Raw genomic sequence first — 288358 nt, 5'->3', positions numbered from 1 at the left:
CTTTATTGACACTGTTGCAAGAATTACCAATGATTTTACATGATTTTTTTATTTACCTTTCCAATTACTAGACACACTTGTATCCTTAGTTGTAAGGGGCACTGAGCAGAAAGTAGGCCTCCATTCCAATACTCTTGCACACTACCGCTTTACAGTACTGTTTTCATAGAAACCACAGTCCATGAAAAAACACTCCATGACACTCCATGAAAAAAAATAAATGAACAATCATTCACTATAGCGCTCTTTGGAAATGAGAATCCCTTTAATATACTCTATAAAAACATATTCAAATCCATTTAATCCAATTAGAAGAGAACAAGATATCAAACAAGAAGGAAAAAAAATATATAAATGTATATAAGTAGTGGAGATAAGCTAAATATTTGGTAAGGATCTACATAATACTTAATGAAGCTTATTTCAGCATGTATTATAATGTGTCTGTAGACCAAAATAGACTTACATGGAATTCCCTCATTGTATGATGTGGATGGATTATTTTAACCTGACAAAATGAAATTGTTTAAATGTTTTATGTCATTGACACTGGGGAGCAAAATGTTTAATTATTAAATTAAATTGAGCTACTGATTCCAGAACAGACATCTATGCTGAAACAATATGGTATCCGGGAATGCCTTAGGATTATTGGGTGTCTGGAGTAATAAATAAAACACACCAAGTGTTAAGCAGTCTTTGCATAGACAAAGATGCCAAATGCTAACCTAAGTTTTCACATTCAAATGCAGCACAAGTAATGCTTTTGATCACATTATAAGCTTGATGTGTGAAATTAAATTTTAATGTCTAATGATAGAAATACCTTTTCTACAGAACATACTGTATGATAATCATGCTTTCTAAAAGTATTAATATTTTGACATAGTATAAAATTTAGCATTTAATAACTGCCTAAATACTTATTTCTTAAAACCTAATGTCATTATCCGACTCTTATTCTACTGAGATTATTAGCCCAGGGTTTTCTGGAGCCATTTGCAGTTACTGCATGTTCTAAGGAGAGAAAACTCAACTATTGAAATGTTTGTGTGGGCATTGGCATCCGCAAAAAGTTTGCATTCATAATTTTCTGTGAACCATAAATAAAGAATGTTGATAAAGACCAACAGAACTGCTAAGAAATAGAGGTAAACAGTATATTTCGATGATGTTAAACAGCAATATTAGAAAATGACCCGATATGACATCTAACTTCTTGATTTTAAAAGGCATTTTTTAGAATAAGCATTTAAGTTAGTTATACTACATTCCTATAAACAGATAAAATCAAAAACTGAGGTTGAATAGAAAAGACTATAATACAGTATATATGGCTTTTGTTCTACCATCAGGGAGACTTAGATGCACACCCTGTGACCCTGCTTGCAGATGTGCAAAATACAGAATGTAAAATACAGAAAAAGTTCACCTTTTGACAGTACAGACGCCTACAGCAATCCTCTATCCAGCACACACCGCTGTCCCACTTTGATCCTCACGATGATAAACTTATCCAATCAGACATAACTAAAAACAAAACGTGTTTAATAAGAAAGTATGAGCCCTGGTTGGTTGTCATCAGTGTGACATGGGCAGAACAGATCACTTTTGTAAGATCATACACATGATAATATATATATATATACATATATATATATATATATATATATATATATATATATATATATATATATATATATATATATATATATATATATATATATATATATATATATATATATACAGGTGTAGTATATATAGTTGTAACTTTGTAAGTATATGTGATAGAAAGAATCTGTAAAAGGATTAGAAAGAAGAAACACTTACATGTTTTATTGTTCTTGTTAATTGTCAACATTTCCACCATCATTACTAGTACAAAGGGTAATACGATTCTGTAGTTCTCTGAAAACATTTTCAGGCTGATTTTCAGTAATACCAGCACTCACATCGGTTGTCCTAGCTTGTAAGTCTTCTAAAGATTGAGGTTTCGTTGAATAAATATTAGTTTTCACATGTCCCCATTAAAAGAAATCCATTGGAGTCAAATCTAGTGAATGTGAAGGCCAAAAAGGTCCACCTCTTCCAATCCATCTGTTAGGGAATTTCTCATGTAGAAACTGTCTAACATGCAAAGCAAAGTGACAAGGAGGACCATCTTGTTGAAACACTGTATTCTCTATCAGTCCTAAATGTTTAAGTTGAGGAATAAAGAAATTTTACAGTATTTCTAACTAGGTATCACCATTAACAGCATGCTCTTCAAAAAAGAATGGCCCTATGACTCGATTTTTCCCAAAGCACACCACACATTAACTTTGGGAAAATCTCTTACATGTTCAACATGATTCACGTGGATTTTCAGTGCCCCAAATACAGCAAAAATAAAACTTCTAAAGACAAAAACTAGATACCTCAAGCTTTCTAATCCTCTTTACAATTCTTTCTATCACATATACATACAAAATTACAACTATTTTAAACTGTACATAGATTTTATGGACACCCTATGTATGTATGTATATACTGTATATATATAAATATATATATATATACTGTACATATATATATATATATATATATATATATATATATATTGTGGCCCGGACGCCAGGAGGGGCGTGAGGAGGGCTTGTGCCTCCTCCAGACCGCGAGGCGTCCGTCCTGGTTCTGTTGGGGGCCACGGGTTGAGGGCATGGAAGCCCTTCCCTGTAGGGGCCCGTGGTCACCGCCAGGCGGCGCCCGATGCGGTTTATCCCGTCGCGGTTGCGGTTGGGGCTGGAGCCCGGCCGGGGCGCTTGGAGGACGGAGGAGGCAGTGCCTCCTCCAGACAGAGTGGGGCGTCCGTCCTGGTTAGGCAGGGGCCTCGGGTACAGGGCTTTGAAGCCCAGCCCTGTAGGGACCCGTGGCCACCGCCAGCGGCGCCCGGTGCTAATTATCCCGAGAGCCCGGCACTTCCGCCACACCAGGAAGTGCCGGGGGGAAGACTTTGTGTGGCGCCCGGAGAGCTGCCAGGAAGGCAGCCGACACTTCCGCCACGCTGGGGCGTGGCCAAGGAACAGATGGCGGAAGCACCTGGGGCTCATCCGGGAGCCTTATTTAAGGGGCCGCCTCCCTCCAGTGATGTGTGGAAGTCGGGTGGAAGTGGACTGAGCAAGAGGAAGGACTGGAGGCGGCCAGGAAGGCACAAGAGACTGTGGGCCTGGACTTTGGGGAATCAGTGCGAAGGCACTGGGGGTGCACGTGAGCACAATTGTAAATAATATAGTGTAAATAAAAGTGTGTTGGGTGAAACAATGTTGTCCGTCTGTCTGTGCGGGGCCAGCGTTCACAATATATATATATTTATATATATATATATATATATATATATTGTGAAGACTGGCCTCAACCACGAACAGACACCAAGACACTATGTCCGAAACACACTCTTTTATTGTGTTTTCCTTCAGCCAGTACAGCACAATGCCCAAAACACTCTCAGTCCTTATTACTTTCTTCTTCTACGCCTCCTGCTGGGAGGTATTGGCGCTTACCGGTCCTTCCATGTCTCAGGCATCCTGACTGTGCAGTCATCTATCACTATGTATATATATACTGAATATGTATGTATTTTTACATGCTCCCAACCTCCCTCTTATCCTAAATATTATGGTTTCTTTTCACATTCCACAGGCACTCAGGTTAGGTTATTCGTGAACTCCAGCCTGGGTTGATGTAAGTGAATGTGTATAAGCCTAAATTTGACTGGTTCACAGTAAAGGTTAACATCTAGCCTTTCATTTGATTGTGTCATGATAGCTTTAGCCCCATGACACTGAGGATTTATGCAGGTTTAAAACTTCATAGATAAATTAATCAAATAAATTTTAGGAGTTGTGTAGTGGTTAGCATTGTTTAGTGTCAACAAACAGCATTACAACGCTAGGCAGCTGGTTTGTATTCCGGCATATTCTGATAGTTGTAGCAGTAATTTTATTAACATGTGTATAGAGTACATTGAAACTCTTACCTGTATGTCCAGCAATGTGCAACACATATGGAGTTTCCATATTTCTGTGTAAACACTGGTATTTTCTGTGAACAAAGACATCAGGTCAGGTAAATTAGTAAATTTAAATTGGTCCAGTTGGAGTAACTGTGATGTGAACTTGAGAGCCTAGGGCTGGTTCTGACCTTGTTCTCTGAGCTACCGGAATAATCTGCAAACCAGGATAATTTATCAGCCCCCACAAATTGGAATAAACATGTTCAGAAAATTAATGGATGAATAGATTATATTTTAGAACATATGCAAAAAGAGTGTTATGTTACACACAGTAATATTTCAGTTCATTAGAATGACATACTGACAATCCCGGCTAAATATAGAAAAGTCTCTAGAGAATGACTTCCTAACACATATCATAACCCTGTTATAAGCAAATGAGTGCAAGTAGTCAGTTGTCCCAGATGGTTTAGAACTATATTTATTACAATATCCTGTGGAAATGATGGCAAAGGCACTTACTCATTTTCTTAATTTATCTCCACAATCCAATATTTAGACAACAGCATATGGGACACATTTATTAAATGCTACTAATTATCCTGATTTAAATAACTAATGTTCTCTGCTTGAGCAAAAATTCCGGCTATATGGTGCATTTTTTTAACACGTAGAATATAATTATGAATTCTGTAGCAATTGTCCATTACAAAATAAGCTGGTACTGCTAAATATGTGGGAATATGGATTCTAAGCATAATACTAATGAAATTTAAATGGTAAATGGCCTGTATTTGATATAGCGCCTAACTAGAGTTCAAGAACCCCTAGGCTTTACAACACAACAGTCATTCACCCATTCACACACACATTCATACGCTACGATAATTTAGCTTCATTATTGTAAAATGTTTCCAAAAGGAATACACATTGTTCTTCATAGCTAATACACCATCATTTTCCACTTCATCACCTAATCTTAATGGGGCAAAATTGCCAAAACAACTTCGACAAAGTCAGCCTGAGATGCAGCCACTACCATATGCTATGTGCTAATATTTTTGGGCCTTTGACTTATGGTAGATGTACCAAGGATCTAAATTTGGCTTCTTACAAAGCAAAGTGGAAATCCAGTAAAATGTATTTTAAAATGATTCGCAGCCAAATTACTTCTCTGCCTTTTGCTTCGCCAGTTTTAGCTTTTAGCTCAAGGGAGTTTTCATGCATTTTTAAGCACAGTACCTTTAACAAGACCTATTTTAACATTCATATTTTTGAACGGAAACTCAATTGAGTATTCCTTTAAAATGAGTCCATGAGGTAGACTTTGCAGTTAAAATAAGCCTTATATCAGCTCCTCACTTAGGCCATTACTGCAAAACTGATTGGTGTTATTAGAAAGGCATTAGGTAAGAGATTGGGCATACGTCACCATACATTACTTTGCCCAGATTACAAGTGCACCGTATTACCAAGCATTAATAATAGCAGAATTTACATTAAACCTTGCTGGGTACTATTTAAGTTATTATGCCCTTATACCTCGAACAATTTATTTAAATGATCTTTTGACGTTGTTTAAATACCATCCTAATAACCCATTGCTAAATTCATCTATCATTAAAATAGAAAGTTTAAGTGCAACTATTTTTATTAGGATGATAAACCGAAAACTTTTCAAGGTTTCATAAAACTAAAACTGCTTTTTTTATCTGCTTTTTCAAAAAAGTTAAACTGTTTCCATTCATTTTAATATATTCCACTGCTTTTTACAGATACAATCATTTAAGAATTGATGTAAAAGAACATAGAACTTAGCTTATGACCTGTCTTTCATCTTAGTTTGCAATTGCACATGTTAATCTTGAAACATTATTTAAAAAAAAAAGATATACAGTGCAGCATTTCAATCATTGGTAAGGTGCTACATTTACTTTTTACAGAACTGCACAGATATATTTTTAATGGTGACATATTGGTGCAATTATTAGATTTGCCTTGATAAGAAATGCTATTGATCAAAACCCAGACCCCAGCCCAGTGTGAAATTTGTACATTATCCTTTGTAAAAGACAACAAACAACCCATAAAAAGAGTTCCCGTCTGAGGTGTAAGGTTTTTATAAATAAAAAGACATTAAATCTCTCGGGTACAGTGATTAGAAAGTACAGTAGTTTTCCCTGTAGTTGCTGCTGGTCTACTAACAGTGATATCCTGTTATCACTTCTTCTTATTTTGGCTGTCAAAGAAGGGGAGGATCTTGTGATGTCCAGATCTGATGGCAGGTTTTCTCTCTGATGGGTACTGGACTGAAAATGTGTGATACACACACGTTATACGCACTGTTCAGATTTCTACTAACTCCAAAGACTTGCATGTTAAGTTGCTTAGACCATATGGGCCTTGTGTGAGTAAATGTGGTGTGAGAGTGTACCTTGTGGTTCAAGCATTGAACTCAAAACTGCCACATACTGTAAACTCTGACTCTCAACCGGCAGCATTTCTACATGAAGGGCCAGTTGAAGCACAGCTCAAACAGATGTTCTGTGAAATAAGCAATAAACCTTGCTAAGTGATTTACCCTATTATTAAAATGCTTATAAAAACCATCAACTTTGCCTTCTGTGGCATTTTCTTGCCCTTTCATAATTTCATATCTAGAAAAATACTGCATATTGCTGTATATAAAACTGCCTTTGTGCCAGGTGCTGTAAGCCAGATTCTGACTAATGAATCTAGCGCTATGCCTTTAGCCTTGGATATGTGTGCACATGTAAAACCAGAATTTTACAGTTTAATGATGTGGCTTGAAAGCTACAGTACCTAACTCTTAGCGTTAAAATGAGAACTGCGCATTTCCAGTTGAAGGTTTTTACCGTCAAGAGTTTTTCAATGGAATAGAGTGAAAACATTTGAAAATTCTGGGACTAGTGATGAGCAAAACCCGTGGTGTCTGCTTCATCATTAGTTCAGCACAATCACAGAAATGTTCAGGGACTTTGCACAATCACATCCCCACAAAAAGCATAGAATTTATTTAGGAAGGAGGAACTCAACTTATTTTGAGTGGATTATAATGCTACAATGGTCTTTTACATGTCCCTGAGGGCTAGGGAAACGCGTGCCAAATATGCTGGACCAATTATTGTGACAAAAATATGTTCTGAGCTATGAGGCAGTAGTGCTAATCATTGAACCACCACTGCCTCAAACAACAAAAGATGCAGACAGGACGGTAACCACAAACAAATTACAGCAAATGGCCACAAAACAGCAATGATCTACAATAATCTGTTAGTTATACATATAGCAGTAATCTGTTGGTTATGCACTGTGGAAGCCAGCCTCGGACACAGACAGGCAGACACCGATGGTTCAAACACCAACACACGTTTATTTCTATTTACAATATTAACATTGTCCACGCACAACGTGGTGCCCCTGCACCATACACCCTCAGTCCGGGCCTCTTTCTCTGTCCACTCTTCCTTTACCACCTCCACTCCTCTCCTCCGAGCTCTGACCTCTTCCACCCGACTCCAGCCCCTGAATGGAGGGAGGCGGCCCCTTTTAAGTCCACCCGGCCGTGCTCCAGGTGCCTCCTGGCGAGGTCCCTGCGACACTTCCTGGTGTGGCGGAAGTGCCACATGAGCACCCAGAAGAACTCCGGGTGTCCCTGGTAATCCTTCCGTCAGCACCTCTGGTTGTGGCGGAAGTGCTGACGTCCAGGGCTTCTCAGGTGTTCGGGTGCCCCCTGGCAGTGACCACAGGCATGTACAGGGTTGAGCTTTCATGCTCCGTTCCCGTTGTCCCCATACCAACCAGGGTGGCTGCCTTCTCGTGGTCAGCAGGAGACGTAGTCCCTCTCCCGTTTCTTCCAGGTGTCCCGGCTGGGTACCGCCCCCAGCCGCTCACCACAGCACATATTTGTATTTCAGTTTCAAGTGGTCTCTAAATACTCTTATTATAACCTATATTTTTTTAAATGCAGAAGCAAACTCCACCAATCAAACCCCAATTGTTTCCTATGTCTAAAATCCCAATTAAATATCCTGTTACTTGTTAAATACAAAAAGTTGCATTGTTTGTTATATATTTCTCAACAATATCATCACAAGGCTTAGCAAGTTCCCAGTCTGAAGAAATTCTCTGTCTTGTGCCAGACAAGATTCACAACAGGCTTCTAGACCTGAATAAAAGATGATCCATACCACTTCTCTTAGCTTTTAGAAAAATGTAGGGCTATAGAAAGACAAATCCATGTAAACAAACTAATAAAACTGAAGAAATATGCTGGTGGCTCTAAAGCTGAATATTGACAGAATTATTACTGCATGGTCATGGAGATAAGAGAAGAACAATGAGTTTTTATCGACTTTTAATCTATTATTAGATAATATAGGTAGGTGCTTAGAAGCGGAAAGCATTTTATTTGTTATACTAGCAAAATACCCACGCTTCGCAGCGGAGAAGTAGTGTGTTAAAGAAGCAATGAAAAAGAAAAGGAAACATTTTGAAAATAACGTAACATGATTGTCAATGTAATTGTTTTGTCACTGTTGTGAGTGATGAGTGTTGTTGTCATATATATATATATATTTACACACACATACATAAACATATATATATATATACATATCTATACATATACACACATATATATATACATATATATATCTACATATATACACATACATATACACACACATAAATACATACACACATACATACATACACACACAAATACATATATATATACATACATACACACACAAATACATAAACATATATATACATATACATACATATCTACATATATACACACACAGCTATTTCGTATCAGTGCAATACGCTGCTTGTTAAAACGGATAACTCCCGCTCTTACGTGCAAGTCTGCGTGGATATTATGAACATAATGCATGCATAAGGTTCGAGCCGCATGTAGACGGACTTTTTTTGTTCTTCGAAGTCACCAAAGCGCCGTGCAAACTCAGTGCGCTCAGTTTATCAGCAAAGTGCGATTTGGGAACACCGTAGTGACGACTTGGTTCAACATTACTTGGCAACAGGGAAAGTGAGGCAAGGTGCACTGGTGCATTTGTGTCTCCCATAAAAGCAGCTTCACTTGAAATCACTTTGTGATTGTGCACGGGTTAAAACGTCCGCTGAAGTGTCAGATTCTTATTTAATTATGCTGCTTTCTGTATCTTCTGCATTGCATTCAGGTTAACCTGATGTTTTGTCTCATAGTGCCGTCTTAGATTAAATTCTGTAATTACAGCCACATTAGCTCCACAAATGAGACACACGGGTTTAGTAAACATATACTCAGCCTCCCATCGGTTTTTAAAGGCTCTATTTTCAGAATCAACTTTTCTCTTCAGCATCGTGTGAGCTAGCTTCGCAATAACTTGATTAACTCGGTAAGTGTTCGGCAAGGCAGCTGAAGCGCTGCATTATGGGATCTGTAGTTTATTGTGTTACCAGCGCTTCATATACCCGGGCTTTAATAACAATAATACAGTATATAAAATGATCTCGCGGGCTGGATATAATTACGCCGGGCGGATGTGGCCCCTGCCCTTGAGTTTGACACATATGGACTAAATAGAACTTGAAAAGATATATTTTTTCAAATGTGATCGCGCAATTCAGATAGAGTTGACGCGCACTACAGCCTGCATGCCTCAATAAGTCATCCTTCCCTCGCTCTTACTTTTTTACCGTTCATCTAATGAATACACTGAGTATGGCTTTACCAAAACAATCATTGATGGCGAATAAAGTATCCATTATTCGAGTATGTAGATCGGGTTATATATATATACATATATATATACCGCGTATCGCAGGGAGAAGTAGTGTGTTAAAAAAGCTATGAAAAAGAAAAGGGAACATTTTAAAAATAACGTAACATGACTGTCAATATACAGTATTTGTTTTGTGAGTGTTACTGAGTGTTGCTGTCATCAAGGATTTGATTATCATTATTTCTTTCAATCAGGTTCGTATTTGTAGGATGTGTTGTGTTCAAGTTACATTCCGTGTTTGTCAATCGTTGTAAAGATGACAGGTTTCATTCATCGATTCGTTTCTTACTGCATCAATAAACAGCTCGTCTTCTTCTTTATCTGAGACCTGACACACTGCATGCACGGTTTTTTTTTACACTGTCTTCCTTTAGCGGGACATTGACTTTTTCCAACGTGTGCTTTGTTTTGGATTTATGAATATGCTTGTATGTATGAGGCGCTTCATATTTTTGCTGCCTTTTCAATTGTGTAATTCGGTTTTGTTCAGCGTTCTTTGGAACTGTTGCTTTTATCTGTGCACTGCGTAAGTTCACGTGATGCGCTCGGTGTACATGCATCGAAGGTTCCCAGCTGTGCTGGTGCCATCTCGTGCTATGTCCATGGCTGTATTTAATGTTACCTTAGTCCTGGCACTTAAAACTTTCTCTCGCAGTTTCGCTGAGTTTGTACCAAACACCACCCTGACCATCTCATCTTCCTCTGCATAAGCACAGTCCTTAACCCGTGAATATTTAGTGGAGTTTGCTATTGGATTGCCGCTGACGGACGGCCTTATATGGGCAGGCACTAAATTACAAACGCCAGCGGCAGCCTGTCTATGAACTTAATTTAAAGTGTAGGTTTACATCGTGCTTTGTTTCCGAAGTAGCAGAAGTCATGAATATGGTTGTATATGTCACTCGCCGCTTCTTATTGTTTCCTTCTCAATTATATAATGCATGTTTTCTTCAGCGCTTTTTTTAGGTCTTCCTGGTTTTCTATGGACTGCGTGATTACGTGGGAGGCGTGATGATGTCACACGAAACTCCGCCCCCACGGCGTTGAAGCTCATCTCCATTACAGTAAATGGAGAAAAACTGCTTCCAGTTATGACCATTACGCGTAGAATTTCGATATAAAACCTGCCCAACTTTTGTAAGGAAGCTGTAAGGAATGAACCTGCCAAATTTCAGCCTTCCACCCACACGGGAAGTTGGAGAATTAGTGATGAGTCAGTGAGTGAGTGAGTGAGTGAGTGAGGGCTTTGCCTTTTATTAGTATAGATTAAGTGCAGGGCAGTAATTAATCTGAAAACTTTGTGTTTAAAGTACAAAACCATTAACCGCTGAATCCCACTACCTGGTTCTAAAGGCCCCATTGTTCAACTGCTAGCTAATCACAGTCCTATTCACCCACCAGAAGCAAGTAATTTAAAAATTATTTGTGTGTTTAGTTTTGATAACTTTAAATAGGCAATTTCTTAGATTATGACTTTTTATGTTGATATTTGTACTGTATGGCCAAATTGACATATGAATATGGCCAGTAGGCAAAGTCATGAAGTAGTGGGTTTTAGAACATGCTAAATCCAATTGTGCACTTGATTTTTTTGTAAATGACATTTGAAGTTTACACACATGGCTACAACCTCATACAACCTCTTTTTAAGTTTGTGAATAAATAACAAAAAGTTTTGGTGTGTTAGTGTATAGATTATTAATGAAGTAAGGAAGAGGTCCCTTTCACTAAGGAAAGGAATATTTTGGTTTGGTAGCTAAGACCTTGTGTTTGATTATGATTTTTGGCTCATTTTAATATTTAATGATAATATACGCAAATTAGAAAAAAAAGCATGATGGGGAAATGTCAAGGTTTTTAAAGAGGTAATCAAAAGAATAGTCAAAAATCAGGCAACAGCCGTTGCATAAAGTGCAGGACTACTAAACACCTAAACCAAGAATGCAAACCAAAAATAAGAAGTTTTAATCCTTTCCTAGTCAAAACTAAAGAAAGCCCTAATTAATTCATTTGAAGCAAACAAAAGTGAGTTCTTCAGGAAGAGAGATAATTTTAATCCCTGATCCTGTAAAGCTTTGCCTTCAGGTGTGACTTTTCTATACAGGCATAGTAACAAAAATTAATCAGAAGAAAACCTGAAGGATCAGTCACAGTGTACCTTAGATAGTACAGTACTGCCATCTTATCAAGAGCACACTGTATAGTTTGGTACTAGAAGGGAACAGGCCACTGGCCTAAGTGTTGTTGATTGAGCAATAGAAGGACATCATGATTCATTAGTCAAGAGTCCTGTCTTAAGTTGAAAAAACGTTTAGTACTTGATTATGATGCCATTACTTGATTATGATGTATGCTGTCTTTTGTGGAACTATATATTTAACAATATTTTAGCAAAAAAGCACTGGTTTTTCACATTTTTCCCTTAAGACCACATAACTAACATATGAATAGTGAGACATTTTTCACATAATTTACTGCTACATAGCATTTGTCACAATTGCCTTCTATTATTTCTATTACTTCATAGATTATCTCTCCATTCTGTATTTAAACATGAGATTAATAAAGTTTCCATCACTACAAAGTACATGAGATAAGTAACATATTACAAAATATAATTCATAATTGTTGGAGTATTCCTTCAAGTCTTCACAAAATTATTGTTGTTCCAAGTTGGACTGCATGGTTATTGTAAAAATTATTTACTTTGGAGCTTAGTAAAAGGCCTTGAAATTCTTTTCTCAGCATCCCTCACTGTAAAACACCACCTGAGTAATACTAAATCAGGAATTTAATACTATATTAAGATGTCCACCAATAATGTTGAGTAGCATTAACCAGTAGATCCAGAATCAAAATTTTGTATTGTCACTTTATTGAACAATCCCATCTTCAACAAAGGGGGAATTAAAAGAAACAAATAGGAGTAATCAGAGAATTTGATAAGAATATGAATATTTAGTTACATGTTACTAGAATCAAATCTTTCCAGGTACATGCATAATACAGGAAAGCAAATAAAATAACCAGTTGCTAAGTCCCTGGTAATTGTAATGCTTGTCAGCTTTTATGTGCAAAGCTTATTCTAATCACATTAATAATTCAAGCTATATTTGAAGTAATAATTCGCCAACAGGTATTTAGCACCTTGACAGCTGTTCAATTGTATTAGTCAAGTATGCCTAATCGCAGCACATATAGTCCTCATTAAGGTTAATTTAATATCAGATCCAAAGGACACCCCCAAAGGTAAGAAGACAATACTTAGAAAGAATGCAACATGCAAGAAACTTGCTTTATCTTTCACCCACTTTACTAACAGTAGTGCCAATACAGAAGAATAAATGATGGTTCAATTTATAAGGAATTTTTTTTCTTTTTTATTATGAAGTAGGACAATCTAAATTGATCAGTACTAAATTGTATACTGCTCAAAAGAATTAAAGGAACACTTTTTAATCACAGTATAGCATAAAGTCAATTAAACTTATGGGATATTAATCTGGTCAGTTAAGTAGCAGAGGGGGTTGTTAATCAGTTTCAGCTGCTGTGGTGTTAATGAAATTAACAACAGATGCACTAGAGGGGCAACAATAAGATGACCCCCATAACAGGAATGGTTTAACAGGTGGAGGCCACTGACATTTTTCCCTCCTCATCTTTTCTGACTGTTTCTTCACTAGTTTTGCATTTGGCTACAGTCAGTGTCACTACTGGTAGCATGAGGCGATACCTGGACCCTACAGAGGTTGCACAGGTAGTCCAACTTCTCCAGGATGGCACATCAATACGTGTCATTGCCAGAAGGTTTGCTGTGTCTCCCTGCACAGTCTCAAGGGCATGGAGGAGATTCTAGGAGACAAGCAGTTACTCTAGGAGAGCTGGAGAGGGCCATAGAAGGTCCATAACCCATCAGCAGGACCAATATCTGCTCCTTTGGGCAAGGAGGAACAGGATGAGCACTGCCAGAGCCCTACAAAATGACCTCCAGCAGGCCACTGGTGTGAATGTCTCTGACCAAACAACCAGAAAGACTTCATGAGAGTGACCCAAGGGCCCCATGTCCTCTAATGGGCCCTGAGCTCACTGCCCAGCAGCATGCAGCTCGATTGGCATTCGCCATAGAATACCAGAATTGGCAGATGCACCACTGGTGCCCTGTGCTTTTTACAGATGAGAGCAGGTTCACCCTGAGCACGTGACAGAAGTGAAAGGGTCTGGAGAAGCCATGGAGAACATTATGCTGCCTGCCTGTAACATCATTCAGCCTGAGCAGTTTGGTGGTGGGTTAATGATTGTCTGGGGAGGCATATCCATGGAGGGTCACACAGACCGCTACAGGCTTGACAAAGGCACCTTGGCTGCCATTAGGTATCAGGATGAAATCCTTCGACCCATTGTCAGACCCTATACTGGTACAGTGGCTCCTGGTGCATGGCAATTCCTGGCCTCATGTGGTGAGAGTATGCAGGCCGTTCCTGGAGGATGAAGGAATTGATACCATTGACTGGCCACCACACTTTCCTGACCTAAATCCAATAGAACACCTCTGGGACATTATGTTTTGGTCCATCCAATGCCACCAGGTTGCACCTCAGACTGTCCAGGAGCTCAGTGATGCCCTGGTCCAGATCTGGGAGGAGATCCCCCACAACACCATCTGTCATCTCATTAGAAGCATGCACCGATGTTGTCAGGCATGTATACAAAAACACAGGGGCCATACAAAGTGCTGCGTACAATTTTGAGTTGCTGCAATTAAATTTTGGCAAAATGGACTAGCCTGACACATAATTTTTTCACTCTGATTTTTGGGGCGTCTTTGAATTCAGAGCTCTGTAGGTTGATCATTTTCATTTCCATCAAACGATGTGGCATCCTTTCGTTCCTAACACATTACCCAGTCTATATCAGTATAGATATCCAGGAGGATTTCTTTTTCCCATTGAGATCTGATGTGTTTTCAAAGTGTTCCTTTAATTTTTTTGAGCAGTTTATATTCAGTACATGTCAGTTTCTATGATACTGAGCTAAGTATGATAAATTCACTACAGTGCCATAATTCAGTCCAAAACAGCACATTACTCTGTACTGTTGATCCCAAGTACTTAAATTCATCCATCTTCACCAACTCTACTCCTTGCATCTTCACCATTCCACTGTCCTCCCTCTCATTTACATACATGTATTCTGTCTTGTTCCTACTGACCTTTATTCCTCTCCTCTCTAGAGCATATCTCCACCTCTCCAGGGTCTCCTCAACCTGCACCCTGCTATCGCTACAGATCACAATGTCATCAGCAAACATCATAGTCCACGGGGACTCCTGTCTAATCTTGTTTGTCAACCTGTCCATCACCATTGCAAATAAGAAAGAGCTCAGAGCCGATCCCTGATGTAAGCCCACCTCCAACTTGAATGCATCTGTCAGTCCTGCCGCAGACCTCACCACTGTCACACTTCCCTCGTACATATCCTGTACAACTCTCATGTACTTCTCTACCACTTCCGACTTCCTCATACAATACCACAGTTCCTCTCGTGGCACCCTGTCATATGCTTTGCCCAGGTCCACAAAGATGCAATGCAACACCTTTTGGCCTTCTCTAAACTTCTCCATCAACATCCTCAGAGCAAACATTGCATCTGTGGTGCTCTTTTCGGCATGAAACCATACTGCTGCTCACTAATTATCACCTCACTTCTTAACCTAGCTTCCACTTCTCTTTCCCATAACTTCATGCTGTGGCTCATCAATTTTATTCCCCTTATTCTTAAATATCGGCACCAGTACACTTCTTCTCCACTCCTCAGGCATCCACTCACTTTCCACGATTCCATTAAACAATCTGGTTAAAAACTCCACTGCCATCTCTCCTAAACACCTCCATGCTTCCATAGGTATGTCATCTGGATCAACGGCCTTTCCATTTTTCATCCTTTTCATAGCTGTCCTTACTTCCTCCTTGCTAATCCGTTGCACTTCCTGATTCATTATCTCCACATCATCCAACCTCTTCTCTCTCTCATTCTCTTCATTCATTAGCCTCTCAAAGTACTCTTTCCATTGGCTCAACACACTCTCCTCCCTTGTAAGTACATTTCCATCTTTATCATTTATCACCCTAACCTGCTGCACATCTTTCCCAGCTCGGCCCCTCTGTCTAGCCAATCGGTACAGGTCCTTTTCTCCCTCCTTAGTGTCCAACCTCTCATACAACTCATTATACACCTTTTCTTTAGCCTTCGCCACCTCTCTCTTCACCTTGCACCTTATCTCCTTGTACTCTTGTCTACTTTCTGCATCTCTCTGACTATCCCACTTCTTCTTTGCCATCCTCTTCCTCTGTATACTCTCCTCTATTTCCTCATTCAACCACCAGGTTTTCTTTCCCTCCTTCCTCTTTCCAGATGTCACACCAAGCACCCTTCTTGTTGACACCCTTACTATATCTGCTGTAGTTTCCCAGCTGTCTGGTAACTCTTCATAAATACATTTTTATTCATAATTTATACCTTTTTAATGTTTCTATTTTATATATTTACTATATGAATGCTTCTTTTTTATGTCCGTAACAGTCTGCATGATATGTTATTTGTTTTGTCACATTCACCACCATACTATGGTTGTTTAGGCCTTCTCATGAAGTAATTTATTTAGTATGTAACTTTGATTCTATTCATCGACTCCAAGATACCAGTTTTTTGTTGATTTGCTGCTAGTACACAGCTCAAGTGCACAGTGCAACAGCGCTAAACTCGACAGAGATTCTTGTCACCATAAATACATTCTAAGTCAAGATCATCTTGGGATGATCCTGTAATGAATGAGTCTGTGTCTCCAAAAAATCAAGATCAAAAACTTCAGCTGAAAAGTTTTCTGAATAGTAAGTGGTTTGCTTTTTGATGTGTCTCTGTTATAAAATAATACTATTATGTATCTTATTAATAATAAATTGGTTGGAGCCTTGAATGAAGTCAAAAATATGTCAAATGAAGACACGCAGAAAACAGTTCAAAACATAAACTACTGCTTTCAGTTAACACAGCTAATGTTTAATATTAAAAAAAATGAAAAAGGCTGAAACAAATAACGGAGTGATAAAATTATACTTACAAAGCAGATGCAGTATTCAGGTGAATTCTCACATTGAATTAAATGCAGTCATTGGTCAGTTCAAACTTTCACATCCTGTTTAGAGAAATGCCAATGATGGCAAAAAGCTGGGTTATTTTATAAAGCTCTGAATCATTTCATGAAGCAGTTCAGTGGCACAGAGTGTTCATAACAGCAAGAATAAAAGGCCTTTGCTAGCTTTAAACTGCAGCATCACACTTAAATGATAGGATAAATTCCAAGTAGAGTATGCATTAGGCAATGGAAAACAAGTGCATCTTTCTATCCTCTTGTAATGCAATACAAATAAAAATGCTGAAAAAGCCAATGTTTATTCAGTCTGGAGACCACTGATACTATAATGCTTTTTTGATCAGACACATTTAAATGTAGGAGTGAAGGCGTGTATGAGAGTGCATTTGAAAAAGGAAAATGCTGTAGGCAAAGGTTAATTCCACACTAAACCAACAAAGGAAGGCAAGAAACACAAACTCCTTCATCAGGTGTACACAGGTTAAACATCTGATTTGGGCAGCGCATGAGTTTCCTCATTATTACAGCAGCACAGCATACAGTGTGAATTTTCCTAAATATATATAAGATGCAATGGCAATATTTATATTATATATTTTAGTCTTCTTCAGATGTGAAAGGTAAAACTGAACAGAGACTATAAAGAAGCTTAATATAAAATTACTGTTGCAGCTGCTAATAACCACAGCACTGTAGAAAGTAGAGTATACTCTCTCACTGTGCAACAGCGAAGTATACAAGCTGCTTTGCTGCCAGGTGGAGAGATTTATATTGTGTAGTGAAGGCAGCCTAGTTGGTCATTGGAAGCGAACTAGTGAATCTGGACAAGGTCTACACTTGCCGACTACAAAAGAATGAGAAGACCCAACCCACCCTGGATACTGTATGTTTGAACTTTTACAGTCTGTCCAACCATAAAGGGCAATTGGTGCATGCACAATCAGATTACAGAACAGCTGTGGCCTTTCTCACCTCCACTATACATTACCACAAACTATTAAAAGCTTTAATAATGTCTAACGTGTTAGCATCATCACCATCCTACTTTCAAATGCAATTCCTAAATGAGCATTTCATAGTAACGATGATGGTGAAACAGACCATCGAGCATTATTAGTTTTTGTTATCTAAGGTTATTTGATTTTTACTGTTTTAGTACTTTATATTCATATTTCTGTTGTATTTTGTATTAACTATTTTATAATCTATTATTATTCTATACCAGTAACGGCACACTGCATAATAACGTGCAGAGAATACACTTGACTTGAGCGTTCATAGTTTTCATACTGTTTTTCTAAATGTTTTAGCATTCATTTGCTCAGACTTTGAAGGGCTTGCTGCTTCTTGAGCTTCTCTTCTTTTGTCCACCTTTGCGGCCCGCTTCTTCTCTTCTTTCGTCTGCATCTTTTCATGTTAAAACTGATTAAGTCAGTGTTTGTGTTGCAATTACTTAGTACGTTTTCCTTAATTTTTCACTTAGGCTTGCACTTAAGTCTTCAATCTGTCTCAAGAATGATTTAAGATATGAAGAGGGATGGGGAAGTGATGGCGAAAGTGGTAGGAATGAGAACGGTGCCTGTATACAAGCACTGCACAGCCGCCCTGCTGGCCGCAGCCAAAAGTTGATTCTACAATAAAATAAAATAAAAGTAAAAAGAGGAATAACCTTGGAGGTCAATAATCAGCCTAAAAGTGGATAATAAACGTCACATAGTATATGTGTACCAAATTTCAGGTCGATAGTTCAAACTGTTTGCAAGCTACAGGTGATTTAAAATCATGGACAGACAAACAGACAACCATGGTAGCATATTATTTAAGAAGAAAGTGTGTCTTGTACTTTGTATATTGTATGGTATGTTTTCCGTATTTCATTCTTTCTTTAATCAAACTAATTCCATGCAAATTTTTCGTGTATATACTGTCACAATAAATCATCTAATTCAAATTAGTCTAGGAAAAAATGTAATTTAAAGTTTTTTTGTAACTAAAAATATTAAACATTTAGACTTACATTGTTTGGCTTAAATTTGAACAATTAATGTTATTTTTTTATCCTTTATTCGTTCTTTGTTTAATTTAAGATGTTAAAAATCACAGAAGAAGGAGTAGAAACCTGACTTTCCATCATCGAATTTAACCAGTGTTGCTTTGCAATTAGAATTTTTCTGTTTTGACAACTAATGTACTTTTAAAGCTAAGGCCTTAGATTGAACTCAAAATTAACAGAGGTCTTCCAACAGTGTTAATGTGTGTATACAGAGATACTGATTAACACTGTTGTAGTTTATGGTTTATGGTATGGTTTTAACACACGCTAATGCATGTGGAACTTTTTTACCTATTACCCCAAAATTTGTTTATTTAAGTCACCGTTACCACCATGATTTGAAATGAAAAAAATCATTTTTAAATTCAAATTATTTATTGAATCTGTTTTCAAATATAATATAAAAATAAAAGGATACATAAAAAAAATAAAAGGACAACATTCACTTGTCGAAATGGTGTTGTTTCATTTTTGAAACAATGACATCAGAATTAGGGATCTTTATGAAAAAAATGCTTGCATGTTGACCATATGTATCACACTGCATCGTATTTCCAACTTTGGAGTTCGAAATACACTGAAACCTGTTTTTATGCGGTAATAGGAACTGCATAAAAAACACACACATTTTTTTTTCGAAACTTCATAAATAGTTATACAAAATATTGTTTGCGATAAATTAAGAAAAAACTTTTACTCCCGCCTAACAAATACAGTCTTATCAGTCGTTTTCAAAATTCAATGTAGATTGTTGCAAAAAAAAAAAATAGAATACGACGTAAATAAATTATTTTTCTAATAGTCTTAATTGAATTTCCAAAAAAAAAAGGAAATATGCATAAGGATCGAGGTGTGCTATGGAGCAAAAATGGTTGACGAAAACGTGTTAGTACGTCGTATCACCGGACACTAACGGTCGGCGCTGTCATGATACCACATACGTATCACCGGCCACCAAAGTGATAATACAGTACAACACTGTCTTACCTTGATCTTCGAAGTTTTTCAGCAAAGTATTGTAGCAAATCTATTTAAGGCCACAGTGGCAGGGTCTCAACGTGCAAAGCGGCGTGATGTATGCGCTCGAGTCGTCTCTCCCTGGTGTTGTCGACAGCGGTAGTGGAGTGATATAGGCGCTTTCAATTATTGTAGTCGCTGGCGGTTGTGGACTAGATGTGTCTTGTTCGGCTGCTCCGTGGCGAATCAATCTTCGGTATCTGGTAGAATTAATCTTTGGCCGTTCGCCGCCTCCTTTTAATGGACACGTTCCACCCACCCACACAGTGTTACCACGTTTGTGTTCGATGCACGGTGAAGTTATAAATATTGGTTGCAATCGGACCGGGAGCTCACTCTATGACATACGTTCGTTTAGATATGCCACTTTCTAGCGCGTTAACAGATCATGAAGAAAAATGTAAGACGCAACAAGAAACAAGCTTTTTATTTATTTATCTACCTTTACTGAGTCCTTATTACCCCCGAAAATATCACATTTACTCCTGTTCCCCGACCACTGCGCTAATGCGTCTACAGTAGGTTCATGCATTTTCATGTGCTGACTTATCATGTATTTGCGAGTCATTTTGTGCTTAAAAGAATATTACACTTTAAAATTATATTTTATTTTACTTGCCACATGTAGCTTTTGTGATGACTGAGAGAAATTTTTAATTATGTGAATGACTTTCCTGTTTATGCTGTACACTGATATTTGAAGTATGAATTAATAATAATTTAGCAAAAATGCATACATTTTGAGCATATGACTGGATAATAGACATGTGGATGAAGCGACACGAGTAACATAAGTTTTTTTTCTTTTTTCCATGGACATTGGTTTGTTTTTTTAGGTTACACATTCCTTCAACACTAGAATCCCTCAAGCCTATGAAAAAACTCATAATCCTGGCCGATCTTGAATTCCTTGAATACACCTCTGTATCAGTGTATTTTGTTTTGTACAGTGGAACCTCGGTTCACGACCATAATTCGTTCCAGAACTTTGGTCGTAAACCGAGTTGGTCGTGAACCGAAGTAGTTTCCCCCATAGGATTGTATGTAAATACAATTAATCCGTTCCAGACAGTACAAACTGTATGTAAATATGTAAATACATGTAAAGATTAAGCACAAATATAGTTAATTACACCATAGAATGCACAGTGTAATAGTAAACTAATGTAAAAACATTGAATAACACTGACACAAAACACCCAGGCTCCCTGCTCAGCTATAGGAGCTGGCTGCTCAGCCCTCCCTCCCTCAGCTACAGGAGCAGGCTGGCTGACGCTCTCTCTCTGTAGCGCGCGCACACACACACACACACACACACACACACACACCCACCCTATCCTCCTAAACCCCCCCCATCCCTTCCCTGTCAGCTGCCCCTTCTCTCTCTGCGCTTGCTCGCTCACGCTCTCTAATCTCTCTGTAGCACGTGCTCACAAGAGCATTTTTTTAAAATGAGTTTTAAGCACAGCAGAAAAAAACGAACATTAAAACAAATCCGAAGTGCAGTGCATGCAAACACCAACTCACAAGCAACCAAAAAAGAAAGATTGCAGGAGATCACGCTATTAAACTTAAAGCCTAATCGCTGTAAACACTGTTTTAAAATGAGTTTTAAGCACAGCAGAAAAATGAACATTTGAAAAAAGATAAAAGTAACATTGCAACAAATCGCGTTATGAACTGAAAAATTAACTTTTGAAAAATCCGTAATACAAAAACCACCAAGAAAACTAACCTTGCATGAGTCGAGTTCTGGCATGAAGTGTTTTCCTTCAGGTGTTTTCTCTCTTGTGATTTCTTGGGTTTCTGGTGCTTTTAGCTGGTAGGAGTGAAAGCCTCATGCAGCCATTCCAAAAACAAACTCCTTGTGACCCAATCCTTCGTGTTTGCGCCCTACATTACTGGCAGTCTGGCTTTGTTTACATTGTGCTGCTTGAAAGCACGAGGGTTCTCAGATTGGTAAATGAGTAAACTGGTAAACATTTTTTTCACCTTTTGTAATTTCTTTCTTTACTTCGATTTCAATTTTCTTCAAAACTTTCTTCTGACCACTCTCCACTTGCTTAGAAGCCATAGTTAACTGCAAAAGCACACGAAATACTGTAGAGCACAAAGAGAGTGCACGTCTTATTGAAAACAATGAACAAGGAGCGGCTTTGCTTAAATGAAAAAGCATGGCCGCTCTCTTTCTCTCTCAGGCTGCCTGTGGGGGGAGGGGGAGCTTGCACTACAGCCTACAGATAGGCAGGCAAACACGTGCAACAATCTCCTCCTCCCCCTTCCCAGCAGGCGTGCTCGCCGCTCTTGCTCTCTCTCTCTCTCAACTGAGGACGCAAGGTAAACTGGCTTGTTCAGCAAACACGCAGCAATCTCCTCCTCCCCCTTCCCAGCAGGCACGTGCTCGCTCGCTCTTTCTCTCTCTCTTTCTCTCTCTCTTTCAGCTCAGCTTGCAGGCAGGCAAGGGAACCTGGCTTGTTCGTATACCGAGTGTGTGGTTGTGAACCGAGGCAAAAGTTTGGCGATCTTTTTGGTCGTGAACCGAGTTGTACGTGAACCGGGACGTTCGTGAACCGAGGTTCCACTGTATATGTGTCAGTCAGCACAAGCAGCAAGCAGCCTGTTGTCCCATCACCCAAACCCCCAACCCACCTTGATGGAGCTCAACTCAGGCAAAAAGTTCTCCAAGATCCAGCCAAGGAATCTTATCTGCATGTGATGTGTCTAGAGTTGTATAAGGTAAATAATACAGTATATCATTATCTGGAATACATGCATTTCATGAGGGTTCTGTGTCTACAAAGATATGGGTAAGTGTAGGATGAAAGGAAATGCAAGAAATGCAAGAAATGCTGAACACATACCTAAAGCAAAAACTTTTTCCATGTTATACTAATAATGACGTGTAAAATAAAGAGGTGCATAATGTATGAAGACTTTAGTCTAAATATCAAATAAATACGTGTGGTTACTGGAATATAAAATAAACACTTTCGCAAAGGTATAATGAAACAAGTGTGCTTTCATTCAAGAATAAAACTGAATAATAAAAAATTCAAGTGACAACAAGATACCAAAAAGACATGATCCACCAGTGTTTGTGTGTCTGCTTAAATGCCTTCAATGATATCTTTTACAGGCAGCAATACTTTACACCAGCTGTTACAGACTAAAATCAAAGGCTTATTCTTTTTGGGCACATACATCGTCAGTCAGCATGACACTGACAGATCTAAACACTAGCATGGTACGTTACTCGCATACTAAAGTGATTTTAGCTGCAGGTGGAAGTCTCATTTTGCTTTATGGTGCCAAGCAGAGTTGTGCTGAAGTGCAGCAAGTCTATTAGCCAGTGAAAGTGCTGTGAAGAAGCTGTCTGATGTTATGGTCCTGCCTTTGTCCAGTCTGATAGCGGTCATAGGACATTGTATCTTTGCCAGTACAACAAATAGTTCTGAATAGAATCAATCACAGTACCAACTGTGGTCATCATTGCACTTGTGAAAAGAATGGAGATAAACACCATTAACTCAGAGAGGTAGAGGCACTGAATAATAAAAAAAAGCACTAACTTTTACAAGTAGCCAAAATTTACACTGGGTGTTACAGACTCAAATCAAATGTATGCTTTTATTATATTATAGTAATAATAATAGCAGCTCACTACTCAAAACGCAGAGCACCCAGTCTCCAACCAACAACCTTTCAAATATAAGGCAGCAGCTAATACCATTGCGCCATCCAGGAATATGTATTAGCTTTGATCTGTTGACTGACATTTGAGCTTGGGTTTGTAACTCATTGACAGCAACATGTAAATTGAATAAATTTTTTTTTTTAATTTGGTTATATTCTTGAATAAAAGTCTACATGTTTATTTGAAATTTGGACTAAAGTCTTCACATATTATATACTTCACATCATTATTAGTATAACAAGGAAAACGTTTCTGCTTTAGGTATGTGTTCAGCATTTCTTGCCTCATATTTCCTTTCATTCTATACTTACTCATATTTTTGTAGACCCAGAACACACTTGAAACGAATGTATTAAAAAAAATGATATACGGTATTATTTACCCTCAACAACTCCAGGCACCTCACACCAAGATAAACAAAACATGAGCGCATGGTTGGGGTGGAGGGTGAGACAGCAGGCTGGTTGTGCTGATAGACACATTAACAAAACAAAAGATGCTGATGGGGAGGTGCAAAGGAATTTAAGGAGGGCCGGGATCATGAGTTTGTTTGTAGGCTTTAGGGATTCTAGTGTTAAACTTTTATAATGAAAAAAATAATAATTTTCTGTCTTAAGCAAACATTTTTTTAAACCATGAGACTTATGCTGTGGTGTTCTGGTAGCATAATGTGGGTAGGTTTCCAGTTTTGTGAATTTTCCTGCAGAAAAAAATAAATGTATTAATATCCATTAAGCCAGGCATGTCAAACTCACTACTATTGGTGGGCCGCTTCAACTACCATACGTGCATCAGTGGGCCGCACTGTAACAAATACTATTATACTATTATACAAAGTTACTGTAGCTTTCTTTCCAATACTGAAAACTTTAAAACAATTAGAGTCTTAGTCTCTTAGCTAGGTCCTTATATTATTATGTTATATCCATTATATTATATATGAGTCTTACAGTGTGAGATCTATTTCTTTTGTCACGACACTTGGCATCTCTTGTTAGTGACTAGTTCGTCAATTTCAGTCTTAAAATCTTGTGCAGCTGCAACTTTTATGAGGGATGAAAGGTGCTCGACAGGAAGCTTTCATTAATGAAAACAATTTCTCACAAAGATAAGTGCTTCCGAACATATACAGTACTGTCGATGCCAACTTACGGATCTGCACATACGAGGGTGGCAGGTAATCATACAAGCCTGGCATACCAACTTTATTGTATTTTGCCTTCAGAATAGAATCTGACTGTAGTTCAGTCAATTCCATTTGGATATTCTCAGGCGCATTCTCAACGTTGTAAGAGAACAGCGCAAAGTCATGTTCGTGTGAACTGAAATCAAGAAAACGCTCACTGAATTCATTGTTCAGTAATTCAAGTTGGAAAATAAATCCTCCAAAAATCTAATTTACTTCAAAGTTTATATTGTAAAATAAGCTGATATGCAAAAAGCCACCTGACCTACACATATTTTAACAAACTCAAAATCACAAAAATATGTTAATAAACAACTCATCAACTTCTTGCGTCCACTTCAGATCTTCAGCTGTAGTCTGCACTGTTTGTTACAATACTAGCACAAAATGACGTAAAACTAGAGCAAAAAAAATGTGAAAATATGCGGGCTATTACTACTCGTGATGGTCAGTTCTGCCCAGTGGCCAGTCTCAGCAGCCCAGCCAGTAGTGTAGCCTAGCAGGGGTGGCCCTGGGCAGAGAAAGAATCAGTGGCCCCTTCACCCGCCAATGTCAATATGGTATCTTATGCACGGCGGATAGCCACGTCCGTTGCGAACAATGAATAGCCGCCTCATGCTCATGACACGCATCTATATGTGTGTGTCTGTAACTTGAAAACCAAGTGGCGGCCCGTGATATTCTCATTACGGCAGAACGTTATAATACTACATATAGCTTACTGCTCCGACTCGAGCGACATTAATAAATACAGTGTACTAATTAACAAGAAACACAATGTTTTTTGGCCACATTGCTGTCAGCTGTGTCTTTATTTTCTCTTTTGTATTCAATATATATTGACGTGGCGGCCCCTGGGAGTTGGCATCCCTGTGCAGGTGCACAGTTTGCACATACCTAAGGCCGCCCCTGCTGCTGCAGCCTAGCACTTCAGTTGTGATGTTGTGGCTCATTAACTTTGGTCAAGGCTCGTGGCTATACTAGCAGATGACATTTCCAGTACCGTAATGCCATGGGAATGCCCGGGGGCCGCACGTTTGACATGCCTGCATTAAGCTATTTATGCACCTTTACACAGAAAATATGCAGCATGTCACATTTTTAAGAACAGACTGCACCCTTCCATGGTGTTGGGAATTTGGCCATGGAGTACAGTTGATTTTTCTGATACAATGTGGATTATCTGAGTTATACAACCTCAAAAATAATGTGGCAAATGCAAAAGTGTGAATACCTAAGCAATGACATGGTTGTTATAAGTTTTAAAATTTTAAATTTTAAAAGCTTGAGGCTGAATGCAGTAACGCTACTTTTAACAAATCCTTTGAGGACATTGGTCTCTTGAAATGGCTAGCCTATCAGATCATGGATGCACAATGTACAAAATTGTTGTGCGATAAAGAATTTTGCAATACACTTGCCTCAAAGCCTGTAGATTTTATTAATATTAACTTGGGGTCTGTTGATGACCCAGGATATGTGTGGATGGCCATAAAAGGGTTCATTCCAGATTTCATGATTGGATATGCCAGTAATTTGGCGAAAGTGCACAGGCAAAAAAATAACTGATCTTGAGTCTCGCCTCTCATTGGTGGTGAGATGCTCTCATGTGATGAGTCAAGAGTAAGAGCTGTTTATTTAAAAGACATGCTCTAAACTAAACTCTTCACAAATTCAGAATGCTGAATTGGTGATTCTTGCCACTATGTGTCTGGAGCTAAACCTAGCAAGTAGCTGACATTGAGATTATTGAAATCTGAGGCAGGTGCAGCTATTTATTCTATTAGACATAAATCCTTAACCTATTAGACCTAAACAATCATTTTCTGGAGTTTTATTCTTAATTATTTACAGAAAGGGCTAAACCTCCTTCAGAAACCAGATCCTTTTTAGATAAACTATCAATTCCCATGCTTTCAGATGATGATGCTGTTGCACTGGATTCCCCAATAACATCACCACTAGTCTTTTTGAGTCTCAGGAAAATTGCTGTGGTTTGATGGGTTGCCTCTGGTGGTCATTTCTGCTTTTTGGAATCAGCTAGTACACTCATACTTGCAGATATTTCTTCTACCCATCTAAACCATTCAATTAATTTTGCATTGATTACCCTTATTTTAAAACTGGGTAAAGTACTCTTAACTATCACCCAAACTCCCTGATGAATTCCAATGCAAAGGTGTTAGCAAAGCTTCCTGCACAGTGTTTGCAGAGAATTATTCGTTAATTTTAACACCATTCTGCCTTATCAACTGGGAGAAAAGCTGATGGCTTTGAACAGGGCTATTCAATTGGCGGCCCGTGGGCCACATGCGGCCCAAAATCAACCTCCGAGTGGCCCAGCCCGTGGTTCCACCCATAGATAATAAATTAATATATATTATTCATAAATTGTTATAATATAATATATATTATAATTTAATATAATTTAGTATATATATTATATTAATATAAATATATAGTATATTAATATAAATATAAAGTATTTATTATGTCTATGGTCCGCTAAAAGCAGCGCATTCCTACGTAAATTACGTAGCCTGCAACGCGCAAACAATGCAGAGCGTACCGATAGTAGCTTAGATTACTATCAATATGTCTTTCTCAACACTGAAACGTAAAATTGCCAATGAAAACCGTAAGTTTAACCCTGCCTGGACTGACAAATACTTGTTTATTTTACCACCACATCCAAACGCCAAACCGATGTGTTTAATTTGTAATGATTGCGCTGGAGTATTTAAAGATTACAATGTGCGGAGGCATCATGTTGATAAACACCACACTTTTTGCACCAATTTTCCAGAGGGATCTCAAGAGAGGGCGCAAAAGTGCAGAGTTTGATTGCATCTTACAACCGGAGCAGTGCTACCATGGTGCGTTCATTCACAGCCCAAGAGAGCTACTGCAGCTAGGGTTGCCACCCGTCCTTTAAAATACGGAATCGTCCCGTATTTGAGAATGAAATTGCGCTTGGCCCCCAAGGGATGTGGCCCCCGCTGCAGTATGCGTCCCTTATTTTTGTATTAAAAGTGGTAACCCTAACTGCAGCATCCCTTCGTGTTTCCTGGATACTGGCAAAAATGAAAAGGCCATTCACAGACTCTGAAACCGTGAAGGACTGTATGCTGGCTGTTGTGGATGAGGTGATAAATGACGCTAAAATTAAAATGAGCGTGGTATCTGCTATAAAAAACGTACCCCTGTCAGATACTTCAAAACATTCGTAGGGTTGAAATTCTTGCTGCAGATGTGTATGAAACGCTGTTAGGAGACCTGATGAAAGCTGATACTATGTCTATAGCAGTAGATGAGTCCACAGACAAAACTGATACTGCTCAGTTGTGCATATATGTCCGTTTTTGATGGCAAATGCTTCCGAGAGGAGCTGCTCGGCCTACTGCCGTTAGAAGGACACACAACTGGCGATATAGTCTTTGGGAAAATTTCCGCCTTTTTTAAAGACAGTGGTCTGGATATGCAGCGTGTGTGCATGCTTGTGACAGATGGGGCTCCGTCCATGACAGGGAAAGTGAATGGTTTGGCAGCACGTTGGTCCGCTGTTGCACCTCAGTTGATCTCCTTACACTGCATTGTGCATCAGGCGGTGTTGTGCGCAAAACTAAGCGGGGCTCAAAACGACAATGGACAGCGTTATGGCTATAATTAATTTTATTCGCTCCACATCAAGCCTCCAACACCGCTTATTCCGCATGCTGCTGTCAGAAATGTCTGCTGAGCACCACGACCTTCTTTTGCATAATGACGTGAGATGGCTGTCCAAAGGCAAAGCACTGGAGCGTTTCTGCGGTCTCAGAGAAGAGATCATAATTTTCCTCGCGGCAGCAAGCAAAAAAAGGCAGAAACGCACTTGATTCGCAGCATACTGGACGACAACTTCATGGCCGATGCCTGCTTTCTGAGCGACATATTCAAACACCTGAACGATCTCAATTTGGGACTACAAGGCAGAGACAAAACTGTCATCGACCTTGTGGAACAGATGCGCATTCCAAGTTAAACTGGACCTTTTCGCAAATGATTTGAGCACAGGCCGAATGCTGCATTTTCCGACACTCCGCACAAATCTGCATCTCATCCCCCGCACAAATCACGGATGTGATGACAGATTTCATTGCGATGTTGAAAAATAACTTTGCTGGTCGATTGGATGGACTTGATCTGCCCACAGAGTTGGCCGTTTTTGTCAGAGACCCGTTCACTGTTGAAATAGAAGGGGACTTATCCGCCAGAGCTAAGAAACTGGTCCCTTCCATTGACGAGGGGAAATTCACACTCGAACTTGTTGACATGCAGTCATCTGTAACCATGGCACAGGAGCTTTCCACTAACGGGCCTGCAATGTTTTGGACTGATGTCAACGCACATCAGTTCCCTAACATTAAGAAAGTAGCGATCGTCATGCTCAGTATGTTTGGATCAACATATACATGTGAGTCAAGTTTTCACACATGAACTCCATAAAAGCAACTCGTTGCTCCCTGACTGACCATACTCTCCACCAATGCCTTCGAATTGCATTGACAACTTACGAGCCTAAAGTCACTGCTCTCCTTCAAAACAAAAAATGTCACTTCTCCCACTGTCAGCAGGGTAACTGTAGCCTACAATACATCAATATAATGTGGGATGCGTAACAGAGGCATGTCTAATCACACATGGTGATTTAAAATATGTTCACTCAGTGTTGTTATAGTTGTGAATACTGTGCACTTTTTATTTTATGCACTTTGAGATGTTCCTGGGTCAAATGTGTGCAAGTTGTTTATTTTGTTTCAAAAGGAAACAATGTTATTTCTAATAGCCTACTACTGTGCACTATTTTGTTTTATGCACTTTGTGATCAGATAGGTCAGATATGTAGCCTAGGTCAGTTTCTTTTGTAAGTGGAAAAAATAGGAGCTACCTCAGATTCTGTTAATTCAGCCCTTTTTGTATGCACCTTTTGCTCTGCAAACTGACCAAAGTTAAAAGAGAAACAACGAATAAACCTTATGTTTTTCAATAAATTTGTTTATGTTGGTTTTAAAATTTGTCATTACGAGCTGCTTTGCCACTAAAATGACTATTCCAGCTAACCTTCTTAGTTTGACAATCTGGCCCAACTGAATTTGTAATTGAATAGCCCTGGCTTTGAATCTTCACCCCCTCACAATCTTAATCTGGGCTACTTGACCAATAGACAGCAGTTTGTAAGGCTGAGGGACTATGTGTCAGAAATGGTACTGAGTAATATTGGAACACTTCAGGGAAATGTCCTGTCTCCCTTCCTTTTTACTGTCTACACAACAGACTTCATAACTTCATAGTATAATAACAGAGCTTGCTATCTACATACTTTTTCAGATGACTAGGCTGCATTAATAATGGAGAAGAGTCAGATCACAGGAAGGTTGTGGAGGACTTCACCTTGTGGTGCGGGGACAACCACCTGCAACTCAACATCAGTTAATGCAGAGTTGGTGGTGGCAGAATTCTGAGATGCCAAAAACCTACTCAGACCAGTCACCATTCATTGGGGGGGATGTGGAAGTGGTACAGAGCTACAAGTACCCAGGGGTTCTCATAAACAACAATCTGGATCGGTCTGACAATGCAGTTTTTTTCACTGTATAAGAAGGTCCAGAACAGATTGTACTTGCTAAGGAGACTTTTGATGTGTGTAACAAGGAAATGCTTTATCAGTCCATAGTAGCCAATGTGGTGTTCTATTCTGCAGTTTCCTGGGGAAGCAACCTGAGCACAAAAGAAGCACAATGTCTAAACAAATGCTCCATCATAAGATGAACCCTGGACACACTGGAAGATGTTTTGGAAAAGAGGATGATGGCAAAATTGGATCACACCATGTTGTGTTAGGAAGAGTCCCTGGGTCCCTGCTATCAGGAAATTCAATGCTTCCACCTGATGTGCTTGTTAAATTTATTTTTATTTATTTATTTATTTAATTACTTATCAATTGATTGATTGGCTATATTATCTGTCCCGTCAGTGTGTATTCTTGTTTTTAGGTTTCTGCTGCTGTATGCTCATGAATGTCTCAATGCAATTAATAAAGCTAATCTAACCAAATCTTATAATGAATTAATTCATTCCCATCAAACTGGTTTTATCCACACCCATCAGGTAGCAAATAACATGCATCACCTTCTATATATGCTTGCTCTTTATGCGGAGGTTGAACAATTTAGAAAGGTGCCAGACCTCTATTTTAACATTTCACTTGGGCCACTTTACTATTGCTGTTTACAATCCTGAGTTGACCACCCCCATTGCAGCTCATGGGTTACACCAAAAAATCTCTTTATATGTTGATAATATTTTGCTCCTTCTTGGTGATGCCCCTGCTGATCTCCTTCTCATGCCTGGTCTATTTAGCTCATTTGAAACCCTATCTGCCTATAAAATTAACTGGGCAAATTCTAATCTCCTTCCACTAAACTTCTTGTGGTGTAAATCAGTTTTACCAATCATATGTCACTTTGGCTATCTCGTTTCTTCCACTCTATTTTAGTACCAGATTGTCAATTATTCTAATTAATATAGTTCCCGTTTTAACTTTGTTAGCGCCATGTTTCCTCTGTCTTCCCCTCGTAAAATATTGCTCAAAACTTTGATCTGTATTGTCAGTCTTTCTATTGAATTGTAAGCACTACACTTTGATTCGTAATAAATCTGAGCGGGGGTGCCAGACCTAGAGTTATATTAGTGGATTCACCCTTTGAGCAATATGGAGCTGGTTAAAAACTCTCAAAAATCTACCATCCTGGTTCCCTATTGAATCCAAAATGGTGTCCCCTAGATCCATTTCTTTTCTACCCTGTAGCTAAAGTCACACCTCCATACTTAATATCCTTTAAACTTATATGCTCTGAGTTGATCTCGTCCATTATGGGAGAAAGATGTCTGAAGCAGAGCTCCGTTAGCAACGGTGTTTTTATTATCCCGAGGTATCCTGTATTTACCCAACCTGAAGAGGTTCTATTACAGTATACTGTATGTAAGCATATATAAACATGAGCGGCAAAAAAAGGGCTCAGAAAGAAACAAAATCTAAAGCTACATTCAAGCCTAGGCAGACATCAAGTCCAAGTTCAAGGTATGGCCTTTCAGAGACTGTCCTGGAAGAGACAGGAGAAAGCACAGACTCCTCAGGACCCCACTCCGCTGCATCGTCTCCAAGCGAGAGCAAAAATGGGAGCGAATGTGCAAGTGATGCAGGTCACGCTAGCTTGTCGATTCCAGAAGATCACTTGAATTTGGAAATGGCCTTGCAGTTCGTGCTTTCATCTACTCCTTGTGAGCCGGGAGCATCTGCTGTAATAGAGCTTGCTGCTTCACCTGCGGAGCACTATAGCTGAAACAATTTGTCCGAACTGATGGTAATGATCGCTACAATGGCCACAGCCCTAAATTAACTCAAGAAAGATATTAAGAAAGATATAAATAACAAAATAAATGGTATGCTCAAGACAAAAAAGAAGCTACGGCTGGAGCTTCAAGAGCTGTGTCAGGATAATAAAGACTTGGAAAAACATGTATATAATTGCTTTGAGGCAGCCTTTAAAGATATGCTGGGAAAAATTGAAGAACACATTCAGGAAAATGCGTCTAAGTTTGAGAATAAGCTGAGAGCACTTGTAAATCAGCTGGAAGACGTTAAGCAGACATTCAGGACTTGAACTGAAACAGCCGAACATCCGGCATCCACCGCTGATGGAAAAGCAACAGCCGTGAACTCCAAATGCAAAAAACTTAGAGAAAGACTTGCTGCTCTGGAAGATGGATGCAGAAGGAATAATATTATAATGAAGGTCTACCTGAGAATCATGAAAGTCCAAATCCATTGAAATTCACAGCTGAACTTTTCTCAAAAATAATTGGAGAGGACTTTAAATCAGACACTGAGATAGCATCAAGCTTACCGCATACAGGGATTAAATACCTCTAAACCTAGGACTACCTGAGACAGTAATGAAACAGAGGCACAGGGCTTATTGGTTTTTAAAGACTGATTCCTTCATTGTGCTTTAACCTCAGTTTTAAAGGATTGTTTTAAGGATCCCATGGGATACCCCTCGCAAACCGTTTCACACGCTGCATATGGTGATTCACCTCCGCGAGAAATATGCCTTTATGAACAGTCAACATAGCTCGGAGGTACATGACATTAACCTGACCTGCACTGCATGTGGCCTCTACGACAGACGAACATAAATGACGCCATTTTTTCTGTGTCGTCGCGTCCGAGTTGGTGGGTGTGGCCCTGCGAGTTGTCGTCGTATCCAATGGTCTTGGAGTTGGTGGGCGTGGCTTCTTCCTGTGTGCGCCATAGGTGTCTCACTTGTCGGCGGCTTAGTGAATCCACGCCCCTTCCGGCGTGCTTTTCATGGTTGTCTTCCTTTAGTGAATTATATATATAGATAATGATAAGTGCCAATGTAACAATTGACTTATATGCTCTGCAGATTTAGCAGAAAGTGGAGGAACATTTTGAAACAACTGCAATTTGACACAGACATGCCCCATCTTCCAGAATCTTGCTCTTTGTATTGGTGGTAGACCCACCCTTTTTGGGCCATGGGCTGATAGGGGCTTTGTGCATGTAGTGACATTTACAATGAATATGGACTTTGAATGTTCCAGGTGCTCAGGTCCACGTTTCCTGTTCCTCCTTCCTCTTTCTTTTTCTATCTTCAGATCAGATCAGTGCTTAAGGTAATTAGGTTCCCAATACACCCAGCACTGCCTTCCCAAACCCTTTTATGAATTTTTCTGCTCACTGTCTCCACACTTAAGCCAGTGTTATCTTTACATGCAAGTCTGAGTATGAAGTCTGCCAGGCGGATTCCTTTGCTTTCATTTTGGCAAAGTGCTCTCCTTTCTTTTGCTTCTGTCTCATGGAAGGATGTCCTAAACAAAATTTTGACATGCACCAAAAATAAGCATTCACATTTTAAATCTGTATATCGCTGGTACCTCATTCCTTAGAAACTTCATACTATGCATTCGGCTGCTGATCTCATCTGCCACTTTTGTCCTTTAACTGCCCCAGGCACTTTTTTCCATATGTTTTTAGACTGCCCTCCAGTTTATGCTTTTTGGACAAATGTTTCCAACTGTCTAATATTTTTTCTGTTAATATTCTCGTTTTGCCTGATATATTTCTTCTCCTAGTCATCTCTTCTCTTGCCTTGACTTTTATCCAGTGAAGTTTATTCTGTCTGGGTACCATCTCAGCAAAATTATTTAAAGAAGTTAAAGAGATCCTCTTTAATCCTACCCTACTTGAACTTTTGGCAACATGGATCAGTGGGCCATCTGGCTCCAGTATTGTAAAGTAGCGTGCTTCCATGCGCTTGGTTCGGAGCTCTCCAACAAGGGATCTGTATCATTCCACTAATTTTAATCCCTAATTTTCCCCTTTTCTTATTATTTTTCTCTGCTAGGGCTCACTGTGTCTGCATGGCCTCTCTCACAAGTCTGCTCTGGTGTCAGTAGTTTTTAAATTCAATATGGAACCCTTTTTACAAGGTAATTTTGGGAGAGGGAATTAGGTGAAGTGGGAGGGAGTGGGTTTTGATATTTTGTTCCTCTTTGAACAATTCCTAAATGTGTTTTTTTGATGATTACCAAACTTAAAATAAGTTAGATCATAAAAAATATATATATATTTCTATTTTCATACACAGGATGTAGCTTAAAACTAGAGTAAAATAAAATATGTAGTTTGTAAAAATGGTTTTTGGTTTAAATTAGCTACTTTTTAATCATTATTATAGATCTAGACTGGATGAAGACATTAAATCAACAGAAATGTTATAAACAAATGCCAGATGATTCAGTTTTTGGTTATATTTAAGCATCTTACTGTAAAAGATCTGATTCCTTGATATTCTGCCAGCAGATGGCGATAGGCTAATTCTGTGATGCAGTCAATACACAGGAGAAAGCAGATAGAAATATTTAGTGAAACACAGAAATAGAGTAAAAGATATCATATAGCTATGATCGAGTCACTAGCGTGTCCATTTAAGCAGCTATATATTATATATAAATATATATTTGCGTTCTTGCGTTGTTTTAAATCAATAGAAAACCATTAATAGTAAAAAAAAGAACCTTTTTTAATATGTCATATATTCTGCACTGGTCAACAGCTATGCAAATGTTTTGAAAGAGAAATTAATATATGTATATGTTCTAAATTATTTGGCAAGGTCATCCCCAGGATAATTTAGACCCCAATAAAATGCCAAATCTCAGAATGAAAGATGGACCCGCACTGACAGTGAAAGAGCAGTCCAGTGCAGGCAGACAGGTCTTATAGTGCTAGTGATAGTGGGTTGCCCTGTGGGAACACTTGCAATGTTTTCCCAGAATACTGAAATTTAGGAGACACAGCAGATTAAAGAGGACAAACAATGCCCTTGAAGGGCTAACTATCAAACCACATTTGCCAGCATACTGTCAGACCAAGCTGGGACCATGCTGCCAAGTTAAGGGAGAGGTTAGAGAGAACTGGCAGGAAGCCTGGAGAACCGAAATTGCATTGTCTTGGTATGGGAGCAGGCATATCAGGAGCCACTATAGTAACATAGTTCTTTTAGGTGTACAGAGCTCAGGTGATCAGGAAAACCCAAGGGCAGCTAGCTTAACCCTCCTTGTAGCCAAAGTAGATACTCTGATCCTGGACGTACTTCCAGAGCTTAGCCCAGAACTTGTAATGTTATGGAGTTAGAAAACACCTAAAGCAAATAACTGTGTCTGGGGTCAGAAGATTAATTTGCGGCAAGAATTGTTGGTTCAGAAATACTTTAGTAATTCATTTTTGACATTTAGAATAGATTTTATGAACATTTTTATTTTCTGATTAATGCAGTAATGTTATCACATTGCCATATTGTAGAACTGTTTTTCTAACTGTAGCCTAGGTGTGGCGGAACTGCTGCTGTCTTCCATTAATCCTTAAAGCTTTGCTATCAAAAGCCTAGATAATCTGTTGCAAATTGGATTGGGAAGGAGCCAAACAAAGACCAATTTAAACTTGTAACTAAACAAATTCCACCTGGAAAAGCCAAGTTTAGAGGTTGGTTTTGCCTGTTGAGTATCCACTCAGCTTCAAGAAGTCACTTGGGGCTGCCATGTAGGCTCAGTACCAAAAAGGTGAAGAGGGAGTGTCGACTGGAAGGTCAGGTTAAAAACTGGAACTGATACTGCCATGAACTCTGCATATTTAAGTACTTTTTTGGTATTCTTGTTGAATGAAGACAGTGAATATTAATAGAGTACTCAGTGGATTACTACAGATTAGGCATACCATTGAATAGCCTCATCTTGTCTACATTTCTGAGGTTTATGTGCAGTGGTGTGTATTCATACAACATCACACCTAAAAGTTAATTAAGTAATGTTTATCGTCTAGTAGCACTCCCAAGCATGTTTTATCCTTTATCCAAACTAGTCAATATTTTAGATTGGTGTCTCATTTCAAATTATTTTTAAATAAAGTGGACTGACTCATGAAGAAAGTAGACTGATTGCTTGATCCTAATCAGTAAGTGTTCAAGCGGGGTCATACCACTGAGACAGCTCTACTTAAAATTGTCTAAATCAACATATTACAGCTGGCTAGATCTACCAACATGTACCAAGAGCCTCAACCTGTGAGATCTCTCCTCTGTCTTCAGTATAGTATTCCAAAATGATTGGTTCTGGATCCACTTCTTCTATCTATACACCAATTCACAAAGCCCTGTAATCTTGTCCCATGGTTTCTTTTCTTAGTGCTATGCCACTTTACCTGTTGTTCACTCAAGAGGATCAGATGTATCAGCCAGAATTGCTGCATGTCCCACTGACATTGCAGCCTGGATGAAGAAGCACCATTTCCAGCTCGGCCAGGAAAATATGGACCTGGATCTCCTAGTTTTCCCAACTTGTTTGTCTATTCAACACCCCTTCTCTGCAATGAACACCCACCAAGTCACTAAACAAAGCTGGTGTGGTTATTGACTACCATCAGTCCTTCACTAACTATCTGACAGATTATGCTGCACAGATCCGTTGGTCTTGTGAGTTCTGGAATGCAAATATCCACTGACAGGTGTACCAGCATGTGTTACCAAGCCACTACAGAAGATTCAAAATGTAATAAAACATCTGGTGTTCAACTGAGGCAACACAAGGCAGCTGAGGCAGACACGTATCATTCCTGTTTTCAGATCACCACATTGGCTCACTGTAGAAGCACATATTAAGTTCAAATCCTTGAGGTTAGCCTACATGGTACTCAGCAGGTCACTGCATATATATATATGGAGGCACTCGTGAAGTCCTCTTCTTCTTCTCACCCACTCAGCTCTATTGATAAATGGCATCAAATCTCAATCCAGACTCATGGCATCAAATCTCAATCCAGACTCTTTTCATGAGTACTTCCTAGCTGGGTAAGAGAGCAGCCCACCTATATCCAAACTGCTGACTCCTTCAACATGTTTAAGAAGCATTTGAAGACTCTCTTGTTCTGTGAATTACTGCCTAATTGAAAATGGCTTTTATAGGTTCTTGTAACCAAAGAAGTGACACAAGCTTGTATTTTGTTCCGAGTTCTTCTCTTGGGATGGTCAATTTTGTAACTCTGTTCAGTAATGCTTGTCTCAAAACAGTCTGCAAACTGATACTTGATGATGTTGACATCTTTTGTAAGTCTCTTTGGATAAAATTCTGCTAAGTAAATAAATATAATGTTAAACATCATTAGGATAAAAAATTTATACAGGAAACAGTTCATAAATATACAGGCCATGGAATTAAAAATGAACAATCACTTTGTATATTGACAGAAATTTTTGTTTGATGAATCGATAACAGAACTATGACAAAATAAGCAAAAGTCGACTTTTTTTACAAAGGATAATCAATGTGTACCTCTTCATGTCCCATAATATTTCCTGACCCTGAATTCAATCATTTGGCTAGGTGGGCTGAGTCTAACTCAGGGTCACATCTGTTCCATCCCAGGTTGGGTGTTTTCTTACTACATTAAGATTCACCCTGAGTTAGTGTAGCAGTGCACTCACTGGGCTAAGCTGCTTGAAAAATGAAAGACAATTGGTTAACAGAAAACAGAAATTGAAGTATTTCTAACAAGGTGTAAAGAAATCCTGCAATTAATGCCTTCAGCATTAGGAGTTGCTTATTTCATCACTGTTCATTATTTACTCATCAAACAGGAATAATATAAATTTAGAGGCAAGACAGCTCAACACCTGACAGCACAAATAACACAGTATGCATCTTGCTCTTATAAAATTAATTTTTAAGCCACCTGATTCAGAATTTTGCTTACTAGCCTAGCTGCAAATGCACTGTCCATTCTGGACCACACTGCAGTTTTCCTCTGAAGAGTAAGCAATTGTGTTAGCTGAGTAAGCAATTATAAGCATTAAGAAGTAGGGGCAGTGGTTCTTGAACTCACAAAATGCTGAAGCACACATACTCCAAGTATGAATGTTATCTGCAGTCTGTGGGCCATGCAGGTCAGGGCAAGGGAGCTTTCAATTTAAATACCTGTCTGAAGCATTTGTCTTTTTTTCGTTTGGTAAGCAGCTCCAGCAATGGATGTGCAAGGTCTAGGTAAAGCTGTCAGCTCTTGTGGTAGCAGCGCTTCTGTTTTTAGACCAACTTTTGTGGAAGAAATGTATGAATACAGACACCCCACCCCCACTGGAATGCCCCATTTTAAGCAATAAAACACAGGCAGGAGAAAGCATCAATCGTTATTTTTTATCTAAATCTCCAAAGAGGTAACAAGTGTATTACATGTTAGCCACATGCTACAAAGAAGAAAGTGTCCTCTGCATTATATTTATACAGTTCATTGATTAGGTCACTTTTCTTTAAAAGGAATTCATTACATATTCAGAAAACTTTTAACATGATTGGTTACACCTAGTTGCTAAAAAGACATGGCAGATCCTAGGACATTCTGGGCCCCAGTCAGCTGACAGAGTTCAGGCCCATTTCGTGTTTCAAATATGTGCGTATATTTTAAAACGCCACTTATTTTCGAAAAAGGGCAGGCCCCAATCTAGCTCGCGCCCCTGACAAGTGTCATGGTTGTCCCTCCCCAGGTGCGGGCCTGCAGATGTTGATGCATTAGATGACCACAATTTCATTGATAGTCTTATTTGTTTAGGATGTGGTGACTTTTTGAATGTATATTTTTCATTTTTATTTTGAGGAGCTGTGTGAAGCACAAGAAGAAGAGAAAAGAACAATGGCCTATATATATATTGTAAAAGAGAAAATCAGACAACAGCATAAAGGTTTGGGGTTTCCGGCTCCATATACTGAAATATGATCCACAATCAAAATAATACAGGTCAATGTACATGAAAATAATATTCCGAGTGCTTGACGACCAAAGATGGCGTCGGCGGACATTTATGTAGGAGGGGCCGGAAGTGGAGGAATGCTGGGAAGGAGCCGTGGCGGAAGATGGGATTGAAGACGTCATGAGTAGTGGACAGAGGAAGGACGGAAGTAGCGTACTGCAGGAAGCTGTAGGAGGAGCATGGCGGCGGTGCGTCTTTTCTTCTGTAAGAAACAAAAGGAGAAAGGTTAGTCCCCTGCCACTTCCTGCTGGCGTATGTCTTCCCGAAAGTATTAAGGTCAGTCCACGGCCCCCTACTCGCGCATGCGTGACAATATATACTGCTCAAAAAAATTAAAGGAACACTTTTTAATCAGAGTATAGCATCAAGTCAATGAAACTTCTGGGATATTGATTTGGTCAGTTAAGTAGCGCAGGGGGTTGTTAATCAGTTTCGGCTGCTTTGCTGTTAATGAAATTAACAACAGGTGCACTAGAGGGGCAACAATGAGATGACCCCCAAAACAGGAATGGTTTAACAGGTGGAGGCCACTGACATTTTCCCTCCTCATCTTTTCTGACTGTTTTTTTCACTAGTTTTGCATTTCGCTATGGTCAGTGTAACTACTGGTAGCATGAGGCGAAACCTGGACCCTACAGAGGTTGCACAGGAAATCCAACTTCTCCAGGATGGCACATCAATGTGTGTCATTGCCAGAAGGTTTGCTGTGTCTCCCAGCACTGTCTCAAGGGCATGGAGGAGATTCCAGGAGACAGGCAGTTAGTCTAGGAGAGCTGGAGAGGACCATAGAAGCTCCTTAACTCATCAGCAGGACTGGTATCTGCTCTTCTGGACAAGGACAAACAGGATGAGCATTTCCAGAGCTCTGCAAAATGACCTCCAGCAGGCCACTGGTGTTAATGTCTCTGACCAAACAATCAGAAACAGACTTCTTGAGGGTGGTCTGAGGGCCCAACGTCCTCTAGTGGGCCCTGTGCTCACAACCCAGCGCAGTGGAGCTCGATCGGCATTTACCATAGAATACCAGAATTGTCAGGTCCACCAATGGCACCCTGTGTTTTTCACAGATGAGAGCAGGTTCACCCTGAGCACATGTGACAGACGTTGAAGGGTCTGCAGAAGCCATGGAGAATGTTATGCTGTCTGTAACATCATTCGGCATGACCAGTTTGGTGGTGGGTCAGTGATGGTCTGGGGAGGCATATCCATGGAGGGACGCACAGACTTCTACAAGCTAGACAAAGACACCTTGACTGCCATTAGGTATCAGGATGAAATCATTGGACCCATTGTCAGACCCTACGCTGGTGCAGTAGGTCCTAGTTTCCTCCTAATGCACGACAATGCCCGGCCTCATGTGGCAAGAGTATGCAGGCAGTACCTGGAGGATGAAGGAATTGAAACAATTGAATGGCCTTCACGATCCCCTGACTTAAACCCAATAGAACATCTGTGGGACATTATGTTTCGGTCCATTAGGCGCCGCCAGGTTGCTCCTCAGACTGTACAACAGCTCAGGGATGCCCTCATACAGATCAGGGAGGAAATGCCACAAGACACCATCCGTCGTCTCATTAGGAGCATGCCCGGCGTTGTCAAGCATGCATACAAGCTCGTGGGGCCACACAAGATACTGAAAAGCATTTTGAGTAGCAGAAATTAAGTTTTTGAAAAATGGACTAGCCTGCCACATCTTCATTTCACTCTGATTTTAGGGTGTCTACACAATTGAGCCCTCTGTAGGCAGAAAACTTTTATTTCCATTAAAAGACTTGGCATACTTTTGTTTCTAAGACATTGCCCTGTCGTTATTTGTATAGATATCCAACTTCATATTGAGATCTGATGTATCTAATGTGTTTCTTTAAAGAGTTCCTTTAATTTTTGTGAGCAGTGTATATATATACAGTATATATATATATATATATATATATATATATACTGTATTTACGTGTGTACCACGCGCACATTTACTTCTTCTGCTTGGGCTCGCTCGCTCTCTCTCTCTCTCTCTCGCTCACTTGCTCACGCACTCACTCTCTTTCTCTCGCTCGCGCACTTGCACTCTCTCTCTAAATGCTTCCTATACAATCACAACGCGTGTCGTACACGGGGCAAAACGATTTTCCCGATTTTCTTTGTAAAAATTAGGGTGTGCGTCTTACATGAAGGCGCGTGGTACACAAGTAAATTATGTTATGTATATTATGATCCAGCTTGGTACAAAACAGGAAATAGTATTGTAAAAGAAAGATTATGCCATAAATATAGCACTTCTCTTAAGGGGTTATATAAAGGACAAGAAATACATTTTATCATAGTGAAAAATAAAGTAGCAGCGTCAGCTTTTAAGCTTAAGCTCAGAAAGATGTGAGACTCAGACACATGCCAGGTGCACGCATAGAGCAGGGTTCAAATTTAACTCTTATACTTTAAACAGGTGAAAGTGTTTCCTTGATATTCAGTAGCAGCAAATTTGAATACAGAGAATGATTATTAGGCAGTTGTCAGAATCCTTAAACTATTACAAGCTTAAAATAAATTAAGATATTTTAGTAGCAGAATATCCTGTTGTTTTATTGGCAGTAAAACTCTTTTTCCTCATTTTTCTAGTTATGGTTTTTAAGGGAAAACTTTGATCTCCATACCAGTACCTGAAAACATAGATAACTGCGGGTTATGGAAGGACTTGTCAGCTACTGGAATGTTTCTCAGTCAGTGATTAATCATTACTCTGAATTTACTGTAAATAACAATACAGCAACATTTTCAATTATGCTTAATCTAACACAGGGATGCAGAGGGCCAGAGCCTGGCCTGTGTTGGAATGGAAATATATAGCTTTGGGAGAACTTAATTCGCTTCACATTATCATAGTAGGGATATAGGTTGGGTTTTGGTATTATAAGAATACATACACAAGAAATTTGACAAATGAGAGAAGTCTGTTCAGTTCAAACTAACAGCTATGCTGTCCCAATATTTCATTCAGATTCTTCATAAACATTGTCAAGGTTTCTGCTTCAACTATATAATCATTAGTTTGTTCCCAAGTCCCACAATTATTTGCATAAAGCAGTGCTTCCTGTCTTCAGTTTTAAATGTACTTCCAATGATTTCCTCAAGTACAATTCGCCCTTAAGCTGAAAGAATGTGGCTGGATCTACTTTATCAATACCTGTACCTCTGAAGATTTAGAAGACCTGTATTAGGTCCTCTGCTCAAGACTAAATAGGTTTAATTCTCTGAGTCTGTCAGGACATGTCCTTAAGTCCAGGGATGCACTTGGTAATGCCCTGCTCTGTGGTGTTGGTTATTGGGTGCTGTGAAAGTGTTACAATGGAAACATAGTTTTCCAGTTATCATATACTGTGTGTGCTCACATTATGCTTGTTACGACTGTTTCAGTTTTAAAGGTGTATGAACGTCTCAGGTTGGTGTGCCACTCCTTTGGACAAGGAACTGACAGAGTGGGTATGAAATAAACCAGAAAATGTTAGTGTAGGAAAAAAGCTATTCTAGGTATGTGATAATAACATAGAATGTAAATGCACAAAACAGTCTATATACCTCGCTTAATCTCATCATAATAACCATAAGACAGCTATTGAAGGTGAGTTTATCAGTTCATACACTTCCATATGTCCCAAACTACATAGATGATTATAGTTTAATAGTATTGTTTAGATGTTGTTGATTGATTTCTTACCTTTTTTTGTAGCACACTTTATTGTCTTGTTATGAAAGTACTTTTCTGTCTGTTGTCATCAATGTGTTTGAATCAGTGGCCATGCCAATTTCCACATACATTACACAGGGGTCTAAATATGAGCTACTTTGCAGAGGCTGGCTTAGAAGGGCCTGCTTTGTTATATGTAAACTGGAAATAAAGGATCGTGACAACCACTGATTATAGCTGTGGGGGTTGATAGTATTGATGTCATAACTAATAAGAACCAGAAACAAGCAATATTATGTGTATGTTTACTTAAAAAGGTATTTAAGTATAAAATGGTTATTTCTGTTAGTACTTTGAATAAATTATTGGAATTGGAAGACTATGTAAAAGATTCTAATATGAATCAAGGCTAATGGTATCTTTCAAAAGATGGGAGGAGTTAAAAACCTATATAAAAGAACTGTCCTCAGGAGAAATGGTTGGTTGTTGTTTAAGACACTAGCAGATATTGGAACCAAGAGAAGTTTGTGTTTTTCTTCATTTGTTATTTGTACTATTATTTGGTTATTTTTGTCTTGTTTTTTGGATACAGTTATTTATTTGCCTTATTTTTGCAAGTATATGAGCACTGTAAAAATAAAACAAAAGTTGCACATAAAACAAAAGTTACTGTGGTTGAGCTATTATTGTTTTACTTATTGAATCATTTTTAAGCCTCACCTGAAGGGACATTGTTTTGGGGCAGATAACCATAACTTGACAGACAACCGGGGAGGTTGTATCAGATGATGTGAGTGGGTATTACACCAGAGCAGTACAGCTAAAAAGTAGAAGAACAAGCTTGCCTATGTCCTCCCAAACAAGGTCTTGAGACAGGCAAAATCATAACACTTGGTGGCATCAGAGACAAGACAATAACCATCTGTGGACTAGGTGCCAGTTCGTCACAGGCTCACTCATGGACACACAGAACTGATTCACCTAAGATGAACATCTTTGAGGATGTGTAAATTAAAGTACAAGGTAGAATGTTGTATAAAATGGGTGCTGTTATTTAATAAAACATAAGGCTTTGAATAACCAAGGAGGAGCACAACATTTTAATGTACAAAGTTGCAGTTTAATGTCTTAATTTTTCATGAAAACAAGGCATAGGACAAACAAACAATGGCAAACATAAAAAATAAGTTAATGAATCATTAAGTGTACAAAAATGTGTTCAAATGTTTGATTCATCAAAGTAGCCACCTTTTGCTGATACAGTATAACAGCCAAACTGTGGCAACCTTTTTGATTTAGAATGCCAGTTACTCTGTGCAAGGCACCAACTCTGCATTTAGCAAAACAGCCCAGACCATCACACGTCCTCCTCCATGTTTGGCAGTTGGTGTGACACAACGAGGAACCACCCTTTCATCAACCCAATTACGTATAATCACCCTGCATGATGAATAAAAGATTTCAAGATTTGATTCATCGGTCCATAAAACTTTCTTCTAGTCTTCTTCTAGTCACTAGTCCACAGCCGGAATTTTAAGGCCTTATTTTGTCTTTTAAGGAATATCAAAGTTTCTTCCAATTTCCAATTGCCTTTGGATTGTATAGGACAACATACTCTGTGACACGTTGATTTGTTTTGTAGTTTCTCTAAATGAAGGGCCTACACTTCTAAGGGTAATCATGCTCTGTCTCATTTCATTTGTTAATTGCTGTCTGTTACAACACTGCTTTAAGACAGACTGAGGGTTTTTAGGTGATCAACAGAAATTGGGACACCTGTGCAAATTGGTTGCTTCAGCTTGCAAGGCTTAATTTAGTTTAATTGCTGCAGAACAACTATAGGTTGTAACCTATTAAGTAAGTAAGTAAGTAAGTGAACTTTATTGTCATTCATACCATACAACAGTACAACAACGGATGCATAGCTGAATGAAATTGCGTTTCTCCAGGCTAAATATGCAGACATAAAAGACAAGTGCATAAAAGACAAGTACACGCAAGACAACATACAGACATTACAGACATTTCACTTCTTACACAGAAAGTAGGTAAGACAGCACAAGGCAGCACAGTATACAATAAATACAAAAGATATACAGTAGAACCTCGGTTCACGACCATAATTCGTTCCAAACCTCTGGTCATAAACCGATTTGGTCGTGAACCGAAGCAATTTCCCCCCATAGGATTGTATGTAAATACAATTAATCTGTTCCTGACCGTACGAACTGTATGTAAATATATTTTTTTTAAAGATTTTTAAGCACAAATATAGTTAATTACACCATAGAATGCACAGTGTAATAGTAAACTAATGTAAAAACATTGAGTAACACTGACACAAACACCCAGGCTCCCTGTTGAGCTGCAAGCGCAGGCTCGCTCGCTCGCCCTCTCTCTCTCTCTCTGTAGCACGCACGCACACTCGCTCGCCCTCTCTCTCTCTCTCTCTCTCTCTCTAGCACGCAGACTAGCTTGCCCTTTCTCTCTCTCTCTCTCTCTAACAGTTTGCGCTATAGCCTTGCAAGCCGATCGCTGTATAAAACACTTTTTTTAAATGAGTTTTAAGCACAGAGGGGAAAAAAAGGAACATATGAACAAATCCGAACTTTATTTAAAAACCAATCACAAGCAACCAAGAAAGTAACATTACAGGAGTTCGCACTATAGCCTTGCAACCGATCGCTGTATAAACGTTTTTAATGAGCTTTAAGCACAGGGGAAAAAAATGAACATTTGAAAAAACTGTAATTTAATAAACCACCAAGAAAAGTAACATTGCAACAAATCTCGCTACTAACCACTCGCTGTAAACACTTTTTTAATGAGTTTTAAGCACAGGGAAAAAATGAACATTTGAAAAAAGTGAAAAGTAACACTGCAACAATTCACGCTACGAACCGAAAAATGAACATTTGAAAAATCCGTAATACAAAAACCATAAACCACTAAGAAAACTAACCTTGCATGAGTCGAGTTCTGGCATTAAGTGAGGAGAAACTGGGTGGAAAGGAGGAAGAGTTTGGCTCCGCAATGGAAGGATGTTTTCCTTCAGGTGTTTTCTCTCGTGTGATTTCTTGGGTTTCTGATGTTTTTAGCTGTTTAGCTGGTGGGAGCGAAAGCCTCATGCAGCCTTTCCAAAAATAAATTCCTTGTGACCAAACCCTTCGTGTTTGCCCTCCACATTACTGGCAGTCTGGCCTTGTTTACATTGTGCTGCTTGAAAGCAGGAGGGTTCTCAAATTGGTAAATGAGTAAACTGGTAAACAGTTTTTCCACCTCTTACAGCACTTGAAGCCTCTGCCTGGTTAATGCTGTAACTCCTTTTACAAAATTAACTGCTTTAATGGATTCTTTCTGCTTTAGAATAGTCGAAATCGTAGATTTTAACTTCTTGTACTCGGCGGCAAGATCAGTAACACGAACGCCACGCTCATACTTTTCAATAATTTCTTTCTTTACTTTGATTTCAATTTTCTGCAAAACTTTCTTCTCACCACTCTTCACTTGCTTAGAAGCCATGGTTAACTACAAAAGCACACGAAATACTGTAGAGCACAAAGAGATCACAGATAAAGCATGCACGTCTGACTGAGAACAATGAAGCGGCGCAACACATGCTTAAATACAGTAATCGGCGCTTACTAACCGTAAGGGAAATGAAATAGAGCACAAAGAGTTCACAGCAAAAACATGCACGCACGTACAAGCACGCAGGTCTGACCGAGAACAATGCAACATGTGCGGAAATCATCAGCGTGCACAAACGGAACGGGAAACTGGCTTGTTCGTATACCGAGTGTGTGGTTGTGAACCGAGGCAAAAGTTTGCCGAACTTTTTGGTCGTAAACCGAGTTGTACGTGTACCGAGACGTTCGTGAACCGAGGTTGCACTGTATATTTTGGTAAGCCAGTCAGTGTGTGAAATATAATATGAAAGAAAATATTGCACATTGTTTTACAGTGATTGTGTTATTGCACTATATGGATACAATATGTATACATAATATATACAATATACTGTATAAAATGTAATATTATAAAATATTACAATACAATATAATGTAAACTTAACACCTATTTGTGGTAATAAAGTGCACAGTAATTAAGAGAGCAAAAGGCCAAAGATTATTTAAGAGTTTAGTATTCTGATGGCCTGGGGGAAGAAGCTCCTGTTAAATCTGGTCATTCTGCAGTGCATATTGTGGTAACGTTTTCCGGAAGGGCAGAAGTTCAAACAGCCTGGTTTTTGGGATCTTTTATGATCTTAATGGATCTGCTCTGGTAACATGAGTAGAGTAATTCTTGAAGAGATGGGAGTGAGGACCCGATAATTTTCTCCGCTGTCCTCACCACTCTTCGAAGTATCTTTGAAGTATCGCAAAATTCGTCTTAATTCTACACTTACTCATGCTTGTTTTATTTCTTTTATTGTACGTATAGTTCGTGAATACAGCCGACTTGAATTGCATGGATTTGGCTTGATTTTATGGACTCTACTTTGATTGGGAACAGCTGAATCTGTGGATCACGAGATGAGACCTACAAACATTTCTTTTTACCTGGCGATCTAGGACCTCGGGATGATCTGTCTCCGTGATTATTCGCTATGCTGATCTGCTCCCTTTTCATCTTACAATACTCTACGACTGGGAACTGATCTGATGTTCATACTAACCTGGCTTATGGCTCCAGGGCGATCACGCCTGGAATTACCAAGCGTTACTGTTTGTGGCTGTGTATTGGAACCTCCAAATCCTGCTACCTCCTCCTGCTATGCTTTCTGCTGCTTTGCTATTGCCGCTCTTCTCATCTATGCTAACACACCCGCCTGTGCTACCGGTTCTGCTGTGCTGTGCTGTTTCTCCACTGCTTTTCAGATAAGTATTGCCCAGTATCATGCTAAAATACTCTCATGGCAAACTCCTTCTTATTAAAGAGTTTGTCCAGAGAAAATGGTCTGACTGGAATATCCTAAAAGACACCGGTATTGGGCAGCGCCTGATATATGTACATCACGGGTCATGTCGCCGCCACCGCCGGGCTGCGAATGAAAAGACAGCTGGCAGCATTTGCTCAGGAATAAGCCCCCTTCTCATGGCCCTGGAAATAGAAGTGTCAGTGTGCCAAATTTACATTATGTGGAAATAAACGCTGATCACGGCTCTGTGCAAAAAGAAGCCTCATTAACTAAGATTACACTGTGTAATTCGAGATCTCTTAATGGCAAAGTATTGGTGCTGTCAGAACTCATCACTGACACCAGACTTGATATACTGTGTCTAACGGAGACTTGGCAAAAACTGAACGAATTTACATCTCTCACGGAGGTGACTCCACCTGGTTTCACTTTCAATACAGAACCTTGCAGCTCTAGACAAGGAGGTGGACTAGAAGTAATTATCAGAGCAGACTTAAACATCAAACGAATGCCAATTGACTGTTCACTGTCTTTTGAATGCCTGGCTCTTAAACTAATAACGGAATCAGGTCCTGTCTCACTCATTGTTTTTTTACCGTCCCCCAAAATACAATGCATCCTTCTTATCTGATCTGATTGAACTTTTAACACACCTAAGCTCTTATTCTCAGAGAACTATCCTTCTCAGTGATTTCAACATCCATATTGACACTACTACATCTAAACTGAGAAATGAATTCCTATCCTTACTGGACTATAACTCAGCTCTTCATTCAGCATGTAGATAAAACAGCTCATTTAAAACATAAGGAGGTTTCTTTTAAGTGTTCAGTTCCTTGGTATAATTTAAAATTGCGATCTATGAAAGCAGCTGGCCGATGCCTTGAGAGAATGTCACGTAAGACTGGCCTCACCGTGCACATCCAGGCTTTCTCCGACCACCAAACAGCTTACAGAGAAGCACTAACTGCTGCTAAGAGCACCCACTATGGCAGAATAATAGAAAGTGGCCACGATAACCCAAGGGTTGTGTTTTCTGTAATTAATAAACTACTTGAACCCACATTTGGCCCAACTACCTCATCTACTAAAGTCTGTGAGGAATTCCTCCACTTTTTCCATAACAAAATTAAAGATCTGAATAATTCAACTAACATAAATACATCATCTGTTTATATCTCTCCTTGTTTTCCCACTCCATCCAGGTCCTTCTCTAAGTTCTCACCAGTCACATCTGCGTTTGTTAATAACCTGCTTTGTAAGATGAGGCCGACTACTTGTGTACTGGACCCCATCCCCAGCACACTACTTAAATCCTGCCTTCATGCCATAATCCTGACTGGTACAACAATAATAAACTCATCCCTTGACACTGGCTCTGTGCTGCTCACTTTTAAAATCGCTTCTGTAACCCCAATGTTAAAAAAGTCTGGTCTTGATGCTGACAATCTTAACAATTTCTGGCCTATTTCCCACTTACCTTTCCTGTCAAAAGCTCTTGAGCTTGTTGTAGCCTCCCAGCTAACCAATTACTTAACCACTAATAATTTGATGGAACCCTTTCAATCTGGTTTCAGGGCACGGCACAGCTGTAAAACTGCTCTGCTACAGGTAACCAATGATTTGCTTATGGCAGCAGACTCTAGACAAACCAGCATATTAATTCTGTTAGACCTCAGTGCAGCATTTGACACTGTCAGACATGACATTCTACTGTCCAGAATGGAGAACATGCTGGGTATCTCTGGCACTGCCCTCCAGTGGTTCAAGTCCTATCTGACTGATAGGCAAGAGTTTGTTAGTCTTGGCAACAACATATCCAGCTCGGCGCCAGTCACACAAAGAGTTCCTCAGGGCTCTGTCCTCGGCCTTCTTCTCTTCTGTATCTACAGTATATGCTTCCCCTTGGCCATATTATTCGTAGCTATGGACTGCGCTATTATTTTTATGCAGATGATACTCAACTACTTCAATGTTAAAAGTGGAACTTCATCAGAGCTTTCTCAGCTCACAGCCTGCCTTAGTGAAATTAAAACCTGGATGGAGCAGAACTCTTTAAAATTAAATTGCAACAAAACTGCTGCAAATTTGGAGTAAATTGCAACTTAATAAAATGAGCTCCTTCCCGGTCCATCTTAGAGGTGATTTCATCAGACCTGCCTCTAATACAAAGAATCTTGGTGTCGTTTTTGATTCCTCCCTCTCTTATTCTGCCCACATAAATCACATTAAAAACTTTTTTTCTTTCACATCCATAACATATCTCGTGTTCGCTCTTTCCTCTCCTTTTCTAATGCTGAGAAACTTGTCCATGTTTTTATCACATCCCTTATCGATTATTGTAACTCGTTGCTGGCAGGTGCCCCTTCTAATCTTATATCACAGCTCCAGCTTCTTCAAAACTCGGCTGCAAGAGTCCTTTACTCAAACCAGCAGCAGCAAGCACATCACACCCATCCTGCTCTGTCTTCACTGGCTCCCTGTGTCTTATTGAATCGAATATAAAATCCTACTAATAACCTACAAAGCCTTAAATAACCTCACGCCAAACTACATCAGTGACCTTCTCCATCACTATGTGCCTGCCCGCCCACTAAGGTCCTCTGATTCTGGCAATCTTGTTGTGCCCCACATTAATCTACACTCCATGGGTGATGGGGCCTTCAGCTGCATAGTGCCCAGACTCTGGAATAACCTACCAAAATTAATTAGATCAGCTGATTCCATGAATTCTTTTAAAAAACAACTAAAAACTCACCTGTTCAGGAAAGCTTTTAGCTCTACTTGACTTTATTACCCTTCTCTCAGTTTACCTCTCTGTCAAGATGCTCATGTAACCTGTATGTGTGTGTGCTAGACCATCAATTATGTTGTCTGTTAGGCTTTTCTCTGAATTTACTGTCTTAATCTTCTTTATTTATTTATTTGGTTTGTACAATGCTATATACTGTATACCCTGCCTTTCTTTCTTATATTCTGTAAGTGCCTTGAGCATGGGAAAGGCGCTATATAAATAAAATGTATTATTATTATTATTATTATTATTATTATTATTATTATCTTCTTTTCAGCGACAGTGCAGCTACCATACCAAATTGAGATGCTGCTGGTCAATATACTTTCTATAGTGCCTCTGTAGAAAGTTGTGAGGACAGGAGAGGGAAGGTTTCCTCTTTTCAGCCTTTGGAGAAAATTAAATCGCTGTTGTGCCCTCTTGATAAGAGAAGTGGTATTTGTGATCCATGTCAGGTCATCTGTAATGTGCACTCCCAGAAACTTGGTGCTTCTCACTGACTCCACATTATTATTAGTTGTTTCCTAATATTCTGAAATTTCAATTTTTTTACTTTTTGCTAACCTAAACTTTAAATTTAAACCACTGGCAATTTACTGCGTACCTTTTCACCATTTTATGTCAATCATCGCATTTCAACTGATCAAATTTGACGAAAAACTGGAAAATCTGGGTTGTTCAAAAACTATATTATACAGTATATGCACCCACATCACATTCACCTGATTTAGATAAGTAAGAGTTGGAATGAGGGTATTTGAACTGGTTGCTTTTTATCCTTGGAACCTTGAACTTATGACCTGATGGCAACAATTGGAATTGAGAATGTACTGTAGTAGATGAGTCCTGTCTGAGAAAATATACTCAATGTTCCATAATGTTGCTTGATAAATAGATCTGCGACTTTGGAATGTTGAGCCATGTTATTTTTTTGCTCCATTTTACAATTTTGTTGCTGACATTAAGATTTCCAAACCAGGCCAGCAGAACGTAAATACAAAGACTCAATACAAGAATTATAATGGTAGGACTCACATAAAAAAAAAACTCAGCTTTCTTACACAATAAAAGCACTGCTGTTCCTTTTTACGGATGGCTTCTGTGTTTTCCTTAAAAGTCAGTTCTGAGTCTATGATTCTTTCTAGATATAAATACTTGTCAAGACACTCCACTGCTTGGCCTTTGATGATTGTTTCTTATGAGTAAATGGTGTTTCTTCTAAAATCAATTATAAGTCCGTTCGTTTTTGTAATGTTTAGATGTAGAAAAGACTCCTCAAACCAGTTAACAAAATTATCCACCACTGGGTCATGACTGGTTTTGTTTCCAGGCTAACAATCGCTATAGTCATCAGCAAATTTTATGATTAACCTCTTTAAGTTTTACTGTGACAACCATTAGTGTAGAGGATGTACAAAAGAACTTGCCGTGAGATAACTTGAGGATAAGAACAGCATATCTGACAGTCAACTACTGACTTTCTCATTTGAGTCCTATTTGTTAAAAAGTCAATCAGCCTCCCTATCAAATTGAAGTCCAAATGCAGTTATTTATAAGTCTCTCTCCAAGAAAGTGGGGCTGGATGCTGTTAAAAGCTGAAGAGAAATCTACAAATGTGAGTCTCACGTGATGCCCTGCATGTGGTTATATAACTGTTGTGACAATAATAATTTAGAAAAAATATTTTACTAATTTATGAATGGACACCAAATTATAAAAATATGGAAATAATAGGTTGCTTTAGTAATGTGGGAATGCAATGAAATCTTCAAATTAGAATGAAAATCTGCAGCCACAGTAGACACCCAAGGCCAAACTTGAGAACCATTGGTTTATAAGAAATAATTGCTTGAGTGAGTCAGGCACACTGAATTGTGTAATGACGTATCACAGATTTCCCCATGTGTGAAAATTTTAGCAAGGGTTTTATTTCCCCCCATAGCAGTTTCTCCAAATGCTAATACAATTAGAAAGGGGCCTATTTTTACATATTGTGTTAAATGAACATCTCTGCTATTTGTGCATTATTTTGATTCTGAAATTTCAGCTTCTTGATTTAGCCAGGAAGACTTTGACATGAAATAATCCTGGATTTTAGATCATTTGTATCTAACCTTTTACATGTGCTTTTCCAATAATTACTTAACAAATAGGACAATTGTGCCTAAAAGCTTTAAAAATAAAGCATACCATGATATACTGCTCACTTATTACCACTTTAACAAGCAGCTTGTTTTTTTCAGTCAGACTTGATATTCCATATACTGATCTTATTGTTGTTTTTGTTATTAGTATTGCTAGTGGTGTTACCTGGGAAATTTCATAAGGCAATGGTTGGTTAATCAGGTGTATCAGAAGAACATTTGCAGTTTTTTGGGTTTGGTTTTACCAAGGGCTAATATTATTGGTGGGCAGTGTATTGCAGTGGTTAAGGCTTTGGTCCTTGGACTTTACACCCTGAAGTTGTGGGTTCAAATCCCAACCATGAGCAAATCACTTCACCTGCCTGTGCTCTAATTGCTAAAACAAAAGAAATGTAACCAATTATATCTGAAATGTTTTTAGTTGCCATGGTTAAATGCATCAAGTCAAATAATAAGTAATACAGCCATAATAATAGTATTAGGTCACTGAAGCCATTTACTCTTGAATATGCTATAAACTGTTGTCCATGAAGAAAACATTTCTGCATTAGGCATTTCTACCTTTTATCTGCCTTTTTTTATTGACAGCTTTTTTTTGATGGTCAATCCAAAACATAATTTTACAGGAAAGTGTATTCTTTTGAATTGAAATGTGTGAACAGTAAGAATAATGTAAAATTTAATTTTATTGTAATGAAGCGCCACAGTGAGGTAAAGGAAATCTATTGGAGTCTGAGCCAACAGCCTGTGTATTATAAATCACAATGCTGAAAAAACTGTAATGGGCTGAGAACTATTTATATCAAGTTGTTACCTTCTATTAGAGGGAAGAAGAAAGGTTACCACTTAAATGTTCTGATGTTTTAGTCTCAGAGCATGCCAGAGAGATGTCTTTGTAACCCATTCTTGTGTCTTGGCAATGGAGCACACCACAAATGTCTCAGCAATCTGCTCAGCGGTTCTAACCATGAAGCACAATAACATTGCTCTGTTAAGTCTGCTCCATTGTTCGGCCTCAGAGCAATCCTGCTTACCAGAGAAAGTTCTACCTGAGAATCCCATGCCATAACTATCCTCCTCTTATGGTCTGTAATCCACAGCTTCAGCTCTTTCTTCTTGGTGACAGCCTGCTCCAGACTGCTCACCCCTTTTTTGTGCAGTCTCTACTGGAAGTTTCCACCCCTTGAAGTTTCAGGATGCCAATATTTGCATATGTCATGTCTACCAGATCATCCCTCATAAGAACCCCCTACAAAACTGCATTACTGACTGGCATCTATTAATAGCATGTTATAATTCAACAGTTAAGGTTAACTTATTATCAATACCTGATAAAGGAGATGATACATAGAAGTATAGGAGTCAGGTGAAGAACTTTGTCGCTTGGTGCAATTTTCTACTCTGTGGTGTGCTGGATTGTAAAATTACTTGAAGAGAAGCCCACCAAATCAACAAACTAATTAAAAGGACAAGCTCAGTAATAGGAAGCATTCTGGAGCCTGTGAAGGTAGTAGTGAAAGAGAGAATTAAAACAAAACTGAATGCCATTATGAACAATGCAGTGCATTTTCTCTCTGACACACTAACACATTGTACTTTTAACCCATGAATCATGTAGCAGTCACTACTTGGCCTCCTTTATACCAACAGCAGTATAATGCTGTATAAAACCTTACTGTGTTTGTGATTGCTAAGTCAGAAGTTTTCTTTCTTTTTAAATTTTCTTCTATTTTAGTCATTCTGGTGTGTGTGTTCAGTATGTGTGCATCATTAGTTATCTACCAATTTATTATATTTATTAATTTAAATACCTTCTGTATAAAGCAATATTTCCCCCAGGGAACAAATACAGTTCTATCTATCTATCTATTAGATGTTTACTCCATTTATTCAAGTGCAGCCTTTCTTCCCAGAGCTTCACCGAACTTTCTTTTTCTATTCCATAACGTGATCGCATCTCTTTTTTCCTGTTCAGGACAACACCCCTTCTTCAATCACCCTTCGGCACTATTGGCTGGTCATGCTCCATCTTCATTTACATAAAGTCCACTCTCATCCCAGAATAGAGAATACGTATATGTAGCTAAACAGGAAATATTGTGTACCATTGATGAGTGAGTCAGTCAGTCAACTATGCATTATATATGCATCAATTATTAACATTAACATTTTATTATTGACCATTTTGCTAGTTTACTAACCGCTGTATGGTTTTTTGAGACTGTGGTGTAACTACTCGTCTAAGTTGATTAACATTATCAAAAATCCCACACATCTAGAGGTTTACTGCAGGAGGCTTCCATTGCAATATATTTTTAGTCAGAAGGCTGCAGTCTGAAATAGCCAGGCCATACTGTCATTTTAGTTTAGTTAAGTGTTCAAGAAGGTATAGTCATGGACTTTTCACGGCTCACAGTGATAAGCTTTTCCTAATTTTTTTTTAAATCAGCCATATTGATGAATCAGGTTTTTTTTTTGACAATTTTGGGTGCTGAGGATTTGCTCATATGAGTTTATGCAATGCATAAGCAAGCAAAAAATAAGTGTTTACTGCTGCTACAGTTGCAATGAAAAAGTGAAGAGCTGTTTCCAGAATTTACAGTCCATGTAATAAAATAATTATTTCGGTTTTATGCAGAAATCTAGCAACATAAAGATCTTTAATAATAGAACAAAGTCATTAGGTTTCATTAACATTTCTCGTCACAATAAATTACATCTGAAACATGTAAACATCACACAGGCTGACTTACTGAATCTGAAAAAGCTGACAAACAAAACAATTTGGTTTGACTAAAATGGTGGATGGATTTTTAAATAATTGTTAATCTGGAACTATCCAAATTCTGTACACAACTGTATACAATCCTTGAAGATTTATTTATAGCTATGCAGATGGGATAACATATGATATACTGAGGCAATGGACAAAACGTAGTTAACTAGTCCATCTAGATTTTGTACTTGTGAAATATCAAGCTTCTTTTTTAAATGCTTCTTGACAAAATGTATACTAACATGGCCAAATAGGGAGAAGATAAAAAAATGTGTGTGTCAGTGTGTGTATAGTGTGGTAAGCAATGTAATTATAATAATACATTTCTTCAGTATAGTTGCAGAGTTCCAGCATCTAAGTTGAATTTGCCATCTTCTGTACTTTTAATAATTTTATATACTGTATAATGATCAAAAGCATTTTTAACATTTGACTGTAAAAAGCATTTGACTATAAATCACAAAACAGCCCTTTTATCAACTAAAGTGAAATTAAAGCTCTTTATACAGTATATGAACTGCATTCTCTGTGATATGATTTGAAAGAACTTTTTAATTGTGATTTTAATTTGATTAGGAGTTTTCATTATTCTTGAGTGTGCTTGATCTTATAATTTTAACTTGCTTCTAATGCCTAAAAGCATAGATATACAAAGGCCCTTGCAACTACTGTAGAAGGGTAGTGGGGTAAAATAAGGTCCACAGCTGATTGGCATCTTTTACATAAATAATTGTTGGACTCACGTTTTTTTTGTGGTAGCATGGCAAGAGCGGTTCCTGTGTGCGATGTGGGAGTGGGTGGCCCTGCATTTTGTGCACAGATGCAGGATCGCCTGCAACCCTATTTGCTGTCAGGAGCTACTGATTGCCGCAGCTGTGTCGTGTCCCCATTTTAAAAGGGAAGTGCAAGTGGGAGAAGAGAAAGGGAGAAAAAAACGAGAAGAGAACGGAGGTTAAAGAGACAGTGAAAAGGTAGGAGGCGGAAAGAGCCTGTGCGAACGAGCTAAAGAGCGTGGGCTCAGGTAAGAAAAGGCAGGCAGCTGGTAAAAAAGACCCTGGAGAGAAGTGTGTGGCCGACACTAAGGGTGGTTGAAATGGGTCACTCCGGCTGAACATGTTTGAGGATCAGGAGTGACCAGGGGCCTCATGTATAAATGGTATAAATGGTTGCGTACGCCCATTTCCAGGCTCACATCGCGAAGTATAAAAACTAAACTTGCCGTAAAGCCATGCACATTTTCACGCCAGCTCAATCCCTTGCGTATGCAAGTTCTCCGCTTGGTTTTGCGAGAACCAAGGTCCATTGGCGACCCAAGCCTAGGTTCAGAGAGGGAGCCTTACCATAGCCATGGGATGGCAGGAACCTGGGGCGTCATGTATAACGCAGTGCATAGAATTCACACTAAAACATGAAGTACGGACAAAAGAGGAAATGTGCGTCTGCACAAAAAAATCCAGATGTACAAAACTAAGCGTGAAACTGTATACGCAAGGCAGGGGGCGACCGTGAAAATGTGCGTGGCTTTACGCCAAGTTTAGTTTTTATACATGTAAAAGTGAGAGAGGAAATGGGTGTACGCAACACGTTTCTATGTACGCACTGTTTATACATGAGGCCCATGGACCTGTGGAAGTTCAGCTGCATCTGTCAGCAGGGCGACTCCTCTGCTGCTAAAAAACAATGCACCTGGCTTTTAGAAAGAATAGTTTTCTGCCAGCTGGTTTTAACCTTATCATTTTCAATGGATTTATTTATTTGAATTTTAACCTCGACAAATCATCTTAATATTATGGATTATTTATTTAGAACGTTGTACTGCACTTTGGAACACTGTTTTGTTTATTTGGTTTTTAGTTAAAGCAATATTCACCTTTTCATCATCTCCTTGATTTTGTTGTATTTGTCCTCATCTACTCAGCTCATGACTATCGATGGCGTTGGGTTCAAGAGGGTCCCTGTGGCACCCAGTAGCGTGGAGCCGAACCACACTGTCAGAGGTAGGTAAACAGTATTATTTGCCCCTGTGATTATACAACATTTTCAAAGAGTTGTCACAACATAGCCCTGTGTCTAGGAACAAATAATGGTCCTATGGGGCCTCAGGGCACAAATGTCTTTAGAGCCCCCCCCCTAAGTCCCACTCTATTGTGTCACTGACAAACAACTGCTAGTGTTACAACAATATACCATCACTTGCATATGAAGGTGTAGACTATTGGTTTTATACGGACACTGAAGACTATGATTTAAGTCACAGTAAATAAGCCTTAATATTATTGAAACATTGTACAAAGAAAATGAGACATACAACATATAAAGAAATGAAACACAGACATAATTAAGTGAAATCAAAATACAGAAATATGAATATTAACAATTTACAGTAGTGTTATTATTTTTATGTGCAATTTAAATGACACTAAAAAGGTTAAAGTGAACAAAATCATATTAACTAGGATAATGTACAATTCTGAGTTTCTAAATTAACATATTATTACATTTGTGTTTTGTTGTTGAATTTGTATACAGTAGCAGTCAAAAGTTTGGACATGCCTTGAAAAACGTTGTTGTTTTTGAAGAAATTGATACCTTTTTAATCAAGATACCATTAAATCTATTTGAAAATACACCTTTCAGAGTAGAGTTACTAGAGGATATTGCTGCTTGAAAGGACTGATAGTTAATGTATTTGGAAATGACCACAAGCCCCATTTTTTGTAGTTATTTCTTTAGTGTCTTCATGGTAAACTCCCTTAACTTATCTTTAATTGGTTATTAGGAGAAACCTTCATAATTGTATTAAATCCTGTTATTTTTTTCTCTTGGGTTGCAGGGTGCTGGCATTCCTAAAAGTTTTTTTCTGAGTTCAAAAATAGCCAAAATGAAACAGCTTTCTAAAGAAGCATGTCAGTCTGTTGTTTTTTCGGAGAATGAAGGTTATTCTGTGTGACAGATTGATAAATAAACTGAAGATTTCATACAAAGGTGTCTTTCATTGTTTTAACAAAAAAGCGGAAATTGGATCTGACAAGGACAGAAAAAGAAGGTGAAGGCCCAGATGAGCAACTGCACAAGAAGAGAAGGACATCTGAATCAGTACTTTGAGAAACAAACACCATTTAGCTCCTCAGTTGGCTACTTCCTTAAATACACCCCAAATACTAGTGTCATCCAGGCAATACTAGAGAAACGCCGATTCCAGAATGCTGACCATCATACACTCTAGTCATCTGTCCAATGGCTACATTGTTTTGCCCATTTTAACCTTTGCTTTTTATTTTCCACTTTCAGATATGGCTTTTATTTTTGAAACACTGTCTCTAATACCAGCACATCTTTTTATGACACTTTTTTGGGTGTGGACAGATGTTTGACAGATAGTGTATATTGGAATGAAATGGAAAGAACTTCAATTATGAATTGTTTCAGTTTTATTTCAAGCTATATATCGTATCTCAAAAGCTGATATACAAACTGGGAGATAAGCAAAGTTAACTCTTAGACCACCATTACACACCATCAAAAGGCACTTCATAAGCAAACAAGATCACAAGCATATATTAGATTCACATATTCATCAGTACCTTAGTGTAAAAGCCCATTTAATTTTGTTATTGCTTAACAACATTGCTTTGTATCTCCTCAATTTTACTATGTCCTAGAGGTCTTATTTAGTCCTTTTTGAAACAAACTCCTTTCACTCAAAAAAAATTTTTTTAACATTAACGGTTCTTACAATTTTTACATTGTTATTTCATTTGAATTTTCTCAATATACTCCAGATGCAGATTTCAAACGCCTCTAAATCTCTATTTCAGTTCTTGTGTACTTTAATTGTATAAGGCTTTTATATACTTTAATTTCTTTTTTTGCAGGAATCTTGTCAACACATAGTAAATTGTATTTTTTGCCATTTTGTCACTCTGTTTATAAACTCATATGACTATCTTTTATATATTGGCTCACGGCCGAAGGTATTAACCTGCTGTCGGCTGTACGTGAGCTGGAGGATATGCTCTAGCCCGGTGGTCCCCAACCTTTTTGACACCAAGGACCGCTCTACTAGAAGCACATTTTTCCAGGGACCAGTGGGGGGGTGTTTTATTAGGGGCAGGTTCGTAGGGCAGTTTTATACACAATTTACATTACAATTCTATTATTTTTAAGTTATAATATCATAATAGAAATTATACAGCTTAACATAATGCAGAATCAGTGGGAGCCCTGAACTGGGGACGATGGAAGACAGTGAAACACGAAGTGTGTTGCTTATGTTCAATCTACTCCGCAATCTGGTTTTGGTTGCTGTTACTGCAGAAGATGCTGCCTCACAAAGATAGGATGTTGGAAATGGAAGCAGCTTCAATAGCTTCTTTCACGTTATTTTAATCTTCTCCTGTCTACAAGTTATGCTGACGAGAATTTTTCTCAGCATTTTCTTGTGATAATACACTTTCAGGGTGCGAATGATGCCCAAACCCAATGGCTGAAGCACTGCCATGCAATTGGGAGGGAGGAATTCAACGCAAATATTATCTGAATGTGGAAGTATGTTGTGGGCAGCACAGTTATCAATCAAAAGCCGAATAATCCTCTTCTTCTTCATATTGTGAGGTTTCTGAACTATTTTGGGATCCCCCCACCCAATGGGAATGTTACACTGAAGTGCATCCCGAAACGCGATTCCAGCATCTGTGTAAGATTGTTTGTCCATTGCCGGTGCAGGGAAACAGCAGGGTCACAGCGCGTTGTCCCATCGACAGAGGTCCCAAGAGAGTTTAAAAATCACACAATTTATTGAATGAGTGCCGCATTAATAGGAATGTTTCTTGAAGGAGCATCACTGAACCACATAAAAATGGCTTTTTCTCCGTCTTCAAATGCAGCAGTTCGCATACGTTTGCAACCCAAGATTTTTCTTCTTTTTTGCATATAACAAAGACATATGCATTGCATTTGTCATTCCAACATATTACACATCACAAGCATTATTGTTTTTTCATGTCTGCCGTTTCTATAGAAGGATGACAATGAGTTAAATTCTGATGGATGTTTTTCAAAGGTTGACGAGCAATAAGCAAAAGGTATCACTGAAAACCACAAAAAACAAAAACAGCAAAAAAACAGTATAAGGAAAGTTCGAAGAAAGAACATTTTTTTTACAATGTTTCTGTTTGGGGATCGTTGTGCAACCCCAGACTCCTAATAGTCAAGCAGCAGTGGTACCAAACATTTACCCAATACATTTGTTTATTTATTTGTTGCACTACAGTAATCCCTCGCTATATCGTGCTTCAACTTTCGCGGCTTCACTCTATCGCGGATTTTATATGTAAGCATATTTAAATATACAGTATAACACGGATTTTCGCTGCTTTGCGGGTTTCTGCGGGCAATTTATATCTAGTACATGTTTCCTCAGTTGGTTTGCCCAGTTGATTTTATACAAGGGACGCTATTGGCGGATGGCTGAGAAGCTACCCAATCAGAGCATGCAGTTAAGTTCCTGTGTGCTGATTGGCTCAGCGACGGAGCACCAAATTCAATTCCGCTGCGTTAACCAGGAAGTCTTGACGTGATTCGGTATGTGAAGAGTTAACTGTTGTGTTTATCTTTGTGTATAGTCAAGCCCTTCATTATGGCTCCAAAATGATCTGCTCCTGCTACTACTTCAGGAGCCGTGGCCAGGCACCAACAGAAGATGCCAACGATTGCCGAAAAGGTAAAAGTTTTGGATATGTTGAAGAAAGGGAACAGCTACACCACTGCAGGACGCCATTACGGCATCAATGAGTCCATAATTCTTTTTATTTAAAAAGGAGGAAAAGAATATAAGATCTATGGCCGCAGCGTCTCTTTAATCAGTGTGCAAAACGAGTTGTGAGTGGATGTAATAAGGCGGTAGTCCGGATGGAATCTGCTTTAGGGATTTGGATTCAAGACTGCGGGAAGAAGAATGACGACGGTGCTACACAATTGCCTGAAGAGGCTCCTTTAGAAAAGCTGTAACACTCTCCTTTGTTGTGCAGTAAAATTAAACTCATCATTATCGGACAAGTCGTTGTGTGATTGTTGGTGAGAACCTATAACTAATTTTCTACGTACTTAGTACATGTACGTACGTTTATTGTAACTGTACACACATTTTATACAATTTTTCTTGCATTGTAGGTGTTTATTGCCAGTGGCCTGTCTATCTTAATGACTGTCACATATGTGATATCGGAGACGCCCTACAGTATCATTAAAATAATATTTTGGTTTTATGTACAGCATTAACCTCTGCAATGGTAAGTTGTACCTGCTTTATGTAGCTTTCCTTGTGGCTTGATCACAAGCAACAAAGAACAAGTGTATCAGCACCTCAGTCCAAGTAATGCTTTAAGTCAAAACAGGTAGGTTAAATGATCTTCCTAATTGTAAAAGTATAAAATGCAGTAAAAAAAAACAAAAGGTTATCTAGCTATGATTTACTTTGTGACATTGTGGTAAAGAGTAAATTTTTACTCATTAACTTTAAAATAGATCAACCTCACGGTGCTATCTGTAGATTATGATGATACTCTGTTTCAAAGTCGCTATAATTTAGAAGGATGACAAGACTTTTTGGCAACAGGGAAAGTTATGATATTAAGCTATACATCCTGATAAAATGCTCAAGATTATCAAAATGTTCTGGTTTTAACATTCTGACCATCTAGTAAATCATTGCTCCATAAAGAAAAACATCCTCCCAATATATTTAGAACAGTATGTATGGGTGGGCATAAGAGGTAAGCCTATACCCCGTTCCTCCGCCCCTCCACCATCTCTTCAAGTAGTATGCGTATAATAGCACGGTCAGTATTGCAAGAACACTGCGCCATTGACACTTTTGTTGATTTTACTTTTGTTTTGACTGGTTTTTAATAAAAGCACTTGAGCACTTTTTTCACCATCCTCTGGCCTCATCAGTGAATTATCCTCATATGTCAGCTCATCTCGGTCATAACTATCAATAGTGTGGGTTAAGCAGACTCCCAGGTGGGAAGAGGGAGTCTGTAGGGGACCGGCATAGTCACTCACTTGCCATCCAAATAGCACAGCTGATAGAAAATAACATTAGAACAAGGCAGTCGATGCACGTACAAGAAGTCTCACTTTACCATGACTGTCTGTGCATATTAGTTAAAACGTGCTTGTTCTTCACTCAGTGAAGTGATGATTAAGCTTCTCAAGGTTCTTGCAGTGAAGCTGTGACCGTTTAGCAGTGAACGGGAGTCCTGCATAATTAAAAAGTCTCTCACAGGCTGCAGATGCAGGAAGTTTGTGTGTGGTCATGTGGCTGCAAGGCTACCTCTGATTGGTGAACCAGAGTCATATGATTAGTGTTGCTACGTCTGATTGGTGAAACAGTCATGCAGTAGATCCACTGGCGACTTCTCTTTGGCAAAAATATAGAGTAATGTATAAATGGAAAAAAGTAACGAGTCGAGTGTTGCCCAATGTAGTGGAGTAAGTACCGTTTCTTCTTCACAAATGTACTCAGGTAAAAGTAAAAAGTATGGTGCAGTAAAACTACTCTTAGAAGTAAATTTTTTTTAGAAGTTACTCAAGTAAATGTAACAGAGTAAATGTAACTCATTACTACCCACCTCTGACAAGAAGTACTATGAAACGGGCAAAACCCAGTGAATACGGTACTGTCATTTATTTGTTTCCACATTAACCACTGTGAATTTGTGAAAATGTCTTTTTTTTTTTTTTTTTATGCCCTGATACTTCTCCAATGATGATGAGTAAAAGCAGAAATTAAGCAAACGAGGATGGACTTCTTGAGTTTCTTGGCAATCTGTCAAACAGAATCACCTTCATTTCACAAAACAACAGAAGGCGGACATGTTTCTTGAGTAGGCCACTTTCATTTTGGCCACTTTTTAACACAAAATTGAACTTTCAGAATGCCAGTACCATGTACTCCAAGGGAAAACAATTAACTTCCTCTGTTGAAAAGAATAACAAATTTCAGCTGTACTGGTGCAACTACAAAGGTTTCTTTAATAACAAATTAGCAAGCAGAAATGATTAATTAAGGATGAGCTATGAGAATTTACAATTAGGACGCTAGAGTAATAGTTGCTGAAAATTAGGGTTTGCTGTCATTTATGAATAATACATTCCAAAAATGTCATTTTTAGCAGCCATTTACAACATTAATAATGCATTGGCTAAAATTTTTAATCAATTTAATGGTACCTTGATCAATAACATGAACATTTCTGCCTTATCCCCAACTTTCAAACCCTAGTGTATATACATATAAACTTTACCATCAGTAGTATTCAAAGATATTGCCTAGCAGTGTGTAGCAAAACTGCTTAAATTCTCAAAACATTCATAGTTTGGTTTGACTTGGCTCTGAAAGCTTTATATGTCTAAACAGTAAAGTGTAGTCACAAACATCAAATGGCAATGGAAAAGTTATCATTAAAACCGCTGTTTTTATCTGCAGTCAGTCAAACGATTTTAAAAACCACCTTCCTCCCACTCTACTGGCAATCCAATTAATTAAAGACCAGATTATAATTATTTTTAGTGTTTGTATTATAGCAATTATTCTACATTGTTGTTGTTAAAGTGTCAGCTAATATACATTTTTGGAACGCTGCACACATATGATTTGGAAGTTTTGAACAATTTATTCGGGATTTTCAATCTGTAATATTATTGCATCCTTAATAAGCAATAATACATTTATAAAGTATACAATATAGATCACAAAAACATATAGCATATAAAAAGCCGTGCTTTACTGCAGAATATGTGATAAGTACACCACAATTGGGACTGGAACAGGTCAAACAGAATCTTAAATAATAAACAGAATTTAGTCATTAGCAAGATACACTCTTGATCAATCCATGTAAATTATTTTTCAATTCAGTTAAAAATTGTTAAAAAATTTAAAAAAATCCATGATTCAAAACAACAGATATGGGAAAACCATGTAAGTGGAAGATTTCAAAAATATAAATCAGGTAATTGTTTTAATGGGATAAAATTAGATGTTTTTAAGAAACAATTTACCATATCACAAATAGAAATATAACTAGTAAATGAAGGTAGATCAGTAGTAAACTCAATAAAAAAGACCATGTTTTTTGCCACTGGCAATAGATAAAGAAACCAAACAGATTTAACTTGTTTACATATGAAAAAGCTTTTTTCAACTCCAGCCGAAGTCTGCACCAAAAACAACACCTAACTAGATATTTAGTTTTATGAAGAGATTAACATTCTGCCAATTCTGAGTTTTACCTAAGTAAAAAAAAAATGAAATTAACTGGTAAAAACAGAGGATCATTACACACTATATTTTAAAATGTATTCAGTTTGTTATGTTATTTCACAAAGATCTAAAGTTTTCTCAATGTTTGTGGTACAAAGAAAGCTCTGAGCAGGAAGAATTAGTTAAAAGTCACCTTCTAAATTGCAATCTTCAAATTGATATAACAACATGCTAGCTTTAATCTTCATTTTACCGGAGCACTTTTATCGGAAACTATAAATTTAAATTAAATGACTAATAAATACATTATTCCAAGCCTATTGTGAATTTAGTCTTTTAACTATTTTACAATACATAAACTTCGTGGTCAGTGTAAATTTTAAAAGGAATTTGAACAACCCAGCAGGTGTCTCCATTCATCTAGGACTAATTTTGCAATAAGTAGTTCTCCGTCACCTTTGTTCTGCTGTCAACAGATAACGGGTGAAAAATTAACAAGGATTTGTCTTTCCAGAATCAGTGATCCACAGTGACAACATGGCCCCACCGACACATCAACCTATAGTTAATACTGCACAGGCAGAATGTTACAGAAGACAAACCTGTATGGCTGTTCGCCCCAGGTTCAGTCATTTGCCCACTTTGAACATAACATTAAAATACCTTTGCTCACCTCCTGACTCTCTTTTACTTGACCTTGGCCCATCCTTCTACTAGTTAAGCTTTTGCTCTTAATCTACTCTAAATCTGTTTTTGAAGTTACTTTTGGTGACATCACAGAACTACTTTCAAGATTGGAGTGGCTCTAGATTTGCTACAGGGGCAGCTATTTGGAATTCTCTCAAGTGTCATCTGGGGCCTCATGTATAATGCTATGCGTAGAATTCTCACTATAACATGGCGTAAGCACAAAAGCCGAAATGTGCTTATGCACAGAAAAATCCAGATACAGTAATCTGTGTGTACTCCAACTTCCACGTTCTTCCGCTACATAAATCCCGGTCAGCGTGAAACACCTTCTGTCCCACCCCAACTCCTCCCAGAATTACACCTCTTTGAATATGCAAATCAATATAAATCGCCCTTAAGCTGAGCCTTCTGTGAAAAGACAATGGGAAAAGCACAGGGGAAAATATAAGAATTTCAGCGAATACCAAGTGGAGGCAAAGGAAAAACATACTATTTGTTGATTTAAACAATGGTATAATCAACAAAAGGAAGTTGATCGAGTGACATAGCGTGTTGGAGAAACTTGAAAGCTCAAGTTCACAAAGTTGCACAATGCCAAAATAAAAAAGAAGTCACATATTAAAGTTGCCGTGAAAAGGTGTGTCGTAGCCCACCAACTGAGTGTCATATGAAAGCTTATTAGGGTACAGACAAAAAATATAGGCACACAGTGGGGAAAAAAGCACGAAATGTCAACTTCAATCTCGAAATTTCCACTTTAATCATGTAGTTTATTTTGTCATTAAAGTAGAACATCATAAATGTCATCTTAAAATCGTTTAATTAACCAGTTTCTCAAATCACATCGTAGTTAAAGTAGCACGTTAAATGCTTTGTTTTGTATGTGATCTTCTATGTGCTCTATGTGTGTGAAGCACTACTTGCTTCTTAAACCGGCTCTCTTCCTCCGAATGGACACAGAATCCATTACATTCATGATATTACAGCTCTCTGAATAACTAAAATACTGAGATGTATGCGTGATATCATTTTCATGATGATAGGAGTTAAAGCACGTTATTAAACATGGGTTTCATGGCGCAGTGATTGTGTGCAACCTTCGATGAAATTATTTATTGGGCCACTACTCATGGGCGGCTCTAGGCAGAGAAAGAATCAGTGGCCTCTTCACCCGCCAATGTCAATATGGTATCTTATGCACGGTGGATGCCTACGTCCATTGCGGACACTGCATAGCCACCTCGTGCTCATGACACAAGTGTTTAACTTTTGTCAAAATTTGCTGCTACGTTTTTAAGCTGTGTTGTTATTTTCTCTTTCTGTTTTATATTTAATATATATTGGCGTGGCCGCCCCTGCAGTCCTTGCTTTTCTTTCTCCAAGTAACCGATCGCTACACAATCAGCTCTGTAATAGTTGTTAAGCCATCTGTAAGCTTTGAATACCGATTCTTCAAAACATTTAAAGAACATTGAACTATCTTCGTAGTACATGTTTAATTATTCTATCCTTCATGCCAGTCCCAGTGAAGAATATAGATTTATTTAAATGAAGTTAAAGTTTTGCCCGTATAATAAACATATTTTGCTGCATTTCATCTTAAAAATGATATCGTCATCATATGTAATACGCGCTTTATAAAGTGACGCAGGTTGTGCAATATTATAACTGTAGTGCAAGTTTACAGTGAGGTAATTGTACTTATAAATACAAACAGTTCTACAAGGAGCAATTAATTGAGTGCGTTTTTAGTTCTTGGGATGAAACTGTTTCTTAACCGTGAGGTACGTACAGGAAAGGCTTTGAAACGTTTTGCCGTGGCTAAGGTAGTGTGTGCTTGATTCTGTATGTTGATAATTCTCTTTCCGATCAGCTGCTGCTGTGATTCACACTCAGATACAGTTATATAAATACTCCGAGTGGTGCAGTGAGAGTAATATGGAAAAAGATGATCCGCTGTGGCAAACGGGAGCAGCTGAAAGAAGAAGAAGGTGCAGTTAGAGTAACAACGCTAAAGCAGTTATGGTATTTGGAATACTATGGCTATTCCCTGGATCATTATATTGTTACAAGTTAATTACAATGAGATGCATTACACTAATAAAAAATATGCGGTTAGTTTCAGTGTATTTATAAAGCCACGTCAGGAAAATAAGGAGTAACCACACAGGAACAGTAGCACTGCTTTGACGCTGGGTGCCGCCAGTCTGCAAAACCGACTGGAGAACTTGCATTCGGAAAGGTATGAGGTACCCTGGAAAAGTGCGTGGCTTTACGCCAAGTGTAGGTTTTATACATCGCGATTTGAATATGGAAAAGTTCTTACGCAACATTTCTGTGCGAATGCACCGTTTATACATGAGGCCTCTGGTGTTCCTGCACTCTTGACCTGTAGTTGTAGGTCTCCTATTCAGTCTTTCACCTGCCTATACCCTAGAATGAGCAACATTCTTTCTCTTCTCCAAATAAGGAACCACATATTGCTCTTCTAGCAATTACACTGGAAAACATGCTTACATATCTATGATATAATAGGGGCACACCATATTAAGTAACTTGCAAAGGGCCACACAGTAAAATAGAATTGGGAATTCATCTGGCAAGTGTGAAGTTTTTTTTTATTTTATTGTAATCATTCCATACAAATAGATAAATTTTTAGAAAAAAATAGTATTGAAAACAAATCAACCCCCACCCCTGAGAAAGAGAGCATGGCCAACAGAGTAAAACTTAAAGCTAGTAAAAACAAGTAAATTGATGAGTTTAATAAGCGGATAAAGATAAATGGAGAAGAAAAAGAAATGGGAAGAGAATCTGCTTCCTCAGTGCTTTAAGTGCTTTATCTAAAATGTTATTAATTAGATCATGCCAGGTTTTGAAAAAGTTCTGCAGAGATCCTCTAAGTGAGCATTTGATTTTTTCCAATTTCAAATAGTATTGAGCCCATCTGGAAGTACACCAATCACAGCTGTTAATAGGTTAGAAGGTATAGTGACACCAAGGCTGTTTGAAAGACAATTAAACATTTTTTGTCCAGAATGATGTTAATTTGGTGCAGACCCAAAGCGAGTGAATTTTCTGCATTGCTACCTTCCACTCCTTTTCTGATATTTTGAGTGAGAAATCCTTTTCCCACTGTACTCTGGGATTTTTGAAAGGGAGGGACTGTAAAATGGTTTTATATGTTATGGAAATGCTGTCTGAGTCCTCGAAACTGAGCAATATTTTTTCCAGCATAGAGGAGAGTGGTAGATGAGGGAAATAGGGCAGGTTCTGTTTAACAAAGTTTCTAATTTGAAGATAGTGAAAGAAATGCATTGCTGGAAAGTTACATTTGGAATGTAATTGTTCATAGGATGCAGACGTTGTCTATGTAAAGATCTCCATGTGATTTAATCCCAAATTTTTTCCAGATATTAAAAACTTCATATGTTTGCCAGGGTTGAAAAAGGTGGTTCTCATGCAGAGGTGCCACAGATAAAATACTCTCTGTCTTAAAATGCTTCCTACACTGGTTCCATATTCTGAGTGAGTGTATAAAGAAGTACTGCAGGACTTTATTTTATTTGTGTCCATGTCCAGGTTTTTATAGCTTGTTTGATTGCTGCCAAGTTATAAAACTGAAAGTTAGGTAGAGCCATGGTTTTCCCACATCTGTTGTTTTGATGTGTGAAGTTTAAAGACATCACCCCAACCTCCTCTATCAACAATGTGAAAGTATTTTGTACCTGAAGTTATATGGTGTGTGCATTACATGACTGAGTTGATGCTTTAAGCATAATTTTAACATGATACTGTATTTCTCATGAGTTGTTTAAGGAGCATTATTTTTCTTGACCAAAGAAAATGTGCTGATATTTACTGCAGTTATGTATCTTCAGAAAAGACAGATGGGTGTAATTCTCATCTTCATGATTTAGTTGCCATTAGTTAAATCTGTGGTATACACAAGACATCAAGAAATGTTTTGATGAGAACACGAAATTCAGTGCAACATAACTCAGCAATTCAACAAACCCATTCAAGATACTGTCACATTTATAATTTTACCTACCTTAAGTATTATTACCTACTATAATGCTTGGTAGCATATTCAAAGTATCTGTGTAGAAAAGCTTTCTAACATTTGTGTGAAATTTACTCTTAACCATGTTTCCCCTATGTCCTCATGTTGTTATTGAAGAAATCATTTAAAGTAACAGCTGGCAGCCTTGCCAATCCCCCTCATAATTTAATCAGCTGTAACTTGTCATCTCTTAGTCTACTGACGTATATATGCCTTACGTATACATACAGTATGCTATGGAAATCATTGTTCACTGGGGAAATTCCTAAGGAATAAGACTTTTGAGCTAGGCTCGTCACCTGAGGTTCTATCCATTCAAGTTTGTATTTCTGGAAAGGATACAAGCTTGCTGTAATTTCAGAAAGGTACAAGCCTGAAAGACTAAATTCAGTAGCTGGCAGAAAGCACTTCTTGAGGCTAAATGGACATGAGATGAAATCCTGGATAAGAGGACTAGCAGGTGTACAGCAAAGGGAAAAAAACATTGTACAATCAATACCAAAAATTATGAAAATGCTTAAGTAATTACCTTTTTATGGAAGAAACAAAACACAATTTTAAGAACACAACCAAGCAGCCCTCCAGGGGGGTATTTTTCGTACGTGGATTACTCGTTTAGCCGGAAGTAATTGTTGACAATTTGGCATGATCCTGGATAGCAGCAGATCCAAATCCTCAAACCTGCTCGGAGCAGGTTTGTTCTGTGTAAACAAGGATTAGGTCACATACTTAATCAGTTTCCATTCATGGAATTCATTCAGTCATGGCTTTGCCGTTAATGAATGAGCGACCAATGGATATAGGGCAGGTGGACAAGCAGAAGCCCACAAATTGTGATGAACTCCAAGCACTAAAAAGGCAAGAATGGATCACCATCAGTCAGGATTTGGACGAGAAGCTGATATCCAGTATACCAGAGTGAATTTTTAGAAGGTATGAAGAAGAAGGGTCAACACTGTAAATATTGATTCTTTACATAAAATTGATGTATTTACCAATAAAAGCCTTTGAAACTACTGAAATGTTTATAATTGCTCTTCAGTATACCATAGAAACATGTCAAAAAAAATAATCTGAAAATGGTTCAGCAGCAAAGTTTGCAAAACGTGTGTTACTGCCAAAACGTTTGGCCACAACTGTACAGTATGTTCCCCATCTTGTTATATTATAACACATTTTATTTGACTTTTTTTATTACCTGCTTTCTGTTTCTAAGGTTTCATTTTAGTTTTTGTTCACTTTGACAAATTTTTATTTTTATCTCCACTTGTTTTTCATTGTTTATGTAATGCATTTTGGATGCATCATGTGATTGTGAATGTCACAGAAATTATATAATAAATATGGTGGTGGTTTCAGTAAACACTAGACCTTAGTGGATAACCAATACCTCAAATTCATGATGAAGTTAATGTTATTCCTAATAAGGCTGTAGCTCTAGATTTGGTTTCTGCATTCTTTTTGTCTTTGACACATTTTGGCTTCTTGTTTTGGCTTTTTTGTTTCTGGATGCTTGGCATTTCCAGTTTCTCTGTTTGAGCTCTGTCTCTTGATTCTGTTTCACAGTAACCCTTGGTCATTCTTGTGTACCTTGACAATAAACAACAGAAATAAATTAGCTGTAACAGGGTGCTGCTGCTAAATATTCCCTGCTGTATTTATAATAGCAGAGCGTTTCTCTGTTAATCAATGAAAATTAATTTTTGATCAGCAGCTTCACATGTTTACTAGCAATTGAGCAAAGGTTGCCTTTATAGTTTTCCTCCTCACTGATAAGTCTCTTGAATGGGCCACTGCATTATATTGTAATAAACATCCAAGCACTTTTTGATAGTGTCTTCAAAGATTTCTGACATCCCAGATAAACCTCATACTGCTTACAATGCAGAGCAAGAAGCCTGTGGAGAAATTTATTATTTCCTTCAAAACACTTTGTGAAGATTCAGGATGTGATCAAATTAGAGCACATTAAGCACATGTATCATCATGCACCTGTGGTGTTATGGGTCCACATGTCTATCAGCAAAGGCCATTTTTTTTTTTAAATAAATAATCACCGTGCTCGCAGCTTAGCGAGGGGGTGTGGCGGCTGTAGCGGATCTCAGGGCGATCTGCGGTGTGGGCGTTTCTCACCTAGTGCACAGGTGAGGAACTGCCCACATCGATGATTGTTCCTGCGGTTGCTAATGTGCTGCAGCTGCTATGGCCCCTCTCAAAATATAGAAGTGCGATTCGGCTAGGGAGGGAGAGAACAAACAAGAAAAGAGAAGGAAACAGAGGTTGCTGGAGAAAGCGCGAGAGAGAGCCGGTGCGGGTGAGCGAGCGCTCGCAGGTCGCTGTGTGGAAGGCCTGGGTGTTTGGCTGACACCCGGGTGGGAGTCGTAGTAGTGCTCACTCCCGCTGAGTGAACAAGTAGCTGGGGTGACCAATGAAGGGCGACTCGCTGCATAAGACCGGGAAAGGTAGCGGGAGTCAGGAGATTTGGTGGTGGATTCCCCAGTGTGTGCGTCCTGGCTGTTGGGTGAGAGCCAAATCTCAGGCCTGGGATGAGTGTGCGACCAAAGCCAGGAATTGGGAGGCCTCCAGACCTGTGTGTGTGTGTGTCTGTGAGAAAAAGGACAGCTGCAGAGAGAGCATCTCGCCTGCTGCAAAGCCCAACTGGGAGAAGCAGGTAAGACACTAGTTTAAAAGAAGCACCGGACTTGCCATTATTTTTAAGGAAACTGCTTCCATCAATGGTTTAACCTCGGCTTTTAAAGGATTGTTTTTGTTTCTATTTTGATTTTAAACCTCCACGATACACTTCTGCTTTTATTTGAGTATTTATTTAACTTTGAACACTGTTTTATTTTACTGTTTTAAATAAAAGCACATTGCACTTTGTACATCATCCCCTTTGCTCCAACAGTGTTGGGTTCAAGGGCTTCCGAACAGCAGATGGGAGCATGGAGCTGAACCCGCATCATCACAGCACCACACCCTTAAAATCCAGAAATTACTGTTTTACCATATTTAGTGCTCAAACTAATCTTGTAGCTGCCATCTTTTGAGTAACAAAAGTAATACAATCACTTCCTTTTTTGTGGGGTTTAGACTAGTTTCTACCACAAAGGTACTAAAGAAAAAAAGAACTTTATAGATTTAGCATTTTTACAATGAATTATCATCTACAGTATAATACTTTGAACACTTTATAGCATATGCATTAAAATGCTTTATAATTGAATAATGTGTATTACTAATGCTAAATAATAATAATATATTTTATTTATATAGCACCTTTCCCATGCTCAAGGCACTTCACAGAGTTATAAAGAAACAGCAGGTATATGTAACACTGGTTACAAATGCTTCCTGAATAGAACACAAAAAAGAATTAGTAAATGACAATAAAGCAGAGCAAAATACCAAATTCAATACTAAAGAAAAGCCTAGCAAATAACATCATTTGTGATATAACACAAATATAAATTATACTAAGCATCTGGACAGAGAGGAAGACTAAAAGAGGATGCAAAATGATAGGCTAAGTAAAAAGCCCTCCTAAGCAGATGTGTTTTAAGTTTTTTTTTAAAGAAAGAATGGAGTCAACTGAGCTAATTATTTTATTGAGATCATTCCAAAGTCTGGGTGTTATACAACTAAAGGCTCTGTCACCCATAGAGTGCAGGTTAGTGTGGGTGCACAACAAGATTGGCAGAATCAGAGGACCTTAGTGGGTGAACAGGAGCATAGTGATGCAGAAGGTCACTGATGTAGTCCAGTACAAGGCCATTTCATGTTTTGTAGGTTAATAAAAAAAAAATTTATATGCAATCCTGTAAGACACAGGAAGCCAGTGGAAGAAAAGTTGGATGGGTGTTATATGCTCGTTGTTGCTGGTTCGTGTTAGGACTCTTGCAGGAGAGTTTTGAAACAACTGGAGCTGGGATATAAGATTAGAAGCAGCATCTGTCAGTAGGGAGTTACAATAATCGAAGAGAGGATGTGATAAAAGCATTGACAAGTTTCTCAGTATTAGAAAAGTAATGGAATTAGCAAACATGGGATATGTTATGGAGGTGAAAGTAAGAAAGTTTCTTAATGTGGTTTATGTGGGCGGAATATGAAAGGGAGGAATTCAAAATGACACAAAGATTCCTTGCATCAGAAGAAGGTCTGATGAGATCACCATCAAGAGTGACTGAGAAGGAGCTCATTTTCTTAAGAGTTCTGTTTTGTTGCAATTTAATTATAAAGAGTTCAGCCCCCTCCAGGTTTTAATTTCACTGAGGCAAGTTGTAAGCTGAGACATCTCTGATGAAGTTTCATTTTTAACATTGAAACAGAGTTGAGTATCATCTGCATAAAAATGATAACCCAGTCCTTAGCTATGAATATGGCCAAGAGGAAGCATATAGATAGAGAAGAGCAGAAGGCCAAGGACAGAGCCCTAAGAAATCCCTTGTGTGACTGGTGTTGAACTGGACCTGCTGATGCCAAGAATAACAAACTCTTCCCTGTCTATCATATAGGACTTAACTACTGGAAGGCAGTGCCAAAGATTACCCAGCATGTTCTCCATTTTGGACAGTAGAATGTTATGTCTACTTCTTCTTCTTTTTCTTTTGGCTGCTCCCATTATGGGTTGCCACAGTGGATCATCTTTTTCCATAGCTTCCTGTCCTCTACATCTTGCGCTGTCACACCCATCAGCTTCATGTCCTCTCTCACCACATCTATAATCCTTCTCTTAGGCCTTCCTCCTATCCTCTATCTTTAACATCCTTTTCCCAATATACCCATCATCTCTCCTCTGCACATGTCCAAATCAACACAATCTCACCTCTCTGACTTTGTCTCCCAACCATCCAACCTGAATGGATCCTTTAACGTACTCATTTCTAATCCTTAACATCCTCTTCACACTCAATGCAGATCTTATCATCTTTAACTCTGCCACCTCCAGCTCTGTTTCCTGCTTTCTGATCAGTGCTACCGTCTCCAACTCATATAACAAAGATGGTCTCACTACCACCCTGTAGATCTTCCCTTTCACTCTTGCTGATAACTGTCTGTCACAAATTACTCCTGACACTCCTCTCCACCCAATACACCCTGCCTGCACTCTCTTTTTCACTTCTCTTCCACAATCCCCTTTACTCTGCACTGTTGATCCCAAGTATTTAAACTCATCCACTTTCGCCAACTTTACTTCCTGCATCCTCACTATTCCTCTGACATTACTCTCATTTACACACATGTATTCTGTCTTGTCCCTACTGACCTTCATTCCTCTCCTCTCTAGAGCATATCTCCACCTCTCCAGGGTCTCCTCAGCCTGCTCTCTATTCTACAGATCACAATGTCATCAGCAAACATCATAGTCCACGGGGACTCATGTCTAATCTCATCTGTCACCCAGTCTATCACCATTGCAATTAAGAAAGGGCTCAGATTCAGTCCAGGGATGTAATGTAATCCCACTTTAACATTGAATGCATTCATCACTCCTACCGCAGACCTTACCACTGTCACACTCCCCTCATACATACCCTGTACAACTGTTACATACAGTACTTCTCTGCCACTCCTCACTTTCTCATATAATACCACAACTCCTCCCGAGGCACCCTGTCATATATTTTCACCAGGTCCACAAAGATGCAATGCAGCTCATGCTGGCCTTCTCTATACTTCTCCATCAACACCCTCAAAGAAAAATCATCATCTCCCTTCTTCTTCTTTTTTGTTTTGTAGAATATCACATCTGAGTGTCAAATGCTGCACTAAGGTGTAACAGAATTAATACGCTGGATTGTCCAGAGTCTGCTGCCATAAGGAAATCATTGGTTACCCAAAGCAAAACAGTTTCATAGCTGTGCTGTTCCCTTAAACCAGACTGAAAGGGTTCCATTAAACTATTGGAACTTAAGCAATTGGTCAGATGGGAGGCTACAACACACTCAAGAACTTTTGAAAGAAATGGTAACTGAGAAATAGGCCAAATTGTTAAGATTGCCAACATCAAGATCAGACTTTTTTAATATTGGGGTTATAGAAGTGATTTTAAAGTGGCTGTCACAAAGGCGGTGTCAAGGTATGTATTTATTATTGTCATAACATTTTGGATAGTGGCATAAAGGCAGGATTTAAGAAGCGTGGTGCAGATGGTGGTCTAGTACATATGTAGTGGGCTTCATCTTACAAAGCAGGTCATTAACAAATGCAGATATGACTGTAGAAAATTTAGGAAAAAGAGCTGTATGGAGTGAGAATACAGGGAAAGATATAAATGGATGATGGATTTATGTGAGTTGAATTATTTAGATCTTTAATTTTATTGCGGAAAAAGCGCAGACTTCAGTACAGGAAGTAATTAAGCCAGATGCAGGTTGAAGAAGTTTATTAACTACAGAGAACATAACCCTTGGGTTATCATGGCCACTTTCCATTATCTGCCATTATGTGTGTTCTTGGCTGCAGTTAGTGCATCCCTGTAAGCCCTTTGAAACCAGAGCGATTCTGGATTAGTGAATGTACACAGTGAGGCCAGTTTTATGTGACCACAACTCTGAATTGTACCATGGACCTGAGTGCTTAAAAGACACCTCTGTATTCTTTAAATGAGCTGCTTTATCTAGTGTTGAAAGAAGAGCTGTGTTATAGCGGACAACAAGATTATCTAGTGTTGATGGAATAGGTGAACACAGAAAAAGATCAGAAATGGATCCAGTAAGGATGGAAAGACAGATATTTTTTAGGTTTCTGAAAGAAATTTGATGTTTACAGGTAAGAGGAGGGAAAAGTAATAAGACAGTGAAAAGTACTGCTTTATGATCAGATAGTCCCAAATCACTACAGTAAGTGTTGCTGACAGATAAGACAGATGTGCGGATCAGGTCCAGTATATCAGGACCAGAGTGAGTAGGAAAATCAACATATTGCACCAAGTCAAAACAGTCCAGTAAGGACAGGAATTCATTCATATAGAAGTATCAATATGGATGTTGAAATCGTCAAGAAGAATTGACTCTCTGCAAAAGGGAACTTACGTAGATGTCTATATTCCTCATCATTTTGAATCTTCATGATCACATTTCTTCAGACAACCTCCTGGGATGCCTAAAAGAAAGTTCATGAATCAAAAATTAAAACTACTACCTCAAGCTCTCTTCCCAAGTAAGGATCACAGTTTGCATTACACTGGAGTTCACCAATGTGAAATTCTATTCAGGGGATATCACTCCTCAGGTAATTATTCCTCATAATTTCTCAGAGCTTTATAGCTACCCCACTTCTCTTGCTGCTTTTCTGAACCGGTACCTTTAAAGAGCCTTGAGTATGGAAAAGGTGCTATATAAATAAAATAAAAAAATAATAATAATTATTATTATCATTATTAATATTATTATTATGGTGGCGCAGTGGGTAGTGCTGTTGCCTTGCAGTTAGGAGACCCGGGTTTGCTCCGGTTTCCTCCCACAGTCCAAAGCATTGCAGATTAGGTGCATTGGTGGTCCTAAATTGTCCTTGGTGTGTGTGTGCCCTGCGGTGGGCTGGCACGCTGCCCAAGATTTGTTCCTGCCTTGCGCCCTGTGTTAGCTGGGATTGGCTCCAGCAGACCCCCGTGACCCTGTATTAGGATATAGCTGGATGGATGATTATTATTATCCATGGTAATTATGAAAGGCACAGAGCTGGTAAAAACAGACTTACTAAACAGTGAATAGAAATTTTGTTTGTTTAAACAAAACATTAAAACAATGTTTCATCATTGCCTCATACTTAAGCCAACTTCCTCCCAATCTTTTTCCCAAAGCAGATTTAACATCCTCAGCTTTCAGATAGCAGCCACTCCAACCTTTCATCGGCTACTAACAAAGAGATGAGGTATGCCAAGCAGGGGCTGCAATCTCAAAAAAACATCTGAGGTACTACAGCCCTCACTGAAAAGCTTTCTTCAAAAAGTAGATCAATGAACCATTTGCCTCATACCACAAAAACCATTAAGGTGGGCATTCAAAGTATCACAGTAGGCCACTTGGCTTCCTTTCACATCCTAAACTGACACTAGTATTAGATTAAGTGGAGCTTCATAACAGGTCCAGTGTCAGTGAGTATGTATGCTTAGATGTACTGTATGCTGGTTTGCTTTTGGGTAAATGGTTGGATAGAAATAGTCTTAAAATATTCATAGCAGCTAAATGTAAGAATAAAACACATTTTCAACATTTATTTTTACCTGTAATCTACATCAGTAATTAAATAAGGAAGATAAAAGGTAACTGTTATTTTTTATGCTGAGGTAGTGGATAGTGTTTTTCACTGCCTTATTGCTTTTCAATAATATCGACTCGGTCTAAGGTCACCCCAAAGTACTCAGGTAAAAAAACATTAATCTCCTGCAATCTGGGTGTACAAATATTTACCCTAGGATCTGTAAAACATGCAAATCCCTATTGTGTCTGAAAACACAGGGCCTATAAGATTAATTTTTGCAAACTGGGCGAGTCAAATGTAAACTTCTTTAATTATTGAAATCAACTCACAAGATCAGTACACATCACGACTGTTTACAGTGTTTTTCCCACAGATGGAGAAAAGGCTGCTTAGGTGAACTGCACAGGGACTCTCAGGCTGAGAACTGAAACAGCAATATTAGCATTTGAAGTCCAGTGCCTTAGTCACTACATCACACTGACTCTGAAATAAATAGGCTATTTATTATGTAACTGTAGAGGGCGTGTTCATTGAAATTTGTTAATGAGAAACCTACTATTTGTGAAATTATAACAAAAAACTACAGCAACAATTGTATAAAGTGGAGAAACTCAATTTTTTACTGTCTGAGATATTTTAAAGGAAAGTGACCATATCCCCGCCAAATAGTTTTCCCCAGTAGTACTGTTATAACATGCAAATCAATATAACTCAGGGCAGTGTTTACAGAGCATTAATTATTCATCATGCTAAGGCCTGGATTTGACCTTTGGCCACTCCTTTCATGTTCTGTCTATCATGTTATTGGGTCTGAGCTCCTTCCATGATGTCACCCTGCATGTGCACAGGGTGTGGTTCTACCCATCTTCATCTATTGCTAAGCTCCTTTAACCTCCTTGCTATTAACCCTGCTCATTCCTCAGGCTCAGAATTCTATGTAAAAATGGTTAAGCCAGAGGGTCCCTTGAGTTAAGCAGTTATGAATCAATGTAAAGTGTTAAACCTGATTAACACTCAGGAAAATTTTAAGTTGTCTTCTAGTGGATTAAATAATATGCGGCAAAAAATCATGAATATTTCTATACTTTTTACCACTGTATGGTAACTCATCAATATTCATGAGTGGGACGGAGCCTTCAACTAAAACACACAATGGAACGTAAACGGAAAGCTATGAAGCCAGCTTTGAACCATCAGTGGAATCAAGTGATAGTGAGGACAATATAAATTAGGCTGCAGACATTCACGTGGATAACGAAACTGGTGCATATGGTACTCTATGACCAAACTGCTGTGATACACTTGGTGACTTTATTCGCGTAACATTACAGAGGGGTGCAGTTTTTCCAAGGTAAAAAAGTAAAAATTATTTTGAGTAAGTGTAAGGACAAGAATCATTTTAGTCCCCTAAGCACTGTTCATATTTCTGCAGCTGTCAAAGTTTGTGTCAGGGGAAATGTGGAAGTCACAAATCCTTGCACTGGGGTATTCTATAATAATACAATGGGTACATCGATTGTCTCAATCACACCCTGACATTCTACCTTTTGATGCACAAGCAGTAACAAAAAAAAAAAATTGCGACATTGGCCTGTTTGTGGTTCAAAACATATCATATGAAATTTTGGTACCAAATTTGCATCAATGCAGCAGTGGACATTAGACATATCTTTCCTACTGTATTTATGTTGACATTTTGGTATTTACATGGTTCTGTTACACATAATAACAAGTTTTCTTGTTGAAACAATTCAATGTTTTTAGCTTGTTTTTCCAGGGTTAAACCTATGCTAAGGAGGGTAATCAGTCATCAGACACCAGATGTCTGGGAAAAGCTAAATTTAAAGGGATACCCATGAAAATGTTTCTCACCCTAATGTAATGAATGATGTAGCTCTACTGCTAAGTTCCAGCCAGGTTGCTGTCTTTGTGTAGAGTTGTGTTTTCCTCTTTGTTTCTTTTTTTTTTTCCAAATCCCAAGGACGTACTAAAGGTGAGCTGTTGATGGAAAACTGACCCAGTATGATTGAGTACAGAAGTATGCCTGGTGATTGACTGGTGCACGTCCAGGGTTTGTTCCTGTCTTATGCCTGTGCTTGCATAATAGGCACTATCTTCCTGCTACTCGGTTTTGAAAATGGATGGATGGATAGATGAGTGGATTACGTATACTATTTTTTTTTTTTAGGAGCACGCATTGATACAGTGCATTGCCACACCCACCACACGACAAACCAACTCAGGATCCAGATTAGGACCTGAGTGCAGCCATGCAACGGGTGATACCTCAGCACCGCACTAGTTCAGATGGAATGGAACAGTGTGAGGTTTTTTTATGGTGGCTGGAGTGCCAATTCTGCCACCAACCCCCAAGTTTTTCTCTGCAGGTTGGAGGGCCTACATTCAGGGATGGATGCAGATTAACGTCATAGCCAGGGCAAAGTCATTTATTTGTTAATAAATCAGATTGTTGTGAATACACATGCATACTCTGTCTACAGTTCTACATTTGCTACTGGCAGGCTCCAGTGGTAGGATACCTTTCATTCAGAGTGAGGAAAAATACAAAGAAATGATCTTTACTTTATTAAGCAAAGTAAAGTATTTTTACAGAACTGTAACCGTTTACTAGTACATTTTTGCAAAGGTAGGTTAAGCAAGTTCAGGCTTAGATAATGGTGGGACTGACTTGACAACCTTATGGTTTACAGTCCAGTGCCTTAGTCACTAAGCTGCACAATAGAATAAAAATGGATCAGATACACTTGATTCCTCAGGATGTGCTGTAGGGATAAAAACTGTATAAATGAATCCAACCACAAGGGAAAAGGCCTTAGAACAAGCACACTTACAAAAACTGCAAAAGTTTGGAGTCTTTAATTGCTGTGCAAACAGCTATCTTGTTTCAGTTTTAAAGTCACTACAAAGCCATGAGTAACAGTTGAAATATATATTTTCTAGAAATTATTAATCAATTGCATTTTAAAGGAGATAATTTTATAAATAAGTAATTGTTATGTAGCAAACTCTACTACACCCTTTTCTGAAGGTTTTTTGATGTTTTTTTTTTTTTTTAATGTAATCTGGAGGCTTTGGGTTATTCACTTCCCAGGTGAGTATATTTCCCCAAAGTACAGGTTATTTTTTCCTGATTTTTTAATGAAACAGGAAATCTTCAAAGAGATATTCTTCTTTTATATTTTTAATATAATTATTCAAGTTACTTTATTGCAATCCTCTAGTAACATTTCCATTGCATTTGCAAAAATCACATCAAGGAAGTCCATTCTGCAAATACTTCAAACAGATATAAAAGACAATGAGAAGAATGAAAAACACTAAACTCAGTATGCTCACTTACTCCACTTTTTAAGCAATAAAGGACTACATGAATATAAAACACAAAATGAATAAATAAAAAAGATATAAATAAAACTGAGATCTTCATAAAATGCAACTTTGAACAGAAGGTTTTATTGAAAGAAATGACAGTGAAAGGTGCTGCCACCTCATTGTGACTGAATCCTTTTGTGATTCTTGGCCAGCATTTTGTTTTTAAACAGTTTTTATTAATTTACTGTGGGAATCTTTGATCCCTCACACAATATATTAGCATCCATCCTCTGACTGGCAACTGTGGACTGTTGTGGAACAACATAAACTCACTTTACTTTATATGATGCCTTTTAGCAGTAGACACTATCCTGGGGCATCTGTAACAAAAAAAAATCTAACTGTATGTATGTGATTTTACTCCAGATCTTAATTTGTAAATTAACTTACTAGGATCACAAAGTGTCAGAAGTGGGGGGTTAAAGCTGCAACTTCAGCTACTCGGCCATGAGAGTGCCATGTGGTGGACTGGTGTTTTCCATTTTGGGCTTCCCCAAACCTTACATTTATTCTGTAGCACTCAAAACCATGATGAGGGGTCTGAGATAATTATTTGAATTTGCAATTTCCTTTAATAGAATCTTGAGTGAATTTAATTACATTTTCTTCCTGGCTGTAACAATATTAAAAGAATCATAGTTGACTTTATTGTGTTGATCACTTTTCTGCACAGTTTTGCAGTTAAATAATGAATGTTGCTATTTTAGTAAATGAAACAGCTAAACACAGTGTAATGTAAACGGCTGTAAATATTTTTATTTCACCTTCTACTTGGAATTATTTACTCAGGGTAGCATTCGTTTTCATTTGACCCTCACAATAAGAATCTTGTAAAGAAAATAAATGAGTGTTTTAAATCGCACCTGTACAATGTGAAAACCAACAGGGCTTCACAATGCTAGAGGAACAGCAGTACATCTAGCAAGAGCAGCATATATTTGAGAATAAAAAAGTGATTCATTTCTTTTTCAGATTCACTGTCAACATCTCAGAGATGGAGTGTTTTTTTGTTTTGTTTTTTTTTAATAAACATGTCAAATAATGTGTAAGTTCTTTATTTTGATAACGTTTAACCACATACTGTAGCTATTAATAAAATAACAGCAATTTAGTAATTTGTTTCAATTAGAGGTAATGACATACTGGAAGTCCTTAAATATGGGTAAATATTACATTCAATTTTTAGTTCTCTTTAACTCTTTAATACATTGAACTTCAGATAAAATAAATACGTACTAAGAATTATTTTTTATCATTTTTAAACTTTATATCATATGTTATAAAAACAGATTTTCCTAAAACATATGAAACACCCCTTCCATCCTAAGTGAAATTAAGCAAAGAGACGTGGGTTTCTGTTTCCTTATCTGCCAATTTACTTTATATCCAAACTAAATCAGCACCTCCTGTTTCTCATTTTTTTTTAATAAGTAAATATCTAGTATATTTTCCATCTAGCTAAGTTTTTTTCCCCATCTGAAACAGAAAATTCACTTGATCAAAGGTTGCTGCTAATAAAACAGAAAATATAAATGTAGTTAAATAAAAATGATTGGAAACCTGAGTTTTGTTCTCTTTCCGCTCAGCCAGTACTCTGATGGTGTGTTATTTCTGTCCATTCACTCATCAAGTAAGACAGCAGATGTTTTGTGTCTGTCTTGCTGACCAGTCCCCAGGAGGTTGTTTGCTCCTGCTCAGCTTTTTACTTTAAAAATGTGTCAGCTGTATTACAGTATGCCTGTCTATACAGCCAGCCACAATATGGCTGCTGTAATGTCTCTATTATTTATACAATTGCAGTCCACAGTTGCATAATTTTAGTTTTATATTTATACTAGCCAGTCAGTCCACAATCTAGTTGGTACCTCCTTGTGCCTGACCAGCTTGCGAATTAGACACTAGCCGCATAGTCTTCCTCATGCATGAACTCTGCTTCCTTAGACAACCACACCCTCCAGCCCTGGGGGGTATTTTCCGTACGTTGCTTAAATCATCCAAAATCAGATGCCTCATCTTGGATGAGTTAATGCAGGTGAAACTCATCCAGGATAAGTCGGTTTTTCAAATGCAGCCATGTAGTAGATTAGTCTAGCTGGGTCTAATCATCCGAGATGAATGTGCGCGCCCGCGCTGATTGAAAAGCCCATATATATTGAATCTGGAAAACATGATCAGCAAGTCTTTGATAGGCTGTAACAAAATGATGAAAGAACCGGCGCATTTTTTTTTCACACAAGCGGAGCAGGACCTTTTATTTGAAGGATATGAAGAATTTCAAGATTTAATATGCACAATATGCAAAAGCAGCCCAAACCAGAAAAGACGGCTGCCAAATAGTGTCCGACAAATTAAACGCTAAGTATTATGCAATATACTTACTGAATGCAGCTTTTCATTTCCTAAGTGTCAGATTAATTATTATTTAATGTGTCATAATTCCAGATCAAACGTGATTTCATGGGAACAGGTTAAAGTGAAGTACAAGAATATACTTCAAACTGGTAAATACCTGTATATAACTATTTAAAGAATAGTTGACATAAAGATTCATATATAATATAAAAAACATAAATTTTACAGACAAGCAAAAAACAGGTGGAGGTCCACGCGGTCCAGACCTAACCCCTGCAGAATACAATACAATAAAATACAATACAGTTTATTTTTGTATAGCCCAAAATCACACAGGAAGTGCCACAATGGGCTTTAACAGGCCCTGCCTCTTGACAACCCCCAGCCTTGACTCTCTGAGAAGACAAGGAAAAACTCCCAAAAAAAACCTTGTAGGGAAAAATGGAAGAAACCTTGGGAAAGGCAGTTCAAAGAGACCCCTTTCCAGGTAGGTTGGGCGTGCAGTGGGTGTCAAAAGAAGGGGGTCAATACAATACACAGAACATAGCAAATCCTTAATACAGCATAAAAATAAAAATTTTACAAGTACGGAGCAGAATTTAACAGTAGATGATATCACATAATAAGATTTGGATATTTTTAGAGTCCTGGAGACCTCATCCATCAAGCTGCCTCCCCCATTTGGCCATTCCACGGCTGAAACAGTGCTGGGCCAGCCAATCCAATAAAAGGACCCCTTTTTCCCATGATTTCTGTGATCCTCCATCAAGGATGGCTTTACCATAGGCAGGCAAACAACTTGGCAGGTGGGCCGTGGCACCAATTGCCACATTTGAGTACCGAGAACAGAAACAGAATAGGTGAGGGTTAGTATTCAATTCTAACTATCATGTTACTTATGTTTTAGTGCTAATGACTAACAACAGAAATGCAGTATGTACAGTACAGTTAATCAGCAGCTCTAGTCAGGATATGCTAAACTGAAGTAGTGAGTCTTCAGCCGGGATTTAAAGGCTGAGACCGAAGGGGCATCTCTTATAGAAGCAGGAAGACCATTCCACAGTTTAGGGGCCCTGTAACTAAAAGCTCGACCTCCCACTGTTATTTTATTAATCCTTGGAATCCTAAGCAGACCAGCATCTTGAGATCTTAATGTGCGCTTAGGTTTGTAAGTCATGATAAGTTCAGACAAGTGAGCCAGCCCTTGGCCATTTAATGCTTTATATGTTAAAAGGAGGATTTTGAAATCTGCCCTAAACATAACCGGGAGCCAGTGTAAGGATTTAAGAACTGGAGTTATGTGTTCATACTTTCTAGTTCTTGTAATAATTCTTGCAGCCGCATTGCAGTAGTCAATCCTACTAGAGATAAATGCATGAATTAATTTCTCAGAATCCTGTTTATTTAGAAAGCGCCTTAATTTCCTAACATTTTTAAGATGGAAGAAACATGTTTTGGACAACTTTGTAATATGTGCTTTAAATGACATGCTAGAGTCAAAGATAACTCCTAGATTGCGGGCTGATTCAGTAAAATTAATTGGGATTCCAACTGAGTTAAATGATGACAAAATATTGCTGTGATCAGCGTCATTCCCTCCAACAATTAACATCTCTGTTTTATCTGTATTTAAAGACAAGTAGTTCTCATTCATCCATTCCTTTAATTCACTAACACAACTAATTAAAGTCAACATCAGAGAAACTTCATTTGATTTAAATGAAAGGTATAACTGGGTGTCATCTGCATATGAGTGAAAATTAACATTATGTTTCCTAATGAGAGATCCCAGTGGAAGCATGTAAAGTGAAAACAGTAAAGGTCCAGTACTGAGCCCTGCGGGACACCATATTGAACTTCTGTGTATAATGATGGAGTACTGTCAGCACATTTCTGTACATATTGGAATCGATTTGATAAATAAGAACTAAACCAAGCGAGCACGGGCCTGTAAGCCCAACATCATTTTCTAGCCTGTGCAGTAAAATAGAATGGTCAATGGTGTCAAATGCTGCACTTAAGTCCAACAACATAATTACAGTGGAGTTTCCTTCATCAGAGGATATCAGAATGTCATTTACAACCCGTGTTAGTGCCGTTTCTGTACTATGACCAGTGCGAAAACCAGACTGGAATTTCTCAAATAAATTGTAATGCGTAAGGTGTGACTGAAGCTGACTGGCGACTACTTTTTCTAGTATTTTAGAGAGAAATGGTAAATTTGAAATAGGCCTATAATTATTTAGTATGTGTGGGTCTAGGTCTGACTTTTTAAGTAAAGGTTTAATGACTGACACTTTTAGTGCATCAGGTACTGTGCCATGCAGTAATGAACTATTGATAATGGTTAGAATAGGCTGCAAGAACATCCATTGCACTTTTACTAGTTTTGTTGGCACTGGATCTAGGGAACAAGTAGTGGGCTTCATTTTAGTAATTAAAGTTAAGACTTCCTGCTCAGTTACAGGATTAAAATTATTAAAGTGCTGAATGCAATGTGAGACAGGGTCTGCTAAGCTAGTATTTGGTTTGTACTGTGATGCTGAGATCTGGGATCTTATATTTTTAATTTTCTCATTGAAGAAGTTCATAAAGTCTGTACTGCTAATATCTGTTGGTATTTTGCACTGTTGATCTGAATTCCCATTTGTTAATTTAGCCACTGTTCTAAACAGTACCGAGGATTTTTATTATTGCTATCTATTAATGTAGAATAGTATTCTGAGCGAGCTTTAAAGAGGGCTTTTTTATATTTATTAACACTCTCTGTCCATGCAATTTGAAAGACATGTAGCTTTGTTGTTCTCCATCTGTGCTCCAGTTTTCGACACTCTAATTTAAGAGCTGAGTGTTTTCATTAAACCAGGGAGAGTTTCTATGTGCTTTGATCACTTTTGTTTTAAGGGGAGCCACTGTGTCCAGAGCATCTCTCAAGGTCACATTATAATGTGATGTTAGCTGATCTAAATTGTTTTCCACGTTTACATTTGATGTTAACTGATCTAAATGGTTTTCCACAATTACACTCGACTTACTCAAGGTATCTATAAATTTTGAAGCAGAATTACAATCTAGATGTCGCACTGTCTTTGTTTTAATCTGTGAGTGCTTGGCATGGGCAGAACTAAATCAAATGTAATTAAGAGTGATCGGAAATAACTTACATTTAATGGAGTAATATTTAAATTTTGAATTTCAACTTTGTAAGTTATAATTAAATCTAATGTGTGGTTATGATTATGAGTTGGACCTTTGACAATCTGACAAAATCCTACTGAATTTAACAAATAAGTAAAACATTTGCTAAAAGTGTCAGTTTCCACATCAATGTGTACATTAAAATCCCCCATCAGAACTACGTGATCATAATTTATAGCCAAATCAGATAGAAGGTTGCTAAATTCAGTCATGAACAATGAATATGGCCCTGGTGGTCTGTAGACTAGCACTATAATTGTGTTGGAATCTGTTTTAATATTTAAAATGAATGCCTCAAAGGATGTAAAGTTGCCTAAATTTTTAGAAGTGATTTGCATTTTGTTACAATGAATTATTCCAAGGCCTCCTCCTCGACCAGAATCTCTAGACTTATGAAGGAACAAGTATCCATCTGGTGTTGCCTCAGCTAGGGAACAGTAACACATTTACAAAGCCAGGTTTCAGTGAGAAGATACAGATCAGATTTTATACTTAATATAATATCATTTACCAAAACAGCTTTAGTGCCAAGAGAGCGAATGTTCAATAAACAGCATTTAAAACTGCATGGTTCTTTCTGAACTAGTGATATATTTTTTGTTTTAATTTGAAGTAAAGAAGAGCCAGAAGAGATGGTTCTCCAGTAAACTGCACATCGCCCTGTTTCTGAGGGCATTCCAGGAGGAAGCTCCTCCTCAGAACAAGTGGCAGGATTCAGGGATCACTTCATTTCAAGGATGGGCATTGCATATATTTGTCCTCAATGTGTGCCATAGGTATGTTCCATATAGCCCTCTTTTTTGTTGGGTCAGTTGCAGGGAATGTCAGATCCCTAGAACCTGTGTCTGACCAACGAGATATTGACGAAGGTCAAATATTTGATGAAGACACTGTGTCTGATTATTCATCAGGAGGTGAGATACATTTTCCAAATAATGTTTGATCAAACTCCACTCTGATCAGTCCCATGTGCCCCAATCACATTTGGAAATCCTGGGTAATGAGAATGTTAGGCTGATTGTGAGATTCTTTATGGAACTGTGGGTGTTTTTGCCTGTGTATTACCTACCTGCAATGGCATGAAACGCCTCTTTTGTTGTCTGCACACGCAGGAGTCCAGAAAACACTTTGAAAACGCGAAGGAAATATTTCAGAGCCAACCAGATTTTACGAATTGCCTGACAAACTGCAGTTTTAGATAGATATTTCTGCATTGCCTATAGTATATAAAAGTGCAGCTTGCAAAAAACCTCAAAGCAATGCATACTGTCTGTGTGGTTGTGAGAACCCGACTTCGCCTAGTTTGACTTTGAATATAAGCTGCTAATAAATCTTTGAGGTACAATATCCCCCGGCTAAAGCAGTATCTTTCGAAAAGAATTTCTTCTGGGAGCAATACAGGATCTTGCCGATCGCGCAAAACACTCTCTATATGAAATTCTTTTCTTAGAATTTGTGCACCGATATCAATTGGTCGCTCATTCATGAATGGCAAAGCTATGACTGAATGAATTTCATGCACTGACACTGATTAAGTGTGTGAGCTAATCCTTGTTTACATACAACAAACCTGCTCCGAGCAGGTTTGAGGATTTGGATGTGCTGCTATGGCAACACATCCAGAAAGAGTTTCGAAAAACTGACAGATCCAGGATCATCCCAAATCATCAACAACTACATCCGGCTAAACGAGTAACCCACGTACGAAAAATACCCTCCTGGTGTTAGACTGACATTTTTGTGTCCAGTATTCTGTCCACATTGAGATATGGTGACTATCTTATCTGCCCTGCTAGCTTTGCAGATAGAGCGGAAGTCATGTTCGAAATTACCTTAACACTAGAATTTCCAGAGTCTATGAAAAAACTCGTAGATCCATCCCACCTTAAATCGCTTCTTAAAACCGTTCTCACCACTCCGCCAGCCTCCTTTGTCCTGTAAATGTGCCGATGAAAACAAACTGCAAGTAGCCGGCTATTCCATCCTCCCACCAACTTAGAACGTGCACACACTTCTCCCAGCTCATGCCTTGATTATCTGAGAGTGAAGTGGAGTTTTAGAGTGGAAATAATAGATTGTTATTTGGAACACTCGCATTTCATGTGTGTTCTGTTTCTACAGTAATCTGTGTAAACACAATGTTAAAACAGAAAATTTTTCATATTTTAGTAATAAATGTTACAAAATGTAAGCATAAACTATAAAATGTGTGAAGCTTGAAGGCCAAAGATCAAATAAACACTTTCATAATTTCAATTTTTTTTTTTTTAAATGGACAATTCAATTAATGGATAGCATAGAACCCTGATAACTGGAGAATGCGCCTTACTGAATGGCGTAATCAGTGTGGTCCCTCAAGATCTGTGCTAGTAGTATTAATTACGTAATTTATATTGATAAAATGAATTCATGTACAGCCAGTAAACCAGCACAATAAACAAAAACAAAACAATGAAAAGATGGTTCAAATACATTCAAAACTAAAATTAGTGTAAACAAATGCAGAGTATTCCTTGAATGTAAAAATTGGCATTAATTGTAAACAGTAGCTGGGCAATACTAACTTTCAAGATGAAAACTCTGAACAGTGTTGGAGCATGCCTGATGCTCAGATGGAAAGATGACCCAATTGTAGTTTGTTAAAGTGAGGATGGACAAAGAGGCGAGAGAGAGACATAAAAGATCTTTTCATAAAAGGTGCAAAAAAAGGTTCAGTGTTTATTATGTAAAATGGCAAAGGATTAAACAGGTCCAATAAAATGTTCAAATCTGTTCATAGAATAAAATAGGTAAAATCAAAAGAAAGCATTAAAGATACTGACTATTAAAAGGTTCTCCTTTAAAATGAGTCTTTAAAGCAAACTAAACATGTCCACTCCAGTGGCCTCATGCATAATGGCATGCATAGAATTCACACTAAAACATGGTGTACGGACAAAAGCGGAAATGTTCGTATGCACAAAAAAACTTCAGATGCATAAATCAGTGTGAACACAAACGTCCACATTCTTTCACTCCATAAATCACGGTCAGCGTGAAAAGTAAATCCTCCCAGAATTACGCCTCTTTGAATGTGCAAATCAATATAAATAGCCCTTAAGCTCAGCATTCTATGAAAAGGCAATGGCAAAAGCACAGGGGAAAATAGACGAATTTCAGCAAATGCCAAGTGGAGGCAAGGAAAATCGTACTATCTGGTAGTTTAAACAGTGGTAAAAACAACAAAAGGAAGTTGATCGAGTGACATAGAGTATTGGAGAAACGCGAAAGTTCAAGTTCACAAAGTCGCACAATGCCTGAAATAAAAAAGAAGTTCTCAGATAAGTCGCCGTGAAAAGGCGAGTCGTAGCCACTGTCCGAGTGTCATATGGAAGCTTATTAGGGTACACAGAAAAGAATAAAAAAATAGACACACAGTGGGAAAAAATAATTTGAATAAAAAAAAATAATTTAAAAATTTCCACTTCAATCACGTAGTTTATTTTGTCATTAAAATAGAACATCATAAACTTTATCTTAAAATCGTTTAATTTACTAGTTTCTCTAATACCATCGTAACTAAAGTAGCACGTTAAATGCTTTGTGTCACTACGTGATTCTTAAATGGGCTTTCTCTTCCTCCAACAGGACACAGAGTCCATTACATTTGAGATATTAGAGCTCTCTGAGTATAATTTAAATACAGAGCTGTATACTTGATATAATTTTCATGATGATAGGAATTAAAGCATGTTATTAAACATGGGAACACGGTGGTGCAGTGATAGTGATGAGCTGGCGCCTTGTCCAGAGATTGTTCCTGCCTCACGCAAGATGCTTGCTGCACTGTGCGTGACCTTCGATGAAGTAATTTATTCTAGCAGTACTGTCTCTTTCAAATATACTAACATCCAATTTCTGTCTTTCCTTTTCTTTCTCCAAGTAACCTATCGCCACATGATCAGCTCTGCAATAGATGTTAAGCCATCTGTAGGCTTTGAACGCCAATTCTTCAAACCATTTAAGGTACATTGAAGGTGCATTTGTAGTACATATTAAATTATTCTATCCTTCTATCCTTCCAGTGTCACGCCAGCCCCAGCAAGAATACAGCAGGAACAATCCCTGAACGGAGCGCCAGCTTGTAACTAGTCCTGTCCACCGTGTGCTCACATGTTTAATTATTAACAATATAGATTATTTAAATTATGTTAACATTTTATCTGTATAATTAAATAAACATATTTTGCTGCATTTCATCTTAAAAATGATATTGTCATCATATGTAAATACACGCTTTATAAAGTGGCTCAGGTTGTGTGATATTATAACTGTATCACAAGTTTATAGTGAGGTAATTGTAGTTATAAGTACAAACAGTTCTACAAGGAGCACTTGATGGACAAATTGATGTGAATGTTCCTAAAGGAAAGGCTCTGTAGCATTTGTTGTATGGGTGAAGTTCAAATAGTGCATGGCTGAGGAAGCGTGTGCTTGATGCTGTATCCTGATAATTCTCTTTCCAATCACCTGCTGTTGAGCTGTGATTCCACACTCAGATACAGTGATATAAATACTCCGAGTGGTGCAGTAAGAGTAATATGGAAAAAGATGATCCGCTGTGGCAACCCCTAACAGGAGCAACTGAAAGAAGAAGAAGATACAGTGAGAGTAACAATGCTAAAGCAGTTATGGTATTTGGAATAGTTTGGCTATTCCGTGGACCATTACATTTTTACAGGATATTTAGAATCACATGCCTTAAACAAATAAATAATATGTGGTTAATTTCAGTGTATATGATAAAGCCGCGTCAGGGATGTGGATCTAAAAAAGAAAGGGCAATTCTTAAAATTCTTAAAGTTATTAATAATGTATTTCATTTCAGGGAAATTGTGATTTGTCCAGAGGAAAGCACTGGAAAGTAAAGAGAACTACATTCAAATATAGAAGCCAGCTAGTATTATTTCACACAAAGCACCATTAGAATCCTAAACCAGCTACTGGCTCATTTAACAGAAACACAGATCATGATAGCTTAAAAATGAGTAAAATAATCACACAACCTTGATAGCCTGAATGATCTTCTTTACTTTGTAACATATCTTAACTTCTTATTATGGTTTGTAAAGAAGTAAAGCATTCAGTTATTACTGTATATAATATCTGAGGAAAATGAATGAATTTGAAACCGGTGCCTTGCATTTCATATTAAATACCTTTCTAATGTTGGAGTAGAACAATCTAAAAAGACACAAGACCTTGAGTTCACTTCAGTTCAAAATTATTGTCATGTTTACATTGTATAATAACATTTTGCCTAGCACAACCTTTGGATTAGTGACAATAAGAAAATGTCAACAGCAGACAAAGAAAATTGAATACAATATCATGCATTGCATTCTCTATATTATGATAGCAAGATGGCAGAAAGTATTTGTTGAATGTTGATCAGATATGAAGGTAATAGTTTTACCATACTCTGTGCATGTGACATTCCTACAACTATTACTACTATTTGTGACAGAGTGATATAAGTTTTAAGGTAAGAGGTTTCAAAGTTTTCAAACGTTTCCTACCTATGTATTCCTGTGACTTTTAATTGAATATAATATGACTGGGGCATCACGGTGGCACAAAGGTAGCGCAGTTAGGTTCACTTCCTGGGTCTTCTCTGCGTGGAGTTTGCATGTTCTCCCCATGCCTGCGTGGTTTCCTCCTGAAGACATGCAGGTTAGGTGCATTGGTGATCCCAAATTGTACCTAGTGTGTGCTTGGTGTGTGGGTGTGTGTGCCCTGCGGTGGGCTGGCGCCCTGCCCAGCGTTTGTTTCCTGCCTTGCACCCTGTGTTGGCTGGGATTGGTTCCAGCAAACCCTCGTGACCCTGTAGTTAGGATATAGTGGGTTGGATAATGGATGAATGGATAATAAGACTGAAGAGTGGCTGATGTCTTTAAATAATACTATTTGCTTTAGGTGCCAAGTTCACCACCCTTCTAGTGGTGCCTTGTGGTCTTGCGCTGAGCAGGTTCCACAGTTTGATGCCTTTTCAGCACATCTGGTTGGATTCCATTCTGCATGCATTTTTCTTAATACAGAGGTCCATAGATACAGTACATCAGTTATCAGGCAGTGTGTAGATAATAGTACTTTGGGGGTCTTCACAAATTGACAATGTTATTTCAGAGAAATTAGTTGATTGGTGAGCGTTGGTGGTCTGTTGTCATCAAAATTATTCCATTGTTCTAACCATTAAGAGAATGAATTGAGATTAAATGTGCAGAACAAACTGGAGCTTCTAAGGGGATCTGATTATGTTATATATGAATGTCTACGCGTGGAAGTGTGTGTGTCTGTTGTGATAAAACCACAGACCAGACATCATAAAAAAGTTTGGGGCAGCCACCCGTATAATATCCATGGCTGCAAAAGGTTTTGAGATTGACAGAGATGTTAACAATACAATACAGAACTGATTCCTTCGTGGTAAGATTTAAAGGCCCTTATAGGAAGTGATGTCATTGAATGCCTGGAACCCAGAAGTAATGTCATCGAGGGCCAGGAAGTGTCATCATCGAAGGCCCAGGACCCGGAAGTGGCATCATCTGGACCGGAAGTGACATCATCGAAGGGCCTGCACTCAGAAGTGACGTCTTCTGAGGTACCGGAACCTAGGATTTCTTGGGAAAGGTCTGCAGAGAACTGAGAAAGACAGTTAGTGCACCCCGCCACCCCCTGATTGGATGTGGTGTTACCATTACTTAAGCCTTTCAGCTGCCTCCTACTTGCAGGTGTGTGACATTGTCCAGCCAGGAAGTGAGGGGTGGAGTTTGGGTAAGGGCTCCATGTCCAAGAAAACAGAAAACTCGCTTAGTCACTAATACAAGCGAGGCCAGCACATCAGCAAAACGAAACCTCGGAAGAAAGACAGTCGCTTAACCACTAACATATGCAAAATGGTATCCCTTTTACTTTTCCTCCCAGTTGCTAATGCACAAGCAATGTGAACATGTCAGCAAAACAAATCCTTCTAGGAGAGAGATGCCCAGAGTAATTCCTTTCAATTATGTGACATCTCTACATTTAAAATATTTTTCCTGATGATTTCAATAGTTTCTAGGACCCGGGGATTTTTACAGCACGGGTTTACACAGCTAGTTATCTAATACATAAAAAACGGCTGGTCCAGAGAGACGAGGTTTAACCACATGATACGAATTACTTGTTACACTGCACGGTGAATTTATTTATTATATCCTTTATGTCAAAACAAGCCCAGCAAACCAGAGCGCAGAAATCTCCCCACAGAATAAATACTTGTTTTGAAACATTGTCCATCCATCCATCCATTTTCTAACCCGCTGAATCCGAATACAGGGTCACGGGGGTCTGCCGGAGCCAATCCCAGCCAACACAGGGCACAAGGCAGGAACCAATCCTGGGCAGGGTGCCAACCCACCGCAGGACACACACAAACACACCCACACACCAAGCACACACTAGGGCCAATTTAGAACCACCAATCCACCTAACCTGCATGTCTTTGGATTGTGGGAGGAAACCGGAGCGCCCGGAGGAAACCCCACGACACGGGAGAACATGCAAACTCCACGCAGGGAGGACCTGGGAAGCGAACCCGGGTCTCCTAACTGCGAGGCAGCAGCGCTACCACTGCGCCACCGTGCCGCCTTGAAACATTGTTTTACCATGAAATTTTTATTGTGTTTTTAATACTGTATATTGAAAACTACAGACAACTATCATACTGAAGAGGAAAATTGTCATTGTAGAAGATTAAAGTATACTGTATATGATTATAAATACATGAAAAAAATGTTTGAAAAATTACATTAATAAATAGCCATTGATGTAAAACTATACAGTGACTTTAGCAGAGGTAGGAAGTAACGAGTTACATTTACTTCGTTAGATTTACTTGAGTAACTTTTTAAAAAAATTGTACTTCTAAGAGTAGTTTTACTGCACTATACTTTTTACTTTTACTTGAGTACATTTGTGAAAAAGAAACACTACTCTTACTCCGCTACATTGGGCAACACTTGACTTGTTACTTTTTTATATTTACACATTACACTATATTTTTGCAAGAGAGAAGTCACCAGTGGATCTACTGCATGATTGTTTCGCCAATCAGACGTAGCAACAATAATCACACGACTACGTTTCACCAATCAGACTAAGCAACAATAATCACATGACTACATTTCACCAATCAGATGTAGCCATTCAGTCACATGACCACACACAAACTTCCTGCGTCTGCAGCCTGTAAGAGACTTTTTAATCATGCATGGCTCCTGTTTACTGCTAAATGGCCACAGCTTCACTGCAAGCTTAACCATCACTTCACTGAGTAAAGAACAAGCATGTTTTAACCAAACATGCAGAGACAGTCATGGTAAAGTGAGACTTCTTGTATGTGCACAAGTTGCCTTGTTCTAATGTTATTTTCTATTAGCTGTGCTATTTGGAGGGTAAGTGTGTGATGATGCCGGTCCCCAACAGACTCCCTCTTCCCATATGGCAGTCTGCTGAACCCATGGTTTGGTGGAGCGTACTTTTAAGGACTAACATCATCGGCTGACTTAAACCCTTCGACAGCTCCAAAACCATATGTAATTTAGAACGTATCGCCATTTGCTTGGTACGTCAAAATCTATCTTTGGGCAGTTCGGTTTTGGCATCCATCCTTCTGACATCTCTTGGCAAACTGAGCAATGACGGCTGGGTCATTGTTTAAATTTTAGCCGATCTCAGATCTAAAATGACTACGCCAACATAATTATTACTCCGATTCTAATTAGAGTCATAAAATACGGTTTGTTCTGAAAATTTGTTTGCTAGAAAAAATCAAATGAGGTGTGCCGAAGAGCTGAGTTCACGTCGTGCAGCCCCGTTTAAACAGGAAGCTCATCATCACATTGGCCGAAAAGGTCTATTTTAAGCCCAAATTAGTGCCATGATAACAAAATCATTTCAAGGACTTAAAAACAAATAATTATTTACAGAGAAAGTATGAATTTCACAAACGTAGAATTTGTAGCCTGATTTGATCGGGCTTCCAGTCGCAAGAATGAGGATAATTCACTGATGAGGCCAGAGGATGTTGGAAAAAGTGCTCAAGTGCTTTTATTAAAAACAAGTCAAAACAAAAGTAAAATCAACAAAAGTGTCAATGGTGCAATGTTTTACATATATACATCCATAAAAATCATTGTGAAAAGTAAGGATAAAAAAATCAAATAAATCCTTAAAAAATCCGAGGTTAATATGCAGACTAACTCCTCCTGATCTCAGCCCACCACCTTCTAATTCTCCTTGCTCACCCATTGCTCGCATAGCTGGCGGAGAGTCAGCAGCCACATGCTCCTTTCGGTTGACTTCAGTCTTGGCTGCCTTTAAGCATCACGGCCAGACCGTCTGAGGTCAGCTCTCCTCCCTTCTTCCTTCGGGCTCACGTGGTCGCACCTTGGAAGCTTCGGGAGGGTACCTGCCTTGCTCGCCACACTCCACCCGAATGTTCAGTGGGGTGAACTAGCTCCTAGAGCGCCACAGCTAACACTCTTTCATGGGGCCCTAGCTCGCACTGATTTCTCCCTCCAGGTGGCCAGATCGTCATTCCCAAGTCTGCCTTTCATGTTTTTTAACCTCTTTTGTTTTCTCCTTTTCTTTGATTCCCCCTTCTTTTTTTTTGCGCTGACCCATACATATACACTCCCGTCTCCGTGCGACTCAGTCCAACTACCTCATTAACTCCCTGCGATTGTGCAATTGCGCCCACGAAGAGTGACACGGCTTTATAGATTTGAAACTGGCCTTTTTTTTTGAAGCCGTGGACCTGCTACACCACAAAGTGAATACACAGTATTATACTGTCAATGTACAGTATATCTTGTCACTATAAGTAGTTTGCACTGTTCAAACATACATGTTACCTACTGAAGCTATTGGCTTCAAAAGCTTTGTTGTAAAAAACTGAGATTTGGAACTTTGTGCTATTTGTGCATCTTTATTTTGTAAAGATGTTATTTATTTTTATTCATTTTTTTATTTTATTATTTGGAAATAGCAGAATTTGCACATTATTTTATATTTTGTCTTATTATGTCTTATTACAACATTTCTAAAAAATAAATCATTCATTATGTTCAAAAAGTTACTCAATACTTGAGTAGTCTTTTCACCCAATACTTTTGTACTCTTACTTGAGTAATTTTTTGGATGACTACTTTTTACTTCTACTTCTAGGCTCTGAGAGACTGCTTTGGAACTACAGACTTGGATATACTGCTGGGGTCACATAGTGAGAACATTGAAGAGGATGTTGACTGCACAACTGATTACATCAACTTCTGTATGGACATTGTAGTTCCAGTAAGAACAGTACACTGCTATGCTAACAACAAGCAAGGACAAGTGACATCAAGGGCCTTTTGAACCAGAAGAAAAGGGCTTTTAAAGGCGGTGATAATCATGAGCTCAAGCATATGCAGAAGGAACTCCGAGTCCAGCTCAGGGAGGCGAAGGAGCAGTACAGGAGAAAGCTGGAGCAGAAGTTGCCGAATAACAGCATGAAGGAAGTGTGGGATGGGATGAAGATCATCACTGGCTGTAGCTCGAAGCGGGGTGCCACCATCGAGAGAGACGTGGAGAGAGCAAACCAAATGAACAACTTCTTTAACGAGTTTGACCACCCTAACCCACTCTCACCTCGGAGTACTGCATCCTCCAACCATCCTTCTGCTGATACCAGCATAGGTGAGACATCCCCACCCACAATTACAGCAGCACAGGTGAGCAGAGAGCTGAGGAGACTTCGTGCCAGCAAAGCAGAGGGCCCAGATGGAGTATCGCCACGACTGCTGATGGCCTGTGCGTTGGAACTGGGGAGTCCTGTACAGCGCATCTTCAACCTGAGTCTGAACAAGGGAGAGTCCCAAGGCTTTGGAAAACATCTTGTATCACCCCAGTCCCAAAGGTATATGTAATGAAGACCATGGAGCGGCTGCTGCTTCACCACCTGAGGCCACAGGTCCGCTACGCCCTCGACCCTCTGCAGTTCGCATACCAGGAGAAGGTGGGAGCGGAGGATGCCATCATCTATATGCTACATCGATCTCTCTCCCACCTGGACAGAGGCAGTGGTGCTGTAAGAATTATGTTTTTGGACTTCTCTAGTGCCTTCAACACCATCCAACCTCTGCTCCTTAGGGACAAGCTGACTGAGATGGGAGTAGACTCACACCTGGTGGCATAGATCGTGTACTGTCTTACAGATAGACCTCAGTATATGCATCTTGGGAACTGCAGGTCTGACATTGTGGTCAGCAACACAGGAGCGCCGCAGGGGACTGTACTTTCTCCGGTCCTGTTCAGATTATATACATCAGACTTCCAATACGATTCGGAGTCCTGCCACATGCAAAAGTTCGCTGATGACACTGCTATTGTTGGCTGCATCAGGAGTGGGCAGGAGGAGGAGTAAAGGAAGCTAATCAAAGACTGTTAAATGGTGTGACTCAAACGATTTACACCTGAACACCAGCAAGACCAAGGAACTGGTGGTGGATTTTAGGAGGCCCAGGCCCCTCATGGACACCGTGATCATCAGAGGAGACTGTGTGCAGAGGGTACAGACCTATAAATACCTGGGAGTGCAGCTGGATGATAAATTGGACTGGACTGCCAATACTGATGCTCTGTGTAAGAAAGGTCAGAGCCGACTAGAAGGTTGGCATCCTTCAACATCTGCAATAAGATGCTGCAGATGTTCTACCAGACGGCTGTGGCGAGTGCCCTCTTCTATGAGGTGGTGTGCTTGGGAGGCAGCATAAAGAAGAAGGACTTCTCACGCCTGGACAAACTTGTTAAGAAGGTAGGCTCTATTGTAGGAATGAAGCTGGACAGTTTAACATCTGTAGCAGAGCGACGGGCACTAAGCAAACTCCTGTCAATCATGAAGAATCCACTGCATCCGCTGAACAGTGTCATCTCCAGCCAGAGGAGTAGCTTCAGTGAAAGACTTTTGTTTCTGTCTTGCTCCACTGACAGACCGAGGAGATCGTTCCTCCCCCACACTATGCGACTCTTCAATTCCACCCTGTGGAGTAAATGCTATTATTTAAAGTTATTGTCTGTTTTTACATGCATTTTTATTACTCTTTAATTTAATATTTTTTCTTATCAGTATACTGCTGCTGGATATGTGAATTCCCCCTTAGGATTAATAAAGTATCTATCTATCTATCCATCTATCTATCTATCTATCAACTTGAGTAATATTATTTTGAAGTAACACTACTCTTACTTGAGTACAATTTTTGGCTACTCTACCCACCTCTGGACTTTAGTACAAGGAGACCAAACCATTTACAGGAGGTAAAAATTAATATTACAAAGTCCAGTTGTCTGCATAACATCTTCCTTAGCGCAGATTAGGAAAAGTGACCATGACAAGGGTGCAGTATACAAAATGGTCTGACACTGGGCTCAGTAACAAAAAGATACGTGAGATGAAACTGGAATTCAGGGACTGGAAATTGTGTAACTCTAATAACTGTGTTTGTTTGTAAACATTTTTTCTTTTTTGTATGCATTCAGTTGGCTTCAAAATTCTTCTACACATGTACAAAGCTGTAAATTCCTATTGTCAAAGGTCCACCTGCTTCATTATTTGACAATATTGACATGCCAGATACCAGTGATGCTATAATGCTGGGCTTCTTGATACTCTGAGGCCTTGTTATTTGCTTTCAGCAAACACTTACTTAGCTTTTGTCTCCTCTAATCTGAAACTCCATGCCAAAATCTAACTTCGAAGGTCCATTAAATCACACCAGTAAGCCCAATTGTCTGCTATTGTATTTTAGGTGTGTTGCAGCTCCTTTTATTCTGTACTGATGGTAGTTGAACTGATATCTAGGACCTGTTAAGAGTTTGTCTCCACTGTTTCTTTTCTAAGATTATAATGTACTTGAATTACAGTACCTTCCACTCACTTTATTATCTTTTTGTTTTTTATTCTTTATGTTTTACATTTTCATTTAATCACTTAGCAAGATCCTTTACCTCTTACAAAAGAGATCAACATATTCTGGCTTGCTTTTAAACATCACTATGTAAAAATGAACATGAAATAAAAGTTGACTTATGCATGTAAAATAAATTCTCTATTTAAGTTATCACTGGGACACTGTTTAAGAGCTGTTTTTTCTTGTTAAACTACTATGGGGCTGTTAATTACTTTCAAGATGTGATCAGTTCTGCCCCTTGTCTTTGGCTAATGCCCCTCTATTCATCCTTTAGTTTTCCTTATCTTATACCTTGTGTCTGTATCTGAAGTAACCACCCTTGGTTTTTACTATTGGGTTCTCTGTTTAACCAATAAATCATCTTGCAGGATCTAACTGTACTGATGTAAGGCTATGTCAAATTAGACAGATTTTTCAATCATGTCCTTAATTCACATAATCTTAGCAAATCGGAGGCATGAAGACCAATCGCATACTCTGACATACCCAGTGACTCACTCCAATTAGTCCATGACCAACCAACAAAATCCAAATGCTCATCCAGAAGTACAATGCATACAATATAGTGACAAGGAATAAGAAACATGGATCTTCTGGACCTCACAAACAGAAGCAGAGCTCATCAGTCTGATGCCTTGTGTTTTACACAAAATGGAAAAAAAGAAAGGGTAGAGATTGTGGCTCTCAATCCTTTGTACGGGACCAGTGCCATCAGTCAGCACACTATTGGCTGCCAAAAAAAAGGATGTGCTGTGCTGTGTACTCAATAAATTTGACAGTTGTGTAAATTGACATTGTCTGATGATGAGATCAACAACTCTAGTCAACAAGTTTGACATAGCCAATGACTAGAAGTCACGGAATGTAACATAACCTTTACCCTTCTCATTAGAAGTGCAATCTGTAAAGAATGTACAGTTGATTAATTTTTTGTGTTTTTTTATGTTTAATTTCCATTTGTTATTGACCTTTGCCTTTATTTAACACTAGAATTACCAAAGCCTACAAAAAAACTCATAAATCTAGGCCACCTTAAATCCCTTCGCACCTCTCCGTCAGCGACTTTTGTCATGTAAATGTGCCGATTAAGTCAAGCAGTAAACAGCCTACTATTCCATCCGCCAACTGCCACAGAACAGGCGCAAAGTTCTCCCAGTTACAGCCTTCATTATCTGGGGGTGAAGTGCTGGAGTTTTAGAGTGGAAAAAATAGATTGTTAATTGGAACACATGCATTTAATGTGTGTTCAGTTTCTACAATAATCTGTGTAAACACATAATTAAAACAGAAACGTTTTCATATTTTAGTAATAAATGACAAAATGTAGACATAAACTGTATAATGTGTGAAGCCTGAAGTCCAAAGATCAAATAAACACTTTCACAAAAGGTTCAAGGATGATACAACAGTTTCTGTGGTGCAGCAGTAAGAATTTCTGAATCAAGAGTCCCCTAGTTCGATCCTGACTGCCTTGTATACTTATCATTTTGAGTAGTGAGCTGCTCTTATTGTTAATATTATACAATAAACACACATACTTCTGTAACAGCCACTGTAAATTTATAGTACTTGTAAAAGTTAGCTTTTTTTTCAGTTTTATTCTCTCAGTCACGATCACGATACAGACTACCCCCCTGGGATCTGACGCTGTTAGTTTTTATTTGAAACCGGGAATAACTGTAGATGTGAGTGGTGTTTTGAGACAATGAAACTGGAAATTTTCTGATCTGGATGGATAAAAGCTGACATTGTCACTTGATTTTTTTTATTCAGTTTTATTTAGTGTTCCTGCTTACGCTGAATTAGTATGCACCTTATGGTCCATGATGTCAAATCGCCATATACGTATTTGGAATTATTCATTTTATGATCTGTATACTACATTTTGGAAAACACTGAGGCACTGATGCAACATTATTCATATTCATCTTGCAGTTGTTATCAGTCACTGCATGGTTTTTTTTTTCCCATCCTTTCTACTTTTACAACATGTACCTGTTGCAATGTACACACTTCTCTCCATGCTGTGGAACCTATTACATTGAAGGGGCGTCTGATGTTCACTCAGTTTGCTTTCCTGTAGGAACGGCTGTCTTGGAAAAGCAGCTTACAATGTTACTCCTTATTTTTTTCCAACGACACCTGAGTGCTCCTGCTTGCACTGAATAAGCTCATGCCTTCTGGTGGTTGATGTCAACGCAGCACGGAGGAAAAAAGAAAGAGACAAATGGAGTCCTGGAATACAAAAGAAACAGCACCATGCACCAAAATGTTGAGACTGGGCAAGATCGTAAAAAAAACCCAAAACATGCGGTCACTGATTACAACTGCAAGATGTTATGCAAATGAATATGATTAATCCCACAATGATTTCTGAAATATAGTATACAGGTCATAAAATGAATAATTTCAAATACCATATATACCGATGTCTCTGGTTTTTATCAGTGCGGCTTTGACATCATGGACCATAAGGTGCATACTAATTCAGCGTAAGCAGGAACACTACGATACGAGATACGAATGAGGTAGATTCACCAGTGTTTGTGTGTCAGCTTTTATCCATCCAGATCAGAGAATTTCCAGTTCTATTGTCTCAAAACACCTCTCACATCTACAGTTTTTCCCAGTTTCAAATAAAAGCTAACAGCGTCAGATCCCTGGGGGGGTGGTAATATGTGTCGTGATCGTGACTGAGAAAATAAAAGTGAAAAGAAAAACGCTAACTTTTAGTAGTACTGTAAATATACAGTGGCTGTTAAAGACGCAAGTCAAATGTATGTGTTTATTGTATAATATTAACAATAAGGGCACCTCACTACTCAAAACGGCAACTATACGAGGCAGTTAGGATCGAACCAAGGGACTCTTGATTACAAGTCAGCAATTCTTACCACTGCGCCACAGAAACTGTTGTATCATCCTTGAACCTTTTGTGAAAGTGTTTATTTGATCTTTGGACATCAGGCTTCACACATTAAATAGTTTATGTCTACATTTTGTCATTTATTACTAAGATATGAAAAACGTTTCTGTTTTAACGATGTGTTTACCCAGATTATTGTAGAAACAGAAGACACATGAAATGCATGTGTACTAATTAATGATCTATTATTTCCATTCTAATACTCCAGCACTTCACTCCCAGATAATGAGGGCTAGAACTGGGAGAACTATGTGCCCGTTCTGTGGCAGTGGGGGGATGGACTAGTAGGCTGTAGACAAAAGATGCTGACGGTGAGGTGTGAAGGGATTTAAGGTGTGCCGGATTTACAAGTTTTTTGTAGGCTTTGGTAATTCTGGTATTAAGCAGCATAAATGTTTTGAACATAATAGTGTTTAATTTCTGACATTTTAATTTTGTTTTCATTTATTGCTTACTTATTTCTAGTTGTTTTTTTTACAATTCTTATTTTCAATGGGTACTGCATGGACATATCGTATTGTATGTGTACAGTGGTGCCTGCATGATGCACAGTAAAGATGAACTTTCATTAATCTAAGGAAATACTTTGTTAGAGACTAGTGTTCAAACAGCAGAGCTATTTGGAAACGTAAAAAGCTTCTTTATGGGGCTGTGATTCTGATTTGGTTCTTGTAACATGAAAAATGATTTACATTACAATGAAAGTCATTTACCGACTCTTCAATTGTCACAGACTATTCTCCTTGCATCTCCTAAGTAAAAGACCTTTACAGCCTTTGCCAGCTCGCAAAATACATTTGCTCCCACCCAGTTCCACCAAACACTTTACTCACAACTTGAAAAAAGGACAAAGAAACTTGTAGGTTTGTTTGGCTTCTGCTGAATTCAAACATGAAAGCCTTCTTCATATAATAAAAAAGTAAGTTCATTGTTTTTCTTTAATTTTGATGCCAAGTCTAGTAATAACCCTTTTATATTAAATAAATGCACAGTTGTATGTTAACTAAATCACTGTGTAAAACTATCTGACCAAGTTTGTAACTCCAGCATAAAGTGGAATGAAGCAGTGAAAAACACACAGGACCAGTAATGTTTAATGTGTAAGCACTTTTAAGGCAAGCTAAGTTGATCCTATTTATCTTTTTATTAATATTTTGTTGCCAGCACAACCAGAGTACAAGGAACTTATCCACCTAATTCACTTCTTCTGTTTAAAATGAATTTCTGAAAAATCTCTGGCTGTGTAGCCTAATGACTAAAGTAGACTGGGCTGTAAATGAATTTAGTGGTACAATGACATTGAGCTAATGCTTTAAATTCCCTGTAATTTAAATTCAGGGATTTTTTTATTATTATTTGTAAGTCACTTTGGATAAGCATCTGTTAAATATGAAATATTAACATACAAGATTTTTAAATGCGTCTAAAAATGAATTCAGTGTGGATTAATATTCAGAGTGGAGACAAGTGGTGCACTTGAAGTTTTCATTTATTTTAAATGACATGTTATATTTCAGTTTTTTGAAGTTATTATGCAAGCTCCTGATACTTATAAATATTCACTATATGGCACATTTAAACAATGCGCAAAATGACATTAAATAGTATTTCTATAACATGTACATTCACTTTGCTTTTAAAGGTGACATGAATATATTACATTACTTATCACAGTGAGCTTTGAATCTAAGTTTAAATAGACAATGATGGTTTGCATCTATGAAAACTTAAGATCACAAAAAGAAACAATGCATTTTAGAAATGACAAAAAAGGGAAATTTTTTTGTCTATTATTTTACTTTATATATATATATATATATATATATATATATATATATATATACATACAAAGGTTTACTGTTATTTTATTTATTTGTGTTAGTTGTCTTTTTCTTTTCATTATTATTAGAGTGTGCTTGAGTGTAGTAATTATAACCTGCATGTCTTTTTCCATACAAACAATGGCAAACCTACTTTTGCCCAGCCCTGTGCATATATGTGTGTGTGTGTTTGTGTGTGTATTTAATGCATGGTTGTTGTGTTTTACCTGTGTAATATTTGTAAAATTCTAGATTTTTTTTTAATAGGAAGTATGCTGTTTAAGTAATAATTGAATATAATTATTTTTGTTAAATGAAAAAATATTAAAAGCAAGGCTAAATGATAACTGTAATTCTCTTTGGATGAGATAAGACAAATTTCACAGCTTGAAAATAATTGCTTATATCAAAATCCTGTATCCATTGTATAGTTCTGTGACAAAAACAGATTTCTCAACTCTGTATGTCAGCTATTCTCATAATTAAAAATCAGAATAATCAAGACCTGTGTGCATTTCATTCACATGCAGTATTTTGCAAAGACGTAAGGCACTGATAAATTGAAGATTCACAGTATGTGTTTTGTTTGCTGGTGGAGAGATTTGCTTTAAATGTTCAGAAAAGGATCTTTATAAATGAATAAACTATGCCTTTTGTGCTTTTATATTATAAAGACATGTAAAAGTTTATAAGTGACAAGATTATTTCCTTTTATTCCACCTTTATGGATACTGAATTAAATGTGACAGTTCCTTTTTTGAGATTTTTTTTTTGTTTTGTTTTTTGTTCTGTTTATTTATTGAATTTTACTGTTATGCCTAGAAATGTAGTCTTGAATATTGTGAATGTTATGATTCTCTGTATTGTTTAGTTCATTTTCTCTTTTGGGAGCAGTCTTTTTATACTATGACAGGTGCAAAGTTTAAATGTTGATTGATAGCCCAATGGGCCTTTCTTTGTGCTTTTATTTTTGCCTAATTCAGTTGACATTTATTCATTATTCCTACATTTTGCAGCTTTTCTCTTTATTTCCATATATAGCAATCATTCTTAAGTGTTAATCTTTCTCTGTCTTCCACCACATCTTTCAATAGTTTTTTTTCAGCTTATAACAAACCCTAATCTGCTGTTATTTCTCATTGTGGTCTCTTCAATTAGGATTTTCCACTCTGACATTTTCAAATGTCTCCTCATTTATCTTTCTGTCTTTCAAGCTCATTTTTTCCATTTCTTCCATATCCCAGAAAAGCTTCCAGTTTGCCAGTTTCTTTATATATTAGGACATACACTTTCAAACTGTAGAGATGTACACACAAAACGATATTTTTTCAGTATTCATTATGACCTTGATTGTTCCTGGAAGGCAAATTATTTTTTATCAGTTCTTGTTATGATCCTTCTTCATTACACATTATGTGACCCTTTAATATTTTTATCTATATAAATATAATCACTTTCAATATACAACATCATTACTTATTGCAGAATCTGGACCTGCAGCTAAAGAGGTACAAATTCCTCTAAACACATCCTTGGCCACGGCCTATTTAAGCATCCAAAGTGGATGATAATTGTTTCAAAGTCAGATTGACAATGAGACTTTAACAAATTTTAGCCTTCTGAGTCTACATATTTCAGATGAGGAAAGTCTAGTGCAACTCTAGATACTGCAACTGCTTCTCTCCAAGTTTTTGTATTCCAGCTTTGAAAAGAACTTTTAGCTAAAAGTCCATTCGATTCAGATCAACTAGTTCTCCTGACACTCACTTCACTGGATTTCAACTGCACTTCAATAGATCAATATAAAAAGGATAAGAATTGTGATCTTCAACAAGCACCTCATTATTCTGAACAAAAAGTACCACTTCACTTTGGATGCAGTACCACTGAATACAAAGTTACCTTAACTTTTTAAGTATTACTAATAAGCTCCTCATTGAAGCTCATTCCTTAGGGACTACTGTGTCATAGGGTGTGGTCACTTCTTGGACCCCTTTATATAACGGTGTTTTAATCCATTAAACAGTCCCTTTTAGGGTATCTAACAGGCAGCTAGAGTGTGGATATGTTGCTTTGTATGGAATTTGACAAATGAGATAATGGATTAACATAAGTCTTCTATGATCAGCTTGGTAAAATTACCCTGCTACTAAATAGAAGCCCTCAATGCTGCAGTTGGCAGAAAACAAATGTGATGCTACCATGGTAGTCGTTTCATGTTGCCTGGTGTCACACCACATACCCTATTTTGAAAATATGATGGCTGAAAGACCTGGGGACTCATCCATCATGCCTTGTATAGAATTCACACTAAAACATGGCGTATAGACAAAACTAGTACTGTATGTACACACAAAAAGAAATTCAGATGCATGAAACTGCGTAAGCAAAGGTCTATGCACTTTCCCTTTAGAAATCCCAATCAACGTGAATTCTAATGCATGTGCAAAAACCTACAGGCCCACCCTGACTACTCCCAGAATTTCATCAATTTGAATATGCATATCAATATAAACAGCCTCTTCCTTTCAGTGTTTTGTTGAAAGCCAATGGTAAAAGCATGTGTAAAAAAGAATTTCAGTGAATATGAAATGAAGGTCCTGCTCAGTGAAGTGGAGACAAGATAAAACATAGTATTTGGTGACCTAAGCAGTGGTATATGCAACAAAAGGAAATTGATTAAGTGGCACAGCGTGGTGAAGGCACTCAAAAATTCAAGTTCAAAAAGTCGCACAGTGCCCGATATAAAAAATAAGTGGTCAGATGTCAAAGTCGATTTGAAAAGGTGAGTTGCAGCCCACCATCTGAGTGTCAACACCATTGGAAAGAGGTAATAGAATTCCGGAACTTACACTGTTTTAGCAGTGAGCTGCTGCAATTATTGGCGACACACTTATAACCACATTTTACCACCACTGGAGTAACCTTGCTCTTGTTTGGTCAGTGGGTTGGTGAGTGGATTGAGAAGCCATGTCTTCAGTGGATACCTGCTATCTTAGTCTTAACCAAAATAATCATGTTATATGGTTATATTATATAGATGACTTGTCAGAATGAATGAATCATAAGTTGAGGCCAGGCCATCTCACCACAACATAAATGATATGCATTAATCAAGTGGATATTCTTTCTATTTACATATGCAAATTCATTCTCTGAAGGCACCTTTATAGCAACATGCGTATTACGGAGAAATACTTGATTGGTTAGCCAGTTCATATTGAAAAGCTCTTGTGGCTAAAAACCCAAGAGTGGACAGACCTCGCAATGGAACAAGTAGAGCACAATTCCTCAAAGTCTGCTTTTGTAAAGCCAGCTCCAGTTCAGCAAACTGCTCCAAGAGGATAGCTCTTGGAAATCTAAATCAGCTTGGAAGCCAGTCATCATCATCAATCAGTATGATCTATAAATACACACTCTCTTCTAATTTTTCCATTTGCAATGTCTTCTAACAAAGCTACAGTAGCCCCGGTGGTTGGAATAGTTTGACCACTCTGTGAACCATTATATTGGTACAGACTAATTACAATCAAATACCTTACTTAAATTTGTAAATGATATGCAATTAATTTTGGTGTATTTAATAAAGTCCACATCATGGATGCGAATATAAAAAAGAAAGGGAAAGCACATAGAAACAGTAGCACTGCTTTGATATTGGCTAGTGCACATTTAAAAAACCAAGCAGAAACATGAGTACACTGTGAGCTGGAGGGCTGATCGCACCCCAAGAAGATACAGACGCCCCTGGGAAAACCACAACCCCTGAAACACTAACTGCCCTCACATTGCTTCTTATCCTTGCGCTATAACGCGTAATACAAACCTCGCGCGTTACTCCGACGACTTAAAAGCCTTGTGCAGCGCCTGTCAGTTTTGGAATTGATTGTTTTGCTTTTATCCCTCTTTCTCTCTCTCTGACATTCTCTGCTCCTAGTGGAACTGTCATCTCTGACTTGTCATGGAACATGTATAAGCTTTTGAAAAAAGAAACAAATGTTTGTTTGCTGTGTTTGAATAAAATTCCTGTTTTCTACAACCACCTCAAACAGGCTCGCTCTGCTAATGACTCTTATTACCAAGACATGATTCTGGGGCTGTGAAGACCCCGCACTTTATAGAAAAGGATAGTTGCCTTTTCAGAGTGATCTCAGATCATTTGGAGGGGGAATTTATTGAACAACTGGTGGTACTGGAAGCACATAGGGAAACTGTTTTGCATCTGGCACATTCACACATCTTGGGAGGGCACCTCGGTGCTGACAAAACGAGAGCGGTTATCAAAACGATTTTATTGGCTGAATATGGGAAAAGATGTTGAACGGTTTTGTACTTCATGTCCAGAGTGCCAGATCGTCTCTGCTTATAAGCCTCCTCGGGCTCCCCTTTGTCCTATGCCCATTTTGGAAGTTCCCTTTCAGCGGATGGGATTAGATATTGTGGGTCCTTTACCTAAGACTAAGAATGGGTACCAATATTTGCTGGTGTTGGTTGACTATGCAACACGATATCCAGAAAAGATTGCCCTGAAAAAGGACAATTCCTCGACTGTAACCAAAGCCCTGTGTGATATTTTTACTCATATTGGTATCATTAGAGTAATCTTAACTGATCAAGGCACATCTTTCACTTCTCGCGTGATGAAACAATTGTGTGACAGCTTTGCTATTAAAAAATTGAGTACTACTGTTTACCAACCTCAAACGAATGGTTTGACCGAGCGATTTAACAAAACTTTGAAACTGATGATCGGACGAGTTGCTCATAATGATCCCACAACCTGGGACACTGTCCTACCTTTTGTTTTGTACGCGGTGCGAGAATCACCACAGGCGTCCACTTACCAGGCAAAACAAACATCACAAAACATAAACTTACCACTGAACCTGGTGTTCACGTACAGATGCGGCCGTTCCGGATTCCGGAAACGCGACGAAATATTGTACGTGAGGAGGTAAAAAAAGATGCTGACATTGGGTGTAATTCGTGAAAGTAAAAGTGACTGGTGCAGCCCAGTCGTATTAGTCCCAAAGCAAGATGGTTCGGTTCGCTTCTGTATCGATTTCAGACGCTTGAATAAGGTCTCTAAATTCGATGCTTACCCGATGCCCCGTGTCGATGAACTATTGGAAAAACTGGGTCAGGCGAACTATATCTCTATGCTAGATCTCACGAAAGGCTATTGGCAGGTGCCTTTGGAGCTTGCAGTTGTGAGAAAACAGCATTTGCGACTCCTGACGGACATTATGAATTTACAAGACTCCCGTTTGGTCTACACGGGGCACCTCTGACCTTTCAGTGTATGATGGATCAGATCCTACGTCCTCACTCTGAATATTCTGGGGCATACCTTGACGAAGTTGTGATTTTCAGCAATGATTGGCAAACACACTTAGAGCGTCTTCAAGCCGTTCTTGAAACCTTGAGGCAGGCTGGCCTTACTGCTAACTCTAAGAAATGTAAACTGGGCATGTCCGAGACTCATTACTTAGGCTATTCTATGGGCAAGGGTTTACTTAGGCCACAGTTAAGGAAAATAGAAGAAATGCTTGTTTATCCGAGACCTGAGACACAGAAACAAGTACGCACTTTTCTGGGGCTTGCTGGTTACTACAGAACATTCATCCCAAATTTTGTACATAGAGCTGCTCCTCTTACAGAACTTACTAGAGGCAGAAAAAAACGACCTATCTTGTGGACAGAAAATTGAGAATGTTCTTTCAGCAATTTAAAAAAGGCATTGTCTTCTTATCCGGTTCTAAGAAACCCGGATTTCACAAAAGACTTTATCTTGCAAACAGACGCAAGTGCGTTTGGGGTGGGCACAGTCCTGTCACAAATTTTTGATGGAGAGGATCATCCAATCACATATTTAAGTAGGAAATTACTTCCTAGGGAACGTAATTATTCTACAATTGAGAAAGAATGCTTGGCAATTAGGTGGGCTGTGGAAGCGCTTTGCTATTACTTGTGGGGATGAAACTTCACTCTGGTAACTGATCATGCTCCACTTCAACGGTTATACCGACAGAAAGATACAAACTCTCGCCTAATGAGATGGTTTCTGGGCTTACAACCTTACAGTTTCACAGTAAAGCACCGACCAGGTTCTGAACACGTCAACGCAGACGTATTATCACGCCTACATGAACATGAACCTGGTACAGAGAGTCGCTTGATTCACAAGAATGTGAATAAAGCTGAGGGGGAGGGTGTGAGCTGGAGGGTTGATCACACCCCAAGAAGATACAGACGCCCCTGGGAAAACCACAATCCCTGAAACACTGACTACCCTCACATTGCTCCTTATCCTTGTGCTATAACGCATAATACAAACCTCGCGCAGTATTCCGCCGACTTAAAAGCCTTGCGCAGCGCCTGTCAGTTTTGGAATTGATTGTTTTGCTTTTATCTCTCTTGCTCTCTCTCTAAAATTCTCTGCTCCTAGCGGAACTGTTATCTCTGACTTGTCATGGAGTACGTTTAAGCTTTTGAAAAAAGAAACAAATGTTTGTTTGCAGTGTTTGAATAAAATTCCTGTTTTCTACAACCACCTATGTCTCTGTGCAAATCTGTGACCCAAGTGTGACAACACATGGACTGAGGCTGCCATGATAATACATGCAGCTTTATGCCAAGTTTAGTTTTACACATCTCGCCATTAGCGTGTAAATAGCCGTATGCAATATTTATACATGAGGCTCCTGGTGCATGTAGCTTAGCAATAGATCCAGCTCACCGGATTTCTACTACTGGATTTAGTTTCTGTTCAGTTGCTCACCCACAAGGCAGTGACAGTTTTGTGTTTTATGGTTTGCCTATTAGAAAACATGTTGAACATGAACTGAAAACAGCCACTTCTTGTTTTGACTGCTCATCTACCACATTCTGTTTTGTCGGCACAGCAGTTCAATCCTTATTTTAGTGTAGCTGTATTACTTATTTTTGTCTTTTCTGTGCATCTGGCACTTTCTCCCTTCGTAGCCAATTTCTTTTTATTTCTCCCTAGATATCGTTGTGGTAGTGAGAACAACCAGCAACTCCAATCAATTGGCCTCACGGGTAAATGGCCCTATTGGAATATTTAACATTTTGAATTGAGAACTATTCATTTATGAGATTCTTCATTTTCACTCAAGTGTGCTGTTTTACCAAGTTATCGTCACTCTCTTTGTAAATATTTTTTGTGTACTTTAGGCTTTCCGTTAATGAACACTACTTTCACTTTATGACCACTGTGTCACAAGCCATCTACTAAAGCAGATGGCCTGCTAGTAGTTTGGGACCGACCAGGATTGAGGGAGTAACAAGAGAGGCTCAAGAGAGGCAGATGTTCAAAACAGAAGGTAATTTATTTATACCACGATGGAATAAAAAAAAATTATTAAAGTTGTTGAAGGAAAAAAGAACAAAAACAATGAACAAAAATGTAAAAATAATCCAGTGATAAGACACAATCAAATTATAAAGAAAAAAAAAAGACAAAAAATAGAAATTGGGAAACACCAAGGCTCTTACCCTAATATAATCAATTCCCGTTCATGAAAAGTCCAGGGCAGCCTTAAAATAATACCAAAAACTAGACTCTGTTTTAGTCCAGGTCACCAGTACAACTCCTCCAAAAAAAAAATCCCAGGAGTCGGTTTTCTTTTTTGGTCCTCAGGAGCTTAACCCATTCCTTTACAGCAACCAACAGCTCAGCCACTAGGCACCTCTTAGGCTGGCGTGCCTCGCACTACCTACTTTTTCTCCCTTTTCTTTTTTTCTCCTGTTTTTGCGGCCACAACAGTACTTAAAACCTTTTCCATTGCCAGGATCAGCTTACCTAATCATAGGGAGGAACCATTTAAGTCCTGCCGGGGGAAATCGTACATGTGGTAATGCGCGCGTCGCGTCTTACCAAATTTAAGTATGTAGCAGCATTTATATTCGCTATATGAAAGTGCACTTACCATTGGTGTGTTCAAGGCGCTGTCGCTGGAGCTGGGCCGTCTAGCGGGTGAGCGCCAGAGACGCGGGGTGTTGGACACATGTGGGGCCGGTATAATGGCCAGTACGGGCTCCGCCGCATGTGTTCATTTTTACGCTCCGGTGTCCTCGCAGCCTGCCTAGTGCAGGCGGTTTAAAGTGCAGCGCGCCTAAAAGAAAGCCGGCATTGGTTTGAATCGGAGATGGGGATCCCATAATGTCAAAAATGGTTTACTTACAGGATCAGCAACGGTCGTGCTTGAGCTCAGCATAGCCGTTGGCTGTACCGGAGGGCTTATCTGCTGCAGCCGACCCGCAGGAGTTTGGTTTTAAATACATAGTTGCTCGGGCGTCGCGGCGTGTGGCGTGATTGCGCTACCGTCTACCGGGATAGGTGCATGAGGTAGACATGTTGGCAGATTGGCTGGACAATCTTGCCGGTTATATTTAAAGAGTTACCGGCAACAGGGTCGTCAGTGGACCTAAGAGCGAGGTAGGAATAAGCACTGCTGAGCTATTTGTAGGAGCAGTTGTAATTTTGGCGGCTTTTGTATATATTCTTTTGTATATATTCTTTTTGTATATAGAGTTATATATCTCCTAGTGATTATTTTTGGTGGAGGTATATATACTTATTTGGTGCTGGGATAGTTTTTGACTTTTGGTTTGGTGCAATTGTTTTATTTTTGTATATACACACACTTGTTTTTGTGCATATTTCTTTCCTGCTGGAGGAACGTCTTGAACCAGGGATAAAAGAAGACAACCTTCATTATTGGAGCGTGTGTGTGTAGTTTTTGTAGGAGTGCACTGTGTTTGTAAATACACCATATTTTTCCTTTTTGTTTGTTTTATTTATTTTTGAAGAGTCAGGGTTGAAGGACTGTGTCTTAAAGCCCACCTGACACTACTATATTTCTTTGTGTACAGCACTCTTGTAAATAAATTTGCACCATTCACCCTTCAATTTTTGTCTGTGTCTCATCTCTCCATTTGATCCCGTTCGGTTCATGAACTATCAGATGTCCAGAGTGTAGGTTGGGGCCACTTCTCACTACACGGGATATCACAGTACACTGCTAGTACAAATCAAAAATAGCCGACAACAACATCTACATAATAAAACAATAAACAACAAAACACCACCACATTTATACCTAACCTCGAAGTTACTGATAAACAAACTTAGAGATTACGATACATGTACATTACTAACGCAACTTGGACTAACCCCTATAGCTGTCGTTTGATCTTCCCAGGCATCTGTGACTACATTTAGCGTCTGTGCCCTTGTTAAATGAAAAAAAAAACCTGATCGATAAAAATGGTATGTTACGCGCAACACTTGCAATCTAACCATATGGTAAAACATCTAGAAAATAAACTAAACAACCGGAGGGTAAGCCCAAAAATCCTAAATGAAAAAGAAAAAAATCTTTCTTCCCCCGTGGTAAACTTGCTGATATATTGTTAACACTTAAAACTTTGATAGTCCTGCCCCATATCCATTTAATCCACCAGGTATCAGCATTACGGTGAGGCTATAGCGTCACACACTGTTCTATTTAGTGTTTTGGTCTTTCACTTCTCCCAAGGAAGTTACTGAAATCTGTTGTGAATACCTTTTTTCTTCACTGAATAATTTATTCTTTTTTGTAGGAGTGTTTATATTTTGCAAAAGCTCTTAAATTTAACTTTAAGTGAAGACCTTGGTGGACTAGACTATAAGCAAGCAGGCTCTAACTTGTAGCATTAAGTTGCTATTGTATAACAAGAAAATAATTAAAATCCAGCTTCTTGGAGTTTTGAGGTTAGCAGTTTTAACTGACCTTCTTTGGAAATACTCACACCCAAATTTCAAGGTTAAAATACTCATTACCTCTACATAATTAAACTGTACCTGTTATAAATGGAGAAAGTTCTCATGACTACTGATGTCACCCCCCACACACACCCAGAAGGAATATAGTAAAAAATACTTGTGGCTTTATTAATGAAACTGGTCACAAGGGAAAGAAGATCTCTGGGAAAACACAATATAAGAATAAAAAACAAAAACAACAAAATCTTACTGCTAAACTGGCCTATATAAAAGGGTTCTGGTGAGGTGGCTCATACAGTTTCCCATTTAAAGGTACCAGTCGTAGTATTTGTTTCTCTCAAATTCCACTCTTCTTCTCCTTTGCTTTATTTCTACTCTGTCGGTCATTCTGCATCCCATTGTGTCTTCATGGCACAATGTTTGTCCAACTGCAGACTCAGTTTAACATTGGAAACTTTTTAGACTTCGTCTCCCTTCATGCAGTTTAGAACATTAGAAAAGTCTTTACAAGAACAGGCCATTCAGCGCAACAACTTAACTCTTCTAAAATAACATCAAGTCTAGTTTTGAAAATCCCTAAAGTCCTACTGTCTATACCACATTAAGTGGTAACTTATTCCATGTGTCTGTTGTTCTCATTGTAAAGAAAAACTTCCTAATATTTGTGTGAAATTTACCCTTAACAAGTTTCCAACTGTGTTCCTGCTGAACACTTTTTAAAGTAACAGTCTTGATCCACTGTAATTATTCCGTTTGTAATTTTGAACAGTTCATTCATGGACCCTCTTAATTTGTGTTTGCTTAAACTGAAAAGGCTTAACAAATTTAATCTTTCCTCACAATTCATTCCCTGTAGCCCTGGAATCAGCCATGTTGCTCATCTATGGACTTATTCTAGGACTCCTATATCTGTTTTTAGCCTGGAGACCACAACTGTACACAGTATTCCAGGTGAGGCCCCACTAGTGAGTTCTAAAACTTGAGCATAACCTCCTTTGACTTGGACTCTATATATCAGGGCGCTATATAATCTAACATTCTGTTAGCCTCCTCAATGACTTCTGAACACTGTCTGACAGTTGTTAATAACAAATACACTACAACATCTAAATCTTTCTCATAAGGTGTACTTTCAATTTTCAGACCTCCCCTTGTGTATTCAAACCTAATATTTTTATTTACTACATGTAGTACTTTACATTTACATTTACTTAAATTTCATCTGCCACAAATCTGCCCAAGCCTATATTCTGTGCTTCTGGCCAGTTACTTTTGGCCAAGCTTCAAAAATCACTTCTTGGGTCAAAAGCATTACATTCATTCTACACATAACTTACTTTGGAGCAACAGATGGTTCAGAAATGCAAGTTTGTCTCCAAGGCAGTCGTCATGCATTTGTCTATCTTAGACTGGTAACATGATGCCAAATATCTCTTTTCTTGGACTAAGTACTATATCTTCTAGTGACAAGAAAACCCCTGACCTCACTGTTCCTTTGAATTGAAGGTGAGGTGATCTGGATAACTGCTGGATCGCTTGTCCTCTGAAATTCTGGGTTAGTACTGGATGCTTCCCTTTTGTGGCATATACTATAGCGTGCATACCAGGCATTCTGCCCCAAATGACCTCTGGGCTCTCGCACATATGCAGCTCTTTTCCTGCTTCCACTGTGACTCTTCCTTTATTTTGCAGGATTTCTTTTGGACTTCTTCCCACATTGTGCCATCCTGGTGATGTCTTTGCCCTAGCAGCCTTTTGCTAGCCTGGCAACTCTTTACCCTGCCCATAGGATGCTAATTTAGAAAACTAAATGCTGGTAAAGTCAGTGAACATTTTAATATCACTCAATTGTTGTATCCTTCTTTCTGCACTGTTTGTAAATTATATAAATCGAGAATAGAATATATAAAAGCATTTTCTGCTTTTAAAAATGAGATTATGGTCTGTGGTAATAAAAAGCAAGGTGATTATATTGACTCAATTTGCAAAGTTAAGAAGCACAAATTGCTAACATAAGAAACAACTGAACTGTTATGGTTCACACTGTACATCAAACAATCTACAGATCCTACAAGAAAATACAATTTACAAATTGTTACACAGAGAGATAATTGACCCTGCACAGACATTATTTTTATGAAGAAAGACATTTTTATCATCAGACAGCTAAATGCTTCTTTTTCGCAGATACTTTTAAAGAAGAATACTAGAATATAGTCAACCACTACTGTTTTTACCAATAAGCTGTTTCCTTGATTAATTGCCCTTCGCTAACACTATATAACACTCTATGTTGAATTGTCTGTGGCAAATGCAGTGTGCCTTTGCTTCTGTACAGTAAAAGCTCACACATTCAGTATGTCTTTTTGAGCTGCTTTACTTATTAGCTGACAAAGATAACAAGGTCAGTCAAGTGTTCCTACATAAATAAAAACCACATAGTTTATAAGGATTACATCTGCTTTCATTAGAACAATAAAAATGACATTATGACCTTTTAATTAGAGTTCCCTTAGTCTGAAACTGTAGACGGATGGTAGCTTAACATTTTAAAATGTAATATATTGTTGACCCTTTATCTAGACTGAGTACTATCTACACCAATCTGTTATAATTCATGTATTCATGAAGGAAATCTTCCATGTAGTAAAAGTCTTTGTCCTGTCTGAAAATCATTATACCTTACTGATACCACCTTATTCTCTTTTGTGATAGTGCAGGCTAACTGGTAATATGATCTGAAAGTTAATAATCCACAGTAGAGGCAGTATCTCATATGAAAGGCAAACTTAAATCTAATTAAACATTTTAAAAGTTCCACATTTTGCTTCAGTTTATTTGTTTTTCTAAGAATTAATAGTTTTTTAATGTGCTGAAAAATATATTGGAAAATTTGCAGCTTCAGGCAAATTAATTTTAGATGCAAAACTGGGTGTCATACAACTTATTACATCATTTATTTAATCTTCTTTTAAAATTAAATACTCTAGTGTAACTCCTTTAAGTTTTACCTGAATCAGTGGCTGCTGCTTGCAGTGAAATCCAAGTGGCTCGGTAGAAGTTGAATTCCAGTTCAGCTTTAAGTCAGACGGACTGGCTGATATCTATGACTTTTGTTTTTATTCCTTCTTATATGCCTTTGATAGTTGTACTCATTTTTAATACTTCAGCCTGACCTTTCTAAGCATGTTATATAAAGCAAGCAAAACTTTGTATCTCAATTGCTTATTTTTTTTCTTATAAATTAAACTAACTTGGCTCTATATCATCTCTTTATTATTGTATCCAAGACAAAGAAAACAGCCACAGGAGATATGTGTCCTTTTAAAATGAAGCTGTTAAGGGCTTTATTAAATCACAATCTTGCTACCCCTGAGATTTATACAAAGGTTTGAAGAGAACAGAGCTTGAACTTGATGTCCCAGCACTGCTATTTATAAGTCACTGTCCACCTGCACACGCTCTTCTTCTCACCAATTAAACACAGACATGACACAGAAGGAAAGTGCAGGAGGTTTGAATCTAGAGAGAGAAATGACAGCTGGAAAAAATACAAAATCTCGGATTATTTATTTGGTACAGGTAACTTTAATCATTTCTGACTGATGAAACCGCAAGAGTTCCATTATTCCAAACTGTTGTTTACTGTATCTGCTGAATCATCTTTACTGTACATATTGATTATTTGGTATAGTTTCCTAAAGTGTTCTAGAAGCTTACTGAAAAGTAAATGCCAGTCTGTTTTTCTATTTTTCCATAATCTTTACCTATTACTTCAACTTACAGAATGAACAAATGCTATAAATACTGTTGTATAACCTTCATCACTAAGAGTTGGAAAGAAGAAATGTGTGATTGGTGTCTGCAAAAATGCACTTCTTATGCATTTACTATTATCCAAGGTAACAAGACCTTAACAAAGCCTTCATTACACTTAAAAAACATCAGTAGGTTATTCATCTCTGTGCAGTGTGGCATATTGACATGATGATAGAATTACTTGCTAATATGAAGGATTCACAGGTCTTATACTAAATATGAAATTTCAAGATAAATGTGTCTCAGTTAAGCCACCTCAGAGCACCCCAAAGCAAAATTCTGTTAGTAGGTCACATTGCAAAGATGATGAAACACTTTACTGATGTTGTTTACTCACTAAAGTGTTTAAAGTCTTATTACATAATAGAAAATTAGTAATAGATGTGTTGTTGCACTACCTAAACTAAAGCGTGACCTTTGTTTCAAACTTTATCAAAAGAACAAAACACTTATGGAGTTTGCCACTGTTAAATAGATGGCTAATTTATATCTACTGGGCATCAGCCATTTTCTTTGTGTTATGATTAAAGTGACCTGTAAAACAAATAGAAGAGGTGGACAGACTCCTACCTTTGATCCTTGAGTGAAATTGACTACGTATTCTCTTTTTTATTGTTTTATTGATAGTATTAAAAGCAAGTAACATTCTTTACAATCAAGACAAGCTTAACAAAACTAAATTCAACCCCCACCCAAGAGAAAGAGAGGAAGGCCAACAGCTAGAGTAAAACTTTAAGAGTACAAAAGATGGAAGAGAATCCTTTTCCCCAATATAAATGCTTATTTTAAAATGATATTGATTAGATCCTGCCATGTTTTAGAAACAGTTTGAACAGATCTGCTAAAATAGAATTTGTTTTTTTTTTCAATTTCAAGTAGTATATAACATCAGTTAGCCACTGACTTTAAAGAGGTGGGTTAGGATTCTCTCAGTTGAGCAAGATAAGTCTACCTGCTAATAGTGCAGTAAAAGAAATTACAGTTTGTTTGTCCTTCTCCACTTTAAGTTCATCTGGAGATACACCAAACACAGCTGTTAATGGATTAGGAGGGATTACAACACCAAGGCTGTCTGATCGGAGTTTAAAGATTTTGGTGCAGAATGATAATTGGGCGCACAGCTAAAACATGTGGCCCAATGAGGCTGGAGCTCGATTGCAACGTTCGCAGGTTGGATCTTGCCTTGGAAACATTTTGGACAATTTTAAATGAGATAGGTGTGCTCCATAAAACATTTTAAGTTGAATAATTGTATGCTTTGCACATATGGAGCTAGAGTGAAGTTTTCCATTCCTATTCTGACAAATTGGGTAAAAGATCCTTTTCCCAGTGTATTCTGGGACCTTTGAAAGGAAGGGGCTTTCAGATATTTTTATGAATTATGGAGATGCTATCTGAGTCTTCAATACTGATGATTATATCTCTTCTCTCTGGACAACTCTCTTGGGGTTGGGGGCTACATCTTCTTGTTTCGTTTGGCTGCTCCGTTAGGTGTTGCCACAGCAGACCATCTTTTTTCATATCTTTCTGTCCTTTGCATCTTGTTCCATCACCTGCACGTCCTCTCTCACCACAACCATAAACCTCCTCTTTTCCTCTTACATGGCAGCTCTATCCTTAACATCCTTCTCCCAATATACTCAGCATCTCTCCTCTGCACATGTCCAAATCAACACAATCATTACTCCATACTGTTGATCCCAAGTATTTAAACTCATCCTCTTTTACAACTCTACTTCTTGCATTCTCACCATTCCACTGACCTCCCTCTCATTTACTCACAGGTGTGGTTAGGATATAGCAGGTTGGATAATGGATGGATGGATATTCTGTCTTGTTCTTACTGATCTTCATTCCTCTCCTCTCCAGAGCATATCTTCACCTCTCCAGGTTCTCCTCCACCTGCTACCTACTATCGCTACAGATCACAATGTCATCAACAAACATCATAGTCCACGGGGACTCCTGTCTAATCTCGTCTGTTAACCTGTCCATCACAGTAGCAAATAAGAAAGGGCTCAGAACCGATCCCTGATGTAATCCCACCTCCACCTTGCATATATTACTCCTACTTCTCTGTCACTCCCGACTTCCTCATAGAATACCACAGCTCCTGTCCAAGAACCCTGTCATATACTTTCTCCAGGTCCACAGAGACATAATGCAACTCCTTCTGGCCTTCTCTACACTTCTCCATCAACATCCTCAGAGCAAACATCACATCTGTGGTGCTCTTTCTTGGCATGAAACCATACTGATGCTCACTACTCTTTCCTATAACTCATCAATTTTATCCCCCTGTAGTTACTACAGTCCTGCACGTGCCCCTTATTCTTAAATATCAGCACCAGTACACTTCTCCACTCCTCAGGCGTCCTCTCACTTTGATGATTCCATTCAACAATCTGGTTAAAAACTCCACTGCCATCTCTCCTAAACAACTCCATGCTTCCATAGTTATGTCATCTGGACTAAAAGCCTTTCCATTTTTCATCCTCTTCATAGCTGTCCTTACTTCCTCCTTGCTAATCTGTTGCACATCTTAAATCACTATCTCCACATCATCCAACCTTCTCTCTCTCTCGTTCTCTTCATTCATCAGTGTCTCAAAGTACTCTTTCCATCTGCTCAATACACTCTCCTTGCTTGTGAATACATTCCCATCTTTAACCTTTGTCACTCTAACCTGCTGCACATCTTTCCCAGCTCGGTCCCTCTGTCTATCCAATCGGTACTAGTCCTTTTCTCCCTCCTTAATGTCCGACCTCTCATACAACTCATCATATGCCTTTTCTTTTGCCTTAACAAGCTCAATTTCAACTTACTGTTTTTAAATCTTAAACCAAGTATTCTTTTAAAGCTGAAACATATAACAAATGAAGACATACTTTCAATCTAAATGCCAATATCAATAATATAAATCTTGCTGTTAATTTATTTTTCTAGACTTTTCTTGATCTTTACTTTTAACACCCTTTTTTCTTTTCAATTTTTTAATTTGCAGCATTTCTCTTTTCTATTACTTCCTGATTTCCTCATAATATCCATTGTTTACCAATGAGAAAATGAATTTAAATGCATTTAAAGAAATAGGTTATAAAATAGCATAAAATATGTTGAACCATAGAGAACCATGAACACATGGAATAAATTATGAAGCAATGGAGAAGAGTAGGACATTAGAGACCCTTAAAACTCCAATTGATATTAATTTGGATTCATTAGGTGCATAGGAATTACAAGCTGTGTTAGGGTTGAATGGCCTCAGGGGTATTTTTCGTACGTGGATTACTCATTTAGCCGGATGTAATCCTGGATCTGTCGGTTTTTCGAAACTCTTGCTGAATGTGTTGTCATAGCAGCACATCCAAATCCTCAAACCTGCTCGGAGGAGATTTGTTCCATGTAAACAAGGATTAGCTCACACACTTAATCAGTTTCCATGCAAGGAATTCATTCAGTCATGGCTTCACCGTTTATGAATGAGCAACCAATTGATATCGGTGCGCAAATTATAAGAAGAGAATTTTATATAGAGAGAGTTTTGCCGATAGGCAAAATCCTTTATTGCTCCCGGAGGAAATTCTTTTCGAAAGATACCGCTTTAGCCAAGGGGGAATATTGTACCTCAAAGATTTATTAGCACCTTATATTCGAAGTCAAACTAGGTGAAGTTGGGCTCTCACACCCACACAGAGAGTATGTATTGCTCTGAGGTTTTTTGCAAGCGGCACTTTTTTATATGTATGTAGGCAATGCGGAAAATCTATCTAAAAGTGCAGTTTGCCAGGCAATTCATAAAGTCTGTTTGGCTCTGAAATATTTCCTTCGGGTTTTCATAGTGTTTCCTGGACACCTGCGTGTGCAGACAATAAAAGAGGCATTTCATGCCATTGCAGATAAGTTATACACAGGCAAAAACACCCACAGTTCCATAAAGAATCTCACAATCAGCCTAGTATTCTCATTACCCAGGATTTCCAAATGTGATTGGGGCACATGGGACTGATCAGAGTGAAGTTTGATCAAACATTATTTGGAAAATGTACCTCCCCTCCTAATGAATAATCAGACACAGTGTCTTCATCAAATATTTGACCTTTGTCACTATCTCGTTGGTCAGACACAAGTTCTAGGGATATGACATTCCCTGCAACTGACCCAACAAAAAAATTGCTATATGGAACATACCTATGGCACACATTGAGGACAAATATATGTAATAACCATCCTTTACCTGAAATGAAGTGACCACTGCATCCTGCCACTGGTTCTGAGGAGGAGCTTCAGCAGAAAACACGTTGAAGATGAACACCGTTCAGGGAGGACTTCAACTTTGAAAACCAATGAAAACATCGAACGTGTGAATACTCTTGTGAGATCAGACCGTCCTTTAACATTAAGAATGTTGAGTGAACAATTAAATTTGAACAGATTTACCATTCATCAAATTTTGACTGAACATTTGCACATGCGAAAGGTCTGTGCCAAAATGGTGCCAAAAAACTGCCCTCTCCATAACAGAATTTTTGACCTCAAAAGGCATTCCTGTGGTTCCCCAACCCCCTTATTCACCTGACCTCAGTCCGTGTGACTTTTTCCTTTTTCCTAAACTGAAACGTCATTTCGGGACTTTAGAAAACATCCAAAAGAGTGTAACGGACATGCTAAAGACCATACCGGTTGAACACTTCCAGCGCTGCTACCAACAGTGGGAACAACGTCTCCATCGGTGTGTAGCTGCCCAAGGGAACTATTTTGAAGGGGATAACATTGATGTTTGAAAAAAATAAAAACTTTGGTAAATTAAAAATCAGTCTCATTACTTTTCTGCCACACCTTGTATATGATTCTTTATGTCAACAATTCTTTAAATAGTTATATACCAATATTTACCAGTTTGAAGTATATTCTCATACTTTAACCTGTTCCCATGTTCTCCTTGTGCTCAGGTTTGATCTGGAATTATGACATATTAAATAATAATTAATCTGACACATAGGAAATGAAACGCTGCATTCAGTAAGTACAATGCACACTACTTAGTGTTTAATTTGTCAGTCACTTTTTGCCAGCCATCTTTTCTGGTTTAAGCTGCTTTTGCAGTGTTACCCCTTGTGCATGTTAAATCTAGAAATTCTTCATATCCTTCGAATAAAAGGACCTGCTCTGCTTGTGTGAAAAAAAGCACCTGTTCTTTTGTCATTTTGTTACAGCCTATCAAAGACTTGCTGATCATGTTTTCTAGACACAATATATATGGGCTTTTCAATCAGCGTGGGCGCACACATTCATCTTGGATGATTAGATCCAGCTAGACTAATCTACTACACGGCTGCGTTTGAAAAACTGACTTATCCAGGATGAGTTTCAGTGCCATTAATTCATCCAAGATAAGGCATCTGATCTCAGATGATTTAAGCGACGTATTGAAAATAACCCCCTGTTCTCCTCAAAAATTGTCTAATGTATAAATAAATGTTAGTACATACCACAATGTCTATTTTTAGTTTTTTTTTCCTTTGCTGAAGATTTTTATTGTTTTTTTTATCTTTTATATTTTATAACCATTTTGTTTTTTCCATGTACCATGTGAAGTACTTTGTTTCACCCAACTTAAAAAGTGTTATACAAAGTTTATAATAATAATAATAGTGCAGTGCTCCCAGTTTTTACAAAAATAGGCTACGGCCCCAAATAACCCTGAACTGGATTATGCAAGTATTATGTGAAACACTCACAAGACTGGTTTATTTGAAACAAGTGCTTCAGAAACTAAAGAAATAATATCTGGAGACAGAGAGAAATACTGTGAACAGAAGATATACATACTAGTTTGAAAATAAAGAACTAAAATTAAGAAAATGTCCACATTTACTCTACAAGTTTAACTTGAATGGACAGTAAATCAGTCAAAGAATCATTTACCTTAATAAAACACAAGAAAGCTACAACTTTTAGATAAAACTGATTATTAATACATAAATATCTCCTTTGGACAATAAGGTAGAGAAATATTAAGAGAATTGTGATATATGTTGTTTAGAAGAAAAATTGATTTTTTCAGTATGTGAAGAGTAAACACAAGAAGTCAAAATGAAATTAAGGATTTAATTGGATCAGATAAGACTGATAGTGAAAGGGTGACCTTTTATGTCGGTTGATGATTGAGTCAAGGTCATGACCCCAAAGACCCAGCCCATTGAAGCTAGGTATGTGACCCTGACAATGTTACACAGTATGGCTTCACTTAAAGGAAGAGGCCACAAAACATCAATTTTCAGCCTAAATCATTACCAGGATGATGTATGAAGCAGATACTGTATATGTGTGAAGCACCGTACACACAGTGCCACAGAACACAATAAGTGGACTTATCACATATTCCCTATAGAGAAATAAAAATGCTGCTTATGCCAGGAGAGCCATTTTCTAGTGGCAAACAACATTTCATTGGACACGTTCCCTTTTATCATCATATAAGGATTAGAGCAGTTTAAATGCCTAGGGGTCAACATCAAAAGTTATAAGGTTCTTTTTCAACAAAATTTTGATGTGTGCATGGATAAAATTAAACAAGATGGCCTACCATCTTACTTTAGCAGAAAGAATTAACATTGTGAAACATTGTGAAGATGAATATCCTCCCTAAGCTTCTGTTCCTATTTCAAAATATCCCCATATACACACAGAATTTACTCTAGCTCCATATGTGCAAAACATTCAATTATTCAACTTAAAATCTTTTATCGAGCACATCTGTCTTGTTTGAAATTGTCCAAAATGCTTCCAGGGCAAGATCCAACCTGCAAATGTTGCAATCGAGCGCCAGCCTCATGTTTTGTATGTGTTCCTTTATGTGTTCTATGTGTGTCAATCACTACGTGCTCCTTAAACAGGCTTTCTCTTACGCTCACACGACACAGACTACATTACATTTAAATGTAAATGAATTTAAATACTGAGATGTATACTTGATATCATTTTCATGATGATAGGAATTAAAGCATGTTATTAAACATGGGAACACGGTGGTGCAGTGATAGTGACGAACTGGCGTCCCATCCAGTGATTGTTCCTGCCTCCCGCAAGATTTTTGTTGCACGACCTTCGATGAAATCATTTATTGGAGCAGTACTGCCTCTTCCAAACGTACTAACCCCCAATTCCTGTCCTTACTTTTCTTTCTCCAAATATCCAATCGGCACACAATCAGCTCTGTAATAGATGCCAAGCCATCTGTAAGCTTAGAACGCAGATTCTTCAGAACTTTTAAGGAACATTGAAATATCTTCGTAGTACATGTTTAATTATTCTATCCATCTATCCATACAGTGTCGCGCCAGTCCCTGCAAGTATACAGCGCGAGGCAGGAACAATCCCTGAACGGGGCGCCAGCTCGTTGCTAACACTGCGATATTGTGTCCTCACATGTTTAATTGTTAACAATATAGCTTATTTAAATGATGTTAACATTGTATCTGTATAATGTAATGAATATACTTTGCTGCATTTCATCTTAAAAAGATATCAAGAGTTCCAAATCTTGGAAATCTAAATCGACTTAGAAGTCAGACGTCATCATATGTAAATACATGCTTTATAAAGTGGCTCAGGTTGTGCAATATTATAACTGTATTGCAAGTTTACAGTGAGGTAATTGTACTTATAAGTACATACAGTTCTACAAGGAGCACTTGATGGACTGATTGAGTGTGTTTATAGTTTTTGGGATGAAATTGTTTTTGAACCGCAAGGTCCTTACAGGAAAGGCTCTGAAGCATTTGTCGTATGCGAGCAGTTCAATAGACTGTGCATATGGCTGAGGCAGCATGCACTTGATGCTGTATGCCAATAATTCTCCTTCCGATCAGCTGCCGTAGGGCTGTGATTCCACACTCAGATACAGTGGGATAAATGCTCTGAGTGGTGCACTGACAGTGACAATGCTAAAGCAGCTTTGGTATTTGGAATAGTTTGGCCATTCCAAGGACCATTATATTGTTACAGGTTAATTACAGTCAGATGACTTAATTTAATTTAAGTGTATTTGATAAAGCAGCGTCAAGGATGTGGATCTAAAAAGAAAGGGAAACCACACTGGAACAAAAGCACTGCTTTTACGTTGGGTGGCACCAGTTTGCAAAACCGAGCAGAGAACTTGTGTACGGCAAGGATTAAACTAGTATGAAAATGTGCGTGGCTTTACGCCAAGTTTAGATTTTATATATCGTGATGTGAGCATGAAAACAGGTGTACGCAACATTTTTGTACGTACACGCCATTTATAAATGAGGCCCCAGGTGTCCTGGAGGGAAATCAGAATGCACGTAATTCTAGATGGCTGTAAATTTTTAATGTCAAAATAATCAAGTAAGAAGGCAAAATATTGTGAAATATTCAGGTAAGGTTTCTTTGAGTATAAAAGAACTCAGAAGGGCACAACACTTGAATCTTACCTTACAAATACGAGCTGCTACAATAATATGTTGACAGCAATACAGTAATCCCGCGCTATATCACACTTCGACTTTCGCGGCTTCACTCTATCGCGGATTTTATATGTAAGCATAACTAAATATATAACGCAGATTTTTCACTGCTTCGTGGGTTCTGTGGACAATGGGTCTTTTTACTTCCTGTACATGCTTCCTCAGTTGGTTTGCCCAGTTGATTTCATACAAGGGACACTACTGGCGGGTGGCTGAGAAGCTAACCAATCAGAGCACGCAGTTAAGTTCCTGTGTGCTGAATGTGGTGTTAACCAGGAAGTCTCGTCTCGCTCATTCAACATCAACATGTTGCGCTGTGTAAAGAGTTAACTTTTGTGCTCTCTTGTGTTTATCTTTGTGCATAGTCAAGCCCTTCATTATGGCTCCAAAACGATCTGCTCCTGCTACTGCTTTAGGGGCCGTGCCCAAGCGCCAACGGAAGATGTTAACAATTGTCAAAAAGGTAAATGTTTTGGATTTGTTGAAGGAAGGGAAAAGCTACACCACTGTAGGATGCCATTACAGCATCAATGAGGCTACGATTCTTTTTATTTAAAAAGTAGGAAAGGAACATAAGATCTAAAGCTGCAGTGTCCTTTTAACCAGGGTGCAAAACGAGTTGTAAGTGGATGTAATAAGGCAGTAGTCTGGATGGAATCTGCTTTAGGGATTTGGATTGAAGACTGCCGGAAGAACAACAACGGTGGTGCTACACAGTCGCCTGAAGTGGCTCCTTTAGAAGGGCTGTGATGCTCTCCTTTGTTGTGCAGTAAAATTAAACTTATCATTAGCGGAAAAGTCATCGTGTGATTGTTGGCGAGTAACCATAATTAATTTTCTACTTACAGTACTTAGTACATGTACGTACGTTTAGTGTCACTGTACATACATTTACTGTATTGCCGGTGGCCTGTCTATCGTAATGGCTGTAACATACAGTATGTGATATCGGAGACACTCGATATCTTTAAAATAATATTTAGGTTTTACTGTATATAAACTTTGTGTTTACATACATAATTTCAATGAATCTTACCTGAAATCTAAGAGAATGCAAAGGGATTATGCTGTATAACCGTGCAGGGAATATTTATAAACAGCGTGAGAGAGTTTATAAGGGCTTAAAATATATAAAAATAACCATACAAACATATGGTTTCTACTTCGCAGATTTTCACCTATCTCGGGGGGTTTCTGGAACGCATTACTGTACTTCAATAAGAAATGATTATTTAAAAATATATGTGATAGTCCTCAGCTGGAATTCAAGCAGGAAGAACATAGTTAGCAATTTGCTCTGCAAAGAGAAAGTAGTGTATTAAAAATAAGATATATAGATCAGTTAAAGAGTAAAATACATATATTTAATCACTCATTAGGGTATAGCATTTTATTCCACCAAGTCTCAAGATTTTGCATGCTCCTGTGAATGAATAATGAATATAAATAGAGGATTGCTGCATTAATAAACAGGATAGTGTATCTTGTAAATATGCAGAAGAAATATACATCAGACTGAACCTATAATTAATCAACATCTTTTTCTTAAACATAAATAGGGGTATAAATGGATGTAGAGCTTCACTTCTATGCTTTAGAAATGACAGGGGTAGAAACACAGATATATAAATAAAGTGCTTTGACAAAGTTATGACTTACTGGAAAGAAAAAACAGCCTATTTCAATGTCACAATATTTATCTACCTTACCTAATAAATAAGAAAGGTTTCTATTTGTTAACATTATCAAGTCAGTACAATCTAATAATATATTTGCATCAAATAAGACAATGTTATACATATACTTTTGCAAACTTCCTTAACTAAAATATAACATTTAATAAATGTGGGTTAAAGATCACAAAACTGTTTGGAATGTATTGTTATAAATAACATTTAACAACTGGCAAAATGAGTATGACAGTGCAATCTTGAACACTAGAGGATTTTCACATAATAAATATTTTATATAGTATTGTTTATTGCAGGCACTAATGTGCTTTAAAACAAGTCAGATTACACTATAAAATCAGGATTATCAAATCAAATGATAGAAGGAAGAGAATGGAACTCCTATCATCAAGAATACAAAAACAGAGAAATTAATTACTAGTTTGGGTTTGGTCTTTTGTTTTTCCTGAAATTGTTTCAGTGCATCTTGTGTGTGTTTTGGTCAGACACTCACAGTCAAAAAACTGAAAGAAATGACTCTGAAAAGTTAGATAGGATTATCCGAAAAAAATTTGACTGCTCTTAAAATAGGGAGAAAAAAACAAGAATTTTTTTGAGAAAGTCATGATGGAAAATTAATACAAGTGGTTTAATATATCAGATTATCATCAATGTATATCATTTTCTTTGTTCTTTTTACGTCTGTGGCATAGTCTCTACTAATGCATTAACATGCTAGGAGTATTTAGTATTTCAAATGGAAGGTTTTGCTAAAAGCAAAAGTGAAAGGATTTTGAGTAAAATTATGAAAGAAAAGTTTCAAAGCAGTAATACTGACATTTAAGAAAGGCCTTATTGGGCATGTGAATCAGTGAAAGAAAAAGAGAAGTTATTCTTTCTCTCCTTTTCATAGAATCTAATCTGTAAACTTTTGCAAGTGTAGTGACAATTACAGGTAAGATTTAACCAAGGAGTTTCTGAAAAGCTTCTCTGTAAATAGAAGAAGGACAGGCTAACAACAGTTCACGAGGCAACTATACAAATACTGTCTGGCTATCCTCCCTTTCTATTATAGAGCTTAATTTTTATACACTTGGATGTAGGATCAATCAGAAATGCAGATGGTGGTCCAAGGCCATTATCTCAGAAATCTAAAGCTAAGACAGTAAGAACAATGTACAAGCTAAGAAGAAGAAATGAATACTAGAAAAACTGGAACAGTGTCATTTTTAAAATACACAGCAACATTTACTGCTACCTTCAGTTCATTTTGTACAGCACTTTTCACGTAGTGCAAATGCATAGTGTTTTAATAAGTTTACAAGTAAATGCAATCACATGATTTACAAATAAATAATTACATAATTAATACACATACAGACAGATTTATTTAAATACACAAGAAGAAAAAGCAATTCAAAACTATTTAACGTAAGTGGAAGCCAACAATATCTGTCCAATAACATAATTATTCAGCTACAGCCAGTTGGCAACAGAGGAAAGCAAAACAAAAACTCCAGTCAGTGTGTCAGTGGAGAAAATTAACCTTTGGAGGTCTACAGTCAGTTATAACAGACAAAGGCAGGCGCAGTCACAATCCTGGAGTCCTCAGCCAACTGTCAACCCAACCCCTTCTGGGCATTCTGTAGTGAAGTCTCTGCTGGGCCATCAAATATGAGGACAGTGTGTTTTTAGCCATTGAGCCTAAGGCTCCCAGTACCACAGATATCTTTCCATTAGCAGGAAAACAACTTGGAATTAGAGAATCTGCCACTGTATTACACTGAGAAAAGAAGCAGAATTGAGCAGACCTACTAACAGTCCACATTTATTGTATTACTTATAGTTTGTACAAATGACTAACAAAAAGAAATGTTACATGCACAACTAATCAGCTGCTCTGATCAGGGTATGCTAGACTAAAGAAGTGAATCTTTAAACTGGATTTAAAATCTAAGAGACTCTATATATAAGCGGGCAGATTACTTCACAGCTTTGGGGTCCCGGTAGATAAAAGCTTGATATCCTAATGTTACATTGTAAACCTTGGAATCTTTAGTAGGTCTGAATCATGAGATTTTGTTGCATGTTGTGTTTTGTAAGTAATGGTAAGTTATGATAGGCAAGCAGGGACTTTTCCATTTAAAGATGTATATGTTAGAAGAAGGAGTTTATAATCAGCCCTAAGCTTAACTTGTAGCCAGTATAAAGATGTAAGAACAGGGTTTATGTGGTCGTACTTTCTACTTCATGTCCCGATTCTTGCAGCAGCATTTCTAATGAACTGAATGCTGTATACAGAACACAACCTGTGAATAAGGCATTACAGTAGTCAATTCTGCTAGAAGGAAGTGAATAAATGAATGCATTTGTGCAACATGGAAAGAAAAAGCTAATCACCCAATTCACTTCTAATAGTCACCACATACCAGTCAGACACCCAGCAAAGTTGAGGAGGCATGCTCAACTAGCTGCTCACCCAATTAAAAATCTAAGTCACTAAATGTCTAAAGGATATTTAGTAGTCTGCTATAATTAATAACCAAATAAATACAATATTCACGCTTTTAATTAAATAAAAGAAGCTGTCAGTCCATTCCTCATCTGCTTTCATCAGAGCAGCTCAACGAGATTATGCTATGGGAGTCAGAAGTGTTTAAAAAGAATTTAAGAATTTTCCCACTGAAATATATACAGTAATTACTGTATACCAAACATGCATGTTTTAAATAAACAGCAAATACATTCTCTTTATTGCCTGAGTGTAATGCATAGATTTTTGTTTCTAAATACCGCACTTGCAATTACCACTCACAATTCACAAGACATAATGTCATATCAGTTCATAACTCTAAAAATTGTCCCTGCGTGTGAGGATGTCTCCAGTGATAAACTAGCACTGAATTCACAGCTGGTTCCAATATTAAAGGAGGTTTACATTGCGTTTTTACATAAAAAGATATACATGTGTTATTGCAATTCATTTACTCCAGGGTGCTGATCATACTGAAAGCTGTTATGGTTAAACCTGACTTTTAATGCAGTGGAATATTTGTTTTTTGTGGTGGGCTGAAATGCCATTATCTAATAAGTTTTCAGAATGCTATAATAGAGAGCTTTTATAGTGCATCTATTAGACATTTACTGCTTATAGCACAGTCTTTGTTAAGATGTTGCTATATAGCAGCAAGGAACTAATAGATGCACTATACTATTAGTCACTAGCCTCATTCTAAAATGTCACTGATGCTTTATTAGTGTTATTAAGACCAAACAAAGAGCTTGTTACCAAAATTCAATTTCCAATGCACAGATTAAGGGTGGCAGCAAAACTCTATTTGAGGGACAAACCAAGGTCAGTGTCGGTGGAGCTGAGGAGATGGGGGTGGGTCGAGATCAACGCCACCACACTGTTAGGACCAAAATCTGACCTGTTTTTCTGTTAAAAACAAGCCTTCCATAACCCTAGATTGTAATCTCTTTTGCTTTTTCCCCATACAAAAGAATTTCAGATATCTCTCGTTTGATTTCTTTAGTGCTCAAAACACACGGGTATTCCTCCGTTTCACACACCAAAGTTACTCTCATCTGCCAAAGTATCAATGTGCTTTCACAGTAGAATTTCCCTGGGCTTTTACTCTCGAGCTTTCATGTGATTCACTCACCAAAGTCTTTTGTTATACACACAAGCTTGTTTCTTCCTCTAAATGACCTTCCTTATGTTCTTCTTAGTCATGTCTCTCACAAAATGGTTTTCTTTTGTTCTTTGTGCCCACTAGATGTTAATGTTTTCTTTTTTTCCTACTGAAGAGGATTTTTTTTCCTTTAGCAAGATTTTGGAACCAAATAAATACAAATATTTTGTTTTTGGCCGTTACATCACTACTTGTTTTAGTATTTTTTTTTTCTTTTTCAGAATCAAAATATTAATCAGTGGAGCTATGTCTGTCCCATTTAACTAAATCCAAATTACCACAAGTGAGCTCATTTTGCCATGCACTTTATAACTAAAGGTCCATATCACAGATCCATGTGTATAAAGTGAGAACATAAAGAACGCAAAGCAAAGGGGACCAAACAAACATGAAAAACACCAAACATGTGCCAGAACACCCCTTGATCTAAGAAAACAGGAACAACTTACTGCTGGAAAACTGTGATAGTTGGCTTGTAATTTGTAATGAGATTTTTGTTTTTAGTTGGCACAGGAATAAGTACATTCATTTAAGAGAGATAGCTACAAGTTGAAGATAAATAACAGCACATCAAATAAAAGATCAAGAAATGAATTAAGATTGAAATATCACAAATTCTACAACAAGGGATAGCTCTGATGGAAATGCCTCCATTGCCAGCAAAGAAGTGTCAAATGTGAAAGTCTACCGTGAAAACGTCAGCAGTGTAAGACAAATTCTACACTCTTTCCTATTCTTCTTCTTAATGGGAGGTCAATAAAAAATAAAATTGACAACTGAAATTGCCATTTTTCTATTTCCAACGATACTATTAAGACACATTGGTGCTTTACCAAGGTTTATGTGAGGTTTTATGATGCAATGCACCACAGGCATGTGGTTATCATTCTTACTGGTCACTTGTTTGTATTAAATTAAAATGTCTTGAGCAAAAGTCTTAACAGATTTATTGTGGAATTTACCTTACCTGGTATCCTTGGGTATGAGTTAAGATTAGAATGTGTAGGGCTGACATTTGGGGCAGCACCTCAGTTCATGGGCATTTATAAGCTGAGTTGTAAGTGTGTCATGAATAGCTTCTTCAGGGAAGCTCTTCTTTCTGGGAGGCATGGATGGAGAGGGTAGCGTGCTTTAGTGACACTGGTGGGCAGGCTGTAGAAACTGTGCATGTTTATAGATGAGTTAGCTCACATTTCTAGAACCTTGGCTTCCCACAAAATGATGAATCAAGTTTGCATAAAGAAGGAAGCTTTAATTGAAGGAGGTATGAATAGGACTTAGATTTTTAACACATACAATCAGTAGCAAAGTGTTATAGGGGAGACCCTTGAGATAGTAGCTACTGTTATACAAAGAAAAAGTCAGTGCAAGAAAGGTTAGGCCAGATATTGGAACACTGAAACAGTTATGATGAGAACAGGCCATTCGGTCCAACAAGCTTGCCAGTATAATATCAAGTCGAGATTTGAAGGTAATTAAAGTCCTCATCTTTACATCACCACTTGGTAATTTCTTTCTTGCTGCATGAGTCAGTAAAGAGTCTACAGGGTTGTTCTGAATAAACTAGAAGGGGTTCATAGCGCATTTTACTGGATCAGCTTGCCATCTAAACAACAAGACTTGGTTTACATCAGAGATAAATTTGACAATTTGTGATTGCATATCACAATGTGTGGATTAACAGAAGGAGCTCAATGGACTTCAAAGACACAGTTATCACTGGCTAAAGACAGAGCTAGGCATAGAGACATTGCTCCCCACTGAAAACATATGACAGGCCTAAAACGGTATCTTGGCTGCAAGAAGAATGTTATCAAACGGTTAAAAAAATCTTTAACATGTATTCTATATTTCTGTTGACAAAAAGTGTAACATCTTGAAAAGCAGTTATGAAATAAGGAAACTGAAAGCAGTGACCTGATAGCTATTAAGGAGAGAGAATACTACAGAGCATTGTGAAGCCAGGCAAATTCCTTGGAGCTAATTATTTTAAAAGAATGCTTATGATGAATTACAGTCTCTGGTAGTTTAAAACAAATTTTAAGCATTGTCTTTGGGAATGTATTCAAAACACCCTGTGGAAGACCTCTAACAACTCATCAATTGCTAAGAAACAACAGTGGACATTTCTGTGGTTTATATCTAAATATTTGTACTTACAACACTGATTTACTCAATCCATAACATAAATACTGCACTCTGCCGATACAACTTACTTTTCATTGTTTACAAACATCCATTTATAAGACCACTCCTTTTCTATAATTTTTGTAATGACCTATTAGTATCTTTAAGATTGTGAGGCATAGGCATAAAGAGAGATCTATTATCAAGAATTAAACTTTTAACTAAATATAAGGAAGACAAAAAAGCTGCTTATTGTCCTCAAAATGGAGTCAGACCTGCTATAAAGCAGGCAAAACCGGTGGAAGGTCAAAAGTTTTAAGTGACTGCAATTAAAATTAGAGAGCAACTTGAACTTGAACGAAAGCATTCAATATGACTGAAGCAAAAATCAAGGACGAAACTATTTGCTAATGAGTCTGAGAAGTGTTGATGTGTCCCCAAGGCTCCTAAGGAATTGACACACTGGTCACACAGATGGCATAATAACAGCCTCATTCTTGGTTTCATTTTGGGGCTCTCTGTGGGCAACAATAGTATACAGAAAAATAATCAGTTTGGTCTGCTCTCTGTGCACGTCAGTGTCTGGGGCTTCAAGGACAGCTTGACAAACGGGCAGAAAATGAAACAGCCAAGATGGTAGAGAACCTCACATACTATCTGAACATCTGCTTTTACATTCTACCCGCTGGGAAGAGATGCATGACTTTAAAATCCAAAACAAAGACAGAAGCAATTTTATCCTCACTATGATCAAACTTCAATAAAATAAATGAACCACATAAATATAGCAATATCTTTTCAAAAACAGGACAAGCTAAAAATATCTTAGCATGTTTAATCTATCTATCTATCTATCTATCTATCTATCTATCTATCTATCTATCTATCTATCTATCTATCTATCTATCTATCTAGCACAGATACAATTTTGGTAAAATGCAACTTTATTGTAAATTGCATTAAATGTTCTTCCTTTTTAGCAGACTTACACAATCCTTCTTGTCGGTGCCTTGCATGTGTCCAGTTGTTCTATCCACCTCACCTTTATCTTTTTGTATTTCAGTATATCAGATCTACTGTGCTTGGAACACAAAGCAAACAGCACCAAACAATGTTATCTGTAAATTTCTAAATAAAAAAATGTAAATGCAGGTCTTGAGAAAGAATCTTATCTAATTATTGTGCATGCATTTTAATAATTCATTCTTATAGACCATTACAACTTTACAAAGTACAAAAAATGCATTTTTAGTTTCTGTCATGCTATTAGCTTGATTACATTAGAACACTAGAACAATCCAGATGAGAACAGGCTACTCAGCCCAACAAAACTCGCAAGTCCTATCCACTTAACTTCTCTAAAAAAACATCAAGTCTAGATTTAGCAGTCCCTAAATTCATATTGTCTACCAAACTACTTGGTAGCTTATTCCAAGAGTCTATGGTTCTGTGGGTAAAGAAAAACTTCCTAATTTTTGTGTGAAATTTACCCTTAACAACTTTCCATCTGTGCCCCTGTGTTCTTAATGAACTCATTTTAATATAACAGTCTCAATCCACGGTGCTAATTCCTTTAATTATTTTAAACACTCCAATTATGTCCTCTGCCTTTAATTTTATTTTTCTTAAACTAAAAAGGATCAACTCTTTTAATCATTCCTCATAATTCATCCCCTGTAGCCATGGAATCTGCCTAGCTGCTCTTCTTTGGATTTGTTCTAGTCCTTTTTGTACCCTGGAGACCAAAACAGTACTCCAGAATAGGTCTAATCAGTGCGTTATAAAGTTTGGACATAACCTACATGGACTTGTACTCCACACATCGTACTAACATTCTGTTAGCCTTCTTTATGGCTTCTGAACACCATCTGCCAGTTGATACTGTAGAGCCCACTACTACTCCTAAATCCTTCTCATAAGGTGTACTTTTGATTTTCAAACCTCCCGTTCTATAGTCAAAACCTAACATTTTTACTTCCTACATGTAATACTTTACATTTACTGACATTAAATTTCATATGCCACAAATTTGCCCATGCCTGTATGCTGCCCATGTCCTTCTGTAATGATTTAACTGATTCAAAATTATCTGCCAATCAACCTATCTTGGTATCATCTGCAAACTTAACCACTTTGTTACTTATACTCCTATCCAAATCATTTCTATATATTAGAAATAGCATTTGCCCTAGCACTGACCCCTGTGGAACACCACTCTTAAAATCACCATCACCCTCTTCTTTAAGTGTCTGACCAAATTCTGCATCCATCTACAAACTTCACTCTGAACTTCCACTTCTTTTAGTTTAATGCCCAACCTCTCATGTGGCACCTTATCAAATGGGTTGTGAAAGTCCAGATAAATAACATCATATGGGCCACTTTGGTCTTACCTTTTTGTTGCTTTCTGATAGAATTCCAGCATATTAGTAAATCATTACATCCCTGCTGACTGTTCAGTAAAATGCCTATTCATGTCATGTGTTGCTCAGTCTTATAATTAATAACTCCTTCCATTAATGTACCAGCAATGCACATTAACCTTACTGGCCTATAGTTGCTTGGATCTGCCTGGTCACCCTTTTATATGACAGGATAATATTTGTCATTTTCTAGTCCTTCTGCATGTCCCCAGTGTACAGTGACTTCCTAAAGATATGTGTCAAGGGTTTATATATGTACTCACTAGCCTCTTTAAGAATTTGAGGGTAAATATTAACTGGTCCTGGAGATTTGTTTGCTTTCAATCTACTTAATCTCAGCAGTACTTCTCCCTCTACAATTTCCAAATCACTCAGAACCTCCTTTGTAGTCCCTTTTACTGCTGAGAGGTTATCTACATCCTCACTTGTGAAGACCTCAAAAAATGCAAATTTAGAGCATCCGCTATTTCACTGTATTTTTTAATTCCCCTTTACTATTCCTAATGCACTTCACCTCCACATTTTACTACTAAAATACTGAAAGAATCTCTTTGGGTTGTCTTTTGCCTTATCTGCTATATTCCTCTGTCTTTTAGCCTCCCTAATATTCTTCTTAATGGTTGCCATAATGTTCTCATATGATATGATCAAACTGTTCAATAAAATAAATGTACCACATAAATACCGTAATATCTTTTCAAAAGCAGGATAGATTACCATGTGTTTAAGGCCTGATTTACAAAGTAGGAAATTAAAATAGAAAATAAAATATACTGCTCAAAAAAATTAAAGGAACATTTTTTAATCAGAGTATAGCATTAAGTCAATGAAACTTCTGGGCTATTGATCTGGTCAGTTCAGTAGCAGATGGGTATGTTAATCAGTTTCAGCTGCTTTGGTGTTAATGAAATTAACAACAGGTGCACTAGAGGGGCAACAATGAGACAACCCCCAAAGCAGGAATAGTTTATCAGGTGGAGGCCACTGACATTTTTCCCTTCTCATCTTCTAGATAGATAGATAGATAGATAGATAGATAGATAGATAGATAGATAGATAGATAGATAGATAGATAGATAGATAGATAGATAGATACTTTATTAATCCCAAGGGGAAATTCTATGACTGTTTTTTCACTAGTTTTGCATTTGGCTACAGTCAGTGTCACTACTGGTAGCATGAGGCGATACCTGGACAATACAGAGGTTGCACAGGTAGTCCAGCTTCTCTAGGATAGCACATTAATACATGCCATTACCAGATGGTTTGCTGTGTCTCCCAGCACAGTCTCAAGGGCATGGAGGAGATTCCAGGAGACAGGCAGTTACTCTAGGAGAGCTGGATAGGGTCATAGAAGGTCCAAAACCCATTAGCAGGACCGGAATCTGCTCCTTTGGGCAAGCAGGAACAGGATGAGCACTGCCAGAGCCCTACAAAATTACATCCAGCAGGCCACTGGTGTCAATATCTCTGACCAATCAATCAGAAATAGACTTCATGAGGGTTGCCTGAGGGCCCGATGTCCTCTAGGAGGCCCTGTGCTCACTGCCCGGCACTGTGGAGCTCGATTGGCATTTGCCATAGAATACCAGAATTGGCAGGTCCACCAGTAGCGCCCTGTGCTTTTCACAGATGACAGCAGGTTCACCCTGAGCACATGTGACAGACATGAAAGGGTCTGAAGAAGCCATGGAGAACATTATGCTGCTTGTAACATCGTTCAGCATGACCAGTTTGGTGGAGGGTCAGTGATGGTTTGGGGAGGCATATCCATGGAGGGACGCACAGACCTCAAAAGTCTAGACAACAGCACCTTGACTGCCATTAGGTATCGGGATGAAATCCTTGGACACATTGTCAGACCCTATGCTATGCAGTGGGTCTTGGGTTCCTCCTGGTGCACGACAATGCCCAGCTTCATGTGGCGAGAGTATGCAGGCAGTTCCTGGAGGATGACGGAATTGATACCATTGACTGGCCCCCACGCTTGCCTGACCTAAATCCATTAGAACACCTCTGGGACATTATGTTTTGGTCCATCCAACGCCACCAGGTTGTACCTCAGACAATCCAGGAGCTCAGTGATGCCCTGGTCCAGATCTGGGAGGAGATCCCCCAGGACACCATCTGTCTCATTTGGAGCATGCCCTGACGTTGTCAGGCGTGCATACAAGCATGTGGGGGCCATACAAACTACTGAATATGAGTTTGAATTGCTGCAATAAAATTTCGGTAAAATGGACTAGCCTGACGCATCATTTTTCCACTTTGATTTGCAGGGTGTCTTTGAATTCAGTCCTCTGTAGGTTGACCATTTTCATTTCAATCAAACAATGTATCATTGTTTCGTTCCTAACATATTACCCAGTCCATTTCATTATATACAGTATATCCAGCAGGATTTGTTTCCCCATTGAGATTTGATGTGTTTTCAAAGTGGTCCTTTAATTTTTGAGCAGTTTATAATGATACTGAACAGATATTTCTTATGTTGTTTATCAGTCAAAAAATAATAAAGAGAAGTTTTTGGTCTTATTAAAAAATGTAATGCATTTCTTTTTGAAAACTCACTTATTTCTTGTTAATGTAAAATTAATTGACTGATCAATGTAGTTTGATATTTGAAATAAAGATTTCTTTTTCTATAAAATCTTTATCTTCTATTAAAAATGACAAATGACATCATTATTTGTGAGAAATGGAAAATAGCAATTGTTTTTTCAATCTAATTTCACAGGCACACCAAAAAATACATTTTATAATTCTCTCTTTTTCTCTAAGAGAAATCAAGCAAACGTTTTGGGTGTTACATTAAAAAAGTGTTGCAGTATAATTTGAGGTGAAACTTTTTTTGTAATTTGCACTATTGGTACTTCTATAACACACAGTAGAACTCACCAAAGCAACTGAAACTTTGTAGCAAGAGTTGTTTTAGACTTCCATGGCCTATATTCTTTAAAATTTGAAGTATATTCCTTCTTTTAACTTTAAGTATTTTAAAAAATTAAAAATTTAGTAACATGTATGAAAAATTTGCTACAAAGCATAACACAGTAAAAACTGAGTTGACCGATGAACTTGCATGCTCAAGGACAGAGAAGTAAACACAAAGAAAGACGAAGATAATAGAGTGAGTGGCAAAAAGGAAAACATGACAGCATCACTGAATGACTCTCATAAGGTAAACTGTGATTTTTTCATAGCTGTACATTGTGTGTATTTTACCTCTTGGGTACAAGACTTTATAATATACAGTGGATAAAATGTTTTTAAAAATTAAGAAATTAGGTTCAGTATGGTATTGTTTACATTTGACTTTATTCATGTATTAATATTGCATAATAAGTAAACAGAAATTAAATGTTATATCTATGTCACTGAAGTGTTTCATTGAAGGAGTATAGAGTTTGAAAGGAAGCAACATAAATAACTATATATTTAGAAGGTGTATATTTATAGACGTATTATACCATTATAAGTCTACTGTTATTATTGTATGATGTTCTTTTTATGACTGATAGCAAACTTGTCAGTGTTAAATTTATTCTTACAGTGTTAAAGTAACTCTGAAAAGTCTATAGACTGAATGGAAAGACTCATATAAAGCCTAAACTCTGACGATTTCGCTGTGCTGCTCTATTGCTCATTTTGATTGGTATTGATTCATCCAAGCCTAGTGTGGCAGTTCTGTGGTAAGCACTTCATTGGTTTGAGTCTCACATTTGGTCATTGCCTAGGTGGACTTCACACATTGCTTCTGTGTCTGTTTGGGTTTTTTCTCACATCTCCACAGACTCATAGGTTAAGCTAATTGGTGATTCAAAACAGGCTCTGTGTCACTGTGTGAATGGGGCTTTGGGCATGGGGCACTGTGTTAAATCGTTTCCCTGTCCAGGACTGGTTCCTACCTTGCATCCAATGCTGTCAAACTCTAGCCGCCAACTTTGGTTAAATGAGTTTAAGAAGGTTATATTTAATATGGAAACCATACATAGACAGAAAAGACATAATTTGCTATTAATGCACAAAATTCAGGAGTACTGGGGTCAAGGACACAACAAAGTTGGACTGCTCTCACCAAAACCATTCACTATGTTTTCTAAACTACACTAGTCAGACAAGCCTATTTCTTCCCCTTTTGAGCAAGTAGCACTACAAACACACAAGTCAAAAAGTCTGCAATGATTTTTCTCAAATTGCTGAAAAGAAAATCAAACCAGGCAGTATTTCTTTTGCAAGCATCCTCAAAGTTGCACAAAGTGACATTGTCAGTGTGTGGCGGTCACTGTTTGTTATCTGTACTGAGCACCACCTTTCACCGGCTTCTCTTTCAGCTGCCAGTTAACACAAAAGCACAGTCTGCATGTCATTTAAAGGTATTGCATTAATACTCCCAACCAATCAATGTATTCTGCACCTCCTCAAAGATGCTGGCTTGTTACCATTACCAAAGACTGTCAACAGAGAATGACACAAGAGTCACAATGGGAAGATGATGTCAGTTTAATCAAGGTGCAGACAAAGGCAAACAATACTGCTCTAGAAATGGAGTGAGCAAGGAGACTCAGAGGTTGGTGAGACGCACCTACCAGCAGAGTTAAAATGGCAAAATGTAATAATATAAGGGGGAAATCCACTATGATTACAGGTATCATATTTTGTTATAAATTTATTTAAATAAGATGAGAGATGAGCTTATTGTCACAATGCTTTTTAGTGTGTCTTTATTTACATATGTAAAATCTGATACTCTAATGTTCCAAAATTTTATTTTTTAACATTTTTTTTCTTAAACCATTTGAATTAATTGTTAAAACCTGCAATCTAAAAATAGTAAATGTTATGTCTGTGTAATCTCATGTTGTGGATATTCATTACCTTTTGAAAATAAAAAGTAAGCATATCACTTTTACATTTCATAGGCATTCACACTTAAATGTTAAAATGAAAATATCAGGTAACATTATCTTTACTTAATATTTAATTGATATACTGAATACACTGTTGTAGTTACTCTTTTATTATATGCTGTAATGTGTAAATTTACTGTATTTTTAAATAGTGGAACTGCTATATCACAGATCCAGTGTTCTATGTTTGACTCCAGTGCACAGTTGTTCCATTGTGTGGGGTTTACTTGTTCTCTCTTTTGTCTACATGGGTTTTGCTTAAGATGCTCTGATTTCCACAGATATGTACTCACATTTGTTCTGTGTCAGTAGGAGTTTGGGCTCTACAATGGGCCACCCATGGTTGATTCCTGCATTGTGCTAAGTGCCCCAAGGGCAGGCTCCTGCTACCTTAAATTGGATTAATTCAGTTTCAAATATTATGTTATGTTATGGTTAAGGCTGCATAATTGTTTTACAGATAAACTTCTTAATAGCAGTTACACCTTTGGCATGAAAATTCTGGTGAAGCCATATGCACTTGGAGAGAGGAGCTAACAGAAGAGCTTGAACAGTCGTGAGAAGTTGCACAGGAGAGTGCATGTGTTTGTATGTATGTGTGTGTGAAAGGGAGAGAAAGAGGATCAAGCACTTAAAGTGCAACACTTACAAGATCTGCTCCTCTGCTCAAATCAACTGGTCTAGGTATATGGATGCCAATGAGTCTCAGGAAAGATCTTAGACTTAATGAAAGTGAGTGCAGATAGCGTTGCCTCTGACTGCAAATAAGATATATAAAATTGGAGTGGTGGCATCAGAGGGAATCAGAGGTCACCTGAGGAAGGAGTGAGCCTCCTTTAAAACTCATATTATGAATCAATGGACAATGGTTGTGTGTTTCACAAGGTATTAGGCTATGTAGTTTGGTGAGGTCCGTGGTGATTGTGCCATTTTAAAAAAATAAGTGAGTGTAAGCATTATGGCTAGACTCTAGCTTGTGGGCTCAGCTCTTCATTATGGGGGCAGTGAGTGGAATATCTTCTGTGCATCTGCAGTTGACCCAGCTGTTCTCCATTGACTGTAAGCATCTCATTAGGCAGAGTGCCTGCACCCAAAGTAGAAAAGGGAGCCCAAGTAGGCGGCTGAGAGGAAGGAAAGAAAAAGGTAAGAAAACCAGGAAATTAAAGGAATGTTCGAAAGAAGGCAGGATCAGGAGAAGAGCCAATAGGGGATGGAATAAAGGCAGGCAGCCAGGAAGAGAGTCCCTGGAGAGAAACATGTGGCTGCCACTCAAGAGGGGACCAAGGCTTGCTACTGCTGAGCAATTTTGGGAACAGGAGTTAGCAACCACTACAGAATTGCTGCCACATAAGTTCAAGGAGTAGCAGCAGAAATTGGAGAAGTGAGGTTTGGCGCAGTCAAAGTATTGCTTGGGCCTTTCGGAGAGATGTCTTCTTGAGCTGAAGGATCTCGTACTGGGTAAGTGGAGGAGATAATAGTTTTAGAAAGCCGCACTGGGGCTATTGATTGTTTTAAATGAATGGACAGATTCCTGCCAAGATTTTAAACATGTTTTTATTGGACTTATTTATTTGATATTTTAATCTCCACTTTGAACATTGTTTTTATGGTCTGTTCTGTCTTTTTGTTACAGTTGTCAATAAATTCATGGAAACACTTTGCACCACCTCTTGCTGACTGTGTGTGTCCTCATTTGACTGGGTCTTCCTTGGGTATGTTACTAGTGGTTCCGGGTTCAAGTGCTGCCAAAGGATATGGAGCCAACCTAGACTGTCACAGGTTACAGCACCATAGATGTCAAAATGTTTGCCTAATAATGCCACAAAAAAGGAAATAACACAAATGAAAGTGAGTCTACTGTACATATTGTTTTGTCATAGAGTATAATCACCATGTGACAGTAATAAAAGCTACCTAAACATTTAATATTTAATACCAAAAACAGATGCACAAATAAAAAATAAAAATGTTTCAATTTCTTCTAGAAATTTGATTCTGTTCATCTGGACATAGTTTTTTTTCTGATATGTTTCATCTCTCATCCAAGTGACTTTCTCAGTCTCAGTTGACTGCAGGTTTCTCCAACCTTACCAGTACCTTGACTTAATGACCAAACTAGCACCATTAATTAACAATGGACTGTGTGATCAATGATATGCAAATTGTCCATTGATCAATGGCCATGAATACCATTCACAGAGAGTTGGGGAATGGCTGCAATCACCGCATTGTAAGATGGTGAAAGATGTACCCTTAGGACCCCACCTCAGTTCAGAGATGGTCATTCCTTTTTCACGTAAATGATGGTTTCTCCTGTTGTTCTTCCCAAAGCTGTGTCAGGTTCTTCTCAAGCTGTGTCTGGTTGAATGAGGATCGTGCGTCAGCGTAGCCTTTTTCAAATACAGCCATGAATTCTTAATTTGATTGAGATCTGCATTTTGACTCAGAAACAGATTAAACAAGAATAAATCAGTCTCTGACTGGTTAAATGTCAGACAGCTAAACAACCATTGGGATATAAATTGACTAGCTAAGCATATTAAAATGAAAATGGTGTTTTATGGTTAGTTCTACTTAGTAGCACCAATTGCTTGTAATACCTTGACCGGTATGATGCCCCTTGAAAGGGAAAAGAGAAGAGACATTGACAGACAGATAAGAGAAATTGTGAGTTCAGATGAGACACACAGTCAAAAAGACAATTAGGTTGTCATGAATTGAGAGTACTCCTATAGCAAGTTATGCCAGGCCTTCCCTAACCCACTAAGATTTGGCCTCAACCCTGGAAATCTTACCTCCCAAGTCCACAGGGATGCTTTTGCCTATTCAGGAAGAACTGGCTTTCAAAGATCTCTTTAATGTCCCAAAATCTACAAAATACACAAAAATGCCGTTCTAGGGAAAAGAACTATCAAAACTTTTGTGTAGGAAGGATAAGGCCAAAAGGTAATCTTAAAAACAAAGAAAAAAATGGCAAAGAGGCAAATAAGCAAAGCCAAGAACATACGAATCCAGTTCTCACAATAATATGCATTCAGTAGAAGTTCAGTGAACCAGTACTGGCTTCTTCATCATATCTGACTAATAAAGGACCCAGCAGTCACTGTTCAGCGAAGGATCTCAACCTTTTGGAATAGAATGGTGCTTCTTTTAATTAAACAGACAGCTGGGGATAACACACACAGTCACCACTCAATGAGGAAAAGACCAAGCCCTGGAACATAAAAGGCTGTTTAAATCATTAAGTTTGTTCTTTTCTTTCGGTGATTTTAAAATAAAGCTCACTGTGAAGAATGTTGTACTTGCTGACTGGTTTTTGAAACCTAGTGTCCATGATAGCACTGCGTGTAGCTGTTTTCAGAAAGGTTTGCAAATTCATTAAAACTCAAAAACTGAAATCTCCCACTTATATAAGCATTTAGATCCTTTGCTGTGGCACTCCAAATTGTTTTAGGTGCATCCTGTTTGTTTACTGATTATTGGCATGTCTAGAACTTGGCTAACTGAATTGCATTTGGAAAGGCACACTCCTTTGTGTATGAGGTCCCACAATTCACAGTGCATGTCAGGACAAAAACCAAGCTGTGAAGACCAAGGAACTCTCTGCAGAGCTCCATGATCAAACTGAGGTAAGAAATACATCAGGGCATGGGTATAAAACCATTTCTAAAGCTTTGAGTGTTCCCAGGATCACAATGGCCTCAATAATTGCGAAACTGAAGAAGCTTGAAACCAACAAAACTCTTGGTCAGGGTGGTGACCAAGAAAATAATTGTCACTCTAACAGAGTTTCATATGTCCTTTGGTGAGATGGGAGAACCTGTCAGAATAACGACCATATCAGCAACACTTCATTAATCAGGTATTAATGGTAGAGTGGCTAGATGAAAACCACTTCTGAGTAAAAGGCATATGAGATCTTAGACTCTGAAAGCATAAAGAAAATATTCTCCAGTCAACAGACAAAAACTGAACTCTTTGTGTAGAACTCTAAGCACTATGTCTGGCAAAGACCAGGCACTGCTCATCACCTGCCTAATAGCATACCTACGGTGAAGTGTGGTTGTGCTTATCAATGGCAGGAACAGAATAGTCAGATTTGAGGGACACATGAATGCAGCCAAGTACAGAGAGGTCCTTGCTAAACCTGCTGCAGAGTGCATGAAACCTCAACCTGGGGAGACAAGGCACCTTTCTGCACAACAATGATCTGAAGCATAAAGCCAAGACAACACTGGACAAGTAATAGGGACACATCTCTGACTGTCACTGTGTGGCCCAGCCAAAGCTCCAACATGAAAAACTCCATAAAATATCTGTGGTGAGAGACCTGAAGATGGCAGTTTAAAAACACTTCCCATCCAAATAATCAAACGTTACAGAATCTGCCAGGAAGAATAGGATAAACTGCCCAAATTTAGGTGTGCAAAGTTTCAAGTGACTTACCGAAGAAGACTCAAAGATGTAATTGGTTCCAAAGGGGCTGTTACAAAGTACTGAACTAAGGGTCTGAGTACTCATGTACATTTGCTTTTTATTTTTTAATGAATTTGCAAACCTTTCTGAAAACATGCTTTCATTTTCTTATTATGGGTTATGGAATGTACATTGATGGACAAAAATGTCAAATTTATATTTTTAAAATTAAAGCTACAATACAGTGAAATGTGTAGAAAATGAAGGAGTTTGAATACTTACTTAATCGACCATATTTGATAAAAGCAAGCAGCTTTGTTCTCTACTAACTAATTTAGGCCAAATGAGAACACATTACTGACTTTAACTGAATAGTTAAGTCTTTGGTATTCATGCTAATTGTTTACAGTGTTTGGTCATTGGTTATATGACATACAGTATATTTAGTAGCATGTTTTACTTGCTAATATCTTAAAAGTAAAAGACATGCTTTCTTTTCTGAACCTAACAAACACTCCCAAGATGTCATGAAATAAAGCAAGTATTTCTTTGTCTTTTATAAGTGGACACAAAAATTCAGCTAAAGTTCTATCCATCTCAGTCTGCTCAAATGGAAGTTTTGCAGTCTAGCACAGCTAAGGTTTTGGTAACCGTATAATCAAACAGTTCTTTGTAGAAAAGAAATAAAAGTGTGCTAGTCTGATTCTATCTGCAGAACATGTTTCATTTTTTGATTTCCTAATTTAAATGTATCCTTGTATAAAGTTGGTAATTTGGGACAAGTACAATCGCAGTTTGCACAATTTAATCATAGTATTTGAAAATGTGCCAACGCACTAAATTACATTATAGCAGCAGTTACTTAAATGCAAAGTTTTTTTTTTTTCTACATGCAGCATATGTGTATTTTGAGTTTCTATTGGTATTGGAACTTTTGAAATATTAAATGTGACACCCCCTTGGCATGCCATTAGAAATAATTTTTCCTTGCAGTAAATGACAATTGAGTAAAGAGGCTATGATGAAGTGTGAATGAGTGTGAATTAAGTGAACAATCGGAAAATATGCTAGTAAAAGGAAACACCTTCTTTCATGAAAAATCAGTTGTCAAAGTATGCAATTCCCTATTAGAATAACCCTTAAATGAAAGGGCAAAATGAAAAAGCATGAATTTTTGCTTCAGTTAAAACCTGAGGAAGTGAAAAAAACTTGAAAAGTACTTCAAATGTAATATTATAGTCAAGTTGAATTTTACAGAGAAAAATGACAAATCATTTAGTGTATGTACTAATTAAGTCTATTTTTACTATAAGCAAAAGAAAAAGTATTGCCTAAATCTTTAACTTAAAAAACTCTGCAAAACATTTAATATATCATACAATCATAAAATATTAAAGCAACATGCTTTAAGTACTTATTGAAGGCCAATGTATACAGCTGTAAGAAATTTCTCAATTTCTGTAATAAGACGCAAAATAACCTTCTTGTCTCAGGTTAGGATGAGGTGAGTGTTGGTGGAAAGGGAAACTGCCTCCTTCATGTTTGTTAATATAATATATATATTGTAACCATGAGGGTCACCAAAGAGCCCCATACCACAGACACAGTAAATCACCATGTTGTTAGGTTAAAATAAAGGTTCTTTATTCCTTTACCAGGCACCTCTTCACAATCCTTATTCCAATAATAAGCCACAAAAATACAATAAAGCACAGTAAACCAATTATTCTTCCTCCTTCTCCACCTCTGCTGAGTTTTGCCCGCTGTCTCCCGACTCTGGCTCGTCCATGTGTGGCAGCGAACTTCCTTTTATGCTGGACCTGGGCATGCTTCCGGTGCCATTCTGTCTTCTCTAGGAAACACTTCCGGGCCATAGACAAAGTAGGGTGGTCCTCTACCAATCCCAAGGGATCCTTATAGGGCTGCACTTCCAGACTCCATTTCCTTAGCACCCCTATAGGTGTTCTGACTGCCCACTGCCACCTAAAACTTGGGGGGTAGAACCACTCCTAAGTTCCGGCTTCTGCTGGTCCAACTATTATTTTTTACCAGCTGGTTACAGAGTTATCTTTCTGCACAGCCAACCAATCCATCCATCATTCATCTCATCCCATCCAGGTAATAACCCATGCTCCTCCTTGGCTGGGATGCCCATTCTTATCCCACTCTCTCTCTCTCTCTCTCTCTCTCTCTATATATATATATATATATATATATATATATATATATATATTATATATATAGTCGCAGGTGGTCAACAATCAGCCACCTACTTAAGGAGCCTTCGCCCTGCAATCAAGGCTAGAGTCGGGTGATGAGGAGGACGAGGTCGTGGCAGAGGAGGCGAGGAGAGGCCCGAGTGTGTTGTGTATGAAGATGGTGGCTATTAAGAGCCTAGACTTTGGGGGGATTGGTGGCGGTACACTTGACTTTGATAAATATTTGTAAATAGTGTAAATAAACGTGTGGTGATGGCTAAACCGGTGTCTGTCTGTGTGTGTCCGGGCCACCTTGTTTCACAGTGGCGTAGTCGGCAGGATGCTCCACCTGGGTCAAGGTGGGGACCTGCGTTCAAGAAATTGTCTGTGAAAGGCCTGGCACAACAGGGGAACACACCCACGTGCCGCAGGGGCGGCGTGCACCCAACCCCACAGCAACGAAGTGCTGTATGGACCATTGGGGGTCCATTGAAGGACTTTGTGATTAAGGGGTGGCCCACCGATGCGGAGCCCAGGAGAGGGGCTGCCGAGAAGGTGAGACTGGGGCTGTGGAAGCCGCAGCAGCAGCGGAGCTGCCCAGAGAGACACTCTCCAGTGAGATAGTAGAGCGAGAAGGCCAGCCAGAAATTCCTCCTCAATACAGGCACGGGATTGGACAGCGTGTCCTGTTCTCTCACCAGCAGTTGGTGAAAGGCGAGAGCAGGGAATGTCTGAAAGGCCCATAAAGAGCAGTCGGTCGGTGGAACCACTCACAAGGTAAGCCCACCGTCGGCTGCTTCTCTCTCCTTGGCAGCTGTGTTACAGGAGCTGCAAAAAGAACTGCGCCTTGTGCTGTTGCCACCGGCCGAGCGATGTGCCCTCCGGGCGGAGACACTGCACTCAGGAGGGATGGCAGTGGAGTTGGGTCGAGAGCCGCAGGCAAGAGAGGATCGGAGCACTGCAGGAGCTCCTGGACGGAGAGGCACAGCGAAGAAGGTAAGTGAGACCAACCCCGTGAAGCTCTGGACGCCAGCGGGGCTGGGTCTGCCCTCTTACAATGAGCAGATCCTAACCGCCACGGCGTCCCAAAGTAAGCGGAGGAAGCGGCTTGGGGAAGCCAGTTCCTCCGACATGGGAGGACATGCCACTGGGTGCGCACGTCCTGCTTTGGGCCGTCCTCTGCGGAGGCAGAGGAAAACCCCACAGTGTGGGAGGTGTATATGACACCTGAGCCCATTGGTGGTTCCGTGGCAGGGACTGCCGACTTACTGTATGGGGAAGCCGAACAGGGGTGCATCAGAGGGCCGATGGGAGAGGAAAACGCTGGCCCAGCTGAAAGGACGAGCCGAGGGGCTGCGTCAGGGCAACGTCCCCACCCCTTGTTTTTCTGTTTTATTTACAGGCTCGGGCCCTACCCTGCAATGTGTCGGCTTGGCGCCGAGGCATCTTCGTCCTCGCGGAATGGTCCGCTGGTCCCGGGAGGTCCCAGCTAGCGGGGGAGTACTGTCGCAGGTGGCTGGGTGTGGTCAACAATCAGCCACCTACTTAAGGAGCCGCCGCCCTGCAATCAAGGCTGGAGTCGGGTGAGGAGGAGGACAAGGTCATGGCAAAGGAGGCGAGGAGAGGCCCGAGTGTGTTGTGTATGAAGATAGTGGCTATTGAGAGCCTAGACTTTGGGGGGTTTGGTGGCGGTGCACTTGACTTTGATAAATATTTGTAAATAGTGTAAATAAACGTGTGGTGATGGCTAAACCGGTGTCTGCCTGTGTGTGTCTGGGCCGCCTTGTTTCACAATATATATATCTATATGAATTAATTTATAGTTAAAACGATTTTTCATGTACTTTTTAATTAATCAAAATTTGATCACAAAAACCATTTGTCAATTAACAACAATTGATATGCATTCGTATTTCTTTATTATCATACATTTACCTAAAAGAAGGACTTTTATTCCTAAAAACATTAATATCTGTGTTCTTGGCTCTGGGATGGCACAGTTCATAAATGTATTTGTTTTGGTTATTCATTAATGACTGTAATTTCACATTTCTTCTCATTTTGCACTCTTTGTAGAAGGTTTCTTGAATATAATTGTATTTAACAGATCGTGATTTTTACATTCTAAATACTCTTTATTGAAAATTCACTGGACTATCTCCTAAGATTCTCCCTTAGACACATCTAGTACACAACTCTCATTATTACTGTACTAGATGTTTATGTAGCATGTGTTATTTAGTGTGTTATCTAATTATTTAGTGTAAGAGGGATGTCAAAAATGTAGTATCAAAAGAAATTACTAAAGAGCAAAGCAAAGGGCTTAAGCTCTTCTTTGCTTGTTAAGTAAACATACTTGCACTTTAACCTACTTTCACAATTCAAATGACAATAACCTAAGTATTTTGAAACTTTCATACATTTTACAATGAACACTTTATTTCAATGATGTATCAATGCAAATGTAGTACTCCCTAAAGGGAACTTTATAATGACTTCGCCATTCCAAAATAGTTTAGTACAATGTCAAGACACCAATTAATATTGCAAGTTGATTTTATGATACAAATTGGAGACTTAAAAAAAATAAAACCTAACACAATATAATGAAACATGAAAAATCTGATCAGATATGGGTTAACAAAGCGTTAAAAAAGCATACACTTTAATCAAGCTTAATAGCAAAACTGAATACTGTACAGTGAATAACAAATTAATATAAACTTGTAATTAAATATTTAAATCCCTTGTGATATAAAGAAAAAAGCCAAAAGAAATACACAACTGGGCCCTTTACAATCATGTACCACCAGACAGATATTTAAAATATATGTTTTAGAATCAGTTCAGTCTCTAGATCAGTCTAGTCACTGTAGTCAGTCCTGGAGGGCCGCAGTAGCTGCAGATTTTTGTTCCAACCCAGTTGCTTAATTAGAAAACAATCCTTGACAATAATTTAATTTCAAGGCTTGTTAGTGCTTTAACTCTGCCATGTCAGGTCATTCCTTTCTAAGGATATCATCCAAATGATTTTAAGGCTAAAATGGATGAGTAATTCTCAGTCCTTCACTTTTTTCTCTTCACTTTCCATCCAAGTATTTAATTAAACCCAATAGGTATGATAAACACACACAGGTGTAAATGGTAACAAGTTAAATAGAGAAAATGCTGGTTTCTTTTGTTATTTGCATCTTATTGCTAATAAGGAACATTTAAAAACCAAGAATACAGCTGTTTAAGAATAACAATAAAGGTCCAAAATCTTAACAAGGGAGACAACTAAAATTAAGTCTTACTTGAGCAATAAGTGCTTCTTATTAAGCAAATGGGTTGAAACAAAAATCTCCAGGAATGACTTTGTCCACCCCTGCTTTAGATATTACTTCCAATTGACCCACAGACAACAATACACTCTAACTTAAGGCAGAGTGGTGGGCTCTACTAGTCATACTAGTCTAGATGGTTAAAATCTTTGCTTATTAACAAACCAAATACCTAATTTTGCACACAAGATTCAGTCACCCATGTCTGTGACATAACTAATGTTCAAATCTCTACAAGGTTAACAATGGCATCATCATTCAGAGGGTTGTGGCGAGTGCCCTCTTCTTCAGATGGTTGTCGCGAGTGCCCTCTTCTACGCGGTGTTGTACTGGGGAGACAGCATAAAGAAGAGGGGCGCCTCACGCCTAGACAAACTTGTGAGGAAGGTAGGCTCTATTGTAGGCACGGAGCTGGACAGTTTGACATCTGTGGCAGAGCGACAGGCGCTGAGCAGGCTCCTGTCAATCATGGAGAATCCACTGCATCCACTAAACAGCATCATCACCAGACAGAGGAGAAGCTTCAGCAACAGACTGCTGTCACTGTCCTGCTCCACTGACAGACTGAGGATATCGTTCCTCCCCCAAACTATGCAACTCTTCAATTCCACCCGGTGGGGTAAACGTTAACATTATACAAAGTTATTGTCTGTTTTTACCTGCATTTTTATCACTCTTTAATTTAATATTGTTTTTTATCAGTATGCTGCTGCTGGAGTATGTGAATTTCCCCTTGAGATTAATAAAGTATCTATCTATCTATCTATCTATCTATCTATCTATCTATCTATCTATCTATCTATCTATCTATCTATCTATCTATCTATCAAGGATATGGTGACTGTTGTTTTGTATCATTCCTTTTGCAACACCAAAGGCATGGTTTACATATAATTTTGCCCACACCTTTTATTTTATGCAGGAAACGTAAGCCATGGAATATACAGAAAAAATTATTAAACATAGGAGCAATCTACTGTATATATTTAAAAGTCAATGTGTGTGTGTATATGTATGAATGTTCCAGCATCACTTCTGAATGGCTGAAGCAATTTTCATGAAACTTGCCAAACATGTTTCTCTATGGTCGACTAAAAATACTATAGGGTGAAATCAACCCTAACCCATCCCCTTCTGGGTAGAGTGTGGGGGTGATCTTGTGGTCTTGTACGCATGTTATCATCCAGTTCACACTCGGAACGACCACCAGAGTGCAAACTGGAGGTGACTGCCAGCATTCTTTATGTTTGACCAGCACCGGGCCCCTGTTGCTTTTGAAATTAAATAGAGTTGGCCAGTTCTGAGCGTCAGCTGGATGATAACATACATACAAGACTGCAACACAAGCACATTAGTGAGTATTCATTGTTTGTTAATTTATTTTTATTTTTAAAGTTGTGTTTTATTTTTTAATTATATTTTTCTCAAACAATTAACAAAAATAACATTTTATTTTCCTCCCGGGCAACACTGGGTATTTCAGCTACTATATAATATAAATCTAAACTAAATATAAATATTAATTAAAAATTAAGTTTCTAAACTATAAGATAGCTAGATGTTTTTGTTAGGATTATATTTTTGTTTTATTATTTTTTCATTTTTTGTAATTTCCCCCCACTCTTGGTTACTTGCATATGTTTTCTGCATTACTTGTCTTCCCTGAGTATCTTTCCTCAATTCCGTGCAATTATGACCCCTACAACTTTAATCTACAGTGTATAGTCCTCCTACCTACTATTCCACGTCTTTGGAGTAAGAACAGAAAAAAACATTGTTCAGTCTTAGCACATCTAGCAAGAGAAAGGGTGGTCAGTTGACAGGCAGAGGTAGAACAAAGACTTCTTGAAGGGACATAAGGGAGAGACCAAGGATTGGAGATGCTGAGGAACATAACAGAACAGAGAACTCCAGATCAAGATAAATATTTTGAACTGGATCCTTTGCAGTAACAGGAAGTAGAGGTGTAGTAGGAGTGAAATGAGAAAATAGAAAACACCCGTCAAGCAGCTGCATTCTGGAGGAACTTGAGAGGTGTGGTAGCAGCTGAAGGCAGTCCCACCAGGAGAGAGTTGTAATAGTCAAGCTAATAGAGAAGCAATGCTTAAAGAAGGAATTGTGTGTCATAATTAATGAGGAAGGGTGAAATCCTCAGAATATTATAAATATTATGAAGAAGGAAATGACAGAACTCGGTTATTGAAGATGTATGCTTGATGAATGAAAACAAGGAGTCCAGAGCCATGCCATGATTCCTGACCACAACTGATGGTGAAAGGTTGTCAACTTCAAGAGTGATATTTAGAAACATCAGAGGGCAAGTACAAGATATTTGGATTTACAAGGTTAAGATTAAGGTGATAATTATTCATCCATGATGAGATGGCAGAGAAATCTGGGCTATGCATCATCAGCATAGAGGTGGTATGAGCCATGTGAAGAAATGACATTGCCTAAGGACCAAATGTAGGGATTTTTTTTTAGCCTGGTGTTTCTACCTGGGTTCGCTTTCCAGGTCCTCGCTGCGTGGAGTTTGCATGTTCTCCCCATGTCTGTGTGGGTTTCCTCCGGGTGCTCCAGTTTCCTCCCACAGTCCAAAGACATGGGGGTTAGGTGCATTGGCGATCCTAAATTGTGTGTGCTTGGTGTGTGTGTGTGTGTGTCCTGCGGTGGGCTGGCACTCTGCCCGGAATTTGTTCCTGCCTTGCACCCTGTGTTGACTGGGATTGGCTCCAGCAGACACCTGTGACCCTGTGTTAGGATATAGCGGGTTGGAAAATGATTGACTGACTTGTGTTTCCATGCAGAATGGAGAAAACAAAGTTTGTGAACAAACAATATCACAAAACCCATTACTCTGGTCACATAATCCATATATCAAGTCCAATCATAAGCTCATGATGTCACAAACATATGTATTTTTTCTAAACGTTCTCATGAAAGCCAATGGAATGTTGTCAGATGTACTTGACCATTTGAAGCAAAGACCCACTTCCCTTCTGTTATGCTAGTACACTAGCAAAAGGTTTTGGAGATCTGATTTAAAGTAAAGACATAGTCAGGAAGCCAAAAAAAGTAAATTCCTGCAAAGACATCCATACACTTACCAAAACATGAGACAAATATCAAAGCCAAAAAATCAGTCATGAAACAAAAAAACAGAGAGTAAACGAAATGTATTATTTTGAAAAGCAAGAAGCATATTTGGAATCCATGAGATAGAATGAGAAAGAATTCCTTAGGGCAGCGTTTCTCAACCTTTATGTATTTGCGACCCGAGTTTTCATAACAGTTTTAATCGCGCCCCCCCCCAACGTTTTTTTGAAAGGAGCCCACTAATACCAATATGTTTTTTTTTAATTAATGATATAGCATAGATGCATATTTTATTATACCTACTTAACTTTTATTGACATTTATCTAACTCTACATTTATTTTTCTAGTATCAGAAAGTACTGTAGTTTAAGTTAATTTGTTTTGGTTTCAATAGATGTATTTTTTATATTTTCGATTCCTGTTTTCTTTTTTTCATATCTTTGCTCCCCCCTTTTTGTTACTTCGTGCCCCCCTAGGAGGGCCCACCCCGCAGTTTGAGAACCACTGCCTTAGGGCAACCTTTTAAACCATCATGCTGTTTCTTGTGGGTGAAGCCTTCGAAGGGTATGCCCCTGACATTGTGGGACGCTGTCTTAGCAATGGGATCATGATTTAGCACTGGCCTCAAAAATTAAAAAAATATGGTGGCAGAACCAGCTCAGAAAATCTTAACAGCAATTAAAGTTTACAAGATAACTGAAAACTGAGTTCAGAATACAGATCAGTGACTAGAAAGAAAATAAAAAACATCTAAAACAATTATACAAATGTCCAAAATTAACACCTGCAACATTCATTGTTCAGAAGTCCAGCACTGTAACAGTTGATTCATTGACTAACATTATGCTTCATGTAATATCAACAGAGATTATGCACTGAGAAATCTAAAGAATAAAAGCTCAGGAATTGCAGATGAGAAGAGAAAACACCTCAAACTTCAGCATATCTGACGTGTTTCAGCAAGCCAAAGGTTAATTCACCTCTGCTGTTTTTTGAAGGTCTGCTACTAAATTATCCTGAGGTAGTCCAGTTGTGACTCACCACTATGAATGTTAATATAACAACAGGAGGTGGGTCTACAATTCAGATACTCCTTCGTGTTTGTTCATGTTTTCCAGAGGTGGTTTATTTAAAAGTATTTTAGTAGGAATATGCGCATTTAGGACTTTGTTAGCATATGACTGAATTTGACACGTGGATTAAGTAATATAAGTAGCATGAGGTTTTTTCATGGAATTTTGATATTGCTTGCTGCTATTCAGTATTGGTAACTATAGACCCATATTATATTATCTCCATTCTGCACAAAAACATGAAATTACATTTTTTTCTCTACAGTACATGGGGTAAGTAACATATACAAATATAATTGTGGGTGGTGATACAGGTATTACAAAAAATACTTAACATCAAATTCCGATAATTTATTACTTAGGGACTATATAAAAATACAATTATACATTACATAAAAGTTAGTAGAGATCAATAACGAATTTGAACTGTACTAGATAACTATTGTCCAGAAAATGGAAGAAACTGTAAAGCTATCTTTCATTATGTAGTTTTGTTAATTCATTCATTTTTCAATGACTCAATATTGACAAAGGTAACAAATTAGTATGGATATTCCCATATATATAATTAATCGAGCAGTGCAAACACAACCTAAGAGCTATGCAAAAATGAACAAAAAGTCATAATCATAGCTAAATATAGCTAAGTGTGCCCTGCATAAAGTACATTTTAAAATTTGGAATAAGAACAACAATCAGCAGAGTTATCTTATTGTAATGAGGATCTATAATATGATCTCAGGGATTTTGCTCACTTAATTTTCTAATTTCATATGCTTTTCATACATTTATACACCATAAATAAATATATTCTAGGGACAATTGTTGGGTTTACAAACATACATTTAGAGTTTTGAAATATCAGTTTAGCTCTTAGGGTGAGCAACATACTTTTTTTAAACTCTCTCATTTGTATTCCTTTCAATAACAATGTATTTGTTCTTTGTTTTGTTGCCACTCCGTCTGACAGTAAGATTTACAAATAATAACAGTACCCCTAACAATTATTTTTTTTATACATTTTTAATTTAACAATTCAAGTGTTATTTATTAGTTAATTCTTTGCATATTCGATCTGCTTATTACAATACTGGATTAATTGGGTCCAGTGGATATATCAGCAACCCTTGGTGCAAACCATCAACAACCCTGGATAGGGCAACAGTAAACCACATGGTATGCTCAAGCACACACCCACAGTGGACCATTTACAGTTACCAAACACAATCTTTATGATATGGGAGGACACGTGATGAATATGTAAACTTTACACAGACTGAGAAGCTTTGAGGCAGAGTTACCTGAATCAGTTCATGCAATTTGCTCTGTTGGAAATCTGAAACCTGTTTTGGTAGATCAGATAGAAGAGAAATTTCTGAGAAATTAATTCATGCATTTATCTCTAGTAGGATTGACTACTGCAATGTGGTATTCACTGGCTGTTCAAACTGTTCTTTATACAGCCTCCAGTTAATCCAAAATGCGGCTGCAAGAATTATTACAAGAACAAGAAAATATGAACACATAACTCCAGTTCATAAATCCTTACACTGGCTCCAGGTTAAGTTTAGGGCAGATTTCAAAATCCTCCTTTTAACATATAAAGCATTAAATGGCCAAGGTCCGGCTTATTTGTCTGAACTTATCATGACTTACAAACCTGAGCGCACATTAAGATCTCAAGATGCCAGTCTGCTTAGGATTCCAAGGATTCATAAAATAACAGTGGGAGGTTGAGCTTTTAGTTACAGGACCCTTAAACAGTGGAATGGTCTTCCTGCTTCTATAAGAGATGCTTCGGTCTCAGCCTTTAAATCCCGGCTGAAGACTCACTACTTCAGTTTAGCATATCCTGACTAGAGCTGCTGATTAACTGTACATACTGCATCTCTGTTGTTAGTCATTAGCACTAAGACATAAGTAACATGATAGTTATAATTGGATACTAACCCTCACCTATTCTGTTTCTGTTCTTGGTACCCAAATGTGGCAATTGGTGCCACGGCCCACCTACCAAGTTGTTTGCATGTCTATGGTAAAGCCATCCCTGATGGAGGATCACAGGAATCATGGGAAAAAGGGGTCCTTTCATCGGATTGGCTGGCCCAGCACTGTTTCAGCCGTGGAATGGCCAAATGAGGGAGGCAGCTTGATGGATGAGGTCTCCAGGACTCTAAAAATATCCAAATCTTATTATGTGATATAATCTACTGTTAAATTCTGCTGCGTACTTCTACATTTTTTATTTTTGGGCTGTTTTAAGGATTTGGTCTGTTCTGCATATTGTATTGCATTGACCCCATTCTTTTGACACCCACTGCACGCCCAACCTACCTGGAAAGGGGTCTCTCTTTGAATTGCCTTTCCCAAGGTTTCTTCCATTTTTCCCTACAAGGCTTTTTTTGGGAGTTTTTCCTTGTCTTCTCAGAGAGTCAAGGCTGGGAGCTGTCAAGAGGCAGGGCCTGTTAAAGCCCATTGCGGCACTTCCTGTATGATTTTGGGCAATACAAAAATAAACTGTATTGTATTGTATTGTATAAGGCAAAAACAAACCCTGGCTAGGGTGTCAGTCCATCACAAAGAACATGGGGACATTCTAGTACTATGTAATGAAATAAATATTGACAGATTTCATTTTTTTCTTATTGCATACTTTTTTTATTTAATATGGAATATAAATTAATTTCAAGCCATTAAGGAATATTTGCATAACCATAAGAAAGGGAAAACATGCCCTGTATTCACATAGATCTCTGACTATCTTAGATAAAATTTTGTTAAAATTAAGAGAGAAAGTATGTTTTGATTATACTATCTCGTTCACTGTTCTAAAATATTAATTGATGTAATTATCTGTGCTTATTAGCGTAGGCAGGAAGTGTTTTTAATTGAAACAATTTTGATATTTTGTTTACAAAGGAAGAAATCAATCAGTACTAGAGCTGTAGCTCTAATGGATGACCAAACTGTAGTGCATTAATTTCTGGTTAAGATTTAGGTCATACCAAAAAAAAACCTGTCCGTTTTTATAACTTTAATTAGTTCTGTATACTGTAATTGTGCAGTTTTCATAGCCAAAATAAGCTTAGACATAGCTTTAATATGGAATAAAATAACAGCTGCAACAGGTATGAATAAATTCTTTACTCAATCTTACATCAAAATGCCAACTAAAATTGTATCCAGTAATACAATCACTTATCTCTGGTCTCTTATTCCCTGTTTTTGTCTTCAAAATGTCCACTGTGCTTCTCAGGCACACATGTTCAATGTCAATGTGGGGAAGCTATTTAACCCACATAGACTCTCACCTCCAGATCCATTTCGTAGTCACTTCTGAGTAGGTAGAATATTTTCTGAAGGTTAAACTATTAGTCTTTTTCATCTTTTCTTCTGTCTTATAGTAGAGTCTTACACTGCCCATTATATTATAACAACCAAACACACTTCGCTATGTGGTAGAAAAAAAAGTCCAACCATAAATACATGAATGTGACATATCACATAAAAAGATGAAACACATTAATCTCAATCAACATTTAACCAGTGTCAATTTGATATCAAAAAGCCCATTTTGTTTAGCATGAAATGTAAAGTTTAGCAGATTTAGCAGACTTATTTTGCTGTAACATTAATACATTAATGCCAAATTCTGAAAGAAAATCTGAACTATTGCATTCAAAGGTGGTTGATTTTTTTCTAGTTTAAAATAATATAATAGGCCATTTTTCCATAGAGTTATGGGGCAAGCATTGCGATTTTTCCAGTCAAGCCAATTCAGTTGACATACTAACTTTATAGCAGAGGAGATCAAGTCAAGTTGGGGAGCATGCACTGGTCTGTGCGGTGCCACACCCACTACACGACGAAAGAACTCAGGATCCTGGTTTGCAACCCTGCAGGCAGACGCATGGTCCATTCCCACCCGCCAAGAATGACCCCTTGGCCTGGTCCAGCCACTCGGGTCCCCAACAATGAGGATCTTACGAGGCGAATCACCCTTGGGGAAATGCGTCACATGGCTGTAATGCCGTAACAGATGCTCCCTCACAATGCAGGTAATGTGCCTCATTTGGGACTCCATGAGCAACCACGAGTGATACGGTACCCAAGGATTATCCAGAGAGACATAGTACCAAAGGAGTCCAGTCTTTGTCTCAGGTCACTGGATAGTGTCCATGTCTCGCAACCATATAGCAAGACAGCAAGCACCAGGACCCTAAAGACTTGGACCTTCGTCCTTTTACGTAGATATCGGGAGTGCCACACACCCCTTTCCAGCGACATCATGACCCCCATGCTCTCCCAATCCGTCTACTGACTTCATAGGAAGAGTCACCAGAGACATGAATGTCACTGCCAAGGTAAGTAAACCTCTCAACAAGGTCAACACTCTCTCTGCAAAGAGACACACTGATGATGGCTGTGTCCAAGAGGTCATTAAAGGCCTGGATCTTGGTTTTTATCCAGGACACTCGCAAGCCCAGACATTCTGACTCCTCACTCTTTTGAGCGCCCCAATCAGAGCCTCCTTTGACTCCATGAAGACCACAGCATTGTCAGTAAAGTCAAGATCCATGTATCTTTTTTTTTTTATTATTAATTTTATTACAATCAATACATAGCAATCAAGTTTTTACAAAAAAAAAGAATTATGTTAAGAACAGATCGATCCCCACCCCTGAGAGAGAGAGCAAGCCAAACGGTGTAAAATTTAAGGCTTGTAAAAATACGTAAATTAATATATTCTCTGTGCTTTATAAACTTATTTTAAAATATTACTGATTAGATCCTGCCATGTTTTGAAAAAAGTCTGTACGGATCCTCTAAATGAGTATTTGATTTTTTCCAATTTCAAATAGTATAACACATCAGTTTCCCACTGACTTAAAAGAGGAGAGTTTGGGTTCTTCCAGTTTATCAGAATGAGTTTGCGTGCCAAGAGTGTAGTGAATGCAATCACAATTAATTTGTCCTTCTCCACTTTAAGCCCCTCTGGAACAACCCCAAACACAGCTGTTAATGGGTTAGGAGGGATTGTGAGTCCAAGGCTGTCTGAGAGGTAATTAAAAATGTTTGTCCAGAATAATGTTAATTTGGTGCAGGCCCAGAACATGTGACCCAGTGAGGCTGGGGCTTGGTTGCAACGTTCGCAGGTTGGATCATGCCCTGGAAACATTTTGGAGAGTTTTAGTCGAGACAGATGTGCTCGATATATAATTTTGAGTTGTATAATTGTATGCTTTGCGCATATGGAGCTCGAGTGAATTCTCTGTATTGCTACTTTCCACTCCTTTACTGATATATTAATTGAGAGGTCTTTTTCCCAGTGTCCTCTTGGATCTTTGAAAGGAAGGGATTGTAAAATTATTTTATATATTGTAGAGACTGTGGTGGGTTGGCACCCTGCCCAGGATTGGTTCCTGCCTTGTGCCCTGTGTTGGCTGGGATTGGCTCCAGCAGACCCCCGTGACCCTGTATTCGGATTCAGCGGGTTAGAAAATGGATGGATGGATGGATAGTAGTCTCTAAAAGTGTACATTATATTTTTGTGTTCGATGATTTTATCTCCGTTCGTGTTAGTGATTACCGAGATTGCGTTGCGTACATCTTGCTTGTGAATTTGTTGCGCTAAAAGCTTATTAGCTTTCTCTCCATGTTCATAATAATGATGTCTGGATTTGTAAATTAGTTGTTCAGTTTCTTTAGTTGTCAAGAGGTTTAATTCTGAATGTAGAGCCTGCCTCCTCTTATGTAGAGTCTCGCTTGGTAGTCTGGCATGTTCTTCATCTATTTTAGTAATTTCGCTTTTTATCTCTGCTACTTTTTCTGTGGGAAAGATATGAGATAATCTGTCCTCTTAAGAAGGCCTTAAGAGTTTCCCAGAGTATTCCTGCAGAGATCTCAGGGGATGTATTTGTCTCTAGAAAGAATTTGATTTGTTTGGATATAAATTCAGTACAATTCTCGTCAGCTAATAGAAGCGGGTTGAGGCACCATCTGCGGGGTGAGTGTATGTGGCTTAGTAATTTCAGCTCCAAGATCATCGGAGCATGGTCCGAAATAACAATAGCATCGTATTTACAAGATTTAATCTTAGGCAAGAAGTTATTATCTATAAAGAAGTAATCAATCCTTGAGTAGCAATGATGTACTGGTGAGTAGAAAGAATATGTTCTTGAATTTGGGTTTAAAAACCTCCAGGGATCTGATAAGTTGTGATCAGTTATAAACTTTGTAATTATCTTTGCGGTGTTAGTTGCCGTTCCCCCTGTGGAGGAAGTCTTATCTAAAAGTGGATTTAAAACACAATTAAAGTCCCCAGCCATTATAACTTTATGAGTGTTCAGATTGGGAATGGATGCAAATAAATTTTGTATAAATTCCTTATCATCAACATTAGGTGCATAAACATTTATCAAAATCATTTTACAGTTAGATAAGTCTCCCATGACCATTACATATCTCCCTTCAGGATCCAATACTACATCTGATGCTACAAATGGTACTGTTCTATGTATGAGAATTCCCACCCTCTAGTTTTCTTTGTAAAACTAGAATGGAACATTTGGCCAGTCCAGTCTTTTGCAGCTGGAACTGATCCTTGCTTAGTAAGTGGGTTTCCTGTAAAAATACTATTTTAGCATTTAGACCTGTTAGGTGAGAAAGTACTTTCTTTCTCTTTAATTCGTGATTCAGGCCTTTAACATTCCAGCTTACGAAGTTAACTGTCCCATCATGGAGACACTGATTCTGAGTTTTTGATGTCATTTTATAGTCTTAACTGGAAGTGAAATAGTTTAGGTCTTAATTTCCTATTTCCCCAAGAGTTGTTGCCATGCAGCTTATTATTACGTTGATAGTTATAATTATAAAGATTGAGATGATAGATTAGGTATAGATCAAGCCTGCTCTCTTTCTCTTCCCCCCTTAACCCCCACCCTCCCTTTTTGCCTCCCCAAGTGAGGCTAAAACCCACTTCACGCAGTCCCAGTCCTCTGACATACCCAGAGACAGAGCACGTCCAAAGCACATCAAGCCCCCATGCAGTGGCGCTTTAGGGTTAAAAGATAGAGATATCTGTTACCAATATAGTCTTTAAAAGAGGAAAAAAAAAAAAGAATTTTGCACTTAAATATATATATATAATCTTCAGCAATTTTAGTGCATTAAGATGATACCCCCAGATAATAAACCCAGGTGATGGTGTTAAAGATGTGTCCAAAACAAGAATAACAAGTCTTAATGCAGTAATAGCAATAACAGTAAACCAAGGGTATGATATTGAACAGTCTCATTTAGGGTACACATGAAATAATTAGAAAAGAAAAAAAAAAAAAAAGAGGAAAACATAATTAAGCACAATAAAACATAAACATATAGCCCTAGTAATACTAAGTAATAATAAGAATATATGAGAATATATGCTGATAAAAAACCCGTATTTTAAAACAAATAGATCAGACAGTAGATTATTAATCCTAGCATTATCATTTACCGCCATGACTCACAATTATGTATCAGAATAGTCCGGGATCAGCTTTCTTAATTCATTTTCTGCTTCTTCCTTGCTAGCGAAACATAGAAATGACCTGCCATTCCACTTTCAGTTTTGCGGATACAGGAGGCTGTATTTGACACTGGCTTGCCGTAGCCGCTGTTTAATATTATAGAAGGCTGCGCGTTTAATAGCTGTTGCTGGAGAGAAGTCAGGGAAGATACGAATGTGGCTATTTTCATATATAATATCTTCCTTGTTTCTGAGGAGTGCCATCACCTCTAGCTTAAATGATAATCGTTCAAAACGAACTATAAAAGATCTTGGTCGGGGTCTGACGGTGTTTGATCGCGACGCTGTAAGCCGCTGCTATCTCAGATTCTGCTTTAAAGTCACCCCCGATTATTTTAGAAAAAGTTCAGCTGCGAATTTCACAGGGTTTGAACTTTCTCGATTCTCCGGCAGACCTTCAATTCTGACATTATACCTTCTACTCCCATCTTCTAAAGCAGCCAGTCTGTCTCCAAGTTTTTCTCCGAGTTTTTTACATTCGGAACTGACATTTACTGCTCTTTCCTCGGCACTGGCAGCTGAATGTTCGCCATTTCGATCCGATTCGTGAATGTCTCCTTAAGATGCTCCAATTGATCAGCAAGCGTGCTCAGTTTAACCGAGTTTTTCTGAATGCGCTCTTCAATTTTACCCAGCACCTGTCGAAGTTCAAGTTGTACCTCTTGACGCAGCCTTTCATTTGCCTGTTGGATTTCCTGTTGGAATTCCTGTCGCAGCCATTCATTGGCCTGTTTCATCTCCTGTTTCAATTCCTGTTTCAGTCTCTCAAGTGCCTTTGCCGTTGCTTTCTCCTTAGCCTTCTCGCTTTTCTTTATATCTTGCGTGAGCTCAGCGAGCAACACTTTCAGTTCAGATAGCTCAATTGTGCCTTCTTGTACCGTAGATGAAGCAGCAGACTTTGCTGAAGCCGGTGTCCCCGCTGCTCCAGTCCTGCGTAATTGCGTAACTGAAGCCGCAGACTTATTTCCAGTTTCAGGTAATCTTCTCCAATCGGCGAGCTATCCACATCTGCACTCACGATCGCACCTTCGCTCCCCTTTTCGCTCTCAGCCGGCAACGATGTAGCGGACCGTGGTCCCGAGGAGTCTGTGCTTTCGCCCATCTGATCCAGGTCTGTCTCTGATAGGCCGTATCTTGAACTGGGCTTGCTGATCGCAGCTTGGATGTAGCTTTAGTTTTCGATTCTTTCGAACCCCCCTTCTTGCTGGCCATGTTTATATGTGCTTACATATACTGTAGCAGTCCCTCTCGGGTTGAATAAATACAGGATATCTCAGAATAATAAGCAAATAATATGAAAAATAGCACCACTGCTAGCGGAGCTCCACTTCAGACATCCATCTCTCGCATCGGACGAGACCATATCTCCATGTATCTTTCTTCACTAACAGATGCCCCATAGCCGCCAGACCCCATGACCTTGCCCAACACCCAGTCCATGCATTGAATAGAGTAGGAGCAAGAACACACCCCTGACGAACCCCAGAATCAATTGGGAAAAACGCAAAGGTCTTGCCTGCACTCTGCACAGCACTCACAGTACCAGTGTACATGCCAGCCATGATATCCAGCAACCTCGAGGGGATACCGCGAACCCTCAGGATGTCCCACATTGCAGCTCGATCAACTGAGTCGAACGCTTTACGAAAATAGACAAAGGCTGCAAAAAAACTCTGCTGATATTCATGTTTATGCTCCATGAGATCGCTCAGTGCCAGGATGCAGTTGATGGTAGACTTCTTAGGCGTAAAACCAGACTGTTCCGGTTGCTGGTAGGTGAGCAAGTGATCACAGATCCTATTGAGGATGACCCTAAGCAAGGACCTTACCCAGCACTGAGAGCAGTGTTATCCCCCGATAGTTGCTGCAATCCAGGCGATCACCCTTCTCTTTCCAGGAAGGGATGACAAGTCCCGTTTTCCAGTCAGTTGGGATGATGCCAGTCTCCCAAATGGAAGCCAAGATTGCTTGCAACGTCTGGAGGACAGTTTTACCACCAGCCTGTAGAAGTTCACCCCGGATACCACAGATTCCTGCAGCCTTCAGCTGGTTCAACACCTGTGCAATCTTAGTGGGATTGGGTGGTTCACAGCTAATCGGAGGATCAGCCTCAAGAACCGTGGACCCAGAGATATCCAACGTCCTAGCCGGAGGATCATCTTTGAACAAATGCTTATAGTAGCCAGCCCAGCGGGTCACAACGGCAGTGTTATCCGTAAGAGGAGATCACTGTTAGTTTATTGCTAGACAGTCTAATTTCATTTGATGTTTCCATGAACATTATCATAAAAAAATTAGTTACAATAACAAAACATATGACTTACCAAGACTGGAGCTACAATATGGGTCCTGTTCTTGATATAATTTGGATAATTATAAACAAGAAAGCTATGTATGATGTACAATTTTAAAGTAAGTTACACCAGCGTTTCTCAACCTCTAAGTATCTGCGACCCGAGTTTTCATAACAGTTTTAATCACGCCCCATGTAACATTTTTTTGAAATGTAGATGCATATTTTTTTATATCTACTTAACTTTTATCGACATTTATCTAACTCTATATTTATTGTTCTAGTATCAGAATGTAGTTTCAGTTAATTTGTTTTGGTTTCAACAGATGTTTTTTTCATATTTTTGATTCTTTTCTTTTTCACATCTTCGCACCCCCCTTTTTGTTACTTTGCACCTCCCTAGGGGGGCCTGCTCCACAGGTTGAGAACCACTGAGTTACACCTTTTCATTTGTAAATATTTATCAATTTATTTTTGGAGCTAAATGGTCTCAAACATTTTTTGCTTGATGATCAGCCTGTTGGCACAACAGTGTGAATACTGCCTCGGTCCTGACTTACAGTGATGCTTGAAAGTTTGTGAACCCTTTAGAATTTTCTATGTTTCTGCATAAATATGACCTAAAACATCATCAGATTTTCACTCAAGTCCTAAAAGCAGATAAAGAGAAACCAGTTAAACAAATGAGACAAAAATATTATACTTGGTCATTTATGTTGTGGAAGACTGCCGGCTTCCGAGGCGGTCCGCACCCCCAGGCCGACAGGAGGAGCTCTCCAGACAGCGGGATCGTGCTCCGAGGTCCAGCAGGGCCTTATGGACTCTGTGGTGTTTATTCACAGCCCTGCTGGATACCTTGGGCCACCAGGAGTCGCTGTGGGGGACTTATCGGCTCTGTTGTGCCTTATGACCGGGAGTACGCCACGGTCACGTGACAGGAAGGTATGGCGTGCTCCCGGGTTGAAGTAATGGACTGATTGCCCTGACCCGGAAGGAGTAGGGAACTGTGGACTCCTGGGACAGGAACACCTCCGGGTCAGGGGCTATAAAAGGACGCTGCCTCAGTCCAGACACTGAGCTGTGCTGGGTGGGAGAGGAGCAAAGTGTCTGGGCGAGGAGGAGAGGTTATAGCGAGTTTAATAGTAGTGGTTTGTTTAGAGTGTGTTTGTTTGTAGTGTGGAAGGTGCTTGGTGCACTGTGAGAAAAATAAAAGGTCTTGGACTGTTACCTGGTGTCAGGAGTCGTACCTGAGGGTTCGAGGGTGCACTACTGCCCCCTACTGCCACACTGGCGTAGTCGGCAGGATTCTCTGGCCGTCTGTTGGCAGAGGACCTGCATAACAAACAAATTTTGTGTGGGCAGACAACCCTCAGGGATTCCCGTCTTTACACGGAGGTGCACAACACCACCCGCTGCCAAGGAAGCGGCAACACTGCGTGATATTCCGCTCTACAGGGCCATGGGAAAGAAAACAGGAAAAAAGAAGGTCAGTCCCAGCCGCCTGCAGGGCATGACGGACGCCGCGATGTCCTGGACCCTCCTGACCGGGAGCGAGGAAGACAAAGCGCTGATCCGGGCCAAACAAGCCCGGGCCGCGAAGGACCCGGCACACGGACAAATCCCGGGCGCAGCGTACTCCCTAGACGGTCCGGGGGTGCCGCATTCCATTGCGGAGGCGGCTGCAGGTAAACCGCCCGACGTCCCGTCTTTTTTATCCTGTTTTACAGACGTCCGCCGGGAGGATTGCAGCGGCGTCTTGGACGACTACCTCGTGCTTCGGCAAAATGGCCGCGGCTCCCAAAAGACAAGCCGTGCGTAAGGCGGCTAGAGACAGCCGCAGTCGGCGACAACAGACTGGTCACCCGCGGTGGATGTCGGGACGGTGGAGGAAACCCGGAGTCCGCCGGCGAGGCGGTCGTCCCCTAACGGGTCCGAGCCTCCTCGAAGGGAGGGAAGGCGGGCGCGCGCCGAAAGAAAAGCCGCCGACAAAGAGGGACGGGTTGTGGCTGGCGAGTCTGCCGCGGTAAAGGAGAAGGCAGATCGCAGCCGGCTTCTAGTAGCCAGCCGTCCCTCTGAAGACTCCAACTCCCACGAGCCTGTGCGCGACCCAGCGGAACACGTGCCTGAAGGCGGCGTGCTCATTGGTTCCCGGCTGGAAGGTAAGCTCAACGCGAAGCGAAAATGCAGCCGGCCGTGATAACTAACTGTTTAGACTTACAGGGTCGAGAAATACCTCGAGCCCCTGCACCGTTTCTTGCAGGGTGTCGAAGAGCTGAAGGAACGTGTGGAGGAACTAGGAGCGACGGCAGCAGCACCTGTAAAGGCGCTGAAGGATTTTGTGCAGCGGCGCGCCGGAAGCTCGGAGATGGTCGATGCGGGAGTACAGGTGAGTCCCTCCGTGTCGTAGAGAATAAGGGGACACAGTGCGATCGGGCACCGCAGAGAATGAGTAGCGCGTGTCAAAGCACTGTGTACCCGACAAGAGACTGGGGCACGATGACTGAATGGTGGGGACTGGAGCAAACAGCCGGGGCATGCGGCGTGGCGTGGCTTTCCGGGCAGTACGGCTCACCAGGACCCGACCGGTCTTAAGTGCGCGGGTAGCGCCGGTGGTAGGAGTGCCGGGGATCGCCGCTCGTGCGGTGCAGCTGAATAGTGCTGTGCATCGGTGCGGACGGTGCAAATGACGCCGACTCCCAGTAAGCGGAAGGTAGTGGGCGTGCAGACAGCACAGAGGCTCTCCTCTTCCCATGAAGGGCCTCAGGCTGGCGCAAGCCCACATTAGCGGAGATCCCCAAAAGGAATGGTGGGTCTCCCAACAGGATAGAAAGAAGGCTTGAGGGCGCCAGGCGCCATGATGACTTCCCTGGCAGGTGAAGGGCGGAGATGACGCTGACGGAGTTCCCGAGATGTTTTGGTCCCGCAGAGGGGAACAGCCAGGAGGACTCCGTCGGTGCTATAATTGCCGGCGACCGGGCCACGAGAGGCGCCATTGTCCCCGGAGAGACAGGAAGTACACCGTCCCTCCAAGGTTCGCTCGACGACAGGGACAAGCGCGTTCAAGGCCGGATGACGTCCTCCTGGAGGAGGACGTCCCTTCGGGCCGGACGCTCCGCCCCAGAAGTCGTCACTAAGGGGGAACTGTGGAAGACTGCGGCTTCGAGGCCGGTCCGCACCCCCAGGCCGACAGGAGGAGCTCTCCAGACAGCGGGATCGTGCTCCGAGGTCCAGCAGGGCCTTATGGACTCTGTGGTGTTTATTCACAGCCCTGCTGGATACCTTGGGCGCCACCAGGAGTCGCTGTGGGGGGACTTATCGGCTCTGTTGTGCCTTATGACCGGGAGTACGCCACGGTCGCGTGACAGGAAGGTATGGCGTGCTCCGGGTTGAAGTAATGGACTGATTGCCCTGACCGGAAGGAGTAGGGAACTGTGGACTCCTGGGACAGGAACACCTCCGGGTCAGGGGCTATAAAGGACGCTGCCTCAGTCCAGACACTGAGCTGTGCTGGGTGGGAGAGGAGCAAAGTGTCTGGGCGAGGAGGAGAGGTTATAGCGAGTTTAATAGTAGTGGTTTGTTTAGAGTGTGTTTGTTTGTAGTGTGGAAGGTGCTTGGTGCACTGTGAGAAAAATAAAAAGGTCTTGGACTGTTACCTGGTGTCAGGAGTCGTACCTGAGGGTTCGAGGGTGCACTACTGCCCCCTACTGCCACAATGTATTGAGAAAAATGATCAAATATTACATATCTGTGAGTGGCAAAAGTATGTGACCCTTTGCTTTCAGTATCTGGTGTGACCCCCCCTTTGCAGCAATAATTGCAACTAAACGTTTCCAGTAACTTTTGATCATTCCTGCACTCCGGTTTGGAGGAATTTTAGCCCATTCCTCCATACAGAACAGCTTCAACTCTGGGATGTTGGTGGGTTTCCTCACATTAACTGCTCACTTCAGGTCCTTCCACAACATTTTTATTGGATTAAGGTCAGGACTTTGACTTGGCCATTCCAAAACATTATGTTTATTCTTCTTTAACCATTCTTTGGTAGAACAACTTGTGTGTTTAGGGTTGTTGTCTTGCTGCATGACCCACCTTCTCTTGAGATTCAGTTCATGGACAAATGTCCTGACATTTTCCTTTAGAATTCTCTGATATAATTTAGAATTCATTGTTCCATCAATGAAGGCAAGCCATCCTGGCCCAGATGCAGCAAAACAGGCCCAAACCATGATACTTCCACCACCATGTTTCACAGATGGGATACGGTTCTTATACTGGAATGCAGTGTTTTCCTTTCTCCAAACATAATGCTTTTCATTTAAACCAAAAAGTTCTATTTTGGTCTCATCTGTCCACAAAACTTTTTTCCAATAGCCTTCTGGTTTGTCCACGTGATCTTTAGCAAACTGCAGATGAGCAGCAATGTTTTTTTTGAAGAGCAGTGGCTTGCACAGTCTCCTTGCAACCCTGCCATGTACACCATTGATGTTCAGTGTTCTCCTGATGGTGGACTCATGAACATGAACATTAGCCAGTGTGAGAGAGACCTTCAGTTGCTTAGAAGTTACCTTGGGGTCCTTTGTGACCTCGCTGACTATTACACGTCTTGCTCTTGGAGTGATCTTTGTTGGTTGACCACTCCTGGGAAGGGTAACAATGGTCTTGAATTTCCTCCATTTGTACACAAGCTGTCTGACTGTGGATTGGTGGAGTCCAAACTCTTTAGAGATGGTTTTGTAACCTTTTCCAGCCTGATGAGCATCAACAACTTTTTCTGAGGTCCTCAGAAATCTCCTTTGTTTGTGCCATGATACACTTCCACAAACATGTGTTGTGAAGAGCAGACTTGTGATAGACCCCTGTTCTTTAAATAACACAGGGTGCCCACTCACACCTGATTGTCATCCCATTGATTAAAAACACCTGACTCTAATTTCACCTTCAAACTAACTGCTAATCCTAGAGGTTCACATACTTTTGCCACTCACATATATGTAATATTCGATCATTTTCCTCAATAAATAAATGACCAAGTATAATATTTTTGTCTCATTTGTGTAACTGGTTTCTCTTTATCTACTTTTAGTACTTGAATGAAAATCTGATGATGTTTTAGGTCATATTTATGCTGAAATATAGAAAATTCTAAAGGGTTCACAAACTTTCAAGCACAACTGTATTTCTGCTTGTTTCCTTTGGGAATTTATATGATAACTACTCAACACAACAAAGAAATAATGATGCTCATGAGTGCTATCATTTAGTAATTTGAAAACATTGTGTTGTCTCCCTTTTAAAAATGGGGACCGACACTCCAGTCTACAAATCCTAAGGTGGTGTTCTACCATTCTACACAACACTGAAGAGGTCTGTTAGCAAAAACACTCTACATTTCTGGTTGGTTCTCATCCAACCGTTTAGCCTGGTAAATGTGGAGCTTAATAATCACTACCACAAAATCAAACCGAGCTACAACCAATGTACCTAGCACTACTTCTTCTGAGGAGGGCATATCCACTGGATTTAGGAATTCCTGAAAGTGTATCTTTCAATTCTCAGTGAAATCCTCAGTTTAGGTCAATGCTTCCATATTCTTTGTAAAAAAGCAAGGCCAATGACCCTCTTGAGTCAAATGGTTTGCCAAAACTTGTTCCAGGCTAGTTTCCATTGTTTAAAGTTTCTGACTTGAATGTAGTTCAACATATGTTCTGATGAAAGGTTAGATTTGAGGTCAAATAGTCCAAAGAAAATCAATACCACATGTTGTCAATGGAAAAATTAAGAAACCAAAGCCAAACATATTCCATATATTTATACAGTTTATAGTATATTGTTTATTACATATATTAAATATTGTATAATTTAGGGGTGGTGGAAATACATGACTCTCATGTCAGGGTGCAATTGTCAATAATATCTTAGTGTCAATAGTATCTTAGTGACAAACCATCAGCTTTCTACTTTGTTGGCAGTTATTAACGGAAAGTGATGCACAACAAAAAGCTTACTGGAAAGATATAACACACGGCTTCTTCTGTATTGCTAACAGCCAGGATACAAATTCATTATCATTTTACTAGCTGTGTAAGCCCGTGCTGTAAAATGCCCGGGCTCCTAAAAACTATTGAAATCGTCAGATAAAAATTGAAAAGCAGAGTCGGCGGTTTTGTGTTGTGGACATGCTCACCTCCCTTGTCTATCAGCAGCTAAACGAGTTTCTCTCTTTTGTCTCAGCGGTTTCATTTTGGCCACGGAGTGGCTTTCTTTCAGCTTCATGGCGTAGCCTTGCACTTGTTTCTTCTTCCATCTCGTGAACTTGCTAGCTCTTTTAGCTTCTTGCTGAGATCATGAGGGGGCGACCGCCCTGTTTGCTTTGGGGTCCATGGGTGCAGAGCTTTTGAAGCTCAACCCCTCAACCCTGTAGGGACCCGTGGTCACCACCAGGGGGTGCCCCAATGCCTGGAGAGCCCTGGACCTCAGAACTAACGCCACACCAGGAAGTGCTGGGGGAAAGAGCAGCAAGGACGTCTGGAGTGCTTCTGGGGATACAGCCGGCACTTCCGCCACACTGGGGCGTGTTGGTGGAAGATTGCCGGAGCACACCTGGAGCACATCCGGGGGGACATAAAAGGGGCCGCCTCCCTTCATTCAGGGCTGGAGTTGGGTGGAAGAGGACAAGGTCTGTGAGAGGAAAGGCATTGTGTGTTGGCCTGGACTATTGGGGTGACTGGTGCTGCAGCACTGGGTTGTGCACTTTATTATTATTATTATAAATAAACGTGTGTTGGAATAAAAATGATGCCCGTCTGACTGTTTCCGGGCTGCTTCCCACTATATATAATTGAAAGTTTGGTAGCAACATACACCTTATCACTTCAGGTCTCCGAATAATAATTTTTTTAACTATTATAAAAATGTTTAGTCAGGTTTTATCCTAAAAAGTTAAGTTTATGTGCAGAATGAACACATGGTCCAGCATCTAACACTGTTAAAACTGAAATTAACATTGAATTGATGCAAAAAAATTATTTAAAACCTAATCTGTATATTAAAATATTTTATTTCATTTAGGTGCAGATTGGGATCTCAAATTAAGTGCTGAAAATAGTTTTTCTTGTAGTATTTATTCCTTGACACATTTGAGGTAATCAAATAAGCAGATTAATTGGTTAACATTTCAAAAAAATACAGTGTTCTTCTGATAAGCTAAATATGATTTGTGTTAAAAACAAGTAGCAAGGTGTCTGTATAACCCTTTTTTACACTATTCCAATACAACTAAAATCTAAATTAAGTAATGTTTATAACATTGAATCTTTTAAATGTTTAAATCTTTTCATGACAATTACTTCATGCTTTCAAACTAATAAAACTTTGAAGTACGTATGTCATGATTAACATATATACAAAGCAAAATATTTGTCTGCCTTTTTTTAATGTTACCACAGCAACACAATGTTTCAGTACATGTGCTTGACTGATTAAATAATAGAATAAATTTTGTTTATTGATTCATGAATAAGAGTTATGACAACACTGTAATTCCATGAAAATGACAGCTTGTAACTGAATTACTTCCAGATTCCTAAGGTTTCATATTTACAATTAGAAATAAAGAAATCCACTTACAATACATATTGAAAGACAGTATAGATTTGTGTAATTGTCCATCATACATGTACTGTACACATATGTCAGTATGAACACTACACACCAGTTTAAAATACACAGATTAAACAGCAACTATGTATGAGTATCTATTTATAAAATATGGGCATAACAGAGACATTAGATAGATAGATAGATAGATAGATAGATAGATAGATAGATAGATAGATAGATAGATAGATAGATAGATAGATAGATAGATAGATAGATAGATAGATACTTTATTAATCCCAAGGGGAAATTCACATAATCCAGCAGCAGTATACTGATACAAAAAAAAAATTAAATTTAAGAGTAATAAAAATGCATGTAAAAACAGACAATAACTTTGAATAATGTTAGCATTTACTCCCCCGGGTGGAAATGAAGAATTGAAGAGTCGCATAGTGTGGGGGAGGAATGATCTCCTCAGTCTGTCAGTGGAGCAAGACAGTGACAAAAGTCTGTCACTGAAGCTACTTCTCTGCCTGGTGTTTGCTTAGTGCCCGTCGCTCTGCTACAGATGTTAAACTGTCCAACTTTATTTCTACAATATGTATTAATGTACATATTATATATAACATGTAAGATGACATAATGTATATAAAATTGCATAAAGAAAGTGATTATTGCCTATCTGTGGACTATTATTCTTATATCACAATAGACAAGGCTGGTGAATCCCAAAATCTGGAATACATGCTGATTGATCTCCTGTATTTTTGCATTCAGACAGGAGATTAGATATCATGAACAAAAATAACATTGCCATCATAATACATTAGCATATTTTTGCCTAATACAATAACATAATAAGTACTACATCATAATCCAAAGAATAATGGCTACAAAAAAGATAAAATACTGCGAAATGTCCCTATATCCTAGGCTACATGCACATTACCAATTTGAAGCAACTCAAATCTGAGTTTGTGCCTTAATGTGATACAAATCTGATGTTTTCAGGGCTTGTGGTGTGACAGATAGAGGGCAATGTCATCCTCTTGAACCCTCTGACAATACGTCAGACACCAGGTAAAAGTCCAATAGTTGACTTTATTAATAATCAACAGTGCACAAAGCACCCTCCACTCCACACTATTCATATAACAATACAGTAATTCTCAATATACCAATCCACCACTCCCAGACACATTGCCACCCTTCCACCCAGCTCAGCTCGCCGTCTGGGGATTTCCCTTATTCCTATATAGTCTTTGACCCAAAAATGTTTCTTCTGTCTCCGTCCATGTGACTGGTAACACTTCCGGGTCAGATAAAAACTCCTTTTCTTCAACCCGGAAGCATTCCTCATGTCCATGTGACTCAGACGTACTTCTGGGATGTAAGGCAAATAGTCCTTGCTCCTCCCTGCATTGTCCTTTCGCGGCCCCCATGGTATCCAGCAGGGCTGTGAATAAACACTCCAATGTCCATGATGCCCTGCTGGAATTCGGGGCTACGACATGCTACATAGAGGGATCCATCTGGCGGTCTGGGGGTATTGGCCAGAATGAATGGCCGGCCATGTACCACAGTGAACACAGAAAACCGATCTTTCCAAATCAGATCCAAATCACAATCATATGTGGTCTTAACTTGGATACATGTCTGATTCGAGGCCATGCGATATAATTGAGAACAGTGAGATCAGAATTTGTGTCCTTTTTTGACTATATGCATGGGCTGTGTAGTGTGGTCATTAGCCAGCTCCAGGAGCATGGCAAAATAACAATGGAGGAGAGCTATAGCTGTGACAAAATTCTCGGCTCCACTATAGCTAGTTTCATTCTCGAATACATGAAGATGCTGTGAACATAGCAAAAGCTAGCCTTTTGTCTTTTTTCCACCCTTTCAACTTAATCATGTACAGCTGACAAACTGTTTTCTGTCCTCCAGACAAAAATGAGATGCATACACTAACAGCTAGTGCATCCATTTTTTTAATACTCCATTCATGATACGGTGAAGCTGGGTAGTCAGAAGTTGCATTTGCTTCATTTGCAACCTCCACCTGTGTGCACTACCCATGCGGGAAAGTAAACATCAATGCCCCCATGAAAGGTGGCAATTCAGCAACAACTACTAACTTATTGTCCAATAGTCTGGATCAAAGAAGAAAGTGATAAGAAGGAAAGGCTCAAAAAGTATGTTGTCTGGTATAAAAAGATTTTTATGCTCTTGGTCGCAAAACATTGTATTATTTCTACTGTGAGGCTGCAATTAAAAAAACTACAGAAAGCAACCACTGAGCACAAGGTGCATATAGTAGTGCATATCAGACTAAGATCAGTTCTAGTAATGTTAATGTTTACCTTCTCAATATTCAGTGTTATGGATTGAGGTGATTCACTTAAAGTAAAATCTTCTAATTAATAAATTAAATCTATAAAGTTTTACTATACTGTTTCATCAGAGTGTACCTCATCATTTTGGACGGACTTCTTAATCTGAAGTTGGACAAAATCAGACTTGAGAGACCAGGGGCCTCATGTATAACGCCGTGCGTAGAACTCGCACTATAACATGGCATAAGCACAAAAGCCGAAATGTGTTTACACACAGAAAAATCCAGATGCAGGAATCTGTGCGTACTCCAACTTCCACGTTCTTCCGCTACATAAATCCCGATCAGCGTGAAAACTAACACTTGTGCATGCGCATTATGTAACGCCCCAAATCCTCCCAGAATTACGCCTATTTGAATATGCAAATCAATATAAATCGCCCTTAAGCGCAGCCTTCTGTGAAAAGACAATGGGAAAAGCACGGGGGAAAATATAAGAATTTCAGCGAATACCAAGTGGAGGCAAATGAAAAACATACTATTTGATCAAATAAACCGTGGTATAATCAACAAAAGGAAGTTGATCGAGTGACATAGCGTGTTGGTGAAACTTGAAAGCTCACATTCACAAATCGCACAGTGCCGGAAATAAAAAAGAAGTCACATATCAAATTCGCCGTGAAAAGACGAGTTGTAAGCCCACTGTCTGAGTGTCATATGAAAGCTTATTAAAGTACAGGGAAAAAAGGCACGCAGTGAGGAAAAAGCACGAAATGTCAACTTCAATCTCGACATTTCCACTTTAATCACGTAGTTTATTTTGTCATTAAAGTAGAACATCATAAACTTCATCTTAAAATCGTTTAATTAACCAATTTCTCAAATCACATCGTAATTAAAGTAGCACGTTAAATGCTTTGTTTTGTATTTGATCTTGTGCTCTATGTGTGTGAATCACTACTTGCTTTTTAAACCAGCTCTCTTCCTCCAACTGGACACAGAATCAATTACATTCGTAATATTACAGTTCTCTGAATAATTAAAATACTGAGATGTATATGTGATATCATTTTCATGATGATAGGAGTTAAAGCACGTTATTAAACATGTGTTTCACTTCGATGAAATAATTTATTGCAGCAGTACAATCAGGGGCAGCTCTAGGCTTGTGGTGGCACTGGGCAGAGGAAGAATCGGTGGCTCCTTCGCCCGCCCGTCAGTAAGGTAGCTTATGCACGGTGGATGGCCATGTCCGTTGCGGACACTGCATAGCCGCCTCGTGCTCATGACACAAGCATTTAACTTTTGCCTAAATTTGTCGCTGTGTTTTTAGCTGTGTTGTTATTTTCTCTTTCTGTTTTATATTCAATATATATTGGCGTAGCCGTCACTGCAGTCAGTGCTTTTCTTTCCCCAAGTAACCGATCGCCGTACAATCAGCTCTGTAATAGACATTAAGCCATCTGTAAGCTTAGCGCCGATTCTTCAAAACGTTTAAGGAACATTGAAATATCTTCGTAGTACATGTTTAATTATTCTATCATAACGACACTCCCAGTGAAGAATATAGATTATTTAAATGAAGTTAAAGTTTTATCTGTATAATTTAATAAACATATTTTGCTGAATTTCACCTTATAAATGATATCGTTTCTGTTTCTGAACCGCGAGGTCCATACAGGAAAGGCTTTAAAACATTTTGCAGTGGCTGAGACAGCATGTCCTTGAAGCTGTATACCGATAATTCCCTTTCCGATCAGTTGCTGCTGTGATTCACACTCAGATACAGTGATATAAATACTCTGAGTGGTGCAGTGAGAGAAATATTGAAAAAGATGATCCGCTGTGGCAACTCCTAACAAGAGGAGCTGAAAGAAGAAGAAGAAGAAGAAGTGAGAGTAACAACGCTAAAGCAGTTATGGTATTTGGAATACTATGGCTGTTCCCTCTACCATTATATTGTTACAAGTTAATTACAATCAGATGCATTACACTAATAAACAATATGCGGTTAGTTTCGGTGTATTTATAAAGCCGTGTCAGGAAAATAAGGTGTAACCACACAGGAACAGTAGCACTGCTTTGACGCTGGGTGCCGCCAGTCTGCAAAACCGAGCGGAAAACTTGCGTACGACAAGGTATGAGGTACCGTTGAAAAGTGCGTGGATTTACGCCAAGTGTAGGTTTTATACATCGCGATTTGAACGTGGAAAAGTTCTTACGCAACGTTTATACATGAGGCCCCAGGCCCGGATTTGTGAGCAGGAATTCCGAGTTTGCGGTGCATTTTTATGAGTTGAGCTGTAGGTAACTCATGAATTATACTGTGCAAATAGGGATCAATATCTATACTTGCAGGATTAACTTTCAAATCTTTAGAAATGGCAGATGTCACACCAACCAGTACTTTACTCGGTGTCTGAAGTGGATTAATAGAACTGCTGGTGTACTTCTTGTTGAGCAGTGGGACTGTTATATCCTCTCGGAGAGATCTTTTGGAGTATCTATATACGCAGTTTGTATAGAAAAGTGAGTGGGTAAAGGGCCACCCCCCTTGGAGGTGCAAATGGACACACTGTTCTTATAAATAAGGGTTGCTAACGTGATCCGAAATGACTGACTGGTATGCATATATAACTTAAGGGAATGGGGAAATGCTGGTAACGAATAAAGCACTGCCACTAAATCACTGACTTTACACCTCGTCCTACTGTAAAAACTAATCCCATCCAAACAAAGCTTAAATATTATAGAGGACCTCTGATAATGATTACTTTACCCCACCTCTGGGTATAAAACTAACTAGCTAACTAATTTAGGCTTAATAGTTGTATTTGTCTTTGCAGGATTCTTTTTAATGTGTTTACATTTTTAATATGGCTGTTGTCACACCGACCACAACTTCACATCAAAAGCAGCACAGCATAGGCACTCCATCAATCCAGTTCACACCAATTCTATATTCCATACTGAAATGCTACAAGCCAAAATAAAAACCTAGCCACACCAAATTTTGCCAAATCTATTACTGAAATTTCCCAATGTTCTTGCATCAATTATATACAGATTTATCTGTAAAATCTAATTAAGAATCGTATCATGCTGTACACAAACAATAGTAAAACTAATAGTAAAATTATATGTAGTTTGTCAGACCGCCAGTGCCATTACCCAGCCAGGGATCAGGGACAGAGCATGCTTAGGATGTTATCGCCCCCAAATCGCTAGATGGCAACCCACCGGGTTGCTGCTGTCCCATGGGTTCCCTCAGGGCTTCCTGGGAAATGGATTCTTGCTGTTGAGCCCTGTTGGGTTCCATGGGTGTCTCCAGGAGGTCCTGTAGGGAGTCGGGAGCCCTACTTTATCAGGCACTCGGAACTGCTTCCAGACCAGGGGTGTGAAGGCAGAGGGAGAAGACAGAGAAAGTTGAAAGTGTTCTATTGTGGCTGTGATTTTGTATCTGTGCTTGGTGCTGTGGGAAACACTTATCTGAGAAATGTTTCCCATAAATAAAAACTCTTTTGTGCTTTTACACTTGTGTTTGAGCTTGTCAGTGTGTTTGAGCTTGTCAGTGTCAGGTTTGTGGAGCTGGAGCGCCCTCTACAGGCAAAAGTAGTAATACGTAACTAACAGTGGGCACTGAACTTAGTTATATAAAAGTAAAAATTGTTAGGTGTGACAACCTGTAGAGCAAATGTTTGAGTTGTTATATGCACTTTTTAATGTTTTTAAGTGTTTTTTCCTTGCTGGTGAGTTCACTTCTCTTTTGATATAGAAGATGCCAAAATCTTGTGCTATCACAGGATCATAGCTGGATCAAAGTGTACTTTTATGGGATCACAGTAATACAGTTTTTTTTATCTTTGAACATTTATCTTTTTCGTGTTTTTCTTTGTTGCTTTTATACAGGTCTCTCTTTCCTTGTTTTCCCTCAGTGATGTTTTCTGTGTACTGTTTAGGAGTAATTTTACGTAGGGCATGTAAGCCTTTCCTGATTTAATCTTTAAGCTTCACTTTTAGATCATTTTTAGTGTCAGAGAAGGCACCGTTTGTTCAGTCTCTCTGTTGCTGCAAAATTACAAACTTTGTCACTGCAGGCTTTTTAACCTACTGAATAATTATATTCTTCTTTATTTTTCTTTACATTTGAATGGCAACATAGAGAAAGCATTGTCATATCATGTAAAAATAAACACTGAACAGAGCAAGGTCCTGTTTTTTAGCTTTTCATAACTACTCTTTTACAAAGGTGAGAAAACTTTGTCTAGCAGAGTTGAACAACTACTACCTTCTAATTTTACTTGTGCTCCTGCAAGTAACCTTGGCACTCTGACCACTAACTGTAAACCATTCGCTAAAAATCTTGGCATAAGTTTTGATAATGCCCTTAAGTTCAACAAACAATTTAATTCCATTCTTAAAGCCTGTTTCTATCAGCTCATGGTATTAGCTAAAGTTAAGCTTTTTCTTTCTGTGGATGACTTTCACAAACTAATTGACTAAATGACTTTTGCAACTCATTGTACCCTAGAGTCCACCAGTCAACACTTGCGCATCGTAAACTAGTCCAGAACATCCCGTCCTGGTTTCTAAGAGGCAAACACAATCTCATCATGCCAATTTTAGCTTCTGTTCACTGGCTTACTGTCCACAACAGAATGTTATTGTGTGTTTTTAAGTTTCTGAATGGTTTAACCCTCTGTTATGTTATTGACCTCATACACCCTTACTCTCTCTTGTGATCACTGGTTAGGTCAGGTTACTGGTTGTGCTGAGGTCTAGACTTCAGGGGTGACCGTGCCTATGCAGTACCTACCCCTTAGCTTTGTAATAGTCTAACCCTTTTATAGTAGGTCAGCACCAACTCTGGTCACTTTTAAATCTAGTCTGAAAATCTTTTTGCCTTAGTTTTTTTAAACATGCACAAGATTACAAATTTTTAATTAATTTATATATTTTGGTATTTTTATTGGTGTATTTCATTTAAACTGTACAGCACTTTGGTCAACTGCTGCTTTAAAGGTCATCTATAAATAAAACTGGCTTGACTTAAATACAGTGGAACCTCGGGTCATGACCATAATTCGTTCCAAAACTCTGGTCGTAACCCGATTTGGTCATGACTCGAAGTAGTTTCCCCCTTAGGATTGTATGTAAATACAATTAATCCGTTCCAGACCGTACAAACTGTATGCAAATATATTTTCTTTAAAGATTTTTAAGCACAAAAATAGTTAATTATACCATAGAATGCAATGTGTAATAGTAAACCAAATGTAAAAACATTGGATAACACAGCAAACACCCAGGCTCCCTGCTCAGCAGCTCACTTGCTCTCAGATTCTCGCTCACTCTCTTGCTCGCTCTTGCTCTCTCTCTCTTTCTCTCTCTCCTGCTCCGGCTTTCTCCTTCTGCTTCCTGCCTTCTCCTGTAACCTCCTGTTCTTTCCTGTTCTCTTCTTTTTCCCTTTAGTCAACTCATGCTTCTATTTATGAAGAGGCATGGTAGTCATGCCAATCAGCAGATCCTGGGAACAATTACAGATGCAGACCACTTCTCACCTGTGCACTTAGGTGAGAAACGCCCACATCACGAACTCCTCAGGAACCGCTTCGGCCACACACCACCACGTCCCCTCGCTAAGCTGCGAATGTGGTGATTATTTATTAAAACTGGCCTTTTTGATGGGAGCTGTGGACCCGTTATACCACAGGAGGAAGCTGGGTTGAGAGGAGGTTACAGTTTTGAGGAAGAGTCCCTCTGCGTGATGCACCGAGAACAATGTACAGTACAGGGAGAGACTGAACACGTGCAGAAATCATCGGCATGTATGAACCGGAAGGGAAACTGGTTTGTTCATCAACCAAGTGTGTGGTCATGAACAGATGCAAAAGTTTTGCGAACTTTTGGTCGTAACCTGATTTGTACGCGTTCAGCGATGTTCGTGACCCGAGGTTCCACTGTACCTGAAAAAGTTGCAAATCTGGACAAAGGCACCTCTAAAGAGTATATTCTAACACCCTGAAATTAGAATACAGTTTCCACACATAACATCTTTTGTTGTGAACAATGTACAACAAGTAAAAACAGCAAGAAACTCTGTGGCCAAAATCAAATCTTCTCCAAGACACAAAGACAAGTTCATAGCAGACTTTTGCAGCAGTTGGCAAAAACAAAAAGCAAGGGTTGGACTATTTTAATGGTTAGTCCAAGTATCTCTGAAAACTTTATTTCTGTTGCTTTAAAAAATCTGCAGTAAAACAGCTGAGAACCAGTAAACTGTCTCCATGACCATTTGGAATGCTAGTGAACAACAGAAGAACATTAAAAGTATGTAAGAAACAGCAGATGGAGAAAAAAGAACTTTGTTGTTTTTAAAATACAGAATTAATAAGGTGTTCTTTTCAAAAGGTCATCACAGCCGTATTATCCTAAATTGCAACACATTCAAATATGATAAAAAACTGACAAAGCAGAATGAGAATGCAAGCAATTAATATTGTGTTATTTAAAAAGGTCATCAAAGTTGTATCATTGTAAATTGCATCTCCAGCAAAACAATAAATAAATAAAATAAAAAGTGAAAAAATAAAGTATTCTGAAATAAAAATACAACTATGGTGCATACTGTATTCAGAGGTTCCTTTATTTTAAAGTATGGTCTTGTTATAGATGTGTTACTTGTTAGTTTTTCTTATTACTGCAAGAAATAAGAAATGTTAAAAGTATATACTTGGTGGTGCCCCATCCTCAGTTAAGGAGCAGAAGCATGTGATACACTCAAAAAGTCAGTAGTCATCATACTATGAAAGTATGTGTTCTTAAGTTTAAAACAACCCAATCATTTAAAATATTATACTAAACATGTTTAATATGACAATAATATAATCCACTCCTGTTTTATGTCCTAGATGAATAAAACCAAAGAAATATATTTTATTGCATCACCTAAACTCAGCACCTGCGTTTATTGACCTTTTTTTTTGTACTATGATGGTCTTGCCTTTTCCATGATTTAAACACAAAAACAAATAAACATTGTGGTTCGGGTGGTAGAAGGACAAACTGGAAACATTTGGAATGTTGGGACACCAACCGGGTTGTTCCTTTTAATCGTCACGAGACAAACAAATAATAATAAACAAAAGCAATGAAAACAGCGCCTATGTGCTATCCTGAACAGGGATTTCTTTCGGAGTAATAGTCCTTTTGAGTGTCACATGCTCCGCTGTGCGGCACGTTCTGGTCTCCTGGCAAAAGACACCTTTCTCTTAGCCAGCACTTCCTTTATAGCGGTACTTCTGTAAGGGGTGGGGTTATGTGCCCTTGCCAGACAGGAGGGAAGAACAGGATAAGGTCAGCGGTAGCCCTCCCTCTCGTCTCAGCGGGCTATTGTGTACCTTTCCCCTGCCCTTAGAGGAGTCATCTGAGGCCCATGCGTAACAACATATTAATTTTCCTATTCTGATTCTAGATAATATACCCTGCAAATAAACTAGTAAAAAAATCTGTGACTACAGTCATTGCATTATAACCAAGAAGAGTCTGAATTTGAAATAAGCATTCTCTAAGGTTGATGCAAAACTTACAAGCACTTAGGCTAAAGCCCAAATAATATTCCTCCTGGGATCTTTAAAGACGTTTCAGCAGTCTGTAAGAGTTTACCCTTAAACATTTAACCTATTATCTGAAAAAGAAACACAACAATAAATCTTTGTTTTAGATTTAAAGTGCTGCCAACAACAGTCAGAGTCTCTTCATGCCCTTCCAAAGCTCTGTAGAATGAGCTCTGTCATACACGAACACATGGGAAGAAGTCAATGGGCTTGGTTGGGCATTATATGCCAAGACAAGGGTTGGCAGGATGCACTAATGCCTTATCTCTCTCTTTTCCCTCCAGACCCTCAGAATAGAAGCCTGCATAATTCCAAAACCTTCCCTATCAGTGACATCACTTCCAAATCTGGCCCCTTGGACACACCCCTTCCTCCTCAGCAGCTATAAAACACCCACTTTTTCCTCACCCCTCAGTCCCGTTTTGGACACAGTCAGCAGTGATTATTCAACTCTTCCTATTTTTTTTCACTATCTAGAGAACTGAATATACAGGGAGGAACCCCCAAACCTATTTTCTTTTCTTTTTTGTGTTCTTACATTTTCTTACCTGCAGCATTCATACAGTATATCAGCATGCATGTATATATGGTGTATATATGTATACAGTGTCATGAAGATCCAGGACATAGCAACATACTATCCTCAGTACGTCTGATACAATCAAGGTAAGGATTCCAGCAGTGCTAGGTACATTTTTACTTTACTTGTGCCATTTTATAAAGCCTTTCAGGTTTGTACTCGTTATTTCCGTTGACTGTTGCTGCATTCCTGATGCTGGATTTTGTATCTCATTCTGTCCTATTTCATGTTTTCTTCTTGCAGCTGTTTAACACAACAAATGAGCAGCCTCTATGCTCTGTCTGTGGTGCTCGCTGGTCCCATCCTTAAAAGTTGACTGCTTTCTTCATCTATTAGCCATGCTTCTGAGACCTTAAACACAATGTGCCAATGGGAACTACTGAAAAAAATGAAAGAATTGAAGTTATTTGAACTAAATTAATGTAGATCGACATCAGAATGTATACAAGGGACATGGTGCAAATATTAAAATCTACATGCTTTCTTCTTGTACTGTATTTTCCTTTTGCACTGTTTCACTTACAGCCGCTATTGGTAATGTGAGAAGCTGGGAGAAATGCACTCTTGCTCTTTCTCACGGAATTCTTGTCTAAGGAATTTCTCAAGGAAACATTATTCATTGAGGACCAACTTGTCATTTTTTCACAAGAGACGTGCTGTCTTTTCTGGTGAGATAAATTCTTCTACATCTACTCTAATAAGTACATGTTTGTCTAAACGTATCCCTTTAAATTAATGGAATGTTAGTTTACTTTTCCCACCTAATTTAGGAGAAGCATATAACTGCTAAAAAGTGATCCTTGACACAAGTTACACCATCAAGTTACACTAATACTAATGAACACAAATACATAAGTTAGCACATTTCCTATGTCACTGAATAAAAGTGTACGCAGCACTTATAGTGTGTTCATTCAGTGGATAAAGGTGGTCATTTGTCCTAATTGCATGGAGCACTTCCTCTGCCACACATGGAAGAGTACTGAATGCAATTTGTCACTTTTTGTCCAGATTTCTCTTTCTTGATTTTGGTTGCAACCTGTTGTGGCTGGCTGTGCTTCAGTTAATTTTTTGTGGTTTCACACCCAGTGGTTCTCCTATGTTAGTTTAAAAATATGTCCAATAATAAATTATTAGTCAGTGAAATCATTTTTTTCAGCAAGCATGACATGTTGCTTTTACACAGGTCTCTCTTACTTGCTGCCTCTTAGTGAGGCTGGACTCAAGGCTGCACCCATGTCCAACTTTGTTACGGATAGTGTTGCACTCCTACTGTTCAGCAAAAGGTTACATTAGCCTTTGTTGCAGCCAGGTCCAAGGCAACACAGGTCCTGCTATAGAGCAAATGGTAAAGCCAAAGAAACAGGACAGCTAACCATTAGGCCTGACCATGCAAGACAGAAATTGCAGCCACAACAAAGGCTGTGAATTGGATGTATGTACAAAATATAAGATGTAGCAGTTGCTGATTGGCTGACAGTGCAGTGGTTTGGGCAAATAAAACAAACTGAAGAAGAATGAGCTATGGCTTGTTATAATCACTATGGCCTCAAATGAAACACCAAGATGATGGACAAAAACTAAGACAACAGTGGAAGACATTGTGACCAGCCAACAGGGTGGGACCTCCGCCAATTGGATACAAATCTGGTACTAAATAAAGCATACAGAAATCATTTAACCAAAAACCAAAAGCATCCAAGAAACACACACAAAAAACAGGTTGCACCTCTGTACAAAGAGTACCATGGACAGCTCAATCATATTTTTGAATAAATTAAAAATGTGCCAAAATCTCCCCTCATGGAATTACCTTCTTGATCATAGTTTCGAGTGCTTGGCTAAGAAACACAAAGATAATGTTAATATCCTTATCCCAGAGCAAAAAGTCTTCATCCACTCTCTTTCTCTTTTTTAAATACAGTATGGTACTAGCCAGACCAGTAGTCTAATGTCAAGAAATACTACATTCATACATGGCAATATGTTTTGTAGACTTAATGATTGCCACCAATGTCATTGACAAGTGATGTTGCAAACACCACCAAAAAGTAAATAAAATAAATTTCAAATAAATGAAAGTATCATAAAAACAGTCATACCTAAATTAGAGCATCTTGCATTCAAGAAAAAGCAGAGATAACCATATTATGCACACATTGTAATTTTTCTATTGAGTTCTATACGTATCTAGAAATTTTACAAATCTCTTTAAAAGTTCTACTTGTACAATTTGATCAATACTCACATATGATGGGTAACATGACAGAAAACTAACAGAGTCCAGGATGTGAAACTGGAATCATAGTATCAGAAAACAGTGAAAGATCAATAGCCAGAATACTTCACATAACTAATCTAAAAACAGTAAATTGCCAGAGTTTGTAACTAATGAGTTTATTAACTATACTCATACAAACTGAACACTAATACTTGTAGGTTGAATCCACAAATTTGGACAACCTGGAATGCACTACTCTTACTATTATACTGTCACAGACCAATCACATACCACTCTGTAACTTGTACAACTGGAGAGTAGACTTATTATATCAGTGTCACCTGAAATCCATAAAAAATGACATTGGTCAACAACAATTTTGTTACATGGATTTTAAAGGTGTGATACTATATATAGTGAGAACTGGACACTAAACTACACTCTGGGTATCTTGCAGTTTGACAATGAATAGGAGCAGTGGGAACAAAAAAAAACATCTTATTCAGAAAGAACGGCCAAAACATACACGACATGTATTAGGTGGAAAACATTCGGCAAACAGTCCATTTGTCAACCCTGTAAAAGTTTACCTTCCTATTTTGCAAGTCAAGCTTGGAGTTATGAAAAAACGTCTTGGATGGATGAATTGATAAAATAGAAACTGGATTCATGAAATTAAGGGAAAAAATTCCTAGGATTGGTTATGCTAAGATTAAGGAAAGAGTATGTGTAGATTCTCAAATCAGAGAATTGTTAACAGATAATAAATCAGATGAATAATTAAGTGTCTGAAAAAAAAATATTTTGGTAAATCATAAACCAGAAACCATGTCATGAAATAGTGAGCGATCTGAATTCTATTACGCTTTGGGATACAACAGTGAAAGTTCATTTTTGAACTCTCACTTTGACATTTTTTTTCTAAAAAACCAGCACAGTTTGTAATGAGCACAGCCAACAGTTTCACCAGGATATTTCATACATGGCAGTACGAATGTGATTTTTATTGTTAAATGTAGGCTATTGTGAAAGTAAAATTGTGCCACTTAAAAGCCTTGCCTAACAGAGAAGATCTGAAATTACTTAGCGTAAGAAAAATTATAAGATTAAATTGCTTTTGTTTGCATGACTATGAAAAAAAATTGTTTGTTCCTCAAATTTATTAGAATATAATTTAAAATGAACTGGGAATCTGTCATAATCTTGAGCTGTCCTTAGGCCAGTTATTTAAATTTCCTTCTGGGTTGAGTTAGGTTGAGCATTTTGTGCCCAATATTATTTCATAGAAAGTATTAACACTTTCTAATTGCAAATGGTGCAGAACTCCAGTTATCTCACTGCCTCACTGTCTCTAGTGTTTTCATCCTACCTATATTTATTCAACTGTATCTCATCAATCTCCTTCTCTGCCAGTGCAATTAACTGATACGACTTCAAGTTTACTAATATGAACTGTGTGTACAGGGCTGCTACTAAATCGAGGTATCTCATCTGTATAGGTTAAAATATGCTTATTTGATTTTGGTATAAAATAATCATGAAACAATTTTGATACTTCAATTTTATTAGTCCAATAAAATAATGTGGCATATTGATATAATACAGTAGATACTGATAAAAGCTTGAAGGCCCAGGTTGAAAGTATTTTAAGTTCTTGCTTGCAAAAATAGCTAGTAAACATTTTATACATTTTACAATTATTTTATATATGACCCAAAAAATGTACAAAATCTAATCATTCATAAAAAGGAATAATCAAAACAACTCCTGCAATGAAACAAGAAGATAATTCAGGTTCTTATTCTGTGACTACTCCATTTGTTTTCTAAAACACCTTTTTCATTAGTGGATTGCAAGAGACTGGAGCCTGAACTGACAGCACTGAATGCAACACAGGAGTCAACCTTTGATCAGTACTTGTGGACACATCCCCCCCAACTCACTGATACTGCAAACATTCAGAATTATCATTAACCAACTGGGCATGTTTCTTATGACATAAGTGGAAATATATAATAAAACTTACTCAGACATAAAGTGACCATTAAATTTCACATAAGCAATGACTAGACTAGGAAATGAACCCAGTTCTCTAGACCTGTAAGTCAGGAGCTTCCCATACTATTTAATAGTTCCTTTTATTTTTTATTTATTTATGCATGCTCATCTCACTTCTTCACATTCAGAATACCAGTTGATGGATTATTGCCAGACTGCAGCTCTTAGTTTGTTTGCTTAGGTAGGCACTTGTTATTAAATTAAGGAATAACTCAAATGCCTTACAGAGGTTATGGGCAATATTGTGATTGTGCTGTTAGGCAGATTTACTGCAGACAAATTTTACTGGGTTATTAAATATGTCCTTCAAAGTGTCCAAAACACTCTTGAGTTTGTCATTGTGGGAACAAACTGTAGGTCAGTCAGTGATGAATTCCAAAAAACAGAATAAAAACAATCTGGCATGTTGAACTGTTGCAGACATGAGGGGTATGCAAACTCTTCAGGACCCTTAGACCACTAAGATAAAAAACAAACAGATTGTTTAAAATTTTATATTTACTGCTTCTATTTTTTATTATAAATTAAAGGGAACAAACAAATAGCGGGTTTTGATTACCTTTCTAGTTTGATATTTAATCAAAGAACTAATTGGTTTCTATGTATGTTAAAACAACATTATGCCACTTGTGTTTGCAATGCGGAACTCAGTGTAAAGAAGCTGAAGGTCCTCCCCATGAGATATAAACTTAATTTATTTACCCTAAACTCAATTGTTTGTCTATTTCATTAACAGAGAACAGACATGTTTGTGTTTCCTGATGAATATTCTAGAGTATAAATTATAAAAATATGGTTAATTTTAAATAATATAACCTGCCTATTTGAAAGGTGGATGTAACTGGCAGAGTTTACTGAAGGAACGGCTCTATCAAGTCTGGAAGTGTCAAGACAAATGACCTTGATGTGAACACATCTTCAGTGGTGAAGCTTGTTGGGAGTATCCTCCACTATTGAAATTACAATGCTGACCTTGAACAACATTTAATATTTAGTTAATTAAGTGAAAGCCAAAAAAATGATCTGGAGTCCTGAATGTAGTAGCTGAAAGGTAGTGCCTATGTCAAAAGAAAAGAGACTACCAGTATTCAAGTAAACTAACTCGAGATTATGAACAAGAACAGGCAAGTATATATGAGAATGCAGCTTTTCATAATTAGTAACTAAGAAACAGAATGTAGGAATATAACAAAAAAGGTCTGACAATTATAATCATTTCTCACAGTCAACACGAATTTCTCAAAATAATATTGTTTTAAATTCTTTTGGTAAAGAAGCTGTTTTTTTATAATTTCTATGGAATCGATTCCAAATCAGCTGTCACTTTTGTCCTTGTATCCCTCCTGATTAACCAGTTTTAAAGACTCTTCTACATGCCTTCTAATCTATACTAATTAAAGGCAAAGCCCTCACTGACTCACTCACTCACTCACTCACTCACTCACTCACTCACTCACTCACTAATTCTCCAACTTCCTGTGTAGGTAGAAGGCTGAAATTTGGCAGGCTCATTCCTTACAGCTTACTTACAAAGGTTGGACAGGTTTCATTTTGAAATTCTACGCGTAATGGTCATAACTGAAACCTATTTTTTCGCCAATATACTATAATAGACTTCTGCTCGATGCCTGTGGGAGGCGTAACTGTAATTTAGTGCCTGCCCATATAAGGCTGTTCATCAGTGGCAATCCAATAGAAACACTGCCGCTAAATATTCACGGGTGAAGGACTATGCTTATGCAGAGGAAGATGAGATGGTCAGGGTGGTGTTTGGCACAAACTCAGCGAAACTGCGAGAGAAACTTTTAAGTGCCGGGTCTTAGCTAACATTAAATACAGCCGTGGGGTGGAAAAAGTCAATGTCCCGCTAAAGGAAGACAGTATAAAAAAAAACCTGTGCATGCAGTGTGTCACGTCTCAGATAAAGAGGAAGACGAGCTGTTTATTGATGCAGTAAGAAACGAATCGATGAATGAAACCTGTTATCTTTACAATGATTGATATACACGGAATGTAACTTGAACAAAACACATCCTACAAATACAAACCTGATTGAAAGAAATAATGATAATCAAATCCTTGATGACAGCAACACTCATAACACTCACAAAACAATTACTGTATATTGACAATCATGTCATGTATATATATACCCCGATCTACATATGCTCAAATAGACAAACCACACGGCGTGGTGCAATGGTAGAGGCTTTGCCTCTAGAGCCGACGTCTGAGGTTCAATTCCCGAGAGGGGGTGCACTGAGTATGTACGAGCGCTTCCTGATTCATTTTACCCTCGCATCCCCTTGGTTTGAGACGTATAAAAAAATATGCGGTTAACGCAGAAAGACAGATCACCAATTGAAGCTTTATGAATAATGGATACTTTATTCGCCATCAATGATTGTTTTGGTAAAGTCATACTGTGTATTCATTAGATGAACGGTAAAAAAGTAAGAGCGAGGGGAGGGTGACTTATTGAGGCACGCAGGCAAAACCACAATAGCACACGAGCTCGATGCAGTGCGCGTCAACTCAATCTGAATTGCGCGATCACATTCGAAAAAATATATCTTTTCAAGTTCTATTTAGTCCATATGTGTCAAACTCAAGGCCCGCGGGCCACATCCGGCCCGGCGTGTAATTATATCCGGCCCGCTATATATATTGTATCTGGGATCACGTGGGTGCCGCCATCCTGGTTGCTTTGGGGGCCACGGGTTCAGGGAGTGGAAACCCCACCCTGTAGGGGCCCGTGGTCACCGCCAGAAGGCGCCCCAATGCCTTGGGGACCCTGGACCTCAGCACTTCCTCCACAACAGGAAGTGCTGGGGGGAAGAGAAGCAGGGACACCCGGAGAACAGCCGGCACTTCCGCCACACTGGGGCATGTCAGTGGGAGATGCACCTCATCCGGGTGTGGATAAAAGGGGCCACCTCCCTTCATTCAGGGCGAGAGTCGGGAGCGGAGAGGACTGAGCTGGAGAAGGCAAGGAGGCGGCCTGAAGAGAGTGAGAGAAAGGCATTGTGTGGCCAGGACTTTGGGGGTTTTGTGGTGCACTTATTGTAAATAGTTGTGAATAAACGTGTGTTTGGGTGACAATGATGGTGTCTGCCTGTCTGTGTCCAGGTCAACCTCCACTATATATATATATATATATATATATATATATATATATATATATATATATATATATATATATATATATATATATATATATATATATGACAGCAACACTCATCACTCACAACTGTGACAAAACAATTACATTGACAATCATGTTACGTTATTTTCAAAATGTTTCCTTTTCTTTTTCATTACTTCTTTAACACACTACTTCTCCGCTGCAAAGCGCGGGTATTTTGCTAGTAAGCCAATAAAAGTTAACATCATTATTTTTTATTCATAAATTGTAATCTTCTGAAATTGATGTTCCCTTTTTTGGCTTTTTAAAGTAATTGTGATGTAGCAGCCTGCAGAAGCGTAGATACACCAGTACTGAATAAGAGATCTTGAACTAGGATGCTAACCACTGTTAAAATTTAAATCTTTGATGAAATAATAACAAGAAAAGAAACTTTAGGATAACATTCCCATTATTGTTTATTAAATATATGGTGGCTTCTTTAATAAGTTTGATTTTCCAAGGAACTAATTGTATATATGAGCAAATGTTACGTTATATATTTATATCTCTTAGATGTTAATGTCACAGTCCTGTAATTTTAAGTAAATTGATTTAAACAGATGGAATTCTGAAAAGGAATAAAGGTAAATAATAATACAATTGAATGTAGAATATTTGTAAGAAGCACATTAGCTCATACTCTTATAAACATCAAATTCTACAAAAATTATAATTTTATCCTCAATTTTACAGCCTTTATTTCCATCTCTCTAATAGTTTAGCTGAAAATAAAAGCCAATTATCAGCTGTGCCAAACATTTTTGCAGAGATTAGGAAAGAAAAATATCTAAAATATGTCCACACCAATTTTGAGATCTGTACACCACTAATGGCTGATGTGCACATAGTTGGCTAGCGTATCACACACCTTAAGCTCCTTTGCATACTCCAAATAATACTAAACTGTGCAAGATTAATTTTAGGATTTTAATTGCTTCCAAATCACTTTAGTTAGCTGGGAGTTTTGAAGGCAACCCTGCAAACAGGTTATCTTGATCACCACTTTAGTATCACTCGCTTAACCATATTTCATATCAGATATTAAAGTAATGTTAACAGTGTAAAACTATGATACAGTCATTCATTTAAAACAGCTATACAATGTGTTTAAAAATGGAATATTCAACCTTGTTTTCCTTTCTAATTCTAAAGACTAAATGACAAAAAAGAGCCAAACTGGACCAAATACTTTTTAAACAGTGATACTGATCTAACAATGTTATTAATGAATTTTTCAAATTCTAAAAAACATTCTCAAACCATCCCTTGCGGGGTTTTTTTTCCAGTTTAAGATAATACATTTCTCTCCCACTGAGTTACTGAAGGTGCATTGGGGTAAAATGTAGGATACTACAACAGATTCATCCTTGCATGATATGTTATTCTGTTTAGTGTTACTTAAAACATTGCTGTTAGAGGATTAGAAGTTCTTTTAGATCCAAGACTGAATGATATGCAAAAAATTATAATCAGAAATGGAACTAGACAATTCGGCTACATCTGATTCGGCTTCAGTCTCTCCAGGTCCCACTGTAGTCAATGCGAGGCCGAAATCAGCAGCACCAATTCAACCACAGTGCGAGTGGGTAACAGTAAGACGGGGGTCTAAGAATCCAAAATTTAGTCCCCCAGCACCCAGGTCACCAATTCGGACCCAGAACAGGTTCTCAGCTCTCCGCAGCGCGTCTGTGGAAACTGAGAATAATAAAGTGCTCATAATTGGCGATTCCATAGTGCGGAATGTTAGAATTCCAAACTATGTTAAACCAGCAGTTAATGTTAAGTGCCTCGCAGGGGCCAAGATTTCTGGCATAAAGGCCGCATTGGACCGTGTTGCCGATGATGAAGTATCTACCTTATTGCTGCATGTCGGCACTAATGATATTTATTTACAGCAATCTGAGGTATTAAAGCGAACTTCATCTCTATGCACCAAAGCTAAAACAAAATGTTGGAATTTAATTGTATCTGGTCCCTTACCAAGATTATATAGAGGGGATGTGATTTATAGCAGATTGCATTCCTTTCACTGCTGGCTAGAAACCTGGTGTGCAAATAAAAGCATAGCATTTGTGAACAATTGGGATGATTTTTGGGAAAGGCCTGGATTTTTCAGAAGAGATGGTCTTCATCCTAACTGGAGGGATCTTATGTATTATCCCAAAATATGGCAGCAAAACTGCCTGGTTGACTGATTGAGTCATGTGATCTTAAATCACAGGCTGTTCTTTATCCCACCTGTTATTTTCCTAAAGATGTTACCCATAATCCCTGTTGTGGGGCATCCAGTAAATTTAGTCTTGATACAAACCTTAAATTAATTGATAACCAAAAAATAAGGTGTATAATTAGACCAAGGGATAAAACCAGACACTCCACCAGGGGCATCTGTAATAGAAATTTAATTCAAATTAAAACAAAAATATATCAGCAGTTCAGAAAGAACCATGCAGTTTTAAATGCTGTTTATTGAACATTCGCTCTCTTGGCACTAAAGCTGTTTTGGTAAATGATATCATATTAAGTACAAAATCTGATCTGTGTCTTCTTACTGAAACCTGGCTTAGTAAATGTGACACTGTTCCCTAGCTGAGGCGTCACCAGATGGATACTCGTTCCTTCATAAGTCTAGAGATTCTGGTCGAGGAGGAGGCCTTGGAATAATTCATTGTAACAAAATGCAAATCACTCCTAAAATTTAGGCAACTTTACATCCTTTGAGGCATTAATTTTAAATATTAAAACAGATTCCAACACAATTATAGTGCTAGTCTACAGACCACCAGGGCCATATTCATTGTTCATGACTGAATTTAGCAACCTTCTGTCTGATTTGGCTATAAATTATGATCACGTAGTTCTGATGGGGATTTTAATGTACACATTGATGTGGAAACTGACACTTTTAGCAAATGTTTTACTTATTTGTTAAATTCAGTAGGATTTTGTCAGATTGTCAAAGGTCCAACTCATAATCATAACCACACATTAGATTTAATTATAACTTACAAAGTTGAAATTCAAAATTTAAATATTACTCCATTAAATGTAGTTATTTCCGATCACTTCTTAATTACATTTGATTTAGTTCTGCCCATGCCAACGCACTCGCAGATTAAAACAAAGACAGTGCGACATCTAGATTGTAATTCTGCTTCAAAATTTATAGATACCTTGAGTAAGTCGAGTGTAATTGTGGAAAACAATTTAGATCAGCTAATATCACATTATAATGTGACCTTGAGAGATGCTCTGGACACAGTGGCTCCCTAAAACAAAAGTGATCAAAGCACATAGAAACTCTCCCTGGTTTAATGAAAATACTCGAGCTCTTAAATTAGAGTGTCGAAAACTGGAGCGCAGATGGAGAACAACAAAGCTACATGTCTTTCAAATTGCATGGACAGAGAGTGTAAATAAATATAAAAAAGCCCTCTTTAAAGCTCGCTCAGAATACTATTCTACATTAATAGATAGCAATAATAAAAATCCTAGGGTACTGTTTAGAACAGTGGCTAAATTAACAAATGGCAATTCAGATCAACAGTGCAAAATACCATCAGATATTAGCAGTACAGACTTTATGAACTTCTTCAATGAGAAAATTAAAAATATAAGATCCCAGATCTCAGCATCACAGTACAAACCAAATACTAGCTTAGCAGACCCTGCACATTGCATTCAGCACTTTAGTAATTTTAATCCTGTAACTCACCAGGAAGTCTTAACTTTAATTACTAAAATGAAGCCCACTACTTGTTCCCTAGATCCAGTGCCAACAAAACTAGTAAAAGTGCAATGGATGTTCTTGCAGCCTATTCTAACCGTTATCAATAGTTCATTACTGCATGGCACAGTACCTGATGCACTAAAAGTGTCAGTCATTAAACCTTTACTTAAAAAGTCAGACCTAGACCCACACATACTAAATAACTAGAGGCCTATTTCAAATTTACCATTTCTCTCTAAAATACTAGAAAAGTAGTCGCCAGTCAGCTTCAGTCACACCTTACGCATTACAATTTATTTGAGAAATTCCAGTCTGGCTTTCGCACTGGTCATAGTACAGAAACGGCACTAACACGGGTTGTAAATGACATTCTGATATCCTCTGATGAAGGAAATTCCACTGTAATTATGTTGTTGGACTTAAGTGCAGCATTTGACACCATTGACCATTCTATTTTACTGCACAGGCTAGAAAACGATGTTGGGCTTACAGGCCCGTGCTCGCTTGGTTCAGTTCTTATTTATCAAATCGATTCCAGTATGTACAGAAATGTGCAGACAGTACTCCATCATTATACACAGAACTTCAATATGGTGTCCGCAGGGCTCAGTACTGGGACCTTTACTGTTTTCACTTTACATGCTTCCACTGGGATCTCTCATTAGGAAACATAATGTTAATTTTCACTCGTATGCAGATGACACCCAGTTATACCTTTCATTTAAATCAAATGAAGTTTCTCCGATGTTGTCTTTAATTAGTTGTGTTAGTGAATTAAAGGAATGGATGAATGAGAACTACTTGTCTTTAAATACAGATAAAACAGAGATGTTAATTGTTGGAGGGAATGACGCTGATCACAGCAATATTTTGTCGTCATTTAACTCAGTTGGAATCCCAATTAATTTTACTGAATCAGCCCGCAATCTAGGAGTTATCTTTGACTCTAGCATGTCATTTAAAGCACATATTACAAAGTCGTCCAAAACATGCTTTTTCCATCTTAAAAATGTTAGGAAATTAAGGCGCTTTCTAAATAAACAGGATTGTGAGAAATTAATTCATGCATTTATCTCTAGTAGGATTGACTACTGCAATGCGGTGTTCACTGGCTGTTCAAACTGTTCTCTATACAGCCTCCAGTTAATCCAAAATGCGCTGCAAGAATTATTACAAGAACAAGAAAATATGAACACATAACCCAGTTCTTAAATCTTTACACTGGCTCCCAGTTAAGTTTAGGGCAGATTTCAAAATCCTCCTTTTAACATATAAAGCATTAAATGGCCAAGGTCCGCTTACTTGTCTGAACTTATCATGACTTACAAACCTGAGCACATTAAGATCTCAAGATGCCGGTCTGCTTAGGATTCCAAGGATTAATAAAATAACAGTGGGAGGTCGAGCTTTTAGTTACAGGGCCCCTAAACTGTGGAATGGTCTTCCTGCTTCCATAAGAGATGCCCCTTCAGTCTCAGCCTTTAAATCCCGGCTGAAGACTCACTACTTCAGTTTAGCATATCCTGACTAGAGCTGCTGATTAACTGTACATACTGCATCTCTGTTGTTAGTCATTAGCACTATAACATAAGTAACATGATAATTATATTTGAATACTAACCCTCACCTATTCTGTTTCTTTTCTCGGTACCCAAATGTGGCATTGGTGCCACGCCCACCTGCCAAGTTGTTTGCCTGCCTATGGTAAAGTCATCCCTGATGGAGGATCACAGGAATCATGGGAAAGAGGGTCCTTTCATCGGAGCAACATTTCAGCCGTGGCATGGCCAAATGGGGAGGCAGCTAGATGGATGAGGTCTCCAGGACTCTAAAAATATCCAAACCTAATTATGTCATATCATCTACTGTTAAACCGTACTTCTAAAATTTTTATTATTATGCTGTATTAAGGAATTGTTCTGTTCTGTGTATTGTATTGTATTGACCCCCTACTTTTGACACCCACTGCACGCCCAACCTACCTGGATAGGGTTCTCTCTTTGAACTGCCTTTACCGAGGTTTCTTCCATTTTTCCCTACAAGGTTTTTATTGGGAGTTTTTCCTTGTCTTCTCAGAGAGTCAAGGCTGGGGGGCTGTCAAAAGGCAGGGCCTGTTACAGCCCATTGCGGCACTTCCTGTGTGATTTTGGGCTATACAAAAATAAACTATTGTATTGTATTGTATTGTATTGTACTTGCACAACCCAAAGATTGCAATCAGTTGCTATCACTGGGTTTTCACGGTCTATTTCTGATTGGTTTCTGTGGAGGGTTGAGACTTTTGTGGGTTGTGATTTTCTGGGCTTCTTTTGAAAAGAACAATACAGTATTTTGTGCTATTTTTAAAAGTAAAAATAGCATAACTACAGTTGTGCTAAGTTCAGTTTGCAAAGTGTTAAGTGTTTTAGGGCTGAAATTGTGAGAAAAGAAAATAAACCCACTACAAAGCCCCAGCTGGTCCATGAACTTGGTGTGGGTGTTTGAGTCCTTAACCAAATCAGGCAGGCCACAGGTATCTTAATCTTACTCAGTTTGTAATTGCAGGTTAACATCACTTGAAGTAAACATGAAAGAAAATTAAAGGCTTTAATAATAAATATCACAAGATGCTATTAACCGACAAGGAACATGATAAACAAAGTATACTGTAGAAAAAGAAAGTAAAACAGAGTTTGAAAACTTTGAATGCCTATTTGATGGTTTTAGTGTTTCAGCTAAAATGAGTGAAGCAAAGAGGCCACAGATTTGCTTGTGACAATGCAGGTTGGCACCATGCTCCTCCATGGTTTCCTCCAGGAGCCTCTTGAATACGCCACTCCTGAGAATGTAACCAAGGGATGAACCAGGGAAATGAGGACACTCACACAAAGCAAGGGGTAGGTGTACAAATGTATCAGCACTTTTATTAAAATCATCCAAAACAAAAGTGTTCAAATAAATAGTGCAGCGCTCCATTCATTATAAATACACAAATAATAAATGTTCAGTGGTGATTAAAACAGTCAATAAATTAAACCTTTAAAAATCATGTTAAAAACTCACAGGCAGGAAAATTATCTTTTTAAAACTGTGTCCCCAGTACAGCCCTTTGTAAACAACATCTGCTGTGAGGCCTCACAACAGAGGAGTCACCCCTCTGACAGGCACAGCCATCCAACTTCTACTACAAGTCCGGGTCCGTGCTATCCCATGGGTCCCAGTAGGGCTCCCAATCCGGACCTCAACTTGAGAAGGCCATCCATGGCCCTGATAGAGCCTCCCTGTCTGAGCCTCCCCGACTCCAGCTGCCTTCACTGTCATGCGAAGCTGGCCCCAATAACAGGTTACTCCAGCTTCCAGGTTGCTCTGCTAGAGTAGCCTTCTCCAGTCCCTGAGGATCAGCTGTGTGCTCCCCAAGGGATTCTCCTTCCGGCTGCCACCTTCTCTCTCTCTCTCTGGCTCACTCATACACTGGCTGTCTCTGCCTCCTGCCTAGTTTCATTTTCTCTTTTCTTAAGGTATAGTCTCTTTTATCCTCTGCTGCTTGATTGGTTGCAGGTGAGAGGAGCCACTCCCTCTACGACATCACCCAACTGATCCGCCCACCTCCACATGGATATGCCAGTCCCCAAATCAACCGCAGAGCGAAACACACACCAACACTCAATTGGAGCCTGTACCTTCTCAGGGCAAGATTGTTTATTTAAAATTGGCCACTTAATTTCCTAGATGCAAACCAACTACACCACAATCCTGTGATGCCACAAGCCTCATCATGTCACTGGTACAGCCCATTAGCAAATACTTAGCTGTGCATGCGCTCACTTGCTTTACATTGCAGATAGTAGTTTAAATTAAGCATAAATGGCTTCTTCACCTTATTGTTGGAGAAAAAGGTGACGTGTTTTGGGAACTCTTTTTCTTTTTGGTCTTTTCTCTTATTACATTTTTTTAGATTTCTTTCCTTCGGTGGGCTGGCGCCCTGCCCGGGGTTTGTTTCCTGCCTTGCGCACTGTGTTGGCTGGGATTGGCTCCAGCAGACCCACGTGACCCTGTGGTTAGGATATAGTGGGTTGGATAATGGATGGATAGATAGATTTCTTTTGCAGCGTATATATTTAAACTCTGACTATGGAATACAAAGGAATGTTGTAAATAAACAACACTGTCATTTTAACAACCATCTTGCCATCTCTGGATTATCTTTTTGCAGTTTTCATTTTCAAACCCAGTCAAACCTGATCTACTACCAGCACAACTCCTCCATCAGTTTGGATGTGACATATATCATTACTACAAAGAATTGGTAGCATTACAGCATTTTTGTACTGTTTACATTCAAAGTTTGTGTTTAATGTGTAATGCTAGTGTCCATGCAAAAATATAAAAACAGGATATTTTAAATATACATACAAAGCTTTTGATTTAGAATTTCCAACTAAAAAAGAAGGAGTTAAAATCTCAGTTAGCAGCACAGCTGTCCATTTTCATAAAACCTAACACAAGAGGGAACGCAGCAAACATGGCATTGGCCAGAAAGAGCCAAATCCTGGTTAAACACAAAAAGTAATTTAGAAATGTATAGGTCATAAAAGAAAAGTTTCCTGAGACTGCTGACTCACTGGAATTTTGAAAAACAAACATGATTTTTCAGCTGCCATCTATGACTTTTAGTTGTCAAGCAATACCGAAACAATGCAATGTCAAGCTATGGTGAAAGATCGTGAGGATCAACTGAAAAAGAACATAACTACATGCAAGTCTTTTACATTACACTTTGATTAATCAACAGATAGTTAACAGATTCATTGTGATTTGCAAATAAAATGAAAACTAGATTTTTTTTCAAATTTTTATTTACTATCAGTGCATAATATATCAGCAAGTGTTGTGCAGAAACATTTTTAATATCAAAGATACCGTGGACTTTGTGGTGTACATCATGTGCTCAGCTCTGTCAAGAAGCTTACAGAGCAGGCTTTTTCAGTTTCACCTGGAGGTGACAGAGGCAGAGGCAGATGGCACAGATTTGTTGCTACACACTGATATGCAATGGTCCAGCAGAGCTACATTGTTGTCAAGGTTCAGAGAGCTTTTGCCTCAAATCAAAGATTTTGTTAAGTTGTCGAAACAGTCTTAATATGCCCAATTAGAGGATGATCTGTGGCTTCTGGAATTAGCAATCCTGAGGTGTGTGAAGCTGAATGTTGAGCTGGAGAGACAAAATAAAAAATTGGCATGACCAGCAGTCTCAACACATTCAAAAGAAAATAACAAGTGCTCTCAAGTCAGCTTTAATGCTAAGACCTGCAGTACTTTAGTCATATACATTAAGAGAGCTTATGTGTCAGGGAAAAGATGTAGCACAGTTCGATAGTTTAAATTACATCAAACAAATACACATCTCACTGGAATTCAATCCTCATTTCACACTGACTTTACATTACTGGACACTACTGCCTCATATTGTACAGGTGATTCCTGCTTTTTCAAGATTTAGATTTGGAAGCATCACAAGTAGGATCACTCTTTCATTTTGACACAACAGCAACAGAGAATTAAATTCTCACTCTGAAAAATGACAGCACTTAACATTCAAATACAAGAAGATGTGGCATAAACGTGTCTGCTATTTTTTTCTGATCAACTTATACATTTTTCTCAATTGCACCAGAAGATTCAGAGACTTTTTCTACTCAAAAGTAGTAAAATTGCTAAAATGTCAGTCATAAGAACAAATATAAATGTAAATGCGCTGAAAAATTTCTGTGTTTGTTTGTACTGTTTTATGTCCAACTGTTCTGAGTAGACATCCAAGTAAGAATTGTATTGACAACACATAACAATAAACTTGACTTGACTGTGTGTGAGTCTGAAGTAAAATAATCAAGTCAAAGTAGAGATTCACTATGACTGATGAAAAGCTTGTGGTCTTCTTTTTTTCTATACAAGAGCTCAAAACAACAACAACAACATTTATTTATATAGCACATTTTCATACAAACAGTAGCTCAAAGTGCTTTACATAATAAAGAACAGAAAAATAAAAAACACAATAAGACAACAAAATAAGTCAACATTAATCAACATAGAATAAGAGTAAGGTCCAATGGCCAGGGGGGACAGAAAAAACAAAAAAACTCCAGACGGCTGGAGAAAAAATAAAATCTGTAGGGATTCCAGACCATTAGACTGCCCAGTCCCCTCTGGGCATTCTACCTAACATAAATGAAACAGTCCTCTTTGGATTTAGGGTTCTCACGGAAGGACTTGATGATGATGGTCACGTAGACTTCTGCCTTTTTATCCATCCATCATTTTTGGAGCATCATGAAGCTTTGAGTAGGTGGAAACTGGAAAAAGAAACAGAAAAGAGAGTAGGGGTCAGTACGGATTTTAGAGCCACCATGAATAGTTATTATGAAGAATTGAACATACAGAGTATCAGGATTAAGTTAAATTAAGTTAAATTGAAGTTATAAAAAGGCCATGTTAAAGTAATGTGTTTTCAGCAGTGTTTTAAAGTGCTCTACTGTATCAGCCCGGCGAATTCCTATTGGCAGGCTATTCCAGATTTTAGGTGAATAACAGCAGAAGGCCGCCTCACCACTTCTTTTAAGTTTTGTTCTTGGAATTCTAAGGAGACACTCATTTGAGGATCTAAGGTTACGATTTGGAATATAAGGTGTCAGACATTCCGATATATAAGATGGGGCGAGATTATTTAAGGCTTTATAAACCATAAGCAGAATTTTAAAGTCAATCCTGAGTGACACAGGTAACCAGTGTAGTGACATTAAAACTGGAGAAATGTGTTTGGATTTTCTTTTCCTAGTTAGGATTCTAGCAGCTGCATTCTGCACTCGTTGCAAGTGATTTATGTCTTTTTTGGGTAGTCCTGAGAGGAGTGCGTTACAGTAATCTAGTCTACTGAAAACAAACGCGTGAACTATTTTCTCAGCATTTTTCAATGATATAAGAGGTCTAACTTTTGCTATGTTTCTTAGGTGAAAAAATGCTGTCCTAGTGATTTGATGAATATGCGATTTAAAATTCAGATTACAGTCAACAATTACCCCTAAGCTTTTTACCTCCGTCTTGACTTTTAATCCTAATGTATCCAGTTTATTTCTAATAGCCTCATTGTATCAGACATTGGTAGATTATGATTGCCTAATGAATGAAAAGAAGCCCTCACTTTAAAAAAAATGCTGTGCATCCCTGGTGTTAAATATTTCCAAAATCTATGATATAGCAAGGTAGGCACTTGATGATATTGTTCACTATTTAGATACATTTTAGACAATTTAAATGAGACAACTGTGAATGACGTGCAATATTAGGCTGAATGAATTATATGTTCTTAAAAGAGTAAGAAGGATTAGGAAAAACAACAAATTAATATATACAGTAATATTCAATAATTACATCTGAAACTGTCCTACCAATTTCATCCCACTTCAGGCACATTAGATTCTGGACAATTCCAACCATCATTTATCTTTTTAAATGTAATCTTTTTATTTCACTTATCTTTTGACCTGCACATATTTAATATGCAAAAAACAATGGTCAATTATTGTAAGACTTTATAACAGTCTCAGGTCATGAGATATTGGAAAATAAATATCAGAAAAGTGCTATCTTTACTGAGACATTATACAATAAGTAGAAATACTTGGTAATACACTGAAATAGAGGTAACTCTTTTCTCCTACTGTGGTGACTGTAAATACTAGAAATAACCAAACATTTTGGAAATGTATACACTTTAATGCATTTTCTTTCTGATTTACTTTTAACAAAAGTGATTTCATTGCATATTATGCTAATCCCTTGAAACTTAAAACTTATCTACTCTACAGAATTTCTGTTTTATTATATTATGTAAGTACGAGTCATAAACTTTAGAACTTATTTTTATTTGCTGAATATGTGTTCTTGCACAACACAATTCCTCCTTATTTCACCAGATGGTGCCCTTTTATTTATTATTTAGGCTTCACTCCTAAATAAATTGAAAAACTGAATGTTTTCAGATTGTTTCTAGTATATGAACCTGAACATTATTTTAAAATGTTCTGAAATTTTTAAACTGACTTTAACAACTCATGGATAATAAAGATAAAAAATAAATGTAATAAAATAGTTATGGTTATAAATAAATAAATAATGTAACAAAGATCCTTCATCGAACAAGACAGAAAAATCATGCGTAAAACATGCCTCCTTATCTTCTTTTGCCTTCTTCTCAGAAATGCAGAATCATACTGTAGCTTCACTGTAGGGTTTCATTTTAATCCTCATGGCTAAACCTACATGTGCCGCTCCCGCTTGTCTAGTGTTCAGATTAAAGTTTTGTGTTAGGCTTAGCATTTCCAGATGTCTTTTTTCTATCTGAGCCAGTAACAATTTTTTTTACTGATATTTGGAATCCAGCAGCTTGTCATGGCTTGATCTTTTTGGCACACAACCAAGAGGCTGATGGATCTTACACAGAAGGTAGCCTATTGAATACCCATTTTCTCGAGTGACAGGCAAGGTGTTTGTATATTTCTGCCTTTTCTTTTCTGTGGATATTAAATTTATGTGGAAAAATACTTTTTCATTGATGATGGAAATATTTGTTTTTACTTTTTGAGCAAATAACCCTTGCAGGGAGCAGGTTCCATGGCATAGATTTCATTACTTTGGCAGGCACCTGGTCAAATACTGGGTTCTTTTGTAACAGATCAATCTTACAGCAACAGAAACAAACTTCCATTTTGACAAATTTAGAAAACATGGGAATTAAATTCAGGTAATTATTTTATTCATATTAAATACAAAATATTGTATTTATGTATTGCCTTCCAGTGGCAAACAGCCTCCCAAGGTATGTTATAATTCGAGATCCGTGCAGCATTGTGAAGCAAAGATGTGAAATGATTAGAATATGCCACACAGTAGTCAGAAGTGGGTAATGAACTGAGTTAGAGTCCAGTTCCTTAACTATAATGCCAGAAATGAAATACAAAACTTTCTCTAATTGGAAACACTTTGGTACAGTCTCTTCTCTTTTACAACAATAACTTTCCATCAAATTTAGTTTTTGTCCTTTCGAAAGGAATATAAGTGATAAAAACCTGCTATATTATTTTCTTGTGTTCAGTAGAATATGTCTGCAAATGCAAGGATGCAGGAATCATTAAACAACATCTATAAGCATAAATATCACCAGCCTGTGTACCACACTCAAGATGGAAACTTTGAATAGACACTGGGCAAAATAGCTGTGTGTATTTTAGACAAGTGCTGTGATGTGAATAAGAAATCGGTAAAATGAACAAAGCAAAAAATCAATAGATTACAAAGTAAATTTCTCTACATAGTGCTTGATTATAACTGAGATTGATCATTTTCTCATATCAAAAAACAAATTAAACCTATCAAGGAGGAATTTGGGGTCAGAAGCTGTAGGTATTTGGACATTTTGCATACTGATAAGAAAAGATAACTAAAAAGAAGAATAAAATTGTATGGACAAAGACAAGCAGATGAGACAACCAATAGTATATTGGTACTTTATAGAAGAAACTAAAGGACTCTATTTAAGGTTGTTTTGTATAGCTCTGTTTTCATTGGTGCCTTAATTCTTGCTGGGTTTCTCAAGTTAGTTGGCCTGAAAAAAGTACAAGTATTAAGGAGGAACAAAAAACACACTCCTGCCAAAAAAACAAGAGACTGAAAAAGGATACGATACAATACAATACAATTTATTTTTGTATAGCCCAAAATTACACAAGAAGTGCTGCAATGGGCTTTAACTGGCCCTGCCTTTTGACAGCCGCCCAGCCTTGACTCTCTAAGAAGACAAGAAAAAACTACAATCAAAAACAACACAACACATAAATATCTCCAGCAGTTTTTTTGTAACAGCATGTGCAGCAACAACTTGTTGTGGCATCGACTACATTTTAAATGATTCTATAATCCATTGTGTACTGAGTCTTCTAAAGTGAGTGTGAAAATGGGTTTTCGCAAATAAATCTAATTGTTACTCCAATGAGAACCAAGCACTGTCTCTGCACTTTTCTTCATAAGATTGGTTGACCCTACACTCACATGCTTCTATCCTGAGTAATATGTTAATTCATGGCTGTTATGAGGACAATGATCAGCCATTGACAATGAAAGCAAAGAATGAATTAGCAAGACTGCATTTGATGAAAACATGCAAAAAGCTTGGTATTTTCTTTAAAAGTCAATCAAATTAACATTGATTGCTTAGCGCAACTACAAAACAACTTTCTTGTAGAATGCAGAACTCATTATTAACTTGTCGTTGATATTCTTCGAGTTCAGAAATTCTCTGTTTGTAATTTTAAACTGTCATATACAATATTCCACAGTATGGTAAACCAGCGCAGGTAACACAGTGGTAGCAGTGGTACCTCGCTGCATGGGTTTGCATTTCCAGTCTGCAAAAAGTATTGAGTAGTGGAAAAAGCACTATATAAATGTAAAGAATTATTATTATACTTGACGATTTGTCAGTTTCAAATTTTAAACACTACGTTTTTTCACCATATAAAGAAAACACGTAGTGCTGGGACTGTTGGCCTCTATATTCCTTCACAGTACCTCACACGTGATCCAGATGCAACATATGCGTACCGTCATCTTTTTGTTTAAAAAAAGCACTGAATATCCTTAATAGGCTATGACACTAATTTGACAGAAAGGAACAATCAATCAACAAACAAATAAACAAATAAATAAAGCCTGTTTGATGAAAGTGGAAAGGCCTTCCTTTGTTCATCTGACCCTACATTAGAACAATTTTGATGAGAACAGGCCTTTCAAACCAACAAAAGTCATTGCTATTTTCTTACTTCTTCAAAATAAGAATTTAAAAGCAATAACTTACATCATTGGGCATATATTTTTGCTAATGAAAATAGTTGTTTTACTTTTATTTATCAAAAAAAAGTCTCAGTGTGGTAAGCAAAATTTACTTGTCAAGATAAACTAAACAATCTTAAACACAAATTTCTTGCTAAGTCAATAAATCTTTCAATAAGGAAGACAAGATTTAATGGCTTTATATAAAAAAAAAACCTTCACTTGCTTAGATTACATTTTTTGCTGTCTAGGAAGTAGGAACAACTATAGAGAAATGTTGTGCCTGGTTTAATATAGGCACTCTTGTAATTGGTATTTTTTTTCTATAAAAAATGTTTGCAATTCATTTTATTATACAGTAGTTCACTAGCAACATATTGGAAATATATGTAAATGTATTAGATTCATCATGATTAAATATTAATGTTCTGCGTTTTTAATTTTTGTAGATGTTAAATATCCTAAAGCAAAATGCTCTATCAATGAACACCAAGTTGTTTTATTTTTAACACTAAGCTGTGTCCAATTGTGACAATGCGGGTCAGCTCCTCATTCTCTCTCTTCATTTTTGAGAGCCTCTTGAACCTCACAGTTCACAGTCATGACTGGGATGAGCATGGCAGATGAGGACAAAACACACCAAACAAGGGGCTGGTGAAAAGTGCAAGTGCTTTTATTATAAAAAAAATCCACTAAACAAGTATCCCAAAGTGTAGTGCTCAAAACTGTCAATAAATAAATAATACATAAAAAAGTAAATGGTGGAGGTTAAAATAAATAAATATAAAAATCTGTTAAAAACGAGATTAAAACAACTCTAATGCAGGAAACTCATTTTAAAATCCATAAGCACTGCTGCCGTCCCTTAAAATTGACGTCCCTACAGCTTGTCCTATCTGGTCCTCACAGCACGGAGAGATGTCGACCAGCAGGTGCAGACACCCGTCTCATCCGGCCTGTGTCACACACTGCATCCACGAGGCAACCACCGAACCCTGCTCCACCCAAACCAATCCAGGCTCCACTGAGCACAAGCGCTTTGTACTCCAACCACTTCCGTCTCAAAGGCTCCTTCTGGCAAGAGCATGTCCAAATTATAATGGTGGCTCCTGCTGCCATAGATGCTCAACAGGAGTGACTCACAGCTCCCTCCTCAGCGATGGTCACTCACTCCTCCTTGGAGCCCTACTTCCGTTCAGCTGCTTTCATTCTGTTCACCAGCTTGTTTCCTCTCTCTTTCTCCTGCCTGCTTTTCTTTTTTTTTTTCTTAACTCCCCTTCTATATGCTGAGGACCTGTTGCAGGTGGGATCACCTGATTGCCACCCTGGACTAATAAAAAGGCAATCAGACTGCTCACATGTGTCGGCAAGGTAACACATGGACTGCTGACTGCCTTGCACCAACCCAGGGACGGGGAGTCTTCACAGCAGATCATTCACACCTGCTCCACTACCCAGCACAAATGTATTCATTATTTATTTATTAAAATGTCCAGTTTTGACCTGCTATACCACACCAATTAATGGTTAAATTAATTTGTATAATGATTTGTAGACATACTGTACTACATTTGAAAAATACACTTGATCTGAAAAAATGGGTGGTGCAGTGGTAGCACCGCTGCCTCGCAGTAAGGAGACCTGGGTTCACTTCCTGCATGTTCTCCCCATGTCTGCGTGGGTTTCCTCTGGGTGCCTCCGGTTTTCTCCCACAGTCCAAAGACATGTAGGTTAGGTGCACTGGTGATCCTAAATTGTCCCTAGTGTGTGCGGGTGTGTGCCCTTCGGTGGGCTGGCACCCTGCCCGGGGTTTGTTCCTGCCTTGTGCCCTGTGCTGGCTGGGATTGGCTCCAGCAGTCCCCCGTGACCCTATAGTTAGGATATAGTGGGTTGGAAAATGACTGACTGACTGAAAAATTGGTGATGGCTTCTGAGATTCAACAGGGGGATGGAGACATTTCTGTTTCAGCCCCAATAAACAGTGAAGTAACAACAATTACTACTAAAACCTGATATTATAAAATCAGTCAGCTCATCATTTAACTAATTTATATTTCATTTTCTGTTAAGAACCACTTAAAAATTAGTAAGTTGTCTGTACCTTAGTCTTGCTTTAACATATACCTCAGGAGAATGTATTTGTGCAAAATAAACGCATAATATGAAGGATACCCACATTTACTATAATTGGAAATTCAATTCATTTGCTAAACAAATAATTACAGACTCCTTGAACCTTGAGAAATTACTACAAATATTGTCTGAAAACCAAGAAGGCTGCGGTTTTTACTTCTGTTTGTAGTGTTTCAATATGGATGTGAACTGAATGAATGAGAGCTTACGCTGAGTTTTGGTGTGAGTTAGAGGCCGGTGTAGATATCTCAATCACAGACAATGTAAAACTGTATTTAAGCCACAAAATGAGTTAGGGGAAGCTGTTCAAAAATCCTTTCATCCAAAACAAAGGGGGCATATCAGTTCAATTATGACGGGCAATGCCTTATTCTCTCTTCATTGTGCTGGACCTAAAAAGTTGATTTACGCTTAGCTAACTACATAGTTGATGACCAGTATGAGCTTTACACACAAGAAAACATTTGGTTTTATTGGTTGTTCAGCTAGCAGATAACATGTTAAACCGAACAACTAGGTCTGCTGTTATCTAATGTTATCTACTAGAAAAGGCTATGCCCTTTCATTCAGTTCATATCTATTTCTATGTGGTTATGGTGTGATAAACATGCACATTCCCACATCAGCATTATCAGAGTAAGTCATGAGTTGCCTAGTTAGTAAGCTAGCTAGCTAGCAGGTAAGCTTCTTACAGAAATGACAAACTAAGTGTACATGCTGGTTAACTTTAGATAGATATGTTAGCTGACTAGTGAATGTTAGTACTATAATAATCATTCTACATTATCCTGTACTCTAATTTTGACTCCTTCTGTTCTGCTGAAGTTATTTTTCGGGCCAACAATAGGGGATATTCTTCCCGTTTTGGACACCAGCTGCAGTTTCATAGTAACCTGTTAATTACAGTAAATATAAGTAATGTTTATTTGATATTTTTTATTGTATTATTTACATTTGTTAACTATTTCTCTTCAAAGGTGTTGATATGCCACCTGGCATTATTGAAACAGTTTCAGACATCCGTGTGCACAGTATATGATAATTGTCTTTGCACAGTTACTTAACCTTGAGTCATACATACTGTGGCCACACTGCTCAGACATCTTGAAATTTTTTTGAGTTAGCAACTCTTCCATGTTAATTGTGTGCATGTCATGAGCTTTTGAATGAGATAACGTCAGCCATGTCAATGAACATTTACAGAAATATGAAGAAGTAACTTGTATATTTAAAAAGTTTACTGTATATTTAAAACTAATCTTTATAATACATTTCAGGCCCACAGATTGTACTATAATACCCATATTTTGATGTTGTCACAGTCACTACTGAGTTACAAGAATAGACCAGTTGTTTAGTTGATGATCATTCTTGCTTTACAGATACAGATGTACAAACTAAAACTGACTAGACACAAGAAGTGATTTGAGTACTGTTGAAGATCTTTCTAAAGTAATAGAGAAAATATGATGTATTGAAGCTGATAAATATTTTGCATGTCCCAGCAAGAGCTATTGATAAATCTCTTCAGGAGCTGCATTATTTATTAAACTCAGCATTTGTTCCGGTGACCTGTGGTAGCAGTCTTTCTGACATTCTTAGAAATCACAACCTCCAAACTGATGAGTTAGTGATTAAAGAGCTCACTGAAAAGCTATGTGAGTCAAACCCTTTGGGCAAAGTAAAAGTAACAGTTCTCTATCAGACTCAGATTTTAAGCACAAAAGTACTATAAGAAACATTTCAATGTAGCAGAACCAATTCAGTTCATTCTTGATCTAAAGGCAAAATAAAACCTGCTGTATATTCTAATTTTTCTGTGACATTTTAGAAAGATTTACTCAAAATAAGAAGACATGTAGAAACATACTACTTCAGTAGTAGTGTAAAAGTAGTAAAATAGTTTAATGTGATAGGTGTTCATTTCAAAGGAAATGTTTCCTTCTTTGGGGAGAAGATGAGAATAACAGTGTCATTATACATTGGCAGTATTGAGATTTTCAAGCCTTCTTGCAATTCTTCACAGATTACATTACAGCTCATTCAAAACTCTGCCACCAGGATAATCACGTACAGTGAGCTAGCTGAACTTTACACCTCGCCTTATTAAGCTCCACTCACTCCGTGTGGCCTTTTGGATTAACTTCAAAATTCTTCTCCTCTCATTTAAAGCTTTACATAACCTGTCTGCCAGCTAGATCTCAGACCTCCACCAACTTTATACTCCAGTTTGTTCCCTGCAATCCTCATCTACAGGTTTACTAATTGTCTCCACTATTAACCTCAGTGCTATTGGTGATACAGCCTTTTCTGTTGCACATAAACTCTGAAATCATTTTACCCTTCCACACCTGAAATCTGGACTCCATCACAAACTTTAAAACTGCTTCAAAAGCTCACTCTTTCCAACAGGCCTTTGCACTGTGAGCCAGCTGTCCATTATGGCTTAGCTCATGCCAATTTCAGTATTGATTAATGTTTACTTATTATTTTAATGTTTACTGTTGTTTTATTGCTATAAATTTTACCAAATTGTCTGTTTTACTCTGTATGTGTCATGCAAACTGCCTTAAATAAAATGTATTATTATTATTAGTAGTAATAATAATAGTGTTATAATATTTTGCCACCTGGGTCTCAGTCAGCAGTTTCATGTGTATCATTTTATTTACCAGTCTTACTTAAGATGGCTGTCATAAAAGTGTACTGCTATGGACCAATATTACAGACTTTTTTGTAGGATTTGAGTAGTTAAAAGAAATATGCCATTTTCATTTCATAACTTGGAGGGTTTGTGAAAGAAGAAGTCCAGCCTGTCATTGCAGATAATTTAGGAGCCCATGGGATTATAGGCTTTGATGAAAGATTCTCTAGTGAATATTTCTGCAGGTTCTATACAGGTCAGAGGTCAGAAATTTAGTTTAAGGCTGTTCATTCCAGTGATTTTCAGCTTTAAACGAAAGAAATAAATCAAGGTCACATTAAATCAGCAAAGGAATACTGTTGTGGAGAAAAGAGAGGGTTATTTTAACTGAGAATGTATCTTATTTTCATATTACTTAGGGCTGCCTTTCAGACAATGTGAAAACATATTGGACAGCATCATTCCAGTTGAACTTGCACTCTACTTTAGTGTGTTTATTTCTAAGAAGTATTTCTCGCTCTCAATGAATTGATCCTAAAGTCTTAAAGGTGGGGTGATAGAGTTAGCCGATCTCATACTATATCATCTAACAATTCCTCTTTGATGACTATTGGACGTAATGCACATGAAAGCTGGAATTTATTGAGATTGCTTCCATTCCTAATTGGAGACTTAATACAAGAACCTGGACCAGTTAGGTCTGTGCTTATTGATTTAAAAGACATAGTTGAAGCAACTGTTGACCAAGTTCATAATAAACAGATGGCATGTCTGGACGGCAAAATTGAAGAACTAAACAAAGATTCCTAGACGTTTTCCTGACTTTACCTTACAGAAATATCACTATCTTAAACATTACCCTGAAATACTTAAATTCTTTTTTTTCCTTTAAAGCAATGGATCATGAGGTTCCAATAAAAAAAAAAACAGTTTCCTAATGCAATCTACTTGCCATACAAATTGTTTGAAGGAAATACTATTTAACAATGGCAATTGAAACATCAGCTGATGATAGCTTATCATATCTATTCTTCTAGGCTTTAGACACCCATATTGATAGTTACAGATGTCTTTACACTTTACACTGTCCTGCTCACCTTCCAAAACTGTAATAAAAGAGGAATCAGTTACAGAATTGGCATGCTAATTGAACATTGGTCAATTGATGGTTGACTTAGTTTACTGAAATTCAACAAATCTGCATTGTGAAGAACAACTTAACTTTTGTTGTGAGAGTGTTGTGTTCATGGCATTAAGAACTGTTTTTGGCATGAGAGCTGCCAGGCAAGAGGAAAAGAGGAAGGCCTAAGAGATGGATGTGGTGAGAGAGGACATGCAGATAATGGATGTGACAGAGCAAGATGTAGAGGACAGGAAGATATGGAACAGGATGAACAAGAACTTAACTTTGTCTTCTAACAGAGAAGTTGCCCTGGTTTTTCTTGAACAATTGACTGATGCGTGTAATGTTCCTACATGGCAGGAACAAGGTGTTTTTTAAGCCTAAAAAAACACATCCACTAATAAGGATGGCATAAAATGAGGCCTCTTAGCAGTACTATTCAAATGAAGCTACTAAACAGTTAAGTAATACTTTTTAAGTTCTGTTTTTCTACCTCTCCTTCTTCCCTAGAATTAATCAAGTGAAAGATGTCTATTCCAGTCTAGTTGAGAATTGTTTTTAGTGTGGAAAATAATGCTAAAAAACTGACCCTTAACTGATGAATTCCAGATATTGTGGATAAACATCTTTGAGAGATAAAACAAGTTTTGGACTGAAAGTGTATTATCAGTACAACAATGTAGACTCTGGAAATAAATACATGAGTCCTATGTTAACCAGCAAATGTCAAGACAAAGGTACACTTTATACCATATGATGACACTACCTCCAGCATTCCAGGGACTCCATCAACATGAAGTTTCAGTATCCCTGTTGCTTTAACCAGTACATCTTTTACTGTAGTTCTGACACCTGCCAGTCACTCTAAAATAGAATCTCCTACCAATGACCAGGCAGATTTATTATCTGATAGTTCATTTGGCAGCAGTGCTCATACTCTCATTTTCATCTCCAAAGTGAAAAGCAAGTTCTTGGCCTCAATTATTCATTGAACCTTGTTGGTCATGTTATGTTTCAATGCAGCTCCTCAGAGAAAACAACAAATTCAGAAAAAAATGGCACTCTTTTTATCCTTTCACCAAAGCTAATGCCTGATATCCTTGACAGAAGCAATCTTCGGGTACGCAGCATGTGCCAGTGATTGCCCACATCAAACAAAAGACTATCAAGTAAAGACTGTCCCATGTTTGAGGGAGTGAGAAGCTCCCAGCCAAGGAAGAAAACTCTATCTAAAGATAAAAAAGACTCATTTTCACATAAAAAATGGATTAGATACCCTGAAGTTAAAGTGAACTCCCACAAGAACAAAAATGAATGTCAGGGGGAGCAGCTGAAATCATCAACAATTCAGATTAACAGGAAAGTATTTCCTTTGTTGCCATTCTCTAGGAGAAACAACAGAGAAATGGAAATGGAAAGAATTGGCCTCTCAACTAAGCTGAAAGAGAAAAATAACAAGGTGGTGACCAAGAAAAAACACATCAGACCTTCTCCTATAGGCAACAGGAAACAGTTCATACTGTAACTTGCTATTGATTCTGAAACAGGTGGTCTGCCCAGTTTACATTTAATGAAGTAAGTATTGATGGTATGAAACAGAGATACTCAATAAAGTCCTTAGAAACCCAGTAAGTTAACATTCATGTTGTGTTTCCTAAGTACCTGGCTCAGATATATTTGTACCTGGAAGAGAACTGAAATGTGATTTGGGTGAGGACCATTTTCACTTCTGATATGGAACACTTGCAATGTCTCTCTTTTTTTTCATTTTCTAGTTCACCTTGTGATGATAATGGAATTCAGATACATAGCTGGCTAGACTTGTTGCTTTGCGTACAGGTAATTTAATATGAAGGTTTAGTTAAAAAGCAAGTGTACATACTAAAAAAGAATGGACACTAAAACCAAGCAATTCTTCATACCTGAGCAATTCTTTAATGGCCATCAATGATAAGGAAGGTTGAGCCACTACATGACAGTACTGTTGAGAAGGTGGACTTTCTGAAAGCTGACAATATTTACATATGAACTAACCAATAAGGATATTGATTAACATTTTGACATACTTAGCAACCTATTGATTTTCATGAAACCAGGTAAATATAGCATAATTCAGTACATTTAAAGTGGTAAGAGCAGACATACATTTTGCAAAAACACTGCTGCAGTTAAATGTAGATAAACACTTTAAAAAGATAACAGCCATCAACCCACCAGCCCGGCAAATTGCAACCCAAGATCCAAGCAGAACATAAAAAGAAAAGGCTCTATGATACTGTTTGCATTTGGATGTTTCGCTCACCCTATTTCCTATAATCAATCTATTTGGGAATTGTCTTCAGATACTGTTAACTGTTCTTATTGATTACATATTAAAATTTAGGTTTGTAAGAATTGCAATGCTTGCTTTGATTTAATTTAACAAGGCCATTATTTAACAAGAGGAAAAAAGATCTCTCCATAATTACTCTGTATTCGTACTGTTCGAGGTCATTCAGGTATTGTGACTATGCATGTGCTTTCTAAGTGCCAGATTGGATGGAATAGCATTCCGCCTAAGGTTGGAAATGATTACCTACCTGGCCAGGATGCCATAATGGAAGGAGCCCAACTGGAGACACAGCCCAGCCAGGATAGGCCTCAGTTTATGTTCCAATTGGGAAGATCAAAAAACAAAATGGATGGACAAGGGATGAGTGGACCTTTTGTCCTCCAGCCTGAAAGGTAGCAGTGCTTCCTGGGCTAGAGCACAGTATTCACACCCACAGGGTTGCCTCGGTATTGCAGTCTGGAAAGGTGATCCTATTGGGTGCTTTGGGCGCTGTGAAGAATGAACGTCACTATTTTGGACAGCGTCCATATGACCCGGAAGTGCTTTTGGCATGCAAGGCTGTGACACTAGACGTGCTTCCAGGTCTGACATAAAAGGAGCCACTCTGACTCATTCAGGAGGGTGAAAATGTATGTGGAGAAGTGAAAGGAGATGGAGATGGAGGAGGAGAAGGGATTTTTATTAATGACAAATACGTAGTTGGATTGTTAAAAAAAAAAAAGTCTGTGAATGTGTCTCTGGGTAAAATAAAAAATATATTTTACCTCCAAATTGAGTTTGGTGGAGTTCTTTCCAGTGTTCATCGCTCAGAGACGTCACCTTGTGGTCACAGCTTACAATGTAAAGGTGAGGTCACCTTGGTGTCCAAAGGAGGGACTCAATATGGATAGCACCTTATATGAAAGTAGGCCAGAAATTCTTAGGAGAGACACAGAGTGAGAGAACCACAGCTATGATTCACTATACATAAAATGTAAAAGAACCAATTTCAAGCCTCCATAACCCTCAATGATGAAAGTGCCTTCAGGGTTCCGTTCTTCAATCTTCTAAGATACTTACCTTTCCCTGTTTCCAGACTCTGCTAAACTGTTGTAAATACAGAGACATTTGAAATACAATGTAGACTATTGAACAGACTTGCTCTGGTCAGACCTGAAGTAGGCATTCACTTATTCAGTCTGATCCAGACCTTTTTCCGATTTTAGTTTGCCGAAGAACTTTTAGGACATCATTTTGATCAAGGGCTAATTCCAAGCTCCAGCCCTGAGTTTGGTCTTTTTGCTGAATAATTTCTGAAACAAAATCCTGTGTCACAAAAGTTAAACAGAATTCACTGAATGTTTGTCCCATCTTATAGTCAGTTTTAATCCTTGCTAGTTTCTCATGACTATTGCTTTTATTAAGAATGCTAGCTCTCTTCTTTATGTTATTGCAAAATAAACTTAGGTTGTTATACTACATTTTATTTTCGATTCTGTCCTTATACTTCGAAGTTTGACAGCTTCATTTTTCATTTTAAATCCTATAGTTATTTCTGCTCAGTTGTAGTCCCATATTGAAATACACTGTTTCTTCTTTAATATTTTGGTAATCCACAGCTTGTCATTGGGGTATATTTTTTACTGATTTAAATGGAACTAGTAACACTAGGACCTCTGGTCCTTGAAAAAAGGTGGGGCAAGCACCTCTTACATAACACAGCACCCCACATCACTTTGCCAAGTCTGCTGCAATGTTCTTCACTGCCATCCAATGTTGGCGTGGCTCTCTTCCTCTAAGACATGTCACATTCTGGAAGGTCATTTTCTGTTTTACTTAAAGTGTATAACTGGTGCGTGCAATGAAAATGATCGGTTGTCCTGTGCAATGTGCTTCACTGTCACCAGAGCTCACCATAATTCTCCTGTCAGCAATGATGCATTCCCACACTGCTCAATGGAGCATGGCACTGTGATTTTCCTGTCAGCCATAGTGTGTGGCCGCATCATAGCCTATTGTGATGCACGCTGCTGTTTCACTGCCTGCCATGTGAAGGATGTCAGCCATAATGTGCGTATACATCACTACTTGCCATGAGGCACAAGATAGCGTAACTGCCTGCCTTGAGTAGGACCCAAAGTCGGATTTTGTTGCCAAGGTAGCCCACACATCCAATTAATGGGTATGTTACGCTTTTCACGGCATAAGCTGTTGATTGGTCTTGATTGAGACCAAGTTCAAGGCTGAAGGCCCAGCAGTTTTGGAGTTTATCTGTGACTGGGGTAATGGTGTCCTTGCCAAACTGAATAAAACTGCTTATTGGGTCTTAAATGTTCAGCACATGATTCTTTAAACACTGTTCATTCAATGTATTCAACGCAGTCATGAAGGCACTCAGACTCCTTATCCCAGACTTTGATTTGTTTAATTGCTGATTTTTCCCTTTGACGAAATGTTTTAATAAGCATCTTTAATACTACCATTAGGTGAATATAGATAGTTATAATGAAAATTTTTGGAAATTTTGTGGTTAAAAATGTGGAAAATTACTATACAAACACGCCTACATGACCTACTTTACATAATTCTTTACTTGATAATCTATAATGTTAAATAAGTTAAAATTATAGAATTATAAATAATCTTGCAGATAAGGCATGCTTTAGAAGAAAACATACCCTGTTGGCCATCAAGAGCTGAACTACAGTAGATGACAAAATTGATTCAACTTGACTTATATATCAGTAAGACAACATTTTAATTACAGTAACTATGGTAGAAATGTGGAAAATAGCAATATCAAAAATAAACAACCGCTTTATACTTAAAACTAACATGACATGTCTCTTTTGTTGTAAAATGATTCAAAGTTAACATTCCTGATCTCTGAAATCAAGCTGTTTTAAATTAAGGTCCGAAATTAGTGATGAAATGAGCTTCACGAATGATTAGTGTTTACTAAAGTATATTTTCAGTTGACAAAGAGGGAACCAGACTGCAAGCGCAATTTAAAAACGTGCTACTGGATGTTTAACAATCAAAAACCTTTAAAGCATTCTCTTAAATGGAATAAAGCACCTCCATTCAGCATCCTGATTAATGAATTTCTGCCTTCTGGTGTGATAAAAAATAGGCTTGGTTACATTATAATTCTGATTTTCACAAATCCGTGGGAGTATCTTCTCTCTTGTCATCCTATCACCTTATCCAGGCATCCATGTATAGTTAAGACAATTAGCTATCAAGGCTTATTGTCTGGACACAGCAGTCCAATTACTAAAATTATCTACAGTCACCTCTGTCTCTGATAAAATTGCTCTGCAAAGAAACAGTCATTATCCGAACAATACCAAATAAAGACAGTTAAGTTTTCTCCCAGAAAGCATTTTAAACTATACAGCAAGCAGAAATTTACATATGGATTCATGTTAGTCAGTTAAGGTTTTTAAAACATACAAAAATACTGATAATAATTTAGAAAAACATCATTGAATAGTATATAGAATAGAAATGCTTACATTGCTGATATGTTTAGTGTGGTGTGCAGTTACATTTTCATCACACTTACTTTAAATAAAACCCCATGACTGTTTTTGTTTTGTTTTATCAGAATAAAAAAAAGTTTTAAAATGCCTAAAATAAATGCATATCCCTTATATGATTACATAATACAAAACAAATACAATACAACTGAAAATATATCTGTTATGGCCAAGCTAAGGTTCCTTACCTGGCTCCTGTTTAAAGTGATTCTTTTTGTCTTTGTGTTCCTTTCATTATTGTTTTAATTAAATTCTTCTGTTCATGTATTATTTCTCTGTTATATGTGTTAATTTTATTCTATTCTATTTTATTCTGCTAGTTATTATGCAGCTTCTATTTATGAGAATATGATCTCTCGTGTTCCTTGTATTTTATATATATTTCCCCAAACGGCGAGGCCTACTGTTCTTCAACACTGAAAGTCTGCTTCCAGTCCTATAAAGCCTTATGTGAAATGCAGTTCATCCCTTGCCATGTATTGAATGTGCTTGGTAGTTTGGCAAGTTTTCTTTTTGATTATTGTGCCAGTTTGGATTTACTGTTTATTTATTTATTTAAACATTTTCTAGCTCTGTTTTAAGGATTTTGCTGTATTTTTGTGTTTGCTCAGGATTGCTTTTTAGGCAGTCCCTTTTTGTCTTTTCAGCATTTTGTTTTTAAATTTTCTTAAAAAAAAACTTCAGTTTTATAAAGATTACTTGTAATCTTGTCTCTACCCCCACCTAGAACCTATGGTTCTCCCTCCGTAGAGACATACTTTAAGCTCTTTGTTGTTCCTCTATTAAAGACTAACCTCCATTTTGAGGATTAATGAGGGCCATAGCCTTCCATTTTCCTGAAGCAAGGCTTGCTTTAGTGCTAGACCTGTTTAATGGGCTAATTTTGAAAGTCCCCGTTTCACTGTTTTGTTGAGCCAGAAAATTAATAACTTTATCCTTATATCTTTTCTCTGAATTCACTATTTTCTGTTATAGGGTCACAAGGAACACGACCTGTTCCATCAGCAATTTGTACAAGTTGGGAAACACCACTAGACAGGATTCCAGTTCATAGTAATGTCCACTTATGTACCACCACATTTACTCATTCACACTACTGCAAGTAAGAGTCACAAATTAGCCTAATGTATAAGACTTCAGGTTGAGCTAAAAAATGGAGTACCTGCATAAAACCTTCATGGATATAGGAAAAAAACTGCAGACTTCACAGCATCACAGTTCAGTTACACAGAAAATAATAAAAAAAAAGACTTTCGTTGGGCACTGATGTGCTGCTGTGTTTCCTTGGTTGATAACAGAGATTGGGAAATTAACAAACTAAAACTGTGTTGCAAATTGCCCTAAAATATCCAAAGCTTTTTCCTGTTCTACTACAGATTGTTCTTGTTAAAGAGCCCGCAAGGACTTGCTTATTATCTGATTATTCAAAAAACAAAGTGTCTACTTTAATATTCCAGGTCCTAAGTTAACACAAATTGATGACACTGTTTATTAGTGCATAGAAAAAAAAGTCAACAAAAACAACATACTTTAAAAAATATAAGCTGTTAAAAGGCACAACAAATGATTATTGTCAAAAGAAAATATAAATGAGTGCTAAATTGAAATACTTCAGTTATTCCAATAATAATAATAATAATATCTGCAGTTTTACCATGATTCTAGGCCTGCTTTAACAGGAGACAAATGGGTCTACATGATATCTCAAACCAACTTGTGTAGCAGCTGCAGTGTTGCTTCTGTATGGTAACTTAGCTGTTCCACCATCCGCCTAAGTGACAGCTGCTGTGTTTCCTGCCTTGACTAGACAACCAGCCAAGTTTTAGACTAGGCAACATCTGTCATATTTCCTTAGTATCTGCTTAGCCTGTCTTCCAGCAAGCGGAAACAGCTGTCTAGCTTTGAGTTGAACCAGCTATTCTGCACATCTAAGGGCTGTATTTCTTGGTTATTGTCCAGGTAGTTGTCCTTATAAGCCAGTACATGACTTTGGTCATTCGGTCTATTGATGTTTGTCGGTTTAATATATAGGTATGTACAAAGCATTAAATATATTTAGCTCACAAAATTCCCACAGTTGTAAAAGATGTAAAAAGGAAAACTGAGATTAAATTAAAAAGAAAATAGCATGTTGTGTTCAAAACACCTAAAATGTCTTTGTACACTCCTGTGGAAGAACATAAAACACAGGAACCTGAATTGAGTATTTGCAAAACTTGCTCATCTAATGCAGAAATAAACTCCACAATTCTGAAATGAATAAATGTTTGTGCATGTAAAAGCAAAGGAAAAATGACTACCTACCAAAAAATCCAATAGACTTAACATCCATTCATCTGTGAGGATGCCGGTTCAGCTCCACGTTCCCATCACTGTTTGGAAGCCCTTGAACCCAACACCGTTGGTAATGTCACCGATGAGCTAGACAGTGGAGGCAATAACAATTGAGCAAGGGGATGGTTCAAAAGGTGCAAAAAGTGCTTCTATTTAAAATAGTCAAACAAAAACAGTGTTCATAAAGTGCAGTGATTCAAACTTCAAATAAATAATCCAATAGAAGCAAACGTAGAGGTTTAAAAACAATAGAAAAAAACAATCCTTTTAAAAACAAGGTTAAAACGTTTCATGGGAAGCAGTTTTTAAAACCAACAACAAGCCCAGTGTCTTCCTTTAACTGGTGACTTCCCTGCTTCTCCCTGTCCAGGCTTCGCAACAGGGGAGCCACTCTACCTGCAGCTGACCTTCTCTCCACTACCGATCTGGAGTTGTACCGATCCCTGGCTTCGGTTCCGCTCCCATCAGACTGAGACTTGGGAATTCCTCTCACAGCCAAGGCTCTCAAGTGGAGGACACCACATCCCAAATCCTGACTCCCGCTGCCATCCGCGGCCCCATGTGGAGTCACCCGTCTCCCAGTCACTCCCGTACTTACTACAACAAATTCTACAGGAGCGACAACAACTACTATGCCCTGGGTGTCGGCCTAACACCCAGGCTGTCTACTCAGCTGCCTACGAGCGCTCGCGCTTGCTTGCTACCGCACCGACTTGCTCTCTTGCTTCCTGTAACCTCCGTCTCCTTCTCTTTTCGTTTTTCTGATCTTTTCCGTCCTCCCAACCGACTCACGCTTCTTTTTATATTGCGAGGGGCCCTAGCAGCTGCAGAACATTAGCCACGGGAACAATCACGGATGTGGACAGTTCCTCACCTGTGCACTAGGTGAGAAACGCCTGCACCGCAGATCGCCCCTTGGCTTGCTATGGCTATCACGCCCCCTCGCTAAGCCGCCGTGAGTGCGGAGATTATTTAAAAAAAAAAGGCCTTTGCTAAGCGAGCTGTGGACCCATAACACCACACCATCCATTATCCAACCCGCTATATCCTAACTAAAGGGTCACGGGGGTCTGCTGGAGCCAATCCCAGCCAACACAGGGTGCAAGGCAGGAAACAAACCACAGGCAGGGTGCCAGCCCACCACAGGGCGCACACACACACAAAACACACTCTAGGGACAATTTAGAATCACCAATGCCCCTAACCTGCATGTGTTTGGACTGTGGGAGGAAACCCACACAGAGAGAACATGCAAACTCTATGCAGGGAGGACCCAGGAAGTACAACCCACTGCGCCACCATGCCACCTGAACACTTAACAAATAGGAAAAATGGTCATCATGACATCACATGCCCATACATGTTTGCACACAACTTCAGCAGTCACAGCAACATTCAAATCTTGCATTGCTGGGGATCTTTTGGGAAAAAGAGAGACACAAATGCTTAATAAACATTTGCGGTAAAACCTTAAAAAAACATTTCTAATTTTAATATTTGCCTAATTTAAACTTCTGGTTTGGATCTGTGCCCTGCATTAACCTGAATGTTAGGTGAGCCTCTTTTCTTTTGTCACTGGGTTTTCAGTTTGTATTGTTTGTTATGTCTATTAATTTTTTGACAAAGATCTGTTAAGTAATCAATCTAGATGAATCACATCATCATCAGCAGGTTACATTGATTTTTTTGACTTTCAACCCACTCACTCTGTTTTAATTACTCCAATTGTTGTTTCATGTACTTTGGCTTTGTTTAAAAAAATATCTCTGACTTTTTGGCAGTGACCTTTGCTAGTTTCCTGTGTACTTCCCATCTCCTGATTCTAAAATAAAAAAAACATTAGACTGCTGTTAACCTGCATGCACAGTACATCAACTAAAAGGGTTATAAAAGACACCTTTTGCTACAGCCTTGTTGCCATGGCTTTAGTTTGTCAGTTCAGATAAGTGCTTGCAAATATTTTCACACTGGAACACCAGTTACTATAGAATTATCATACTCCAGTACTTCATGAATCAGCACAGCATACTTACTGAAACTGAGACTTGGCACACCACAGAAAATGTCCTACATAAAACAGAAAAAAATAGTGAACTAAAAAAAGGAAATGTGCTCTTAGAAACATCTCAAAGCAAGGAAACAAAGTACAATCTAACCTATCCCAGTTCCATAACCACCCAAATACAAAGCTACCATATTCTTGTTTATAAATGCAGAAATGTGAGAGGACTCATTAATGATACATTGCAATTTTCAAATGGTATTCTCACAACTTTTTTTTCTATTAAATTTTTTTTTCTAAAATGCTGTTGCACATTGGGCGATACGGTGGCACAGTGGGTAGCACTGTTGCCTTGCAGTTAGAAGACCCAGGTCCTCCCTGCGTGGAGTTTGCATGTTCTCCCCGTGTCGGCGTGGGTTTCAACCGGGCATTCCGGTTTCTTCCCACAGTCCAAAGACATGCAGGCTAGATGCATTGGCGATCCTAAATTGTCCCTAGTGTGTGCTTGGGGTGTCTGCATGTGCGTGCCCTGCCCGTGGTTTGTTTCCTGCCTTGTGCCCTGGGATTGGCTTCAGCAGACCCCTGTGACCCTGTAATTAGGATATAGCGGGTTGGATAATGGATGGATAGATGTTGCACATTTCTAAATTGAGGAAACATGAAAATAAAATGAATGCATTTTTTAATTTACACAGTGTACTTGACTTTTTCTTTAACACTTTGAATGCAATATACAAGTTAAGTCGTACTTCATCGAACCTGTCAAAATGCGACATGAGAGAACTTGTATGTCAGTATATAGCAGCTATATCCAGCTTATGGAAATTAGTGCTATAAACAGTCCGTAGTTTGTTTCAAAAAACTAATATGGTTGCTGATGTTCTGAAACAACTACATTTGTTGCAAGATGAATATTTTGATGATAATGACAGTGATCGAGATAGTGACAATCAACTGGATTATATGGAACCTGTAGGCTCTGGTACCAATGCAGAGAGCAGCCCCAAAAGTGTTTCCTCATCATAAGGCATCCAACTTCTCACAACTGTCAGGACAGCAGTACATGGACATTTTGCAGCCCCCTGAACTTACAGTCACCAACTACCAAATGTGTTGTGTGCAACAAGCGTGGAAAGCGCAAAGAAACATTTGTTGTACATACTGTATTCTTCTAAGCTAGCACTCAGAGTGGTGCCATGCATTAAGGACTCTCATTCAAATGTGGACTTTTAGTCAGGTTACAGGTAAAAAAAAGTTATTAAGAGTTTCTTTACATTTTAGACAGAGTTAATGTTGATATTAAAATTGTTACTTTCTAATACATTTCATTACATTGTTTACGAGTTTTGAGTGATCAGTCAGTCAATGTTTTAATAATTTGAGAAGATATCTGACTTCTGGGAAATTATAATTTTCATATAAAGAGTGCATGAAATTGAATACATCTGCATAGCAGAAATAATAACATAATATTAACAACAATATTAGGCAACCACAGTGTACAGACTAAAATTACAGCATTGGTGGCTTTCCTTTATTGGCTTCTTTTTAAAAGTGCTACAGCTGGATACAAAAAAAACAACAACAACATTTATTTATATAGCACATTTTCATACAAAAAGTAGCTCAAAGTGCTTTACATAATGAAGAATAGAAAATTTGTGAGGAACTTATTTACAATAAACTTTCACATGTCAAAGAGATGTTAGTGCAGCTATGTCAAACTCTGATCCTGGTGGACCTCACTAGCTGCAGGCTTTGGTTGCTGTTACTTTTCTAATTAGTCATCACTTACCATAGTTACTTAAAAATAATACTTTTGCCTTAATTTTAACTGACTAGCTTTTTAAAAATCAAAACACTTGTTTCTCTTTTCTCATTTACTTAACCTGAAGCCAAATCAATGGGTTGTTATTGTTGTTATTCTGCCACAAACCTTTCCAAAACATTTTGTTTCTGATACTGTCATCTAAATGTTTTGTGGCCCAAGCCAGATCAATATTTCTCAGACTTTCACTTTTCCCTATTCAAATATTTTACTCACAAGAGACTCTGTGATCTTCAAATAGGTGCAGATGGTCTCATGCTATTTGGTCTGTTAACTCCTTTTGCATCTTCTTAGTATTAATGAGATGACTGCTGGATAAGAATAAAGTAAATAATTAATGGTTCTAAATCTTAAAAGTCACTTTAATTAAAATGGTAAAAATATATATACTTCATTAGCAGCAATAATTGGTTACTCATTAAACTAGCTTCCCTAAAAGTCTGCGAAAAATTTACTGTTCCCTAAGCATCCTACTTTTCTTAACATACTTTATGTCCTTATCACAGCGCCAACTGCCCGCTAATAACCACTTTGTTTTACAGATGTGTCAATTAACGGCACTCAATCTGCACTCACCCATCCCGCATTTAGCCAGCCAAAACCATTTCCCAGCTACAATATTCACCTTCAGCTCAAGTCTACATTGAACATTTTATTTAAATATGAGTTGTAAGGAATTATATAGATGATAATATACTGTATTGTTACTTGAAACAAATCCATATTATGTTTGTTCCGTGTCTACAACAATATATGTAAATATAGGATGACATAAGAAATGTGAGGCAAGAAATGTACATATAGCTAAAAAAGAATTCTTTTTCATATGCTATAGTAATGATAGCATAATGTTGACATGAAGTGTAAAATGTGTAAAGACTGAAGTCTAAATATCAAAATAACACTTTCACAAAAGGTATAACAAAACAAGTCTAATTTTATCTATACTATTAAAAGGCAAAGCCCTCACTGACTCACTCACTCACTCATTCACTGACTGACTGACTCATCACTAATTCTCCAACTTCTCGTGTAGGTAGAAGGCTGAAATTTGACAGGCTTATTCCTTACAGCTTACTTACAAAAGTTAAGCAGGTTTAATTTCGAAATTCTACACGTAACGGTCATAACGGTCGATAACGGTCGACAACGTCCGCCATGTTAAACTTTCTTATTCATGGCCCCATCTTCACAAAATTTGGTAGGCGGCTTCCCTGCGCCAACCGAAACCAATGTACATACTTATTTCTGTGGTATGACGCCACTGTCGGCCGCCATATTGAACTTTCCAACGTCACTAATTCTCCAACTTCCCGTGTAGGTAGAAGGCTGAAATCTGGCAGGCTCATTCCTAACAGCTTACTTACAAAAGTTAAGCAGGTTTCATTTCAAAATTCTATGCGTAACGGTCATAACGGTCAACAACGTTCGCCATGTTGAACTTTCTTATTTATGGCCCCATCTTCCCGAACTTTGGTAGGCAGCTTCCCTGCGCTAACCGAAACCAATGTATGTACTTATTTCGGTGGTATGACGCCACTGTCAGCTGTCATATTCAACTTTCCAACGTCACTAATTCTCCTAATTCCCGTGTAGGTAGAAGGCTGAAATTTGGTACTTATTTTGGTGGTATGATGCCACTGGCGGCCGCCATATTGAACTTTTCAACAGTCTTTGTTACTTATGGGCCTATCTTCAAGAAATTTGGTACGCAGGTTCCCAACGCTAACTGAAATCTACTTACGTACATATATACGTCCATAGCCTGCAGCTCAGTCACCGTGTGAGGCGGCATTGGGTCCCCCGTCCCAACGCCTCACACGTTGTTGGCTGCCTGCCTATATAAGGCCGTCCGTCTCTCCAGTCTCTACATTCCCTTCCTTGCTTCGCCACGGGATTCACTTCTCCCTGCTGATAACTACAGCCTTTTTATTTAATCCATGGCTTCTCCGCTGTTTTATTGTTCATTTATTACGATTATAGTTATTGTGTAGGTATTTTAGACTTACTTTACATTGTTCAGGTACCCATTTCCTTTATCATTCCAACTGTACCCGCATTAACATGTCTATCAAGGTGATCACCATCGATCAAAGAACTGTCACTTACCGAGTGGTTTTCATGCCTGGAGATGGCACCTATCTTTTCCATTCTCTTTGTTAGATATTGCAGATTGATATCTGGAGAAACATTGTGTCTTATGTATTGAATGACTGGGACAGGTTCAAGGTGTGGACTGATGACGGTACAGGAGATAATTGTACTACACAGGAGCACTATAAGAGTGAAATGCTTAAGCCCTTCACCTATGCGTCTGCATGTGAGTTGATGGCTGCCGCTGAATTGTTCGGTTGTCACTTTCAAGTGTACCGAAATGGCTAAATATTTTACACCTTTGGACAACCGCCAATGCCTCTTAAACATCTTAGATTCACAGGTGACGATTTCAGTAGTGGACACTTTGATGTTTATGAATGTTTAAACTCTCAAAAGCTGGATGTGAAGTTATCGATGAAACTGGTTGTTTACTTACAATGCTTGACAGATGCCGAATGTCACTTCAACACAAGTCCTACAAATACTGTCGTAATTGAAACAAACCATGAACAAACCGATTATGACAGCAGCAATCCAAGCTGTGAGATTTGAAACAAGATTACTGTTCACATGGCCAACTGTACTTGCATGCTCAAGAGTAAGCTCAGCGCACAGCTTGGTCATATTACAACCGGAGGGCTGAACTCACAATGTGGTATACAAAGGGATCCTTAACGAATAATTATTGGTATATTTTCCCTCAGTTTAAAAAGGTTTAATTTTCTTCTTAATAAAACTTTTAAGGCAGTACTTCGCCGCTGCGAAGCACGGCTATTTTGCTATATATATATATATATACATAGATATAGATATAGATATAATGTGTGTGTGTATGTGTATATATATACAGTATATATATATATATATACATATAGATATATATATAGAATGTGTGTGTGTGTGTGTATGTATGTACAGTATGTATGTGTATATATATATAGAGATATAGATATATATAGATATTAGATATATATAGATACTGTATATATATGACAGCAACACTCATAACAGTGACAAAACAATTACACTGACGATCATGTTACGTTATTTTCAAGATGTTTCATTTTCTTTTTCATTACTTCTTTAACACACTACTTCTCCGCTGCGAAGCGCGGGTATTTTGCTAGTTCAAGAATAAAACTGAATAAAAGGAAATTGTTTAAATGACATGTTGTTGTGAATGTGTAAAAACGGAAGTCCAAATATCAGTCGGTACAAAATAAAGACTTTTGCATGCATGTGTGTGTTTGCATGTTTTATTTTCAAGTGGTTGCATGTGATATCCACACAGGTGTCATAGTGGTAACACTGCTGCCTCACAGTAAGAAGATCATGGGTTCAAATCCCAGGTACTCCCTGCATGGCCATTTTCATATAGTTGATACAGATGTTCAGCCAATCAGATCACACCAGGACTGATTTGATGTGAAGATCTGGGTTTGATTCCACGGTGGTGGGAAAGTATTATTTTTTCTTTTTAACCACAAATGGATGTCAAATTTTATAACGTGATATGTACTGTCAGTCAATCAATCATGGCATTTTTATATTCTTTTATTTTATATATGGATTTACATTACTAGCGCATGCCCACCTCTTAGGCACCCATCTTGGGGCCGAAAAAACACTGGAGAGACTAAAGCTCCAGTTTTATTGGCCCGGGATCAATGAGGAGGTCAGACGCTTCTGTCAGTCCTGCCCAGTCTGCCAGTTGCTTCAGATTCCCCGAAGGGACTGCACTCCTCTCGTCCCGATTACCCTCATTGACGTGCCCTTTGAACGGATCGGGATCAATCTAGTAGGACCCCTGGAACCTTCAACACGCGGCCACAAATATATTCTAGTGATAGTCGATTATGCAACTTGATACCCTGAAGCGGTTCCCCTGCCAATTCGAAGAACACTGCACGGGAACTTGTAGCCCTCTTTGCCCGGGTGGGAATACCTAAAGAGGTTCTCATGGACCAAGGTACCCCCTTTACTTCGAATACGTTCAGGGAGGTTGCCAAGTTGCTCCGCATCAAGCATCTCAGGACGTCGATTTACCACCCCCAGACTGATGGGTTGATGGAGCGTTTTAATCAGACCCTGAAACAGATGCTCCGCAAGGTAGTTAGCGCGGACAGTTGGAACTGGGGCCAACTTTTACCCTTGGTTCTTTTCGCTTATCGGGAGGTGCCTCAAGCTTCCACGGGTTTTCCCCTTTTGAACTCCTACCCTGGGGTATTTTGGATGTGATAAAAGAAGAATGGGAAGGGGAGGCGCTTCCCTCCACTAATATCCTAGAACATATCAGGGAACGACCCTAACGCTCCCTGGAGCCAATCCCAGCTAACACAGGGCACAATACAGGAACAAATCCCGGGCAGGGCGCCAACCCACCACAGAGAAATTACAGTATTCTACATTTTAAACTTAACGATTAATTTAAGAAAACAAATATTGCATACACTACTGGCAGGCAGGCAGGAAGAAAGGCGAAAAACACAGAACAGTGCCTCGGAAGTGGTGGAAAATAGATTGCATCTGTAGTGGTTTAACACTACCAAAGAGAACAAATGGGAACGGTTTAGGGAGTTTTAGCTAAAGAATCCGCCGCTGCTGTTTGGAGAGTGCTTTGAGCAGTGAGTTATTATTTTTATATAATTAAAACATACATTTGATTTGAGTCTGTAACAGTTTGTGTGAATTTACGATACTTGTAAAAGTTAGTGCTAACAATCAACAATCTGTGTCAATGTACAATGAAATAAGAAATGCTATGTCTTGCAGACACATATCAAATGCATGTTTTTATTATATCAAATACAACCACTTGAATGTGAGTTTTTACTTTTGTGACAACTATGTTTATGTGACGTCAAGGTATTTACAATGGCACACAGACATAATTTGTTTTTTAGCAGTAATTTTTACAACTAAATAATTTACACAGACTTACTTAAATGAAATGTATTTATTATATCATATATACAGTAACTACTTGACTGTGAAACACATACATAAATGAAAACTTCTTTATTTGAAAATGATATTTGGACTTAGTCAGAACACGTTCACAGCAACATGTCACCTTAATGATTTTTTTTTATTCAGTTTTATTCTTGAATAAAAGCATACTTGTTTCATTATACAATTTGTGGAAGTGTTTATTAGATGTTCCTGGACATGCGGAGGGAAGAGAACTACAGAGAGGTCAGTACCATGACAAATACTATTGTCAAATTCAGATGTTAACAGTTTCCACACACTCAAAGACCCTCCTTCCTGCATTTATGACAGGTTGCACTGTATACGCCACTCTCTACTATGGCTCCTATTACAGTGGAGCAGCACCTGGCACTGAGTATTTTTTTCCCAGGGGGAGGATGTAAGATACCTCTAAAATCATAATAATTTCTATTACTACATTAATTGGCAAAATACCATAAATTCACAAATACACCTTGTATTCACAAGAGAAATTTATATTAACAAAACATGTTATTCACATATTAAAATGTTTTACATATTTCATATCAGTTTTGAAATCCTATATTGAACAACTGCAAATTCAGAAGGAGAAGCTGCTCAAGATGCAAAAACAGGTGAGGCTGATGAAGGAAGAGGTGGTAATATAGAAAGAAATGTTAATATTACTAAAGGATATGCTCAAAAACCTGAAGTTACTTAAATCAAAGCCTATGGCACTTGCACTACTTCTGTTGAGGATTATCTGCAGCCATAGGAGTGGTGCAATGGCTGTGATGGTACTATACACAGAGGTCATTGAATGGGTTGCAGGAGAGTATTTTATCCTTTCAGTCCCACGTCATTAACATCTCCCAGTCTGCATATTTCCACTTGCGTAACATTAATCGTATTTGCCCCTCCCTCACTCCCCACACCACTGCTATCCTTGTTCATGTACTTCACGAATGGATTATTGCAATTCCCTTTTCTTTGATCTCTTTCTCGCAAATCTCTTTATAAGCTTCAGCTGGTCCAGAATTCAGCTGCCCGCATCATTACTAGAACCTCCTCTATTCACCATATCACTTCCGTTTTGCAGCAGCTTCACTGGCTTCCAGTTAAGTTCCGCATTCAATTCAAAATTCTTCTGTTAACTTTTAAGGCTATCCACAACCTTGCCTCTCCATATCTGTCTGACCTCCTCCATGTTGACATTCCCTTCCGTACCCTTAGATCCTCTTCCTCCATCCGCTTGACTGTCCCCTTCGTCCATCTTACCACTATGGGGAGCACAGCATTCAGTTGCTCTGCTCCCCAGCTCTGGAACTCACTACCATCTGAGCTTAGAAATATTGAATCATTTTTACTTTTCAACTCATTTGTTCAAGACTGCTTTTTCACTTTGATTACAATTGCTCTGTCTGATTTAAATTTTCGTATTTTACTTTTGTTTATAATCTGTGTTTTGTCTGTTGTTCGGTGCCCTTGAGTGTTTAGAAAGGCACCCTCAAATAAATAAAATGTATTATTATTATTAGTAGTAGTAGAAGTCAGTCCTAGTGTATGTCCATGAATATTCTGAAATGAGCCACTACTTGGACAACTTAAAAGTAACCAGAACTTGTACTTACGTTGTGCAGGCCCAGTGCCGTCACGTTACATGGTATGTTCCTTTATTAGATTTTTTTCTAAATTATGTTCTCTTTAGTAACATTTTCAAATATATTTTCTATTATTCTTCATGTTTTGTTCAATATCATTGTGCTGCTGCATTTTTCTATAGCCTGAACTGGTGAGAAGCACCAGTTCTCATGAACTGTCCTATTAGAACTTGGCATAATATATTTAATAGGTGTGAGGGTAAATCTTGCAACATTGTTACTGTCCCAGAAACAGTTTATGTGCAGAGGAGGTAGACATATACAATAATGTGATTTGGCACATACTATTTTTCTTCTTTATTAAATATGAAACAAGAAGATTTTAGTGCAGAAAACTACAATTTACAATGCAATATAATTCTTTTTATTTGTTATGTGTGAAATCCTCAAATATTACAACATGTGTGAGACCATCAAACATTACAAGACCAGCATTAAATCGAAGAACAAAGAGTCAGCTTGAAAAGTTGAAAGTTTAATTTCAGAACTGAAATTAGACATTAGTGCTATACTGCATAATCAAACCTACTTAAATAATGACACTGAATTGGTGTTTGGTAAATGGTGTGTTGTGCTAACATGCCTGATTCCATTTTATTTTTGCTCTTGATACCTCTTATTTCATTATACAAAGCAGACCACAAAGTCATTACAAGTAATGCTGGACTGAATTGTTGTTGACAGGCCTAATTGTCTATTTAGTTTCACAATTGCGTTAAAGAGTACATGTGAGTTGTTCTTGTTTAGATCTATTAAGCTGTAGTAGTAGGCTGAACATGCGGACAGCAGTGTACTTTGCACTTTCTACTACTGTCTTCCCAAAGCTGTAAGGCATTCTTGATCTTGGCACAGTGTGGTGTTTTTAATGTTGCCACTTCAGATATTGGGTTAGAGTATATAATTCAGAAAGAAAGAAATCTTTTTAGTTGACATATCTCATTATATGGAGACCGTAAAATGTGACGGTGGCTAGCAATATATAGGTTATACAAATGGGCTTGTCATTTGTGAATTGCTTCAGATAAAAGCATCAGCTAAATGAATGCATGCTAATATAAGGTCATGTACACATACATTCATTTCTTAAATATGACATTTGTATCTTCTTCTGCCTTTGTTGCCTTTTATTAACATTTCTACATTTTTTTTCCCCTACCTATTGTATTTAACAGATCCCCAGATTTAAGAAATAATAAAATAATGGCAAAATTTTCAAGTTAACAATGAATTAAAAATGTTTTACACAATAATATTAGCTCAAATATCACTTACCCTTGTTCATTAAGGAAGCCTCAGTTTTATACAACTTATGCATAATTATTTTAGAATAAATAGCCAGATACTGTTTAAATAGATCTGTTTTAAACAGTGTTTCATGGTTTGCCTTTTCTGATATTTTGCTTGTTCATAATCATTTGTCCAAGGAATATACTGAATCATAAAGTTGATAAACATGCACTTCATGAATATGTTAATCTGACATTAAACTGAGCCTGAAAACACTGCTACTATGATGATATCATTGTCAAGAAAAATATTTTCTTTCTCCTTTGAGATTGTTATGCCTAAATTAGGAAAAATCCTTCATTTCAGTTTTCTTTGGAATAGCACAGAATTGCATTGATTTTTTTGACAAATAATAACATAAGAAAACTTTGTTTTCTTCTGAAATGTTCACATTGTGTAAAAATAAAAGGGTTGTGTTAGACACATTATATAAAAAGTCATTAATAAACTTGGTTCTGTTAGATGAAATTAAAATTATGATATAGATACAAATAACAATCTTCACACTATTTAGGGTTAGGAAAACATACATGACTTAGTGCAAGAAAAAATAAATGAATGTATATTCTCTTAAAGAAAAAAATGTATGCATTTTTTTCTCTGAAAATCATTGTCCAGCCTGGCTTGTTATTTTGTTATTTTTATAAAAGAAATAAATATCAATGCTGTTTTCAGAGAGCCAAATAGGTTGTGAAACTAGAAGCACAAAATCATTATTAGAAAACTTCATCATTAAATTGTAGCACTGATTACAATGAAAGAGTTCATGCTACCATTTTTTCTTTTTCTCTACAACTGGAGCATGGACTGGTTAATTGTTTTGCTCCTTGACTGTGCAACCTTGTGATTTACCATCCAGCTTTTTTAGCCACTTAAGCCACAACACAATCAATTACACGTGAAGATCAACAAACACATCTAAAGTTCATAACTGGTCACTGACTGTGAAGTGAGATAATGAAATAAAATCGACTGGTAAAATGAAACCATGCACTGTAATGGACAGCAGAAAACTATTGTATTTTTTGTATTTCTTGTACATCTTAAGGGGACAAAAACTATACTAATCTAAAATCAATTATTTCAATAATTATGAAGTGAACAGTGAATATTTTTAGCATTAACAATATTTAGATTTTTATATTATATATTTATAAAAATCACTATATTTATATATAATTGTTGTGAAGACAAGTTAACGTACTAAGTAGCCAAATATTCTGCCGGCTAAGTTACTAACCAAACTGTGTTGATTTGATTTTTCTAATCGTTTTAATAAGAAACAGGTTGGAAAGTTTAAGACATGACCTACTTAACAGAAAAGAATCTCAATAGTTACAATTAATTGCCACAAAAAATATTGAAATGTAATGAAAGCTGTTTCAGAAGTTGCTTGTTACAAGTAATTATACTATTGTTGTTATGGCAGGTAAACTTCTGTTGGTCCTGCTTTCAAAATTAGAATAACCTACAGTGCTATGACTGACTAACACAACCATTCTAAACAAATGTGTTCGTTACATTAAAGAAAATCCTTTATTGAATATAGTTTTACACTGACAATATTTAAACCTGTGTAAAGATTTCCATCAGGGCTAAGCTGGCACATAATTGTTGGAGGCAATGAGTGCAAACATTTTATCAGCAACAGGATTACTTAAAAGGTAAATTTCAAATACTTTCAAAAACCCAGCAGGCACTAATGCATAAAGAATGAGATAGACACCAAAGCCCACAAGTGCTTGCTTCACTCGTCTAAGCCAATGAGGCCAGACATCATACACAACATAGCTGGAGAAAGATTAGCAAAATATAGCATAAGAAACTTTGCCTAAATGCACAAATACAATCAGTAAAGAGCCATAAGCAAGAGATTGGCTATCTTTTGATCCAGCAGCCAATAGAAGGCAAGATGTTGAGACAGAAATAATTAAGACTAGGAGATGGATAGCCTACAGGAGTGAACTACACAAAGTCAGTCAAAGAAACAGAGAAAAGGTCCTAATGCTAATGTCATTTCAGAAGTGCCTTTTAGCTTCTTTAGGCAAAAGCAGGAGACAGAGCTGGAGGTAGCAGAGTTAAAGATGCAAAAATTTGCACTGAGCATGGAAAGGATGGATAAAATTAGAAATGAGTACATTAGAGGGTCAACTCAGGTGGGACAGCTGGGAGACAAAGTAAGAGAGGCGAGATTGTGTTGGTTTGGACATATGCAGAGGAGAGATGCTGAGTATATTGGGAGAAGGGAGAAGAATGCTAAGGATAGAGCTGCCAGGTAAGAGGAAGGCCTAAGAGAAGGTTCACGGATGTGGTGAGAGAGGCCATGCAGGTGATGGGTGTAACAGAACAAGATACAGAGGACAGAAAGATATGGAAGAAGATGATCCGCTGTGGCAGCTCCTAACAGGAACAGCCAAAAGAAGAAGAAGGGGCTAATGAGAATACCAGTAGGTAAGAAAAAAACTAGGGCAAGGTTAGGACCACGAAAGAGGTCACAAATACTAATAATGATCTACAAAATTCAATACTCAAAAGACAGAAATCAAGGTCTACTTAAACTGACCCTAACTATTGTTATAATAAATTGTGTGCTCAAATTAGTATCTTAAATAATGTGAGTGCAAAGATATTATAGTCCTGTTTGCGTCACACCACACCCACAAGGCTATGAAAAGGAGTCGTAATTGTTGCACACTTAACAAGAAAAAGTTTGCAAATACCAGCACGCTTATGTTACTGTCACAACTTTAAAAATAATTTGTGTGTATAGAAGCATACAAGTAATTTTTCAATCTAAGAGGGTCTGGCCTTTTCATAAACAAGTAAAGGCGATGACAGCTTTACCTTGTTTTCAGGCTGCCTTTTACAGAAAAAAATGTTGACGCATCATCCTGAACAAAAATTTAACACCACCGCAGCCATCTTAGATTTCAAAAAACAATGTAAGGTAGGTGGTGAAAAACCTGAGATACATAACAAGAAAAAAACATGATAAAAATACACAAAAAGTTTGAGTGCTTCTAAGTCAAGTTAAAACATGATCAGGTAATGCTGTACTAAGTTCTATCCAATTAAAATGACTCACAAATACCACATTTTGAGAGACCAGTTACCTCAATCGGCACTGAATGTGTGAGAAAGCTGGAGTCTCCGTAGAAAAGAATGTGCAAAATCCACAACATTTGTCAGGCTGCATATGGATCTTTAGTCTCTGGCACTATAAAGCAGACATGTTCATAGGTGTACCACTGTGCTTCCCCATGGTAATTCCTTTAATATTCAGTTCTTCTCAGTCTTGAAGATAATTTGTTTTATCCGAAATGTCATAGAGCTACATTAAAATGATAAAAAAAATACAGCTAACCTTTACTTAAAAGAATAATTTTGCTTTCCAAGTGTTGTTTGTTTCTTTAAAATTTAAAGCTACTAGTTTGTTTTTATTAATTATATACATTATGAAAGCTAAAAACCACAAAAAATCCTCCCTTAACGAATAAAACTTAAAGAGTTATTTAAATTTCATAAACTATAAATAACAAAAGACTTAAATTAGTTATAATTAAAGATTTTAATACCAAAGACTTAGAAATGAACAGAAAAACAATCAACAATTACATACTTAATTAGAACAAGATCTAATTTATGGGCTAACACAGTAAAATAACAAAAAAAAATCATAAACACACTTGGAAAAAGGAACTTGAGGATTTAACCAGCTGAGAAAATAATTACACACAAGAAGATCTTTTTTCTAAATGTATGGTTGGCGCTTGTGATTCACAGGTATGATTTGTGAAATCTGCCTATTCAGGAATTTGTCATCAATAAATAAAACAAAATAATTTTTTTGTGAGTTTGGCAAGTACAGTAGTAAACAGGAAACATGTATATTCCCAAAATGCTGTTTGTTTGAATTACAAACAGGACTCTTGACCAAGCAAAGTACTGCAACGAGTGCAGAATGCAGCTGCTAGAATCCTAACTGGTAAAAGAAAATCCGAACACATTTCTCCTGTTTTGATGTCACTACACTGGTTGCCTGTGTCATTCAGGATTGACTTTAAAATACTGCTTATGGTTTATAAAGCCTTAAATAATCTCGCTCCATCTTATATATCGGAATGCCTGACACGTTATATTCCAAATCATAAACTTAGATCTTCAAATGAGTGTCTCCTTATAATTCCAAAAGCTAAACTTAAAAGAAGTGGTGAGGCGGCCTTCTGCTGTTATGCACCTAAAATCTGGAATAGCCTGCCAATAGGAATTCGCCAGGCAAATACAGTAGAGCACTTTAAAACACTGCTGAAAACACATTACTTTAACATGGCCTTTTTATAACTTCACTTTAACTTAATACTGATACTCTGTATGTTCAATTCTTCATAATAACTATTCACAGTGGCTCCAAAATCCATACTGACCCCTACTCTCTCTTCTGTTTCTTTTTCCGGTTTCTTTGTGGTGGCGGCCTGCGCCACCACCACCCTCAAAGCATCATGATGCACCAACATTGATAAACTGAAAGCCAGAAGTCTACGTGACCATCATCATCATCAGGTCCTTCCATGAAAACCCTAAATACAAAGAGGACTGTTTGATTTATGTTAGGTAGATTGCCCAGAGGGGACTGGGCGGTCTCTTGGTCTGGAACCCCTACAGATTTTATTTTTTTCTCCAGCCTTTGGAGTTTTTTTTTGTTTTTCTGTCCACCCTGGCCATCAGACCTTACTCCTATTCTATGTTAATTAATATTGACTTATGTTTATTTTTTATTGTGTCTTCTATATCTCTATTCATTTTGTAAAGCACTTTGAGCTACATTTTTTTGTATGAATATGTGCTATATAAATAAATGTTGATTGATTGATTGATTGATTGTAAGAGAGGCAGATCTTCAAGACAAATGCACATCATTGTGGGAATGATATCTTTCCTGTTTACTATGAATGACATCTTTCCAGGAAGTAACTTATTATTTTAGCAAAAAATGTGCATGCTTTGACCATACAAATGAAAATTGGACATGTGCATTATGCAACATTAGTACCGTGGGAATATTTTTTCTTTTTCCCATGTGCATTTTTCACATTGTTACCATTTTTCAGAATTAAGCACTGTGGGGTGCCATTGAGTTTGATTATTCAAGATATGCTTCCTCTACAAAGCCATGCGATTAAATATTTTTTTGGCCACCATTACTCACTACATGGGGTAAGTGACATTTAAAAAAATATCATTTTTGGGTGGAATATTCCTTTAACAAGACAACAGTAAGGTATATCAAGAAAAATGACCAGAAAATCCTTTAAGCTGTTGCTGCAGCTACACCAGCGGTCGCAAAGTATCTGTATGTTACTGTAGCAGTACTACACAGTATATATTACAGTAATTATATATTTTTTCTTGTGTTATAAGTGTAATTTATTGTATGTTATTGTTAGGACCTGGGGCTAACAGTATTAGAAGGTGAGGGGAAGATAGGGGACCAAAATGTATTTGCATACTTTCACTTTTGCGGAAGTCCTGCTCCCATAACTTTCCCAAATCATAAGGGATAAATGTACATGCTTTTACATTTGGACAAAGCTAACAATTGTTCATACCCCCCACCCCCACAAATCTTTAACGACAATATCTTAGTTAAGTCAGGCAAACCTTTAAGTTTGTCCCTTGCTCCTAAATAGTTTGGATTTAAACAGGGTTTGGAAATATACATTAAATTTTAATTTACACTTAGGAGCACTCATTGTCAGACTGTGTCTTATTTAATTATAAGTTTATGTTCAACTTAAATGCGCCACATTTAGTACATGTGGGTAGAGAATGTTACTGAGGTCTCATGAAAGTATCATTTCAGCATCAAAGAGGCAGGTCACAGAATTCAAAAAGCCAGGTTCCAAAATCAGCGTTAGTACTAACTCCCCTGTTTCCAGCCAGCCACATGCATTTTTTCTGCTGTTTGATTCTGAGGTTTGTACCTATGTGTAGTTGCAAATCTGCCTTGACGTTTCCAACAAAGTAGAGGCATTTCCAAAACATTACTTTACCTTTCCTCAATTACCTGCTACCTAATGTTTCTCCTTTTATCTCCGGTTTACTCTATTTAATTTCTGGTTCTTGTGGAGGTGCATGTTGATGGCTTCAGCAGTATATGTTTGTATGCATTATGCCATGGGTTTTATTCTCATGAACAAACATGCTCATGCTTCATATTAGAAAGTTGGCAGAGGTGTCAAGACGCATGGCAAGAACACACAAGTGGAGTAGACAGTGATGGTGGATTGGCCGGATAATATTGCCACTTATATTTAAGGAGTTGCCAGCCAGCAGAGGTAAGGATAAGCACTGCTGAGCTATAAAGAATACAGTTGTTTTTTTGACAGCTTTGTAAATATTCTTTGTACATATATATCTCTGAGTAATAGTTTTGATGGAGGTATATATGCATATTTGTCCATCCATCCATCCATTATCCAACCCGCTATATCCTAACTACAGGGTCTGCCGGAGCCAATCCCAGCCAACACAGGGTGCGAGGCAGGAAACAAACCTCTCGTGTGAAAATCTAGTTTCCATTTCTGAAATGGCCCTGTCAAGGATGTTGAGTAAGGATCTTTTCAGAGACTGATGGGGGGAAATGGTAGGGTCACCAGAGTCTGTATGGCCCAAAGTTGAGAGCACAACACTTTGACCCAGGTGTTTGCTCATTGTTCTCCTTCTCTTTGTTGGATGTGACTCATCCTCAGCAGGAGATGACACTCCCCAATAGTCATCCTCACGGATGTTTATTAAGGAATCCAGTGCTGCACTAACAACCTCAGAAGCACTGCACAGATCAACTGATTGAGACTGTAGAATAGCATTTGCTGGTTTCAAGACACCAAGCACCCGCACTAGGAACTTTCCAATCTCAAAGAAGTGATGCCTCTTAATTTGGCATAGCAGGCCTGATGCCCCTTGCCCCAGTGCACAGGTCAACTGCAGCATCATCATCCTCTGTCATCTCAGATAGGATACTAAGGACTTGTTCTTGATTGTCCTCAGTGCACCTTGCCACCTCATAGTGGCTTGTCCATCTGATCTCAAGCAGCCTTTTTAGACAAGGTGCATCATGTTTATTGAGCATATAGTGGTTATAAAAAAGTTGTAGAGTGAACTAGATAGGCTAAGAAAATCTTTTTGCACACGGCTCACTCTGCATGGCATGCACAACCACTAAGTGCAGTTGGTGGTTGTAGCAGTGGATGTATGGGACATATCTGTCAAGCCTCTTTTGGAGCAGAGCTTGTACACCACCTCTAACCCCACTCATCACAGAAGCCCCGTCATAATACTGGTGAAGTATACTGTCAGCACTGTATCCAGCATCAGAAAGGTGTAACAGTATCTCAGAGGTGATGTACTCTGCATCAAGTTGTTGCAAGTCAAGCAACCCAATAAGATGCTCCTCTGGCATGGAATTTCTGACAAACCGTATTATCACATTGCACCTATCCCTGGTCCCATCACTTTTGAGGCAAAACTCTGTAGAATCAGCACTTTCATATTTTTTCCTGACCTCTCCAAGCACCATGTCAGTCAGTGTTTAAATATTTTCATTTTGGATATCCTTAGATGTGTATTTTACATTTTTTGGGATACCTTTAGCAATGCTTGCTAGCTTCTCATCCTTCTCTAAGGTATATTCCATCAGTTTTAGAAAAATACCTGAAGCAATGCCACTCTCATTACCCACTGCATCATGTCTCAAGGTTTCTGCAGTCCCATGGAGCCCCAACTCATTTACACAGAGAAACCTTATAGCACTACCAATACTCTTGACATAGTAATGTTTTTTTTCAAGTTGTGTTTTACCAACCAACACTAAATCCACAGTCCCCCCTGTGGCCTCTTTGCTTTTATGCTCAAACCAGATGGTTGAAATATGCACATGGTTGTGGCTGGACATATGCCTCTCTAGCCCCTTGTCTCGATCAAGTGCTGCTTTCCAGTTGTTAAAACCAGTTAAGGTAAAAACTACATCCCTCTCATTAACAGTGCTGCCATATTTCCGACAGGGGAAACAGAAGCATGCATCCCGCACAACAGAGTACTCCAGCCATGGTTGTGTGCGGTACCAGGCAGGATTGAATGATCTTAATGTTGTACCACCAAATACACATTTGGGGTAACTACCCAGTATTGGCTGGGATGGTGGATTGCCATTTAAGTCACTTGGGTAGCTGAGCGGTTGCTTTAGGGCAGTAATTGTTGGCAGAGGTACAGGAGAAGCAGTGCTTGTTGATGCCACAGGAGTAGACACACTAGCTGTTGTCTCTGATCTACCAGCAGCAGCATCATTGTTACTGCTATTGATACAGGCAGGAGCAGCGCCATACTTTTTAAAAGCTTGGAAAAAAGGATGCATCTCATAGCATTAACTTTCCCTTTGTGAGCTGCTGGAAGCTGGGGTGGGAAATGAATAAGCTTTACTAAAATCGTTGTGATTACATCAGTATATGAAATGAGAAAACTGTTGAGTGCAGAGTTGAAAGCTGGGGCGGGGCTTTGTGTCAGGGTCTGACAGACTCAGGCTCTATGCAGCAGATAGGCTCACAGTGGTGCTTGTGGAATCGAGAAAGAAACACTTATCTACCAGACTGAAACTGTGAGAAAAACAATGGACTAGTCCCCCATTGACTGAACAAATATAGATATATTTTTTAGTTGTTGTTAATTATCTCATGAGTCGCTATGACTCCAACCACTTACACCTGAACACCAGCAAGACTAAGGAACTGGTAGTGGATTTTAGGAGGCCCAGGCTCCTCATGGACCCTGTGATCATCAGAGGAGACTGTGTGCAGAGGGTGCAGACCTATAAATACTTGGGAGTGCAGCTGGATGATAAATTGGACTGGACTGCCAATACTGATGCTCTGTGTAAGAAAGGTCAGAGCCGACTATACTTCCTTAGAAGGTTGCCGTCCTTCAACATCTGCAATAAGATGCTGCAGATGTTCTACCAGATGGTTGTGGCGAGTGCTCTCTTCTATTCGGTGGTGTGCTGGGGAGGTAGCATAAAGATGAAGGACGCCTCACACCTGGACAAACTTGTTAGGAAGGCAGGCTCTATTGTAGGAATGAAGCTGGACAGTTTAACATCTGTGGCAGAGCGACGGGCGCTAAGCAAACTCCTGTTAATGATGGAGAATCCACTGCATCCACTTTACAGTGTCATCTCCAGGCAGAGGAGTAGCTTCAGTGACAGACAGCTGTCACCGTCCTGCTCCACTGACAGACTGAGGAGATCGTTCCTCCCCCACACTATGCAACTCTTCAATTCCACCCGGGGGATAACACTAACATTATTCAAAGTTATTGTCTGTTTTTACATGCATTTTTATTATTCTTTAATTTAGTATTGAGTTTTATATCAGTATACTGCTCCTGGATTATGTCAATTTCCCCTTGGGATTAATAAAGTATCTATCAATCTATCTATCTATGATTTTGATGACAGAGATTTGCTGCTTCTCAAAGCTTTACGTTGTTGTGCAGCTCATTTTGCTCTGCCCTGCCTACTGAGAAACCTGACACCAGGTCATTTGCATACTAACAGTGATTGGATGTTTAGCTGGGGGGAGGGTGAGTGGGGGATTTCTGTCAAGTGCTGTGTGAGAATGCGCACAAACAGAGCACGGAGGGAAAGAGCGAACAAGAGGTGAAACCTATCATTATATTTGTGCCTTTTCCAGTGGATTTTTCAGCTTCTGTAGTAAATCTAGTCCATATTCAGTTTGTGGGTAATCTATTATTTTCTTTCTCAACTTGTAAAAGTTTGATTTAAGGGGGCAGGACGTTTGTTTAAGGGGGCATTGCCCCCTCTTGCCTCAGCGTAGAGCCGGCCCAGAGTAGGAGGAAGAATTGTTTGTTTTTCTAATTTTTTTCTTCACATTTTACTTGAGAGCCACTGTATATACTATACAGCTTGATAATCACTTGTTTTTTTTGTTGTAAATATAAAGTGTAAATACAGAGGCCTGTGTTTATTTTTGAGTATATGACAATGGATTTTATTTTGCTGGCACCAGAAATAAAAAAAAAATGTTTTTGAAAATGTATTGAAGTCTGTGCTACCATTTAGATGTGGTTTTATGTAATTGTTGCCTCACAATTCTGTTGTGATTCTGTTTATATAAAACTTTTTGCTTTCTCTTTAATTTAACATTTCTAATCAAACTGTTTATAGAGTAAGATTTTTTTTAATGTGTAGATATATTTCTCTGTTCTCTGCTTTTTGAACACAGCATATTATGAACAATAAAATCAAATAAAACATCCTTGAAACTTCTTTTATTTGTTGATGGTTGTCTAAGCTGTGACACCTTATTGTTGCTGCTCCTCATCCCACTGCATCATTTATCTCAAATGGAATTATTTCCTCAATGGAACTTAAGGGATTCATTCTTTTATCACCTCCTGGTGTGTATGTACTTCCAGCTTTGCATAACATTTTACATTACTGTAAAATATACAACTGTATAGCTGTAATGTCACTTTGGTGAAGTTACCTTAAATCCATGCATTTTGTGTTTGGACTGCTGAGGATATAACCAATACAATAAAAAGGTCCATATTAATATATTACACAAGATATTTTCTGAAACAAAACTTCTTTTCTTACTTGAATGTATTTTTGTGATCACTTGCTCTCTGCTTCTGTTTTCATTACAAGTGAGTTCACATGATAAATTTAAATGAAAAACAAATAAATCAGCAAATGATGATAATGTTTTTGTCAATTGAGTATTTGTGTGTTATGAACATGGCAGGTAAATAAAAAGGGCAAGGAAAAAAGTGCCAGACTAAAACATACTTGGTAAATTACACAAAATCATTTTTATTATTTCTTACAAGAGAACCAGAACTCAATAAATCTCAATAGTAGGACAATCAGTCATTCACTTAAATGAACTATAAGCTGAACATACAAAGAAGACCTGAAAACCTGAATACACTGGCTGAAAGACCAGAAGCAAATGTAGAACAAAGAGGACATTTCTTGTTGTGTGAGGCTTTAGTGGAACACCAGGCCTTTAAGGCAGCAGATTTATTAAGCATCCAGCTGAACAAAAGCCCCAACTTAGATTCCAAACTAAGTGGCTGAACTCAGCGTGTACCGGGATCTGTCTGTACTTAATCTATACTAATAAAAGGCAAAGCCCTCACTGACTGACTGACTGACTCATCACTAATTCTCCAACTTCCCGTGTAGGTAGAAGGCAGGCTTATTCCTTACAGCTTACAAATTCTACACGTAACGGTCATAACGGTCGACAACGTCCGGCATGTTGAACTTTCTTATTTATGGCCCCATCTTCATGAAATTTGGTAGGTGGCTTCCCTGCACTAACCAAAACCAATGTACGTACTTATTTCGGTGGTATGATGCCACTGTCGGCCATATTGAAGTTTCCAATGTCACTAATTCTCCAACTTCCTGTGTAGGTAGAAGGCTAAAAATTTGGTACTTATTTCGGTGGTATGATGCCACTGTCAGCCACCATATTGAACTTTTCAACGGTCTTTGTTACTTATGGGCCCATCTTCAAGAAATTTGTGCAGCGGGTTCCCAACGCTAACTGAATCCTAATTACGTACATATATACGTCCATAGCCTGCAGCTCGGTCACCATGTGAGGCGGCGTTGGGTTACCCATCCCAACGTCTCCCACGTTGTTGACTGCCTGCCTATAAGGCCGTCCGTCGCTCCAGTCTCTACATTCCCTTCCTTGCTTCGCCACGGTATTCACGTCTCCTTGCCGATAACTACAGTCTTTTTATTTAATCCACGGCTTCTCCACTGTTTAATTGTTCACTTACAACGATCATAGTTATTGTGTAGGTATTTTAGACTTACTTTACATTGTTCAGGTACCCATTTCCTTTATCATTCCCACCGTACCCCCATTAACATGTCTATCTAGGTGATCACCATCGATCAAAGAACTGTCACTTACCAAGTTTCCATGTCTGGAGATGGCACCTGCCTTTTCCATTCTCTTTGTTACATATTGCACGGCCATATCAGGCTCACTCTTGATAGCCGGAGGAACATTGTGTCTTATGTATTGAATGACTGGGACAGGTTCAAGGTGTGAACTGATGATGGTACAGGAGAAAATTATACTACACAGGAGCACTAGAAGAGTGAAATGCTTAAGCCCTTCACCTATGCATCTGCATGTGAGTTGATGGCTGCCGCTGAATTGTTCGGTTGTCGCTTTCAAGTGTACCGAAATGACCAAATATTTTCTACCTTTGGACAACTGCCAATACCTCTTAAACAACTTAGATTCACAGGTGACGATTTCAGTAGTGGACAGTTTGATGTTTAGAAATGTTTAGACTCTCAAAAGCTGGATGTGAAGTTATCAATGAAACTGGTTGTATACTTACAACGCTTGACAGATGCCGAATGTCTCTTCAACACAAGTCCTACAAATACTGATGTAATTGAAACAAATCATGAAACTCAAACCAATTATGACAGCAGCAATCCAAGCTGTGAGATTTGAAACAAGATTACTGTTCACATGGCCAACTGTACGTTGCATGCTCAAGAGTAAGCTCAGCACAACTTGGTCATATTACAACCGGAGGGCCGAACTGACAACGTGGCATACAAAGAGATCCTTAACAAATAATTATTGGTATATTTTCCCTCAGTTTAAAAAGGTTTAATTTTCGTCTTAATAAAAATTTTAAGGCAGTACTTCGCTGCTGCGAGGCACGGGTATTTTGCTAGTCTGATAATAAAGGTGTAAATCGGAGTTGACCTGAGGACCCACTATAGACCAGAAATGTGTAAAAATAACAAAAACAAACAGTAGATATTTTTTCAAGAAGGGAAATTCTACATTTAATTTTTGCATCTTAAGGAATAATTCTCTACTCTATGAAGGAACATGACCTTCAGAACCAGCAAAAAAAACCAAAAAAAAAACAGGTTATAGCCCCTATTAAAGAAAACCTTAATAGACTTATTGTTGCTGGTGACTGCAACAAAACAAATTTAAGGAATAATTGTCCTAAATATCAAAAGTATGTCAATTTCTGCACTTGGGGTGTAAACTTAGAATTACATTCCCAGCTTGATAAAAGATTCTTATTGCCCACTACCTCACCTTCATTTCAGGCAGTCAGACCACCTTCTATTACTTCTGCTTCAGCTTCTAAAACCTTAGTATTATAGGCCAGAGCCATCGTACAAAGACACTTTTTGCATTAGTATCACCTGGAAACAAAGTGTAGGACCATTAGCATTTACACCAGTAGATTCAGAATCAGTATTAACTACAGATCATAAAGTTTCTTAACACTAGAATTAACTTGTAATCCTGGCCCACCTTAAATCCCTTTGCACCGCTGTCAGTGTCTTTTGTCTTGTAAATGTGTCGATCAACACAAGCAGCATGCAGCCTACTATCCCATCCCCCCACATTTCACCGCATCTCAATTAACAAAGAAGGTTCTCAGTGCTCACTGTTTATTTTGGAGTGAATTGCCTGGAGTTGAAGAGGGTAAATAATATATCGTTATTTGGAATACATACATTTCATCCATGTAAACACATCGTTAAAACAAGAGGTCGTTGTTTTGATCTTAGTTGTTTCCCAAATTCACTGTTTTGAATAGTGAGCTGCTCTTATTGTTAATATTATACAATAAAAACATACATATGATTTGCGTCTGTATTAACAGGTGTAAATTTATACTACTTGTAAAATTTTGTTTTTTTTTTCACTTTTATTCTCTCAGTAACGATCACGATACATACTACCGCCTCACCCAGGGATCTGATGCTGTTAGTTTTTATTTGAAACTGGGAATAACTGTGGGTTTTGAGACAATGTAAATGGAAATTTTCTGACCTGGATAGAAGCTGACACACAAACACTGGTGAATTTGCCTTCTTGGTATTTCATTGTCACTTGATTTTTTTTTATTCAGTTTTATTGAGTGTTCCTGCTCATGCTGAATTAGTATGCACCTTATGGTCCATGATGTCATTTGAATATGACAATCTTCTTGAATTCCAGAAATCAAAGAGTGCCACCTAGACAAACCAAAAAAAACAAGAAACATTAGAGATGTGTTCAACAAGCTGACATCTGACAACGTTAAGAAACATTTTGTCTACTTGTTGCTTTGTTTTGGACACCCCACAGGATCATAATAATTAGCATCTGAGGAAATTATAACAGTAGGAAATATAAGTGGAATTACCTTATATATTTACAGTGTATCATTGTATGTGGCTGGAATTTAAAGTAAAGAAAGTCATTATTTTATTTATGTAACAAAATACTTACAAACCCACCTTATGCAAGTGGAAACAGTCCTGGATAGGTCACCACTATACATTTGAAATTTTTTTTGTTATGTTTATTAATGTTTTATATGTTTAAAATAAAAGGATTAGCAATACAGAATAATATATACTCAGCAAAAAAAGAAACGTCCCTTTCAGGACGGTGTATTTCAACAATAATGTTTTAAAAATCCAAATAACTTTACAGATCTTCATTGTAAAGGGTTTAAACAATGTTTTCCATGCATGTTCAATTAACCATAAGCAATTAATTAACATGCACCTGTGGAATGGTCGTTAAGACCTTAACAGCTTACAGAAAGTAAGCATTTAAGGTCACAGTTCTAAAAACACAGGACACTAAAGAGACTTGTCTACCGACTGTGAAAAACACCCAAAGAAAGATGCCCAGGGTCCCTGCTCATCTGCGTGAACATGCATTAGGCAAGCTGTAGGGAGGCATGAGGACTGCTGATGTGGCTAGGGCAATAAATTACCATGTCCGCACTGTGAGACGCCTAAGACAGCGTTACAGGGAGACAGGAAGGACAGCTGATCATCCTCGCAGTGGAAGACCACGTGTAACAACACCTGCACAGGAGTGGTACATCCGAATATCACACCTGCGTGACAGGTACATGATGGCCACAACAATCGGTACATCCGAATATCACACCTGCGTGACAGGTACATGATGGCCACAACAACTGCCCGAGCCACACCAGGAACACACAATCCCTCCATCAGTGCTCAGACTGTCCGCAATAGGCTGAGAGAGGCTGGACTGAGGGCTTGTAGGCCTGTTGTAAGGCAGGTCCTTAGCAGACATCACCAGCAACAACGCCGCCTATGAGCACAAACCCACCTTCGCTGGACCAGACAGGAGTGGCAAAAAGTGCTCTTCACTGATGAGTCACGGTTTTGTCTCACCAGGGGTGATGGACGGATTTGTGTTTATCGTCGAAGGAATGAGCGTTACACCGAGGCCTGTACCCTGGAGCGGGATCGATTTAGATCGATGGCTAGGGCCATTCCCCCCAGAAATGTCCAGAAACTTGCAGGTGCCTTGGTAGAAGAATGGGGTAACATCTCACAGCAAGAACTGACAAATCTGGTCCAGTCCATGAGGAGGAGATGCACTGCAGTACTTCAAGCAGCTGGTGGCCACACCAGATACTGACTGGTACTTTTGATTTTGAGCCTCCCTTCATTCAGGGACACATTGTGAAACATTTTTAGTTTATGTCTTATGGTGTTGACTCTTTTAGTGTTCATACAAATATTTACACATTAAGTTTACTGAAAGTAAAAACAGTTGAAAGTCAGAGGATGTTTCTTTTTTGCTGAATATATATTTAGGTTACAGTACCCCATGTTTTGGAAGTGAAAAAAATATTGAAATAATACTTTCGCAGCATATTTTGTATATCACATCATGGCACAAAAGGCGGCTTTTATGCTTATCTAACCACACAGTTGTGCACAAATACCTAAAATATTACCATGAAATATCTTTTATGTGTTATATAAATTGATAAGTTCTGTGAGGCACTGTATCTTTTAAATAGAGCAAAATGTTATCCGTAATAACAAAATGCTCTATGTTTTAATTGTGTAATTAATTGATCTTATACACAGAATTAAAATTTAATTACATGTCCCATTCATGCTGATCTATATAATGTTAGATGTTACTGGAAGGAACAAAACCTTATTGATTCAAAACTAATTCTTTTTGACATTTAGAGAGAACAATTACTGTAACTGATTGATGGGTTATTAAATTTTAATTTACAACCCCATCTGGACAGTCATTTAAATGACAATCTGCTTGCAATTATCATTTTAGTAACAACAGGAGAAAAATACGATTTTTTGTAGTCATGTACTGAGTAAACTTTTTTTTGGAGCTAAACCTACTTTATGTGCATGGTATATTTTACCTTGAGAAAATATATTTTTTTATTACAGTATCATACATGAAATATTAATCACCCATTTTCAAATGAGTATCTTACAAGTGTTAGAGAAAGGTGTATTTACAGTGTAGTATCCTAAAGAACCGGTATTTATATCATAAGGGTAAGTAGCTTAATAACCATTCAAATAATCCAGTAAGTGATTAATTTTTCTTGTCAAATAAAATATTCTGATATAAAAAATTTAATCATGATTTTGTACAAGAATTTTTAAGGTCAAAACTACATACTTATAATGCCCAAAAAAACAAATGCGGAACAGGAAAGGCAAGTTGGATTATGTAACTGCATATGAAACATAAATGAGACCGCCACAGATTGGTTTTGTTAATTGCACTGCCCAAAGACCAGAAACAGTTTAGGACAAAACACAAACAACGATGAAGTGCTGGGGCACCAGAAGGCAAATCCTGTAGAAAATAATCAAAATGCAGGTATAGATGCATTAAAAAATGAAAAGAAAACATTGCACAGATGCTAGTCTCCAAACAGAAATAATGACTCCTGGTAGGAAGAGGCAGGTGCAGGCAGGCAGACACCGAAAGTGAAGTCAAGGGTGTTAAAGCCTTCAGTCTTCTAGTCTGCAGAGAGAGGAAGACTGGTGGGAAATAACCATTACCTGAGCCTTTAAGCCAAGGGTCTCCAACATGTCACTCGCAAGCTACCGGTAGCTCGCAAGCACTTTCCAAGTTGCTTGCCAAAGGGTTAATGAATCCTACATAAATTTGAAAATGTGATTAGTCAAATTAGGGGCAGGCAATCTTTCCAAAAAATCATACCATGATCCTTTTAACACAAAATCACAATCCACAATCTGAATTGCAATCTATCTTTTCAATGTGACATACATTTAAGAGAATGTCCGGACTCAACCTCATCAAGATCAAAGTAACACTTTATTTTAAATATCAAACAAAGTTGAATTCAATTGTTCTCTCGTTCGCTAGCTAAGCGGAGTTAAGGAAGCTGGCAAGTGAGTGAGGAGAGCCCCCAGCCCACTGCGTGTCTCCAATTTGCACAAATAAATCAGTACCGAAATATGATACATAGCAAAACGAGAGAAATCATAAAATCAACCAGGATGTTCAAGCAAACTATAGAAAAAAAACGATCTAAATCCGTTAAGTATTTCTCTTGAGAAAAGCAGACAGACAGACGGACATTGGATTTTATATATTATGTATTACTAAACCTTCAAAATAATGTGCAGTTAAAGTCTCAACAGCATTCTCAACATTTCTGGAGCTTAGTAGAGCCAAATAACTATAAGAATCTTCACCATGCAGCTCTGAAAATATCTGCTTTGTTTGGGTCTACATACCTCTGTGAGTCTGCCCTTTCTGACATGGATGTCATGGAATCAAAGTTCAGAACAAGACTGACAGATGAACATTTAAATTCCTCCATAACAGAGAACATAAGTGGCTACACTCCACCACATGCCTCTCTTGTTGACTCCACGCAGTGCCGGTCATCTCACTAACTAAAAAACACATCACGTGCAACTGGACATAGGAATACTCTTGTAAAGTGAAACAGTGACATGTAACAAAATGACAAATGAATAAGCAATATTTGTGTATTTGTAATTGCATTGTTTTGTTTTGACAGCATTCATGGTTTAATTCAATAGTGTGAGATACATGAGAAAATGCAAACAAACATACAAAATGAACTTGCAGGTGAACAAAATATTTTTTGTGATGTTTCAATGCAAAATGTGAGTTGTGGACACCAACATTTTGTAAATGGTCAGGCAAAACAAGCTTATTCAGTTTATTTGGGTTGAAATAAGCTATGAGAATAAACGTTACAAAACACGAGTAGCTCTCTGCCATTTTCATTTTGTCAAAGTAGCTCTCAGGGGAAAAAGGGTTGGAGACCCCTGCTTTAAGCTGTCCCCAATGAGCATGCGGGAGACAACAGAAAGAAGCAGTTGTTTTGCTAACATGCAGAAGTTATTTAAACTGAGCAATAGAAGATGAAACATAAGTCAGGAAACAATAAATTCTTAAACATGGAAATCAAGCCAATCGTTAAGTCAATCCAAAGGAAAAATCTAAACTTTAGTCAAAATAATGTTGACAAAGAATCAAATATCAGAAAAACTAATATAGAAAAACAGAGCTCTAAGTGGTGGAGGAATTATCTGTCTCATAAAGAAGAGGTGAACAATATCAACTTTATAATGTTGCAATACTGATGTTAAGATAAGATTATTACTAAAACATGAAAAACGTTTCTGTGTTAACGAAGTTTTTACATATATTATTGTAGACACGGAACACACATGAAATGTATGTGCTCCAAATAACGATCTAGTATTTATAAAATGTGTAATTTTGCTTGATTTCTCACTCTATACAACTCTAAGCAACTGACACGCAGGTAAACAGACTTGAGCTGAAAAAACTGTGTGGCGATGGGGGGGATGTGATAGCAGGCTGCTTGCTGCTTATCAACACATTTACATGACAAAAGACGTTGACGAAGAGGTGCGAAGCGATTTAAGGTGGGATGGATCTACACGTTTTTTCGTAGGCTTTGGTAATTCTAGTGTTAAATCAAGGAAAACAGTTTAATTATAATGTAACATTCTCACTGCTGCTTGAGTCATTTCTGGCTCACAGAGGTGAATGTAGCAGCACCGTGTGCAATGCAGGAGACAGTCCCGGACAAGATTCCAGTCCACACTATCATCTAGATTAGTCTAACTTGGAATCTAGTGTGTCTTTGGTAATGTGGAAGGAAAACCAGTGCAAACATGGGTAGGATGCAAACTCCACATGGACAATGACCAGACTGATTTTGAAGCCAAGATACTGAGTCTGTAACATGGCATTTCATGTACTGTGCCAGTTAAATAAGTACAGTTATTAATCCCTAAAAAAGATCCATCTATTCTCATAATCAATACCCAAATAAGTAATGCAGTACAAAGACTTAAAACCTTTGTGCATGCTCCAGGGAAATTTCATATTAATTACTATTATCATATGTGAATTGGGGCGGCATGGTGGCACAGTGTTAGTGCTGCTGCCCCGCAGTAAGGAGACCTGGGTTCACTTCCTGGGTTCTCCCTGTGTAGAGTTTGCATGTTCTCTCCGTGTCTGTGTGGGTTTCCTCCCACAGTGCAAAGACATGCAGGTTAGGTGCATTGGTCCTAAAATGTCCCTATGTGCTTGGTGTGTGTGTGTGTGCACCCTTCAGCTGGCGCCCTGCTCGGGATTTGTTCCTGCCTTGTGTCCTGTGTTGGCTAGGACTGGCTCTAGCAGACCCCTGTGACCTTGTGTTAGGATATAACAGGTTGGACGACGACTCATGACTGATATGTGAATTGTATATTTATATTCAATAGTACTACATAAAATGACACCATCAACAGTAATGAGTAAATGGTCTGAGTCAGAGCTGGAAGCCCACATCTATTTAGAAAAGCTAAGAAATCCCTCTATGTCTAGACATTTTTAAATGCTTGTATAAATATTTTTAAAGACGGACTATTCGAGTTATCTCTCACATTTTAGAATTAAGCATGTTAGGTTGATAAATTTCTTTGAATTGACTGGGTGTGACAGATTAGGTTCATGCCACAAACATTTGCCGCAGCCAAAGCAAAGCCTTAGCAAAAAGAAGTGCAGGACATTGCATATTTTTTGCTTTAGCCTTGTTCTGCCTGTCTAGAACACAACAATTTTAGTTTGCCCATCTGGCTCATAAATCTGCTAGATTCTGACACTGTGTTTTGGTTTCCCTTTTGTAATAATGTTTGTGGGTGAGTTTTGCCTGGGAAGAAGTCATGATACTTTTAGTGAAGGTGAAAAAAGATTAAACAGTAGAACAATTTACAGTTTCAAAAATATTGTGAACTTATAGAAATCAAGCAATTATTATTTTACAAAATGGTAAAAAGTACATTTTCTGCAAGCCATAAGTATGGGCTCCTGCATTTTAGAACAAATAATTTAACTTTGCATCCTGAATTTTTAAAACTACTGACTAACATAAATAGTAACTTTCAGATGTCTTATGTTCACGAGTTTATAGAAAAGATGGTTCAAATAAAACGTTCAAACTGTTATTAATAAAAGCAAGGGTTGGCATAACTTTCTGCATTTGTAAAGACATGTTATAATGCCTTTTTCTATCTTTAACTTCCTTTAATTTATTTAAGACATACAATTCTGTCAGTTACAAGATTAACACAGCAGTACAACCATTGTCTTCCAAAAAGAGAAAGAAACAAGCAAGAAAAAAATCCACCCCACTAAAGGAACAATAGTGTAGCAAGAATAGGCCATTCATCCCAACAAGCTTGTCCATCCTGTTCACCTAAATTGTCCAAAATAGCATCAAGTCTAGAATTTAAGATCTCTAAAATCCTGCTCTCTACTACACTGAAAAGATTCAGCTCCTTCAATCTGTGTCACTCTCGTCTGGACTTTCTCTTACGCTGAAACGTCTTTTTTGAAAGTACACAGCTACCCTCCCCTATCCACACTAAACTTAATGTGGTTCCTCATTTTGTACTAACGATAGCAAAGATGAAGGAAAGACTGGGCAATGTATTTTACAGTAACAGTAATGAATTCTTGCCAAATTCAAAAATATGTTTGGACCGTTTAAAGTACGAAAGAATAAATTTTTCTCCAATTTAAGATATTATAAAAATGATTAAATCTTGCAAATACGATGCTATTGTTATTTATGACCATGCACCTATGATCTTGGAACTAAAATTACTAAGCCCCATACACTCACCCCGCAGATGGCGCCTCAACCCGCTACTATTAGCTGACGAGAATTATACAGAATTTATATCGAAACAAATCAAATTCTTTCTAGAGACAAATACATCCCCCGAGATCTCTGCAGGAATACTCTGGGAAACTCTTAAGGCCTTCCTAAGAGGGCAGATTTTCTCATATCTTTCCCACAGAAATAAATCTGAAGCCAAGAAAGTAGCAGAGATAAAAAGCAAAATTACTAGAATAGATGAAGTACTAGGTTGTTGTACCGTGTTAGCCATTATGAATGTAGAGAAAAGCCAAGCAAAATGACACCTTTTATTGGCTAACTAAAAAGATTACAAGATTTCTTCCCTATATAAATAACATTCGAGTATAGCGCGTCTCCAAATAAATCGCATTTGAGTTATAGCGTGTCTTTATGTGAAAACAGCATTGTCAGATTCACTCCTAGATAATCAATCAAGGCATGAGCTGGGAGAAGTTTGTGCACGTTCTAAGTCGGTGGGGGGATGGAATAGCCGGCTGCTTGCAGCCTGATTTTTATCAGCACATTTAGATGACAAAAGACGCTGGTGGAGAGCTGTGAACGATTTTAAGAAGCGATTTAAGGTGGGACAGAATTACGAGTTTTTTCGTAGGCTCTGGTAATTCTAGTGTTAAGATCCCTGTTTTTACTCTCTGTCGGAAGCAGTCTATATAATTATCCAGTGAGGGGTTTCTGCCAGCTTCTGGTGTCCATGTGGATTTACTGGTGGGGTTGTTGTAACTGCTTGTTGTTGGTTCCTGTGTGTTACCGTTCTCTTTCTAAAAAATGTATTTCCTGAACCTCCTCTCCTGGCATACAGACAACCACCAAACCTTCAGCAACTAATTGTCCGAAGCTCCCTAAATGAACCAACAGAAAATGGCACATCTCCCTGCCTACAGAAAAGATGTAAAACGTGTGCCCACATCTACAATACAGACCGTATAATTATACCAAACTCCCGACTTGAACATCACATAAAGGGATCATTTTCCTGCAGATCATCGAATGTTGTCTACCTAATTCTCTGCATGAAATGTCCTGACACTACACTCTATGTGGGAGAAACTGGACAAACACTCCGCCAGAGAATGAATTTACACAGATTCCACATTAAACATGGCAACACAGATGTTCCTGTAGCGGCCCACTTCAACAGCCATGGACACTGTGAGAGGGACTTTAAAGTCACAGTGCTTATGGGCAACTTCAAAACGCAGCAAGAGAGGAAAGAATGGGAAGTTAAGCTCATGTTAAAATTTAATACATTACAGCATGGCTTGAACAGAGACAAGAGTTTTATAGCCAGTTATGAAGACTATTTGCATCTCTCAGACTGACACAAACAACCTGACTACAGATCTGCATTGTTTTGAAAAACTTCACAAACTTCAAAGGACTTTATTGGACAGTTATCTTATCTAAAGATCTTGACCATACATTGTTCTTCTATCTCCTGTTAAATTAATCTTAGCCTGAATGAACCTATTAATTTTTTACATTTAAGAGTTTTCATTCAAAAATTTACCATTGTTGTTTCTTGTCCTAGTGTGTGGATATATACTCAGGGAACTTCAGTTTCTGTATTACATCTTGCCTGAAGAAGGGGCCTGAGTTGCCTCGAAAGCTTGCATATTGTAATCTTTTTAGTTAGCCAATAAAAGGTGTCATTTTGCTTGGCTTTTCTCTAGAATAGATAAAGAACACGCCAGACTACCAAGAGAGACTCTACATAGGAAAAGGCAGGCTCTACATTAAGAACTAAACCTCTTGATAACTAAAAAAACTGAACAACTAATTTATAAATCCAGACATCATTACTATGAACATGGAGAAAGCTAATAAGCTTTTAGCTCAACAAATTCACAAGCAAGAAGTCATAACGCAATCTCAGTAATCACCAACTAACGGAGATAAAATCGTCAACACAAAAATATAATGCACACTTTCAGAGACTACTATAAATCCCTATATACTACTGAGTTTAAAGAAGACAATATACAATCTAATGCATTTCTGGATACATTACAGATACCACAAATAGACACTTTTAGTGTGGAGGAACTTGATAAACCTCTGGCATTATCAGAATTACTAGATGCTATAAAGTCACTCCAAGGTGGAAAGCAGCAGGCCCTGATGGCTACCCTGCAGAATTTTACAAGAAATTCTCCGCTCAGCTAGCTCCCCTCCTATTAGCAACATTTACAGAAGCCAGAGATAACCAATCTCTTCCTCAAACCTTTCGCCAAGCACTAATCACCGTTTTCCAAAACAAAATAAGGACTTATTACAATGTGCATCATACAGACCAATTTCACTTCTGAATAACAACGTTAAAATACTCTCTAAAATCATAGCTAGAAGGATGGAGAAAGTGCTCCCTCGGTAATATCACAAGACCAAACTGGATTTATTAGGGGCGACACTTATCTTCAAATCTTGACGCCTGTTTAATGTAATATACTCACCAACTAAATCAAACACCCCAGAAATATTATTATCATTGGATGCAGAAAAAGCATTCGACATGATTGAATGGAAATACCTTTTACTACATTGGAGAAGTTTGGGTTTGGCGAACATTTGTGCATGGATTAAATTACTGTATACTAACCCAGAAGCTTCAGTTTGCATCAACAACATTTGCTCAGACTACTTTAAACTAGAACGTGGCACTAGACAAGCATGCCCCTTATCACCGCTGTTTGCAATTGCCATTGAACCACTGGCAATACATTGTCGAAATACTGATCAGATAAAGGGGATTAGCAGAGAAGGACTGGAACAGAAAATCTCATTATATGCAGATGATATGGTACTGTATATATCGGACCCAGAAAATTCTGTGCCTGCAGTCTTAGCAGCACTCACAGAATTTCAAAAGATCTCTGGTCTCAGAATTAATCTGAATAAAAGTGTACTCTTTCCAGTGAATTCTCAAGCATATAATATTAGATTAGATACCCTACCTTTTATCATTGCAGAACAGTTTAAATACCTAGGGTAAACATCACAAATAAACATAAAGCTCTTTATCAACAAAAGTTTATCGTCTGCATGGAAAAAATTAAACAAGACTTGCATAGATGGTCAACCCTTCATTTCACACTAGCTGGAAGAATTAACACTGTTAAGATGAATATTCTTCCTAAGCTCCTTTTTATTTCAAAACATCCAATATACATTAATAAATCATTCTTTAAGCAATTAGATTCAACAATAACCTCATTTATTTGGAATTCAAAACATCCACGCATCAAAAGAGCGACCCTACAAAGACAAAAGGCAGAAGGTGGCATGGCTCTACCTAACTTCCAGTTTTATTACTGGGCAGCAAATATACAGGCGATAAGAACCTGGACACAAATAGAAGAACATACACAGGCTTGGACCGCAATAGAAGTAAAATCCTGCAGTACTTCTTTGTATTCCTTGCTCTGTGCTCCAATAAACACACGTTATCGGCAATATACTAATAACCCAATTGTGCTCCACTCACTTAGAATCTGGAACCAATGTAGAAAGCATTTTAAGACGGAGAAGCTTCTATCTGTGGCACCTCTGCAAGAGAACCACCTCTTTCAACCTTCACAAACATATGCAGTTTTAATATCTGGAAAAATTTTGGAATTAACTTGCTTAGAGATCTTTATATAGACAACGTCTTTGCATCCTATGAACAATTACATTCCAAATTTAACATTCCAGCTACAATTTCTTTCACTATCTTCAAATCAGGAACTTTGTTAAACAGAACCTTCCAGATTTTCCTCATCCTGCACCCTCATCCATGCTGGAAAAATATTGCTCAATCTCAAGGACTTAGACTCCATCTCTACAACATATAAAATCATTTTACAATCCCTCCTTTCAAAGATCCAAGAGGACACTGGGAAAAAGATCTCTCAATTAATATATCAGAAAAGGAGTGGAAAGTAGCAATGCAGAGAATTCACTCGAGCTCCATATGCACAAAGCATACAATTATACAACTCAAAATTATATATCGAGCACATCTGTCTCGACTAAAACTCTCCAAAATGTTTCCAGGGCATGATCCAACCTGCGAATGCTGCAAACTAGTCCCAGCCTCACTGGGTCACATGTTCTGGGCCTGCACCAAATTAACATTATTCTGGACAAAAATTTTAATTACCTTCAGACAGCCTTGGACTCACAATCCCTCCTAACCCATTAACAGCTGTGTTTGGGGTTCTTGCAGAGGGGTTTAAAGTGGAGAAAGACAAACAAATTGTGATTGCATTCACTACACTTTTGGCACGCAGACTTATTCTGATAAACTGGAAGAACCCAAACTCTCCTCTTTTAAGTCAGTGGGAAACCGATGTGTTATATTATTTGAAATTGGAAAAATCAAATACTCAGTTAGAGGATCGTACAGACTTTTTCAAAACATGGCAGGATCTAATCAGTAATATTTTAAAATAAGCTCATAAAGCACAGAGAATTTATTAATTTAGGTATGTTTATAAGCCTTAAATTTCACGTTTGGCTTGCTCTCTCTCTCAGGGATGGGGATCGCTCTGTCCTTAACTCAGTTTTTCTTTTTGTAAAAACTTCATTGATTTGTATGGATTGAAATAAATTAATAAAGAAAGAAAAAAAGATATTATAAAAATGGTAAAAAAAAAACAAAACAAAATTTAAAATCAAACATGTGCATTGTAGATCCACCACATTATTTTTAAAAAATGAAATACAATATACAGGGTGGTCCAGATCTAATTATGCAGATCCGGATCATCTGAATGACTTTTATTTATGTGGGGACAATTCCAGTTCTGCACAAAGACGATTCTTCATGTTCACACACTTCTCAATGGTCTGGGATTTTTTGGGTGATTTTCTATGAAATAAACTTAATAAGTTATAGCGCAATGAAAATTGCATAATTAGATCTGGACCACCCTATATTGTACATCTGTAATTACAATTAAATAGTGAGGATATATGCCATAAGGATGCCATTGTAACACTTCAATTTGGAGAGACCCATATCTTTAACCAAATGTTCAGAAAGATTGTCTCACTTATTGGAAATTGTGTGGAGCACATGTATTAATGGCTTCATAAAGACGTAAGCCTTTTCAGCTTGCTAAAGCTAATGACAAATTAAGATTCCTTTACTTTGCTGCACCTGCAAACATGTTTTGACACAAAGCAGCCATGTATAAAATGTCAAGAATCTTCAATAACATTCATTTTAGTGTTTTCATTATTTTTTATTGCTTATTACTCGTGTAGTGTTCCCTAAAAGATGTATGTGAAAACTGCAGCTTTTCAAATATGTGCAACGCTTGAAAGTTTAACTTTTTCACCAGAACAGTATGAATGGATAGTGAGATTTGCATAACCAGAATGCATGTAGGCAAGTGTCTAATCTAAGATTATATTACTCAAAAACTCAATTGCAGATTTTCTTGGTGACAACTGAAAAGTTTTTCCAGTTTTCATTGGATTATTATTTGGCTTTTATACCTACAATAAATTTGAGGTGTAGGGTTGCTGTGTCAGTCTATTGTATAATTTAAAGTCCCAGTGGAAATTTGTACTTATATAATCACATATTGATAACATCTACACATTTTAACAAAATATTTTTAAGCAAATCTTTGTTTCTTTGATTTCACATAAATTCTTAATTTGCCTCAGGAGACATTTTCTAAATTGTGGTTGAAAATGATTCAGAAAAGTGGAACAATCAAATATAATAAAAACCTACTGTATATTCTGACTGATACGTATATACTTTATACTATATAGCTCCATTATCCAACCTGCTATATCCTAATTACAGGGACACGGGGGTTTGCTGGAGCCAATCGCAGCCAAAACATGGCGCAAGGCAGAATACAAACCCCAGGCATGGCGCCAGCCCACAGCAGGGCACACACACACACACTAGAGACAATTTAGAATCGCCAATGCACCTAACCTGCATGTCTTTGGACTGTGGCAGGAAACCGGAGCACCTGGAGGAAACCCACACGGACACAGGGAGAACATGCATACTCCATGCAGGGAGGACCTGGGAAGCAAACCCAGGTCTCCTAACTGCAAGGCATGTATATATATATATATATATATATATATATATATATATATATATATATATATATATATATATATATATATATATATATATATATATATATATATATATATATAATTGGAATATATATTTTCTCCAAATAACTGTCTTTCAACTGGTAAATGAAAAAAATATCAATAAGGAGGCAAAGATTTCATAAGACATTTTTGTTAATGGTTTTGAGCTGTAATTTGCCTTTCATTTATACATATTTTTGAAGCTACTACCATGACAGTTTTTTGATTTGTTCCTTTTAGAGTTGTCTCGTACAAGGTAATTGAAATGTGTTACTATATTTTATTCTGTATTATGAAATAATTTTAATGCTAAGTGCATTGTTCATGAATATGCAATTTTCCTGCTATTTCTCCAAACCCACAGTAATGCCAAGGAGTTAAAAAATCTGAACAAAAATCAAAATCCAAGAATCTAAAAATAATAAAGGAAAAGAAGAAATCTTGATAACTGACAATTGGCACCCATGTAGAATTTCTGGTTCCGTCCATAGCTTTGAACATTAGTGGTCCTATTCTGTCAGACTGGATAAAGGCCATAATGGCAACTCCATTGTTTTTCTCTGCTATTGTCTCTTTGACACTGTTGGATACTGTATGATGTTGGGAGAGTCCACATGCTAATTTTCAGTCTTCCTTATAGGAGTCTCTAACCTTGCCAGAACAAGTACTTTGAGTTCTCAGCAGCTAAGCGAGGCCCATGGCAAGTAACAGTATAGTCCAGGCAAAAATGGCTTTCATTGCTGTTGACGCCTTGCTGGGGAGTGAGGGGTACTATGTTTCATCCACCCATCTGAGCATTTTGGAGCTGGGTTGTTCATGGGCTCTGGGATTTGATGTTGGCCAGTTGAGATGGGACGATGAGGGGGAAAGGTTCAGTGGATCAGTGGGCACCAACCAAGGTGATTGGAATGTCAGCCGAAAAGGGGACTTTGTTTGCTGGTGTCTCAATCCTGCTGAGAAGATCTGGTGGGTGATCAGGGCAGACGAGGAAACAGATAGAGAGAGTGAGAATTCTTGCCCTTTTTTAATTCCTGGTTTATTTGACTAATTTGTTTTATTTGGATTGAACTGTTTTGTTGGATTTGGATTGCATTGAAGCGTCCATGAATGTAAAAACAGTGTGAGGCTTTCAAAAGCCTTCACAACCCATGCCAGGCCTCCTATGTCTGCCTGGATTAGGCCATACACTCCAAATGGGTTAAACTGCACATCCCACAGGCCTGCTACAGGCCTTAGAGGACAAAAAGAATTTTAAGCCTCCAAATAACTTAAATGTCCTAAAATGTCCAAGCTTTTTCCAAGAGAACAAGAAACAGTAAAACATTGGCTTGGAAAGGCAGACCATGAAACAAATCAGTATATTAATGTATTTGCAAAATACTAAAAAAGAAAAGAAAAAAAAAGCTCCACAGAATAAAGGCATTAAAGGAGTTGCCTAAAAGGCAGTCCACTTTGACCAAATCCCAAAAAACACATTTCAATTATCAAAATTCTTAAAACAAGAGCAATAATAAAACAAAACCAGAAATCCTAACCATTGAATAATTCCCACTTAAACTGCCTGTCTCCATCACCTTTATAGGGCTCGAGGCAGGTCCTAAACTGAGACTGACAGGTGACTTCACCTATTGGAGTTACACCCACAAAGAACATGGAGCATACTCACTTTTAAAGAGACAGTACACCAGTACAAAATCGGCAAAGTAAATAATTTAAGGACCAAACAATAACTCAGTATAAACAAAAACAATAATTAAACATAAAATATACATAGCTAAATTTCAGTGCATGAAAATTGGTTTTTATCTCTTCACTTTACTGTTTTTAATGACTAATATTTATTGAAAATTTTAAACTTTTTGGACACTGCTTGTTTTTTTTTATAAAATGCACATGGGACTTTTTGTACCTTAAAACTTGTTGTTATGTTCTCACTTGCTGTAGTCCATCCTCAGTTACGACGCCAATGGGTGTGGGCACCCAAGTAATTACAACAGTCAATATCTGCAATGCCTTGTACTTTAATCTCATAGTCATGTTCAAAATCTCATCAAGTAACTGTTGTGCCCAAAACACTCAAAACATTGTAATTGTTTTTACTGACTGAAATAGCAAAAATTTAAATGGCCACTGATTCCAAACATTTGGCAGATATTGTAAATACAACTCTACTCAAGCTTTTAAGAGCATTATTTGTGGAACAGTATCTGTAACAAGCTCTGGGCTCAGACCTCAGAGGGACATTCTCCTCAGGTGGTGGTGGACTGACTGAGGGGACAGGAATACCTGGAGAAGCCGGCTATAAAGCTATGAGCAGCAGGTAAGAGACACAGCACTTAGAAGAGCAATTAGATTTGAGGTGTCTCCTGGCTGCTGAAGCCCATTAGCTTGGATTTGTCACTGATTCAGATTGAACCCTGGGCTTGGTTTGGCTAGTAGATACCCGGAGAAATAGTGTGCCATACAGGTTGCCTCTGACCCAACATGAGGTGGGTGGCGTGCATGAAGGGACAAAGCAGCTTGAAGAATGTCTTACCTCTGAAGACCAGAGATTTGGGCAGATATAGCACTGAAGATGCCAGCAGACCATTTTTGGGCCACTCACCAGCAATCGGAGACCCAGGACATTATATAATTATGCACATGTTAATATTAATAAGCATACATTAATATAGCCTAAACTAGTGGAACTGTATTTGGGCTTGAAAACTAATACCTAAAATTATTACTTGCATTCACACATTAATGAATTTTAAATAAATATTTTTCCATCAATTACATTTTACAAAATCTAAATTTTAATATATTGCTTTTAATCCGCTTTTTTAGTCTGACAAATTATGTTAGCTAGATAACTGCAAGCAAACACGGTTTTGTTATGAAAAATCATTCTGTCTGGTTTTTAGATATTTAATGTTTACATTAAAGAAAGCAAGATTAATAGGAGACATAGTGCTTAAATGAAATATTGTAGACTCTGGTTATTTTATTTATTTTACCTGTTTGAATCCTGACAGAAGCCTTTGGGGTACCTGCACCCCTGTGTGTTGACTAGCTCTTGATGTGTCAGGATACCGGAGTATTCTCCATGCTATCATCTAATATTCATTTCCACTCAGAAGAACTTGCCCTTCTAGTGGTATTGAAGTTATTACCTGTCATGTTTTCTCTTTCCTGTTAGAAGGCCTGAAAAAGCTAAGGAAATATTCTAGCATACCATGCCTAACAAGGTTCACTGACCGTAGTGGTCTGTGTCATTCTACAATTGGATGTATAGTTGCACACTCCTTAGATCTCCCTCTTGCTCTCCCCCTCTGTCTTTCAGAGGTTTACTGTAGGACTGCTATTTGATCTTTCAACATTGTAGGCATCTTCTCCTTGACAATATTTTGCCAGCTTGGTTTCACTTTCCAGCATTAAAAAATGTATTTTTATTTTTAATATTCTTTGGGCTGACACCATTTATATAAAGCCTGTAAAATCAAGTCACATCGCACTTGAAGTTCACTCACAAAATGCTAGTTTAGAAGCACCAATTAACCTAACACACATTTCAACTGGAGTACCTAGAGAAACTCTTTGAAGACAACGAATGGACATCATACGAGCATGGCTCAAGAAAAATCAAGTTTTCACCATAATATTCTAAGCAGAATATGACAAAGGATTCATTACCTTGGTTTAATGCATTATGAAGGAAAATACAACATTTCACTTACATTTAACTGCACTGGGATACATAACAATATGCATTATGCATGAGTAAGCTGAAAATATATTTCATAATAACAAAATATACACATACAGTACAATCTTAGGAGCTATAAAATAAGAAATGTAACTTTAAAATCCAACTTTGAGATTTGAACTAGCTACTGTTCTTTAATTTTAGGAGAATGATCTACTTTTAAAAAAGGAAAAAATCCTGTACATAGCACATTTGGTTCCAGTACACTGGTAAGAAAAGTAAACAGATACCATGAACAGCAGTTTATGATAAATAATTTTTCTTCATGAATAAGATCCACTACTTTGTGACACAAATTGAATGAAGGATATACTAGTGAAAGAAAATTAGTTTGAAAATATTACACAATACATCAATTAAAAATATTTTTTTCTCGTTTTTATGGTTCAAAGAGCTACTGATTAAAGAAGAAAATTTGTCTATGCATGATGAGAATTACACAAAATCTCATGAGGTGGTTTTCTGACTTTCGGATTGGTGATCAAGTAGTCTTTGATTTATAATAAATAAAAAATATTGATTTATGTAAGATAAAAGAACAAATGAAAAGAGATGGATGAGAGATAGAGAAAAGAGAAAGGGAAAACATTTCTGAGAATGGAACAGTAATCCTGGCTGAGCAGAACAGGAATCTCAGTATGAAGATCACTAGTGATATGGTAATGACCTAATTAAATGTTAACTGATGGTGGATTGAGAGTATGCATACGCAAGCAGTATTCCAGAAATTAAAAATGACAGATATTTGTTCATCTATATAACAAAATATAAAACATGTCAGTTCTTCTTTATTATGTATTTTTCCATAAAATAACATTTTATAAAAATTCATACATGCAGTATATAAATATATATATTTCAAAGTCATTAAATCAAAGTGATTTCTTTCCATCTATACTGTCCTTGTCACTCTGAAATATAAAACATATACGTTTGTCATTCATCTTTTGGTGTTTTGGTCTGAAGAGAAATAATCTGTGTGAAAAGTATTGCTAGGTACTTTGGTTCCAAGATAAGCCAATACTTCATGCAATCAAGGTTAACTTGATAGATAACCTGCCATTTGTCTTCTCTTTAGATGACAGAGATGAGTAATGCTTTCTTTGTCTTTCCGTTCAATATAATCAACTTGTGAGGCTACATTTGTGCTTCATTTTAAATGGAGTTCTAAAAAATTACATAAAACCTATTTAAAACCTATATTTTTAATGTGTAATTGCTATTTTAATTTCCTATGCTTAAATACTATGCTATTTAAATTTTCTTTTAATTCTTGGATATATATCAATAACATTTAATCTGGAAAAGAAGAGATTGACATTGAAAAGAGTGTTACCACACAGATGATTTGAAAGCAATATATTCCTTTAACTTTTACTATTAAGCGGGAGGAACAGTTAAACTAATTGACTGCTTGTGCTTAAATCTTTAGATGTAAAATACCATTATTAGAAGCTTATGGTAAACTTTCTTTTTACGTTAAATGTGTTAAATATACACCACAAATACATATTTTTGTAGAAAACATCATGCCTTTTTCATTAGTAATCCAGACAAAACAATGGAAAATATGATACTATGTAATAGCATAAACAATAGCAATGTAATGCCCATTATACCTTAGAATACTTTTTTTCTTTTCATAGGGTTTATTTATTAAATTTTTTTGCCCATCTGGTTGCATATTTAATAAGAGAATTATTCATGTACACAAAAAAGAGAGGAGAATAGTAGACTGGGTATTAAAATAACGAATTAACATTTTTGCAGATATATGGTGTTTGTGATTACATTGCTCAATTTAGTTTAAGATATGAGATTATAAATAGCAGTTTTTCATAAATATTCAAATGTATCTATCTGATTTGTTGTAAGAGGCAGAGTGTTTGTAAAGGCATAAGAAGTAACCCTTAAAATGTTAATTGAAACAATTACTTTGTAAGAATTCATAAACTGCAAGTGAAAGAGAAATTCTGTTGCTGTGTTCATTTTTTAGGGAGACATCCCCAGAGGTGGGTAGTAACGAGTTACATTGACTCCGTTACATTAACTTGAGTAACTTTTAAAAAAAATTGTACATCTAAAAAAAGTTTTACTGCACCATACTTTTTACTTTTACTTGAGTACATTTGTGAAGAAGAAACGCTACTCCTACTCCGCTACATTGGGCAACACTAGACTCGTTACTTTTTATACAGTACACTATATTTTTGCCAGAGAGAAGTCGCCAGTGGATCTACTGCATGACTGTTTCAACAGTTAGACGTAGCAACAATAATCACATGACTCCGTTTCACCAATCAGAGGTAGCCATGCAGTCACATAACCACACACAAACTTCCTGTGTCTGCAGCCTGCGATAGACTTTTTAGTTACGCAGGGCTCCTGTTCACTGCTAAACGGTCACAGCTTCAGTTCAAGAACCTTAAGAAGCTTAACCAACACTTCACTGAGTGAAGAACAAGCATGTTTTAACCAAACATGCACAGACAGTCATGGTAAATTAAGACTTCTTGTATGTGCACAAGATGCCTTGTTCTAATGTTATTTTTTATCAGCTGTGCTAATTTGGAGGGCAAGTGTGTGATGATGCCGGGCCCCTACAGACTCCCTCTTCCCACATGGGAGTCTGCTGAACCCACACCGTCGATAGTTACGACCGAGATGAGCTGACATATGAGGATAATTCACTGATGAGGCCAGAGGATGGTGGAAAGTGCTTTTATTAAAAAACAGTCAAAATAAAAGTAAAATCAAGTGTCAATGGTGCAGTGTTCTAGAAAAACATTACATATATAAATCCATAAAAATCATTGTGAAATGTAAGGATAAAAAGTCAATAAATAAATCCGTTAAAAATCTGAGGTTAAAATGCAGACTAACTCCTCCTGATCTCAGCCCACTTCCTTCTCCTTCTCATTCTCCTGGCTCACCCATTGCTCATGTAGCTGGCAGAGACTCTTTTCTCCTTTTCTTTGAATCCCCCTTTTTTTTGTGCTGACCCATATATATACACTCCCGTCTCCGTGGGCCTTAATCACATGCTGCAGGAAGCCAATGAAGTAATTAAGAATGTGCAGGTGTGACTCGCTCCAACTACCTCATTAAATCCCTGCAGTCGTGCAATTGCGCCCATGGAGAGTGACACGGCTTTATGGATTTGAAACTGGGCTTTTTTTTTTTTTTTGAAGCCGTGGTCCCGCTACACCACAAAGTGAATATGCAGTATTATACTGTCAGTGTACAGTATATCTTGTCACTGTAAGTACTTTGCACTGTTCAAACATACATGTTACCTACTGTAGGTATCAGCTTCAAAAGCTTTGTTGTGAAAAACTGAGATTTGGAAGTTTGTGTTATTTGTGCATCTTTATTTTGTAAAGATGTTATTTATTTTTACTCATTTTTTTATTTTATATTTTTGGAAATAGCAGAATTTGCACATTATTTTAGATTTGTCTGTCTTATTACAACATTTCTAAAAAAAGAAATCATTTATTATGTTCAAACAGTTACTCAGTACTTGAGTAGTCTTTTCACCAAGTACTCTTTAACTCTTAATTGAGTAATTTTTTGGATAACTACTTTTTACTTCTACTTGAGTAATATTATTTTGAAGTAACGCTACTCTTACTTGAGTACAATTTTTGTGTACTCTACCCGCCTCTGGGCATACCATACACATACAAATGGAGGCCGCTAGACACATAAATTTTTATCTGTTGAGCAAATTTTCTTTTTCTCCTACCATTTACCTATTATTAAATATTTACCATTATCTTTACTAAATATACCACAAAAACTTGAGGTATACAGTTCAAACTTTCCAGTTAATGTATGCTGTGGACAGCTTATCCCGGCCAATACCCCCAAGCCGCCAAATGGAGCCCTCCCTGCGACATGGAGATACCCCGAATTCCAGGAGGGCATCATGGACTATGGAGTTTTAATGCACAGCCCAGCTGGATAACGTCGGGACCGTCAGGGGACACTGCAGGGAGGCACAGAGACATATACTTTTCATACAGCCCGGAAGTACGTCCCAGTCATGTGGACAGAAGAAATGACATACTTCTGGGTTGAAGTAAAGGAGTTTTCATCTGACCTGGAAGTGTTGCAAGAGATCCCAGACAGGTGAGCTGAGTTGGGAGGAAGGGAACAACATGTCTGGGAGTGGAGGATTTGTAGTACTGTGATTGATTATTGATTGAGGGTAGCAAAGGTGTAACATCGCCATGTTAAACTGACCACATTTGTCAATCAGTGGTCTACCACTGTAACAATGGATTACAGCTGGTAAAAAATGTAATCTGCTTAGTGTGAAATTTGCCATTTACACTTGAATCATTGTGATGTTAAGCATTATGTTGAACTGAAAATATGTTAATCATATGTTTTTTGCCTTATATTAAAAATTGGCCATTTTTACAGTCACGTTAGACCACATGATTAATGACTGGGTGCTCAAGAGTGGTTTCATTTATCCCTCCTATTATGTTTAACTTAAAATACATTTTTATGTTTGACCAAATTAAATTTGCAACCAAAAAATAAGGTTCTAATGATGTATTTCTTCCATTGTATGAATTAATATTAATATTTTCCAGTTGAAGAACTTGATACCCAAAACTCACAAGGATGGTTATGTTTAAGTTATATAACACACCTGGAGTACTGTGTACAGTTTTGGTCTCCATATTATAAAAAAGACATAGTAGCACTAAAGAAACCCCAGAGAAGAACAAACTGGCTGATACTGGGCCTGCGAGGTATCAGCTGTGAGGATGGACAAAAGCAGTGAACTGTTTTATTTTAAGCAAATGGAGATTAAGAAGGTAAATGATTGAAGTGTTTAAAATTATGAAAGGAATTAGTAGATAAATCCCAGTTTTAATTTTAAAATAAATTCAGCAACAGGAACATGGTGACATTGTTAAGCATAGATTTCACACAAATGGTTTGAAATCTTTTCTTCACACAAAAACATAAGACACGTGGAATAAAATACTAGGCGATGTGGTGGAAAGGAGAGCTTTAGAGACCTTCAGATCTTGACATGATGTTATTTTGATCAATCTAGATGAATAGGATGGGTGAGCTTGTTAGGCTGAACATTCCATTCTCGATTAATTTTTTCTAATGTTCTTAGTGCTTTGCCCAAAAAAACAATAGTTTGTTTTTGTGTAACAGCAATTTTGGACATAAATAAAAATGGCACCTTTAAAGATTATGACTTTTATTATGTTGGGGACAAACTGATCCGAATCAAATTTTACAAAATTTCAAAACATTTTTTATATCAGCCTTTAAACACTTTCAAGAAGAGCATTTCCTGATGCACATATTTTTGATAATAAAAGAAAAGCCCCATCAGTTTTTGAAGAAATACAGGAATATGACCTTTGGGTGGATAGTGATGCATGCCAGGTTAAATAGAATTCAGTGCCACCAGTCAAAGGTATTGAAGATGGTCTCCTCGTCACTTTCCCAAGCATTCAAGAAAGGGACAACACCTGCAAAATTGTTGTTTTTGAACCTCTCACATGTTGAGATAGGACGAAGCCCATAGTTGCGTCCTGGCTGTGGCCATCCAAATAAGAGTAATCTGTAAGAGGCAAGACATCAGCTTCATGGACAACCACTGTCTCTTCTCAAGTTGGGCTAAAACATTGATGTAGCTGTTTGTCTAAAACCCTCAATTACATCTGATAAATGAAAGGGAAATAAACTTTATAACTTTGTGTGAAAAGTGGCTGAGCTGTGGTAGTTATTGTTTTAATAATTTTTTCCAGAGTATTTTCTCAAGCTATTTAAATGGTAAAAATACTAGTTCTAGTAGTTTCTTGTCTTTTGAGTATCTTGAGACAGTTATATAGAGTACATAGTATCACATTCTCTTTCACTACCAATTTATCATCCAAAACATAATGCCCCTTTTATCAAGGAATTTTCAAATATATTACCCATAATAATAAAATATGGCAGAATTCTAATAATAGGCAATTTTTGTTTTAATGTGGACAACCATTGTGGCTCCAATGCAAGAGAGAGTTTTAACTTACTACATTCTTTTGATCTCAGTAAACATGTCATTCAACCAACACACTAGAGATTATAGGCTAGATTTACTAATTTCAAAGGGATTTAACACTGAAGCAGCAAAGATCTCAGTCTTCAGAATATTCGGATCATTTCTGTATTTGATTTGATGTAAAACTCAAAACAGTGAATATTATTTTTCTTGATTAGGGATTTAACTACAGCAGTCTGTGATCGGAAGAAAAAAGAGTTGTGTTATTAAAACTGCTTTCAATCTTGCTAATAGTTAGAAGAATTTGAAATGATTACTAATTCTAATATATGTAGTAAGAAGTAAGATTGAAAATTTAAATGTTAGTGTAAGGGTGCCACCTTATTATGAAATTTTAAAGGTGTTAAATACAACACAGATGTTCAAATTGAGAGACATTCCTATTGTTCAAAACCTATAAACTAAAATACTAAATATCAAAAAGTATTCTTTTCAACTGGTTATGATCTATAAATCCCACCTTGATTAATAGAATGGATCCTACAATGGATAAAACTAAGACTTTTCAAACATTTGATAAAGAAAAAATAAATAATACATGATGTATTATAGATTAGGCTCAAAAGCAAACCTTATTGAACTTCAGCATGCTCAGTATGTTGAATTAAACTAATTTACTAAAATAGATTTACCTGAACTTTGAAGAATAAGTACTCAAAACCCTCCATTTTCATCCTTGATTCAGTCCTAACAGGTTTTTTCAAACAGACAATGTAGTAAAAAATAGCATCTCCTCATATTTTTTAAAGACCCCTGTAGTTAAACCCCTAATCAAGAAAAATAATTTTCATTGTTTTGTCTTTTATCTGCTTTTGTCACAGATAATTTTAGATGTATCTCTACCCTGCCATTTTGAAATACAGTTGTAGAAAATGTAGTTTTTATGCAGTTTAATGATTACTTTTACTATATTCAGTGTGCTACCAGCATTAGTTATAGGTCCACTGTTATTGTCAACAATGACATGCTCCCTTCAGGTTATATTATTTCATGTATGCATTATAATTTGTTTTGTAAAGTCATCATAGATAAAGATGTGTGGTAAATAATATATATATATATATATATGTCGTTATCACCACCTTCCATTGTTGAATTTCAGTACAGTTTGTAGTTTTCTGTTTTCACTTCCAATTAGGTTGTTACTGTGTGCACCATACTTCTCAATACTACATATCTTGGGGCAGTAAGATGCAACTGATCCGCTTTAAGGAATAACAAATCAGGAGGAGATTGCCTTCCTGTCCCTTATTTTCATACATATTTTAGAAAGGCCTAGCTTGTTCTTTCTTATGACCCAGATCATGGTTGGATATCTTTTTGACTAACCTAGAGTATACAAGCTTAAAAATGATGACATTTGTTGAGCTCAGGGGCAGCTGAACTGAAGAAGGATTTGGCTAGCCTATAATTTAGTAGAGAATTGTCGAACTTAGTCCAGGTGTCCTTTAAGGAGATGGTGTGCACCCCTAAGGTGCAACAGGAGGAGACTCCACACCAATTGGGCAGAGAGAGGGGGGTCACTATTGGATGTGGGTGCAAAGAAAAGGATACACATTGTCTGTGAGCATCAACCTAAGATAGAAGTGTCAAACCATTTTCACGATCTTGTGGAACTGGGCAGTGACTCTGAAAACTGTAAGATGATGGGCAGGGATAAAAAGCTTGACCAGACCACCTCAAATTTAATCCCCAGAAAGAGAAAGGTTGTGAGAGTAAGGGGCTTGATCATTAGGGGGACTCAGGTGCCAGTTAGTTCCAGAGACAGAATGTTATACAGTGTGTTGCCTTTGGGGTGCACAGAGAGGAGGGGTGGAAGGGTGGCTAGACTCTTGTCCAGAGAGAAGGGGGATTCAATAGTCACTGGGTAGGGAGTTTAGGACAGGCCAAGTTTAGAATTGTACATGAAAGGAAGAGCACTAGTATAAAAACAAGTATGCACAGCAATTTAATTTCAAGCCCAAAAGATTACATGCCAAAGTAAAATAAGTAACACATTAAAAATTACTTGATGAAATGCAAGGGGTAGCAAAAAGTGAGATAGAGTTGTGGCAAGCTGAGCTTAATTATATTAACAGTAACAGAAACCTGGCTAAATAACAAAGATGTGGATGAGTATAAAATAGATGGTTAAGGATTTTTAAGAAGAATAGACAGAAGAGGAAAGGAGAAAGAGTTGACTATTATGCCAAACAGAATTTAAATGCAAGTCCTCTTTAGTTGGATAATGAGAACCTTTAGATTTGGCTGGAAAATATTAGGGATAGAGGCCTTATTTAAGGAGTGTGTTACAGACCGCCACCAAAGCAGACAGTAACTTCAATATGCATCTTTTTAATAATATTAAAAAGGAAAGTTAGAGAAATATATTAGAATCATGGGGATTTTAATTACCTCAGTGATAACTGTGCTAGCCTCAAAAATAGTGGATTTCAAGAAAAAAGAGTTTTTAGATGTAATCAGTGACTGTTTTTGTTTTTAACAAAATGTGTTAAAGTACCAACCCGGAGTGTTAGGTGGAGCTAGCCTATCTAGATTTAGCATTTTGTAATAACTGGAGTAGAATTCAGGATGTATAACTGATGGAGCCAGTGGAGTTAAATGAATATAACTTAATCGTGTTTTGAGCAGAGCACAGATATAAAGACTAGAATTGTTAAGTTAAAGATTAGTAAGACAAATTAAGTATGAGGGCAGCTGAGGAGCAGTGGAAAAGATTTAAAAATGTTTTACATATGATACAGGAAAGGTTAATCCCAAAATGTGAAATTATTAAGGAATCAAAAAACTTCACAATGAGATAAAACTAAACACTTCAATTCTAACCTTACGGCGCATGAAAGCATCTGGGCTTGAGTGATTTTTAGAAGACTGTTTCCTGCTTGTTTTAACCTCATTTTATTGATTTATTTATTTTAACTTCCACCATCACAGACTTGTAATGCATTATTTATTTATTTTGGATTGCTTTCACTGCACTATTTATTTGGACATTTGACTTGTTTTATGGATTGTTTTTAATAAAAGCACTGTAGCATGTTTGCACCTTCCCCTTGCTATGCTGGTGTGGTTTGTGCTCATCTGCTTGCTCATCCCTCAGGTGTGTGATCGGCGGTAGCGGGTTCAAGAGGTTCCCCGGAAGGACCTGATAGTGTGGGACCAAGCCTCACTGTTGCAAGATCCAAGTGATTCTAGGTCACTTAGCTTAGCATGCACAACAGGTAAATTAATGAAAGTAATTAAGAAAAAATTGAGCACCGCATGGCAAGTATAACTGTTTTACTGAACAGTCAGCATGGATTCAGATGGGGAGGTCATTTTACTAACATTCTAGCATTCTATGAGGAAACAACAAAAGGACAAGATCAGAGTGATGCATAATATTATGTATCTTGATTTTCAGAAAGCCTTTGATAAGGTTCTGCATGAGAGGATGGGCATCACATTAAAAGAAGTGGCAGTTCATGGTGTAGTGTGTTGATGGTTGTAGATTTGGCTAAAAAACAGGAAACAGAGTGTTATGGTACAAAAAACTTTATCAGAACTGGGTGATGTTAACATTGGTGTCCTTCAGGAGTCATTGCTGGTACCATTGCTATTTTAAATATATATATAAATGATTTGAATAGGAATATAAATAACAAAATGGTTAAATTTGCAGATGATACCAAGCAAGATGAAATGGCAGATAATCTAGTGAATCATTATACAGAGGAACTTGGAGTTTATGCAGGCTTGGGCAGATTTGTGGCAGATGCAATTTCAATCCATCCATCCCGCTATATTCTAACTACAGGGTCACGGGGGTCTGCTGGAGCCAATACCAGCCAACACAGGGTGCAAGGCAGGAAACAAACCCTGGGCAGGATGCCAGCCCACCGCAGGACCAGATGCAATTTATTGTAAGGAAATGTAAAGTTTTACACACATGAAGTACAAATGATAGGTTTGAATACACAATGGGAGCTCTGAAAATTGAGAGAGCTGCATATGAGAAGATTTTAGAAGATGTAGTGGACTCGTCACTATCATTTCTCAGACAGTATTCATAAGCCACTGAGAAGGCTAACAGAATGTTACCTTATACAGTATAGCACGATGAGAAGTACAAGTACAAGGAGGTTATGTTTAAGTTTTATACATGGACTAGTAAGGGTGTAAATGGAGTGCTGTGTGTAATTTTAGGGTTTATTATTTTAAATTAAGTTCACCAAATGCCTGAAGACATGTAACACAATTACAGTATTTTATATGAAACATATAACATATTTGCAAAAGACAAACTTGTTGTTCATAATTGTATTAAATTATCAGAAGAAATACTGTAAACTTTTTCTGCAAAATGGAATACTGATAATTTTCTTAACATAAAAAATAAATCAAATACTTAGTGGATAAGGAAGTTATTTTGAATAGGTGAGAGTAGCATTTACAAATGTCAGTATAAACTCTTTTAATTTCCTGTTTTTCAGTTTTATTTAGCAATGCCTAGATTCAGAAAACATTATACTCTTCCCAAGGCAGAATTAATTTAGTCAGTATTTTAAATTTTCTATATAAGCCAACGCAGTTTGTTATTCTAGTGAGACATACAGTATTTTCATCATGGCTCTTACTTAGTTAGAGGTTGTAAATGTGACATATTCTTATGCCTATATATCGACTTCAGTTTGCAGCAAAAAAAAGAAAAAAAATATTTCTTTGTCTTTTCATACTGCAATATAACACAATCTAAACATTACATTCCTTAATCTGTAAAATCAAATTATGGATATACTGTAAGAGATATCAACAAAATATAAACACATTTTCAATGATTTAATTTAATCAGACAGCTGTCAAAGTATAACATGGGGTTTAGGCTTCCTATCTCAAAAGCACAGTAATGTATTTCCTCATGGTCAAGGTATAATACAATACAGCTTAATATCTGTTGTAAAAAGAACACAACAGACACAGGAAGAAGGTTTGGGGATCCACCCCTTATACTTTGCATGGCTCTGTAACATTAAACACCAAATGAGCAATCTTCAAGGACTGAGTCATAACACAACTAACTAAACAAGAGGAAGGGGGTGACTTTATAGTGGATAAGGAGGAAGAGGCAGGTCTTCTAAGCTGAAACCAGAAGTGAGGTCAGGTCTGGGAGTAGCTGGGAGATCTCTGGAGGTAGGACCGAAAGTGGCTTCTGTAGCGGAACCAGAACTGGTGTTAGGAGGATTTCCCTTCTGAGAGTTTGCAGAGGAAGGAAAAGAGGCATTAGTGTACAATGTCAACCCCTGGACCAGCGTAAACACTCTTAGTCAAGCCTATCGGGTGTTTCCCAACGCGTGTGTGACACTGTGTTAATGTTAAGAGTAAGCAAAACAAATTTCAGACATAGCTTCATAATTTCGTTAAATTCCTGTCATACTGTAACTATTAAGTGCCAAGGCATTAAACTTCATTATACCTGGTTCCCAAGTTTTAACTTTGGTGGATTCCTGAAGCTAAATTATTTTACAACCCATTTAATGTAATCACTTTCTACATACTGAGCAAGCTGTGTTTACTTCTCAAAGAAATTTAACAAGTACTCACTTGTTTTATACCAATTTCAGATATTACTCTTCAAGGTTGTGCTGTTGTATATTTTCAATTACTTTTTCCCTATTTAAGCAGTTACTTACTAATAATAAGCACACAGATGAATATTGCAGTGATCTTGTAGTTCCTCTTAAGTACTGATTAAAATACTCTTCTATTCAAAAAGTGTTTTTTATTGGCTAGTGCAGAGCACTTTAGGCCACAAGTTGCTGGCTCAGTTCCTGCTTTTTATACACTGTGTGATCTCTTATCCTTCCTCTGCTTCTGTGAAAGTGTGATAACCTGATCTAGTAAGGCACTGTGAATAAAAAGTTTTAACCTTAAAACTGGTTAATCCTTATATATAATTTGATACTATCCGTATGTATGGTGCTCGCGTCAATACCCCGTATGTATGGTGTTCGCGTCAATACCCCATATGTATGGTGTTCACGTCAATACCTGATATGTATGATGTCCGCGTCAATACCTCGACTCAATACAAGTTAGAACCATGCAATGGGACTCTACCTCTGTAGTTAGAACATAATGTGGCAAATGTGGACGCAGTATCGCATGATTAGCTAAGAATGTTTGAATTCTTCCGTGACGCTGCTGGACGGCTGAGTCTAGTAAGTCGGTGTTGGTTCGAGCAGATAACAGTAAGTTCAGTTGGTTTTTGGAACGTTGGTTTGGTGGGGCATACTTTCCAGGACTAACATCGTCAACTGACTTAAACCCTTTGACAGCTCCGGAACCGTACGTATTTTAGAATGCATCGCCATTTGCTTGGTACGTCCTTCTGACATCTATTGGCAAACTGAGCAATGATGGCTGGGTATTAATAACGGTCATTGTTTAAATTTTAGCCGATCTCAGATCTAAAATGACCATGCCAACATAATTATTACTTCTGATTAGAGTAATAAAATACGGTTTGTTTTAAAAATTTGTTTGCCGGAAAAAATCAAATGAGGTGCGCCGAAGAGCTGAGTTCACGTCTCTGAGCCCCGTTTAAACAGGAAGCTCTTCATTACATCGGCCGAAAAGGTCTATTTTAAGTACAAATTAGTGCCATGATAACAAAATAATTTCAAGGACTTAAAAAAACAAATAATTCTTTGCAGAGAAAGTATGGATTTCACAAACATAGAATTTGTAGCCCTATTCAATCAGGCTCCCAGTCGCTAGTTTACTAATAAATCAATATTTTTTGTGCTTAGTTTTAGTTAACTTGCTTGTTACAATTCAGAAACCGTAATTGCCTATTTTAGTTTAAAAATGCTGCATTTAGATTTTAATTATTGCCTATTTTTTTAACCGGCCATTAGTTAATAATGAAGTGCCTGAACGAAAGTCTGCAGGCTCTGCGAAACTCCCAACCTATAATTGAGAATCCATGACTAGGTGGACACAGGATGGATGTGGATGTTTACTAAGGAGGTCGAGGGGTTAACCAAGCCAGATGCATCGCTTTTACACTTTTTAGAAAATGTCAACAGAAAAGTCCAACTAGTTAAATAAAAGTTTTAGTTAAAGAAATTGCATCCTGATTATGAAGTTGAAAACAGGTCCATGGCATTTCCTTTTGTACCATGCTTTCCCAGATTATCTTAACAACTACAAAAAGCCGTCTACCAGCAGATGGTGACAGCGAGCCAGTGCTGAATCAAGTACATTTTGTTTGTTAATCAAAGTATGGGGTATCCAGCAGAAACAGAGGGGCTGTACTGAAGGTGTTTTTTAAATAACAGAAGGGTTGAGCAAGCCTGAAAGTTGAACAGTTGTAGCGAACTGTGAATAGTTTTATATACATGAATTTATTATGAGGAAGTGCATATATGTTTCTACCTCTCCAGCCTGCTTTGACTATCACTGGGCTATGGTCAGTACTTTCACATGTTTACACAAGAGTAACATTCACACAGAAAATGATGTCTTGTCTGGACTATCTTAATACTCATTTATAATTTCATCTTGTTGCTGGGCTGCTCATTTTATGTATTAGCCATTATTTGTAAAGCACAATAATTTCAGTGTCTTGTACTGTTTTGTTTTTTGATGAAAATGTACAATAATTTAAATTACATGTGTACATTATTATATGGTTTCAATTATCACCCATATCACTGTTTTTGAAGTGTCTGCGTGTTTTCTCTGTTTTCCCAATATACCAGTAATTTGCCTCAGAAAGATGGAATTTATTGCTTCAGATATCATAAAACATATTTCTAAATATTCTAGGAAGATTATTTACAGTGCAGATATTATGGAAATTGCTCATAGTTTCAAATTTATGGGTACAAATCAGGATGCAGTCATTGCATGTTTTAAGTTTTCCTAACATCCACAATACATGTTGTGTATGTATACAGCGAAAGGTTTGGTTTAAGTTAAGTTAGTATGCATTAGCAAACATTTGTCAGTTGTTCCTCTACTGCATGTCTTGCTTTCTGTCTTAAGTGGCGCGCTTGAACATACATACATATATACACAAATTCAGATCAATTTAACCCAAGAATCTCTGAAGTCTATGAAAAAGGTTGTAATGCCTTAAATTCCTTCATACCTCTTAATCAGCATCTTTGTTTTGTAAATGTGCCAATCAGCACAAGCAGCAAGCAGCCTGCTATTCCATCTCCCACCGACTCAGCTGAAGTCAGTCGCAAAGTTGTCCCGGCTCAAGTCTGTTTATCTGTTTATGGATGTGAGGTGCCTTGAATTGTATAACGTAAATAATATATTGTTATTTGTCTACAACGAACTGGTTAAATATAGGATGACAGGAAATGCGAGGCAAGAAATGTTGAACACATAACTAGAAGAGAAACTTTTTTCATGTTCTACTAATAATTGGCAAAATGCTAATGTCAAGTCTAACTGTCAAATAAGCACTTTCAAAAAAGTATAACAAAACAAGTGCGCTTTTATTCAAGAATATAACCAAAGAAAAAAAGATTATTCAATTTTCATGTTGCTGTCAATGATTAAAAACCGAAGCTCAAATATCAATTGACAGAAAGTTGACTGTCTGCTTGGCTGGTATAGAGGTAACAGCTGCTGCATGTAAGCAAAAGGTTGCAGGTTCGAGACTGGGCTCTCCTCATTTTGAGTAGTTAGCTGTTATTATTATTGCTATAATATAATAAAAACATAATGTACATTTGATTTAAATTTTTGCTACCTGTAAAAGATATTGCTGAAGGGATATAAGCAGACACACAAACGCTGGTTGAATCATGTGTTCTTGGTATCTTGTTGTCACTCAAATTTTTTGTTAATTAGTTTTATCCTTGAATAAAAGAGTAAAGATGCAAATTCTACACAAATAATGACTAGAAATGGACTGGAACCTAAGCTGTAACACCCCCAACGAGATGGCACAACACTTGAGGTTGTAATTGTTAATTTTATTAAAATTACTGAAAATCTTTTTTCCACAGCTTATAAAAGAAATAGTATGGTCATTTGAATGGAATCACACCTTTTGCATTGCCCATTAATAGACCCACCAATATGAAGTCAAAAATCAATGTAACATTCAAGTGTTTGGAAGGAAAATCCATGTTTACACTCAGAGAACATGCAAATTAACAGACAACAACCAAGATAGGGACTGAAACCCTAGGCAGTAGCACACCCAACCAGAGAGAGCCTAAAATGTAAAGCTTGTAATCGGTAATAATATAAAAGTGATCATCTTGTTATACATTTAAAAAAAATTCAAAATCATTATTTTCTGATATTGCTAGATGTTGTCTGTTTTCGTGAGTGGATAGATGACTCTTTTAAGGCCACAATAACATTATGAATTGGTGCAAATTTTTATTTAGCAACTGTTTATTAGTCCGGCATAAGTGATTGTGGGATGGGGCACAAACCAAAGTGATACACAATGTTTCCCACTTTACACCAGATAGATAGATAGATAGATTGATAGATAGATACTTTATTAATCCCAAGAGGAAATTCACATACTCCAGCAGCAGCATACTGATAAAAAACAATATTAAATTAAAGAGTGATAAAAATGTAGGTAAAGAGACAATAACTCTGTATAATGTTAACGTTTAATGTGGAATTGAAGAGTCGCACAGTGTGGGGGAGGAACGATCTCCTCAGTCTGTCAGAGGAGCAGGACAGTGACAGCAGTCTGTCGCTGAAGCTGCTCCTCTGTCTGGAGATGATACTGTTCAGTGGATGTAGTGGATTCTCCATGATTGACAGGAGCCTGCTCAGCACCCATCGCTCTGCCACGGATGTCAAACTGTCCTGCTCCATGCCTACAATAGAGCCTGCCTTCCTCACTAGTTTGTCCAGGCGTGAGGAGTCCTTCTTCTTTATGCACACCACCGCGTAGAAGAGGGCACTCGCCACAACCGTCTGATAGAACATCTGCAGCATCTTATTGCAGAAATTGAACAACGCCAGCCTTCTAAGGAAGTATAGTCGGTTCTGTCCTCTCTTGCACAGAGCATCAGTATTGGCAGTCCAGTCCAGTTTATCATCCAGCTGCACTCCCAGGTATTTATAGGTCTGCACCCTCTGCACACAGTCGCCTTTGATAATCACAGGGTCCAGGAGGGGCCTGGGTCTCCTAAAATCCACCACCAACTCCTTGGTTTTGCTGGTGTTCAGGTGTAAGTGGTTTGAGTCGCACCATTTAACAAAGTCCTTGATGCTGTCATAATGAAAAATGCACATTAAAATCAGAGTCCCTGTAATTTACAGTGAAAACATGCACAAAAACGCTGTGACCATCAAATACTCAGTGACACTAGCTATGCCTGTGGTCCCTGGACTGGAACTCAATACTCAGTAACTCAGTTAAATTATCATCTAATTCGTCCATGTGAAGCCTGAAAACCATGAGGACTGATTGAGATCATTGATGTTAGGTAGAATGCCTAGTGGGAGGTGGGCAGTGTTGTGACCTTGGAGCCCCTGCATATTTTTTTTTTTCTCCAGCCCTCTGGAGTTTATTTTTTGTTTGTTTTTTCTGTTATTCCTGTTCATCTGACCTTACTTTATTCTTTGTTACTTATTATTGCCAAATCTTATTTTTATATTTTTCTTTTTTATTTCTTCATCTTGTAAAGCACTTTGAGCTACACAAAATGTATGAAAATGTGCTGTATAAATAATTGTTGTTGTTAAAGGTAACTACTCTTACTCTGGGCTATTTCTCACTTTCAGTGTCACACACTACACAGGCACATATTTAACACTTTGCTTTTATCTCCAAGTGCAGTCAGCCTCCTGCCGCAAGGTTCACTTGGGCAATGTAGTGCTTCCATGACTAAACAACCACATCCACTTACCCCACCCTGTCTCCCAGATGTATGTACTTGTGCAGTTGCAACACCTTTTGTTTTCCTGAGCCCTTCACACCCTCATCCTCTGAGGCAATTGATTCTTCACCAATTAACTATTTAAACAAAAGAAAGAGAGTCCACAAACAATTCTTGCAATTCATCCCATTAAAGAGCACAATATCACCAAAAGTATTAGGGTGCACATTTGGAAAAAGGGATCAACGGAAAAAATTAAAGTTTGATTATTTTCCAATATATCCCTGGACATCTGTAATAATTTGTGAAGTAATGCAATCAAAGTTTTAAAATAAAGCAACTAAAAACAAAATTTGACTGGAATCAGCTTCTGAAGTTCAAAGGAATGAAAATCAACATCTTTACAGTAACAGTAATAAAAGGCTTAACAATAAGCCTGTGAGTTTATCATAATGGACATTTACAAGAAGGAATTAACTTTTTTTTTTGGAGCTGAAAGTCCTGTAAAGAGAACACTTAAAAAAATGCGTGACTTGGGGAGGGTATGCTGCTATGATCAAAGATGCTGCAAGGGATAATCACAACGCAACAGAAAAACATGACAAATGTATTAGCTGTACTGTAAATTAAATTTATATTGACAACAGAAAATATATTTCACTGACTTAACTAGTGATTAAATTTATCTGAACAAAGCTTTTAATGGTTATGATAAGTATTGCATACTTACTAGATATTGCACATAAATTCTTTATAGTGAATCAATTCATGTGATTCAGTTCATGTCACTGATTCAGTGCAGTACATGTAATAAAGCTGTTGCTGTAATTCTATTAAAGTTCTATTAGACTATAATAATATATATAATAACACATTTCACCAATCCTTCAGTCACTTCATTGGCTCCCTATTCACCTCTGTATCGAATACAAACTCTGTTTGTTTACTCACCAGTGCATCCATGGAAATGCTCCACAATATCTTAAGGAACACCTTATACTACAATCCACTGCAAGAAACCTCCATTTTGCAAATACCTACCGCCGTCGCCCCCCTGTGATCTATTATTTCCACTCTAAAACTCCAGCACTTCACTCCCAGATAATCAAACAAGGCATGAGCTGGGAGAAATTTGTGAACGTTCTGCGATGGTGGGGGGATGGAATAGCAGGCTGCTTGCTGCTTGTCATAGTCGGCACATTTGCGGGACAAAAGACGCTGGTGGAGAGGTGCGAACAGATTTAAGGTGGGCCGGATTTACGAGTTTTCTCATAGGCTCTGATAATTCTAGTGTTAAGTGCTTCACTCCATCAGTATGGGTGGATAATAGGTTATTTGGCAATCTTCCTGATTGCTGCGGACCTCCTCCTTCACTCATAAGTAAATTTTAGTGCAGTGCAGGGACCCCGTTGTCCAAGACATGGATTTAATTAGTGAATCCTGTGTGGTTAGATAGTGTAGATTTCATACTCAGGTTTTGGCTTATAGCACTTTTGTCTCAACTTGGTTTCTGTCTTAGTGTTTTGATCCTGATAAAAAAAAAAAAAACTGAATTTTGGGTGTATGACTCTTTGCAATTATTGTCAAAATGTAATAACTAAAGAATGGTCAAATGTGCTGAGCAAATAATCCTAAATCTGTACAACCAACAGTAACAAAAAAAGTTTAACAAAGAGAAAAAAGCTAAAAAAGTAACTGAAATTGGATTAAACTGTCAGAGTATTCCTTTTTAAGTAAATCAGATGACAAATGATTGTCCCTTAATAATGAAATAGAAACTGAATACAAAATCTTTGATTAAATTTTTTTTTTTCTTAAAGGAAGTCTAGTCTTGCCTTAAGATGGTCATTTTTTGTTTTATCTGAATGAATAAGTGTGCTTCAGCATGCCATTACAATGTAGTAGTGTGGTGCCCTTCCCGGGGTTGGTTCCTGCCTTTTGCCTAATGTTGTTGGAATGGGTCGGTGTTCTAACGCTTGGATTGGCAAATAAAATATCTCTTTAAATCATCAGTGGAACAGATAACTGGCAAAATGCTACAAATGTCACAGACAGAGCAGTTCATGTCAGATAAATCCAGCATTGTGGTGAGCCCAAAAACAAAAGGCTTCTTTTCTTTGTCCTCTTTGTCTGTGTCTTCACATTGCAGATGACCACAAGACTTTGAATTATGATATGCCACCTCTGCAACCTGCCAATGTCAGTCACAGGTAGAAATAACAGTATGCAGTATTTGAAGAGGCATACGTAAATTAGAGTACTTATGTCTCAAAATTCATTGGCTAGGGGAGTTTCATTATTATTATGCTAATGTCACAGCAGTTTTTCTCAATACTGTAACAAATTTGCCATGCATAGCATGGGTTTAATTTATTTTGGTCTCAGAAAAATACATTAATCTGAATAGGTTCTTACTTCAAGGAAAAATGTAGGTGAGTCTGAAATACTGTAAATGTTTTTTTTCCTGGACTGTTCATAAATTGTGTGCTGCGCTAGTGTTTATGTTTGTACTGTATGCCATTTTATACTTTGTAAAAAGATAAAGGTTGCAATACAATGTTTTTTTTTTTTTCTGGAGCTTTATTAATTTTTTTATTTATTAAACTGTTTAACTGTCTTTCTCTTTATGTATTTAGAATTTCAGAAAAAATAAATTTTTGATGAGTTTTATTTCTTCCTTTTACATTGTGTCTATTGTTTAGTTTAGGTAAAGACTTTTCCAAGAAATATTTTGCTGTTGTTTCCCCCCAGATGATCAGCCAAGCCTTGCTGCAGGCTGTAAGCTTAGAATTTTACACAACTTTCCATTTTATTGTGTTCTGTTACTGGAATGTGGATAATCACGTAAATGACTTTGAAGAAATGTTTCCTATATATTAAAGGCAAAAAAAATAACTAGTGAATGTTTTGTGTTAAGCTTCAGGCTGTGCACTGGATATAGAAATGAGACATTTAATGTACAGAAAAATTGTGGTTAAATAAACGAAAACTCAATTTATGTAAATAATCTGATAATACTATTTTCACAGCATGTAGATAAAGATTTAATAGGTAATTTAAAAAATAATTACTGTATATTTTTCAAATGGTATGGAAGGAGGGGGAATCATATGATTTCACACTCTACTAATGGCCACCGAGTTCTGCTTCTGCTTGTGTCCTTTCCACCTTTTTGCTCACCACTGATTACCCTTGCCGTCTAAGTGATGTATAAGATTCAGCTTATATTGGTGCATCCGATCATGGTTACTGCAAATGGAAGATCCTGTTCCTCCCTTAGTGGTACAGACAAAAAGATACCCTGACCTGAAGGCATATCTCATTTCATGACTTTGTTTTGTTGAAGACATGAAAAAAATTGTTGGGAGCCAAGTGAACTCCTTACATTGCATCATCCAGCAAAATTGTGCTGGGCTCTGGGCTGATATGAATGCCTTAAGGGTTGACTTTAAGATACTGCAGAACAACCTTGCCTCCGTTGAAGCAATGGCTGACTACCATACTGTGGAAATCTCTGGCATAAATGGGGAGTTTGAGTCTTTTTTAGCAAAGGTCACCAAGATGGATGATTGTCAGCACTATAATAACCATAGACTTATCGTCAAAAGGATTGGTAGAGGTGGAAATGATATGTTAACTTCACCAATAGCTCTGGCCAAAAAAATTTTTTTAAGCCTGTTACAGAGATAACACACAGGGAGTACAGTGCACGGGATAATACATCTCACCCTCCCACTATTATAATGTGGTTTATAAATTATCAAGACAGACTGACAGTTAATCGAGAGTCAAGAAAATTTCAGGACCTCTCCTTTGAAAGACATAAAAATTATTTTTATCAAGACTTCAGTGCTAAAATGACCAGTTGCGTAGCTGGGGGTTTCAAGGGGGGACATCTGTCCCCGGGTGCAGCATCCAGGGGGTGCCAAATTGATGTTACGAAATTTTAGAACGAAATATTTTCCATTCTTAAATGCACTAAAAAGTAAATAAAAACATTTCATACTCAGTCCATCACTCCATCAGTATGAGAATATCTTTTTCCTATGGTTTTTGTCTCTCAAATAAATTGTAGTTTTACAAATATATAATTATTTTGCTTTATAATTTGCTATATACTTTCTTTAAAATCATTTTTAAATGCGGAAAATGAATTTTTTCTTACAAAAACTAATTATGGATTTAGATTTTAAAGAGCACGAGGCAGCATTATCATTTTCGGAGACTTATATGAAATTTTTTTCTTAAAATACTATTATTTTAAATACATTTTTTAAACTTTTATTTCCCTTCCCCATTGCATTTTGTCAAACAGGAGGGGGCGCAAAATCTTCAGTTGTCCCTGGGTGCTGAAAACCCTAGCTACGCCTCTGAAAATGACCACTGCAAAATGGGCAATGAATACACTGATCAAAAGAGCTTAAACAGGTTAAGGACCCCACTGATTGCTCCAGTTATCTCCCATTATCATTGATGAATTTTGAAGTCAAGCTGCTGGCAAAGGTGCTTGCATGTTGGCTGTGAGCAGTGATTCCTAATTCATTCTGATCAAACTGGCTTTTTAAAGTTCTTTGCTTGCTGAATGTTTCTATGATGCACATACTCCTTCCTTGCCTTCTGCTATTCTTTCCTGCATTCAGAGAAGGCATTTGACAGGATGAACTGGACCTTTATGTGCAATCTCCTAGGTAGAATGGCTTTGGCTCAGCCTTTATAAACATGGCTCAGACCCTTTATTCATCCCCTCTTCAATCTTTCTTACTAAATCCAGCACCTTTTTATGTGTTTCAAGGAGCCAGACAGGGCTGTCCTCTTTCCCCACTTCTCTATATTCTTTCATTAGAGCTTCTAAAAGTAGCTCTCCTCAACACAGGCAATATCAGTCCCATATTGATTTAATAGTTACCCAAATAAGTTTCATTGTATGCCCCTGCTGATCTTCCCCATGTCCTTGATCTGTTTAATATCAATAAATCTCTGTCCAGTTATAAAATGAATTGGTCTAAATCTGTTCTTTTCCCACTAAAATCTTCCTGTCAACTCTTTATGTTTACATCATTCATTCCCCAGACAGTGTCTTTCAGATACCTGGGATTGAACATCTATGTTGGGGTCCAGGAGCTTGCAGCTGACTTTTGCCATGTTCTTAAGGGTGTAAGAGACTCCATTTCTTCTTGGTCCCACCTGCCTTTCTCATTCCAATCAAGACTAGCAATTGTGAATTTGCTCCCTGGAATTGACTTTTTTTAGCTCTAAGGTCCCTCTTTCTCATGCCTTATGTTCTTCATTCATGGAGAAGTGTTTGAAGAGAAATTGATAGATCCTCTGCCAAGATGGCACCTCCACACTCCATTTTATTTCGTAATTCTGTCCTAATATTCAAGGGGTATCCAGTTTTCTCCTCCATTTGGTGACAATCTGGTAGACCTGTGCTACGAGATATATTTAATGGGTCATTGCTGGAAGCATTCAAACTAGGCATCTAATTTCTTCCACTTCTTAGTTTTCCTATTAACAGCTGACATTTGTGCTCAGGATATGTGGCGTTCCTCTCGCTTTCTCTCTTCCAATACATCCCCTGTTGTCATTTGCTCTCTATTTCCTTCTCCACAAAGTTTCCTTCAAACTCTAACAATACTATCTAATTGGCTAACAGACCTTTCCCCATCTTCTGCGTTGTGCTGGGAATTTATAGTTGTAAATATCAAAAATTGCTCTCATAATCCTATTAGCAGCGCACACAATTTAAATTTGTTCATTGACTGTACCTTACTTTCAGAAGACGTTATCTAATGGAACTAGGATTAGATCATCTATGTCACCTTTCTCCTCTTAAAGTCCCTGGTACTTTTCTCCACATGTTTTGGGAATGTGTTCCAGTTGTGGGTTTCTGCCACTATGTGGCGAAATCCCTCTCTACAGTTCATTCTCTTCCCATTCATTTGTTTCCTCAAGTTCTTCTTCTCCTAGACCATTCTGTTTCTTCATTTTCCCTTTCTCTCTCTCGGTGGAGGCTTTTAATGACTGTAACCATTGCAGCTAAATTGCTTTTAGCACCTCACAGGAAATGTCCTGCACTTGTCTCTCTTGCAATCAAGAAGTCTCCATTTTACAGTCTTCTCCTTCTGGAACTTTCTGCATCATTGATCAACAACTCATCTGATTCTACTATCCCTAACTGGCTTCATACTGTTCAGTTAGTAAACAGCTGGTTGCTCCATGAGGCAGTTTTTATTTCTTTTTTTCTTACTTCACCTTCGCTCCTACAAGGTGTGTGAGCCTGTTTACCTGTCACCTCCTTTTTTTCTCTCTTATTGTGTTTCTGATTAAATGGCTGTCTCACATGGGGTGGGGTACATGATTTGCAGGTGTTTTTTTGTGTTTGTTCTTATTTAGCCCAAAAATTAGTAATTATTACTAATATGCTCTATTACTTTTTCATTTTATCAATAAAAATTTGCTCATAAAAAATAGTATGGAACAAAGCCATCGAAACACACTATCATCCTCTATTGCCAATTGCGCTCTTTAGTTTTGTGTGAGACCAGGCAATTGTTTATTTGTGATAAAACCATTGGACTTTGCACTGTAAGCCAGTTCAAACCCCAACTGTGGCTCAGTGTGGAGCCTTCAGGGAGTCAGTTCTAGAAATAAATATAGTTAGCACAGCTTTGGGCAAAATTGTCAGCTATATAAATAAATGTAATCTGGCAAAGGCACAAAACATATTCTTATGGTTTAAAACTACTATTCACTGTAACATCTATACAAGAATTATACTTGGTATTTTAAATATTAAAGTAACATACTTCAGTTCTTATTTGCCAGACACAACAGTTTTAAAAATACACTAAATTGAAATATCAGGTAGTAGTACTTCCTGAGATTTTCTCTTACATTTGCACATTAAACATGACCACATATACTAAATTATTTTGGTACTGACATTGCACAATAAAAAAATGATTTCTCTGACCTATAAAAATAAATCATATTACACTCCATTTTTAATTTTTTGGCTTCATTTGAAGTTATTTATCGTTATTCCACACTAAGGATCTCACTTTAACCATAACATTGCATCTTATATGTTTGTCACAGAGAAATAGCTTAACTGATTTTCATGATATTTCTGTATGTAGGCTGAAAAATTAGGGTATATGCCAAAATTTCTCTGTTTCTTTTATAAACACAATTCAATAAATCTAGCAGACTTTAAAATACACAACAGAAATATAAATGACAGAAAAAATTTATTTTTGAGATTTCAAAAATGGACTGTGTTAGTGGAAGAATGGATGTTATGGTGGGGTGATATTTTGTATATAAGTTGATACATATATTGTGTAGAGAGCAATGGATCAGCGTTGACGTCATGCTAAATACTCTAGCTTGCCAGGAGAAATGAATGATCTGACCAGCAGCAGGCAAAATTCTGAAAACTCATTGATTTATGGGCCCTCGTTGAGACCCTCCATCAGGTATCCGACACAAGACTTTCAAACCATGGTTCCAGTGCTATGATTTCTAAAACCGAATGTTGAGGGTCTATACGCCACCAAGCAGAGGCTCAACAGTGTCCTAGCAAACAAAGATGAAATTGATGTCATCTGCCTGCAGAGAATACATATCGCAGCAGACATATCAGCAGTACAGCCCTGATCTGTGCTGAATGTGCATGATGCAAATTCACCCATAGCCAGATTTATGTGTTGTGCTAAATGATTTTCCAAAAAGCCAACACTGCCGCACTGTCATCCACTTAGGCCTCCAGCTTTCACTTATTCAGTCTCTTCGGAAAATAAGGTAGAACTTCAGGAAGGCAAACTGGGAGCAGTATACAGCGACATTGGAAAACAGTGTTGCCACTAGCCCATCTCAAGGGATCCCAGGAGAGGAGGAATATAGCCGTTTCTCTAGGGCATGTTTTCAAGGCATCTGTTGTGTCAGTCGCTTGTGGAGTACACACCATGCCTAACAGGTGGCAGAGGAACTATTAAAACAGTATAAGGCAGCTGGGGATCCCGACACAACAGAGCAAGTCATCGAGTCACTGGATACAGCATGGCAGAATCAAATGGGAGGAGAAAACCCAGTCAATAAACCTAAGAGCTTCCAGCAGAAAGATGTGGTCACTTGTTTTGCTACTTTGCAACGGTCAGTGACCATCTGCTGATGGTTGCAAGATCCCCAGAAGGCGTGAGCTTATTGAGTGCGAACAGGAACATGCAAGTGGCCAGTTGCTGTGTTCTACAACAAGCTTGACCTGGTGGCAATGAATGCACATGTACTGTACAAGGCATGCACGACACCACTGAGAAAAGAAGAGTGTTCTTTGCTAACCTTGCAGAGGAACTTCGTCGTCGCTTCTTACAAGAAAAGGCGATGGAAAAAGAAAAAGTGGATGCATCATCGAAAAGCTTCTTTTCCAAGACCGCCACTTCCCCCCTGTGAAAGCAAACTCAGTCAGTGTCAGGTGCCCCTTCAATGTAATAGGAACCACAGCATAGAGAGAAGTGTGTACATTGCAACAGGTACACATGTCGTAAATGTAGGAAGGATGGTCCTTGGGTGTGTGGGAACTGTAAACATTTGAATTTGATGATTGCATATAGTACGGAACTGACCTCTCTGGAATATTCTTTCCTCTGCATGTCCTGGAGTACAAAAGAAACAGCACCATGCACCAAAATTTGGAGACTGGGCAAGATCAGGGAAAAAAAAATGTGGTCACTAATTACAACCACAAGAAGGCATGCAAATGAATATGAATAATATGAATAATGTTGCATCAGAGCCACAATGTTGTCTGAAATGTACTATACAGGTCATAAAATGAA

This window comes from Polypterus senegalus, chromosome 2 (assembly GCF_016835505.1).
Source record: "Polypterus senegalus isolate Bchr_013 chromosome 2, ASM1683550v1, whole genome shotgun sequence".
Lineage (NCBI taxonomy): Eukaryota > Metazoa > Chordata > Cladistia > Polypteriformes > Polypteridae > Polypterus > Polypterus senegalus.
Note: the sequence above shows the minus strand (reverse complement) of the source record.